Consider the following 281,732-nt stretch of genomic DNA (forward strand, 5'->3'; position numbering starts at 1 on the left):
TAGTACTTACTAGAAAATAATAATAATAATAATAATAATGTATCTGATAAATGAATAAATAATATATTATTATTACATTTTTGGTTGTTATCTCAAATACTAAAGTCAAGTCATTACCATATAGTTAGCCTATTTTTAAATTCTTGTTATGAAGTGCTTTTCAATACACTTTGCTGTCATCTACTGCTCAGGGTAGAAATTACATTCACATGCACTGCACATGCACAGCACACACGTGTTTTCATGTTTTATGTGGACTTTCCATAGACATAATGCTTTTTATACTGTAAAAACTGTATATTTGATCCCCCTAGAGTAGACTGACCCTACCCCTAAACCTAATCACAGAAAACTTTTTGCATTTTTTGATTCTCAAAAAACATCACTTAGTCTGATTTATAAGATGTTTTCCTCACGGGGACCATAAAATGTCCCCACAAGGACAAGGATTTTGGATATCTTTGTTGGGACATTTTGTCCCCATAATGTAGTGTTTAACAGGACACACACACAAGAAAAAAACACTCCAGGCCACAATCGATCTCAGATAGATACTTTAATGTTTATTATAACTCTTATATAATTTGTTACCTGCATTTGGATTACAATAGATTATAACAATATAATCATAATAGAAACATAATATTATATGTATACATATATATTTATAATTATAATAATATATTTATATCTATTTACAATCGGTACATACAGTATGGCCATAGACATTAGTATGGACATAAAGACAATGTGAGACTCTAAAATGGACCCTTCGGATTCAACATGTAATAAATATAGAGGTTAGTGAAAGCTTATGTGGCATTGGCTCATACTCTGAATATTATGATATGTTTAACGATGCATGGACCACCAACACCAGACTGACTTCAACTTGATCCCAGACCTGCTGGGGTGCACAGAATACACTGCTGTCCCAATGATCTAAAATGGCAACATCTTATGCATAGTTTAAAGGTTCTGCTAGAGAGTATGACACACAGAACGGACAATATTGGGTGATATTTGGGTTTGATGACATATTTGAAACTTAATGATCAGCAAAAAATGAATCAAGGAAAACAAACTGATAAGTAGTAGGCACAGTTCTTAGGTTAAATGCTATATCTACAGTTAACAAGCTACAGTTCACAAGAGCATAATACAGTCAACCTCTCTCTCACTTTTACTAGAAAGCTTTCACCAATAATGAGAAAGAGAAAGACCCTGGTGCATTAAACTAAAGAGGTTTTGCAGGCTTGGCACAATGCCATTCAATATTGCATCCAACTTATATTTTCAGTACAAATGTTCAGCACAATAGTCCTTTTTGGTTGACGGGGTCAAAACTGCCAAGAGCAGTAAGAGGACCGTTTGATAAAGCATATCTTTGTCCTTTCTACCAATTACTGCTTATATTTAAAATAAATAGATACTTCATGTGATATTCATATATACCGTATATTCTCTTTAAAGAAGTTGGATTGAAAATTAAAGGGATAGTTCACCCCAAAATGAAAATTACCCCATGATTTACTCACCCTCAAGCCATCCTGGGTGTATATGACATTCTTCGTTCAGACAAATACAATCAGAGTTATATTTAAAAATGTTAAGTCCAAAAAGTGCATCCATCCATTATAAAAGTACTCCACACGGCCTCGGGGGGTTAATAAAGGCCTTCTGAAGCGAATGGGCATTCAGAAAAATCGTAAATGGCGCGATGTATGACATCAGACATAGTGTAAGTGTTTTGAACTGCGAGTGGCGTTATACTTTCTTTGTAAGTTGAATACAGAAGGCAGTCTGGCAGAAGCTGGATATTTTTACTTTATAACGTGTTAAATAAGGATATTTTTCTTACAAAAACCCATCAATTCACTTCAGAAGGCCTTTATTAACCCCCCCGGAGCCGTGTGGATTACTTTTATAACGGATGGATGCACTTTTTTGGGCTTCAAATTTTGGGCTGACATTCACTGCCATTATAATGCTTGGATTAGCCAGGTTGTTTATTGATATAACTCTGATTGTATTCGTCTGAAAGAAAAATGTCATATACACCTAGGATGGCTTGAGGGTGAGTAAATTATGGGATCATTAAAATTTTGGGGTGAACTATCCCTTTAATCTTTGTATTTGTGTTAATCATACTTTAATAGTTGCAAGAAATGGGGGCTATAAATATATTACTTTTTCTTGTAAATGGCATAAAAGAAAAACTTGAAAACCTTTAGGAAAATATGAATCATGACATTTCATTTGAACATAATTGAGATTTCCGAGGTCACAGAAACCAAGAGTCTTTTGTTACAAAGGCAATAAGGGCCATTTTGAGGGTGTGTATAGGGGGCTTAATAAAAAAAAGTTTACAGTTTATATATCTGCTTCCTGAGATGTCCGAGACCCAGAGGGCACAAGATGAATATAATAATCATAATCATTTATGGATAAATGCATGAAAAACAAAACATAAATGTCATTATTATAATGGCTTCAGGGGAAACTCATGGGAGTGTGACAAATATAGGGCCTCTTAATAGTTTAAGTTTACATGTATAAACACCATTCACAAGAACGCTAAATTACGCAATCATCCTTAAAATGCATTTTAGCAGAGATCTGAATAATGCTTATTTCAAGGGGGAAAGCATAACAGTGTTGCACAAATTGTTCAAAGTAAATGTTTCAAACATGAAATCTCAGTTCAAAAGTTTGGGGTCTGTAAGATTTTTTTTATGTTTTTGAAAGTCTCTTATGCTCAGCAAGGCTGCATTTATTTGACCGAAAATGCAGTAACAACAGACATATTGCGAAATATTATAACAATTTAAAAGAACTGTTTTCTATTTTAATATATAATTTATTCCTGTGATGGCAAAGCTGAATTTCAGCATCATTACTCCAGTCTTCAGTGTCACATGATCCTTCAGAAATCATTCTAATATGCTGATTTGCTGCTAAAGGAACATTACTTATATTAGTATCAATGTTGAAAACAGTTGTGCTGCTTAATACATTTGTGGAAATATTGAATTTTTTTTTCAGATTATTTGAGTAATAGAAAGTTACAAAGGTCGCCATTTATTTCAAAAAAACATATTTGACCTCTTGACCTCAAACTTTTGAAATGTAGTGTATAATCCTCATTCAATATTTTCTCTGTAGCTAATGAAATGTAATCATACACCATAAAGTATTTCTCTGGTTTATATGGAGATTTGGTACAGATTAAAGAGAGTTCACACAGTGGTACAGAAGAGAAAAACAGCTGTGCTAAAGGTAAGAACTGGACTCAAGCTACCATAAGAGATAACAAGAATATTTGGCCCTAAGCATTATCATTTTGTGGCATACAAAGTCAACGCACTGTAACAGTCTGGCAGAAAAGGAAAAGATGTTGTGTTGATCACGGCAGACCTTCTTTATGGAGGACAAAGTGGAAGAGAAGAAGAGAGAAAGGCTTGAGAGAGCAAACTGGAGTGGGAGTGTTCAAAATATAATATAATACTAATATTAATAATTTCCTGTAAGTGGTATTTGGCTGCACTGTAAACCCTAACGCTCAAACGGTTTGAGTAGAGCCAACTTAAATTAAACAAATTAGCTCAATCAAATTAACTTTTATAGAACTTTAGAGTATTTAGAACTTTCTTTTTATTTTGAGTTCTTAAATCTGACACATTTTAAGTAATCTGAATTGTTTCATTGTTTTGAGTTTTATGAACTTGTTTCTTTTCATTTAGACTAACTTAAATTTAACCGAAACTGGGCTGGGATTTCTATTTCCCAGCATGCTTTGCCATGACACTCAAAAGGGACAGTAAATGCCAAAATTAAGTGTTATATTATGATTTTTATGCAAGATTAACGCTAAGTGGGAGATTTAGTAGTTTTTAATGTTTTGTAATGCTAGTTTAGATGAGTTTCTGTTATGTTGTAGGGTTACCATCATAATGAGTGGAGCATGAGCTAACCTCATTCAGCAAGTGCTATGCTATGCTAATGCTACCAAAGCATTGTGTAACCAATTACAAAGGTAGCATTTATTGAATTAGCTAGTTAAAGCTAGCCAAGTTTCCACTAGTAAAATTTGAGATCACATTATATTTTTAAGTTAAATGTATGAATTAGCTTACTCAAATATTTCAAGTTCAGAGCGATTAAAATGTCTGAGTACAAAATAAACTACCTTATACTTTAAACTTGGCAACTTGCCATTGTGTACTATGAATAATACTGGCACAAATTACTTGTTATTTTCCATATTTTTAAATCACCTATAGGATAAAAGCGCCTGCTAAATTAATAAATGTAAATGTATGTAAACTGCTTAATGGCCAAATCAAAATAGGAACAGAACAGCTCTATTAAATGTATTACAAACAATTCATCCATGCATGTTTAATTTTTTAAACATGTCTAGACCTTGTAATTTTTAGTTAAAATGCATAGGTCGCTCTTCCGGTGAAACGATAGACTTCTCTCTGGTGACGTATGGATTTCCCCAATCATTTAGTTTACTTAAACCTTACTGCTTTCTTATTATCGACTGCAAGCTTGCATTCAGATCTGCCTCCATCCAATGAAAAATAGGAGAACCTAGTCTCCTGCCTTCATTTATTTCTTTTCAATAATACGTTTTACTCAGATGTACGTAACAATACGGGAAAAAAACGTAAGTTTCACTTCCGTTTCTTTGCGACTTTAAACCTAAGTATGAGCAACATTAAAATAGATCATAAATCATGTTTCAGTTCCTCTACCTTTCCCTACCATTCGTATCCTCTCACCCTCTCTAATGATTCTCTGTGAGCTGGGTTTTAGCCAGAGGCCTGGAAGTGGGGGCCCCGGGGCCCTTTGTGTGGTTGAGTTATTCAGATACACAGAGAGACCAGATATACTGGCTGCAGAAACGCTACACTCAGAAACACTGGCTCCTGACTCTGACTCTGACTCTGCGTAGTCGGACGGCGCAGACGTGAGGAAAGCAAACGGGGGCTGATTGAACTCAGTGTCCCCTGTCGGCCCTTCCAATGAGAGGCCAGTTAACGGTCGAAGTGCACGCGGCTGAATGTCTGAAGGTAGCACACGGACGCCCAAATAACGCAGACGCTTATGGAAACTTGTTTCTTGCTCTCCGTTCAATTCCTCTGGAATCGCTTGCTCAGTTTTTTTGTTCGGCTCCCACTCGAGCGTTTCCTCATTCGTCAAACTCTCATTTTCTCTCTCCCATTCATTGTCGCTCTCTGATTTCCTCTCCTCCTTCTCCCATTCTTTGTCTTTCAGCCTTTCTCTCTCTCTTGTCCACTCTCGTTCTGTCTCTCTCTCCCACTCGTCCTCCTCCTCATCTTCCTCCCACTGCAGTTTAGGCTCAGGAAGTCTCTGGTGATTGATAGTTTGTGTGTTCTTGCTCTCATCTCCTTCACTCTTTCTCTCCACCCGTCTAACCCTCTCCTCGCTCTTGCTACATCTTGACCGGTCTCCCCTTCTCTCGTTCCTTTTTTCCTTCTTTCTCCCATTTCTTTCAACACTTCCCTCCAAGTTTTCTTCACTATGTCCTCTTACTGTGTTTCTAGGCAAGCTCTGTGACCTTTTGTCTCTCGACCTTCGCCTCCTGTCCTGACTGCCACCCTCGAGACTGTCAGGGCTCTCGCGGTCTCCTCCGTCACTTCCCCTCACCCTTTGTACTCTCCGCCCTCGGTTGGTCTTCTCTGGTTTTTGAACACTGGATGTGGCATCCTGTTGAGCACGGCGATGGCCTACTGCAGCCAGACCCGACTGCAGGGCCTGGGGTGAGGAGGAGACGGCTGTGACGTGATCAGGGTCTGAGAGTGAAAGCGCACGAGACAGATAATGGTGGAGAGAAAGGAGAAAAATTAACATTGTCATCATTTACTCACCAATTACATTCAGTTCTACTGTTGCAGATTTTGGAAGGCAAGACAGGATTTGTGTAGGAAAATATTTCAGTAACTCTTGTTCAAGTAAAATGGAAAGTCATTTACAGTTTGGAGAGTTATGAAAACCAATCACAACCAATGTTCCATGAATGTTTCACTCGGGTCTTTTGTCACCCTCTTCAGTGAGGACTTTGAGGTCATTCTGAATGCCTTGTGCTTCACATTGAAAGCTGCGGCTGACTCATTAAAACTAAAAGCTAAGAAGCTTTGAAATGCAAAAGAGTCTGTTTGATATGCTAATAACGAACCATTTAATTATATGCAGTAAAATAAGACATAACTCTACAATAAAAAAAAAATACAACAAAACCCAAATCATGTTTATGATTACAATAACATCAAATAACAAAATAATTAGGGCTGCCAAAGTTATTCTTAAAAATTGTTTCCAAAAGGGGGTTCACCAAACCTTTAGTCTGAAGAAACTTTTCTACGATAAAGAACCTTTTGTGCAATGGAAAGATTCCATGGACGTTAAAAGGATAGTTCACCCAAAAATGAAAATCACCCCATTATTTACTCCCCATCAATCGGAGTTATTTTAAAAAATGTCCTGGCTCTTCCAAGCATTATAATGGCAGTGAATGGCAGCCCAAAATTTGAAGTCCAAAAACGTGCATCCATCCATTAAAAAAGTAATCCACACAACTTAATAAAGGCCTTCTAGAGCAAATCGAAGGGTTTGTTTAAGAAAAACATCCATATTTGAAGCGTTATAAAGTAAAATATCTAGCTTCCAGACTGCCTTACGAAGAAAGTGTAACGCCTCTCGCAGTTTAAAGCACTTACGCTACGTCCGATGTTATACGTCATATCAGTAATGCTTTTTCGTAAAATGAATACGGAAGGCAGTGTGGCGGAAGCTAGATATTTTAATACATAACATGTTAAATATGGATATTTTTCTTACACAAACCCATCGCTTCGCTTCAGAAGGCCTTTATTAACCCCCAGGAGCCGTGTGGATTACTTTTTTAATGGATGGATGCACTTTTTTGGGCTTCAAATTTTTGGCTGTCATTTACTGCCATTATAATGCTTGGATTAGCCAGGACATTTTTTTATATTACTTTGATTGTATTCGTCTAAAAAGAAGAATGCCATATACACCAAGGATAGCTTGAGGGTGAGTAATTTTCATTTTTGTTTTCATTTTGGGTGAACTATCCCTTTCAAGGTTCATGGAATTATCAATGCAAATAAAGAACCTTTATTTTTTAAGAGTGATGTTAATGTTTTTAAATATGTTTAGAATAGTTGATATTCATATGGTTTCCTGCAGTTTAGTTCACTTTCTCAACACTTGTCGGAATAGTCTAGCAGGATATTTTCATAACCAAAATGTCTAATATAATTGGCTAATATAATTAAGAGCGGGACTTGACATTAACACTCGCCAACCCACCAAATGCGGGTGGATTTCAGCAGTGTCATGTAACGCAGTCACTCCTTCAAGTCATTTAATTATTTTCCAATTCTAGTCTTTTAAAAAGGCATCTGAAATAATAAACTAAATGCAATGTAGTGTCAAAATATAAATGTTGTGTCTCATTTAGTCAAAATATCTAGACTTTTCAATACATATCGACACTGAAAACGCTTCCAAAAGGCCAACTCATTTTCCACAGAATAGATACACGATACTGTGACACAAAAAAAAACCTACGTTCCTTTACTCACTCGTTTCAGTTTCTAATGTTCATGTTACAGGGCTTGAATTTCGACATGGGATTGCATATCATTTTATTAATTCCCGCAGATTATATGCTCACACCCAAAGTGTGCACACATAAAGCCGCCTCTCAGTACTAAATTTAGTGCTTTTTAACTGATTATTGCTCTTAAACAGTCAAATACACACAAATTAATGTAAAAAAATGCCGGTCTTGGCGAGTATTCAAGTGAACGTAAACAGTTGAAAAAGAAAACGCATGTGTAACAGTATAATGGAACTGTGTGTAAAGTCTTAAAGGGGTCATGAACTGAGAGTTCAAATATAGTTCATCATACTATAAAAATATCCTATAAGTTTCAGAACTGAAAACTTCCTTGTTAGTCCAAAAACTATTTTATTGTAACCAAGCCCAGCCAAGCATTGCACCTATAATAGATAGGTGAAAGACCACCTCTGCAGAAGAAGATCAATGCTTACTTCATCATTGCAACTTTGGCCCCGCCCACTGGCATGTTAGTGAGATGACGAGAAGAGAAGAGCGATACAGGATCACTAGACTAAAAATAACATTACATTCCAAAAGATCCTAATGCTAGGAATGTGGTTATTTATTTTTAACAATGTGAATGTCTCAGCTAAAGAGAATTTATTTGTATTCGGTACATTTCACTGTTGATTCTTTGGTAAATCAGTAGCAATTTCAGCGCAGGCTTTGCAAAAAGACTTTTACAATATGGGCTCGACGGTAATGCCACAACATGCAAGTAACCGTGTTAATTCTAATGCCTGATCTGTGACCAGTGATTTCTGATATGAAATGATTCATGTACAGTCAGATGTTCTTTGTCTTTGTGTCAAATCAAACCAGCGACTAAACGGTCAACTTCACATTGTTTCTCTTAGTAGAATGAAAATAATCTGTTATTCAAACTGTGATTAAACTATATATATAGAAAGCAATTTAATATGCAAGGATGTCAGCCAATCACAGCAGTGGGCATTTACGCTGAAGTCTCACAGCAGACACGCCCCTTTCAAACAGAGCGTTCAAATCAGAGGGCTAATATCCCGGTAGGAAAAATGCCTTTTATTCCTAAATTATGATAATTTTTTTATGTAAAAAATTATAACAACATTACAAGTGCACCCCAGGAAACATTATAAAACAATAAAACAACGCAGGTCATGACCTCTTTAAAGTGACATCAGCCTAATATACCCGCTGGCAAATTATGAGATAATGTTAAAAATATCTATATGGTAGTTTTCCCCTATGGTATGAATGTCAAAATTGTGGCCAGTGAAAATGCTGAGTAACTTTGGAAAACTACTAGCCACAGTGGCTGGTGAGCAAAAAAGTTAATGTCAAGCCCTTATTAAGAGCTAACAAATTTTTTAATGATCCAAATTAGAATATTTAATCATAGTGAAGCCATTTGCAGTCTTTGTGTGGCAGGACTTAATTACCATTCCGAATGAAAAGGTATGAAATAAAAGCACAACACGCCGTTGATGGTTGAAATGGTAATTAGAGGGCCAACTAAGGGCTTCTGCAGAGTCAAAAGACATCTCGGTAACATATTTTGTTTTCTCTCATTAAACAAGGAGCTGAATGCACTGGGAATGAAAGGACAACATTTCGAAAAGAACAAACAATGTAATAATAAAATGAACACATTTAATCATGCCCCCTGACCCATACATTCTGTAATGAGGAATGGAGCAACTGAAGCTTGAAATGCCCTCTAAATGTAATGCATGCTTTAATTATCTGTCATAATAACCTAATGTCTCTTAATTATGTTCATTTGGTTGGTTTATAAGCATATTATCACGTTGATTATTGAAATTTAAACGATTAAACGACAGCCATATGATATTAAAAAATTATTTAATCAATTGCATTTTTTTTTTCAAATCTACTGACAGCCTGAATATAATATAAATAAATAAACTGCAAGTTAATTAGATTAATCTGTAATTACCAACACACATTACAGCTGTTTTTAAACCATTACCTCTTCTGTCATACAGTATCACAAACAGGTTGACATCACAGAGACTTGTGGTGTATTATCAACATATGACAGGGAGACCGGGAAACATGGTCAAAGACGTTTAGACGACAGAGAAACATGAGAGAGATGTAGAGAAACAGTAAAATGGAGGACTAACAGGAACAGCTACCAACCGCGTATTTTCTGTCCTTCCAATCACATAGAAACACGGTTCGCCCAGCTTGGAGTTGGTCATACAGAGAGAGAGACTGGAGAGCTCCACTAAAGGAGGAGGAAAAGAAAAGAAAAGGAAAAGAAAGCCGAAAGAATGAAGACCAGGGGTTAAGAGAGGTGGGGAGGTAGAAACGTTTCCCTCATGGAAGTTAGGAGGAGAGTGAAAATTAAAAAAAAAAGGAATAGGAAATAAAGACAATGAAAGATCAAAGATGAAAATCAAAAGAATGCAATGAGATAAAAAATAAGGATGAAGGGCAAATGAAACGAGATGACCCAAAATTAAAAGCAAATTAGTAGTGAGTGTAAATAATTTGTTAAAAAGACACAAATGATGAAAGAGGATAATAATGAATTATAAAAATATGAAACAAGAGAAAAGGGAAAGGGGAAAGTACAAATAAGAAAGCAGAGAACAGCTGTTAGTAAGCTTATAGATACAAAGAAATATATTTTCATAAGAAGTCAAAGACTGTTGTATAAAGACTATTGACAGAAACAATCTCTGAATAACAGTGACAGTGACATGTATACTTTTGACCACACCATTCATTAGAGCGTTTTAATTTTAAAATGGTAAATGTTATCCTGGGTTTTCTTGAATGACATTTCACACTGCTCATAATTTACCCAGGGTTAACAATTAATCCTGGGTATTCATAACTTGATGTTTCACACTGTACATTCCCAGGGTTAACTGCCCCAAAATTGGCTCTAACATTCTAACACCCCATTGTTTCACACTGTACAAGACGGGCACCGCAATGCCGCTAATATAACATTAGCACCACTAAAAAAGCGGTGCTAACCCTGCTTCTAAATTACAAATGTGAAATGTTACTTTACCCAGGGTTAAAAGCAAGGTTTAAAATGACAACCCAGAGTTAAGTGCAATGTGAAAAGCCCTATTGAATTCTACACATTGCAAGTCTACATCTATTTCTATTTTATAATTTTGCTTCAGCTGTTATAGATAAATAAAGATGCCACTGATGGCTTTGCAATAGTAATTGTACCATGGTTAAGGGGATTTTACGCTAATAAAGGCCATTTACCACAATTAAACCACTGTTACATACAGACTCTCATGGCTTATTTCTTTGTGCATAATATAATCATATTATGTTATTTGATATCTGGTGACTCCATGATCCTAATAGCAATGTGAATATGACCATCATGTTTTAGATGATGTATGATCACAGAGTGATGTTTAGCTGACTTCTGACCTGTTGTCTTACCGTAGTCAGGGACGTATCCGTTTCCTCTTTTGAAGACGAGGTGTATCCTGCTTCCTCCAGTCCTGATCTGCTCCACAGCCTGACTGTGAGTCATTCCTGTTGTACTGTATCCATTGATCTCCACCAACTGATCGCTCACCTACAGCATACACAATTACAACAGAAATTATCAACAATTGTGTTTTAGACATTTTTTTTTACTGTGAATGAACATCAACATTTATAAAAGCACTATATGCCTTAGATTATAGGACATAAGTGCAATAAAAAGGTGTTTGGTAAGGTGCTTTTCAAAGTGATCAGGCTGACAGTAAACTGTTTTCAACATTGACGATAAGAAATGTTTCTTGAGCAGCAAATCAGCATATTAGAATAATTTATGAAGGATCCTGTGACACTGAAGACTGGAGTAATGATGTTGAATAATTCAGCTTTGCTTTGCTATATATTTCAATAGAAAACAGTTATTTTAAATTGAAAATAATATCTCACAATACTACTGTTTTTACTGTATTTTTGATCAAATAAATGCAGCCTGGGTGAGCATAAGTGACTTCTTTACATTAAAACAAGAAATCATCTTACAGACTCCAAACGTTTAAATGGTACGGTATTATAAAATGGCTGAAAATGTATCCTGTTCCCAAAAATAAACATTTTGCAGCCTTTAACACACACACATACACGTCTGGTTTACTACCTTTGTGGGGACTCTCCATAGACGTAATTTTTTTTATACTTTAGGAAATGTTATATTCTATCCCCCTACACTAAACTAACCCTACCCCTAACCCTACCCATCACATAAAACAAAAAAAACTCATTCTGTTGTGATTTATAAGAATGTTTCTTCCACTGTGACACGAGTTCCCATGAGTCTGTGTGCATTCAGGTTTTCTATCCCCACCGGGATAGAAAAACATGCACACACGCACACACACACGCACACACACACACACACACACACACACACACACACACACACACACACACACACACACACACACACACACACACACACACACACACACACACGGACAAACACCTGCTTAGATACATCTAAATAAGGACGTCCTCTTGACTTCTATTGTTCTTAAGGGTTAGCTAACTATAATTACCACAGACTAACTCTAACCCAAAAATAAAACATTATTTCGTCTTTTTACGTTTTTCTAAAAGTGTTTTTTTTCCAGGCATTTTTGTATAATTTTATCCTCAAAAGTAATTATTTTATCTAGATCAATGCCACAATTCGCACCTGAATTTTGTGGCTGCGTGAGGCCGGTCCTCCTTCCATCAGTCCCAGCACATAGAGGCCCATGTTATATTCACTTCCTCCTCTCAGACTGAAGCCGAATCCAGTTGGCCCCCTTTCCAGTTCCACACTGTAGTACCGTGTGGCGTCCTGCTTTGTGTTTCAAAGTGGGGGAAAAAAGAAGGGAGTTATTCTTTGTCATTTATTTTGCCACACAGCTTATGTAAATGCATTGTAAGGTGAAGGTATCACTCACCTTTGATTTTGACCTGTGAGATTTCCTGTTCTTATAATCAGAGTCATTCTCTGCTCTCTCTGAGGAATCTGACGGGAGAAAGGTATTATTAGGATTATTATTAAGATACATTAGTAACATTATGCAATCTTGACTTTATATTGTATGATGCTAAACAGCATGTTGTCTGTTATTATAAATCTAAACTCTTTTCAAAGCTCTAAATCTTTTGAATGCTTCAAGTGAAACATTATGAGCCCTATCAACACAGGCGCAACGCAAGTGTTTTTGCTAGTTTCAGCCTGACGCAGTTATAATTTTCACGTCCAGCACTGTTTAAATACCATGTTGTTTAAATACCAAATGCACTCGCGCCCATCTGTTCGCCCATGGGTGTGCTGGTCTGTGTTCAGGCGCATTGTTGGCGCGTTGCTATTTTGAGGCAACTGAAAACGACTGCGCCATTGACCAACAAAAACCTGGTCGCAGTATTTTTTGTGTTATTTAAAGGGCGTGTTAGTAATATGCGCCTATAGGCATGTGCACAACGCCTGTACACTCTGCTTATTACACACACAGGGAAGCGCAGCAGCACACAAACATGCCAAATATTAAAAATAAAAGTATTACAATGTAAAATATTATTATTGTGTACATAAAGATAAAAATGCCTGCATGTCATAATGAATAGTCATTGCATGTATCAGAATTACCTATTTGTAGTAATGAGGAATTAAATTGGCGAATTATTTGACCAATTGTGGCAATACGCACATGTATTTAAACAGACGCGTCAGGTTGAAGGTGCATATATTCCTCCATGTAAATAGCGAATCCGCCATGGTGCAAGCGCAACTGGCTTTTAAAGGGAAAGGAAGATAAGACTCTGATTGGTTTATTGCACGTTAAGCCCAAAACACACCCATGACTCTTTAAGAGACTAGGTACAACACTTTTGGACCATGCGCCTGGAGCACCAACCATTTTTTCAAAAAGCAAATTTTCTAGCCAAAGTGGATTCGAACACGCCCGTGCACCTGCGCCATGCACTCAGATCATTAAAATAGGGCCCTTTGAGTATACGTATTTATGAGTATATGAGTATACAAAATATTGAGTACACAATTGAGTATACAAAATATTGATAACTTTAGTTCTTTTAAAACTATCTAAACAAAACGGAAATACCAACTTATTTGGTCTATTACTACTTTTTAATAACAGTAATAGTCATTATGTAATTTAAACAATGAAACAACACAAATACAAGAATGGGGATTAAGTAGAGAACAATAAATAAATAAATATTTATCTGTAAGCTCTGGACATTCAACCAGCAGCCAACTTAATGAGCTGCATCCTGGGATACATTTTATAAAGTATTGAAGTTGATATGACATTTTTGTTATAATGTTATCTACTGTTAATTAAAAAAAATAAATAAATGAGACTATTTATTTAATAAAGTAAAAGCGATCAACGCAAGTGTATGAAATAATCCTCTTACGAGCGCTGGCGCGGGGTACGATGGTCAAGCGGAGTGTGTTTCCAGCTCTCCTCAGGATCTGAGCCAGCTCTCTGTGAGGTAAATTCACCACTGATCTCCCATCCACCGCCTCCAAACGATCCCCGGGCCTGATCTGACCGCTGCGAGCCGCCGGGCTGCCTCTGCGTACCGTCACAAACCTGTGAGGCAGCAGAGACGCTGCTGCAGAACAAAGAGAGATAAATGGCATTCATTTAACATTGTTAACATTGCTGCCTCTGCAAACCCCGTCAGCACAATATCACAATATGTTTAGGGTCTAGAGCATTGTTATGTTGCTAAGGTGTTTTAAGCAGTTCCTAGGGAGTTCTACATGGTTGCTAGGGCACTGCTTAGTAGTTTCTTCCTGGCACTGGAATCAATAATTATACCTCTGATAGACTGTCATTTCATTGGGCAAAGCAGAGAATGCATGAAAGATAATACTGAGACAGACTGAAAGAGAAAAGAACGAGAAGAACCTGAAGATCTTCAGAAAAATGTGTTTTTGTGCTTATGTGATGTTAAAAATCCTTGGTCCAATATCCTTCATTTTTGTCGTAATTTTTGACCCCACACTCAAATAAACTCAGCATTTTTTCAGTTTAAGATGATTGACAAAATTAAATCTTTCCTCCCACACAAGGACTTAGAAACTGTTCTTTAAGTATTTATTTAATCGAGATTTCAACTCAAAGGTCTGTCATGAAACTCTAGATGACGCAGGCTGATAGATCCTTAACTCATCCTGCTTGCATTCACATATTTCTCTATAGGGCACAGCTGATTGGTTCCTGCTGTATCAGTAGCCAATGAGCTTTCTGCTCAACCTTCAGATACTTGGTTAGCATTTACCTTAGCAGTGCAGCACTCTTTGGGGAACCTCCACCTTCCCCAGCTCCACCTGTATTAATCTGCTATGGGTAATTAATGTATACTAAATTGTCTGGCAGCTTACTTGTTCACAGCAGTATGTCTGTTGGCCCGTATTTGCTCTGCAGCAGCAATAATCAACAGCAGCGTAGAATATCTATTCCGCCAAGACCAAATATATCAACATTGTCATACCCATTACTATGCCAAACACTCTGAGAGTTGTCATAACAGAATTGTATTTAGGGGTCTCTCAATCTTGTCTATCCCATCTCCAGTTGGTCCAAAATGCTGCGGCCAGACTTTTAATGGGAACTAGATAGAGGGAAAGTACCTGTTTTGGTTAGTTTGCACTGGCTCCCCATTGAGTACAGAATCCAGTTTAAGGTTTTATTGTTTCCTTGAATTGTTTGGCACAGACATGTTTAAAACTTAAGAGGGGTCATGCATTTTCGGCAGCACCTCGGTTATGGAATATCTTGCCTTCAGACCTAAAATCTTCCTCTTCTGTGTGGTTTTTAAGGGTATGTTCACACTTGGCATGTTTGGTTCAATTAAAACAAACCCTGGTGCGATTGCTCTGCGGTTCATTTGAATAAGTGTGAACGCTGCCATCCGAACCTTAGTGCACAAGCAGGTCTCGGTCCACTTACTTGCCTGTTGCTTCCACTTTGTTATAATACCACTAACAGTTGACCGTGGAATATTTAGTGGTGAGGAAACTTAATGAATGGACTTATTGCACAGGTGACAACCAATCACGGTACCATGCTTCACTTCACTGAACTCCTGAGGGCGACCCATTCTTTCACAAATGTTTGTAGAAGCGTCTGCATGCCTAGTGCTTGATTTTGAACACCTGAATTCAATGATTTTGAGGGGTGTCCTAATACTTTTGGCAATATATAGTGTGTGTTATATAACTAAACTAAACTGAACTAAAATCATATTGTATTATTTAAATAAATATCTCCTATGTCTACAATGAACATGCACAGTTACCAAAGACTTGCAGAAAAACACACACAGTTAAGAATAACGATGGATTATCTAGGGGAAAGCAGATAAAGAAACCTCTGTGGACATTTCTATCTCTGGAGAGGAATGGGAGAGATGATGGATGGAGGGTTTAAAGAGTAAAGTGGGAGGGATTCAAATGGGACAGAGAGAAAGATTGCGAGAGAAAGATAGAGGGAAATTATTCATCAGTGCGGCAGGAAAAAGTTATTCTCTCTCGCTCAATGTCAAACTCTATCCAGGGTGGCTTTTAAAGGCATCTATCATTAATACCCAGCTGAATCAGAGATTCTGTAGCTGCTTCAGATCCTCTCAGAAAATCACACTGAATGTCACCTACAGAAACCTGTGACGCAGCTCGCAGTCAGATTATCAATGCAGATATAATGCAAATCCTTACAGTCATTAAAATCAGTCATCGGTCCATTAAAGGTGCTGATATGATGTTAGGGATTACAGACAGATAAAGAGATTACAGACATTTTATCTGGAGCTTTTTTATGTCATTTTAGTGGTTTACTTGAAGTGTTTTCATTAAGGTATTCATCGAATTCACATTAGATAAATGCTATCAAATTTTTTATAAATTAGTATAAATATTTGTCAAATACTGAACTGTTTTTATGATTTGTGCTGCTTAACATTAGACACCATGTCAGAGGTTATTATAAATATATACTGTTTTCAAATCTCTAAATCTTTTACATGCTGCAAGTAAAATCTTGAAAGCGTCTTTTTACATGCTTTAAATAAAACGTTATGTTGTACATTAGAAAATATGGATAGGTTCTTTAGTTCTTATGAAATTTGGCAAAAAAAGAAGAACAATTCTGGAAATATTTACCTCTACTTTCAATATTCAATGTTGATCATTTGAAAACAAAAGAGCAAATCAAAGCAAAACAAAAGAGAAACTAAGCAAAGCAAATCAAAAGAGAAACTAAGCGAAGCAAATCAAAAGAGAAGCAAAGAAAAGCAAATCAAAAGAGAAACTAAAGGCGGGCATATACTGTGCGAATTCGGGAGGTTGTGAGGTATTGCACATGCTACGAGTCAGTTAACTTGATAATCGCACTAAAGCTAGACTTGATTTCGCCCTGCAACTCAGTCTGGAAACCTGTACATTCATTTCTACTGCTTCTGTTACACTTTTGCGGGAACCAATCACAGACTGGCGTGTTATTCGTGGGTTTAACACGATGACGGATAGAGAAGCGATGGATTGATGTTCATTGATCACGCCTCTTGTGGTCTGATTGGTTGAAGGACTATCAAATTGCGTACAGAGTCATTTAATTTAAGCTTGTTTATCACGCCTCTTGTGCAGTAGAAAATACATAGCAGACTCCCCAGACCAATGTTCCATGTTCAAATTGAGCTTGGTCTGGTGGCAGCTGGTAGCGGCACGACTGTATTGCACGGTGAGCCGGGGGCAATCACACAAGCTATCAAGCTAAGCACAGAGACTGGAGCTTTCAATGTTTCTGCTATAGCTTTGGATAGAAAAAAGAAATAAAAAGTATTTGCGTGCAAATGATTTGTTGAAAAGCAGAGAACAGCAGTCATTCCTTTCAACAGAAACAACCAGAGAGAGAGAGAGAGAGAGAGAGAGAGAGAGAGAGAGAGAGAGAGAGAGAGAGAGTGTGCACGTGCGTGTGTGTGTGTATGCATGCTTTATGGTTGCAGCCACTGAGCTATAGCCTAATAATACTCATCGATCTAGCCTATGTGACGTGGTTGTGCATGATTTGGCAATAGGGGACCTATACGCTGTTGAAAATCGGTTTAAAAATTATTGTGAGGTCGGGAGGTGCTCGTAACATGCTCGGCTCATCTCATAATTCCTCTCACACGCTGCGAGCCTCGACCATACGAGCATCCCCAATGTCCACATGATTTCTCCCGAGAGAAAAAAAATCGTCTGCGTGCTCGTACGACAGCAAAAATTGCACCGTGTACGTCCGGCTTAAGCAAAGCAAAGCTAATTAAAAGAGAAACTAAGCAAAGCAAATCAAAAGAGAAACTAAGCAAAGCAAAGCAAATCAAAAGAGAAACTAAGCAAAGCAAAGCAACAAAACAAAAAGCAAAACCAAAGAGAAACTAAGCAAAGCAAAGCTAAAAAAAACAAAAGAGAAATTAAGCAAATCAAAGCAAAACTAAACAAAACAAAACTTTTTTCTATTTTTTATACTTTTTAAAACAATTTTCTCATTGAAATGAAGTGTATTTTCTTTTAAAACATACTCCAATAAGCTTTATTTTATTTGCAACTACGAATTTAAAAAAAAGTGTAATATACAGAGCTCCGCATATGACATGCAGACAAAAATATATAAACTAAAACATTTATTAATTTGTTCACTTATTTAGTTAAATCGTGGCCACTAATTAAGAATTAATTTGTTCCCTTGTTTGATTAAATTGTGGCCATGTTGAACTCATTTCTTCCATTTTTGATTGAACTAAAACTAGGCAATGAATTATATTGTGCGCATGATTTACATAAAACGAGGGAACAAATGAGTCAAACATGCTGAAATATTAGTACGTCGTGGAAATTAATTGTTAATTCAAGCTCTTTATGAGGTGCATCCTGGGATATACTTTTTAACAGTATTGAAGTAGTTTACATTTATATGTTATATACTTGGATGCTTTTCCTCAACCATCTGGTCCAACTCATCCAATAAATAAATAGTCAAGCATTTCCATTATAGTATCTGAACACATGCTCCTACATTTGTTACAGTTGTTAGTTTGCTAAATATGTTCTCTATTAAAACTGAACCAGCTGTTGAGTCTAAACTGGAAGTTTCTTGAATCAGGGGTAATGTGTACATATAGAGCAATAATAATCCAAAAGTCACGTGCACACTAAAGAGAAATGACCTTGTGAGTCTACATCTTTGTCCCTAAAGTCAATGTGCCTGTCTCCATTAGCGTGCGCCATTAACGAGAACAGAAACTTGTCCTGTGCCGACCTACTTAGAAACACACACACACACACACACACACACACACACACACACACACACACACACACACACACACACACACACACACACACACACACACACACACACACACACACACACACACACACACACACACACACACACACACACACACACACACACACACACACACACACACACACAACCAACAATCTGTTGGAGGCACAAATATTCACATGCCCACACACATCTCTCTGTCCTGTCTCTATTTTCTTTGGGATTGACCTCTGTAAACAGTGTGCGGAGAAACAGAAATTTTCATTGATGTTTAATGCTGACTCACTTTAGCTCAAAGGGAAAAATTCATGCTAAGCCTTTTGATTTCCCCTCCATTCTCCCCAGCCTGAGGGGATATTTGTAAGAACTAGCATTAGCGTCTTGGATTAACATGACTTTCTATTACTTTGCTGGGCCGATGCCCGTGTAAGATCTGCCTAGGAGGTGTTATGCATTACAGATTCTGCTTCAACTCAAAACACTAATTGACTGAAACCATAATGTTAATGACAATCCAAGTAACATTTGACTTCTAATGTTGCCCGATTGACTGTTAAGTGCTATATTCAACACATTATAATGTTACTCAAGATTTCTTGAATCAAAAGTGGTTGTAATTGAATCTTATCTGACCATTTTTTACCCTCTTTGTACACTGTACATTTAAGACTTATACGTTAATGACATGGGCGGTCATATGTGGATTAATTATGGATAAATGTGCTCAATGATGTTTATGTGCTCATGGTTGCTCAAGTTTAATAATTTATCATTTTGATCTGGCTTTTTGGTGATTGGGAGGCATTTTTGTGGTTAAATGTCTGGCTGGTAAACCCAAAGGCTCAAATCCCATAATGGGAAATATAAGAAGAGGAAAGTGCTCGGAGTTCCCATCACTAATCTGCCTGTGAGTAAAGCACTTACTCCTGATTCCTCTGGAGGGACTGTTCCTGTAATAAAAATAAGTCACTCTGGATAAGATGGCAGCAGTAGCACGTTACGTAGAGCTATATGTAATGCATTCACAATGCCTTATAATACAACTTACAATCAAATGTTTGAATAATAACCACATTTATAATAAATTCAATTATAATACTTATAAAATATACACAACCATCCAAAAGTTCGGGATCAGTAAGAAAATAAATAAATAATAATAATACTTTTATTCAGCAAGGACACATTAAATGGATCACAAGTGACAGTAAAGACACTTAAAAGGTTACAAAAGATTTCTATTTCAAATAAATGCTGTTGTATTTAACGTTCTATTCATTACAGAATCCAGGAAAAAAATCTATAATGGTTAAACTATTAAGCAGCACAACTGTTAATAATAAGAAATGTTTCTTCAGAAGCAAATCAGCATGTTAGAATGATTTCTGAAGAATCATGTGACACTGAAGACTGGAGTAATGATCCTGAAAATTCAGCTCTACCATCACAGGAATAAATTAACTTAAAAATAGAAAACACTTATTTTAAATAGTAATAATATTTCACAATGTAACTGTTTTTACTGTATTTTTTATCAAATAAATGCAGCCTTGGCTAGTAGTCTTTTTTCAAAAACAATAACATTTAAAATATTTCCCATTGTAATATTGTATCTCATATTTAAATTGTTTGGCATTATGATAGGAATATTCCACACAGCATTTTTTTATTAACACTCCTTAAAGTTTATTTAAGTCCACACTCAAGAGTGTTAAAAGTAACACTAAAGCACTGTTAAAGTTAATGAGATAATTACGTGATTAATTGAGTGATGATTGGCCATTAGTGATGAACACCTGATATTAACAAGCAGAATCAGTGAATACTCACACCTTTTAGGTCACCATATGGTGATCATTGTTTGCTTTAGTTGGGCTCTTAAGTGAATCATGCAAGGGTTGTGCTCGTCAATTTACTGGTGTATGCACCATTGTCCCGCCCCCAACAAAGCACGTATTAAACCTATCTGGTAGATTGCATTGGTCATTATGGAAATTATCAGAAGCGCTTTTTTGGAATTGCTCTCATGCTAATTTGCCGTTTAGTAAATCTGTCCCTAGTTGTTGTATAATTATTTGTATTTTGATGACTCATAAAAATATGTTTCTAACATAAAATGTATGCAGTTTTTGTGGCAGAGAAAGTAAAAATCTGAACTACTGGTCTGACCAGCCAGCAGAACTCAGTTCTCCATTATATAGACTACACAGGATTCAAGTGTTATTAAAGCATCTGTTGTGACAAATCACTAAATTAATAAATAACAAAGAATAAAATCCTTTCAATATGAGAAAGTGCAAGCTGAGAAAAACAGACAAGTAAAGTGACAAAATGAGTGGCGGACAGTCGTAATCACGGCTGTCACTGAAAATCATTAGTTTTCACACAATGCCGCATCCAGTGTGAGTCATACAGATTCAGCCTCCGGAAACACTTGAGTGCTGAATGAGAGAGTGCTGACGTATGTGTGTGAGTGTGTATAAAGAGCAGACCACATTTACATTTGTTTGGAATAGTTTGTTGCTAAGACAACGTACATGAAATATAAACCACCTTTAACCTCTCAAAACTTTTTTATCTTTCATCTGTTCGACCTCCCTAGCCTCTTTATTTCTTGCCCTTCATCTTCTTTCATCTCATGTGTCCTGTCACTTCTTTTTCCACCCATTTCTTTACATTACCTCTCCATCCAAGATAATTTGCTACTCTTTTAGTCAAAGCAGCTGTTCTGTTGAGTCAGAATCATTATATAGGGCATCAGACCCAGAAAACAAAACCTGCATGTAGAGCACAAACTCATTCAGCTATACAAAAATCACAGTCAGGGTTCAAAAATTTACTTTTTGATGGCAATGCCAATGGTGAGTGAATTGGGAATATTTAACAACTATAAATAGTTCTTACCAGCCATTAAACTGTTTTGAAGTATCTTAACATATATAGGCTGCATTTTGTGACCTCATCCATTTGTTTAGCTGTTTTTCAGTATATACTCTATATTGCCAAAAGTATTGGGAGTTGGGACACCCCTCCAAATCATTGAATTCAGGTGTTCCAATCACTGCCATGGCCACAGGTGTATAAAATCAAGCACCTAGGCATGCAGACTGCTTCTATAAACATTTGTGAAAGAATGGGTCGCCCTCAGGAGTTCAGTGAATTCAAGCATGGTACCGTGATAGTTTTCCATCTGTGCAATAAGAAGATTCTTGAACTTTCCTCACTACTAAATATTCTACGGTCAACTGTTAGTGGTATTATAACAAAGTTGAAGCAATTGGGAACAACAGCAACTCAGCCATGAATTGGTAGGCCACATAAAATCACAGAGCGGGATTAGCGAATGCTGAAGTGTACAGTGCGCAGAAGTCGCCAACTTTCTGCAGAGTTATAAGCTACAGACCTCCAAACTTTGTGTGGCCTTCAGATTAGCTCAAGAACAGTTCCATAGAGAGCTTCGTGGAATGGGTTTCCATAGCTGAGCAGCTGCATCCAAGCCTTACATCACCAAGTGCAATGCAAAGTGTCAGATGACTGGCCTGCACAGAGTCCTGACCTCAACCCGATAGAACCTTTGGGATGAATTAGAGCGGAGACTGCGAGCCAGGCCTTCTCATCCAACATCAGTGCCTGACCTCACAAATGTGCTTCTAGAAGAATGGTCAAAAATTCCCATGAACACACTCCTAAACCTTGTGGAAAGCCTTCCCAGAAGAGTTGAAGCTGTTATAGCTGCAAAGGGTGGGCCGACTCCATATTAAACCCTACAGATTAGGAATGGGATGTCATTAAAGTTCATGTGCATGGAAAGGCAGGTGTCCCAAAACGTTTGGCAATATAGTGTACATAGGCTGCATTTTGTGTCCACATGACAATCGGTTTATTTAGCTAGCTGTTTTTCAATAAATATGTTACGGTAAATATAGCCTTTGTCTCTCAGAAAAATGACACCCGTCACGAAGAATGTGTTGCTCATATTTTTGTTTTGGTGGCTTAATGTGAGGAATATTTTTATGCATCACCATATGGAGTTCTGGAGGATATATACAAATAATAATAATTAAAACAATTATATATATAAATTATATATATATTAGGGCTGTACGATTAATCGGAAAATAACCGAAACCGACATTCAGAACCTCTAACCGACGTATTTTTCCCATGTCGGTTATTTTGGTTTTCACGTGACTCCGCCCCGTCAGTCACATCAAGTGCAGTTTGAAGGCACACAGAGAGATGCAGGAGCGGTTATCTGTGTTTATAGATACCCAGAATCACTATAGTAACTGTATGTTTTACACAGTTTATACAGGTCAGTTAATTGCTGTTCTTATAGCCTACGCGCTGACACACACACACAGACGGCGCACGCAAGCCCCGAAGCCGCTTTCACTTTCGTGCTCATAAAGTTTGTCAAGTAAATGTGTTTAAAGGCTTGCCAGTTTTAACATTTAAAGCGATTGTGAACTATTCAACAACAACAATACGGAAAACTTCTCCGTTCAGTGCTTAGCTTTTTTCAGTGACACAGAGCCGAGCCGTGTCTCTGAAAACGCGCGCGCCCTGAAGGCAGACCTCTCTCACTCTTTCTGAATTGCAAACATAACTGCTTTCAAATAGGCTTCACAAACACTCCTGCCATTGCTCATACAAACAGATTGTCTTATCCCAAACCAAAATGAAATCATCCTACAAACTGCTTACTTAAACTGGAATAGGAGAAAGTATTTTATAATGGAAGACATTATACAGCTCAGCTTAAAGAGATAGTTCACCCAAAAATAAATTATTGAAAAATAAAAATCACTTACTCATGCCAAACCTATATGACTTTCTTTCTTCTGTGGAACAAAAATATTTTTTTTCTTATTATTTTCAATGCAATGGGAGTCAGTAGTACCAAAACGGTTTAATCACCAACATTCTTCAAAATATATTATTTTATGTTCCACAGAAGAAAGAAAGTCATATAGGTTTGAAACAACTGCTCAGGTGATTAAATGATGACAGAATTTTATTTTGGGTGAAATAAGAATGAGGCTCTGTTAAGATCTGCTTTGACAGCTGAAAACTCTGTGACAATATTGGGCTTGAAGTATTGTTCAAGTCATATGCTTTCCCACACTAATGCCGACAAATGTGCCACAATGTAAGACACACGTCTGTGCACTTAAACACTGGACCACCTTCAAACAGGCAGTAAGTTATGGAGTTAAGCTGAACCATGTGAACAGCACAAGACGCTTATTCACACGTACACATACATCATTTTTTAACAGACCTGACTGCTTTGAAGACACCTACGTATATGCTACGTATATGCTAATGATAAAATTCCCTTTTACCATATGTGAAATTTGTAGTGTTCCAGGAAAATAGAGCAAAAATGTTGATGACTCTTTCTGCACTACATAGATTCTGTCAAATCAAATGCTCGATTTGGCTGTAGGCACAAGGCCGTAGGTAAGCAAAGTCATGCTGAAATTCAAATCAACAGCATGATTGTGAGTCTGTCACTGCTTTTATACACAGTTAAATAATAAAAAAGTTTTATTTTTGGCAAATGTAAAGACCCTTTCACACCAAAAGTGCAAATGCAAAAGGAAATGCAAATTCACACCTGTATAGTAGAGGGCGCAGCTCAAACAAACCTTTCAGCTGTGCTGCTGTTTGGGATTGCAGAAGAATAGGACACGGGAAAAGAAAGTTCAACACTTCAGCAATAAATAAAAGTAATTTTAGCTTATTAGTATGGTTGAATTGGATCATCGAAGGTTAGTAGCAAATACTTCAGTTAATAAAGTGAGAATAAATACATAAAGTATTTTTGTGTAATTTAACAATTAGTTATTGCAGGTTTGTGTAATATTCAGAGTTTGTGTTTCACTGTTTTTATGCATTTTTAAGGAATACTAAATCTGTTTTTGTGAAAGTGAGATGAGAAAATGTATGCTCACATTTAGTCTACAACTACAATAACCAGCATGCTAACAGAGCATACACCGCCTCTGCACTTACACCTGATTTCTCTCAACATGAGGACAGGAGAGCTGTAAGTCAATACATGGGGAAACAAAGTAACTTGCATTACTAATTTGAAAAAAGGAACTCATACATTGTAAATTTAAAAGCAATCTGTTACTTTACTAGTTACTTGAAAAAAAGTAATCTGATTACATAACTTGCATTACTTGTAATGTGTTACCCCCAACACTGGATACTGTTATGGGAGTCTTATGTTTTAAGAGCAAAAACGTGTTCTGTGTGATCATCCCCTTATGTCTGTCACTCAGAAGAAGATAAAAAATTCAAATTAAACAGTAGTGAAACTTAAGCGCTTTTCCTCATGCGGGTAAATGAAGACAATGGCGCAACGTTTAAAGATTATTTACGATGACAGAATTACTGAATTTACCGGTATTTTGGGGGTGAAAGTTCTCTTACCTGTAAAAAGCCAAATCGCTGTTGCTTGTGTGAACAGTATATTTGTGTATTTACCAGTAAAATCATTCTGGTCATTTTCTCCATTCTGTCACCTGATGGAGTTTGGGTTCCTTGCCACTGTTGCCTCTGGCTTGCTTAGTTGGCAAGGGTTGTACCTATTTTCTTAATGAGTAATGAGTGTGTTTTGGGCGTAACATGCAATAAGAGTCTCATCCCCCATTCCCTTTAAATGCCATTTGGGCTTGCACTATGGCTGACTCGCTATTTACATGGCGGAATTTGCGAGTGGAACGCGACTGAACACTTCTCCAGTGAGAAATCCTTTTATTTTTAATATTTAAAAATGTTTGTGTGTTGCTGTGTGTAATAAGTACTAAAATACTGTGCCATTGACTTTAGACTGGGTTTTTGTTGGTCAATGGCACAGTCGTTTCCAGTTGCCTCAAAATAGCAACGCGCCAACAATGTGCCTGAACACACCTCGTTTTCAGACCAGCACACCCATGGGTGAACAGATGGGCACGAGTGCATGTGCTATTTAAACAACATGGGCGCTGGACGTGAAAATTATAACTGCATCGAGCTGAAACTAGCGAAAAACACTTGCATCGCGCCTGACATCGCATTGCGCCGGGTGTATGATAGGGCCCTTAATAATCAACAATATTATTGAACAGACTGTACTGACGCTGTTGTATGAGAACTGAACTGAGCTGGACGATGACATCGTTTTTTGCAGAACTGCTTTATAGATGAAATTAACTAATTAAAAAATGCATGATCGTTACAACGGATTACTGGGTGAACGAGGCTAATAACTCACTCATAAAACAGTTACTTATTTAGTTTCTGAATGAACCAGTGTTTTTTAATGAATCACTTGAATTAATGATTCAGTGACTCACTCACTCGCTCACTCACTCATAAAGACAGTCACTTGTTGCCACCTACTGTCATAACAATGTAACCTGCAGAAAGAGTTGCTGTAAAATCTACAGACTGACAGTCTGTCTAGAACAAACACAGATGAGCACAGTGATACAAACAGTGCGGCCTTTAAGTAACACTGATGAAAGTTTGTTATATAGTAGCAGTCTTTGTACATCTTCATCTCAATAATAAAAGTGCTCCACAGCTGCTAAAATGCACTGGCTGGCACTGTAACACCATTCACTTCAGAAGACCAGCGCTGCATACTAAAATACAAGAGAGAGACTGAGCGGGACAAGAGAAAGACAGAGAGAGAGTGTGTGATGCTCATTATAAACCTGTGTTGCACTGCAGCAGCAGCTTTTCCCAGTACAGTATCATGCACTAGTTATGACTGTATAAATAATGACAATGGTTTATAAATATAACTAGCAATGCTGTAAATAGCTATGAGTGTTTATGATGGCATACAACGCTATTCGCAATTCATTTTACTTCCATAATCTCTCACATTTCAGTGAAACAACAATTTAACAACCACTAAAGCACTAAACATCTAATTGAATATGTGCACAACTTGTGAGGAACATACACTCTGACAGAGTTGGCAAACAGCAACTTCAACTGACTGGAAAAAAGAAAATATATTACTCATCAAATTCATATGAGGAATGAGGCAATGATTACGAAACGTAATTAAAGATTACAAGCCTCAGCGTTCAGTTACTGAAATGATTGTCTAAAATATATCACAACTGAAGCAGATGTATGAATGAGATGAAGATAATATCTGGCTTGTCTTGCAAGTTAATGAATAGAAGATGTTCTGCAGATGTGCAATTGATTCAGGAACAATGCAGTACTGCTGTATCTGAAGCCCAGAGCAGATAACGCAATAATAGGTGTGTGTGTGGTCCAGGTATACCCTATGTTATAACGACAAAATGTCCCCACAAAGATGGCAATATCCAAAATCCTTTCCCTTTTTTTTGGTCCCCGTGAAGAAGACCCTTATACATCATACTAAGTGACATTTATTGAAAATCTAAAGATGCATAACCTTTTTTTGTGATGTGTAGGTTTAGGGGATAGGATATACAGTTTGTATAGTTTAAAAATCATTATGTCTATGGAATATCCCCATAAAACATCAATGCATTCTCATGAAATGCGTATATATAGCACACATTGTATTTATTGTGCGATTTATACGGCAAAATTTAGTTACATACGTGCATATGATACGCAATGTCACCCCATTGGGTAGGTTTAGTGGTGTGGGTTACGTGTATTTAACACGTTATAAAGTGCGTATTATATGCACGCGAAAACTGCATAACATATGCACGTAAAAACTCATTTTGGCGTATAAATAGTATGATAAATACAATTTGTGCTATAGATATGCATTTTCATTAGATAAGGCTGAAAACATAAAAACCCAACGTGTGTGTGTATGTGTGTATTTTGTGGTCTATGGGAATGTTTCAGTCACACACAGATCTTTGACAGCAAAAGCACCCCAAACTAATTTTGACAGGTCAAAATCACACAGAGATGTTACAAAACAATCATAAAATATTGCTTTTTATATGCATAAAGATCCGATTTTTACATACACAAAATACACACAACTTTTTGCGTTTTTCTATTATGGTGGTTTCCAAGTATTTTAATTTTGTTTATTCTGAGCGAAAGCTATGTGTATCCCCTAACATACTGTATAAATTATTCTTCAACATCCGCATATCTATACAAAAACATGTATAAACGCACTGCAGATATATGTAATAACAGATCAAATTAACAGGCCATTGAGCCTATTAAACCCCATAATAGTAAAGCGCTACATATGTCTCCCACACACTGCATCAGCACTGACATTCTCCCAACAGTCATATGACAGCTAGCTGATGGTCTTTTTAAGAAATAAGGGATGAAATCAAGTAAGAGAAAAAAAATATTTACGTTTGGAGTCCTTCACACTTTTCAAGGCAGACTGCAGTCTCTCCAGCATGGCTTGGTGTGTGTGTGTTAGTGTGTGTATGTGGAGTCACGGTCCCGATCCCGGATCACACTCCGTTTAAATCCCCACACATGTGAGAGCGATCACGCGGAAGGGTCATAATGAGAAAACGAATGGAGGGCATAAACAAACAAGTGAAGAAAACAAAACAAAACAGAATGAGCCCCTGCCTCGCCGTGCGAGCGAACTGCTTACTGTAGCGGGTTCATTTTCCTTTGGCATCTGGAGTCGGTGAATAAGAGAGAGAGAGAGCGAGATAGAGAGAGAGAGGAGGGAGGTGGACAGGCAGAGAAAAGGAGGGAATAAAGACAGAGAGATGGAGATAAGAGGAGGGGCGATAAGAGAGCGAACGAGATGAGCGATTTAATCCTTGGACCACTGCAGAGCGGTTGGGGGGGGGGGGGGGTGCCGATCAGGGGAAGGGAGCGGGCGAGAGAGACCTACATGCACATACAGTAATGTGTGTAATCTGACTTTGGCTTTGCTGATGCATGCTGGTCATGCCAATAAAAAAGCATTTGAGGGATTGAAATGAATGCTGTATCAGTGCAGTGAACATAATGGCAACACTGGTGCAACGTAAAATAAAAAATAGTTCATGTAATTAGAGGGATAATACAATTCAATAAAATTAATTTATCATCCATGTGCCATTTCAAACATGCATGACTTGTTTCTTATGAGGAACACAAAAGGTGAATTTATGATAAATCTACACGGCACATTGGTTTCCAAGTGAATGTGGCTGTCAAGCTCCAAAATAATGTAAAAGCACTAAAATGTATCATTTTTTTTCTAGATGTAATTTTGGAAAAAAATTACTTTTTCAAGATGTACTTTTATTTGAAAATAATTTTCATGTTGCATATTTTTCACATTTAAATGTTTGTATTAAAAGTATGATAAATACTAATATCAAGTGTAAATAGCAACGAGATTCTATTTACACTAAGTGAAAATACCATATTTTCTTAGCGATAGATGATATTTACACTAATGCTGTGTCTCAATCCACCTACTTATACTACGTCCTAAAAGTGTACTCGTTTTGTGAAGAAAGGTAGATACTTTTTTGAGTGTGTATAGCAGAAGAGTATGCAAACTTTGAGACATACTAATTTGTCATCTTTAACAGACAGTTCTGTCGCTTAGTTATATGCATCCTGTCACCGTTAAACTGCCTGTCAAACATCATCAAACACAGTTAAAATCCACCACATTCAATTCAATTTAATTTCCTACTATATAGTAGAGAAATTTAGTAGCACGTTGATCTGCCATTCGTGGGTCTTTCACGCAGAGACTCTCCTCATGTGTTCGCAATTTGACTATGATGATGCATTTAACAGTTAATGGCCAAACGTATCATTACAAAAGTTCAAAAAAAGTTCAAGATTATATATAATGTGTAGTTTTAAATAAATATATTTTCATCAAATTAGATGCTGACAATTATTCAGTCAAACCCCTTTATCTAAACCTTTCTACTTAACCGTAGGACTCGCACATCCACCATGTTTGTAGTTTTTTTAAGCACTGTAGTTCTAATTGAATCCTCGTCCAATGTGCAATAGATTGTGGGCAATATCAGCCGTTAGAGTGCGCGTTGATCTGCACTTTGAATTCTAACCGGAAATAGTACATTATCCGGGTATCTTTGGAATACTCATTTCAACATACTACGATTTGGGATGTACTAATTCTATTTTCGAATACAAATTAAGACGAATAGTATGCGAATTGCGACGCACCGTAAGTGAAAATATCAGCATTTCCTAGCGATCTGTTATTTACACTATTTAAATCAGTGTTGTTGTACATTAAAGAGTATGCAATAATAACAGAGTGTAAATGATTATATTTGTTAAAATGATTAAATGAATGCTGCCTTGTTGGGACAATAAAGCCTTCTCTACACCTACCCCATAACCGATAAATACAATAAACACACGTTAGACACTTTATTTCCACTTTTCAAATATTCTCTTCATTTTATTAAATGCCTTTCTGGTCTGATATGTAATGGGAAAAGGAATTAGAGCAAGTTTTGCAAAAGGCGAATTGGAACCTCGTTTTTGCGTCAAAACTTTCTGCCGCAAGCTTTACCCCTACACTATTGCTGCTGTACACAGACCAATGTGTTCTGTCCTTTGGTCTGGCCCAACCAGACGTCAGTAGGCAGAGTTTATGCAAATAGCATTTGTCAACAAGGCGGGCTATTTGCACTAATTGTAAATAGACACTCCATTAAAAATAAACACTTTTTGGTATACCATAAAAATAACCTGTAGCCCAGCTGAATTATATAACAATTGGGTTATCCATCTCATAGTGAAAACCATGTAGCCTACCAAAAATTTTACAATAGTAGTCTTATGTTTTAAAATCAAGCAAGTTAGAAAGTTGGTCCCATCAGCGAGGCATGCAAAGTCATGCGGCTCTTAAAGGCCCACTGAAGTGCCTTGAAACATGCAGCATTATTCAATGTGTTGACGTAATTTCCCCTGAAACGGCTCCAGCTGTTAGTAGCTCCTCCCCTTTTTTGAAACAGCCAATAGTGTTTAGTTAATATCACAGTTTGACTAGAGCCTTTCTGTTTGGTAAAGCCAGTTTCATCCTAATCTCTAACCGTTTATCATCATAATCTCCTCCATATCGCTTTGAAATACAGCATTCTGTGCAGAATTTAAATGGGTGTGATATGTTTTGTTGTCTGCGCCGACTCGCGCATATGATCCGCGCTGCGCTCTCATGTCTCTAGTCAACGGCTCTGGTCTAGACTATGTGTATGCGCTGCTGCGGTGCGCGTCAAAGTAACGTGAAACCAGACTTCATTCGCCTCAACTGAAAGCATATTTACACTGTCTGAATCGTTTCCTATGGCATGTAAAGTGCGCTATGTGCCTTTCACCATGTAGAAATTAGTAAATGTGTGAACAGCTGACAGCTTCAGGGTCTATTTATAGTGTAGGGGGCGGGCGCTTCAGATTCTAGAGACCATTTGATTGGACAGAAGATTTGATGAGAAGGTGAAGTCTGCGATGATGTCATCAAAATCTATGATTCATTTTAGCTGAAGTGAGAGACTGTAAGTTTTGAATGCTTATATCTCCTAAATGCAAATTTTGTCATTGTTTTGGAACACACCAGCTTATTCATAACCTTAAGGCTAACATAATCATACTAAAAGATAATAAACTTCCATTTTAATTTCAGTGGGCCTTTAAGCCTTGTTTAAAGTGCGTGCTCCTCCCCAAACGGACGAGGCGTTTATACTTGACGCGCTCACCGCTGTACTATTCTTTGAAACGACAGAGCGCGACTTTGAGTAATTCTTCTATAAACCATTAGGAAACAGCGGTGAGAAAAGTAAGGTACACACGTGACAATGTTTATTTTAGTACACTTGATGAAAAACACTGCAAAAGAATAATGTAAACCTTGAGATTAGGCTATTACTTGTGACATTAGAACAAGATATGGATAGGAGAACATGGCTATACAACTAAATTAACGATTTCTTAAATATTTTTGAATTTCACTAGGTTTTCATTAGTTTCGTGAACATGTCTATTAAACATGGATCTTTATTTTCATTGAAAGGGCTTATTTCTGCTTTGGTAGGCTAATTTTGTAAATATAAGCAATTAATTTAGACGCGCAAACTTAGTGCCAGTGTGATGAGAACCGCTCGACCGCCCACTCCGCGATGACATAATTTTTGCCGCGCACACCTTCGCGCTCGTGCGGACGCGTCGAGTATAAACCAAGCTTTAGACGGTAAGCGTTTCTTTCACTGTTAGCGTTTTTAGCGTTCTTTTGGCTCTTGCAATCTTCTAACATTACACTCTGACACACCGTATTCTTGGCACACTCGTTTTATGCACATTTGGCGCCACCTATCTAAAAAAACATTCGGAATTTGTACATTCTTATATTCAGAACAATATGGTAATTCGATTATATTACATTTTCGTAATCTGATTACAGTTACTTTATTATTGACCAAGTAAACTTCAAGTAAACAATTTACTCCTAAGGAGTATTTACTCCTAAAAATGTACTCCTAAAAAGTTTTGGGAACCCCTGAATATGTAATATAACATATAATTTACGGTAAAAGGACATTCTCAGAAGCCCCTATGTGAAATGATACATATGATTACAAATATTTTTGTTTCTTCTCATTTTTATTATCATCAATGCACTGGCAAAATCCGCAGTGTTTTGTGTTATTTAGTTAATGTTTATTGCATTATTTTAGTGTTGTGTGTTACCCCTGATGGTGTGCTGCCTTTGTGTGCATAATATTATGGTGGTTATCAGTACATTTTAAGATATAAAGCAGATTTTGGTAGTTCAAGTAGATTAAATCGTCATTATATAATTTTATGAAATACTGTTACAAGTATATTTGTAGTATACAGGCACCAATATATCCCATATACCTGAAACATTGTCGCTGTGGTTTTTTACATGGAGTTTCTGGCAACCATAGGTGCTGGTTTTTAGCATAAAATTAACATGATATTTACAGTGTAGTCCAAATCGTAATTCACTCGCTAATAAAGAATCAGCTAAGGGGAAAATTTTATGAATGACTAAACTTTAAAATCTGTATGACCGTGAGAGTTCTTGTATGGCCACAACAAATTTTAGTGTTTCACCTCAGAAACAAAGTAATTTGGGTTTGGAAAAAGTGAATAATAGTTTTGGGTGAACTGTCCCTTTAAGAGATCCACTGTCAGTGGCACAACTAGGATAATCGCTCGTATTGATTCATTGATCTTGTAACTCTTATGTTTTGCTTGCTGACATAATTCTTTCTCTCTTTATAATTCTCAGTGTCTCCCCTGACATTTCGTGTATCGACATCATCTCTGAATTTTATATAGCTCTACAGACATCAGCCTTACACACAAACAGACACATCCAGGGTTTCATCAGGCATCACAGTCTCAAGGCGGTCTTTTATCTCCATACTGAGCCTTTAATTGCCAGCCATTTATGTACGGTACATGTGGAACACAAATAAGCTACTAAATGTATTATTTTAGGCTATTTTCAAAATGCCTCGGAGAAGGAACAGGATCTATTATATGAGCCAGACTTCATCTAGCATTGCCCATTTGAGAACTATAGCTTAACGTAACTGCGAACACAAACTAACCAATAGGACATGGCTCAGGTCAAATCAATTTTAAAATTAAAAAATTTAAAATCCTTATATAATCTAATAGTACTGTTATAATCTCAAATATTAACTTTGATCCTAACTTAGACACTGAGGTTGTGTAAAACAAGACAGCACATTCAGCACAAAAAAAAAAAAGAATATGAAATCAAGTCATACAGAAAAGAAGCATCCGAGATATTGATATAGATGGAAACAGCTGTGACTTTGAGGACAGGCACTTTTTTAGATGCTCATGCTTTAGTGATGCCATGGCCTCAATAAAAACCAAAGGAACACTGAGCAAAATGAGGTCATTGTGGGCTTAGGTAGGGGAGAGTGGGAGGGTGAAGGAGGGGTGCGTGTATCCGGGCCTGACTGTTGGCAGGCCTCTGTCTCACTGTCAGTCAGTCAATTTAATACAGCTGCCACTAAATAAGCCCAATTATGCACATAACACAGTATGTGGCCGCTTTAAATGTAAATAGAAAGTTTGTGAATTCCTAATTACACTACTCTGTTCAATAGATTGGCATTAGTAAGATTTTTTTATTTTATCAACCACAGTAAAAATATTATTACAATTTAAAAGGTGTTTTCTGTTAAAATTTTTTAAATGTAATTTAGTATGATGAAAAGCAGATTTTTCAGCATCATTACTCTAGTCTTCAGTGTCACATGATCCTTCAGAAATCATTCTAATATGATGATTTTCCCGCTGAAGAAACATTTCTTATTATTATCAATGTTGAAAACAGTTGTGCTGCTTAATATTTTTGTGGAAGCTGATATACCATTTTTTTATAACACCGTAAACATCTTTACATTATGATTTGTTGCCTGAATAACAGTATTAATTGCTTTCAGAAAAAAAAATATTACTGACCCCAAACTTTTGAACATAGTGAAAAGTTTGAATTTTTACCACAACAGTTTAAATAAGGAATGAGTTGAAATCACCAAAATACAATGCAATGCAAAAGTACACCAACTCAATCTCAGTTAAAGCTAGGGTAGACAATGTTCCCTTTCGAGGGAACTCGCACTGCATCGGAACGACGCTTTGGGGATGCTCCCTTAGCATCAGCGAATCTGAAACCAGAATGCCAACTAGGCCAATCCGATTGGCGTGCGTGATGACGTAATCGTGACGGCATACCCGGAAGTATAAAAGGGGAGCTGGAACGTAATGGCGTCAGTTATCGCTCTTCAGCATAGCGCTCTGTGTAACAAAACTGTCTGTCTATTTATTGTTGTACGTCAGTAAAAAAGTGTGTGAATGATGGAGTGTGAGAACACTAGAGAGTTTAAGCAGTGTGTGCATCCTTGCCCTCGCTACATGTCGGGCTCGGATACACACCTGCTGTGTGTGCACTGCCTGGGCGTTCAGCATGCTCGAGCGGCTCTCGAGGGAGCCGCTTGTGAGCATTACAAGAAGCTGACGCTCAGGGTGCTCCGCTCTCGGCTGGCCGTGCTCGATGAGGCCGGCCAGCCTCGTGAGCCCCGTGGATCGGTCCCGCATCTGCCGATGCGGTGCGGCGAGGCTGGTCATGGGGCTCACGGATGGACTGTCAGCGGGACTGGGACTGCTGAGGCATCTTCCCAGTCTTTATCTGACAGTTCAGATGTTCTCCTTCCCCGTGTGGAAGCCCTTGCTGCGGCTTCTTCCCCCGGGGCGGAGGACCCGATGTGTGAGCGGTCTGATTCTGAGGAATTAGACGTGCTCAGCATCGAGGCAGTCGAAGTTATAAGCACTTCTTAAATATGCAAGATTCCATCTCGCGATTGCTGAAAAAAAGGCAGCGCGCAGGTTATGGGTCTGCAATTAAAGTGAACACACGCGATCGGTGTGCATGAGATACTGGTTGGCTTAACGGCGAGTCCGTATAGTACGTTAAATCAGTATTGTCTGATATGGCTGCATTTAAGTCTGAGGATTTAAATGAGATATGATCTGACTCTGAGGAGTTATATATTCAGCCTGTCATTCAGACCATGTTTCACCGTATTGTGTGACACTGTTTGGCTTTTTTCTCGAGGGATGAAAACCAATTGTATTATGACGGCTTGAACCACGTTGCTGAGGCAACGCAGGGTCTATGAGTCCTTATAATACAAATTAAACAGTGTTGTCTGATTAATTACGGCTACATTTAATTCTAAGGAATTAAATAAAATATAATCTGACTTTGAGGAGTTAGATATTTAGCCTATCATTCAGACTATGTTTCACCTTATTGTGGCTGCATTTAATTCTGAGGAATTAAATTAAAATATTATCTGACTTTGAGGAGTTTTTATATATTTTTCATTCAGCCTATTATTCAGATCAGGTTGCATGGGTTTGGTGATTATGATGGCATTTAATTCCGAGGAATTGAGTGTCATGTCATCCGACTTTGATAAGTTGGATACTTTAATTCTATCACCCAAGCGTGTTTAACTTGTGAACTGGATATTCATCTAAGATGGAGCCCTCCTGAAGTTGATGTCGTTCTCGCCGCCTTGTGGCCTGCGGGACACATCAGTTTCAGGCAATTGCTAATCGCAGTGTCCGCTCTAGTGTTGTGGCCCTGTTGAGCTGCTCCCTTAGATGAGGCCCCTGCTGGCCAGCCCCCTCTCCCGGGTAGGAGCGATCGAGGTCGTCTCCCCTGTGGAGTTTTCGGGAATCGATGCTGTGTTCCCGCCGTCTAGTACGCTTCGGGCCACATCATTTCCCCGTGCACGCGTGCTGCACCAGCCGCCTCTAGCAAGACTTGCGGTGGTCCAGCAAACGCGTACGCACACCGAAAATCTTCCTCGATTTCGCCCTGCCGGTTAGCCGCTTCAGGGGGTCGGGGAGGAGGCTCGGTTGACACCCGAGACCGGCCTCAAGAGGCTGGTTCCCTTAGCAGATTATCTCGGCGCATGGTTATGCCTCCGAATATATCAGCTTGGGGCCTGCGACTGTAGAAAGGGGCATACAGACTGCAGTCCGGTTACCTTCCCCTGAAGTTCAGTGGGGTGGTCTGGACGGCAGTGGTCCCTGGGCAGGTTCGGGTAATGGAACAGGAAGTTCACTCCCTGTTGGTAAGGAGGCCACAGAATGTGCTCCTCCGCCAGACAGGGAGTCCGGGTTCTACAGCCAGTACTTCATAGTTCCTAAGAGGGATGGTGAGTTGCATCCAACTTTAGACCTGAGGTACTTGAATCGTTCTCTGAGGAGATTCAGATTCAAGATGCTTAGCAATTCCTCCATTGTGATTCAGATCCAGTCTGAGGACTGGTCTGTCACGATGGGTCTGAAGAGGACGCATACTTCCCTGTATCCATCCTTCTGTGTCACAGGAAGTTCCTGAGGTTCACTTTTTGGGGCAAAGCGTACCAATATCGGGTTCTTCCAGGCGGCCTAGCCCTTTGAGACTCTACACGCAGTAGCGTGTTGACGCCTTCTCAGAGAACTGTGTTCCTGGGAGTCGTATGGGATTCTCTACGTTGTGGGCACAATTGTCTCCCGAACGTATCGAGTCCATACGGGCGGTGGTCTCTAAAATGAAGCTAGGCCACAGCATCACTGTGAAGCAGTTTAAGGTCTGCTGGGGCTCATTGCGGCTGCATCCAACAGAATATCTCTTGGCCTGCTGCATGAGACCCTTACAGTGGTAGCTGGGAATCAAGGGGTTTTCCTCGGGGGGAAAACCATTCTGTATGATCAGGGTAACGCGCAGATGCCTTCGTTCCCTAGTCATGTGGAAGAAACCTTGGTTTCTGTCCCAGGGGCCAGTGTTGGGAGCGTTCTGTTGCCGGTAATCCGTTTCAACAGGCGCCTCCCTCACTGGCTGGGACGTGGTTATGGGAAGTAAACCAGGTGGCTTTCCTTGAGGGGAAATCCATTCTGTATGATCAGGGTAAAGCGCAGTGGCCTTCGTTCCCTAGTCATATGGAAGAAACCTTGGTTTCTGTCCCAAGGGCCAGTGTTGGGAGCGTTCTGTTGCCGGGAATCCGTTTCAACAGACGCCTCCCTCACTGGCTGGGACGTGGTCATGGCGGCCGCTTTGCGAGAGGTCTGTGGGAGACCAGGCATTTCTCCTGGCACATCTACTGCCTGGAAATGCTGGCGGTCTACAAAGCTCTGAGGAGCTTTTTCCCGGACCTCCGCGGCCACCATGTCCTGATATGGAAGTAAACCAGGTGGCTTTCCTTGAGGGGAAATCCATTCTGTATGATCAGGGTAACGCGCAGTGGCCTTCGTTCCCTAGTCATATGGAAGAAACCTTGGTTTCTGTCCCAAGGGCCAGTGTTGGGAGCGTCCTGTTGCCGGAAATCCGTTTCAGCAGACGCCTCCCTCACTGGTTGGGGCACGGCAGGGGGGTTTGAGGTTGCGCCCTCTTTGCAGACTGGCGCATCACATCCTCCTGTGGTCCCAAGGGAAACTGTTGTCCATCAGGGCAATGTATGTCCCGGGGGTCCAAAATCAGGGAGCAGACATCCTGCCGAGGCAGGGGCTGAGGCCCGGGGAGTGGCGACTCCACCCAGAGGTGGTGGAGGCCATATGCAAGAGGTTCGGCCCAGTGGAAGTGGATTATTTGCGTCTCGAGAGACGTCCCACTGCCCACTGTGGTTTTTCCTCACGCATCCAGCCTCGCTGGGGTTGGATGCCATGGTTCAGACGTAGCCGAGGCTGTGTCTGTGCGCATTTCCCCCGATTGCTCTGCTTCCGGGAGTCCTGGAGAGGGTCAGGCGACAGGGGGTCAGTCTACTTCTGGTAGCACCCCGTTGGCCGACTCGAGTTTGGTTCTCGGATATCATAGCTCTGCTAACAGGTCAGCCGTGGGAGATTCCTCTGAGGAGGGATCTCCTATCTCAGGCGGCGGGTAAGATATTTTACCCCCGCCCGGAGATTTGGAACCTGTAGGTCTGGCCCCTGAGGGGACCAGGTACCTAGAGGCTGGCCTATCGGCGGAGGTGATAGAGACCTTACTCAGTTCCAGAGCTCCGTCTACGAGGAGACTGTACAGCCTCAAGTGGAATGTATTTTCCACTTGGTGCAGGGAGCGTGAGGTGGACCCAGTTAACTGCCCGGTGGCTTCAGTGCTGGAGTTCCTCCAAGATCGCTTCTCTGCAGGGCTTACCCCGTCCACACTCAAGGTGTACGTGGCTGCCATTGCGGCTTTCCACACTCCTATGGGTGATGGGCCTCTGGGTAGACACCAACTGGTTGTACAATTCCTCCATGGGGCTCGGAGGATGAGGCCTGCGGCTCGGTCCAGAGTTCCAACCTGGGACCTGGCAGTGGTTCTCGAAGGATTGGCTGAGGCCCCCTTCGAACCATTGGAGTCGGCTGGACCAAAGGACCTGACCCTTAAGGTGGCTTTTCTCCTTGCCATTACCTCTCTCAGGAGAGTGGGAGATCTCCAGGCCTTGGCGGTAATGCCAACCTGCCTGGAGTTTGCCCCGGGAGGAGTAAAAGCCATCTTACACCCTAGGCCGGGCTACGTGCCTAAGGTGCCTTCAAGGGTGGTCAGGTCATTGGTCCTGCAGGCATTCCATCCTCCGCCTCACGTGACGGCGGAAGAGGGGAGGCTTCACCTACTCTGCCCGGTTAGGGCTCTTAAAGTTTATCTGGCGAAGTCTGCACAGTGGAGGAGATCGCAACAACTGTTGGTGTGTTTTGGCTCACCTAAGAAGGGACTGCCTGCGTCTACTCAGACAATCAGTAATTGGATTGTCCAGGCGATTACCATGGCCTACCAGGTGCGCAGTTTGCCTTCACCTGTGGCCGTGAGGGCTCATTCCACCAGAGGCATGGCCTCTTCGGTGGCCCTTCTTTCTGGGGTCCCCTTGCAGGATATCTGCGAGGCGGCTGGGTGGGCTACCCCACACACATTTATCAGGTTTTATAGCCTGGATCTCCCTACAACGCCTGGTGCTAGGGTGCTCCAGTCCTAGTTGTGCCCGGTCTCCGGCTTCACACTAGGGCAGGTGCTACCCTTCGGTGTGGCCTAGTTGGGATTCGTTCCCCAAAGCGTCGTTCCGATGCAGTGCGAGTTCCCTCGAAAGGGAACTGCTCGGGTTATGTATATAACCCTTGTTCCCTGAGAAGGGGAACGAGCACTGCATCCCGACGCCACACCTCGGCGCACCTGGAGCGCATGCTTCAGAGCAATTACTGACGCCATTACGTTCCAGCTCCCCTTTTATACTTCCGGGTATGCCGTCACGATTACGTCATCACGCACACCAATCGGATTGGCCTAGTTGGCATTCTGGTTTCAGATTCGCTGATGCTAAGGGAGCATCCCCAAAGCGTCGTTCCGATGCAGTGCTCGTTCCCCTTCTCAGGGAACAAGGGTTATATACATAACCCGAGCAGTTTTTCATAAACACTTTTTAGTATAAATGGTTGAAATTCTTCACATCCTTACAGCAATCAATAATAGAAGTGGTCTAAATATAAAAAAAGAACATATATAGATATAGACCCATATATAGACCCAAAAAAATCTTCGACCAATCATTGCATTCGGTCCGATCAAGTCCGATAAATTACGAGATGGCAACCCGTCCTGTGACTTTCTACTTGGAGCTGTTCATATACTTAGACTCGGATTTATGTGTTTCTATGACAACACTATCAACGGCAAAATAAATCTGCAGCAGTCAGGTGGTACAAGTCAGAGATCTTTAAGTTGTTTACGTTCATTATTAATTTTATGTGCTTTGAGACATGAGGTTACTTAACACTGTCTCTCGTGACGCTTTACAGACTCTGCTGTGTTTTGGAAGAAGCGTGGTCTGGAGAGTGCACTAAAGGGAGGGTGAGATATTATACTTTCAAAGCTAGTTTGCTATTGCTAGCCTTTATGAAACTACACACCCTAGCTTTAAAGTTATTATTTTTTATTATTATTGAACATGTTAACACCTTTTTTTTCCTCTCTTTTTTCTCTGTATATCCTGAGGGTGCACATCACAGAGGATCTCAGCTGGACCAGCAACACCACATTACTCTCCTGCGCCGGCTGAAAAGAGCAAGTCTCCACCCACCTAGTCTCAGCCTCAGACGTCACGCCCACGGACCGCTGGCTAAACGTCTGATGCATATGGCACCTTATCTGGAAACACTTCAGGATAACTTCACTTCACTTCTTGTCATCTGATTGGTTGAATTCTACAGGATGTCCGCAATACGTGTGTGTTGTGTTCTTTAAAGGTCTGCCTGGAAACAAATGCCGTGACGCCAAACCCTTTTGTGGAAGAAGAATGCTGTCGTGTTTACAATTGTGACAATGAGTGCTTACCATGAACACTGGATTTTCAAAAGTATGTGAAGTCTGTGGCTCCATTGTTGGAGTAAACTTCCACAACGTTCTTGAATTAATAATTTATAGATGCATGCTGGTCTGTTATTGCAGTGAAATCGACATTACGTTTTCACGCCCCTAAACATGATGCGGAAGAAAAACAAACTGCGATTGGTAGGGGTGTGACGATACACTCTTGTCACGATTCGATATGTATCCCGATAATTTAAGCTAAAATAAAGACTTTTTATTATTATTAAAATAATAATATTATTATTAGGGTATTATTATCAGGACCCACAAATATTCCCTGATTCCATTCATATACATTATACACTCACCTAAAGGATTATTAGGAACACCATACTAATACTGTGTTTGACCCCCTTTCGCCTTCAGAACTGCCTTAATTCTACATGGCATTGATTCAACAAGGTGCTGAAAGCATTCTTTAGAAATGTTGGCCCATATTGATAGGATAGCATCTTGCAGTTGATGGAGATTTGTGGGATGCACATCCAGGGCACGAAGCTCCCATTCCACCACATCCCAAAGATGCTCTATTGGGTTGAGATCTGGTGACTGTGGGGGCCATCAGACCAGGCAACATTTTGCCAGTCTTCAACTGTCCAATTTTAGCTTGTGCAAATTGTAGCCTCTTTTTCCTATTTGTAGTGGAGATGAGTGGTACCCGGTGGAGTCTTCTGCTGTTGTAGCCCATCCGCCTCAAGGTTGTGCATGTTGTGGCTTCACAAATGCTTTGCTGCATACCTCGGTTGTAACGAGTGGTTATTTCAGTCAAAGTTGCTCTTCTATCAGTGTGAATCAGTCGGCCCATTCTCTTCTGACCTCTAGCATCAACAAGGCATTTTCGCCCACAGGACTGCCGCATACTGGATGTTTTTCCCTTTTCACACCATTCTTTGTAAACCCTAGAAATGGTTGTGCGTGAAAATCCCAGTAACTGAGCAGATTGTGAAATACTCAGACAGGCCCATCTGGCACCAACAACCATGCCACGCTCAAAATTGCTTAAAATCACCTTTCTTTCCCATTCTGACATTCAGTTTGGAGTTCAGGAGATTGTCTTGACCAGGACCACACCCCTAAATGCATTGAAGCAACTGGCATGTGATTGGTTGATTAGATAATTGCATTAATGAGAAATTGAACAGGTGTTCCTAATAATCCTTTAGGTTAGTGTATATAGTCGTTTAATGTAATGATGTCACAGAAACTCCGTAAACGTACTTAAAATGTTTCCCCTGAGGCATTATTCACGCTTTCAATGCAGGCAGGATTCTCTCCCCATGCTTGCAACTCTCCCGGTGCTCGCTATGTCCCGCCTCTCCCGCTATTAATGCACTACACATATAGAATAAACCATCTAAAATGCTTTGAATAATCATGCTACTAAAACTAAATGTGATCTGGTGATTTAAATTATGTTTGCGCTTTCTCTAAGGAGTGCCGCTTTAAATAGCCTAATGCTCTCACTTTGAAAATTCCTACCGTTACGGCAGTGCATGCACTTCAGATGATCAATGCAATTAATCACAGTTCTAATCGCAAGAAAGCTGTAAATGTTCAGGTCATCCAAGAATTTTAATTCTGCATTTAGTCACTCTCACGTTGTTTTCGCACTTCACGCATTAATTTGAACATCCGTGTTCACTACAGTATGCACGTCATGTTAAATAGTCTATATTCATCATATAAAGCCATAATGTCTCTTCAGAAGACTTGGATTTGGATTAGACCACTCCACTCGATTAGTCATTTTTGCGATGCCTTAATGACATTTTTTGGATCTTTTGAAGTTTGAGAGGAATGGACTTTAAATAGAGGAACAGAAATTCCTCAGGTTTCATAAAGAATATCTTTATTTGTCGAAAAACGACATGATGGTGAGTACATGATGACAGAATTTACATTTGTGGTACATTTGTAAATTTGTGTTTAGGTGAAATATACCTTATAAATAGGCCTAATACAGAGAGTTGAGCCTTGGATAAAACAATTCTATATCGCAAATCATATAGTTTCCATCAACGATACGTATCGTCAAATTTTTATATCACGATATATCGTTTAACACCCCTAGTGATTGGTTGCGTTACATGTCAGTCAAACATCCTCGTGGGCGGTTCTTGATCAATGAAAGCTGGAAAGAGTCCAGACCTTCTGCCGTCAGTCTGAGGGTCTGGCTACGTGAGACTACACCCCCCCCCCCCCCCTCCCATCCTCACCACATTCTACAGGGGCACCATTGAGAGTGTGCTGACCAGCTGCATCACTGTCTGGTATGGAAACTGCAGCGCTGCGCAAGACCCTACATCTGATAGTGAACACAGCTGCAAAGATCATTTGTATCCCTCTCCCCTCCATCCTGGACATTTTCTTTGCACAGTGCTCCAGCCACCAGTATTGTGAAGGAACCCACCCATCCCTCCCACAGTCTCTTTTAGCTCCTGCCATAAGGAAGACAGTACCGGAGCATCAGAGCCTGCTCTGCCAGACTGCTCAACAGCTTCTTCCATGAGGCTGTGAGAGCCCTCAATAGTCACAATGCTCACCTCTGAAACCCCCACCCAAACCCCTACCTCCTGAACAGAAACATCTCAATACCCCACCCACCCTACACTTTTACCACTCACATATTTCTTGCAGCTATTGTTCTCCAAGGACTGTTTTCTTGAAAAACTGTTTACAACTCTTATGTGAAATACTGAGTGTGCTACGCATACGTAGATGAGTGGGCTGACAAATGATCAGTCTGATCTTGAACCTGCATGAACACAACACTCTTTTGAACTTTTTAAAGTTAATCCTAACTTTGTTCAATATAAAACTCTTGCATCCGATGTTGGTCATAGTGTACTTGCAAGATATTGCATAGTGTTGGTGCATTACAAAGACTCACCTTTGACATTTTCCACATCCTGAGAGGCGATAACAAATCCAAAGCCTTCACCTGGCTTTCTCTTCAGCTCCACCTCATACCCCCGCAGCACAGGCTGTTCTTTCTGCTCTGTTTTTACTCTGGGACTGAGCACCGTTCCTCCTTCCTCCAAACTCATCCAATCACGAGGCTCAAGCGTGAGAGTGACAGGTACAGAATCCAGGAAGCTGGTGCTTTGGACCAATGAGGAGCGCACCAGCGCTGGAGAGGGCGGGGTGAGAGAGTTACGCGATAATGGCACAGAGTCCATAAGAGGGACTTCAGAGTCGGAGGCGGACCGAGGAGGCGGGGGAGTTAGTCGCCGCACAGAATTAGGGGAATTGGAGAAATGTGAGGTGCCTACAACGAAAGGACAAAATTATTCATATTTGATGAACACTGATGAAGACTACACAATTGTTATTGATTTCCTGAAATCTAAAAATTTCACTTTTTAAAAAAGATAGTAGGCTACATACAGTAGGGTCTAAATTCGGAGAAAGTTGAATTGAAAAATGATCATGAATATCTGAATGTCTGTTTATTTGGTTTGAATTTCTTCATTCTAAAATAAAATAATAAAATAAATTAAATGAAGATCCTGTAAGTTTTTTATTCAGCCAATATATATAAATAAATGTGGTAGCAGCCAAAATTAAAATATCACACCATACTGATGATAATGTTATGGAGAATAATTTGAAAATATTCCACAATTATTACATGATCAATGTCACAAATTTGATTATTTGATTAGTGGCCTATAAAAAGTGCAGAAAATAAATACTACTTATACATTTCACATCAATTAAAATCCTAAAGCATTGTTTATTAATGGGCGGAAATTTATATTTTCAATGTGAACACTGTATGTGATGGAATGGGTGAACATATAACTTACCTCCTCTGTAAACCAGAAGAATAACCTCCCCTTTTTTAGTGTGTTCTTGCAAAATCCTTTGGACCTTGAATAATAAACAAAAATAATATACAGTATATACTAATAATAATAATTGTACACCATAGCAAAAAGCTGAATACTATCAAGTCTTTTTCTACCTGTGCAAAGCTGAGACTTTGTACATCTGCTCCATTGATCTTCACAATGGCATCTCCAGACTGCAGCCCATTACACTGTCTGTGGTCCCAGACTTTCTTCACAAGGGTCTGTCTGCCTCCATGACCTCCTGCTGTCACACTGAACCCCATATTGCTGCCTCTCTCACATTTAGCCAAGGCAACAGGGACTAATTCTCCACTTCCCGCCATTCCTCCAACTCCACAGCCAATCACAGCGCTCATGGCTCCAGGTGAAGGAATGCTGTTCGGGCTGCCGCTGCTGGCACTGGCTGTGCCGTTGAAGGTGAAGTAAGGCCCGTCTGAATGGGTGCTGCTAGGTGGGGTTAGCAGTGAATTCTGGGGTTTACGCAGATGGGAGTAGCGCCTTCCTCCACCAGGAGAGAAAGGGAAGGGACCCGGACTTAGTTCTGTGTGGGGTAGGGGCAATCGAGATATGGGCGGTGGAGTACTTGAGGATAGGTCACTCTCAGAAGATTTGAAGGAGTGCAGGCGGAGAGGTGGCGGAGTGGAGAGAGAGTTGTTGTTGTGGTTACGGATAAACGAGGCCCTATGAAGATTAAAAGAGAAAGACCATGTGGTCAGGCAAAGCAAACCACAGTAGACATAATGTATCATAATCATGGTTGGCAGGAACAGAATTACATGTAACAGTGAAAATATGAGTAACTGTATTGTTGCAGTTACAACATTCAAAAAGTATTTAGATTTAACAGCATTGAAACACTAATATGATGTTCGTATTAACTTTAATTTGGGGAATTATAATATCATTCTGTTCATAACAAAAAGTAAGCCTACCATATTTACTTAATTGTGCGCACAATTTACTATTTCGTTCCCTTGATTTGCTAAATCATGTGGACGATTTACTATTTTGTTGCCTTGACTCGCTAAATCATGCAGACGATATACTTTTTGTTCCCTCGATTCGCTAAATCATGCGGACGTTTTACTATTTTGTTCACTTGATTTGCTAAACCGTGCAGATGATATACTGTTTGTTCCATCGATTGGCTAAATCATACAGACGATTTACTATTTCGTTCCCTTGATTTGCTGAATCGTGCAGATGATATACTGTTTGTTCCCTCGATCCGCTATCATGCAGACGATTTACTATTTCGTTCCCCTGATTTGCTAAATCATGCAGACGATATACTGTTTGTTCCCTCGATTCCCTAAATCATACAGACGATTTACTATTTTGTTCCCTTGATTTGCTAAATCGTGCAGAGGATAAACTGTTTGTACCCTCGATTTGCTAAATCGTGCGGACAATTTACTATTCCGTTCCCTCGATTCGCTAAATCATACAGACAATTTACTATTTCGTTCCCTTGATTAGCTAAATCTTGCAGACAATTTACTGTTGCATTTGCTCAATTTGCAAAATCGTGCGGACAATTTACTATTCAGTTCCCTCGATTTGCTAAATCATGCAGACGATGTACTGTTTGTTCCATCGATTCGCTAAATCATACAAATGATTTACTATTTCGTTCCTTTGATTTGCTAAATCGTGCAGACGATATACTGCTCGTTCCCTCGATTTGCTAAATCATGTGGACGATTTACTATTTCGTTCCATCGTTTTGCTAAATTATGCAGATTTACTGTTCGTTCGCCAGATTCGCTAAATCATGCGGACGATTTACTATTTTGTTCCCTTGATTTGCTAAATCGTGCAGACGATATACTGCTCGTTCCCTCGATTTGCTAAATAATGTGGACGATTTACTATTTCGTTCCCTCGTTTTGCTAAATTATGCAGATGATTTACTGTTCGTTCGCCAGATTCGCTAAATCATGCGGACGATTTACTATTTTGTTCCCTCAATTTGCTAAATTGTGCAGACGATTTACTAATTCATTCCCTCGTTTTGCTAAATTATGCAGATGATTTACTGTTCGTTCCCTTGATTCACAAACTCATGCGGACGATTTACTGTTCCCTCTCTCAATTCACTAAATCGTAGAAATATGCAAAATGATTTAGCCTTTAGCATTGCAAAGACAGCTACAAATAATGCATTTTCTATCTCATTCCATGAAAAGAATCCACCCATGATCAGTAAAAGAAATTGCTTTATACACTCATTGGGGTTTTGAAGTACATTTTGAGAAGCAGAAATAAGTTAAACTAGTGTAAAAAGTATCATGTTATCATTAAGCTTTATGCTAAGCTAAAATGCTATTTCTAATCCTTACATGCACCTGATACCAGGCGCTATTACAATTGATGATAAAGTCTGTTAAGAAAAATCTATTTCAGATCATAGATAGATAATATATAATGATAATAATAAAATAGATGATACATAGATGATAATAAAAAAAAAATTCTTGAGCTCAAGGATCATGTGAAGCTGAAAACTGGAGTAATGGCTGCTGAAAATTCAGCTTTGCCATCACAGTATTAAATTACATTTTTAGATATATCAACACAGAAAACATAGAATTAAAAAAGTTATTTTAAATTCTAATAATATTTCACAATATCAATGTTTTACAGTATTTTTGATCAAATGCGTGCAACCTTGGAGAGCATGAAATACTTTTTTTTAAATCTTACCGACCTCAACCTTTTGAATAGTAATGTATAATGATTTGATATTGGGAAATATTCCTAAAATTATTGATCAGTAAAAATAAATGTAGTTTTAAGAAAGCATATTTTTTCACTTGTTTATACTTAAAACAAAAAATAAGTAATACAAAATATGTTACAAATTACATTTTACAGCATGTTTTCTATAATCTAACCCATAGCAGTGACAATTTAATATATAAAATCCATTCACCTCTGTGATCCAATCGCAGACACCACCTCACTGTCACTCTGGCTGGCTAGTTCTGCACTCTGTAACCTCCTTATGCTTCTTGCAGTGCGTGGCGGTCTCAGGAATCCACTCCCATACCCGTTACAGTACTGGTACGATGACGGAGGTCTTTGAGGTGAAGCAAAAGGAGGTGAATTACCATTAGCATCCAGACTGAACCGTGATGCCCGTACTCTGAGATTCCTTGACGATCCCCTCTCAAATTCAGACCACATGGGACCGTTGTGGTTGAGGTGTGGGTGTGCGTATGGGAGAGGAGCCTGGGCCTGGGGTTGGGTGGTGGTTGGTGGAGGTAGATGAAGTGACTGGTTTTGGGAATTGGGCATCTTAGGACAGCCGTCAGAGTTATAGAGCATGGGGTAGCCCCTTCGGACTACAACATCCACAGTATGACCCACCGGGATAAGTTTCAGCATTTCCACTACCTCTTTGTGAGAGAACCCAAGCACACAGGTATCATTGATGTACACCAGAATGTCCGCTGGAAAAAAAACAAGAGATGGAACGTGTTAAATTGCATAATATGAAAGCTCAACCTAAATTCAAAACTATTTAACTAAATAAAAAACATAAAATGTATCCGAATTAAAAGAATTTGCACTACCATTACAACATTTAGGGTCAGTAAGAATTCTTTTAATGTTTTTGAGTCTCTTATGCTCACCAAGGCTGGAATTATTTGATCAAACATAAAGAAAAAACAGGAATATTGTGAAATATTATTTAAAATGTAATGTATTCATGTGATGGCAAAGCTGCATTTTCAGTATCATTACTCCAGTCTTCGGTGTCACAAGATCCTTCAGAAATCATTCTAATATGCTGATTTGATCCTCAAGAAATATTTCTTATTATTATCAATGTTGAAAACAGTTGTGTTGCTTAATATTTCTGTGGATATTTTTTTCTGAATCCTTTGATGAATAGAAAGTTCAAAAGAACAGCATTTATTTGAATATCATTTTGTAACATTATTAATGTATTTAATCTCACTTCTGATCAATTTATGCATCTATTTCTGGAAAAAAAACAACAACAAAAAAAAACCTACTGACCCCACACTTCGAACTTTCGAACTTACCTTTTTGTGTATGTACTTGCATGTTTGCATGTTTATACTGTGTGTGTGTGTGTGTGCGTGTGTGTGTGTGTGTAATAAGTGTGTTGGATGCAGAAGAAATGGGCAAGTCTAGGTGAGTTTATTTACATAGCACATTTCATACACAGTCGGGACCCACTTTATATTAGGTGGCCTTAAAGGTATAGTTCGCCCAAAAATGAAAATCCTGTCATCATTTAGTCACGCTCAAGTTGTTCCAAAATTGTATACATTTCTTTGTTCTGCTGAACACAAAGGAAGATATTAGGAAGAATGTTTGTAACAAAGCAGATCTCGGCAGCCATTGACTACCATAGTGGGAAAAAATACTATGGTAGTCAATCTGCCGAAATCTGCTTGTTTACAAACATTTGGGGCTGCATAGCCGAAGACCAATCAGAGTGCAATCATGACTCCTGTCCACCACCGAAAGTATCTACAATGGGCACATGATCGTTATAACTGGAAGAAGGTTGCCTGGTCCGATGAGTTCCGTTTTCTTTTACAACACATGGACGGCTGTGTACGCTGTTTACCTGGGGATGTGACGGCACCAAGGATGAAGTGTGGGACGACGTAAATTTGTGCATTGTTGTAGACCAGTTGACCCATTGTAGGTACACCCCTTCATGACAATGGTGTTCCCTGGGGGAAGTGACCTCTTTCAGCAGGATAATGCATCCTGACATTTTTCAGGAATGTTTTGAGGAACATGATGAAGAGTTCAATGTGTTGCCCTGGCCTCCAAATTCCCCAGATATCAATCCAATTAAGCATCTGTGGGATGTGCTGGACCAACGTAAGATTGCACATACATATATTTCTATGTCTGCGTGTAATGGGAAGTGAGAGAAAGCGTGTTCATAATGTCACATTTTACTTGTAATGTGTGTGTCAGCAGGCAGTGATAGCTGGATTACTCCATGCTGGCCATTAGGATTAGAGGGCGATTGAGACTCTCATTCAACAGAATCACACAATCACAACACTAATCCACAGTGGGACGGAAAGAGTAATATAGAGGACGAGAGAAAGAGAGCAGCAACCTTTAGATAAAACATAGCCCTCTACCGCAGTGGGCAGCTGAAGAAAGATGAGGGCGGTTACCTGTGTTAAGTGCTGAAGGTCCTCCAGGAGTAATGCTGTAAATCTGCAGGAACTCCCTCCGCCTGCTGCCTCCCACTATATTGAAGCCAAAGCCCCGTGGACCCTTCACCAAACGAGTGTGAACGGAGAAGCCTCTCAATTCACCCGGCTGGTCTGTAAACTCTGCCACTACAAAGCACAAAATCAGACAAAGAAGATGGTGACCAGTTCAAATATGATGACAGAGAGATTATTTAGGAAACTACCCCATTAAGAGTAAAGAAAAGAAGAAATGATTAACATTACAAAAGATGGATGGTGAAAGGTGACGAAAAATAGGACAGTTTTCCAGACAAGTCAATCTAAATTCTGTCCCGGTAGCTCAACATGATGCTAGCACTGCTAAGATCATGGGATCAAATCCAAGGGAACACACAAACTGACAAAAATGTATACCTTGAATGCACTGTAAGTAGCTTTGTAAGTCTGTAAGTGTCTGCCAAATGCATGAATTTGAAATGTCTGAAGGAAAAGAGAGGTAGAAGGACAGACAGAGGTAAGCATTTGCATGTTTGACCACATACTGTTCAAGCGTATGTTAAACAGCATATTCACATGCAGCACTTTACAGCACAAAATGTAAAAACAACCACCTGAAGCAAGCATGGAATTTTGAAACTGTAAAGACATCTTGTTCCTATAACCTAAAGTATGTACATTTATACCACCCCCTACAGTTAGCAATGATGTACTGCATCTTATCAACAGACTTCAAAGCTAACTTTGTACACTTTTGCAAACATTTGTACTCTTTTCTTATTAAAGATTACTAAAGCACTGAAGAGAATATTACTGGAATGTAAGCATTTTATTTGATTTATTATTCTTTATAAGTATAAATGTAAAGTATATATATATATATATATATATATATATATATTAGGCATAACATTATGACCATATGTAATAACCTCCTAATATTGTGTAGTCCCCCTTTTGCTGCCAAAAAAGCACTGACCCGTCGAGGCATGAACTCCACTAGACTTGGAGATTTGAGTGACCTCGGAAATACTGGTGCTATTAAAAATCTGTTAGTGATGAAATCAATTGAACAGTGGTGAACTGGCGACAGGGTCATGGGCGGCTAAGGGTCATTGATGCATGTGGGGAGCGAAGGCAGGCCCATGTGGTCCGATCGAATAGACGAGCTACTGTAGATCAAATTTCTCAATAAGTTAAAGCTGCCTCTGATAGAAAGGTGTCAGAATACACAGTGCATCACAGTTTGTTGTGTATGGGGCTGCATAGCCGGAGACCAGTCAGGGTGCCCATGCTGACCCCTGTCCATCACCGAAAGCGCCAACAGTGGGCACGTGAGCATCAGAACTGCACCTATGGAGCAATGGATGTAGGGGGCCTGGTCTGATGAATCACATTTTCTTTAATGTCACGTGGATGGCCTGAGGATGCACTATGGGAAGAAGGCAAGCCGGCGGAAGCAGTGTGATGCTTTGGGCAATGTTCTGCTGCGAAACTTTGGGTCCTGCCATCTATGTGGATGTTACTTTGACACACCTTCCTAAGCATTGTTGCAGACCATGTACACCCTTTCAGGAAAAGGTATTTCCTGGTTGCTGTGGCCTCTTTCACCAGGATAATGCACCCTGCCACAAAGCAAAAATGCTCCAGGAATGGTTTGAGGGGCACAACAACGAGTTTGAGGTGTTGACTTGGCCTCCAAATTCCCCAGATCTCAGTCCAATGGAGCATCTGTGGGATGTGCTCAAGTCCGATCCATGGAGGCCCCACCTCGCAACTTACAGGACTTAAAGGATCTGCGGCTCACATCTCGGTGCCAGATACCACAGCAGACCTTCAGGGGTCTAGTGGAGTCCACGCCTCGACGGGTCAGGGCTGTTTTGGCAGCAAAAGGGGGACCAACACAATATTAGGTAGGTGGTCGTAATGTTATGCCTGAACGGTGCTTGCCATGACATAAGAATTCAATTAGAGAATTTTTTTATTTCCAATCCAATCTAAAATGTCTTCAGTTATTACTTTGTCATTTCATGGAAATAAATGACCAGTGCATTCTTCAAAATCTCATTTGCAATCACACATTAAAGGGGCTATATGCGTTTTTCTGAAATTTAAACTCGCGACTGACACCTGTGGCCAAAAAACAGAACTGCTCTTATTTTCTGCTCGCTCTCGCAGCGGTGGTGACGTCACATCCGCAGACAGCGCGGGAAAAAGCGACCCGCCAGAAAATAGGAAAAATAGGATACAGGCTTATAGGTGCACCCACTGTGAGCGAACAAGGTGTCAGTATGCTCATCAGGAGATGTTTGAGTCATAAATGGTAAAATAAAAAGGCTATTGTTACGTTTATTTTGGGGAAAAAGTTGCATATAGCCCCTTTAAGTTACACAAGCATAGATAAACAGATCCTTCACCTTGAATACTTTTGAGATATTTCAAAAAAAGATATTATATTATATAAAGATATTTATATAAAGAATATTATATAAAGATATTTCAAAAAGTTTGCATATGTGTTTTTTGTTGAGTATCACATTTGATACATCAGGCCTTTACTCATATAGTATAATATAGGAAAATACGGAGCTCATACTCGAGGAGAAAAACACCTCACTTTTATTCAGGGGCCCCAACTGAGCAAAAATATGCAATTTGGTTAATTTTTTATATTTATTTTGGCCAAAAGGATTACCTACAGATAAGTTGTCATTCTATAACTCCTAATAATATGTCTTGGTAAGATAATTTTTAAATGCTTAGTTTTATGATCAAAGCTCTGTAGTTTTTATTATGAGGGTGGGCGCATGAATGCAATGCAATACATTTAGGATTGAGAGATGATCAAATTAACCTTCCTCAAAATCCTGATGTATCATATTACTCACATTTTAATATGATTTTTCAAAAATGTTCATCTTTTACTAACAATATAAAATATTACTAACAATATAAAAGTTTACTTTTTTAAAAATCTGTATATATTTTGTTTGATGATGGGCGTTTATAGAAATATACTAAAAGACATTTTAATTGCTAAAAATGATAAACTATAAATCAAATGACAGAGGGTAGGGCACATTGTAGGTTTTTAGCTAAATCTGTGTATCAAATATGATACAGTAGGCTTTATACTTTAGGGTTAGGAACATGTAAAACATTCCATACATGGTAGTTTTAAAATATACACACATTTTATTACCTGAATTGATAAACTGAAGAATGAACCAGAATGAGCCTACCTTACAAACAATTTTGCATGGCTTTTTTTTAGAAGGGAAAGATGTTTTGCTCATGGGTGATATTTCATGCATGTTAAGCTTCGATGATGATTAAAAGTGTGAATTGTTTTTTTACATTTGGCATTAAAAATCACACCGTGACAGCCCTATATAGACTTTATATACCTCCAAAAAAGAGTCAGGGGAGCAACCTCACTTTTTTATCAAGCTGTCAAGCAAATATCCAAAGGTAGCTGCATGAACATCTGTCTTTAAATCAGGCAGTTGCTCACAGCACATGAAGTTGTGTATTTACAAGCTAATAAAAACAAGCTGATAAAAAAGTGTAACTTTTATACAGTGCATATACTAAATATTTATTGTTATCTAAAACTGTTACATGACTTAAGCCTGAATTGAAACAAGGCAATAGAATAGAATAGAATAGAATAGAACAGAATAGAATAGAATAGAATAGAATAGAATAGAATAGAATAGAATAGAATAGAATAGAATAGAATAGAATAGAATAGAATAGAATAGAATAGAATAGAATAGAATAGAATAGAATAGAATAGAATAGAATAGAATAGAATAGAATCTTACATTCTGACATGCAGACATTCTCTCTGCTGTGAGTTCGGCGATTAAGCCAAGAGGATGGCTTTAGATGATGGCTGCAGGACAAACACATAACACAAGATGTCAGTGTTGTCAAATAGACTTTTAAAACACCACTGTACATGAGTGTAAACAGCTCGCCTCTCGCAATTAAAAAACACACCTAAAATATTTGTTTTGCTAATAAATTTATGACAGGTTGAGGTTTCTAATTATATACATATATGTTGCAGGTCTGTTCTGATGGACAACCAAGCTACATAATAAAAAACAGCTAATCATATAATTGTTCATGGTTAAGATAGCAAATAAAAGTTCTAAATTTTAAATGGCAGGTGCAAATATTTCCATATCTCTTGATGTCAATGACTGTGTGTCCAATCAGACTCTACCATACATTGTGTTGCAAAGTCAACTGTCTCTTGACAGAAATGATATACTGTAGATGTCAACCAGCACAGGCTGTGACTTTCCATCATCCTCAAAAAACAAGATCAAAACTATGCAAAGTCAATAAAATGTGACCTAAACTGATATTTAAATTGATCAAACCTTTAGCAATAGTAATATACAATTCTAGTATATGTTGGGTGCCATTTGAAAACAAAAACTGACCCCACTGACTTTCATTGTATAGACAAAAACAGAATAAACATTCTTCAAAAATTCTTATTTAAAGCAAAAGCTCTAGGCAAATACACCCATTAGTCAAAAGTCTTGCGGATACATATATATTGTGTATACATTATATTGTTTTGAGGCCTTAATTAAAAATAATAATAATTTAAACCATGCATAAACATTTTTCTCTCAAAAACACAAGCATGTACATACATGTTGCTCACATTATGGTAGCCCAGTTTGTGCTGAATAAAGTGTAATTACACTTTTGCCATTAATGTGTTTATAAGCAACTGAAAAAAAACACACAAATGTCAGAGCATGTCAAAACTTCTAAAGGGCCCCAAAACAGCTCAGACTCCTAGGGGTTAATGTTTTTCATGAACTATCCCTCGATGTCCAACATAAAAATCTGAGTTTTGAAGCAAAACCAGCTTTGTTTTTAGTGCTCTAAAATGTATGGTCTTAACAGTATATGCTACACTTTAAACTAACAGTATAAATAATTCATATAGTGATCATTAATCTTCTTACTCTTTGTAATAGGCATTCCCTGAGTCGCTGTACATCATCTCCCAGTTTTCCGACCCTGTCACCCGTGCACCTCTGCGGGGTCCGAGCCCATTCTCCAAGGCACTGCCGTCTCCTCCACTTGAATGTCGTGATTGGCTGGGGGATGAAGTGGGGGCGGGGGCACTGCTTGCCCCAGCCGAACCACCTAAAACACCAATGAAGAGAAAACAAGTCTTTTGAAATGACACGGTCTACTGAAACACAAAGACTATTCTGGCCGAAAGCTTCGATTATTTGAACATTCATTGAATTATTATTCAAAGTCATTCTCTTTTCTATTCAGTACTAAACAGGTTTATTTTTCCTATTGGACACATTAAAGCAAGAAAAACAGCAAAATGAAACTACCATTGTGCATTACCATTATATAGGTTTCTATTTATAGTTTGCCATTTATATTGTCATTGTATCCCCTGAGTTGTGTGTGTGTGTGTGTGTGGTTCAGGTATACCCTAAGTTATGGAGACAAAATGTCCCCACAAGGATGGCAATATTTAAAATCCTTGTTCTTTTTTGGTCCCAATGTGGAAAACAGCTTATAAATCATACTAAGTGATGTTTTTTGAAAATGTAAAAATGCTGAATGTTTTCTGTGTTGGTAGTGTTAGGGGAATATACAGTTTGTACAGCATAAAAATCATTATGTCTATGGAATGTCCCCATAAAGCATTAACACAAAGTGTGTGTGAGAGATTGAATGGCCACATACTCAATGCAGCTACATACTATAACTGCACAGATAAACTAGTTTTAAATTCAACAATTAAAATTTAATAATTAGACAGAGGGCATAGACTATATGGACAAAAGTATTGGGACACACCTTATAATTATTGAATTCCGGTGTTTCAATCAGACCCATTGCCACAGGTGTATTAAATTAAGCACCCATCCACACCGTCTGCATTAAACATTTGTGAAAAAAAGTGTTGTACTGTAATAGGTCGCCACTAGGCTTGCTGCGATAGTTGGTGTTCCACCGTCGTTTATTTTTTTGTTTTGTTTTATCATTTAGTTCAGTTAATGAACAGATAATTAAAAACTGAACGTTTCTGCCCAATGCAGCGTGAGCCGAACTAGAGTCACAGCACAGACCAGCAGCAGGAGTCAGATTTCATTTATCATGAGAGCGAGGAGCTGGCTGACAAGATGATGGCGGACAATTTGGTTTCAAAGCTAAATGTAAAAGTGCCTATTTAAGCTAGTTTGTCATTGTACTGTTTTTTTGTTGTGTTTTTCATGAAGAATAACAATGATCCCACCATTCAAGCAACTTCCGCCCCCGAATTGCCGCTAATTCTAAAGCGAAAGTAAAATGCGCACGGACATTCCTAAAAGCTTTAGAATTTTCGCTTTAGAATTAGCATTTTAAAACCGAGGTGCAAAAGAGGCAAAACTCCAACCCCTCTCCAGGTGATACCAGTATTACTTATATTGGCACACAGCGATTAACCGGTGGGAAAATTTCCTCACCGTCACATCCCTAGTTGCCACCTTTGCAATAAAACAGTTCATGAAGTTTCATCCCTGCTAGATATTCCACGATCAACTGTAAGTGGTATTATTGGAAAGTGGAAGCTGCATTGCAAGCATCACATCACATGTACAATTCCAGGCTTCAGATGGAGTGGTGCAAAGCACGCCGCCACTGGACTCACTGGAGAAGTGGAAACGTGTTCTGTGGAGTGACGAATCACGCTTCCCTGTTTGGCAGTCTGATGGGCGAGTTTGGGTTTGGAAGACGCCAGGAGAATACTACCTGCCTGACTGCATTGTTCCAACTGTAAAGTTTGGTGGAGGAGGGATAAAGATATGGGGCTGTTTTCAGGGGTTAACTAGGCCCCTTACTTCCAGTGAAGGGAAATCTTAATACATTGACATATCAAGACATTTTAGACAATAGACTATGCTTCCAACTTTGTGGTAACAGTTTGGGGAAGGCCCTTTTCTATTCCAGCATGACTGTGCACCAGTGCACAAAGCAAAGGTCCATAAAGACATGGATGGATGGGTTTGGTGTAGAATAACTTGACTAGCCCACACAGATCCCTGACCTAAACCCCATCAAACACCCTTGGGATGAACCGGAACGGAGATTGCAAACCAGACCTTCTCATCCAACTTCAGTGCCTGACATCACAACTGCTGTACTAGATATAAGGGAAACACTCCAAAATCTTGTGGAAAGCCTTACCAGAAGAGTGGACGTTGTTATAGCTGAAAGGAGGGACCAAATCCATATTAATGTCTATGTACTTAGAATTCAGAGTCATTAAAGTCCCTGTTGGTTTAATGGTCAGGTGTCCCAAAACTTTTGTCCATATATTGTACTTAACGGCACTGCTAAAATTTGTTTTACGGTATCTCTTTTTATTAATTTAAAGTTGAATACGGAAGTTGGTCTTGCGGACGCTAGATATTTTACTTTAGAAAGTTTTAAATATGGATATTTTTGTTACACAAACCCATTGATTCACTTCAGAAAGCCTTTATTAAGTGTGGAATATGTTTATGATTGATGGATGCACTTGTTTAAGCTTCAAACTCATAGGCCCTGTTCACTGCCATTATAAAGCTTGGAAGCGGCAGGATATTTATTAATATAACTCTTTCTTCATCAGAAAGAAGAAAGTCATTTACACCTAGGATGGCTTGAGGGTGAGTAAATCATTGGGGTAATATTAATTTTAAAGTGAACTAATCCTTTAAACTCTCGCCATTTATGTTTCAAGATGCCAAAACAGTGTTTATCACTATATCAGTAATCACGTGTTTGGAAGTGACTTTTGTATTCCATACACACAAAATAGGAGGTTCACTATGGTGAGTAAATGTGTTTGTCATTCCCAAAACAAAACTTTGCAGTGTGCATGTGGTGTTTGTTTGTGTATGTTTCTTCACAAATTTGATTCAGCTAAAAAGCAATACTGAGTTTTCCTCATCTTAAAGTCTAAAGGAAATCGCTTCAGTGTCAATTGTGAAATGTACTGTAAGCAGGGTCAGCATCTAAGAGACAGAGCGGTACATTTAATCCATAGGGACAGATCGGTACGTAAACCTCCGCTGTTGATTGGCTTCAATGTCATGTTTTGATCGATGCTTCTGTCATCTGTGCCACTACCCATGGGGTGAAGACACTAGGGCCTGACAAAAGTGCACAGACAACCAAAACCCAAGTGAAGTTATGAAAGAGTTGACTGGACAGTTTTGTCGGCTTGTAGTCTAAACTCTGAAATGTCTTCTGACAAACTAGATCACTAACATTTATTGTTGCTTCATAGCATAAGTAGTGATGCACTGAAATACATTTTTTACTGAAACGCCAAAACTGAAATTACAATTTTCATATAGCTGAAAACTGAAAATCATTTTTGGGTGATTACATTTAGGTAATTGGATAATTGTATGCTGTTCAGGGTGTTGTGTTGTCTGGTCATAAATTAAACTTGTTGTAAAAGTTCTTCGGGAACCAGCAACATCTTGCTACATATTGCTACTTCAGCAAACTTTTTTGGTCACGGTGAAAAACCTTGTCACTGCTGACATGTTTATTTTACCCATGTTGTGAGCACAAAATAAATGCTGACACAAAGATGGGTTTCGGTCCTCCAATAGTTTTTTCTTTACTTGCAGGTATACAGGTATATTAGAGAGTACACTTTCATGACAATATTTCTTTTAAGCAAGTTTTGAAAGTTTTTCTTTAAGGTACATTTTGAATAATTATGGTTAAATAATCTTTTGTTGTACGTTAAAGAAGTACATTTATTTTGATGTGTTGACTAACATACTAACATACTGTCTCAGTATCACCATGTTTGGACTGGTATGTTTACACGAGATCATTTTCAACTGAAAACTGAAAACTTTTTATGCGTTTTGGCCGTTCATTTACATGACAAGTGTTTTGGGTGCCTGAAAACACAAGCTTTTGAAAACTATGCCTTTACCGTCTCCATGTAAACAACAAAAACATGAATTTGTGAAAATGGTGACGTCATGCGCATGCGTGTTACATGTTCACTCATGCATATTACGTATTCGCGGGGTGTTTCTTGACAAAGTGACATTGCCATCTACTGGTCTGGCATGCATAATGCATAATACAGTCATTCAGATCCATGTGAACGGGGATTGTTTTGACAATGTTGTCGTCTGTTTTTGATACATTGCTGTCGTGTAAACATATCCTCAGTGGCACCATTTCCAGCCAATAGTTTGTCATTTTGGTTTCTAATTTGATTTGTCATCACTGTCAGCTGTTAACTTTAATCACTTTGTTTGTCTGTGTATTCTCTTAGGCCCCATGCACACAGAGACTCGTTTAGCTGTATACGTTAAAATTTTGTATCGTATCAGCGTTTCGTCCAGGCGGATCTGGCGTTTTAGGAGACTGAAACAGGTATTTTTTGAAACCAAGTCCCAGAGTGGATAAATATGAAAACGACACCTTTGCGTTTTCGTGTGTACAGCCAATCTGTATATATTTTGTGAAATGGTGACGTTACACCACGTCCCACAGTAAAGACTAGAAGGGATATAGCTACGGCCACTGGGCATGCGCACATCAATATTGCGTAATTTAATTACTGTATTTGCATTATTGTAAGGGTAGGTTTAGGGTTGTGCTAGGTGTTAATAAAACACAATCTGGTAAGTAGCAAATCTATTTATTGTTATTTTTATTGTGAGATTTTGCCTCACTTTCGACCATTGCTGTACCCCTTCTAGCCACAACTATTCTACTCCGTTTTTAGTGTATTTCTGTGGCAGAATTACAGCGCCACATACTGGTCTGGCATGTATACTACATCATTTTGAGTCAGTTTCGGTGGTTTCGTATATACGCAGATATTTCTTGAGACGAGGGTAAAAAAAGATCGTAAAGGGAAAGCTCTGGCTTCACGAGTGGATGTGGCCTTAGGTGTTGAGCACTAGTGCATCTTTGAGCCTACATTCAGTATGAGTAAAATACTTAAGTTCTGTTAAAATCAGACACTTTTTACTCAAGTCGTATTGTAATTGGTGACTTGTAACTTGTAATGGAGGCATTTTCTCCGTAATGAATCTGTACTTTTACTCAAGTGTGGTTTACAGGTACTACAGTAGTTTACAGCTACTCCTCTGGTTTTTAATTCCTGTTTTTTCAGTTCACCTTTGTCCGGTCTCCTTTACGTATGGTTGTGTTTGCTTGCTGTTCTTCGTGTGGATTTACCCTGATGATATTATTAAATACTGTTTATACCGTTCATCTTCATCCTTGCATCTTTATATGCAGTTCATCTGTGACACATGCTAAAGTGCAAGTGCTTGAATTTAACTGTGAGTGTTCAGATAGTTAATATTACATTTAAAATTATTAAATGTACTAAATTGCAGCTTCATTATTACAAATGTGTAATCACAAATATATTTAAATACATGAATGCTTGTCAGTACATTCTTCAGTTCAAAGACAATCGAAGTAATTATGAAATTACATATGAAGATGTACTTAAGCCCTACTTAAGTAGTTCAGAAAAGCTCTTTTAAAACTGTATTTCATATAAATTTAAACTATAATACATTTTTATATCAATTTTAAAAACATAGTGTCCAAATTCCAAAACATTACATTTAGTTCACACTTAAGTTTATTATTTTAAAGAATATTACAGTATTTCTGTAACAACTGCTCTTTTTAAAAGTGAGCTAAAGGGTAAGCTGATTTGTTAATGTGTAACTCATACCAACTTAAAAACCTAATGTCTGTATATAGGAACGGCTTCACTATTATCTGCAGAGAAAGCTGTTAAACTGAACCATCTCTCATTCAACAACTATTCATTAATATGAAGACATCCTCTTATATCACTCGAAAAACCATATGTGCTTGTATACAAATGAAGGATCCCCAGCTGGGACCTAAACATCTGCAACCTGCACTCTGTATTAAGGTAATTAGCATATTCCCACTAGAATCATAAGCCCAGCTTTAAACAAACACATACACCCTTGGCTGTGGTGTCATATACAGACACACTCTATCTGCTTTAACAACACTGATGCTTACCAGGAGGGGGATGATACCATGAACTCTGACATACAGATGCTATTTTAGTAATCACGATGGATATGGCCATGCATTTTTTTCATTGTTATGCCATATGTTGTGGAATATTCAATATAGTTTATGTACAGAAAAAAAAACTTTTTATGGTTGATGTTTTGCAATATGTTTTACATTTACATTTAGTAAAATGTAAATGTTAGTGTAAATTTAAATTATGCATTTGGTAGATTCTTTTAACCAAAGTGACTTACATTGAATTTTAAGTATACATTTACAGTATCTGTACAATACAGTACAGTTCCTGGGAATTGAACCCATGACCTTGGCATTTGAAATTGAAATGTTACCTCTAAATGTTAACTATAAATCAAATTGTTAAATCTACATCTAAAAGTTCACTCATCACCTACATAAAATTGCAGCAATGCACAAGTCTCTTTGCATAAGCAGCATTTCATTGAGCATTAAACATTGCAGTATGTTTCATGCCTTGTGAAAAAAAAGTACATTTTAGTATAACTTTACCACTTATTACATAAATAATATACTTATGTGCGTACTAAATGTAATGTTTTCAGAAATGTAATTGCATGTTATTTGCAAATAAAAATGTATTAAATATACTCTATTTAATTACACTTAAGTAGCCTTTTATTTCATTTAGATAATATTTGTAAGTATAGTTTTTGAAAATATATACTTTTAAGATTTGAAGTAGCTTACACTACAAGTTTTTCAGAGTTATTTTCTGTCTTTGTTTTCATTGTGTTTAGTTTTTGTTTGCTCCGACAAAACGTTACAAAATGTTATATTTTTTATAAACATACAGGATATTTTTTCTTACACAAATGCATCACTTTACTTCAGAAGGCATAACTTGCCTAACTTGAGGGTGAGTAAATCATGGGGTAATTTTAATTTTTGGGTTCACTTCATTTTTACAAGGGATAAAAACTAGCCTATTTTTTGTCGAAACATCAAGGAAAACTTGATTACTTGACCCAAAGGTGGTTGAGGCATGCATTCTTAGAAGTGGAACATCGTGTAACGACTGAGACAAATCAGACACAATTATTTGTTATATTTAACAAATAATCTTTGAAACTCAACACACATTTGCTCTCACACATCAGCTCGCAGCCCTGTGCCGGAATCCTGATCTGACCACACGGTCGCGAAGCTATGTGCAACTTCTGCACCCATGATGGAGTCGAACTAACCATGCAAGTTCATAATATCTTCTTCAGTCAACGCAGAAGAAATCGATTGCAACTTCAACACCATCGACTCACAGAACCAATTAATCAGGAACTTTATGAAACTGCTTTAAATGCAATGGCATTTTAACTAAACAGAGAGTTAGGTTAGGATAAGCAGTAAAATCCTCCTGACAAAGGAGCTTTGAAGATAGCAAACTGATGGTTCTTCTCATGGTTAATGACTCTTTTTCATAGCTTCTTTCCTCTGTCCTGATCCGGTTTTTCCATTCGGTCACTTTCCATCTTATCCATGTATGTGTAATTTGTATGTAATGCGTTTCTGTTAGTTTAGTTGTGTTCGTGATTTAGTTAATAAAACTTGTGCACAATACATGTTCTGACTCCCTGCCTGCAAACAAATTGTCACTTAAATGATCGATTTTGTTACACGCCCTAAGCGCTGTAAATGCTAAGGAAGAATTATTCCAGAATACCCTTCTCTTAGAATTAATTAATAATCAATACTGAATGTTCACAGGATGAACTGATTGATTGGTTGTAATGATAATGTAGCTACATCAAGTTAATCTTCAAATCATCTTCATCTATCTCATCTTAAAATATTCATAATTGATCATAATGCATAATCATAATGAGTTATGCATAATTATTAATATCCCCCTTTGAGCTAACCCGCTACATATCTGGTGGAGATGCTGGGGATTTTTTTTAAACAATTGTTTGCAGATGGACCCAGTAATCAATTATGTGTTGTTCCATAAACTTTATTAACATCATACATGCACGTACAAGTTTCTGATAAAATCAATTAAACTATAGCTTGAATGCGCTTTCCTACGAACGGCAGAATGTTTCTCAAAGCTATAATTCATGGTTAAATTGTAAGATAAGAAACTAACCTGAAATTATCAAAGAAATCAGTTATACGGCCCGGACGCTGCTTTCTTGTAAGGCGTGATATTTCAGTAAAATGTAGGGCTCGTTTTGTGAAAGCTGGGCTAATCAGACATATAATGCCTCTTCTCTTTATCAATCAAAGGCTTCATTAAATGTGTTTATATTTATAATTGATACGAGTGCATATACAAATCATATTTAGACATTGGTTCACAAGTGACCTAGTGACCAACCATTGAAATCTGAAATAATTTTGAAACAGCTATGATGCTTAACGATCTCGTTTACTGAAATCACGTGACTTTAGCAGTTTGATGCACACTTTGAATCACTGATTCAAGACAAATAATTTGTGCAGGTTCTGAAACTTCACATGGCGTGCCTCAAAGGCACCCATCACTGGTTTAAGCCCTTTGTGTTTTGTTTTTTTTGTGGGTGTGTGTTTGTTTCATTCCAACTTTATTCCTCCTCTATTTTTATTTTATTTAATTTACTTACTCAAAGGAAAACAGAGGCATTTACTCACTTCCCTCAAAAGAGAGGTGAATGAACTGACACTGTAAGCCAAAGAGTTCCACAGAGAACCAACCCACGCTCAGCATGGGAAGGCACAGCTCAGATGCAAGGATGCTGACAGAAGGGACCTGGTCTTCAGGAGGCTCTGACAGCTGCTGGGCACCGAGAGCAGCTGGATAATGTCACCGAACAAGACCTTGAAAAAGAAGTCTTTCACACAAAGACTCTTAAAAACAGCCAATGTGGAATTTAAAGAGAGTGACGCTAAAGCTAAGGCCCTTGAAGGCCATCTGCGTGCAGCCAGAGCTGAAGTCCAAACACAATTCTGTAGTATTAGAGGCAAGCTCGAGGTGGCCCAAAGAGAATTGAAACAGTCCGACCAACTGCAAGTGGACCACACAAAGAAATATGTACCCTGCTGAACTTCACATCAGCAGCGCAAGCTCCTCCAGCCCTGCAGACCTGACACAAAGGGGGGAGGAACCAAGGCCCTCCGCTTAACACTTCACCAGCCAGCTTCCTGAAAGCCTGGGCAGGCGCAGAAGGAAAATCCTGAAATGGCCAACGAAATAGGGCTGCAACAAACGATTATTTTAATCATCGATTAATCTAGCGATTATTAGAGCGATTAATCGACTAATCATGGATTATTGTCATTGCCATCGACGACTGATCAGTAAATTTTGAACGATTATTCAGCTTTTCAATTAGTTAAAACATTGAGTTATACATTTTCTAACTATAATATATAAAAAAGAAAGTCACTTCAGCTTTTGAAATGGTTGTTTTAATTAACTTTGAGCCAAGTTCTCAGAACTCAAATCACACACGAATGCTCTCTAAGCATTGTTTAAATATTCTGTGCGCTTTCAATTGAAAAAATAAATAATAATAAAAAAAAATTAGCTGCATTACAGACAAAAAAAAATAGATGTTTGAATGTAAACATCTCTTGGCATTCATTCATTTGTAAAACAATAATATGCCCACTGCTTTTCTTAGAACTGAAACAGAAAGGGAGGACATTTACTTCAGGACACAAAGAATGGTAAAAATATTAATCTGCAAATGACATTGCAGACAAAATGACATAATATTAATCTCTTACATGAAAATTGAGCCGACAGATTCTCATTCACCTTTTAATTAACAATATGAAAAAGTAACTAACATGATATTCTTCCTAACATCGCCTTTTTTAAGTCTTCATGCATATGGAACAAAATACAGGCAAGTGATGAGACTATAATACCTAATAGTGTTATAATAATAAAAACAGTCCTGACTCCAAGCTCGATCAAACTTTATTCTATGCTAAATAAATCATCACATTACTGTAATTATATTATTATTGTTAATATTATTACAATTATTAGTAGTATTGCATTCTCTAATAAAGAGATTTACCGGTAGTTAGTCAGCAGCGGTTTGGATCGCCAAAGTCACGTGATTTCAGCAGTTTGGCGATTTGACACGCAATCCGAATCATGATTCGACTCACTGATTCATAACGCTTCGAAGCTACAGAATGCATTGTTTTGAAATCGGTCATCACTATATAAGTCGTTATTTAGGTTTTTTTGCGCACAAAAACTATTATCGTCGCTTAATAAAGTTATTGTAGAACCACTGTAGTGAGATGGACTTTGTAACGACGTCTTTAGTACCTTTTATGGGTCTTGAGAGTGTAAAGTGCATTGCGCCAATGGAGGCCTTTCTGAGTCATCGGAGCCATTTGTGTTCCGAAGATGAATGGAGGTCTTACGGGTGTCGAACGACATGAGGGTAAGTAATTAATGACAGAATTTTCATTTTTGGGTAAGCTAACCCTTTAACACATCTTAACATATGTCAAATGGTATCAGCATAAGGTTACTCTGACTTTAGAAAAGAGACTTCAGTTTCAGTAGATTTAGATTTCAGTATTAAAACGTAAGTCTGTTTTGACAAAAGAATCTCAGCTCAGCAGCATATAAAGTTTACCAGAATTGATTAGTCTGCGTTTGTTGAAGAAATTGCAATTGCAGTATTGCTTAACCTTTTTCTGATGAAGAAATCACAGTGTTATATAGATATAGATTTGGGTGATGCTCCTCTTTCGACAGTGTAAAGGCCTTAGAAATTGTTGTCAGATTGATGTCATTCATCTAAACTTTAGCTGCATCCACAAGCATAGCCACCTGGGGATCAATACTATGTTTCATTCACTGAAAGAAACATCAGTATTCATTCACGAAACGGATGTAATTCTGTGCTTAAACGAGTTTTAACTTGTAGCAAAACTGTTTATTTACTCTTTAGACAAGTGCAAGAAGCCTTTTGTTCAAAGTAGAGGGAAGCACTTACAGAAAGAGTCTACATGAGTAAAATTTGCAAATGCCAAACTATATTTGCGTTAACTGATTAAAATATTCATAATTGATCATAATGCATAATCATAATGAGTTATGAATAATTATTAATATTTCTCCCTTGAGATAACTCGCTAACATCACTATAAACTTGATCCCAAGTTTAGGAGGCGGAATGGTGTTTAAAATTGCAATATTTAACCTCTTGTAGTGTATTTGTATATTAAACCTGTACATTAATTTATCTTGCTTCTGTTACACATTTGCGGGAACCAATCACAGACAGGCTTATCCACCTGGCATGCTAATGGCTGGGGAATAACACAATGATGGATAGAGAAGCGATGGATCGATGCCCGTTGATCACGCCTCTTGTGGTCTGATTGGTTGAAGGACTATCCAATTGCATACAGAGTCATTTGAATTATGCTTTTTGATCATGTCTCTGGTGGTCTGGTTGGTTGAAGGAAATTATTTTGTCTTGTTGTGCCTATGTTCAGTTCCTGTGTTTCCATTGCTGTTATCCTTGTTTGTAACCATGGCTGCATTCCAGTTCGCTCTTATTATGCCCTTCACTCGCTAACTTCCCTCCGTCTTGTTCACTCAGATGTGAGTCATTGCTTACATTCCATGAGTAAATGTGATTTCATTGTTCATCTGCGTCAAGACTCTTGAATCTGGATTAAAAAGTCAAGCCAGTACATGACAACATTTAAGATACTGTAAAAGTCATAAAATAAAACATAACCTGACAAACAATATCCTGGTAGTGGTGCCATCATTCAAGGTGTAGGTCAGAACAGCATCCTGACAAATATGTGGCTGGTGGGCAGATTGCAGTAAGCCCAGATGGTCTATGACTAGGATCTGAGCTATTCAAGTCTCTCAAAGGTTTTCGCAACTAGTTAGCAGTCTTAGGAATGTTGGTAATCTCATTTTGTTGCAAAAGAACCAGTGCCAAGGATATTTCTTCAGGGATTTTAGGGAGATCAGAGGCTGAGATTGATGCCATACTGACCTTTTGTTTGCTCTAAAAGAAACATTGATTACACTTTGTCTATCTACAAAACCCAACATATATATGCAAATCATGTGTACTTCAATCATGCATTTGAACCAGTAAAAAAAGAAATTCAAATATCAAATTGGTGGGTTTAATAACATAATAATCCTGTGTAATGATGTGACAAGCCTCTGATATATTATATTGTGTTTTGTTCCCACACAGTCCCCTCAGATCCAAATGTCAGGAAAAGGTGGAATAATAATAAAGGACACGAAAACCTGAAATATAACAAAAGGCACGCAGGTTTGTAGGCTTCTCAAGAAGAAAGAGAATATGTTAGAGCTGACATCAGAGAGGGATAACAGAGACCGAAAAAGCGGGCTGGTGTTATTTGCCTGGTAACTACTTTGCTGTCACTTTGAGTATGGAAGACGAGATAATTTTTTTTTATGTGACATCAATTACCGCCACACCCAGGCTCTTTTGGGCTTCTATGTATTAGCTTGATCTGAATAATTTTTTAGAATGGTATCGCTCTTTTGTTTTTTAAAAGCAAATTGACAAAGAAATTGGCTATTTTGTGTTTGTATAGCCTGTATTGTCAGGTTATAGCAGTGGTTTTCAGTGGTACCTGTCCTGGAGGCACCCCCTGCACATTTTGTTTGTCTCCCTAATTTATCACACCTGATTCAACTCATCAGCTCATTAGTAGAGACTGCAAGAACTAAATTGGGTGTGTCTGATAAGGGAGACATACAAAATGTGCAGGGCTGAGGTGCCTCCAGGACAGGTTTTAAAACCACTGAGTTAGGCCCTGTCCACACGAACACGGGTATTTTCAAAACCGCAGCTTTTTCTATGCGGTTTGGCTGTTCGTCCACACGCAAACGCAGTCTCCGGTTACTGAAACCAGACTTTTTTGAAAACTCCGGCCAGGGTGAAGATTTTCAGAAACTCCGGTTACGTCGTTGTCGTGTAGATGGTGAAACCGGAGATTTCGGCTTGTTAAGTCGAAGTGTGCGTCGTTCTCTCCTTTGTTTGACGTCAGATTGTGCGCTGTTTTCCCTTTTATTTACATGAGTGGAGTCTATGCAATGGCAGACGTAGCTTTTAATAACTCTGCTAACAGTGCTTATCACATGTATACAGATACATGCGCAGTTATCTCATTGTATTGCAGAACAGAGACGACAGAATTCAATTTAATAGTAAGGCAAGTGTGTAAAGCTATTACAGTCCACTTGGGCCCTGCCCCTGTGTGTATACAGTTACCTGTCACTGAGTCCAGTAAAGGAACTTGTAGAAGGGTTTCACTGAGCCCATGGCATCCCTCAGTGCATCAGTGCCGTGGATGGGACCCATGTGGAAATCAGGCAGCCAATCATAGCGTGATTTTGCGTTTTCATGTGGACAGAGATTTTGTTAAAACCGTGCTTGTGTGGACGCGATTGTTTTTTAAAACGGAGGAGGAAAAACTCTGGTTATAAAAATACCTGTGTACGTGTGGACTAGGCCTTAGAGGATTTGAGTCCATTCTGAAGTATATTAATAGTACATAGACCACAAGTGATAGCATTTTCAACTCAATCCAGTATCACCTATCAATCTAAATTCAATTTACAGTACAGAATTAACTTTTTTCAATCGGGGTTTGATTGAAAAAAGTAAATTCTGTACTTTAAATTGAATTTAGATTGATAGGTGATACTGGATTGAGTTGAAAATGCTACCACTTGTGGTCTATGTACTATTAATATATACATAATATGTACATACTAAATTGTATTGTTATGTTGTCACGCAAGTTGTAAGCTTGCAGTCTGAACTTAATTAGATGAGATGTTTTGTACCATATGCCGATGGCAAGAAAATGCACCTTTTTACATTTCCAATAAGTTGTCCTTGCAGGCTTCACAAAAAAAACAACATAAAACGCAATCAGGTATAGTACAGTTTATGGTCTTGTCCAATTGCAAATGACTCTTATGAGTCTATGAATAGTTCAAAATTATTCAGGAACTTACAAATTACCAGAGTGAATCAGCCTTATGAATCATTCACTCATTCAATGAACTCACTTACTGAACTGCAAGTTATCGTTACTTTAAGTAATGCTTAGAAATTAAGTTTTTTGTATATTGGTAAAACATCTATGTATATATAAAATCATATGATTCAACGACTGAGTGACATTAAAAAGACAGAAACTTGTCATATCTATTGGCATATAACGGTTATTATTACTACTGCAGTGCTTCTATGACCAGAAATCAATCTGCATAATTTTTTTTGTATTCTTCACTCTGATTTTGAGAGAAAATATAGAATCCTGTGTATTGGACTTAAATATAATAAAATCAGAGTTGGACAGTAGTGAAGTATTTTTACTTTACTCAAGTCAATTTTTAAAGTGTCTATACAATAACAACTGAGACAACTGAGAAAAAGGGGTGTGCCTAATACTAAGAATTTTGGTATATTGGTACGCTAATCAGACTATGACTATAAAATGGGGTAATAGTGTCTCAGCTCCTTTTGGAGTTGGTAATGGAGTGCGGCAGGGAGGTCTACTCTCACCAGCCCTTTTTAATGTTTATATGAATGAATTGTCAGAACAATTAAGTGACAGTAAGACTGGATGTGTGCTTGGCATTATTGTAAATTAATCATCTCATGTATGCTGACGATCTTGCTGACAGATGTATGTTCTGTCTATGGGATTAAATATGATGTGCAATATAATGCAAAGAAGAGTGTTTCCATGATATGTAGAACAAAAGGAGATAAGGATCTTAGATTTTTGTCCGGGCAAGTACTGAATGTATGCACTAAAACAAAATATTTGGGGCATATCATTAATGATGAAATGAGTGATGATGACGATATGTATAGGCAGCGCTGAATGTTATAAGGCCAAGCAAATATGATGGTGAGAAAATTTCATATGTGTTCAGATCAGGTTAAGATTAACTTTTTTAGAGCATCCTGTACTTCCTTTTATACTGCTCCATTGCGGGTTAAATTTAAAAAAGTGAGTTAATTTAAACTTCAGGTTGCCTATAATGATTGTACGAGGATTATATTTAAAAAAAAAAAAAGTAGTGCAAGTAATTTATTTTGTATGTCAAGAGTAAAAACTTTTATGGCTTCAATAAGGAATTTGATGTATACATTTATGTGTCAGCTAGATAATTCACAGGATGTTATTATTATGTTGTTGTCTAATCCGAAGCAAAGTGTGGTGCGATACCAATCACCTATGAGAAAGTACTGGTATAATTGTCTCTTTTAAATGTTTGTAATTTTGTGTTAGTTGTTGTATGTCTCCTCTCTAATGGACCTTGAGTCTGGAAATAAAGTTGAATTGAATTGAATTGAATTGAAATATACTTTATCAGTGTTTTTCTTTGTAAAACTTTTACTTCACTACATTCCAAAACATAATGTTGTACTTTTTACTGCACTACATTTCATAAATAAAAGTTGTTGTTTTTTTTACTTTTAATAATACATAAGTACATTAAAAATGTTGTACTTTCTTACTTACTCAAGTAAAACTTTGAATTACTTTTACTTGGGTAAAAGTAAGAATATACTAGGGCCCTACCATACACATGACGCAATGCAGCGCAAGTGTTCTTTTCTAGTTTCAGCCTGACGCAGTTATCATTTTCACGTTCAGCGCCACGTTGTTCAAATAGCAAATGCATTAGTGCACCCATGGGCGTCCTGGTCTGAAAACGAGGTGTGTTCAGCCACATTGTTGGCGCGTTGCTATTTTAAGGCAACTAAATGACTGTGCCATTGGCCATCAAAAACCTGGTCTAAAATCAATGCCGCAGTGGGTTTTTTTTTGTTATTTAAAGAGCGCGTTAGTAATATGCGCCTATAGGTACACTCGCGTGTACACTCTGCTTATTACACACACAGGGATGCACAGCAGCACACACATATTTTTTTATATGAAAAATTAAAGGATTAAAATGTAAAAGATTATTATATTGTGTAAATATAAAAATGCCTATATGTCATATTCTCAGATAGCTTTGGTGAAATCCGGCTTGTCCCGTAGAGGGTCTGCTCGTGCGATTTAACCTCGCCATGTAAATAGCGAATCCGAATCCACCATGGTATGTGTGCAACTGGCTTTTAAAGTGAATGGGAGATGAGACTCTGATTGGTTTATTGCACGTTACGCCCAAAACACACCCATGACTCATTAAGAGAATAGGGACAACCCTTTCGGACCATGCGCGGGCACGCTGACCATTTTTTCCGTAGTTTCTGTAGCCAAAGTGGATTCGGACACGCCCTAAGTGCGCTTGCACTTTAGACCATGTGCTTAGGTTATAATAGGGATTTTTTATGTAATTAAGTATTAAATTCAATTCAATATGAAACGTAGTGCAGTAAAAAACTACGGCATTATGCTTTGGAATGTCATGATTGTCATGAAGTAAAAGTTTTCCAAAGAAAAACACTGATAAAGTATAGGTTCTTGAAAAATATACTTAAGCAGAGTAAAAATACTTCACTACTGTCTGCCTCTGAGTAAAATGAATAAATTATTAATAAAAGTATTTTACTCTCTCATAATCACATTTGCCAATATAACCTATAATAAACAAACCCACAAGGGGCAGTGGATGTGTACATAGTTAATTATATACATAGATTGGAAAGGTCAAACCTGGTCCGTGGCCACTTGAGAGCAAATTGACTGTGCATCTGCAACTTAGTTTTTCACATGAATATGTATATCAGCAATAGACCTTAAAGGGATAGTTCACCCAAAAATGGAAATTCTGTCATCATTTACTCACCCTCAAATTGTTCCAAACCTGTATGAATTTATTTCTTGCTAAACACAAAATATATTTTTAAGAATGTCAGTAACAAAACAGTTGTGGGGCCCATTGTATTTTTCCCATGCTATGGGAGTCAATGGGGCTCGTCAACTGTTTGGTTCCCCATATTCTTCAAATTATCTTCTTTTGTGTTCAGCAGAAGAAAGAATTCATACAGGTTTGGAACAACTTGAGGGTGATTTTTTGGGGGTAAAAAAATCACTTCAACAGATGATTTTAACAGCATTTAGTTTATCATTAATGTGATAATTCTGCATATGGATATTACACATTGTGTTATACACAGAAACACAAACCAGCTCATCTCTGAAAGGTCATTTATAGCTTGGAGGTTTTTACAGCCATAGGCTGCACAATGATGTGACATTTTTATGAAAATGTATTGATTTGTTTAGTGTGAGTGATAAATAGCAACATGTTAACCGTTCCAAGATGCCTGGCGAGTCGACTTGTCTAGAGTGGTTGAATGTGGAATCTATGTATACATATCTATGGATTTGAAGGCATTCCTCCAACCTGATAGACCTGAGTCCTCCTCGCTGTTGTCGCCTTCCTCGCCTGCCTTCTCCAGGTTGCTGAGGGACTTGCTACGGGTACGGAAGTTTCTCAGCAGGTTTCGGTGCTCCTGGTAGGTGATGGGAGGGCTTTCTGGACCAATGTGAACCGGACGAGGGGTTCCGTAGTAGTTCCCTAATCCAGGAAATATAATTTTATAAGTTTATTTTGCTCATGAAAAGTTTATTTAGTTTCTTATTATAGGGTCTTTTAGTGCTGGTAGTTATATCCTCTGCAAAACACTGAACCACCCTGACCTCATGGTCCAGGAAATTTGTTTAAATGTCACATTTTAATCTCTCTCTCTCTCTCTCTCTCTCTCTCTTTTTTTTTTTTTTTTTTTTACAATGTGTATTTAAGTATGTTTTATTAAAGGGTTAGTTCACCCAAAATTGAAAATTCTGTCATCATTTTCTCACCCTCATGTCGTTCCATGAGGACTTTCGTTCATCTTCGGAACACAAATGAAGATATTTTTACTATATCTCATATCTCATCGACCTCTCCATAGACAGTAACATAATTAACACTTTCAAAGCCCAGAAAGGTAGTTAAAATAGTCCATGTGACTACAGTGGTTCCACCTTAATTTTATGAAGCAACAAGAAAACTTCTGGCAGCCGATGCTGTTCACGTGAGCACCACGACGCATGCGTGTGATGATGACGCAGGAGCTGCACTGTATTTACAACGTAAACAGCATAGGAGATTGACACAGATGTGGAGAAATTGTTGAATAAAGTCGTTTTTTTGTTTTTGCACACAAAACGTATTCTCAACACTTCATAAAATTAAGGTTGAACCACTGGAGACACATGGACTATTTTAATCAATGTTTTTACTACCTTTCTGGGCCTTGAAAGTGTTAATTACATTGCTGTCTATGGAGGGATCAGAGAGCTCTCAGATTTCATCAAAAATATCTTCATTTGTGTTCCGAAGATGAACGATGGTCTTACGGGTTTAGAACGACATATGGGTGAGTAATTAATGACAGAATTTAAATTTTTTGGGTGAACTAATCATAACATGTGAACTAACATGTCATCTTCCTAATCAGCACGAGAGGTGGCCTACATAGATGACTCACCTAAAAACCTTCTTTATCCCTCCACCACCCCCACTTTTCACTATTGGCTGGTTCCTATCCCACCCAGGGATATGGAGGGAGGGAGTACTCTGGGCTCAGGCCAAATTCCAAGCTTGGATCCCCCCTTCTGACAGCACACCATATATGCATACTCTTTTACTCTATCTGATTATTTTTAAGTCTGAACTCCTGAAACATAATTAAAGGATTTACATACTAGGGATTTAGGGCTAGTGGTTAAAGCCATTGATATGTGGTATTTTTATAGTGAATCAATAGCTTTATTTCAATACAAATAGCTAACAGGAGCAACAAAATCTTGCAATCAAGGTCAACCTAATAACACATTACAATACATTACATTGTCATAGTATATTCTCTAAAAGCATAAAAAACACCTCAAGGATGGAATACTATACAACAGGAGTGACATTATATCTTCAGACGGTTCAACATATTTTGAACCCGTCCTGATCTCCATCTGTTATTGATTGAGTAACTTGCCTTTGCAGTGATAAGTAAATCATACCTTGCCGTGTCGGCAAGGTGAGAGTGGCGTTTATGGCATTTTGTAAATGCGGCTGCATTTTTTATGCTAATTCATTTCATTCGTTTAATCAGGCAAGGTAGCCGATCCTGCCCCTGAGAGCCATAACTCACATGCTAAAGGCACATGTGTCACAGAGCCCACAGTAAGGCTTCTGAAAGAGGAATGAGCTTGGAATTCCACACTGAACATTGAATTGCGATATGTTTGCCATGAAATGCCCATTTTGGAGGGTATATTGTCTGTGATATGGACAATGAGCTTTTTATCTATAGTATAAACTGACATTATGTGGCTCAAAGTAGAATCATGTAAGCATTTCTGCAATATACAATTAAAAAATTATAATACTGTGTTCACGTATAAAGACATGAGGGAAATGAAACTTACTGTGAGTTTTACTCCCTCATGTGAGATGTCACTGTATTTTAGATATCAGTGCCATTTTATAAGACATTTCATTATCAAGTTTTGCTTCTCCAGACATGTTAGAAAATATTAAATATTAAAATAAGGAAGTTGCCCAAAATAACACATTAACCAATTTAGAACATTCTGAAATTCATGTCAAATTTAATTTGCCTTTTTTTTGTGTGTAAGTTTAAGGCAATTTTTGATCAACAGTTGAACCAAGACATTCAAAGAGAAGTTTCTTGACAATTAAAAGTGTTATATAGCCCACTGAATCATTCTCAGACTTAATGCTCACAACAATGGAACCACTTGGGAGAGAACAGTCAGGAGACTTATTTCTTAGCACAAAAGACGACAGTGGTACAAGAGGATTACCAAATCATTGTTTTAAGTGTGAAAATATAGCAAAAGTAACACAAAAATGTAAAACAATGGAATTGTGACAAAATCCCTGAAATAATCCGGCCTTCATTTTAAGTTTTCATTTAGTGATGAGTGATTTTATTTCTAGACAAAGAGCAGGAGAAATACAAGCGGGTGTCTCAGAGCCAGCAAAAGCTATGAAAAGAGTGGCTGTTTATCTAACAGAGTAAGATGCAGCCTGCAGAAGTGACATGTGTGGTTGTTGTCTACACTGGAACTGCAGCAAAAGCACAATGCAGTCAATTACCCTTTTCCAAGGCCCATATTTACAAAATATAGACTTCTGTGAATCCATACTCTGGTGTCATGAGACCAGGTCAATCATTTTAGATCTAACAGCATCCAAAATGTCATGGTGTTGTTATAGGAGGCATAAAGTGAGAAATGCCTGGTTCCCACAGTGACGTTCAGTGGTAGAGAAGCTCTTATATAGGGATGTTTGAGTGCTGAAGATGTGAGGTAGTTGTGCTTTATCAATGCTGTCATGAATTCACACACCACTGTGTGATTTAATACAAACTTGAAACAGAAGATGCTACCCTCTCATCATTTGCTGCGTTGCTGAGCATGTTTTTTAACATGACAATGACGATATGCATTCTGCCAAGGTGGAAAACGTTCTGTGGACATTTCATCCAATCTTAGCACTTTTGAGCACCTGTGGAGGATTCTGTAGAGACGAGTTGAGCAACACTCCCCATTAAAGATCCGGGCATTTAAGGAGGTCATCATCCAGGAGATAAACAGGAGAAATGTTGACACAATTTGTCATGAACTTGTACACTCCGTGCCAAGAGGGGTCAGAGCAGTATACTTAAAATTATGGAGGACAAACTAAGGGCCCTATCATAGTCCCGGCGCAATACGATGCCAAGTGCGACGCACATGTTTTTTGCTAGTTTCAGCCCGACGCAATTATCATTTTCACGTACAGCTCTATGTTGTTTAAATAGCAAATGCACTCGCGCCCATCTGTTCGCCCATGGGTGTGCTGGTCTGAAAACGAGGTGTGTTCAGGCGCGTTGCTATTTTGATTAACTGAAAACGACTGCGCCATTAACCAACAAAAACCTGGTCTAACATCAATAGCGCAGTCATTTTTGTGTTATTTAAAGGACGTGTTAGTAAGCGTACACTCTGCTTATTACACACACAGGTACTCGCAGTAGCACACAAACATTTTTAAATATTAAAAATAAAATGATTCCTCTGGAGAAGCGTTCAGTCTTTCCGCTTGCAAATTCCACCATGGTGCAAGCGCAACTGGCTCTTAAAGGGAATGGGAAATGATTGTTTTTTTGCACATTACGCCCAAAACACACCCATGACTCATTAAGAGACTAGGGATAACCCTTTTGGACTAGCAAAAGTGGATTCGGACATGCCTAAGTGCACCATGCGCTCAGATTGTTAAAATAGGGCCCTAAGTACTAGAATATTACACATTTGTTGAATTAAATCTGGGGTGTTCTCATTTCTGCAATCCTTCATTTAAACAAATTTGGCTAATTAACTTATTTTACGGATATTAATGACACATATGGGGCTGTTGAATGTTTCAATCTGATTGGTTGACGGCTGTTCTAAGGTGTGCAATTATTTTCAGGGAAACGCATGGCTAAAGTAGTTCCAGGCAGGTCTTGAATGCATTACAGTTCCATATCACTTCCATAACACCAAATGATTTCAGTTATTTCAAAAGTCCTTACAGCCTACAACAGCAAAAGAACCCACAGCGGCATTCACCACCAAACAAAATGATGTTTTATTAGGCTTTGTACGGTTTCTCCCGCTCTGTCTCCCACTCAAACGGACACACAAACGTGTTGTCAGAACTGCTCCGACGATTTTATCAGTACAATAGTTTAACTACTTAAAAGCAACATGACATTTCTCCCTAGTGAGGTAATAACAGCGCTGCTCTTGTGTAGATAAACTTGTGTTTCGCAATTAGTAGAGACACTGGTGCCGAACACTGTTGAGAGAGTTTAATACACACGCTTAATCTCTCTCTCTCTAATAACTGCATTAGTCTGCTATCAGTGGCTGAAGCCTCCGTTACTAGCTCTAAAATGACGTTTTGTAATTAGCAAAGGAGGCTTGGGTTTAGATGCGTAAGAAATTAGGGCTGCACACTAGGACTTTTAAGGGCAAAAACTTGACAAATGTCTTGAAGTACATCATCTGAACAATGTTTTGAGGTGTGGTAACCATATTATAAGCCGAATAATTGACTCGGGCCATTGAATTATTGAAAAATAATGCACTCCACTTAACGTCGTGGCCTGAACAACAATTTTCCATTAACAGAACAAATCCATGATGATTTTTTGGGTGACCTATCGGTTTAAACTTTTAAGCTGTTTGATAAATGAGTATTGCCAACACAACAGTTGTGTTGATGCATGTTGATATCAGTAAATGGAGCTCCAGCTGTGAATCAATAGAGCAACACCGGATAAAAAGCTCCATAGATATAATGCATGACCTTAAAAAAAGAGTCCAAAGAACATTTGATATAATGAAATGATGCATTTGCACTGTAACACTTTATATTCTTCATAAATGATTCAGGTATGGTGTCATGAATGTGGGCTGACCTTTGAACTTTCCGCTCTCCAACAGCGCCCCCGACTCCTCCAACGAGAAGAACTCCTCAACGGACACAAAGTTATAGTCGACTCCCGTGATCTCGCCGTCTCGTGGCTGTCTAGTCGTACCTGCGGGTGACATCGGACAGGAAGGGACACGTTAAATACAGCGAGTCCAAATAAGTTACAGAATTATTGACAGATCTCTGACCCGCACTACAGCCTTCAGCTCAATGTGTGTGTGTGTGTGCTCCCAGATTAAGATGGCATCTTATCCTCTCTCCATCCAGCCTTGACTGACAAGTTAACAGGGCTATGAACAGCCCAGACCAATTACAGCGATCCAGCCTCGAAAATCTGACACAGCCCTCCCTCTCCCCGCAGGCTTTGAACGGCTCCACACTGACACAACATCAATCACAAATTCTTTATCACGCTCCTACCACACACACAGATCCTACCTCCTTTCTGCTTCGATATCTCTAATTAAGAGTCTGATAAGCGAAATCCCCCAGTACATCACAACATGAACATTAGTCCCAGCGCTTCACTCTGAGGTCCAGCACTCTGCAGTGTGTGTGTGTGTGTTTGTTTGTGTGCATATTGATATATTCACCCGCAGCTCACACAGCCAGAGGCCTCCTGGAATGATTAGACCGAATTACAAACCGCCACACCCACCACACGTCAATCACAGCTAGACAAGAGGACACTCGGAGCGAGGAGAGGGGAAACGCAGCGTCTGTATAATTTAAGGCTGGCCTCAAGGGTGTGTGTGGGAGCATATGTGTCCGTACAAAATTAAGCAATTCCTGATGCACAGGCAATGAGTGGATTCTGGGCCAGAATACTGCCGTGAATGCTGCATAATAGGAAAGGTCTGTGCATAATCACATTTGCATTTGTAATATGCATTTGTAAACTGCATGTCATGATGCTTGCGTAACTGCATGTTCGTTTAATAATCAGTAATATACAGAATGACTTTATTGACGTTAGCATAGATCATTCTGAAGACAAGCACACTGTTGTGTGTTACAGATGTACAATCAAAGTTGCCGGCCGCTCGCGGTTTGGATGGTATTGAGCGGGTTTCTTCCGTGCCAATGGACACGAAACGACATGGATAGATGGTTAATAGATGTGAGAATTGTTTTGGTTTTTTATATTTCATATATCTTATATTTTTATAAGTTGTGACAGTTTTTCTTCTATCTTTATACCTTATAATTGTGGCTATTTTTTTAATATCTCAAAAATGCATCTATATATCTAATAATTGCAATTATTTTTCACAATTAGACCTTTATATTTCACCATTGCATCTTTACAGCTCAGAATAGTTTTATTTTCTTTTTTTACAATTGCACCTTTATATCTCACAACTGTATCTTTTTATATCAAAGCTATGACAGTTCTTTCACATTTGTGCATTTATATCTCAAAATTGTATCTTTATATCTCAAAACTGTGGCAATTTTTCACAATTGAGCCTTTATATCTCAACTGCAACTTCATATCTCACATTTGTAATTACACAGATACGTGTGGTACGTCCACAGGAATGATTCGTGAAGCAGAATGACGAAGGGATCCTTATTAAACAGAAAATCAAGAGCACGCTACACTTCCAACTAAGCGTTATTACAAGACAAAGAACTAAGGCAAACTAAGGGTTTAAATGCAGGATGGTAATTAACAAAACAAGAACCAGGTGTGTAACTCAATTTGAAACCATGGAAACAAACAAGGAACTAAAACTCAGGTAACAGGAACAGAAAAACAAACTAAGGATATGTTTATGCGACAACGTACTAAAATGTACTAAAAACTAATTATTGTTGTCAAAACGATCCCCATACACATGGTGTTTGATGTCAAACTCAAACTCACTTTTCATTATAAAAAAATGCCATTATTTTTTTTGAAAAAAAGTGAATAATTGTATTTTATTGACAAAATATTTTAGTTTTGATTATATCAGGTAACATGTTAAGCTGTCATTTGGTCGTTACAATGCACCCCTCACATGTTACAATGTACCCCACCTATGGGGCATGTTGTCACATTTTACTTCCATTCTTTCGGGGTAAATCAAGAAAAAAGTACGCCTACACTGTAAAAATTAAAGGTGCCTCAAATATCCTATCGGATACTCAAGGAACTTCAAAATGTATTTTAAGTGCCTCAAAGCTCTTTCTCCTATAGTAGGGTTACTGGTGGAACCACTGACAGTCTTTACGGTTCTTGCAGGAACTTATGGGATCCCTTAAGAACTCTGTATTCAGTTCTGAGGTCCTGTAGTCACCTTTTCATTACCATGAGACCTTGAAGTGCTTTGGGGGAACTTAGAGGAACTCAAATTCTATAAAAGGGTTCTTGTAAGATCTGTAAACAGTTCAGTGGTTCCTAGAAGATCTCTTTTGTAAAAGCCAGCATCTGGTGAAACCCAGAAGTTCTGTGAGGCCATATTACGATGTACAGCCTGTTCATTATTATTATTATTATAATGTTGTTGTTGTTAACAATTATTAATAAATCAAACTCACACACACACACACACACACACACACACACTGTGTGCGTGCACACAGTGTGTGTGTGTGTGTGTGTGTGTGTGTGTGTGTGTGTATGTGTGTGCGTGTGTGTGTGTGTGTGTGTGTGTGTGTGTGTGTGTGTGAGAGAGAGAGAGAGAGAGAGAGAGAGAGAGAGAGAGAGAGAGAGAGAGAGAGAGAGAGAGAGACTTATGTTGAAATTAACTCTATTGGTGTTGATTTCCGGATTTCAAATTTACTGTGAGTCACACACACACACACACACAGTTTTTTATACTAACTTGTATATTCTAACCCCCTATAGGGATATATATAGTAGGCCTACCCCTACCCATAAACCTATCCATCACAGAAAACATTCTGCATTTTTAATAAAACATTGTTTAGTATGTGTTTAAAGCTATTTTAAATATGTGGACAAAAAAAAGTCTGAAAATGCTGTTCTTAGGCATTTTACCACACAGTATACACAATTTGAATATATTTAATGTTTCATAGGCCTATTGAAATAAGTGAATATTGTTTACCATGAAATGAAATATTTTAGGCTACATTCTTAATAATAATAATAATAACAACCCGAAGAAGAAGAAGACGGCGAAGGGCTCTCTGGCGTCCTGCTCGCGCGCAACGCAAGCAGCGGCGATTTGAAAAAAACAAACAAACGGACATTTCCTTAACATAACCGCTTCATATGACTTTCCCATTCAAGGTGAGTAAAGTCGCCAAAATAATTATACAAATTAGATACAATGTGTAACACACACGGCCACACTTACATGCTAAAATAGTATGGCTATTTAAAAAAGTATTTTTAGGTTGAAAGTATTTTATTTTTAGGTTTTTTAGGTTTTAGTAAAAGTGTAACGTTAGATTGCTTAGCATTTGTTTAACCCCAGTTTTACTACAAATACCATGGTAAAACGGTTAGTGTATCAAAACCATGATTAATTTTATGTTACCATGATGTTATTTAACAATAATACACATTTTTAATCGTTTTTTCTTCGTTTTTTTTGTAGTATACAAACTGCTATGTTTTTACCCTAACTCTAACCCTTTCCTTTTATCTTTTTCTCTCATCAGAACATCCAGTATATTTAGTATTTCTCTGAAAAACAGGCTTCATTGAGCAGCAACAAATGTACGTATATTTCTGGACTTGCAAATAAAATGGTGTTTGTCAGTCAGGCCTTATTCATGAAACACAAGCAGAAACTTATTTAAACAGTCAATCATGAAATACATTTTAATTTTAATTAATTAGGGGTTCAATGTTTTAATTTTTATTATTTATTCATCAATTTAGCTATTTTTAGCAGATACGTAAAAACAAAGCCTGTTATATTGTTGTCCACTAGAGGGAGCCACAGGACAAGGAAACTTTTGAGCCTAATCCCTTTCTATCAGTTTCCATCCCTTTTGAATGGAAAGAAATGCATAGATTTAGTTCATTTGTATAACTTTGGTGTACTGACAGTATATTTTTATATAATTGGTGTATACAAAAATCTGTGAAATGCTGATAGATCATAAAATGTTTATTTGCCAGACACGATAAAATATATTGCTGTCCATTAAGAATGAATTTGATTTGTTTTATTTTATTTGTTTATCCATTTCCTTCTTTTTTAATTCAACAGTAAGAGGGAGTGATTTAAAAAAAAAAAATTTTTTTTGTTTGTTTGTTTTGTTGCTGTAACCGGTTTTATCAAATCTAAACTTTTATTAATCATGAGACATAATGATATTGTTTACAGTACAATCTGTATATTTTTTACCCTAACCCTTTCCTTTTATTTTTTTCTTTCCTCAGAACATTCGTTATTATTTCTCTGAAAAATAAGGTTCACTGAGCAGCAGCAAATGTGAGTATATATATATAGTATAAATGAAATGATGTTTGTCAGTCAGGCCTTATTCATGAAACAAATTCAGAAAATTATTTATAAATCAATCGATTCATGTACTTAAAGAAACATTTCAATTGAAATAATTGAATGAATGAACTAATCATTCACACTGGTGCTTGGACCCAGATGATTACCCATTTGTGACTATATTGTTTTATTCATTTATTCTAATCATCATATTAGAATGATTTCTGACGGATCATGTGCCATGATCCTTCAGTGGTGATGCTAAAAAATCAGCTTTGATCACAGGAATAAATATATATATATATATATATATATATATATATATATATATATATATATATATATATATATATATATATATATATATATATATATATATATATATATTGATGAGCATAAGAATTGATTCATGAATTGACTTTTATAGGGACATCTCTAATGTGAGGCTGTGGACAGTTTCTAATGTCTGTTGCTGGCTGACAAGAAATGACCTCTCTGCACTTGCCCCATCTTTTGAAGGTGTGTAAATAGTTAAACAATGACTGTTGAAATGGGCCATCATCTAATATAGATCATGAGACAAATGCAGGACAAACTTGGCCAACAATTTTCAAATTACCAGATTTCCCTGTTTTGCTAAAGCAAAAAATGGAAAACAACATGGCTGAATTGCACCAGCCAACATCCCGTTCTAAATGGAGGTCACAGATTGTCCAGGTGCTGTTTGACTATATATATAATTTATGCAAATTAATACACAGAAATTCAATTTGGCCAACTAAAAAATGTTGATGTGATCAGTCACTAGAAAATGTTCAATTTTTTACAGTGTAGCTTTGTGATCAGTTGCATTTGATGTTCCTAATTTTTTAGTCACTTTAGATAAATGTATGTGGAAAATGAATAAATGTAAAGGTTTTGTCAATTAAATTGTATCTTAACTACCTCTTTTTTCAACCAACAGCCTCCACAGAACCTCACACCAACTTTGGTGATTACAGGAAACCCATTTGGTGAAAGCAACATTGCAGTCTTTCTTGATGGTGAAGAACTGTTTGCTGATGAACCTGCTGATGTAACCATGGGTGTAGGCCTCACTATGAGTGCCTACTTCCTATTCAACATACAGTACAAGAAACCAATTAAAACATTGACTTTTCTGCAGTCTCTGTTGGGCATTCAGAAGGAGAGCATCAAGCTACCTACAGTTGTGTTGAGGCTTATCAATTACTTAAAATGCCCAGTGTGAATATTCCCAGAGTGAAAATGTTACAATTGACTGCATTGTACATTTTACTGTAGTAGATTTGAATTGTATTATTGTTTATTTATATTTTAAAGTTGTAAGAAGTCATATTTATCTTTTGCAGTTTTGCCAAGATGTAAACTCTTTATGTATAGCAATATTAACATTATATATGTGCTTCAAAGAATTAGATGTTGATGTAGCTACAGTATTCAAGGTAAATATTTATTGAACTTTTCTATGAATATTGTTGTTGTTTATTAATAAAAAATGTTTGCTTTGCATTTGGTTTTAGTTTTTCATTTGTCAAAAAAATAAAATGTAAATAGATCAATTTTATTTAATAGTAAATAAAGAGGGGGGGGGGGGGGGGGGGGGGGGGAGGTTACATTGGGAAATGGTGCCTTGAAGCACCCAAGGTGGTTCCTAAAGGAAGGGTTCCTCAGGAATCCTGGGTGGTTCCTCAGAGAACCGCCTCTTTTGAAAGGGTGCCTACAGGATCTACAGACGGTTCCGCCGGTGTGGCAAAGTGAAGAACCCCAAAAGGTTCCTCCAGGCACCTTTTATTTTTACAGTGATACACTGTAAATGAAAAAAAAACACATAATTGTACTAGACAAAAAGCGTTAGGTTGTTTAGGTTGTTCCCCGCTCTCCCCAACGCTATATCATTTAGATTTTAATAAGATTTTTCCAATAAATAGGCAAGAATAAACCTGGCTTTTGGACTTATCGTCTTTTGCTGTGAAAGCTACGACTCACTGGAATGCTTTGCCAGAGGATATAAAAGGGTGTAAATCTATTGGTCTTTTTAAAATGAAGTTAAAATCTTTTTTAAAACTCTGTAGACATTGACATGGTTGCTGTTTAATTATTTTTTTGTTTTGTCCTGATAGTATGTGAATGTTTTATTGTATGTATTGTGTATGTTACTTTATCGTTTATGTCGACCTGCCAGGGGACTGTGGGTGAAAATTAGCTTTTAGCTAAATCCGGTACAATGCATGGAATGGAAACATTTATGTTAAAAATTGTACATGGTCCCTTAATAAAGTAAAATAAATAAAGTAAAGTAAAGTAAAGTGTTCTCCATGACTGTTTTTTCTGACAACAAATCACTTGAATGCAAGAGGCTCATAATAGGAAATAGTACATTTTCGATAGCATGTAAAGGCAGAATAAAACAACGAAACTAAACATAGGCCTAACCCTGACACTCACAACTACACTCTAAAAAATGCTGGGTTAAAAACAACCCAAGTTGGGTTGAAAATGGACTAACCCAGCAATTAGGTTGTTTTAACCCAGTAATTGGGTTGTTTTAAGCAAACATTTAACCCAACCACTGGGTTAAAACGACCCATTCACTGGGTTAAAACAACCCAATTGCTGGGTTAGTCCATTTTCAACCCAACTTGGGTTGTTTTTAACCCAGCATTTTTTAGAGTGTTATATAGTATTTTATTTAGATGAAGAAATTGTAATGAGTACACAAAATCTCCAATTATTTACAAAGGAGTGCACATTTATAGAAAAATAGCAGCAAGGCTACTACTGGTGAAAATACAGTTAATGCTAATAATCTCTTTGTAGTTAGTATGTAGCTTACTATTACTGTATTTTTACTTAACCCTCTGGTGCTCTTCGTTTAGGGGTTGCATTAGTTGTCTTCCCGGTCATAAGTGACCGGACACCTAAAAATTAATCTTCCACCACCCCAGTAAAACCAATGCAATTATTTTTTTCTTTTTAATTTTGTATTTTGAGATGATTTGATGCTATTTTTTAGTATTTATGCAATAATTATGGTCTATTTTTGCGATTGAAAATAATACAATTTTTTTTGTTTGTTATTTTATTTTTTAATTATTGCAGTATTTGACTAAGCCTTCAAAATAAATTTTTTTGAAGGCAGATTAGCGCCCTCTTTTGGAATTATTTAAGAAATCACGCAACCATGGGTGTAATCACTAGAGGTCTCTATGGAGAATTCCCTAGTTCTGTTTTGAACACATTTAATGATTTTTTTTTAATGGATTTGCATATATATTAAAAAAATCTCAAACTATTTATTATAAAGTTTTATATATATATTTTTTGTTAGAAATATAGATTTTTTTCTGTGAATTTGTGTTTTTTGCAGATTTCACATTCATTTCCTATGGTGGTCATTTTTGACCGAAGAGCACAAGTGGGATTATTTTTTTTACGACCACTTAGCATGCTCAAATCATGCCCTCAATTCTTTTTGTGTGTTCACATACCTAATGCTAGAAAAGTCACCAAGTTTCATATCATTCTGATGAAGCTGTGATTTTTAACATTTCAGAAAATTTTCCGGTCAGAAATGACCAAAGAGCACCAAAGGGTTAAACGGATAGGTCACCAAAAATGAAAATTCTGTCACCATTTAGTCACCCTCAGGTTGTTCCAAACCTGTATGAATTTCTTTCTTCTACTGAACACAAAGGAAGATATTTGGAAGAATGTTTGTAAGCTAATCTCGGCAGCCATTGACTACCATATGGGGAAAAAAATACTAATGGCTGCCGAGATCTGCTTGGTTACGAACATTCTTCCAAATAGAACTAGGCCTATCCTTTTAATATAGCGGCAGTTTTGTATATCTTAATATAAATAAACAGTAGTTACAAATATAGTCAGTGGCAAAACATTTCTGGTCACCGAAATAGACTTGGAAGGGTAAACAACAGCTTGCTTGCTACCGTTACAAATATGCTAAAATTGCAAACCAAAAATATTCTTCTACAAATCCTCTGTTATTTTGAAAGTCTACAAATATCAGCAAATTCCCAGAGGCTCACAGGGTTGGCCGTGATACCTCCTCACAGACACTACAGACAAGCTCAGTGTGAATAATTCTCTCAGAGCTCCAGCTAAGTGATTGAAGCACACATCAGAGACATCGAGAACACATTAGGACTCTCACCCTCCATGAATTAATGATGAGCTCATTAATTGACTGTCAGGTGTTTCTGACCCTTCGTGTCATAACGGTGACCTTCTATAAATAACCTCACGCCGACCTCAGCAAACCCAAGGTCCTTCTTATGACAGATTGAGAGCCACAGCAAGAGTGACACTTCAGTTCACACTCACTCAAACAAACACACACTCAGCAGAAGTCTTCCTTCAACATTAGTACAGGGGTATTCAGCCGTGCGTACTGATACATCTTATTTCCACTTTGGTGAAGGACCACAACTTATGCTCAAGGCACACACAAAGCAAATTAATGACAAACACATGAGGCCAAAGGGAAAATTATATAACTTGAATCAATCGTCCATGCATCGGTATAGCAGCGCGGATGTATAAAAGAGTTTAAAAGTCATTTTTTACTTTTCAAAATGCAATCAAACCAGCTGATTTTGAAAGTTCACTGTACGTCACATAAAAGCAGAGAAATCTGTGCAGTGTTCAGTCTATTCTCTAAAGAGACCCCCTCTTTACTTACCCATTATAAAAGCCATTTAATTTGATTCTATTGCATGAATAATTGATAAACGGCCGACCGTTTCTTAATTCCTTTAAGCGGTTTAATCCTTTATGTCCTGCGCTCCTCTTTAGCAGTGGACCATGTGAACTCTCTCTCAGTCCGCTGCCCCGGTCGATCTCTTTTGTTCAATGGCTTTGGTTTAATTGAACACCAGCTATATTTGTTTTATTCTAATGTGCCCTCATTTGAAATCAATACAAATTACTTTCTGAAAATACTCCTAAAACAATGTAGTCTGTGGTGGATGGAATCTGATAGACATAGTGAGAGTGAATTTACTATGCTAAAAAAGAATATATGCATACTGTTGACCTCTTTATAAACTTGAAATGAGGCATGATTGGATGAACAGCATTAAACAATCCAATCAAGCCAGAAAATACAATCATAAAGTGAATTAAATTCAAAATGAAATATAAATATAAAACTAAAATGTTTGCTGGGGATTTAAGTATTTTGAATGTATTATCGCAACATATTCTTTGCACACTGTCCTCCTCCTGCCTACAGCTATATGAGACAGACATTATGTAATAATGGTCTGATACAGTCATACACTCTCTAATACAGTCATTATACTGCAGTCATTTGACTTCGTGAGCAGCTTTGCTGTCTACAGCCTTATAAAGGTGCAGTCATGTTTACTGTTGTTCAGCGAATTTTCACAGGTAAAAGCCAATCATTTCAATAGGAATCCATACAATAAGGAATTTCTGATAAGCAGTGTTGCGGGTAACACATGTTATATAATCAGATTCCTTTTTTCAAGTAACTAGTAAACAGTGTTTGGTGTTACTAGTAAGGGTGTAACTAGTTACTAAGTTAGAAACTGCAATTTAATTACTTTTCCCTTGAGAAAGTATAGTAAAGGATTACTCTTATTTTTTATGTAATTTAATTCATTCAATTCAATTCATATTTATTGCATAGCACTTTTCACAATACATATTGTCTCAAAGCAACTTCATTTGCTGATTTGCTGTTATCAGTGAAGACTGTGTCCAAAGTTATGGATTTCAGAAAATATACAATCACACAGTTAGCTAACAATGTATTAATAAACAATGTAATAATGTAAGGCAGAAACAATGGGCTCATTGATGTTGTTAACAATGGTTAGGGTATATAGAAAAGGTTTACAGTTACTTCTGATGTAATTGAACTAAATATTGTGTATAGACTGTAGAACAATTATATTATATAATACAATATTGGTATTAACGTCAAAATTAATACTTTGGTTATATTATTTATTTGAATGAATTAAAAGAGCCGTTTCATGTCTTTCCTTGAATCACTTAACTAGTCGAGGTTGATATAGGATTTAGAAAGTAATAAGTAATTACTACTAGTAACTTTGGAGAGAGTAATTTGTACAGTAATCTAATTACAGTATTGAAAATGTAATTAGTAACTAGTAATTTTTTTTTTTTTAAAGTACTTTTTTTAGAGTAACTTACCCAACACTGCTAGTAAAGTAACGTATTACTTTTAAATTTACAGTTTTTTTTAAAAAAAGTAACGCAAAGTTACTTTGTTTTCCCATGTATTGTCTGAGACCTCTCCTGCCCCCGTGTTGTCAGGTGTTATCAGAAATCAGGAGTAAGTGCAGAGCTGTTGTAAGCGCTGTGTAAACATGATACTAATACGCATGATGGTCGCTTATTACCATGATGGTTATTGTAGTTCTAGACTAAGGGGCCGTTTACACGATGCAGTTTTCAATTAAAACTGAAAACTTTTTTTGCGTTTAGGCCGCTCATTTACACGTCATTGCTGTTTCGGCGCAAACGCAAACTTATGAAAACGGGTTTCAAAGTGGATGGTTTTGAAAATGGTCTCAGTGTAAACAACAAAAACGTGAATCTGTGAAAACGATGACATCATGAACATCCGTATTACATGTTCAGTCTATAGAGTTTCATCACCACCTAATGGCCTGGGAGTAGAATACATTTTTTTAATTCATTTTATTCATTATTCATATATCATCCGTGTGAATGGGGATAGTTTTGACAATGGTGTCGTCTGTCCACAGAAAACTCAAAGGAAAAACGTCTCCGTTCTAAGCATATCGTCGTGTAAACGTACCCTAAATCTGAGCATGCATTTACTCATCTCACTTGCACAAAAACAGATTCAGTATTCCTCAAAATGACTAAAAACAGTGAAATTCAAACTCAGAATATTAGGCAAACCTGCAATAATTAAATGTTAAATAACACAAATATACTTTAAGAATTTAATCTCACTTTATGAATTAATGTCTTTTCTGCTGACCTTTGATGATCCAATTCAATCATACTAATACACAAAAATTACTTAAGATAAAAATCACATTTGTGCTTTCTTTTCTTTTTGATTGCTAAAGTAAGAGTGCTGAACTTTTTTTCTGCAATCCAGAAGAGCAACACAACTGAAAGGTTTGTTTGAGCTGCACCCTTTGCATTTCCTTCAGCTTGAGTATTATTCATTTCACATAAAGGGTTAGTTCACCGAAAAATGACATTTCTGTCATTCATTACTCACCCTTATGTCGTTCGAAATCTGTAAGACCTTCGTTCATCTTTGGAACACAAATTAAGATATTTTTGATGAAATCCTCTGACCCCTCTATAGACTGCAACATTATTACCACGTTCAAGGTCCAGAAAGGTAGTAAAGACATTGTTAAAATAGTCCATGTGATTACAGTGGTTCGACCTTAATTTTAAAAAGCACCGAGAATAATTTTGTATGCAAAATTGCTACACAGAACAATGGACCTTTTGAGTGAAATTTTGCAGAAATGTTGCTAATGGGAATGTACCTTTAGGCAACAACATGATAAAAATAGAACCTAAAAAGTGACCAATTTAGAGCGCACTACATAGGTTGGTTGCAACTCACAGCATTACAAATTATTTTAAAACAGTTTGATATTAGCATGTTGATAAGTTAACAGTGTGATTATATTAATCATAAAAATACATCACACACAAATATTAGGAAACGATACACATTCAACTGATGAAAGTATTTTCTCAAAATACAAATTTTGGTACTGAATTAATAATATTTAGGCAGAGGCTATTTCAAAGAAGCTATATGCTATTTACAATGAGTGTAAATAGTGGTGGATACCATGTGTGCAAACAGTTAGAAATAGCATCATATTTACACTAAGTGCAAATAGTGATAGATGATATTCATACAAAGTGTAAATAGAAATGATATGCTTTATTTGCATTATTTTGCCTTTTAATTTTGTCAAAAAGACAATAAGTCAACTCACACAATTCAGTGTTTAAAAGATGACATAAACCAAATATGCTCACCTTAATACAACATATGTACATTACTTAATAAAAAACAGCATAAGGATGTTTTTTCTCCAGCAGATTCAAGGTCAGGGAAATTTTTTACTTTAGATCAAGGTATTATGGTTTATGCATTCACGTCGCCCCAAATACTGTCAACATTACTGCTGCATTTATTGGGCAGGTAAAGTATGACTACCAAGCTGGAGGCATCCAGACTGTTTACTCCGCTATTTTCTATCTCTGTCAGATGAAACTAGAGCTCCCAGCCGGAGGCTTCGGCAGGCCATCCTGTCTACTTTACTTAGCCAAACTAAAGCCCCTTCAGGGTCAGGCAGAGTGATCTACACAGCTATTCTACATTGTGTGAAAAAAAGAAGCAAATTCTGTCATTGTTTACTTGCCCTTATGCCATTCCAAAGTCAAACCTGCATGAATTTCTGTTTTAAATGAAGAAGCATTTTTACATAACAAATTGGGACAAGGAACAACCATGGAAAAGAGGAGCTTGGACATTCTGCTAGATAGCAGATATAATATGAAAGCATTTGGCCCGTGTCTGAACGACACATTTGAGATCAGTAGAGTTGACAGAGCTGGTCTCAGAGTACAAGAAACATATAAAAGCCAAAATGGTAACAAACAAGAGAGTGATATGAAAAGAAACTGCTGACAAAATGAAAATGTGCTTATAAATTTATACTACACCTGGCAGAACTGGATTACAATAGCTCTGCTATTATTACTAACAGTACACCTATATTATTGTCATTATACCACAATATTCACTATATCACCGTGAATGAAGGTCTATTATCAAATGACCTGAATTTTGCATTTAAGTGAGAATAATCTTTATTTGGTCATTTGTAGGCTGTTTCACAAGTTAAATATGTATTATTGAATGGGGTATGTTGCATTACGATTGCTATGTTATTGATTTATTTTTGCAGCACTACCCTTACAAAAAAAAGAAGCTTATTCAAGTTTGCTATTAGTATACTTCTTTTAAACTAAAAAAGAGAAAGTTTTACTTTCAGTCTACTTTTTATGTACTTCTCAGAAATATTTCTGAGTTAGGGTAAAATTACACTTAACTATACTTGACTTATACTGACTAATTATACACTATATTGCCAAAAGTATTTGGACACCCCTCCAAATTCAGGTGTTCCAGTCACTTCAATTGTCACAGGTGTATAAAATCAAGCACCTAGGCATGCTGACTGCTTCTGCAATCATTTGTGAAAGAATGGGTCGCTCTCAGGAGCTCAGTGAATTCAAGTGTGGTACCATTATAGGTTACCATCTGTGCAATAAGGCCATTCGTGAAATTCCCTCACTACTAAATATTCCACGGTCAACAAAGTGGAAGCAATTGGGAACAACAGCAACTCAGCCACAAAGTGGTAGGCCAGGTAAAATCACAGAGTGGGGTCAGCGCATGCTGAGGTAAACAGTGAGCAGAAGTCGGCAACCTTCTGGAGAGTCAATAGCTACAGACCTCCAAACTTTGTGTGGCCTTCAGATTATCTCAAGAACAGTGCGTAGAGAGCTTTGTGGAATGGGTTTCCATGGCCGAGCAGTGCAAAGTGTCGTATGCAGTGGTGTAAAGCACGCCGCCACTGGACTCTAGAGCAGTGGAGTTCCTTTCACTGGAGTGACGAATCACGCTTCTCTGTCTGGCAATCCGATGGACGAGTCTGGGTTTGGCAGTTGCCAGGAGAATGGTACTTGTAAAGGCCATCAATGCGTTTGTGTAAGAAAAATGTCCATATTTAAAACTTTATAAAGTAAATTATCTAGCTTCCGGTCGATCGCCTTCCATATTTAACTTACAGAAAAAGTGTAACGCCTCTCACAGTTCTAAATGCTAACGCTTCATCTGGCGAGCGTAACTGGTGTGCAATGTCATCGGACGTAGCATAAGCATTTTGAACTGTGGGAGGCGTTACACTTTTTCCATAAGTTGAATATGGAAGGCGATGTGTTATGTGTTACTTACATAATTTTTAGGAGTAACACAATAATACAAAACTGTTCACTGCAAAACTTGCCCACACCAGCAAATCACTGTTGTGGGCAGGTTAATTGTATAAGTGCCCCACCAATTTCAGTACCACTTTAGACAGTATAAGAACGAGAAAAATCATAAAAAAATAAGTGACAAATAAAAAAACAGCTACCAGGAAGTGTTAGCAAGATTGCCAATGAGTGAACTGACTTGATTTAGGGACTTTGATGACTGCATGCAGTGGACAGACGTCATGATCAGTTTCCTCTGATCAAATTGTGTCCTTTAAAGCTTTGACTGCCTTGTGATGATTAATCATAATCTGAAATCTGTTTATCATCGTAATAGAATCAGCATTTTAAAATGCAATCTGTCAATCTGGCAAATTACGCAGTGAAATCAGTTTTATTGTGATAATCAGAAACAGTATCTTGAATATATCATCAAAGAGGGCTAAAATGCAACTTCTCCAATGATCATTATGCCCAAATATTGCATGATTTTAACTGATGCCTTGTTCAGACTGTCAGGCCAAACCTGATATTTGTGCAAGATTCCAATCAGACACACAAATAATTGGATTTAGACTGAGAGTGTTGTCTGCAAGTTCAGAAACAATAGATGATCAGAATGATGGAAATGATCACACATCAGCGACTGAAACATCTGTAAACATCTCTGTTTGTACAAACTGCTTGTTCTCTCCAAGGATTAACAATAGAATTTTTAGGTGAAGAGAACATTGGGAATTGAAAGTACCTAGCTGTAGGGGCTCTTCCTCATTCAGCAGACTGGGACAAAGAAGAAAACTAACCAAAACAGTGTGTTTTGCGTGTTCACTGTCCTGTGTAATTATTTGAATAATGAATGTTTGAGGGTGTCCATGTGAGAGCAGCACGTGTGAAGTGTGTTGCTGTATCCCAAATGAAGCCTATGCGTATTTTGGAAGAGCCAAAGCCAAGCTCAAAGGCATGCCTGCAGTTATTGTTTGTGTGTGTGTGTGTGTGTCTCAGCAAGCAGAATGGCACACGGCGGGCAGCGTCAAGCTCGGCATGACCTACTTCACTATAAATCAGAGATTACCCCACTCAAGTCTACGCAATGTTTCAAATAAACTCCCACACATGCTCAAACACACGTGCAGCGCCAGACCATGCGGCATCATGTCCGAACTACGAGAACTGACTAAAAACTTGTCATACAATGTGTGAGGAACAATGAAAAGACAGAGAGCCAGCATCACCAGGAAGTTCCCAAAATGGCCACGAATGTTTTGCAATATGATCAAAGTCCCTTTGAGGTAAGTCAGTTCACTCTGCGGCCATATTGGTAACACCCCACACTCTCAGAAGAGTGACAGCGGTTACGCCCACTGAGTGGCAAAAAGACTGAGCGGCAGCATTGGTTTTTAGTGTAAATGCCTCAAAAACACACGGGAAAGAGCTTTAAGATTGACTGTACAAATAGATTTGACAACAAATCTGAGGTATATTTTTACAGACTACTGAAAGCTACAGAAAAGAGAAGCAAATGGACTGCTGCATTTCACAGAAACAGTTGGACTCTAGGCAGCAAAACGTGGATTTGCACATATCATTTTGTGTCAATATGTTTAGTTTTGAGGTAAAATCATACCTTATATATTGTATTGTTATATATTGTAATGACAACTCATCAATTAAATATTTAGCAGATTATATTCTGCATAAATTGGATGTTTTTAAACAAAAACTATACAAGTTTTAGGGCTGGATGATATGACGATATAACAATGATATAAGTCAGCACCCAGATTTAGACCTACCTATTTATATAAAGCGTTCACAGGGAAATTTGCTTGATGTATTTCACCAGCGATCGAAATGCAGGCACATATAAATGTCAGGAAACATGATTCCTGGCTGCATGTCAATATCCATGGATCTTTGAACGCTGGCTCACTACACATTGGGACACTGATGAATCTATTTCCGGCGATGTGACAAAGTCCTCATTGTACAACATCACTACTGGTATATATGAACAACAGCAGAGCTGAAATCCTTCGAGATTACTTGTAATGTTATTTAAAGTACATTATGATGAATACTTTGCTTGTTACATATATAAAGTACGTGCAGCATTTCAGCCGTAAATAAATTATAAATGTTAGCAAGATTACGTTCATTACCTGTCTTGCGATGTATGTTTATGCTGAAATATAATAAAATAATGGTTTGTATTTTCAAAAACATCTACTGCGTGTCGTTATGTGGAGTGAGTTGACTCACGTGATTTAAGTTTTGCTCTTCAGAAAGGAACATAGTGAGCATCGATGATCCCTGGTTTTCACGGTGCATTGTGGGACTTTTTAGGGAGCGAACATTTCAGTGCCCTAGAAGAATTCTGTGATTCAGACAGCCCTTAAAGGGATAGTTCACCCAAAAATGGGTGAACAAAAGTTGTTCCAAACCTGTATGAATTTCTTTCTTCTGCTGAACATAAAAGAAGATAGTTTGTAACCAAGCATTTTTTGGAAGCCATTGACTACCATAGTATTTTTTTTTCCTACTATGGTAGTCATTGGCTGCCGAGATCTGCTTGGTTACAAACATTCTTCCAAATATCTTCTTTTGTGTTCAGCAGAAGAAAGAAATTCATACATTTCAAACTCAGTGCCCAGAATACTGAACTAGGGAGCTGATTGAGATGCACCCGAAGTCAACATACACATAAAGGGAACAGATCAGAACCAAACAGTACAGATCCAATCAAATTGAATGAGGAAAGACATCTCTGAAACTGTTTATCAAGATTCTTTTTCAATAATATATGTCAAATCAGCAATAAAATTTGACAGGATTTATATAAAAAACATTGCTTCTTTAGCTCAAATCACAAACCTTTTAAGGGTTATCTGGTACATTATAGAATAAGCAAACTCAATCAAAAAAGGGATTGGCTCTTTTAACTGAAAAGCGGGACTTATATCTATAATTTCTACTATTTATTTGCAACACAATCACATAACTGTTTTGCCTTTTCCAAATTGGTGGCTAATTCGTATGAATTTGTACAATTTCATTCATATGTTTCCATACAATTTATACAGCCAAGTGACAGTTAGCTATATGGGCGAGGTTAGGGGAGAACCTCAATGCTTTTTTCTAAAAAAAAAAAAAAAAACTAGTACGTTTTCATGTGATTCATGTCATACAAATGTATGCGTAATCGCCATCTCATAATATCTTGTGAGATTGCATTGCTATTTCCTATGAGTGGTCTATTTCCCCATCCTTTTACCGTCTCTGGTAATAATTCCACCGTAAAAACTAGCAGAACTTCATCTACTTAACAAAAGCTTATGATTTTGATGGAGGTTAATCCAAATCTATGTCTTATCACTGCACAAAGATTAAAATGGGAAAGAAATTACTCAAAATATAATTAGGATTTTAAAGCTTGGGATAAAGGGCACAGCAACATTAAAGCAACAGGGAGTTGAGCGGAAAAGAGCGTGTGAAAGAGAGACGACTGATAGAAAAGAGCATGAAAAGCTAAGTGAAAAGCATAGACATGTTATAAGGCCATATTCAACTCTCTCACAGAGAACTTCACTTTTATTCAAAACATCACTGCTCATATTAAGGGATTATATAAATTATAAAAACTGTATAAGATTTTTCAAACATTGCTTGGCATTCCACGGGAAAAATAACAGCATGTTGGGTTCGAAATGATATGAGGGTCTCATTTAAATAATGATGGAAAATAAATTTTTGCTGCAACTATTGCTTTGATAACGATCTTTCACCTCCCCCCTTCTCTGTCTCTCTATCATTCTCTCGCATCCTTCCTTTCTTGTCGCAGGGAAACCAGTTGGAGCTGTCAACACCTGCTTTCTATTAAATGGATCACACGCCAATTAACACTTCATCAGGAAAACTGCAGTACCTTGAGCTTGATCAGCAAGCGTGCAAGATGTTAAGTGCTGTTGCATGAAATAACAAGCTCATTTTCTAGCAATTTATGTTGTTTAAACTTATGTGCATGTATGTTTAACTATGAAAAATGACAAAGAACATCTGACAGCAATGAAATTAAAGCGAGAAAATTTGAGACTTTTGCTTTAGTCTTCTTCAGATTTGTCTTTCGAGAAGAGATCATAACATCATAAAAAAAATAAAAAATATTTCAATATGCACTCAAACAGTTCTAAATCCTTCTAAAACCAAATAATTTGAGTTAGGCCGTCCACATGAATTTTATCTTATATTTTTACTGTATATAAATAGTTTCTAAATAGTGATATATATACATAGTGAATATAAATAGTTTATTTTTATTTGTCCTAAAGGCTTTTAAGACTGAGACAAGGTTGAAACCAACAGGCACTGTTAAAACATTGCTCTGTTTGTTTGAAGCATTTAGACACAGCAACAGCTCAACCAATAATGTGAGTTTGGGGTAGAGCTATCTGTTTGTTTGACCAATGACAGGAGTGTTTGGGAAACCTGTTTGGAAAACAGTAACTTCTTTATTCTGTTTCTGACACTAGTGACAAATGGATATTAACCGACATTAATTAGACTTTCATATAGCTAACAAAAACAACTTATGAAAATGGTATTTATGAAACATCTAGTTTTTCATGTATAAAACATTGTTAGGGCTCATTCACATAGAACAAATTTTTGGTTTGAAAAATGCTATACGAGGGCAGTGCAATGGGGAAAAACACAAGGTCTGGAGACGCATTTTTTAAAAGTTGAACTGATTTTAACTTGAGCTCTGCCTTTTGAGAACGCTGTGTCATGCGCAAGATGCTGCAAAAGATGCACGATGCTAATGCAACGGTTGTACACATCCATCTAGCGTGTGTTTACATAGAAAGACAATGAAAAAGTAGGGCATTGAAATGGAAAAATGTGTTCTGTGTGAAGGGCCCCTTAGATGAACATCCAACAAAAAGAAAATGTTCCATGAATTATATAAAAAAGAATCTTTTGAGAACATAATTTCTGGAAGAACAATTTTCATAACTTTGAGAGAACCTCACCAGAACGTTAGCCAAAGTTCTGTGGACGTTCAAAGTTAGATGGGATATAGGTATTTTAAGCTCTAAAAGCAATATTGTTGGGGGTACTCACAGGGCACGGCTCTCAAGTAGAGGTTTTCTCTGATCACCTGCTGGAGTTGACTGTCCATGGAACCCGGTGTGAAACATTTGCTCAGATATAACCTTAGATCCTTGCATAGAGTTGAGCCTATAAAAGAACGACAGATGAGGAATTAGACAGGGAAAGATGGACAAGCAAACAAACAAACAAACAGAGACATTATCATTCTTTTTACACATAAAGTAAGAATACCCCATAAATTAACATTTACAAACGAGGCAATGTGCTTACCCACCTCAAAATCTGCAATTCAAAAAAACTGAAGAGCTTGCGAAAATAAACACACACAGATACATTCTGCCTAGTCCCTGGAGGCAGTATTGATTAACCTTTGTAGATATTAGAGGTGTTTCTAATCAATCAAATGAAGCCAGGGTTGTTCTACCATCCAGCCAGAAAAGAAATGCTACTAAGGACTACCATGAATTCACACTTTTATGGTCAGTATAATGCCGTATCACAGAATGTAGAAACCCATTCGGGTTATAATGAAAAGTGTGTGCCATGCAGAGACGTTCTCCCACAAACACACATAGCCTTGGATTAAAGTGAAAAATGTCACACACACAGTCTTGGCACGGCTGCCCAGTGCTCCACTCAACATGGCTGATCTCTTTATTTCATCTGCTGTGGTTTATGGTCTCTGATGACAGGCCACTTGGCTGTTATAGATGAACAGAGTGCCTCTCGAACCCATCAAAATGACAGACCCACCCCACCTCTCTTAGTAATAAAACACAGCTCACAGTTCTCATAAAGGAACATAAGCCCAGCAACCACATGAGCACACACACGCACACAGCATGTAGGTACAAAATGACCGCTATGACATTCTGGAAGGACACTAATGCTGGCCGGCTGCTCTCTCTGAACTCTGTCTACCTAATTCAGCCAGGGCTGCGTTTCCCAAAAAAACATTGTGAGCCCAGGTTGATCATTAAGACCATTGCCACAAATGTTCTCTAAGATCAACTTACTGTAGCTCCCGATGCTTTTGGGAAACACAGCCCAGATTAGTGTTGACTGCATTAGTTATTATGAATTATGAATCTGCACAAAGCATTAACTTCAGAATGTAACTAGTACAACATTGTTTGTGCTAAGAACATGCATAATGCCTCAAATCATACGCTTTTTACTTTTCTGAGCATTAAGAACGAGAGAATAAATCCCATGTATTTACAGTTGAAGGACCTCTTTTGACTTTGGCCAGTAAGCTACACAGAGCACCACAGCAACCACCTTGTAATGCCCAAGCAACCACATAGCAACACTTTAAACTGCATTCAGAACACTTTAGTATCATCCTAGTACCATTCCAGAATAGCTAGCAACTGCACAGCAATCATATCTGGTAACTATCCAGAACACTCTAGCAACGCCCTAGCAAACACATGACAATGAATTAAACACCACTGAGAACACTTCGGCAACTACATAGCAAAGATCTGGCAGCCTGGTGTTTTAATCTGTCTCTTTTGTCCTTATTTCCTCGAGGGGACGGTCTATGGATGGTAAATCTATAGGCTTTTTCAAATCTTTCAATCTAATGGATGAAATAAGCTCACACAATTATATTTGAACATGAAAGGAGACGACAGAAAAACATACAGAGAGCAGCAGCTTTCTGTTTTCGACTTCCTCTAGAAGTGCTCGAAATAGGACAAGCTCAAAACGTTTTAGACCCTGTTTTAGGGCTGTAACGATTTGACCAAAAATAAAAACCTTGATTAATTGAAAATTTTACCTCGATTATGATTAATGAACGATTATTTTCGTTTTTTTGTTTTTTGCTTTCCATTTTTTGCCCTCATAAGGTTTTTGAGTAAGTTCCTGATATGTTTTTTACTGTAAATATTTTCTACTATTAATTTTTTTTTTTTTTCTAATGAAAAAGTGCATTTCTTTGTGATTTTAAAATACTTGAAGGAAACGGTTCACTTTCAGCAGTTATTGTCTATGGGGCAGATTTCTGTTTGTTGTACATCAGATACAGATAAATTAACACATAGGCCTACATTACATTTATGTGAATGCATTAATGAGAGAGTGATTGTGTGTGTGAATTACTCATACTGTCTCTATTCATTATGAAGCTGTGCTTTGTACTTACTTCAAAGGTATTCAAATATATGCCTATACAGTTGAGTTTCTAAGCTACTTTAGTGACTTTACTTTAGTCACAGGACAGTGTTGACACTTTGTTTCTGCGCTGTTCTCTGCGCGCGATCTTCACGTGATGTGCGAGCTTCTGTCTGAGTGTTCGTTTGTCACAATATATCAGGCATTAGTTCAACATAATACACATCTGATGGTCTAAAATCGCTTTAATGTTCAAACTGGCAGGCCTCAAAACACATACAAATGACAAGCTTTGTGAGGACGCAGGTGAAAGAGGTCTGCCTTCAGGGCGTGCGCGCACACGTTGTCAGAGACGCGACACGGCTCGGCTCTCTGTGTCACAGAAAAAAGATGAGCCCTGAACGGATAAGTTTTCCGTATTGTTGTTTTTTTTAAATAGCATTTACTTGACAAACTTTATGAGGACGAAAGTGAAAGCAATCTGGCTTCGGGGCTTGCGTGCACTGTCTGTGTGTGTGTGTGTGTGTGTGTGTGTGTGTGTGTGGCAGCGCGTAGGCTATAAGAACGGCAAATAACTTATAAACTGTGTAAAACATGCAGGTACTATAGTGATTCTGGGCATCTATAAACAAAGATAACTGCTCCTGCATCTCTCTGTGTGCCTGCTAACTGCACTTGATGTGACTGATGGAGCGGAGTCACGTGACTAAAACCGAAATAACCGACATGGGAAAAATACGTCGGTTTGAGGTTCTGAATTTCGGTTTCGATTAGTTTTTGATTAATCGTCCAGCCCTACCCTGTTTACACCTGTGTTTAGTGTCCTCCACTTGTGATCCGATCGACCATAACGCATCTTAAAGGGTTAGTTCACCCAAAAAATTACCACTTTCAAGGTCCAGAAGCGTAGTAAAGACATCGTTAAAATAGTCCATAGACTCCAGTGGTTCAAACTTAAAGTTATGATTGAAGCAATGAGAATACTTTTTGTGTGCAAAAAAATGAACAAAAATAATTTATTCAACAATATCTTCTTCTCCATGTCAGTCTGCTATGCTGTTCACATAGTAAACACAGTGCAGCGCTTCCAAGTTCTACATCAGAATGGTGTCTCAATAATTTCAAGTGTAAATAGGGACAAAGAATACTGTATGAAGCACACATAATTCTTTCAAAAACCACTCAGAACACCTTAGCAAACATATAGCAATGATCTGATAGTAACCATTCATAAAACCCGAGAAACACCATAGCAACTTCCAAAAACAGCAAACACATTTCAGTGTGCCAAACACTCTTAATACCACAGCAACCACATAACAATTATTTAATAACCACCCAGAACACCCAGCAACTACATAGCAACAGTAAACAGTTAACCCAGTGGCGTCACTTCACCAAAAGCCAAAGTATGGCAGGCTATGATGACATCTTCCAATCTTACGCCCTCGACTTGACAGTCCCACTTTCAAGTATTTTAGACAACTTTTTCCAGCACTTCAAAGCTCAAAAGTCTGGAGTTTCGCGAACACTTGAAAAAAACTTTTATTTTAATAGACACTGAATTACCACTATAACCAACAGAATAGAGATCAATCACTATTATAACATTTATAGAAAAAAAATGTTTGCTTTCCTGTAGTTAAAACAGTAGAGCGTGGTGCTAGCAACACCAAGGTCATGGGTTCGATTCCCAGGGAAAGCAAGAACTGACCAAATGTAAAATGTGTATCTTGAATGCAATGCAAGTCGCTTTGGATAAAAGCGTCTGCCAAATGCGTAAATGTAAAAATCTAATTTTTTTCTATTTTTGTATGTAGGAAAAGTCATGTCTCACGAAAAGCGACAGATTGCGAATTAAATTAGACAGGGAGTAAAGAGCGTTTCGTAATAACTGAAGTTGTCAGTCAGTTCGGCGCAAACTTGTGATATCATCCATTTTAATGAATCTGTCAAAACTGCAAAATAAATATTTTATTTACATTGTGTTTCCGCTATGTTTATAATAATGAGAGGATTTGTGTGCATGCAGGAACTTAGTAAACTTGCGCTAAATATAAATTAATTCAGCGTTTTGAGAGATACTGAGCGGATTCTCACTACCGGTAACTTAAACACTTTTAATTTGTCATAATTTTCAACTGAAATCCCTGTGATTGGCTACAATACTCAACATTGCAAAATCATTTTGAAAATATTGGCAGCGCTGTTGAACTCACTTTATAATAATATAACTACCAGATCCTTGTTACTTTTCTCTTTTTTTTTACACAATACAATTTTATATGTTACATGTAGCAATATAACTGTTAATCCTGCAATAAAAATATATTACTTGCATTGATCTGACGGGGAGCCAAGGTATGGCAGCCGCCATACCCTGCCATACCCAATTGACACCCCTGAGTTAACCACTCAGAACATCTCAGAAACTGCACAGCAATCATCTAGCAACCATCCAGAACACCATAGCAACGCCCTAGCAACTAACAAAAATAATGTAGCAACCACATAGCAAAGCCACCACTCAGAACACCTCAACGACCATATAACAATGATCTGGAAACCAGCCAGAAGTTCAGAACACATCACACATCATGGTGGCCAATTTTGCACAAGCAAGCGTCACTCAAATGTTCTTCTTTAAATATAACATTTTGTATAATAATTGATCATCCAGTAGCAATTCAGTAAATTGCAGAAGTGCAAAATCAACATTAAACAATGGAAATGAAACAGGTCTAAATGAAAAAATGAATCCTCAGGCGTTCACTATGATCAATGCCACTGTTTGGAAGACAGAGCTGCTTTTATAAAGACTTGGATGTATTTCAGCAGGGACATATTGATCTTTTTTTAAAATAGATGTGCCAGAATTAGCACAAAGCTCCTCTTCTCTGTGGCCACTGTGTTATATAGGATACAAAGTCAGATCAAAAGATGATATTAATAGCATAACAGGATGCATAATCCTGCATTTCTAGGTATATGAGAGATATTCTAATCAGCTAATGCAACAGTGAATTATAACCTCACTGACAAAGCTCAGTTGAATTCTCTGCAGTTAGTAGTTGGAGGTGTTTGAGGTGTGAGAACAGCAGAAGAGAGTGTGGGGGGGGGGGGTGCAGCAGATTCCGTTTGATCATCTAATAGAGGACAGAGGACGAGGAAGTCATGGTCAGGTGTGACATACAGTTTGAAAAAAAAAATCATCCATGCCATGACACCATGTGATCAATTTCAGCGCCCCCAAAGGGTGACATACAACCCATGTGACATAAATACCACCATCCTGCAACTAGGGACCAAACTCTATATAGAGTTGACAAAGATGGATTTACTCTGCTTCAGAAAACAGGTTTTTTTTCCTGCTGTGGGAGTATGTCATACTGTTATGACATTAAGAACAGTTGATATAATGGTCAAAATGTCATAAATACTTGATTAATATTTTACTTGAAATACATCAATTTACACTATCGTTGATAACTTTGTGGTCAGTAAGATTTTTTTTATGTTTTTGAAAGTAACCTTATGCTGTTGACATTGCTGTTGAAAACTAAAAAATATTGAAAAGAATGTCTGTTAATTGAAATAAAACAATTAAAACTACTAAAATAGCTAAAGCTAAAACTGAAATATTTTTTATTAAGCTATATTTAAAAACAACTAATAAAAATGACTAAAGCACAGAACAAGATTACTAAAACCTAAACTACAATTAAACTGAAAATATAAAAGTTAATTCAAAGTATTCATAAATATTATTATATTATGTGAATTATACTAAAATAACAGTCAAAAAAATACAGTAAAAGTACAGCTACAATTACAACTGTTTTTTTTTTTTAATGTATTTTAAAACGTCATTTAAAATGTGTATTCCAGTGATGGCAAAGCTTAATATTCGGGAGCAATTATACCAGTCTTTCGGTGTCACATGACTCTTCAGAAATCATTTGAATATGCTGATTTGCTGCTCAAAAAACTATTTTATTACTATGTTGAATTATTATTAATGTTGAAAAAAGTTGTGCTGCTTAATATGAATAGAAAGAATAGAACAGCATTTATTTGAAATAGAAATGTTTTGTAACATTATAAACATCTTTACCATCACTTTGGATCAACCGAATGTGGAGAATAAAAGTATTAATTTCATAATTTCCTTCTGTTGAATGGTAGTGCATTTGTAAATGAGAAACAGTGAACAAATGCACACTACTAGGGTGTTGTGGGTGGTTGCCAGGGTGTTGCTATGCTGTTGCTGAGTGGTTGCTAGGGTGCTTGCTATGTTATTCTGAGTGGTTTGTAAGTGTTATTATCCCAAATTGTGAGCTGTAGCAGTAGTGATGCTTGCAATAACAAGAACCACAAACAATTAAATGATATAGCCATGTTCAAACTAGTTATGTGAGAATGTAAAGTTCTAACATTACCTGGAGACACTGATTTGATGCGGATTGGATGGGGGCAGGAGTTTAGGAGCCCACGCACATCTCCTAAAGTCAGGCCCAAAGCAGGAGTCCCCCCGATTTCTATGATGATATCGCCAACTGTGATCCCTCCCCCTGGTGCAGCCGTGACGAATGGGAACTCTCCATAATCGGCCCCGCCTCCGATGGCAATTCCCAACTCTCCAGAGCCGCCCACCAGCGGTATGAAAGTCTCCTGCACTTTGGAGCGCCAGTGCAGCTTCTTTCCTGCAACCTTAGACATGGCCAACGAACTGACAGAGAAAAACAGAAAGAGAGAGAGGATATAGACAGAGATTAAATTCATGTCAGTAGGGACTAAACATAGAAAATCTAATGCTAAACATTCAGCGTTTGGACACATCTATGTAAGTCTGTCATACGGTTATCAAAAGACTACAGGATCACAGAATATTCATTTTTGCATGAACCATTTCTTTAAATCTAGGGCTAAGATGGAGTAGAAAGATCAGGGAGGGCGGGAGGTCAATATGTGCCCTAAACAACAAGGAGTATGCCCTCATTTCTATGTGTTCTGTAAGGAGCCTCCAGACAAATCAACAGATGCCGTCTCAGTGGGAGGCACAATGAACACTACATAAACCTGCTTCATCAAAACAGGTGGAGGAGCTCTTCAAGGCAAACATGATATTTGAAGCAACCCCTCAACAAAACACCAATAGTTGCCCCAAATAACATTTCAGCACTTACATGCTTAAAAATGTAATTGTATTAAGCCGGGTACACTGTGCGATTTTGGCCACGATATGGCCGTCTGAGAAAAATTTTGCAAATCCTAAAAGATTCCTCTGATCCTAGGCTAAAATCTGACATCTTTGATCGTTAGTTTGACATGTTCACCAACAGCCGATTAATGACCGTTGCGATTAACTTTTGCCTCAGACGAAATTCTGGCAGTGTCAGAAGATTTGGTGCACAATCCTGCAGTGTGAATTATCTTTGTTTTTCAAGACAAACTATGACCAAAATGAGCGCTTGAGATTTCTTTGTAACAATCCCGTGTGAAATGCAGCTCTCGTCACAGAATGCGTCATTGATTGATGATATAAAACTCCGGACAAGTTTTCTTGCGTGCGTCCGTTTTTTTGTGCGGCTTGACTATCGTACAGTCTGACATTAATGACAACTTAGATCTTACAGTGTGACATGGCTTACAGCGGGGATATTCCTACAGTCTGACAAGGAACAAGGACTATTATAAATCGCACAGTGTGCACCCGGCTTTAGACAAAGAATCATCAAAGCAAGTGATATATTTGAAAGAAAGATAGCACAATCACATTTACCAAGCAAAACATTTGTTTGGTTTAAAATTTTAAAACCAGAGATTTGCAAATAGCTAAATAGCAATAGATGCAAATAGACCCACTTGTTGGCAGAGGCTATTTACACTAACTCCACCCACTAACGTATGGTTGGGCTTGACAAAATTACGGAAGATTGTCAATAATAGCAATAGCAGAAGGTTTTGAAAGCAAATCGACCAGAGTTCAAATACATCTTTTGCCGAACTCGCTCTACTCCCTTTTTTCATCAAATACCAGATCAGAAAGGCATTTATTTTCAATAAAAAATGAAAAAAGTATATAAGTGTCTAACGTGTGTTAGTAATAAAGTGTTTTTCGGTTAGGGGTAGGTGTAGAGAGGGCTTTATTGTCCCAATAAGGTGACATCCATCCACTTAATAATTGTAGTAAATATAATAATTTACACTCTGTTATTATTGCATACTGTTTAATGTACAGCAACATTAAGGTGTAAATAGTAATAAATATAAATAGCATCTAACTACTATTTATTTACACTTATTGCAACTGACTGACTCACTGATTCATAACGCTTCGAAGCTTCATGAGGCCGTGTTTTGAAATCGTCATCACTATATAAGTCGTTATTTAGGGGTTTTTTTGCGCACAAAAGCTATTCTCGCCGATTTATAAAGTTATTGTAGAACCACTGTAGTGAGATGGACTTTGTAACGACGTCTTTAGTACCTTTTAAGGGTCTTGAGAGTGAACCGTGCATTGTGCCAATGGAGGCCTTTCAGAGCCATCAGATTTCAACTAAAATATCTTCATTTGTGTTCCGAAGATGAACGGAGGTCTGACGGGTGTCGAACGACATGAGGGTAAGTAATTAATGACAGAATTTTCATTTTTGGGTGAACTAACTCTTTAATGTAAATAGCCAATTTATTCTTTAAAACTGATGACAATTTAACACATTTTATGACAATTATATGATAAGAATGTATGAGAAATTGCTTGTTAATTTGCTAATTTGTAAGTCCCATTAGATAAAAGCATTCGTTAAATGAATAAACATAAATGTAAAGAGGACCGATTCAACTTTAAAGTGTCTCTGAACCGGAGGCGCAGACTGTTTGTGTGCGTTTCTGCGGTGCGCGTGAAACTCACGTGAAACGATTCTTCATTCGCCTCTTCTGAAAGCATATTTACACTGTCTGAATCATTCCCTATCCCCTATATAGTGCACTATGTGCCATTCACCATGTAGAAAAGAGTAAACGTGTGAACAACTGACCGATTTCAGCCGCAGCTTCAGCGTCTATTTAGGGGGCGGGACACTTCACATTCCAGAGAGCATTTGATTGGACAGAAGATGTGATGAGAGGCTGAAGTCCGTGGTGATGTCATAAAAATCTGTGATCCATTTTAGCTGAAGTGAGAGACTGTAAGTTTTGAATGCTTAAATCTCCTAAATGCGAATTTTGTCACACAGTTTTGGAACACACCAGCTTATTCATAACCTTAAGGCTAACATATTCATACTAAAAGCTAAAAAAATTAAATTTTGATTTCAGGGGGCTATTAAGATAAGGGGCGTGATGTTCAGAAACACAATTGAAGTGGTTGACTAATCACAACACACTGCAACATCGACTGGCCGCTAGGGAGAGGCTCCAAAAGGGAGCAGAATCTCATTGAGCCTCATCATGCCCCACTTTACAGCAGAAAAAAACATGTTTACAGCCTGGTATAAATTGTGATTTTGGTCTATGTATCTAATTTTGCCCTTCATGACAACTGTGAGGGGGGTGAATTTTTTTTATAACTCATTCGTTTACATTATATAAAGCCTTAAAGTTCTGCATAATTAAGGGCGTGGCCACATGAGTGACAGGTGGATTGCCGTTTGTCTGCTGTCTGTTAGTCATCACGTCACCTCAGCTCCAGCCACGTCCCGCCTCTTTGCCCAGACGTGCTGCCAAGATGGCAACAGCCAGCTCGACCCTACTTTACGCTTCAAACCTGTTCTTCAGAATCCTATGGGTGACATCACGGACACTACGTCCATATTTTTTTACAGTCTATGAACTAAACAGAGCATTACTAACAGATATGTGAAAATGTGTTTTTGAACATTCAAGCATGAAAAACCTGTAGACCCCAAAGAAAAAGAAATCAAAGATGTGTAAAGGGGCATAATATGGCCTCTTTACGACCAAAAAAATTATTAAACACATTGTGGATTTAAAATATTTCCATAGTTAAACCACACGTGTAAGCTTGAAGAGGACAGACTTCATACATTTACAAAATATCACCTTGACAACAGTTGACTAAAAGTCCTTGCAAATGTTACGTTACTTCTAAGAAAAGCTCTATCAGCATTTGTTTGCAGATGCCACTTGATTTGATTTTGTATTATCTAATGCAATAAAATGAATACATTTTAAGCGTGGCTTAAGTGCCCAAATACTATTTCGGGCCCCTCTATAGTGTTTTTATCCAACAAAATCCTCTAGAACTGTCCAACTGGGACCAGGTGCTCTGTAATATTAGGCTGCATATACAAAATTGATATTGCATAACGTAGACACAAAGCTTACTGAAATGATGATTTACTGCTGTGTTATATATAATGATGCAACTGTGTATATTCTTTATGTAGACATTTAATTCTAGTGTAGCATATATTACATTTTTCATGCAATGATTAAAATTAAAAAAAGTAAATTAAAATTAGTTATATTTGTATTATACATTACTCAATTATACATTACTATAGCTTTTTGGACATGGAAAATACATGCTTTTAAGACATAGCAAGGTAATACCATGCACCTTCGAAGCACCTTGCATAAGCCTACCATGTAAATATATTATATATTTCATATATATAGTCCAATTATAGGCCCCAAAACAAATAAATGTCAAATGTGTTCTACAATAAATAAATCAATACCAAATCAAACGGGGGGAATTTTTTTTCCACTCAATTCTCACTTGGCAACATTTATCAAATTCAAAGGAGTTTCAGCTTTCTTTAGTAAAATTAGAATGAACATATCATCTGATGTAAAGGTGACAGACCATAATTTAAAAAGACTACAATTTTTAAATCTCAGAGCTTTAACATGCAGAGATGCCCCACTAAGTGACAGTTGGCCAGGCTCGCGCGAGGGGCAGGTGCAGTCTGAGCGAGAGCGCCTTGAGACATGACAGTATTGGAGCAGCGCTGTCATTCCCTCGCCGGCCCCATCCAATCTCTTACTCTGAAGCGACTTTAAAGCGGCAGAGATGTGTAGATGTCCGGCGAGAAACAGATAGGGGAAAGAGAGAGATAATCAGAGAGGGAGATCAAGACAGGACAGATGGCGAGGGAGCATGAGGGGCTGACAGAATGAAGGAATGAACGTGAGAGGAGGGCAAGGAGCCGGATCACGGAGGAAAACGCAGAGGTAGGTTAGTTAGAGGACTGATGCCAGATACAGCAGGAGATAGCGGGAGACAAGAGGGGATAAGGATTAGATAAGATGGGGGAAAATATGTTTGTGACAGCCAAAGGGGATAAAGCAGATCAAGCGGTCAGAGTGGAAAAAAAGAGCAAGAATACTGCCTTAAATATTTGCAATGGAAACCATCATTTTTGCCAAAATACCAAAGCTACTACAGTAATTGCCACTCTACTAATTTCATCAAGATTGTTTGTATATTTGTATATTATAGCTCATAGGGTATTTTGAACAAACCCTTAAAATGTTTAGTATTACACATCAGTATCATTGGTGCTATTTGTGAAAGTATTAGAGAGATGGTTAATAAAAAATTCCCAAAAACCAAGCAACCATCTAAAAACCATCCAAAAGACACTACCAACCAACTAGCAATGCTGTAGCAACCAAGTAACCATCAAGCAACCTCCCAGCAACCATCTAGCTACCATCCATAAGACCCTAGCAACCACCTAGCATTGCTTTAACAATCAAATACCCACACAGAACACTAGCAACTAATAAACCACACAGAAATGTCCTAGAAACCAAGCAACCATCTAGAAGCCCCTTATAACACCCTAGCAACACTGTATTAACCAAGCAACCATTTTGATACCATCCAGAGGACCCTATAGCAACAACCTAGCAATGCTTTAGCAACCAAATACCCACACAGAACACTCTAGCAATCACCTAGCAAAACCCTAGCAACTAATAAACCAAACAGAAATGTCCTAGAAACCTCTCTTATAACAACCTAACAACACAGTAGCAACCAAGTAACTAGGGCTGAACCCGACTGAAGATAGTTCTAGTCGACTAATCGCACATTTATATTAATGTAATTACTTAAAAGTCAGTCACCGACTGTATGAATTCGGCACTTTCAGTAGAAATGTTTTCTTTGTCCAGACAACTAATAATATTTTGGCCAATTAAACCTCTTCTTGTTGACTAACATTTAGTTAGGGGGCAGCCTTTCAAGTAAACATCTAGCAACCACCCCGAAATGCCATAGAAATCAAGCAACCATCTACCCACCATCTAGAAGATCCTAGCAACCACCAGGAATGCAACCATTTACAAAACAACCCAAAAACCATAGCAACCATTTAACAGCACCCCAGCAACCACCCAAAACACCCTAGCAACCAACTATACTAGCATCACATGTTTTAAATAGGCCAACATCACTTGCATTGTTTTCAAAACATGTAAAAATCTTATGATATTACAGTAGTAAAAATGACTGCAGTATTCTATCTTTTTTACCCCTGGTAAAAAAAAAAAACTCTAGGCTAGTTTATGATGATCTTAGCTGGTTTAAACTGTTCTCACGGCCTGGCCTTGCTGTATTCAGCTGGTTTAGCTTGTCTCCCATTCTTGTTTCTATGGCTAAAAATATATATTTTCCCTCATGGTCTTTTAAGACTATTCAGAATTTAGTATATAAAATGCATAAAACCCTAAAAAATGCACCCTGTGAACAAAAAGAGCATCTTTGCACCGTTTCTACAATCATACAGCATGATTCAAAGCAAGACAGCACATGAGTTAGCTTCCAGCACTATCTTACACTTTCCTCTTAATTGTCTCTCTTATGTTATTACCACCGTGGGGTCTGAGAAAGATCAATACACCCTAATTGGTGATCGATACAATCCTAACCAGGGGTCAGATGGAGGAGCAGTCAACCTGACTGCGGCACAGTAGTATCCACAGTTACGGCGTCCACACGTCCCCTCAGGCTGTCCTGCCCACCAGGCTTAATGAGGCTAATTAAACAGCACGAGGAGCATCTGAGGAGACATGACTAATTGTTTCCAGTTGAGCAATTGGCCGATTGGTCATTTATCCAGCCCCACCCCCTGGAGATCCAGCAGCTGATAGGAGGAGTCTTTTTTTTAACAGCTACGGAGACAGAGATAAACTGAGCCAGGCTCCATGCAGGCTGCCATTGGCACAGGAAGAGGAGTCGTGGATATGACCTTGGAGCAGGAGAGCTCAGGTGTCCATGGATAGAGGGGCCAAGTATCTATGTTGTACACAAAAATACATTCCCTTACAGTGAATAAATACCTTTAGAAAACATGTTGTAAAAATTAGAAGTGAAAACTGAAATTAAGACAGTAGAACCTTTTGAAAGGACTGTTTTTCAGTCACTCAGCCTCATTTTCATGTGTGGAAATGGATGTAGAATTAAATATATCATCAATGAGTAGAGATGAGTGATTTGTTATGTGAGCTGAAAGGCGTATATATTGCAGTGTCATGCATGGATATAGATCTTTAAAAAAATAATTATTACAGAAATAATATACTTTACAAAATATATTTAAGTGCAAACTTAATGCATGTTATTTAATATTAAATGAAAATGAATTATAGTAAATTTATGCAAATTACTTCTATTGTCTAAATATGGTTAAAATGTGTCAACATTTGATTATTAAAATATAATGGTTTAAAATACACTTTAAAGTAAACCCTAAACTTGGCATTACTACAAAGTTCACCTTTTAAAAGTATACTTACCGGTAAGTATGTTAAGAAAAAGCCATTAAAGGCACAATATGTAAGATTTTTGGATTAAAATATCCACAAACCACTAGAACAATGTTATATATTTTGTTGACTTATATAACATTTGCATTATCCCAAATGTTTCCAAGAATGTTTAAATCCAGAGAAACAAGCAATTTTAACCAGGACACGGACCGTGTCCGTGCGTCACCTATCAATGACATCATACCTGCGTTACCCTCGATTTTTGGATAAATTCATCAACAGAAAACTAATGATTGTTATATAGATTAACACAGTTAGTCATATTGTTTAAATCTTGTTTTCTTGATTTACTTTGAGTACCATGTTTTACCATGCCTAATATCGATCTAGCTCACTGCAGTGTGCAACTTACAAAGTGTCTCATAGTAGCTGCTGAGTGAACACACAGAGTAGCATTATAGCATAACTTTCAACACACTGAAATGTATCTATTATGATTTAAAAAACGCTGCGTTACCACACATGCACATGACTGGATAAAGCGGAGGGGCTCGTCTGCGGCATAATAAAATCTCTGCGAAATTAAGGCGTCCACAAGCTACGGCTTTATTATGAATAAGCGACCTCTAGCGGCGAAAAAATTACATATTGTGGATTTAAGATATACTTTCTTTAAGTACACTTAAGTTTACTTTTATTTCATTAATATTATATGATCTGCAAGTACAGTTTTTTTATATGTTTAAGAGTTGACGTACACTACAAGCGCAAATTTTTGGACAGACAGACAGACAGACAGACAGACAGACAGACAGACAGACAGACAGACAGACAGACAGACAGACAGACAGACAGACAGACAGACAGACAGACAGACAGACAGACAGACAGACAGACAGACAGACAGACAGACAGACAGACAGACAGACAGACAGACAGACAGACAGACAGACAGATAGATAGATAGATAGATAGATAGATAGATAGATAGATAGATAGATAGATAGATAGATAGATAGATAGATAGATAGATAGATAGATAGATAGATAGATAGATAGATAGATAGATAGATAGATAGATAGATAGATAGATAGATAGATAGATCACAACCAAATGCTGTCCATTTACTTGTAGCAAGATCAAGCAAATATATTCCTAGTTACACACTCAAATGTCTAGAGGTGTCTTTGTGTTAGACAAACTGTCAAGTCTGGTTGGTTTGAGACGGCTCATGCTGTCAGGCACACACACACACACACACAGTGCTGGTTCTGGTTATACAGCTACACATCTTCACGCTCTAGACTGTCAACCTTGCTCAGCGGCATAAGTTGCATCTATATTCAAAGGTTGAAACTGCGTAAGATGAAAACCCTCCTTGTCATACAAATAAAAAGCTCTAAGGGGCACAAAATACATTTGATGCATACATGTGTACATTTATTTTCAATTAATTCTGATTATTGGTCATTAGTGAAACAGGCAAATTTACTTGCTGTCCCCAAATGTTACAATTACAAACAACACCATTCTAATGTTTTTAGCTTTGCTCCATATTTTCTATGTAGCAGATATTCTGGTTTAGAAAAGCTGTTTTATTACATTAATTTCAACCGGCTGTAGTCTGAACTAGAAACGTGGGTGGCTCTATGAAGATACTGCATATTTTACATGTAGTGTTGAAAATGCTGACCCTTAAGGTCAGTAAAGAGCTGAGCGCCCCATATCCGTTTTCGCATCCACCCCTCTGTTCTGCTAGGATGGCTCACCGGTGAAATTCTATATAGTCCCGGAGCAAAACAATCTGTCACATCTACCGCCATTGTTGTTTTCTCTCTAAATATATCTGTTTCCTCATAAGACCTATTTTTGGATTAGTCTTTATTCCAGGAACACCCATGGCATCTCATTCATGAGAACATGAATAACTAATGCTATAGGCTATACATTGTGTGTGCCAATGAAACTAGTATAGAGTCATGTGGTCGGCCGCTGTGTGTCTGCTCGTGGTCAGAATGTGGAATAATGGATGTTCATCTCTGTATTCATTATCTTAGTCGACCTTACCCTGGGCCGCTGACTTTTCAGAGACTGCTGAATTCATTATCACTGTCACATTGTAGGTGTTCAAAGAAAAGCATTCTCAGAATGCAGACGTTTCTGGAACAATAGGAAAGCATTAAACTTTTAAAGTCCACATGAAACATAAGTTGTGATACTCTCCCCCCCCCCCCCCCCCCCTATAGTGATGTATGTATCTGTGTGAGACTTTATGTGAGAATTTCAGAAATAGATTGTGTTTTACTATTGCTGTGATCTCATGTGAGCGACAAAATGTCCCGCCCTCGCGTCACTAAACAGAGAATCAGAGAAGAGATGTCTCACAAGAGGAAGAGGAAGCTTGAGGAAGCTTGTTTGTCCCAAGAAATGTTCTAACAATTTCGAGTTTACTTCAAAAATGTCAGAATTGCAAGAAAAATATATTAAAACATATTTCTCGCAATTTTAATATGTAATTTCTCAATTATGACTTTCTCACAATTTTAAGGTATACACTCGCAATTGCAGGTTATAAAGTCCAAATTGCGAAAGAAATATAAACTCACAATTCTGAATTGCGAGAGAATTTTTTTTACTAAAATGAACTAACAAAGCACAAAACATTTGTTACAGTATTTATTAATCTTTGTTAATGTTAGTTAACTAATAGGGGTGTGACGGTACATGTATTTGTCCTGAACCATCACAGTATGGATGTCACGGTTTGGTGCATACAGTCAGGCGACGAATACAGTCAGTCACAGTCGATCCACACTCCAATCCAGAAGGGGGCGCAATGCTGTTAACAGCATGTAACAGCGCGCACGAGACATCTAGCCTTTATTATGGATATCTATGTATGCACCAACCCAAAAACAAGAGTTCAAATGGCACGTAAGAGCTTGCTAGTAGCCTAAGTTTCGAATAATTTTTGAGACGCTCTCCACAAGCTTCACAGAACGGAAACCGGGACGACAGAAAGCAGCACCCTGTTAGCTTTCTTCATTTTACAAAAGTCAAATGTTTTGTTTTTATAGTGAGTGTACACCATAGACTGTAAACAAGATTCACTATCTTTCATTCAAGTGACGCCACCAAAGTCTGAATATGGTGCTGACATCTTGCACTGATTTGGGACCTGTGTCTGCGCAGTAGTGACCTCAGGACCTGAGTCTGCGCAGTAGAGAGCAGGAATTAGAGCCGCGATATCAAAACCTGCGCACACTCCCGCAGTATCTGTTTGTACAGTTTATTGCAGAACAACTCATTATGTTAGTGTGAAATAAACAGTTACGGACAACTTGAATCTCCTCCCGAAAATCCCGAAAAAAGTCAGTTGGTACCTTAATGACTACTTTGCTCAGAGAAGCTGTCAATCATGACGTCACACCCCCGTTTTTATAGCATCAAATACCTAACTAAAACCAAACTTATTTTAAAAAACGAACACTTGAACTACCTCAAGTGTTCTTAGGTAGTTAAAAACTACCTAAAATGACAGAAATCATCTTTGGGATGAAATTATTTGAAGTGTAATTGAATTGCTTAGTTTGTCTCATGGAACATTAGAATACATGGAGGGGGTCGGGGTTTATGAGCTATACTGGGACCAACCACCTGGGGGCGATCGAGGCGCTGGCTTCAGTTTTCAGGACGTGTGCGGCACACTTGGTCAAATAAAAATAGCCTCACTTTATATTAGGTGGCCTTAAGTACTATGTACTTACATAAAAAAATAAGTACAATGTACTTACTGTGTTCAAATTGTATTGCAAAACACCTTATGCTGATATTGAGGTGGGATACGGGTAGAGTTAGGGACAGGTGTGGGTGGGGGTATGGGTAAGTTTAAGGGTAGGGTTAGGTGTAAGGGAAGTGTCAACTGTGTAATTACAAATGTAACTACAGAAATTAATTACAGACGTAATTACATGCAGGTATTTTTAAAAATGTAAGTAAAATGTAAAAGCATGTATGTACACAATAAGTGCATTGTATCAAATTATTAATTAAAATGTTAGTACATAGTAGTTAAGGCCACCTAATATAAAGTAGACCCTTTACAGTTTCTGTCTTACTCTTTTCTGTATGACCATAAATGAGTATTTTAAGTTGTTTCCATTGTTATAATGAGAAAATCATTTGCATTGTGCCCAAATTGTGTCATGGAAGTCCCACTACTACAGTCTAGTGATGAAATATGCATGTCCTGAAAATGGAAAGCCTTAATTAATCAAACCAATAAGTTAGAAAACAGAAGTTGCATTTCTCTGTGCATCATTGGTCAATCTATCAATTAAAGTAACAAATCAATAATTCCTTAAGCAATCAGGAATCTGGGGGGCCATGTAAACGTACTGAACTCGTATCAAACCGTGACCCCAAAACTAAGGTACGTACCAGACCGTGACTTTTGTGTACCGTTACACCCTTATTAACTAATGTTAACTAATGAAACCTTATTGTTACCTCTTTTTTATTCTGTTGTGGAAACAAGCTTCCATAGATTTGATTTTGTGGTGACTATAGAACTGTAGAAAGGTAAGACTGGGTTAGATGGAAACAGCAAGCCATTTCAAAGCACTTTCATTATTATGAACACCCAAAGGACAGAGGGAGATAAAAAATAAAGATGAGTAACTTCTTTTGGCCAGTGAAGATAAACAGGGGCTCCAGGCTTGTGACACTAATTAGAAGGTGACTACAGCAATAAAGGGATTTATCTGTTCAGACGCCGCTCAGAGAAAAAAACCTGAGATAAAATAGCAAAGATTCATAACATTTAATGATAATGTAATTAGAAAAATTGAGGCTTTTTTGTGCATAATTCAAAGTATATTTACAAGATCAAAGTAACACTGCAATGAAACTGCATTGAAATCTGTCAAAAATGGAAATGATTGATGAACATGAATTGTATAATAATAATAATACATTTTATTTGTAATGCACCATTCTCATACTCAAAGCATGATTACCATATCCAGTAAAAATTATATTTTAGTAGGACAATACTGTCACGGGTTGTGTGTATCTTAATCCACATGAAGAGAAGCGTGACGCAGAATAAATGAATAACAAAGACTTGATCAACGCAAAGCGTGATGGCATACACAACTTAACTTCAGCAAGAGACCATGAACAGAAGAGAAGTCAGGGCTTAAAGTCCCCATGAAATCAAAATGTAAGTTTTTTTACTTTTAGTATGAATATACTAGTCTTACTGTTATCTACAGGCTAGTGTGCTCCAAAACAATGACACAATCGCATTTAGAAGATATAAGCATCTCACTTCCACCAATATTTTGGATCAATGATTTTGATGACATCTCTCTGCACTTCAGCTTCTCATCAGATAATCTGTCCAATCAATGCTCTCTAGAATCTGAAGCGTCCTGCCCTGAAATAGACGCTGAAACTGCGGCTGAAATCGGTCAGTTGTTCACACGTTTACTATTTTCTCCTTTCAAGTCCAGTCAGTGAACCAAAGACTCAAAAACGCAGTTTGAAATCGACGGTGTTCCATCACAAACTACCTTGTAACCAAACACGTCAACATGCGGCTGGGCTTTAGCATATCAGTAACTAAGACCTCTCTGAAGCAGGGGAGTCTCAAGAGAAGCCAGGTTATCCCAGTCTATTTTTCTGTTGATATGAAAAATCAGGTACATTTAGAGATTTATAGCGGGTGAATTATGCATATGATGTATATTACAATGTTATGATGAACTATATGCTTTCTCCATTGAAGTTCTGAGTTGTTCAAAGCGTTTCTAAGGATGCTGCTTTTTAGAAGGCAGCTGTATGACTCTGAGATTGCGAACGGGAACATGGTTTGTGTGACATTAACAACACATTATTAGCTGTATGATAACAGTCAAGCAAATGGCTAAACATATTATTTACCATTATGTGTCCGACATTAGAAAAAGTGATACCATTGTGCAGCGTTTACTACCTTGATTAAAGTTGGGTGAGTGGATCTCTGAGCTGGTGTGACTGAGTGGAGGCGGGGCTATCCTGATGCTTCCTAGCTTTATAATGGCAGTGAACGGGCGCCATGAGTTTGAAGCTTAAAAAAGTGCATCCATTCATCATAAACATACTCCACGCGGCTCCGGGGGGTTAATAAAGGCCTTCTGAAGCTAAGAAGAAGAAAATAGAAAAATATCCATATTTAAAACCTTATAAAGTAAAATATCTAGCTTACGCCAGAACACCATCTGTATTTAACTTACGAAGAAAGTGTAACACCTCTAGCAGTTCAAAACACTTACGCTACATCCTACGTCATACATCACGTCAGTTGCGCTTTTTTCGTATGTTGAATACGGAAGGCGTTCATGTTAGAATGAAATAATATTAAAGGAACACACCACTATTTTTGAAAATAGTCCCCTGGAGTTAAAAATTCTGAGTTTTACCGTTTTTGAATCCATTCAGTCAATCTCCGAGTCTGGCGGTAGCACTTTTAGCATAGCTTAGCATAGATCATTGAATCTGATTAGACCGTTAGCATCTCGCTCCAAAAAATGAAGTTCCGATATTTTTCCTATTTAAAACTTGACTCTTCTGTAGTTACATCGTATACTAAGACGGACAGAAAATGAAAAGTTGCGATTTTCTAGGCCGAAATGGCTAGGAACTAGGGCTGGGTAAAAAATATCGACTTCTCAATTTTAATCGATTCTCACTTTTACAAAACAATATCGATTCTTAAATCCCAAGAATCCCTGTTTTCAGTTAATGAATGAAATAAACATTGTCGCACACCTCCCATCCAATAAATCGCTATAATCTTTGTGCTTTATTACTATTGATATCTTTGAAGTCTCAGATTTCAAATTACGTCTATTTTTTACGAAATTCAAAAGCATAAATACCGCTTTGGCGCGAGATTGCTCTGCCGCAGCTCAGCTCAAGAGAACCGGCAGCGCAGAGCAAACATGAACTGCTTCTCTTCCGCCTTAATACCAGTTACAACGCGAAGTAAACATTAATAAGCATCTGAAAGTGTGTTAAAAGATACAGGATAACTTACTGAAATCTGTATCATGTCACATGGAATAGCTCAAGTTTCAACCGCGGAAAGACGTAAGTAAAATGGCTAATAAGTAGCCTAAACAATGTCATGTAACGTCACATTTACCCCAGAAAAACCATATCCAGTGTCCATAAACTCGTTAGTAAGCTTTAATCAGCTAGAAAAAATAACTCTAGAGAGGAGCATTTTGATAATTATATGTTCATTACATATCAACACATTACATATTCATTGTCATTTTTAATGTTCTTCAATTTAATGCATGTATGTAGCCTATGAATAAATCTGGCAAGTTTTTATGATAGCCAAATGTTTATATTTCAAAAAACGAATTGGAGTATACATATGATTATGTAATTGTAAAGTTTATATTATAACTTTATTATTATTTTATAAAAAAAAACATAATTTAGTGTAATTTAAGTGCTTGTATACAAATCAGTAAATTTTTTACCTTCAATATTAGTAGGCTAATGTAACCGACTCCCATAGTTTACAACATAGTTCAGAGATTTGTTTTTTGTTTTTTTGATTTGCTCCCTGTGCAAGCAGGTTGTCACATTGGTTATGTTGACGGAAGTTAGCCTATTTTCAGAGTGAGATGCAAATGGTCTAATCAGATTCAATGATCTATGCTAAGCTATCCTAAAAGTGCTACCGCCAGACCCGGACATCGGCTGATTTGAAAACGGTAAAACCTAAAAACGGTAAAAACAGTTGACTGTTTAACTTTAGGGGTGTTGGAAAATGAGCCTATTTTCAAAAAAAGTGGTGTGTTCCTTTAATATAAAGCTTTTGATTTTAATAATGAATTAGTAAATGTTGAATATAACGAAGATTAATACATTTTGGAAGTATTTTTTTTTGCTAATTCCTGTTAACTCATGTTAACTAAAATATATTGCTCATTGTTATTTTAGGTTAGATATTGTATTAATATTAACAACTGAGACATTATTGTAAAGTGTAACTATTATTTGATGTCATGAGTTGTTATGTGGTGTTTTGTTTTTGCATGGTTAACACTGTGCCCTGTCTAACCATGTTTAACCTTTTGTTTTAAATTTAAAGGTCATTAATGAAAAACAAAGTAATTTCTCTGACCTTCTATTTACCACCTGTATTATTATGGTTATATATTTTGGTATAAACATTATAGGTAAGGTCAATGTTGATCCGCAAATCGTGGAGCCCCCACCTACAAACTGCAGTCTCAACAGAGATGTGCCTAAATTATGAAAGTGCAGAGAAGAGTGTAAACAAAATGACTCAATTACAAGAGTGTCTAATTGAATTCCACAGTCAATCAATCAAAAAATGGGCAATGAACATTTGAAAGTGAGAGACAAAGAGAAACAAGACAGTGACTGAGACAGAATACAGATGCATTATATGAAAGCACCAAAGGATTGAATTATAAAGAACATAATATAATGTAGACACAACAGTAATAAAAATGTCCACCAAGAATGAAGACTATAGCTGTCATTAACAGCAGCAACAAACCACAGGTAAAACAGTGTGTTATCTGCCGCATGACATCTATCCTAACAGAAATAAACAAGAGCTGTAAGGTGAATATTGCACCTGTAAGATCTGATTAATCTTATAAACATGCATTGACAGCATCTGCTCAACAATCTAGAACATTTATTCCAGTCAAAGCAGGAACAGCACCTTATTCGTATGAGAAACACCTTGCTCTAATAGGAATATCACTCACCAGGAAATACGCATCTGTGTTTGGGCGGACTGATTGTTATGCGGGGTTGGCGACAAAAGTGGGGAAAGACAAAGGAAACAAATCTTTGAATTATCACTGAGCATTTCACCTTGCAGGTTTTCTCCTTTACAAAGCTTATGAGGAATCAGTTTACTCAGCCATTCCACCTTGTTTGTTTTATCCTTGCTGTATTAGTGTTGTTAAGCATGAGAACACTCTGACTGCACAATGAAATGAATTACTTTCCTTCACAGAATCCTGAGGGACCAGCAGTCCAATAATGCTTTTATTGGTTTCTTGATATTACAGGGGTTCACCATTAATTATATATTTGAAAATCAGAAAATTTGATAGATGACTGCCCAAATACACATCAACTACGTTTACCCTTGTGAAAAAGAAATATGCTTTACCATACTTTTAAAAAGAGTACTTATTACGGATATAATGTACTTATGGAAAGAATATACTTAAGTGAGAACTGAAAATGTATAGTTAAAATGTATCTTAAATTAGCTGAACTTTAGAGTGCATGTTTGTACATATTTATGTGTAATTTCATATTACTTCTATTGTCTTAAAATACAATACCTTTAAATGTAATATCAAATAATGCAATACAGTTATTATAAATTATAATTAAGTACTTTACACCTTGAGTGCTTGAGTGTGTTACTCAACACAACAAAATAACTAAGTGTGCTTCTTTAAAGCTTGTTAAGAAACCGTTAAAGTGGTCTTAACACTAGCAGCTAACATCTTTTCTAGACTTTTGAGTACAAGAAATTTTAACTTATACAACCATGAGGCAAAACATTATGACCACTGACAGGTGAAGTGAATAACACTGATTATCTCATCACAGCACCTGTTAGTGGGCGGAATATATTAGGCAGCAAGTGAACATTTTGGATGAATCCGAAATCGCCCCCTATACCCTCACTGTAAAAAAAAAATCAGGTCTCCAATTGAACATTTTCTAGTGACCGATCACATCTAAATTTTTCAGTTGGCCAAATAGAATTTCTGTGAATTGATGCAATGCACCGCAATAACGAGTGTACAGCCGATGTACACACAGCAGCGGCTGTCCGAATTCACTCACTCGTTTTCATTAACTCCTTCAAGTGAACTGTATTAGGGGACTAAAGTAGGGAATAGTGATTGAGGGTTTAGGGGGCGATTTCGGATTCAGCCTTTGTCCTCAAAGTTGATGTGTTAGAGGCAGGAAAAATGGGCAAGCGTAAGGATTTGGGCGAGTTTGACAAGGGCCAAATTGTGATGGCTAGACGACCGGGTCAGAGCATTTCCAAAACTGCAGCTCTTGTGGGGTGTTCCCGGTCTGCAGTGGTCAGTATCTATCAAAAGTGGTCCATGGAAGGAACAGTGGTGAACCAGCGACAGGGTCATGGGCGGCCAAGGCTCATTGATGCATGTGGGGAGCGAAGGCTAGTCTGTGTGGTCCGTTCAAACTGTAGCTGGACCACAGAGCAATGGAAGAAGGTGGCTTGGTCTGATGAATCACGTTTTCTTTTCCATCACGTGGATGGTCGGGGGCGTGTGCGTCGTTTACCTGGGGAACACATGGTACCAGGATACACTATAGGAAGAAGGCAAGCCGGCGGAGGCAGTGTGATGCTTTGGGCAATGTTCTGCTGGGAAACCTTGGGTCCGCCATCCATGTGGATGTTACTTTGACACGTACCACCTTCCTAAGCATTGTTGCGAAACCATGTACACCCTTTCCTGGAAATAGTATTCCCTGGTGGCTGTGGCCGCTTTCAGGAGGTTAATGCGCCCTGTCACAAAGCAAAAATGGTTCAGGAAAGGTGTTGACTTGGCCTACAAATTCCTCAGATCTCAATCCAATCGAGCATCTGTGGGATGTGCTGAACAAACAAGCCTGATCCATGGAGAACTTACAGGACTTAAAGGATCTGCTGCTAACATCTCGGTGTCAGATACCACAGCACACCTTCAGGGGTCTAGTGGAGTCCATGCCTCGACGGGTCAGTGCTGTTTTGGCAGCAAAAGTGGGACCAACACAATATTAGGAAGGTGGTCAAAATGTTATGCCTGATCGGTGTATGTCGCCCTTAGGGGAAAGCGTACATTTAAGGGTTCATTCAGTTACCTTTTGACAGTGGCCTTAGATTTATACTGACACCTAATGGTATGTACTTGTAGCATCATCAGAAAAAAGTGTTTTCAGTTGACGATGCCTTTGTTGAAATGTAACAGTCTTATGCGTTTATAATAGTCCCTGTATTCAGTTACAATTACAGTTAAAATGATTTGTAATCAGCTTACAATCAGTTTGTAATCAGTTACATTCAAAAAGTATTTTGAAGCGACAATATAGATCCAGTTTTTATGCAGAGCCTGCCATTTAAAATAGCTTTGGACAAGATAAAATACCTCGGTGTGGTGGTCCCTAAGAATCGAAAGGATTTAGTTAAATAAAAAATTGTTTGCTTTACTATAACCTAAAGCAGGACATAGAAAGGTGGAGATCACTCCCCATATCAATGATCGGCCGCATTAATGCAATTAAAATTGTGATCCTTCCTAAATTTTTATATAAATCTGCCCTTTTTTTACCCAAATCATTCTTCAGAACTCTTGATTCAATTATTATGCCTTTCATCTGGGGTTTCAAAATCGCTTGTATATCCAAAACTCATGTGTATAAACCCAAACACATGGGGGGTTTGACTTTCGTCAATATTACTGGGCAGCAAACTGCAGAACAATAATGTATTGGCGGGATTCTTTTCTGGGGACTGTTCAAATAGATACCCTCTCTTGGCTAGCGACAGGACAAAGTGCCATCAACTCAGAGAGAATTGATCTTCCCTCTTCTCATTTCTTCAAATATCTTCAAGTCAGGAACTATGTTCGTATAAATATTACACATTTTGAAATGTTGCCTTCAGAATGTAAAATATTTGATTTATTTTCCAACTCTCCTAATGCTAAGGGCCTAATATCCTTATTTGTAAATGCTTTTAAAGATAATACAGATTTTTCTTCCCTTCATTTGAAAAATGCTTGGGACAGATGCCTTTTCTCTGTTTACTCTTGTTCTATAAATTCAAGACATTGACTTATTCAGTACAAGGTATTACATAGACTTCACTATTCTAAAATAAAGCTTAGCAAATTCTATCCCTCGGTCTCCCCTATATGTGATAAGTGTAATGCTGCCGAGGGTACCCTGGCACATCTTTTTTGGGGCTGTGCGCAAATTCAGAGTTTTTGGCTAGAAATTTTCAATTTTTTTGCCGAGGTCTATAACTGTGTTTTGCTTCCTGACCCAATGATAGCAATTCTTGGTTGGTCAGACTCATTGGAGTCTCTCAGTCCAAAGGTACGATTGCCTGTTCAATATGGTATGATTATAGCTAAGAAAGTTATTTTGCTTTCATGGAAGAAAAACACTAGGCCCCTCTTTTCCAACTGGCTAACTTCTACATTACATCTGGAAAGAATTAGATACTCCATTTCCGGGAATTCTGCAAAATTTGACAAAATGTGGGAACCAGTTTTTACTTTTTTGTCGAGCCAGAAGGACTAATTATTTATTTATTTATTTATTTAAGATCTGTAACAATCACTTTCTGCAATTGTGATTTATACTTTGTAGCAGAGGTTTGCTTTGTATATTGTCTCCTTTTTTAATTTTTTAATTTTCCATATTGCACAGATTTCTGTTGAAAGAAGGGTCTCGTTGTCTGTTGTTGTCTGTTTTTGATGTTTGAAAACCATAATAAAAATAATAGACTAAAAAGCATTTCGATTTCTGAATGGATTACTTAGATTTTTTTATCTTATCAAAACAATTTCACTTCACATCCAAATACATTGTATACAAAAGGCTAATGCACAGCTTTTCAAACCCTGGGTCACGACCCAGACTTAAAAAGGTTCTATATATGGGTTGTGTCAATTTTAAAAGAAAAAAAAGGGATGCTCTTAAAAAAAGTTTTAAAACCACTGGACTAATGCATTACTAGGAATAATAATTTAGGCTTTAGCGTAGTCTAATACTTTTAATAACCTGCATTTGAGCAGTTATGTCACCCCTTCACTGTCCTAACCTGTATTTGGCCACTCTGACCCTAATCTTACATCATTCTCCATGGAGAGACTTGCTGGAGGCCAGCCAGCCCATGCATCTTAAATTACAAAAGACCTCCAAACGTACCTGAGCATCCACACAGCCTATAGACTGCTGGCGTATGTCTGGATAGTAACACATCTCGCATCTAATCACTCTCAGACACGGGGTGCATTAAACTCTGTGATGCTCAATCCTGCCCAAATCTGGGCCACTGGTGTAGCCGACACACACAGACAGCCGTGACAGATTTAAAAATAAAAGATTAAATGTGAGTGGGCTGAAAAAACACACAGCAAACATTCCCAAACACAGCCTACGGACACACACACCCATGTTACACTTAAAACCCATGAAGCTCAATATACAATCAGGGTAGGAAATAAATGTGCTGCTATAAATTTAATAAGGGTACATAAAATCATGTACACTACCGTTTAAAAGTTTGTATCTGGAAAAAGTTAGGAAAAATGCTCACCAAGGCTGCATTTATTCAATAAAAAATACAGATAAAAACATGTATATTATGAAATATTACTGCAGTTCAAAATAACTGATTTGTATGCAATTTTGGTATTATTTATTCTTGTAATGACAAAGTCTTCAGTGTAACATGATCCTTCAGAAATCATTCTAATATGCTCATTTACTGCTCAAGAAACATTTATTATTATTATCAATGTTGAAAAAAGTTATGCTGTGTAATATTTTTTTTTCTTCTGGATTGTTGGATGAATATAAAGTTCAAAAGAACATCTTTTATTTTAAATGACCCAAAACATTCTTCTAACTATTGTCAGAACTACCTGCGATGGAAGGAATCTGCTGGAACATTGAAAATGATGGACTGGCCCCCTCAAAGTCCAAGGCCCCCTCAAAGTGTTGAAGTTCTCAGAGGAAATATATTGGCACTATGCCAGAGAGATGTGCTGCTGTAATTGCTGCAAAAGGTGGACATACCTAGCCTGGATGCCAGCCGAACTTAGCCCCGCCGAGCGAACTTAGCCCCGCCCACCACATTTGAGGTCGGGAAGTTCGGTCTGGACTTGTGTGTTGTTGCAACTACGCTCGAACCAGAGCTGTTTGGACCAATCAAATTGTCAGGCCGGGCTTATACGATGATGGACAGATGATCAACAGTAACGTAACCATCCACGTCACCAAAGAGCGCTTGGGTTGAATTCGTTCTAATCCTAAACGGAGAACTTGTTCATATATGCATTAACCTATTTCTCACAAAAATGATGATCGTGTTGGTAAGTACTCTGTGTATCCTTAAATTCTTTTTTCACAACACCGGCAAAGATCGTTTACACTCAACTTCTTCTTCTACTTCGTCCAGCGTGTGTGCAGTTGAGTTCTGTTGACAACTATGCATTGCTCTGATTGGTTGTAGGTCTATCCAATTGAGTGCATAGGCATTTTCTTTCCTGGTTCGGTTGAAACACGTCTCATAATCACAGCCCAATGGAGCAGTATCAGACTCATATTCAGACTAGAATTGAGTATGACGACGTCAGGCTAGGACATACCAAATATTAAAGTTAAAAGTGGATAAAAACAGTACGACTCACTTCATCTGATATTTGATAGTCAGAGCAACCATCTGCATGTTTCATGAACATTATAAAATGAAAACATGTTTTGGAGGCAAACAAGGTCAATATTTTCAGATCTGTCAGGTGTTCTAATAATTTTGGCCACCACTGTACATACTTTACACATCTTAGATCTTAATATTTTATATAAATATGTATAAACAGTGTAAAAACAGAGAATGTGCTGACTTAAAAAAAAAAAAAAAATCCATCCCAAAAAATGGATGGAAATATACAGCAAAGTACTTCAGAGATTTAGTCATAAATCAAAAGTGACAATCCAAAACAACATGCCTGAAAGCTTTTAATTGTGTTTTTTTACTTTGTCAAAAGTCTTTGTGAGAGATAGGACATAATTGCCTCTGCGTGATGTGCAAAGACCCAAAACAAAAGTATGACGGAGCGAAACGCATGCGCAGGTGTGGTGATTGTCTGTAAAGATAGAGCGAGGGAAAGACCAAAGATGTTGACATGATATAAGGGAGATGAAAAATGACCTAACCACGAAAAATCTTGGTATATCGTGATATGACAAAAGACTCTAGAGCTCTATTATGACAATGACATGATACTGGAGAAAGCAAAACCATCACAAATCATAAATCCTTAGTTGTGGTAGTAGTACTAGAAGGGCAAAAATAAGAAGTATGAGAGAAGGTTGAGTTTGTATAGAGAAAAGGTCAAAAGAGAGGGACAGAAAGAGACAGAAAATGAAACGGGAAGAAAGGCTTGGCCTCAGAGAGTCCCAGCATGCTCGGCTAGGTCACAGTGCAGTAACCCGAGTGGGAAGGATTGTGCTGAATCAGATGCCATCGCTGAAGGTGACCCTCCATCGCTCCCTTCTGCGCTCTCTCTCCCCACCAGCCTCCCTTTTTTCCTCTTTGGCCCCGCCTCCTCATCCTTTCTTCAATCCCTTTGCCCCTCTCGTTCTCCCTCCTCAACCATGTCTTCCATCCCTCGTTCTTCTCCTGCTCACTTGATATTGATCCCTGCAGCCCTCCCTCTCACCGCCTCTGTGCAGCCTACAGCTCAAGGCTGTGTGTGGTTTAATTGTAACAGTTTTACAGCGACACGCTTATTCCACCTGCTATCAATATCCATATAACGGGGACCGATCCATCACCATTCAGATTTATATTTGTGTTGTTCCAAGCATCAGACATGTCAAGGTCCATTTGGTCTGGATAACGAAGCAAGAGGAACTATGGTCCAGGTATTGACTCTTGGGTTAAATAGTGGGAAGATAAAGAACAATACAATCTCAACTGCGCCACACTTCACTGACCCATGTTAGGATTTAAGTGTTCAAACAGTTTGGTTCATTGATTGGTGTACTGTGATAGTTCTACTACACTTTTTTGCCCTTAGGGTACGTTTACACAACAATGATGTGCTAAATACGGAAAAGCTTTTCCTTTGCTTTTTTCATGTACAGATGACATTGTCAAAACAATCCCAGTTCACACGGATCCACGGAAACAACTACAAACTGCATGCTAGGCCAGTAGTTGGCGATGTCACTTTGTACTTTTGTCACTACGCCCATTTAGGCTGAACACGTAATACGCATGCGCACAATGTCACCGTTTTCATAAATTCGTATTTTTGTAGTTTACACAGAGACAATAAATGTAATCGTTTTCAAAAAACAGTTTTCAAAAGTTTAAATTTTTAAGCTTTTAGTTGAAACCAGTAGGTTTCTGAGGAGCATTTTTGAAGCCCAAAGTGGGCGGAGCTAGCCGTCACCAGCTTGGCGCCACTCCCAGATAACCAAAAATGGGCAAAGAGGCAGGATGTGGGTGGAGCTGAGGTGACGTGATGACTAACAGACAGCAGACAAACGGCAATCCACCTGTCACTCAAGTGGCCACGCCCTTAATTATGCAGAACTTTAAGGCTTAATATAATTTAAACGGATGAGTTATAAAAAAATTCACCCCCCTCACAGTTGTCATAAAGGGCAAAATTAGCCGTATAGACCAAAACCACTTTTTGTAACAGGCTGTAAACATATTTTTTTCTGCTGTAAAGTTGGGCATTTTATAATGGGGGAGATACAGATACAGACTCCCTTTTGGAGCCTGTCTCTAGCGGCCAGTCGATGAATTCCAGTTTAAGTCACTTCCATGTTGGCTTCAAGAGAGACCGGAGGTTGTCACTTGGTCTTGTGAATTACTTAATATGCTTAAAAGGACAGTGTGCTCGAAAATGTATAATTTGTTATCATTAGCCTACAACAAGCTTCTTCCCGGGTTGGTGACATCATAAACCCTTGCTATTAACATAAACACTGCCCCCGCGAACACGCAACAAAGTGGGCGAGGCCACGTCGCAGTCATTACGAAAGAGAGAGAGAGCTGTTGCAGAACTACAAACTACATTTGGCCATCTAACCAATCTAAGACCATTGCGTTTTTCTGAGGGATGGGCTTCATAGAAGCAGGAAGCAAACGAGCCGCTCAAAGGACAGTGGAGACAGCGGTGTGGAATAAAGGTAATATATAAGAAAAATACGGAGTTTTTAAAAAAAAAGAAGTATTAAGACATGTTATACTGCGCCCCATAAACACAACCAAGCCTAGAAAAAAAAACACGGAACCACCCCTTTAAATATATTTTTAATTTTAAAATGTATTTCTCTGGGTAAAAGACTGAAGACTTTAGATGCAAAAGCCTCTAAGTCTGTCTGACATTTTTCTTTAAAATAAGCATTTTTGTCAGGCTTCTATGTATAGGTTTCTACCTAAGTACCGGTACTTCGGAATGGGCTGAGACTGGGATTTAGTGGGTTTGAAGTGAAAGTATTTTATGAAATTTTTGACTGAAGTGGCTTTTAGAGGCTTTTGCATCTGAACTCTTCAGTATTTTTTATACAAATGTCATGACTTCATAAGACTTCATAAATATCATTAAGTTTTTTGAGAGTTGCACCTCATGACATTGCTAATCTTGTCATAAAAAGTTCAAATGATTTAATATTTTAAGAGACTGACCTTGACATACATTTATGATGTTCTGCCGAAGTCCTCTCTATAATATAACATAATTACATTTTTTTCTTTAGTTTTATTTATTTATTTTGTTCAGACCACATGACTTTGATTTAACTGAGTTGTATTACATTTTTTTCTTCTAATAACTAATAAAAGATAATGCCAATTTTAACAGCCCTTTGGTCACTGCATGCTTTTGTTGTATGGAAAAGAGCACCATGAAAAAATATCCCAAAAATATGGCAGAATTGTCATTGGATTAACTAAGTTTCCAGTGTGACATTTGCGAACGACCTTCATAATGTCTCAAATAATATGACTGATATTCCATTAGACATCTGAGACTGAACGAGATGACACAGATTAGCAGATTGCTTCTACACTGCAAACAGTGAGTCAATTGTCTTGCAGTGCTGTCCTACACAGCAAGGGTAAACTGCAGCATCCACACATATATTTCTCCTTCATCCACGCCTTCAACACATCACCTTGAATATGCATGAAGTGAGGTGTGGACTGTGCATACAATCACACAATTAACAACCGCGCACAATACATGCACTGCGCAGAGGATCAGAATCATCTCATTAGCAGACACTCAGCTATCAGATGAACTCAAACCAAGCAACATTCAGACAGCTTCAGTAAGATGATTATAAGTAATTGGCCGAAGTTGGATTGATAATTTAGCTGAAATAGAGAAGGTGAGGGGGAGGCTAGAGTTAGTACACACACAACCATATGTTCACACACACACACACACACACACACATACACACTGCCTGGAGTGTGAACCGAGTGTTTCTCAGGGGTTCGGGATGTTCGGGGAATATTGCAATTGTTGCTTTCTTCAGACTTCTCTCTCTTCCCGCCTGTCTCTTTCTCATATTAATGAATGATTCATAACTGTAGGATAACCTTGACTACTCCCTGAGCCTACAGCAATGCACTGTTGTGAAGTCTGGGTCACAACATTCATTATTTCAGAACCAGATGAGGACAGACACACCCAAACAGACACTGCAAGAACTCCAGCATCTCTCTGCCCCGTTTCTTTAGACGCATACACCAGTTACATATAAATTACTGTGATTTAAAGTTCTATAAACATATTCACACATACATGAGTTCAAGAGTCGTTCAAACCTGAGGAAATGCAAAAACGAGCATCGAGGTGATGGCATGATGAAACAAATAAACAAGCTAAATTAATTCTGCCATCTGGCAATCTGTGCATATCTGGATTCATCTTAATGATTAATCTTAAATATACAAAAAAAAAAAAAAAAACATTATATATATATATATATATATATATATATATATATATATATATATATATATATATATATATATATATATATATATATATATATATATATACTATATATTGATTATTTAATTAAATTTACATATAAATTAAATATACTAATAATAAATAATAAAATGAATTATATATATGTATATATATATACATACATATAAATTAAATATACTATATATATATATAATAGTAAACAAATGGTTTATTATACAAAGATGTTTATATATATATATATATATATATATATATATATATATATATATATATATATATATATATATATATATATATATATATATAGGCCTATATATATATCACTTTCAGTTTAAATCAAATTAATATGTTAATTATTAATTAATGTGTATGCTAAATTTTCATTCATTTGGAACAATAAATAATAATTTATTTATAATACTTTTTTATTATTTACAAACAAATAAATATTTTTGTATTTAAATTTAAATAAATTTAAATTATATATTAAGTCGGATCATAAGTCAACATTTCTCAAAGGACAAATTTGTACAAACAAAATGTGTTCATAAAGAAGTAATTAGATAAAACAAACTAAAAAAGGAACATTTGTCAAGGTGAAACTAAATTGACTTGGCATCCTAAATATTTAAAAATAAGCATAGATAGATAGATAGATAGATAGATAGATAGATAGATAGATAGATAGATAGATAGATAGATAGATAGATAGATAGATAGATAGATAGATAGATAGATAGATAGATAGATAGATAGATAGATAGATAGATAGATAGATAGATAGATAGATAGATAGAATGAAAATGAATCAGAACTACTAGCATAAGCTGTTGACAATCACAAACTCAACGTAGGCTATCTTTCTGTCTAGTGCCCTCCCACACCCACATTTACAGTCCAAACATTTAGACAGCACGGATATTTAGCAGAAAACACTCACCTGCACTGCCGCTGACACACACACATTCTTTTCAAACAAGTTAGCCGTTCAAAGATCATCCGTTTAAACGCGTCTATATACATTGATAAACTAGATTTGACCCCAACGGTCAAATTTCTCAAAATAATTCCTAAATGTTAAATATTCGGAAGGATGCTGCGAGATTTCTAACTTTATGCGACTTTCAAGCGGCTGTTTTCTACAGAGAACACACTGTCTGCACGCAGATGAGATGCGCGCGCCAGACGCGTATGTGGACAGTGTGTGTTCAGCTGGGAACGGGACCAGTGATGATCTGCGAGGAAAAAAAACCACAGGGTGAAAAAAAAAAAACCGCACATCGGATCGGACAGCACGTTTGCACTTGGTTGTAGACACTCCAAAACAACACACACTGTCATTGGATTGTGGCTTTTGGGCCAATGATAACTTGTGTCCCAAACAAACTGAATAGCTTTTTGGAAATTTCTTGGCATTAGCAGCACCATGAGGGATTTTCACACAGCAACACGTCCACTTAGAATCAATGGCATAGCCCAAATCTTACCTTCATAGTTGTCTTTCTCCTCATCATGTGTCCCGAGGCGGTTTAATCCGCGTAATTGTTTTGACTTTCTGAATAAATGCGCTGATCGCTTACATTGCAGCGGTTATGCTGAGTCTGGCTTCTCGCATCGCTTAATAAGCAGAACACGGCGACAGTATCGATTATGAGCTGGAGGACAGTGTCACGGATGTCCGTGAAGGCATGCTGCGGGCAGCGATGCGTGTCACCGGTCCAGATCGCATCCAGCGCACGCTTCGATAATATTCCCAGGCGCGGGCAAAAAGGAAAGAACACTGTAATAAGAGTAAGAAGCGATATTGGAGGCGCTGAGGGGAGGGAAAGATATAAGGGGAAGAACCGCCCCTTGTGTAAACGAACCAGGTAGTTTGCCGGTTTGGTTAAAAGCATGCCAGGTCGAGGGAGAGAATGCGGACAGGTGAAATGTGAGGATCGAGATGATAAGTGGGGTGGGGAACTAGCGTGGAAGTTCATTTAAATGTTACCTCCTTGCTAAAAAAAAAGAAAGAAGAAGAAGAAGCTAAAACTAGTCTAAGATGGTTTGCTGGTCTCTGAGATTGGTCTGTTTAGTGGTGATGGACTTTGGGCACTGTCATTTGCTGGGAGAAGATCTTAAACCGACATAAACCAGCTAAAACCAACAAACTCTCTTAGGCTGGTTTAAACTGTTTGTTTTTCCAGTAGGACTAATCTGCATAGTTTATGATTTAGCAGGTTGATATGTCGCAGATGAACGTTTCTGTGTGAACTTGATTATTAATACACTTTTATTAATCACTGATACACTTTTTGAAACGTTTTACAAACCTACGCCCAGACTTCGCGGGCAAAATATAAACAACTAGGCTACATTAATTTTAAACATTTTATGTGCTTTTATGCTTTTTCTTTTATAACTCCTGTATATTAATTTTTATTACAACATTTATCAATATTTATGACATTTCTTTAGTAACATAACACATTTTACTAAAATATGTGCTTGGCGTTACATTTTCACCGTTAATTCAACCCCTAAATCCCTTAAATTAGGGGTCATTGCAAGGAGAGTTGAACCAGGTAGAACTATATTTATTACTAATATAATAACACATAGTTTCAAAATAATAGAACAACATTTTTTATGCGCTACCAATGGTAGACTCTAGATTTTCTCTCAACTATACTTAAAACATTAAAAAGAAGATATTAGGGCCGTGTTGCATTATAGGAATTGTAGTCTTTTGAACATTTTCATGTATAGAGATGATGACACAATAAAACTACATTTACCAGAGATTACAACACACAACAAACATGGCGTCGCCGGAGTGGCACCAGGAGGGTTCATCACTGAAGATTAATATTGGCCAAGATGATGGGGGCAAAAAAACTGCCCCAATATCGTTCGGTTTTAGTAAAACATTGAGCAGGGCCAAACCCGGGAAAGCGGAAGAGCGAGATTATTTAGTTGAAGTCGAAGGAAAAGAACTAAAAGGGTGAGTTGAAGGCTAACGCTAGCTAGGTTAGCAAATAGTCTCATTAAAAGCAGTATAATGTTGATTTTGTTTATATCTCATCGTGTGCTTCAACTCGTGTATGTCTGTTCGACAGAACCAAACCGGTGGAGAAACCGAAGGAGCTGGTTATTCCGTTGATCCACAAGAACCGCTGGTACCGACAGGATGCTGAGCGAGGGGACAAGAGCAGCGAGGACAAGACCAAAGACCCGTCCCCAGAGGAGCAGGACACGGTGGAGTCTCAAGCCGTCAAAGAACTCATCGAAGGTGTGTTGCTTTATTATTCGTTCAGTTGGTTTTGGACGCGTTTTGAAACCTAGTGAGATGCCTAACAAGGAAGCGTTTTTGGGCAACCACAAATATATCATTAACATAAACTTACATGATTCATGTCATTTATACTGGAGTACCACGTCAGTACCATTGTACATTAATATTGTAATTTAGTGTAAAATGTGGTCACTGTACTGCAAAAAGTTGCCTATGATGCCCTAAAAGGCTGTCCAAGTCGCTAACTAGAAACTAAACTAAAACGCAACCTTCTGACTTTGTTTACTTGTGAGATGCCAAATTTTCCATATAGTTTCAGATTATGGCAATAAATCTTAACGATTTATCTTGTGAAAAAGAATTGTGCTTAATTGTTTTGAACGTTCACTTGTATTATTGTACCTGAAATCTAAAAGTTTAATAATAATAATAACTGTACTTGCAGATATATTAATTAAATAAAAGGCCACTTAAGTGTACTGAAAGAGCAAGTTTAACTTAATACACTTAAGTATGTTTTCATAATATTAATATGTTGACATTAAAAGTACACTTATGTGTTGGTGACTAACATACTAAAGCACATAAAAAGTACCTTATTATAATTTTAAATGTAATGTGTCAATTGATATTACATTTAAAAGGTTGCCTAATATATTTTAATTCGTAATTACAAATACATTAAATACACAACATATAACTTTCAATAGAAATTATATTAAAGTATTGATATTAGTATATTTTAGTTTACAATAAATGCTTGTCTGTACATTCGGCAATACACTAACTATTTTAAAGACAATACAAGTAATCATGAAATTACATATAAAGATGTACAAAAGTCCTTCTTAAGTGTCAAAATGCTCTTACATTCAACCAATTGCGTTTGATATAAATTTAAACTTGAATACACTTTCATTTAATTGTAAATAATATGCATATTATTGTGCTCATATGTCCAAAACATATTTCTAAGAGTATATTCTTTAAAGTAGATTATTTCCTTGAAAAGTGTTTTTTTTTTTTATATATGCTTAAGTGTACTACTTTTTGACAAGGGCTAATAGAGTAATCCATGTACTTCCATGCATTAGTAGTTTGTATAGTATTTGAATCCATTGGTTCTTCATTGATGTAATGCTTGACGTTAAATGCATCAATAATTCTTAAATCTCAATTGGTGTGGCAATAATGTGGCTTAATGGTTATAGATCTGGGGCCGTATTCACAAAACATTTTATCTTGGCACTAAAGAGTTATCCTAAATAGCAGTAAAAGTACTTAGTTAAGAGTATTCTCTTAAAACATATTCACAAAACTTTTATTAGGGAAAAGAGAGAAGCCTTAAGCCTTAAGAGTAAGGGCGGGGCTGACCTCGTTGCTATGGATGATGTCATCACGCTTACTAACTATGACCACAGTGATTTGCTGATGGGGGAGGAGTTTCTGTCAGTTATAGAAATATTGTAGAATGTGGTATCATGTTGCCATATTCAAATAAAGATTTTAAAATGAAAATGTTGCCATATTCAAATAAATATTTAAATAATGATTTAAAAAAATAGGATAAGTATCACTAATTAAACAAGTATATGTGACCCCGTCTGTGAAACCCCGGCTAAAGTCGCATAATCTAATTATGAGATATAAAGCGTCAAGGTAGTCATAGCCATAAAAATGTCCAAAACAGGTCATTTGTGTTTATTGCTGTAAATGATAGATTATACCAAGGGCTTTGAGATGCAGTACTCAATTTTTCATTTATAATATTATAAATACTAAAATGAATGATTTTATTGACACTGTTTTATTATTTGCCTTTTTGCTATGATAGGACCGTAAGTAGACAAGAAGCAAAGTGGAAGAGAGAAACGGCAGAAAGGTCCGCAATAGCCATTAGGATTGTTTGTGATTTGGTCTTGGTGACTTAGGAGTCCTCTTGACTACTCCTAACTTATCACATATTTGGGAGCTAGCTTTAATGCTAAAATGATTTGTGAAATACTCATAGAGCAAAAATTTAGGAGTCCTAAAATTAGGACTGACTCGCCCATGTTTCTCCTAAATTGGTAAGTTAGGAGTAGAGATGCTGATGATGTGACGACAAATTATATTTTAGTTAATTTCGGGCAGGTGGTGGTTGAACCAATCGTCAGCAGCGCCTTGAATCGCCCAAAGACCTTAAAACAATCAGCGGATGGCGGGCAGGTGCGGCTTTATAAAACTGGTCAAAAAACGTTGGTGCGGATGGATGGCGGACAGATGATGAGTTTTGTGATGCGGATGAAATAATAGCCCATCCACGCATCTCTAGTTAGGAGCTACTTTTAGGGTGCTTTCACACTAGTGGTTTTGGTGCGCACCCGGGTTCATTTGATGTCAGAGTTCAGCTCGTTTGGATGATGTGAAGTTGAACTCTGTCTTCCGAACTCGGGTGCGCACCTCTGAACCGTACCCGAGTCCGCTTAAAAAGGTGGTCTGTGGTACTATTCATGTGAACTCCGGTACGGTTCGCTGCTGATGTGAACGCAATCGTACTAAATCGCAGAAGTGAACCGCTATTAATGACGTATGATTTGATAAAAAGGTGTGTTTGTATGTGTGTTTCACTCATTTTCTTGACAAGCGTGACTGATATACTGCTAGGAGAGAGCTGTAGATCTCCTTTCTTCAGCGTTCTTTGGAGCATTTGCAGTAAATTCACGGCAGAAAGACGCAAGTGCCATCACGTACTGAAGCTTTGGTAACAAAACCAACGGTTCAAAAACAAAAATATAAAAGTGAGGTGAGCAACGCTATGCATTTCGCCGCCTTCACGCTCGCTGTAGTTACTAAGCAACCGTGTAAACAGCTGCTGCTTTGATGACGCAAACGCACCCCAGTTCAGACCCAAATAATATAATATGAACACAGTCCAGTGGGGGCAGGGGCAATCGAACCAAATATGAAAGCACCCTTAGCCTTAAGATGTTTTGTGAACACGGCCCCGAGGCTGGTAAGTCAAAGGTCGTAGGCTCCTTCAGTTATTGTACTAAAAATATGGCAAGTCAGTTTTTTATATAAGAAGAAGAAAGCATTTGCTAAATGAAGAATAAGGTATTATTGTAGTTCTGTTTGAATGTCATCATCTACAGAGTCTCAAAAACACCAGGAGAGATGGAAGAACGGACCACAGTCGGATCCCAACTTTGCCATTCCACTTCTCATGCAGAACCAGGCTCCTGAGGGTTTTGAGGATGGTGACAAAGTCAACGTGGATTTGCGACCAGAGTCGGTAGGTCCATCAAGGATACAAAAAAAGGACAGAAGGACCAGCATCCCTGTTTGTTTTAACCAAAGCTGAACCTCTTTACTGTTTTTAGATGGTCTATCTAATGTTGGTTCTCAAAGTGGTGTGTTACACATTATTAAAAGGATAGTTCACCCAAAAATGAAAATTCTGTAATTTACTCACTCTCAATTTGCTTCAAACCTGTATGAATTTCTTTCTTCTGCTGAACACAAAAGAAGATATTTTGAAGAGTGTTGGTAACCAAACAGTTGATGGACCCCATTGACTTCCATAGTATTTTCAACTGTTTGGTTACCCATATTCTTCAAAATATCTTCTTTTATGTTCAGCAGAAGAAAGAAATTCCTAGTTTTGGAACAGCTTGAGGGTGAGTAAATGATGACAGAATTTTCATTTTCGAGTGAACCATCCCTTTAAATTATTAAACACTTAAAGGCTTTTGCAAATACTTTGTCTCCTCCTGAGAATCCTGCACATAGAATACATCTTTAGTGTCAAATTCATCATTGCAAATGCTATTGAATTAAATGGAAAAACCTTGTAAAGCAGGATGAATCTGTCCTTATAGATCCAGAATGAGTGTGAGGTTATACTACGGAATGAGACTGTCTAGTCTAGTGGACTCTATAGTGTGAGCCACAAGATTTACAGATTTAAGAGATGCAGATTTAACGTTCTGTGAATACTGTAGGGCTGGTCCAAATACAATTTTTTTGAGCTTTAAAGCTTCGGTAGTAATCAACATTGAATATTCGAAGCTTCGGAGGGAAGAGTCTGAACATATTTTTCTCTCTAATAAAAGCAGGAATCTCAAGATGCGCTCTCCAGGGCTTCTATGCTTCGAGAACGCTTCCTTGCATGCACTGTTTCCTTGTAAGCTTCTAGACAGAGAATACTCCATTGCAGGGAACACAAATATATTTATTAAGTATAACAAGGTTGGGTTCCTATTCAACTGTCCATCCTATTAAAAACTAGCCTGGCTCCACCCTCCTACGTACTTCCGCTCAATTTTCATTTTCCTTCAGTACGTCTGGGACTGCTGTATATGCTTAGGTTTTCTCCGAACAATTTTTTACCGGTCCAATCAGTGAACAGAGGGAGTGGCTGAGAACGATGACGTTGATGCTGTGCGCTGGTTTGAGTTGCAGTTCAGTAATGGTGGCTGAGAAAGATGCGAGTGAAGCCATTCATTCCTGGCACCGCTGCCGAATATCCAGAAGTTAAAGCCGGAGCAGGAGCAAGAACAATCTTTGCTGAGTTTTATTGGTGGCCATGATGTTGTGGCCCGGGAAAAGTTTGGTTTTTCCAGCTCGCTCCGTTAGTGGTGAAGGAGTTGGCTGAAGCCGTCCATCTCCCACCAATTGCTCTCCGAATCCACATCTCTGAGTTTTCAAGAATATATCTTATATATATCTTTGACCAGTATATAACCTTTTTGACCACTACAGAGCACCGTGCGGTTGCGTGCGCTGTAATTTGGATGCATTTCTAGACTTGTATTTCTTTAAATGCTGGCAAGTGTTTACAAGAGCAATATATTTCATCACTTAAAAATGTTTTAAATAAAAGCACGTAAGCATTTGAATTGGGCCGTTATTTACGGCAGCATTTATTCTTATCATACCAAGCATATGACAGCATATTTACAGCATATGCAATCATGTTACAGACCACGAGAGCAACGTGTTCCAGATCACAAAACTCTCCCCGCCACCTTGAATAAATCACAATCCGAATGCACGAGTTTTAGGTTTTATCACTGAGGTAATGTGCACATTTATTTGCGGACTTCCATGTGAGAATCAGGGTTGCCAGGTTTTCACAACAAAACCCGCCCTATTGCTACTCAAAACTAGCCAAAAACACGCCCAAACGCGTTTCAGGGGGGCAACATATGTGTTTTTTTGGCATGGTTGCTACTAAAATTTGCATTCTCTGGGATAAATATCACATAATTGGGGTCGCTTCAACCCGCGGACATGAAAAACAGCCCACGGAAACAGTGTTAATTCAAAACTGCTAGGCTATAAAATAATTGTAAAAAAAAAAATAAAACCGATTTTATAGGTTAAACATATGCAAGCGCGAATGAGAACTGTTTCCAGGTTTGCGCAAAAAAAGAAAAACAATTTAATCGAAATCGAATACCAACTCATCGAATGAATATTCAAATATTCTGGTCCAGCCCTAGTAAGAAGTTAAATCTTTTATGCTCACCAAGGATGTATTTATTTTATAATAAATACAGTAGAACTTTAAGGTAAAATACTATTACAATTTAAAATAGCTTTTCTATTGTAATATATTTCAAAATGTAATATATTCCTGTGATGGCAAAGCTGAATTTCCAGCATCATTACTCCAGTCTTCAGTTATTCTAATATGAGTCACTGCTCAAGAAACATTTTTATTATTATCAATCTTGAAAACAGTTGTGCTGCTTTATATTTTTGTGGAAACCATAATACTTTTTTTCAGGGTACTTTGATGAATGCAAAGAACAGCACATATTTCAAATAGATTTTTTGTATACATGCACTAATGAGTTTTCACAAAACAGCCATGGAAAGTAAATTTTATTAGGAAAGTAAACAAACTAAATTTTTATTTCATGCAGACTTAAATGGAAAAATAGAAAATTGTTTCAGAAATTCTGCCTCATTAATAAGGGGCTTTTAAAAAAGATTTGACCTCAGTGAAAATCCCATGTTAGTATGCTTACTGTTCTAAAGAGCAATGGCTATTATTGGTACTGCACCACTTTGTGCTCGCTGTATATGGCTGTTACCAATTCTGTATACAGATAAAGATCTCTTTTCGTTTCAATTGCAAATCTGGGCCACATCAGTGTGTTTAAACATGCAGAGGATTTCTAATGCAATTGGTTTGTGACGTATATTTTATTAAAACCCATTAGTGTTCTGTCAGTGTATGTTCTGCTGCTCGAGCTGTTGTCCGGTAATGGTGCCAAATGTGGTGTCAGCACAGGGCAGTTCAAGGTCATTGCACACGCAGTGTTCTTGTTACATTTACATTGTGTGTGTGTGTGTTTAGGATAAGGGCGTGTCCTAATGAAATGAGTGATGAAGAACTCTCCTGCTGCATCTAAACAGCTTACTCTGCATAAACCCTCTCTCCCTTTCTTACACACACCTCCAGTGTCATTTTCTCCTGCAGTGCAAGTCCATCACTTGTAGATTGTTGTGAGAGCGCCAGCTACAGCTTGATTAGGCTTTAACACTGCTCAGTCATTATGAGTGAATTCTACTCTGCCTGTCAAGGCGCTTGTTTATTCCTCTATGTAAAAAGAAGCTGTAAGATTTCATCTAATTATCAGCTTCTCTGTAGGTTGAGGTGTGTGTTTCTAATTAGTGTTTTGCGTCTGATTATGTTTTTGGTTGCTTTGTAAGTCTGTGCGTGTAGGCTTGTGCTTGATTTCTCTGTGGAGATGTTTGAGATGTGTATCGAATATTGATCTGAATCGTTCTGATTCAGTCCACAGAGGCCGACTATGAAGTTGTTCCTGTGGAGGCTTATGGGTTGGCCATGCTGAAGGGAATGGGCTGGAAGCAAGGAGAGGGAATTGGACGCACATTTAAACAGTAAGGACCTCTTTTTTTTTTTTTTTTTCAATGAATTGTAATTAAAGTGGGATGGAGATGAAAAATTGAACCTTTTTCTCCCACATGAGCACCACTGCTCAGTGTGTGCCACTATGTAGGCCACAGCTTCGACTTTAATATGTTTTGTAATTTTTGTTTTCAATTTAACCCCTTAACTGTCACCGCTAGCAGGACGCTTGGCGCTCTTTGTTTGTTTTTTTTTGTGGCTTTTTTCATCATATTTTAGCAATCGTCATACATTAGGTATAAATCAAAAGCTCAAAATTCATCCTGTGAAAATTTTGAAATTGGATGTTGCATTACCATGAAAACAGTACTCTAAGTTCTTCGATCTATCAATCAATCAATCAAACTTTATTTATAAAGCACTTTAAAACAACCGAAGTGGACCAAAGTGTTGTACAGCAAGAAATCCATTACTCACAATACATAAAATACAACTAAAACAGATTTAAGACAAAGGGCGATACCATAGAAACAATAAAATAAAACAAAATGTCAACATCAGGTGTCAAAGGCCAAGGAGTAAAAGGGGGTTTTAAGACGCAGTTTAAAAATAAGCAGCGAAGAGGCCTGTCTAATGGGCAGTGGAAGATCATTCTTAAGTTTCGGAGCTGCCACAGCAAAGGCACGGTCCCCTCTGACCTTACGCTTTGTTTTGGGTACATTCAGGAGCAGTTGATCAGCTGACCTGATCAACCGCTAGGGCTCCTCCCCTAGTGGGCGGTGTCAGGTTTCATATTACAAAAATTATTTTAACTACTTTATAATCTCAACCTTTTCTAATCTTGACAAAACGCATATCATTGGAAAGGTCTGAGTCTCAAGGTTCCATATTTTTTGTGATAGATATTTCTTTGGACAGAAATGTATTAAATTCCATTTTTACTTTCCCTTGAGCCATTGATATATAAAAATTCATCGTGATATAAGAATATCCTGTAAGTTTCAGAGCTGAAGACTTCCTTGTTAGTCAAAGAAAAGCTTTTATTGACACCAGGCCCAGAAAACGAGAGTTCTCAGAATATGTCGACCACTGACGTATTAGGATGCACAAACGCCGCCTCTACAGATAAATATGTACGTCTGCTTCTGTAGCCCCGCCCACCGACTCGTGGAGCTAAACAGATCGCGCTACCAAGCTATAAACATGCCGAAGAGAGCAATACATTGCGCTGTGCCTGGTTGTGGAAGAACACAGTCCCTGCATAAGCTTCCTTCGGATTATAATATTAGGAATGAGTGGTTAAACTTTATTTTTAATGAAGTTCCAGCTCACGTGGGGAAGACATTGCACATATGTTAATTTCACCAGATTCGTTTGTAAATAAGAGACTGGATTTGCAGTCAGGATGATATTACATGAATGCATAAAGCTAATCACTAATGTGAGTACAAATGTTTTATATGTGATAGTATTGCATTGTTACAGATCAAATACTATGTTACATTGTGTACATTGTCTAACTAAACATAACTTACCACTGTCACAGGGCAGCCCAACGTCCCGGGGCTATGTGTTTTCCAGACCAATACTTATCATCATAAATAAATATTAAAAAATATTGATTTCTCGATTTTAATCGATTAACACTTTTACAAAACAATATCGATTCTTAAATCCCAAGAATAGATTAGAAGCAGCAGCGCGGAGCAAACATGAACGGATCTTCTCTTCCGCCTTAATACCAGTAACAGTGCGAAATAAACACGAATGAGCTTCTGAAAGTGTGTTAAAAGATACAGGACAACTTACCGAAATCCGTATCATGTCACATAGAATCGCTCAATCAGTGTTTCAACCGCAGAAAGATGTAAGTAAAACGAATCCGTGTATCATTCGTTCATTCGATTTTTTTATTTAATATTGAAAGTTGAAAAATGAGAAAACAGCTCGTTTTTCGTTTTTTCGTTTTTTTCAGAAGCGTTTCTTCCGCTTATCCGGGGCCGGGTCACGGGGGCAGCAGTCTAAGCAGAGATGCCCAGACTTCCCTCTCCCTAGACACTTCCTCTAGCTCTTCCGGGGGGACACCGAGGCGTTCCAAGGCCAGCCGGGAGACATAGTCCCTCCAGCGTGTCCTCGGTCTTCCCCGGGGCCTCCTCCCGGTTGGACATGCCCGAAACACCTTCCCGGGAAGGCGTTCAGGAGGCATCCGGAACAGATGCCCGAGCCACCTCAGCTGTCCCCTCTCGATGTGGAGGAGCAGCGGCTCTACTCCGAGTTCCTCCCGAGTGACTGAGCTTCTCACCCTATCTCTAAGGGAGCGCCCAGCCACCCTGTGGAGAAAGCTCATTTCGGCCGCCTGTATCCGGGATCTTGTCCTTTCGGTCATGACCCAAAGCTCATGACCATAGGTGAGAGTAGGAACGTAGATTGACCGGTAAATCGAGAGCTTTGCCTTACGGCTTAGCTCTTTCTTCACCACGACAGACCGGTACATCGACCGCATTACTGCAGAAGCTGCACCGATCCGTCTGTCAATCTCCCGTTCCATCCTCCCCTCACTCGTGAACAAGACCCCTAGATACTTGAACTCCTCCACTTGGGGCAGGAACTCTCCACCAACCTGAAGTGGGCAAGCCACCCTTTTCCGACTGAGGACCATGGCCTCGGATTTGGAGGTGCTGATCCCCATCCCAGCCGCTTCACACTCTGCTGCAAACCGTCCCAGTGCATGCTGAAGGTCCTGGTTAGAAGGGGCCAACACGACAACGTCATCCGCAAAGAGCAGAGACGAAACCGTGTGGTCCCCAAACCTGACACCCTCCGGCCCTTGGCTGCGCCTAGAAATTCTGTCCATAAAAATTATGAACAGAACCGGCGACAAAGGGCAGCCCTGCCGGAGTCCAACATGCACCGGGAACAAGTCTGACTTACTGCCGGCAATGCGGACCAAACTCTTGCTTCGGTCATACAGGGACCGGACAGCCCTCAGCAAAGGACCCCGGACCCCATATTCCCTCAGCACCCTCCACAGGACGCCGCGAGGGACAGAGTCGAATGCCTTCTCCAAATCCACAAAACAAATGTGGACTGGTTGGGCAAACTCCCATGAACCCTCCAGCACCCTGCAGAGGGTATAGAGCTGGTCCAGTGTTCCACGACCAGGACGAAAACCACACTGTTCCTCCTGAATCCGAGGTTCCACTATCGGCCGAATTCTCCTCTCCAGTACCCTGGCATAGACTTTCCCGGGGAGGCTGAGAAGTGTGATCCCCCTGTTGTTGGAACACACCCTCCGGTCCCCCTTCTTAAAAAGAGGGACCACCACCCCGGTCTGCCATCCCAGAGGCACTGTCCCCGACCGCCACGCGATGCTGCAGAGGCGTGTCAGCCAAGACAGCCCCACAACATCCAGAGACTTGAGGTACTCAGGGCGGATCTCATCCACCCCCGGTGCCTTGCCACCGAGGAGTTTCTTGACCACCTCGGTGACTTCAGCTTGGGTGATGGATGAGTCCTCCTCTGAGCCCCCAGCCTCTGCTTCCCCAATGGAAGACGTGACGGCGGGATTGAGGAGATCCTCGAAGTATTCCTTCCACCGTCCGACGATATCCCCAGTTGAGGTCAACAGCCGCCCATCGCCACTGTAAACAGCGTTGGTAGGGCACTGCTTCCTCCTCCTGAGGCGCCGGACGGTTTGCCAGAATCTCTTCGAGGCCAGCCGATAGTCCTTTTCCATGGCCTCACCGAACTCCTCCCAGGCCCGAGTTTTTGCCTCCACAACCACCCGGGCTGCAGTCCGTTTAGCCTGCCGGTACCTGTCAGCTGCCTCAGGAGTCCCACAAGCCAGCCAGGCCCGATAGGACTCCTTCTTCAGCTTGACGGCATCCCTTACTTCCGGTGTCCACCACCGGGTTCGGGGATTGCCGCCTCGACAGGCACCGGAGACCTTGCGTCCACAGCTCCGAGCAGCCGCTTTGACAATGGAGGTGGAGAACATGGTCCACTCGGACTCAATATCTCCAGCCTCCCTCGGGATCTGGTCGAAGCTCTGCCGGAGGCAGGAGTTGAAGATCTCTCTGACAGGAGACTCGGCCAAACGTTCCCAGCAGACCCTCACAGTACGTTTGGGTCTACCGAGTCTATCCAGCTTCCTCCCCCGCCATCGGATCCAACTCACCACCAGGTGGTGATCAGTTGACAGCTCCGCCCCTCTCTTCACCCGAGTGTCCAAGACATACGGCCGCAGGTCAGATGAAACGACCACAAAGTCGATCATTGACCTACGACCTAGGGTGTCCTGGTGCCATGTGCACTGATGGACACCCTTATGCTTGAACATGGTGTTCGTTATGGACAAACTGTAACTAGCACAGAAGTCCAATAACTGAACACCACTCGGGTTCAGATCAGGGGGGCCGTTCCTCCCAATATCGCCCCTCCAGGTTTCACTGTCATTGCCCACGTGGGCGTTGAAGTCCCCCAGTAGAACGACGGAGTCCCCAGTCGGAGCACTCTCCAGCACCCCTCCCAGGGACACCAAGAAGGTCGGGTACTCTGCACTGCTGTTCGGCCCGTAGGCACACACAACAGTGAGAGACCTATCCCCGAGCCGAAGCCGCAGGGAAACGACCCTCTCGTTCACCGGGGTAAACTCCAACACATGGCGGCAGAGCTGGGGGGCTATAAGCAAACCCACACCAGCCCGCCGCCTCTCACCATGGGCAACTCCAGAGTGGTGAAGAGTCCATCCCCTCTCGAGTAGTGTGGTTCCAGAGCACAAGCCGTGCGTGGAGGTGATTCCGACTATCTCTAGTCGGAACCTCTCAACCTATATATCTAATATATATATATTAGGCGATTATATAGGCTATATATTAGGCGATATATATATATATATATATATATATATATATATATATATATATATATATAATATATTAGGCGATATATAGGCTATATATATATATATATATTAGGCGATATATAGGCTATATATAGGCAATATATATATATAGTGCCAAACTATATAGGCACACTTATAAATAATCGGATAAAGTAAAACAGTAAAATAAGCCTATTTGGCGTGCTGTCCAAGGGGATCGAGGGCTCTGAGCGTGGAATTTAGCTCAAACCTAGAGTACTCCCAAAAAATTCTCATATCTGTAGTCTCAAAATCACATTTTAAACATTGATCTTTATTTAGGCCTGTTCATCTCCACTTGTGGTTATTTATTTATTTATTTTAAAAAGATGACAGTTTATCTTCTTTAAAATAATGAAATATTATCTACAGCCATGCGTCCGGCATTATAAATCATCTGCCATTGACCATGTGTTTGAAATGCCTCAAATAGGTTTTCTGCTTTAGCATGTTTCATCTTTGACCTCGGCAGTATCTCTATAGTTTCATCACTGGTTTGTGCTATAACCATGTGATGTTTGGCTCTCTGTAAGTCTTTTCCACTCATGTTTCCTTGTGTTGGGATTATTGTCCCAGTTGGAGACATTAATGACGTGAGATTATTATTTTATGTCAAATGCAATGAAGAATTATTTCAGACCGGCTGAGGGAATCTTTGGCGCAGACTAGCCGCACACTTTTTAATCTTTTGTGCTTACGGGCCCATCTGTCCGCTTGTATGGACATGGAAACACACGGGCTGCTCTTTATGAGGGGCGGGATGCTTGCGTGCACGTGATGGAGATTGTGTTAGCTTGTGGTATATGTTTAAAATGTCATAATGGCTCCTTGTCAGTCAAAACATTTGTTTTTTTATTACCTGTTAGAGATGTGAAGCCTATAGAGCATCAGTTGAGGCCTAAAGGGCTGGGTTTGGGTGCGGATCGCTCAGCCATTAGAGACTTGGAGCCTGGCATCCCCAAGAGACCCCCTAAACCTGGTGATGAGAGGGGGAAAGAAGAGGAGGCGCTGGTTCTGGGGCCTGGAGGATGTGTGCAGGTCCTGACAGGAGCCCATAAAGAGCTGTACGGGAAGGTGAGTGGACTTTACTTCATCCATATTCACTTCTGTGACAGTAATGGTGAACCAGTGTACTGACACACTAAAGAGCTGTTGGAATTACATAAGGTGGAGCACTTCAAGGCATCTTGTGAGCCAGCAAAGCACATTTTCTGCATTAAATATTAGTGATCTGACATTTTACTTACAGGGCCTTTACAGTGAGGAAAATAAGTATTTGAACACCCTGCTATTTTGCAGGTTCTCCCACTTAGAAATCATGGAGGGGTCTGAAATTGTCATCGTACGTGCATGTCCACTGTGAGAGACATAATCTAAAAAAAAAAATCCAGAAATCACAATGTATGATTTTTTAACTATTTATTTGTATGATACAGCTGCAAATAAGTATTTGAACACCTGTCTATCAGCTAGAATTCTGACCCTCAAAGACCTGTTAGTCTGCCTTTAAAATGTCCACCTCCACTCCATTTATTATCCTAAATTAGATGCACCTGTTTGACGTCGTTAGCGGCATAAAGACACCTGTCCAACCCCAAACAATCAGTAAGAATCCTACTACTGACATGGCCAAGACCAAAGAGCTGTCCTAAGACACTAGAGACAAAATTGTACACTACGGGGAAATTGCCAAGCAGCTTGGTGAAAAAAGGTCCACTGTTGGAGCAATCATTAGAAAATGGAAGAAGCTAAACATGACTGTCAATCTCCCTCGGACTGGGGCTCCATGCCAGATCTCACCTCGTGAGGTCTCAATGATCCTAAGAAAGGTGAGAAATCAGACCAGAACTACACGGGAGGAGCTGGTCAATGACCTGAAAAGAGCTGGGACCACCGTTTCCAAGGTTACTGTTGGTAATACACTAAGACGTCATGGTTTGAAATCATGCATGGCACGGAAGGTTCCCCTGCTTAAACCAGCACATGTCCAGGCCCGTCTTAAGTTTGCCAATGACCATTTGGATGATCCAGAGGAGTCATGGGAGAAAGTCATGTGGTCAGTTGAGACCAAAATAGAACTTTTTGGTCATAATTCCACTAAATGTGTTTGGAGGAAGAAGAATGATGAGTACCATCCCAAGAACACCATCCCTACTGTGAAGCATGGGCGTGGTAGCATCATGCTTTGGGGTTGTTTTTCTGAACATGGGACAGGGCGACTGCACTGTATTAAGGAGAGGATGACCGGGGCCATGTATTGCGATATTTTGGGGAACAACCTCCTTCCCTCAGTTAGAGCATTGAATATGGGTCGAGGCTGGGTCTTCCAACATGACAATGACCCGAAGCACACAGCCAGGATAACCAAGGAGTGGCTCTGTAAGAAGCATATCAAGGTTCTGGCGTGGCCTAGCCAGTCTCCAGACCTAAATCCAATAGAGAATCTTTGGAGGGAGCTCAAACTCAGCGACAGGCCAGAAACCTGACTGATCTAGAGAAGATCTGTGTGGAGGAGTGGGCCAAAATCCCTCCTGCAGTGTGTGCAAACCTGTTGAAAAACTACAGGAAACGTTTGACCTCTGTAATTGCAAACAAAGGCTACTGTACCAAATATTAACATTGATTTTCTCAGGTGTTCAAATACTTATTTGCAGCTGTATCATACAAATAAATAGTTAAAAAAATCATACATTTTGATTTCTGGATTTTTTTTTAGATTATGTCTCTCACAGTGGACATGCACCTACGATGACAATTTCAGACCCCTCCATGATTTCTAAGTGGGAGAACTTGCAAAATAGCAGGGTGTTCAAATACTTATTTTCCTCACTGTATATCCTAGCTGAAACCAGATTGACTAGCTCTGACCACGTAAACTGAAGTGTCGAGGTAAACTGCCCACAGCGGTAATTACAAACTTGCTCCAGACTAACATTTGAGAGCAGTGGCACCTGATCTTTGGTAATGCTGGAGGAAGATTTATCATAATTAATTTAATCATAAAATTACTATTGTTTTGTGGTTTTGTTAGTAAGTGTTTTTTTTTTTTGTTGGAACTTTAACAGTGAAGCACTGAGCTTGAATTGATATGCAGATAACTTTTATTAACAACAGTAATGTGCAAAAACCTTCAGTGTGTAGTATTTATGAGGATCTATTGACAGAAATGCAATATAATATACATAACTATGTTTTCAGTGGAGTATAAAGACCTTACATAATGAACCGTTAAGTTTTTATTACCTTAGAATGAGCCATTTCTATCTACATACACCAGGGGTCCCCTTACAGTGAAATATCCATTTTGTGCCGTCATGTTTCTACAGTAGCCCTAAATGGACAAACTTCTCCACAGAGCGCTACTCACTCTCTGCTCTCTCCAACAATTACGTTTTTGTCCTGTGTTGGCCCCGTAGCTTCTCTATGTACTCCGGGTGGGTATGCAATTCACAACTTCGCCGCTAGATACCACTAAAAATCACACACTGCACCTTTAAGGAGTGGAAATTGCTAATAAGCACTCCTCTGCCACCATCTGCTGTTTATAGTGGTAATTTCATGTCTTTTTTTAAATACAAGTGCTTGTTTGCCACAAAGTGGCCTACACCTCTAAACTTTTAGTTTTACAAATATCACTTTAGAAATTACATTAAAATTGGATAATATTTAGAGCTTTTCAGTGCTGGAAAAAGTGTGAAGCCCTTTAAAAGTACTTGAATATCTCTCAACTCTCAATAGTTTGTACCAACCCTGAGATGAATATTGAAAACATTAAAAAAAAACATTCAACTCTTTCTTCCACAATACCATGGGGTATTACTCATTGGATCTCGCAGTAGTGATGTTATTAATTCTGTGGCGAATTCAAACGCTTTCTCACTGGATCTCCCAGTGCTGTGTAGTAACAGTGTTGCGTAATCGAGATCGGCCCGTGTATGAGCTCGCACTACGCTACACTAGCGCGGTTCCGTTCCGCTTTCGTTTCATTTGCTGTTTGATGTTTCTCATATGTAAAATAAATGGCAGCTCTTATCAGTTGGGCAACATGGTGGTCGCACCAGTGCGACCTCTAACAAAATGTTGGCGCACCAGCAGGAAAAAAACATTTGTTCGCAGTCAGGAGCCCTGATTTATGCTTTTAATGTGTTGTAGCCTGGAATACGTTTATATATTTTATATAGAGATACAATGCATTGTATCTCTGTGTGTTGGATATATGATTAAAACTAATTATTCCTGTTGTAAAAATTGTGTGGCACCAAGATAGGCTACTATGAAGGAGGGCCTTGGGTTTGCTATGGCCCCGGGGCCCTATGTGTTCTTAATCTGGGCCTGTTTATATCTACCAAGAAACATTATAGCTCTAATAATGTACTGCATATGAAGTTTTTTTTTTTCAATATTGTAAAATTATTTTTAAGGTTATCATCTGACTAATAAATGTTTTTAGCTCCCTCTAATGTCAATTAATATATTTTTAGGAAATCATTTCCATATAATTTTTTGTGTGTGGTGTGATTTGTAAAAAAAAAAAAAAAAAGCATAGATTTTTTTTTTTTTAAACTCTGTGTGACATTTATTCTTGATCTCTGGTCTGTTTTTCTTTTTTTCTTCTCATTTTGCCTCCTTTTCTTGTTCTCAAACTGTATCTCTTTGACAGATAGAGGGAGTGGATCCAGATAACGCCAGAGTTGTAGTCAAACTTGCCATCGGCAGCAAGACAGTAACCATCAGTCAGCACTCTTTAAAACTAGTCACCCGCAAGGAATACGACAAATACAGCAAAGACCTCAGTAAGTTTGCTCTTGCATCTATGTCTGTTGTTTATGTACAACTTGAACACTGTCAAATTGCTTTGAATTAATGGGTATAGTATTTCTGGCCTGAGTTTTCCAGCAATCAAAAATGTTGGTCCTTGGCTAAATCTGGTGCTTCTCCATCTGTTCTTTTCCCCCATTGAATATTCTTTTAAAGACAAATTAAGAATAATATTAATTTGCAACACATTTAACTTCCAGAATGTGACATGGTTTCTACTGAATGTCCAGTGGGAAATAATGTAGTGCAGGGCTTTTTTAATTCATTATGAGATCGTTGGATTATGAAAGTAAACTCTGATATTATTAGTTAATATTGTTTTAATGTGCACTGATGAATTGTGCTTAAGTTTTGATTTCATGTTATCTTTTAAATAGTTTGAGAACGGTTGAGAATACAGACTGAAGAACCAGCTTGACTGTCTTAAGTGCAATTTGAGCTTGTGGGAAAACAAGCTGTTTGGGTTTAAGCGTTTAAACCCAAAACATCATCAGCAAGTCTTTATTTTTCTGTAATCAGAAGCTGTGTGGTCTGGGATTCTCACAGGCAGGTTTGCACACGTGAAACTGGTTTCATGTATGCAAACTAATTTTTAAAGGTCCCATGGCATGGCATTTTTCTATTATTTTATAATGTTTCCTGAGGTGTACTTATATTGTTAGTATGACTTTTACATCATAAAATGTCATAATTTAGAAATAAAAGGCATTTTTTCTATACTGCTGTTTGCCCTGTGGCTGAATGCCCTGCTTCAAGAGGCGTGTCTGCTGTGAGACTTCAGTAAAAACGCCCACTGTTGTGATTGGCTGACATCTTTGCATTTTAAATGAGCGGAGGGGGCGTGGTTTAACGAGGTCTACGAGGCACGAGCAGGCACGAGCTGCTGCCAGAGAGACGGATGGACCTGAGTTCACTTCACATCAGTTCTCAGCATGTCTGAACTGTTGTAGTTTCAGCATATACTTCAGGTTATTAGTCTATTTCTAGTCGGAGGGACTGTCACTCATGTCAGAAAGTTAGTAACTTTAGTAAATTATGGATCAGCGCTGACTGGAGACGCAAACCCTTTGGAACGATTCAGTCCGATTTGGTGAACTGGTTCGGTTCACTAAAAAGAACCGATTCAGAAGAATGATTCGTTCGCGAACCGGACATCACGGAGACGGAGCGATTGCTAACAAAGTTATTGTTACTGTCTGTCAGCGCGAGTTTATTGTGTTTGTATCTGAGAGTTCTGAATAAACACGAGTCCCAGTCACACCGAGTCCGTCTTCATCATTATTACCAACTTTGTAACACATGCAAAGTACCATTACAGCTGTCGAGATGAACGAGTTAAAAGTAAGTGTTGATAATAGCATTATTTTTAAAATAAAATAAAAGCGTCAGTGACGCGCGTTGAGTACACAGCGCAAACAAAGACACAACAGCAGTAATCGAATGTAATACAGTTTATTGTGGGGCTAGGCTGGCTAGCCCGGATATGCTCACGCTTACCCCCTTCTGCTTAATCTCAGTCCGCGTTTGGTGCCTCCGCTGTGGGCCAGATGCAGTACTGGGGGTCGGGGATGTTGAAGGCCGAGTCAGTGCAGCCCGAGCTTCGGCGTGTGTGAAGTTTATCTCTAAAGATCTGACTCTGCCGATGTTGAGCAGAAACTCCCGACTGTATGCACATTTTAGAACCGATAGACGCGACGAGGACGTACAAAAACACTGACTCACAAGATAAAAAACACCGTTCTGTCTGGAGAGAGAGAGCTGCGTGTGCAGGAATAATAAATAATTAGCTACACATCAGAAATCACTGATCACAGATCAGAAGGAACTGAAAAAAGACTTCTGTTTTCATTTGTACATCCAAACACTGAGAAACTGCCAGCGTTCACTTGTTCACAAGTAATGATCTCTCGTTTGCATGGGCGTGCCAGATTCTCTGGGTGGAGGAAAGGGAGGTAACCGTTCCTGCTTGGACGTCAAACCAGGAGACTTCAGGATTGGCTCGTCTGGCCTGTCATTTTCTCAAAGACAGAGAAAGACAGCCAGAACTCGGCTTTACACCGATCAACATTTCTATCCACTTGGGGACAATATTCAGGCTAGGGGAACTCATATTAATGTTGAAAAACCTCATAAAATGATAATTTAATGCCATGGGACCTTTAAAACTGTAAATACTGCTTTTTATGCTTTTAAAAAGACAATTAGTCATTTTATTTGCCAGATATCTAGCAAATTTATTTTAGTGTCCCTTTAAAAAAATGGGAAGTTAATCAAAACATTCATAAACATTAAAATAATCACTGTTTTAAAATACATTGTAAGTGCCTCAAAATAACCTTTAATTAATAGGTTTTTTTCTGTCTTCCAGGTCGTCTTAGTAAAGCACACAAGGACAAAGAGAGGGAAAAAGAGCGGGAGAGGGAACGAGAGCAGAAGTTAAACGGCAAAGATGAGAGAGGAAATCGAGATAGAGATCGAGAGAGGGAGAAGGACCGAGAGAAAGACCAGAAGAAAAGGAAACACAGAGAATCAAGTGCAGACAGGTAAGACAGACACTCAGGAACTCTGTATTTTGCATGCATGTTATTGAATCTATGTTTATTTGTTTGAACTTGCTTTTCCTCCCAGAGAGAAGCCTCCCCCGGCAAAAGAGTCGCGTCCCTCTCCACCAGCCCCCTCATGGCTCCAACGGGACCTCCGCGTGCGTTTCATAGATAAAGCATTCAAAGGAGGCAAATACTACAACTCAAAGGTACTTCACTAGAGTTCTGAGACTGGTTTGTTTTGAACAGTGTCTGCTTTTATGTTGAGAGATATTGAAGTGTCTACTGGTGTTTTAGGGGGGAAACAAACAAGATGTGTTCTTGTTTTCATAAATACACTGAACAGATTGCAGCTTTTTTTTTCCAGATGATCCATAATTAAGATATTATAAAGCCATAAGATATTTGTTTAAATTGAAGTTATTTTTTTTTTTCATTTGTTTTGTGTTTAGATGAGAATCGAGGATGTCCTGACGCCCCACACTTGTGTGTGTCGTACAGAGGAGGGAAGGCTGCTGGACGGTACGACACACTTTCACCTTGACCATTATATAGAGGCATTTTAACAGAGACTTTGGTCTAATAACTGGTTGTAAGTTTTATTCAATCGTCTGTTTCAGATATTAGACAGAAAATGCTGGAGACCATTGTACCCAAGAACGACTCAGACTACATTATGGTGGTTCTGGGAGAGCACAGAGGACAGGTATATGGATTCACTTGTTTGTATAGAAGAGTATGGCTCTGTTCCGAATCCTAGTGGGTTGGGGTTAGTTCACCCAAAAATGAAAATTATGGCATTAATATTACCCACCCTCATGTCGTTCCCAACCTGTAAGTCCTTCGTTCATCTTCGGTTGGTTAGTAGGGGTGGGGTAAAATTTTGATTCTTAGATGCATCGCGATGCGGACGATTCTGAATCGATTCACAAATTTCAAAAAATCGATTTTCTAAATGTTGATAGCGTAATGTTGACGTTATGTCAGCGTGCACATAACAGAGACGCATGATAACTGAGCGACATCAGACCGACACCCTCTGCATTAAAAGCTAGAGTATATATGGAAGCACATTGGCTTCTATAACTCGAAGGGGAAAATAACCTGGACAAGAGCCACACTATATGCAAGTTGTGTCAAACTAAACTAAAATATTTTCGAAACACGCAAAACCATATCACACGTTTCCAACATTTGGCTGAACCGGTAACGTTAGACGCTGCCAACCAGAGGACCACAAACTCGATCGCTAATTTGATGGTCAAGGATTTGCGTCCGTATTCTCTGCAGATATTAATTTAGTGTTCAGATGTTCGAATATTTTTTTTATTGTGGTATAGAGCAAAAAATTGTCTGTGCTAGACTTTATTAGTGTATAAGAGCAGCTGTATGTTACTAGTTATTCAGAATATGCTGAAGTCCACTAGCATTACTTTTGTATGAGAGCTGCTGGTACAGAATTCTATATATTTTGTATTAAAGCTGTGATTTTGGTACAACAACATTTTTATTTTATTTTTACGTCTGAAGGATTATATTATTCATTGCACATAACAGGAGGGTATTGCTCATTACTTTGTTAGTAATTTAGAATATGCTGAAGTCAGTATTAATTTACAAGTATGCTGCTACACGTTTCCTGTTGGTTCTTCGAATGTTGGGACATATTCTGGCAAATGTAACCTTTCTGTAACACTTCCATTTGTTTTATTAATACAAAATATTGGAAGTAAATTCATTATGGGTCATTACAAATACTTTGCTTTAAAATTACCAATAGAGAAAAAAGAAAATCTGTATAGAGAAAAAGATGCATCGATAATAGTTTTATAATCGCATCGCAGCCCTCTGAATCGTGAGGTGCCTAGAGATTCCCACCCCTATTGGTTAGCTGATTATTCTGAAAGATTGGTGAGATTACTAACTTGTAGAGCCTCTTCTGTATTTTCAGAAGACTCAATTGTAATACAACAGATTGTTTATCTTTTGTTAATAAAACAAATGGTCTCTCATCCTTGGTGGACAGACTCAGAACTTGCTGAACTGTTTGTCTCTCTCACGGGGAGACTCAGAAGCAGGAGTGTCTGTTGAAATGGTACCTTTATCCCTTTCCGACAAGGAGATTGCAATTTGGTGCTTCTCCATTCCAGTGCTGATTGGCTGCTGGCATCAGAGGGGGCACATTTGCACAATGTACACAGTTAGAAGTCTTTAAAGTTTAACAATGTATTTCTCACTTTCCAAACCACCACCAGAATAGCTATGGCAGTATTCTAAACAAATAGACACCAAACATGATGGGAAAAGATTATACTGTCATGCGTTCATTAGTTTGTACATTAACAGCTGAATCTGTGTAAGATGTTGCATTAAAAATAGCTGTCACTGAGAACACTTATTTCTCTAAATAAGTATGAAATGGATGTGTGTAGTTTATCAGTTTACTTTTAAGGATTCCAAACATAGTAATGAATGGTTCATTGTGGTATTTCTTTGTTTCACCCACTACTGCTGAGGTCCTGAGGAATTTGTATGGCAGTCACAGAGCAGGACATTAGGGATTAGTCTCTAGATGGGTGAAGGGCAGAAACTGCATGTGGACTGATGAGAAGTCCTGTCCTTCCTGGGCTCGGTACCAGAGGTCTTCTTCTTACCCTCTAACTCCGGTCCTGGAGGGCCACTGTCCTGCAGAGTTCAGCTCCAACCCTGATAAAACTCACCTGCCTGTAGCTTTCTAGTAACCCTTCAGACCATGATTAGCTTGTTTAGGTGTGTTTGATTAGGGTTGAAGCAAAACTATGCAGTACAGTGGTCCTCCAGGACCGGAGTTCGCCACCCCTGCTCTAAGAGGTGTCAGGCTGTTGTCCCAGCATCTTTATCTGATGGCGTTGGACAGTTTGTTTGTGTTAGTCCACCAAGATCCACTCAAAATGTAGCGAACCTTTGTTCACGGTTACGGGCAGAGAGGGCTCCGGCCGTAAACTGGGCCCTGGAATGTGCTGTCCACTACATAGACTTCTACGCAGTTTACGTTGGCCAGCTCCTGCTTTAGCATCACACGCATGCGTCGTGGTGCTCACGTGAACAGCATCGGCCAATGGTAAGCCGGCGTAAACTCTGACGTAACTCTGAAGCGCTGGACTGTATTTACTACGTCAACAGTGTAGGAGACTGACACAGACGTGAAGAAATTATTATTTTTTGTTTGTTTTTTGCGCACAAAGTATTCTCGACGCTTCATAAAATTACGTTTGGACCACTGGAGTCACATGGACTATTTTAACGACGTATTACTTACCTTTCTGGGCCTTGAAAGTGTTAATTAAATTGCTGTCTATGGAGGGGTCTGAGAGCTCTAGGATTTCATCCAAAATATCTTCATCTGTGTTCTGCCTTGTGGGTTTTGAACAACATGAGGGTGAGTAAGTAATGACAGAATTTAAATTTTTGGCTGAACTAGCCCTTTAAGCCCTGTTCACACTGCCAGCGACTTGACGCTGTATGACGGTAGTATCTGTACTGTGAAGACGTTTATCGGTTCCTAGTGATGTTGCTCTAATGTTATTGGTAGACTGCACGTCTCGCCATATTTTTAGAAAACGCAACCGCACTTTATTTTACAGTCCTGTTCCCCATGTACATACTATGAACTTGTATAATAATTGCAGTAACTTATTTACTTCTATCCATATGTGAAGATGTGTATTTCTGCAGTAGAATCATAATACATGGCTTATCTTGCAGGTGGGCCGCATCCTGAAGCGAGACCGAGAGAAGTGTCGAGCCATGGTTCAGCTGGACCGCTACGAGGAGAAGCTGTTCACTCTTGACTATGACTCCATCTGTCATTATGTGGGCGGAACAGAACACTGAGAAACCAATTGGACAAGACACGCCTTTCATCATCCCAACCCTGTTCCGATTGGCTTCCCTTAATTCCTAGTGACCAACATATCAGATACATTGTTTTTAATACAACCAAGACTTAATTTATTTTGCTAGTTGTGGTGTTGTATTTTTAAATGCATCTGAATAAGACACGTGATCTTAAAGAAACATAAAATCCTGTTAGTAAGAATCTGTTATTACAAAAAAAATATTTTGCATATTTGGTGTTGTGCTTAGAAATGTGAGCGGAATCAATGACAAATGTTAACATTTTCCTCTCTGTATAGTGATAATGAACATTTACACAGGTCAGCCTTGTAGCATCAGTGTTTGAATATCTGCTGATCTGGGAAGAAAAATTTATTTCATTTTGGCCCAATTAAGTAAATGTAAAAAAATATATAAAAACCTCACTGCCAGTTAATTGGAATCCAAACACTTTTGAAACTGTGCATGGTTTCTTAGTCCAATAAAGATCTCCATTTATTAAAAGGTTAACAGTTTGTACAAAGTTATACACAAGCCACCTAGAATTTTCACTCATGTTATCTTTTTATAATAAAATATTAAAATTCCTTCAAAATGTCTGAATTGATCTTTTGATTTATTGAAACATCACTCACCCTTAAAAGCACACTGCATCATACTGTATTTGATGCATGAATTTCTAAGGCCTCTGAATTATGAACATCAACAAACCTGCTGTACACAATCATACTTTTTAAAATGCCTTTTAGTATTATGTAGCATAGTTTTTTATAAAGTTAACATAAGAATAACTTAAATATTATTTTAAGATGAATATTACTAGACTGAAGGCAGCAACTTCAGTTTACTTATCCATACATCATAATGTTTTTTTAAAAATCATGTTGAAATGCTATTAAATATTACACATCAGGCTTTTGAGGAACGTTTATTTGTACATCTCTCGATCATCATTGTATCATCAGCTGCAGCATCGTCGTCTCTGAGTTTTATGTAAATTACTCTAAGTCTAGTGAGTTTTAGTCTCCACAATAATTCACTTACCTGCCCGTAAACTTGGTTATAACTACTTCGGCTTTTCTCTATTATCAATTATTTCAACTTTGTGTATGCCGATGTTTTCTGGCTCCAGACCTTTTCTGATTTTTCAGCCATTCAGGTTTTGTTTCGTTTTCCAGTACAAATTTACAGTATGTAAATAACCTTATATCAAGATACATTTACTTGATAAGAAAAAAAAGTTTGTTAAAAGTCTTATCTGAAAATATCAAATTTAAGATAATGTATTCTTAAAAAAGACAATACTAAAACTTAATACAAAGGGAAAATATTTTTTTCTTGCTTTAAGCTTATTTTCACCCCAACATTCATGACTTTATAACTTTGCTTCTCAAGTAAACATTTATTGATTCAATTTTATTTATAAGTTTATTTGAATAGGATCAGTAAAGTCAAAAACTGGAAAATATGTATTGCACAGAGTATAGCATAAGCTAATTTGCATCTGAGAATGTTTAGATATTTGTACTGGAAAACAAGACAAAAATGCAGAGTAAGAAAAACAGTCTTCATTTCATGCGTGTACACCATTCAGATGAAAAAAAAATTTCTACCAAACCACTGAACGCACCTTTAAACAAAATGTTTATTTTGCAGGGAATGGCCGCATCACTACATTATGTAAAATGACAATTGTTTATAAAATGTATAACATACAACACATGGTATATTTACAAATGAATCTGTCCTAAATGTAAGAAAAGAAATTACTTCAGCCTTTCAAAGGTCATAAAGGCTTTAAAGACACACTGTTCAGCTCAGTCATCATCACTATCATCATCTTCCTCCAAGCGTCTCGTGTTCTCAGCGTTTGCCCTCAGGACGGCTCCAGGACTGGGGTACGGCCTCTGCTGGAACAGGGGTCCTGCCGCTGTGGTGTCCGCTCCTGTCTTTGCCTCATTGCGTTTGGGGAGACCAGTGGACCATAAGCCCCTAAAAGCAACAGCACCATATATTGATCAAGAACATGTCCTTTATTACACAAACAACCTATTTTTAGATCTCATGTAAACGCTATTGAGAGTGCACTGTATTGGGGTCTGTTGTATACTAAACATTTAAGCAAATTTAATAGGTATCCAATGTAGGGTTCTATGATTTATGTGATGTAGAAAACAATGACAGGATACATTCAATAAAATAAAATGGAATTTACTGTGTAACGTGAATTTGGCTAAATCAAAAGTAGAGCTGTAAACAGTCAAATTGCTATATGGACTCGTGTCTATGATAAAAAAACAAAAGACTAAGTCTGCTTGACCCTTAATGGGTTCACTCAGAGCCCCTTAATGATCTTTTCACCACTTCGTTTGATTAAAAGCTCAAATACACAACAAAATCAAATAAAACTTGAAGAAATCATGATAATACTATTGGTAGAATGTACTTAAAACAATAATAATAAGCAGGCCCACACAGAATCTGCATGCGCAGAATTCCACAGAAAACTGCAGATTTCTGCAGATTTTAGTGCCCGTCATTTGAGAAACATACACAATCGCATACACAGTAGGCTGCGCTTATTGATGTGACTTTTTTTTTAGTGAGAGAGTGATATTTTAAAATGTCGAAAATAAAATTGACCACGGAGGAGTAAAGGAAACGTCACTTGTCTGCAGAAATGACTAATTTAGCTATTAAAAATAGTCCATTTATTTACTTCGGTAGGCCTAGGAATTTATTTATTTTGCTCTATTGTTGAATATGAAATTGTTTATTTAATGATTTGTGTACAATACAATTGATAAAGTTATATTTTCTTCATCTTTTAGTGGATGTATTATAAGAGAGATCTAGCTTTGTTTAAAAAAGCTTTGTTGTTCTATTTGGATTTGGATTGTAAACCTTAAATAAAAGTTAAGAAGTGAACATTTTATTTTTAATATTTTCAGTTCCAATATTCTTAGATATTTTTAACACATTTAAAACCATTCCGCAATTTTTCAAAAATATCAGCATAGAAATCACACAAAAAAATCCACAGATTCTGTGTGGCCCTGAAAATAAGTGTTATTAAAACATTATTTATATTTTATTTTTTTCTTATTTTATTATTTAATATCATTTAAACAGTAAACCTTAAAAGAGTAGTTCACTTTAAAATGAAAATTACCCCATGATTTACTCACCCTTAAGCCATCCTAGGTGTATACGGCATTCTTTATTATTAATAGATATTACTAAATATTACTATCCTGATGCTCCCATGCTTTATAATGGCGTGACGGGGTCCATTGAGTTTGAAGCAGGGCTCCGAACCGGTTCAAGGAACGAAAACGAAAACCGGAAACGAACGAAATTTTAAGAGGAACAAAAACGAAAACGAAATCGAAATCAATTTGAATCGTTCTGAACAGAAACGTTAATTTGAAATGACCATTAACCGGTTAATAACGTTATTTTATCGTTCTCTTTAATATTTTAATTTGGCAGTGACCAATCATGAAATGAGTAGTCCAGCGTGTGACGTTGACGGATCAAGCGTGAGTGAAATGCCCGTGCACCAGTCATCTATGAATCTACCGGTAACGCAAGTCAGTGTAGAGCGCGCGCATTTTCATGCCTCAAGTACATTTCTTTCCCCGCTGAGGTCTACAATGAATGTGCAGGTATTGGAGGACATTCTTTTCGAACGTTTAAATAAGCAGTTCGGACTTTAAGCTCAAATAGTCTGATTTAGGCTAGTTTATGGATTCCGTTTAAGCCTATCCAAGTAGGCTATAGCATCTATCAAACATTTTTCCTATAGTCTTTCAGATTGCCAATACAGGACAGCTCAATGTTTTCTATATAGACGGTTGATGCTTCGTATTAAATGGTATGTTATATTGCATTAAATGATCAAGCTTTATTAGCTGACTGAATTTGATTATGGGATGCAAGGACGTGTTGCGCAGTGTTTGCTTTGAAATTAGCAGTTGACGGTGCATTAAAAGAGCAATGGTTATCCAGTTTATTTATTCTTTATTCATGCAATTTTTTAAACAAGTCGTGTTGAAAAAAAGTTATGTACAAAGAATGTTATCACTCTTCTGAAAATAATTAGGCATATAGAGCCACTTTCGATTGTCTAACGCTCCATTAAAACAATATTTGTCCCGCTGTTTATGCTTTGTAATTAATGCATGTATTTCTGTTGTGGTTAAATGTTATGAAATAAATATTCAAGTTTAATTACCATGCGTTATATTATTATTGAGTGAAAATAAGTCTATTTATACATATTTGTTTAAAGTATAGGCTAAATTAAAATAACGTTATTAACCGGTATTTTTTTTAATCAAACCGTTTTCGGAACAGTAATGTTTATTGAGGAACGCAAAAACGGAAACGCTATAATATCGATTCTGCTCGGAGTGAACCGATTGATATTTTTTTCCGTTTTTAAGCCCTGGTTTGAAGCTCAATAAAGTGCATCCATCCATCATAAACATATCCTACACGACTCCGGGGGTTAATCCATAGGTTTCAGTCACGAGACTGTCGCGGAGCCTTGGAGGGCAAAACCGCCATAGAACTACAGCACAAGCCTGTCAAATTTCCATCTTAAAACAAAAATATGTGAACAAGATGCACGTTTTGGGCACTTGAGATCCATATACAGCACCTGCTGCAGTTTTTCAATCACTGAAAACAGCGGGACGTTTTTAAAACGCTTAACGTGAAAAACACTATAGGGTGAGCTGCACCAATAAGGATTAAATTAAGCAAAGTTTAAAAGATTCGTTGATATGGGTTTTATTTTAAATCGAGTTGTTGCACCACTTCATTTTAAACACAGATAAATTACGCAGTAAAACCGCTATCAAGCAGCAGACGGAGGGTGAACTGAAGACAGGCTAAAAAATCCTTAGTGCAACCCATCCTTAAAGTGCTGTAATGTACTAAAACAGTGATATTAAAAGATCAAATTCAGTTTACACCTTTTTGATAATGCATACTATATACAGGCGAGTAGATGAGGCAAGAATATGAACGCAACGCGTTTTCTTTATAATGGTTCGATGGGGAAAACGTCTAACGAGAAACCTCGTGTTGCACTAATATTCTGTGTTCGTCTGCTTTCCTGTACAAAGTATGCAACATCATTAAGGTGTATATTGAATTTGGTATTTTAATATCACTGTCTTAGCGCATTAATACTGACTACAAACCTGGTAAAAATGACTAGCGGGCAATGGAGGAGAGCCTTGTTTTGCCCTCCAGGTGGGTGTTCTTATAAGCGCGTGACGACACGTGAAAACTATGGATAAAGGCCTTCTGAATCGAATCAATGGGGTTTTGTAAGAAAAATATTCATATTTAAAATTGTATAAAGTAAAATATCTAGCTTCCGCCTGAACGCCTTCCGTATTCCGTATACTTAAGAAAATATAGTAACATTGGACGTAGTGTAAGTGTTTTGAACTGCGAGTTGCGTTACACTTTCTTTGAACGTGGAAGGCGGTCTGCCGGAAGCTAGATATTTTACTTTATAATGTGTAAAATATAGATATTTTTCTTACAAAACCCCATCGCTTCACTTCAGAAGGCCTTTATTAACCGTCTAGAGCCGTGTGGATTACTTTTATAATGAATGGATGAGCTTTTTTGAGCTTCAAACTCTATGGACCCCATCACTGCAATTATAAAGCAGTGGATGTTTATTAATATAACTATAATTGTGTTCATCATAATGAAGAAAGTCATATACACCTGGGATGGCTTGAAGGTGAGTAAATCATTGGGTAATTGTCATTTTAAAGTGAACTAATCCTTTGATATTGCAGCAAAAATAAAAGGAATTGTAAAAATGTCATTTAAATTTTAAATGATTAATTAGGGTGTTAAAGTTAAGCATCCATTTGATTACAACTGTATGGGATAATACATTTGTATTAAATCATAAAGCAGGAAATCTAAAAAAATAAATAAAAATATTATAGGGCACTTTTACTGTTACATTTTTTAATTAACTTTAAATTGTTCAACTTTTATGAATTCAATTAGACATCCTTGTTGATTATTATAATTTAATCAAACAATTAAAATGAAATTTATAAAAATAAAACTGATTAAATTAAACGAAAAATTATCATATGTTGCATAGAGACTGTAAGAGTAGAATGAAATTATACAATTTCAACCGGAACCATAGTGTGTAACCATTTTAAACTAGCTGGTCATTACCTTGGAGCATCCGAATAGGCGCTGGGATCCATGGGATCCATTTCCTCCTGCTGCTGTTTTCGACCTCCTCCTAGTCCTCCTAAAAAGTTGTATATTCAGGCTTACTGAGGCAATATTTTAAATTATGAATTCAATACTTGAGGATGATTATGCACAAATTACCTCTCTTTGATTTGTTATACGGAGCACTGTCATCTCTCCGCATCCTTCTATCACGGTCCCTGTCTCTGTCCCGGTCTCGATCTCTATCCCTATCTCGGTCTCTATCTCTGTCCCGTCCGTCCTCCCTGTCTCTGTCCCGCTCCCGATCGCGCTCTCGTTCCCTTTCTCGCTCTCGTTCCCTGTCTCTCTCTGCCTTCTCATAATGGCTGTCTCCTTTGTCGTGTCCAGTATCACCTGAGAAAACACAAACCTTTTCAGCATATGTCTCAATAACATCACAAAATCCACAACACAAAATTTAGCATGTCCATGTTTTACCTTTCTGTTTCTTAGCCGCCTTAGTGATGACAGAAGAAGGGTCATTAGGGGACAGCCAGCACACTAAATCGGTTTCCACGTTCCAGTAGTATGGAAGACCGCTAAGGACAAGACAAGTGGGAGATAATTATTTATATGCAATGACTAAAAAAGTTTAAATCTGGAATTTCGGGCAAGCTATTCTTGGGTAACTTCAAGAATCATGGAAAAGGTCATTCAAAGTGAATTTCAAAGTAACATGATATTTCCATCTCAGGCAATTTTTGTGCCTGTGCATCATTCTTGTACTTTTACATTAAAATCTGATGTCTTTATATCATACAGCTGACCAGACAAAAATAAAAGCTTATGGACTGCTTACCAAGAGGGGTCAAAAACTTTATACCAATTCGTTGGCAAATTTTCAATCCTTGTAGCCTCATAATCAACGTTGTTATCATCATAGTCTTCAGCAATGATCTCCTCTTCAGCCTCTGATGATGAAGAGACAATAAATGAGAGCATGAACTCATTATTCAGTATGTTTTATGGATTACCAAGTAAGATAAATGTGCACGATGCATCTTACCTTGGTCAGACTGTTTCACGATCCCTCTTTTAGCGAGGCGTGCAAGTAAAGCTGGAGGCAGAGGCATCTAAAGACAAATCATTTCAGTGATCAGTGTTGACGAGCCACGAGTAAACTGCCATTATCTGAAACTGGGCTGACACAGGTGCTGATTTTGTAGGCAAATAAAGGACAGAATATTACACATGCAAGAAATACACAATGGCGAGTGGATAATTTACCTTTATGATGTCCAAAAATGTAGTTATGTGTTTAACGTTTCATTGAATAGAGCCAAAAACAAGCGACGCGGACGCGGACGCAGACCAATGACGTAGCAAGACGTACCGTGACGTCTTGCAAAGGAATTACCTTAAACGCTTATCTGGAAAAAAAGAACCGCATATCTGAACATCTGTATACTTTTTCAAGAAATACTTCAAGAATATGGGTTTTAAGCCAATTTTTAAAAAGTTAATGTAAATGTAATACTTAATATGTTTCTTTTTTATTTAAAACGCTAGAGGGCAACAAAAACGCTCTGGATTAAATTTGAATGCAATTCTTGTGATTTTGAGGATTATGCTTTTTGTTAGTATGTTAAAAAACCTGACATTTTAAAGGTCACATTAGTGTTGTTTATCTCATAAAAAAAAAAATTGTAGGTACTAATATGCACTAACAATGTTGTGCGTTTCTCTACCATATTGTCTAAAATTGCTATTGCATGTCTCATTATATATACACAAAGTATTAGATTAGCCCAATGTTATAGATTTCTAGCAGACAGTCCCCTCACTAAATAATAAACCAGCCATTTTCCGTGAAGCAAAATTATGTTCCTGGAATCTACTATCATACACAAATGAATAGTTTCCAAATTATAAAATGAAGGACTAGTTAAGGTGATGTTATACTTACTACATATGTAAATAAAACAAATGTATGTGTAAACTTTCACTTGAGGACTATGGAGCAATGCAAAATAATCATAACAGTTTCATGCATGGTGTATAAAATTAATAAAATGATAGAATAATAGTGATTTTAAGTACATGAGGCAAATAACCTCAGAGACATGAGGTCCATACAACAGCATATATATTACACTCAAAGAGGAAAAAGAGAATGTTTTCATACAAAAGAGGGAGCTTTATTAACAAACAACACAACAGGAACAAGTGAACAAATGTCATATGTTGATAAGCGAGTGTTTAATGGCTGATATTCATCTCATTGTCCTCATCGTCCTCAGTGGAGAACGAGGAGAAGCAGACCGGCTCGCACTCTAAGGTGCGCAGGTTCACGAGACAGGCCGTCTGTGTGCTGCTGAACTCTGGGATTGCTAGCAGGAGAACATCTTGTCCTTCAGGACCTGAGAGTAACAAAAAGATATTGATAAAGCATGGACACTGTTACATTGTGTTTTTAATATTATTAAAAAGTTTTCTATTCACCTGTGACTCGTTTACATTGGTAGCTTGGTGCATTTCCGCAGAAGTACACATGGGGGCATTCTTCCAGAATAAAGGGATCTTTCTTATAGAATGGGTAACAACCTAAAGAGTCAACAGAACATGAGTCGTGTAGCATTAATCATGGTGCAATATATGAAATGTATATAACAGAATATAATGAAAATCAAGGAAGGTATTAAACAACTTCAAAATTAATATTTGAACAAATGAAGAAAAAAAAGATTAGTGCTGTCAAATCGAATAAAATCGCATCTAACATAAAAGTTTGTTCACATAATATACATGTAATATGTGTGTGTGTATATACATATATATATATATATATATCTCATTAGTGGCTCCATATCAGAAAGATGAAAATAATAATAAAAAATATATCATGCATTCAAACTAATATTCCAGGTTATTTTAAACTTCTTTGTATTTGTATTGCATTTGTGCAATTACCACCAACAATAATTTCAACTCAGTCCACTGTATGTATACATAATTGTGAAGCTTGTATAACCCAGACAATCCCTTTAACAATTTAACAATCAGACCAAAACATTTTACAAATAGAAAATAGTGTGTCCAGACCCAGTGTGTCCGGAGCGGTGGGAGCCAGGTGACGCAGTCTCAGTGTGCTTTCTAATATTTCCAGATGATCATCCATACTACTGTACTTCAAAATATCACTGACATTCTGTCCTGCTGTGCCCAAGAACCTGAGACCACAAAACATTCACTGTCAAGTGCCGTTCATCGGATCATACCACTAATCCAGAATAAAAAGAAAGGCAGTTACTCACCGGACACCATCTACGACGGCTTGGTATGGGTTGCTGACCAGCTGCAGGGTGGGGAAGGGCACAGACAGAGGGAACATGCAGCGGTGCAGAGGCTGCTGGGGGAGAGTGTAGTTTGTTGGGTCATACTGTCCAGGCATGACATCCACAGGTACAGAGGCCTGTAGAGGACAAATCACACATTACAGGCACTTGGAAATTAAAGTTAAAGCCCCTGCATTACTTACAGTATGACAGACTTTTAAAAAAAAAATTGAATAAATGGATAACAACTAGTCTAACTCCACCATGAGATCAGAAAACAACTAAGAGCTACGGGACCTGGTTCTTAAAACTTGAAATACAGATTAAAGGGGTAGTTCCCCTAAAAATGAATATTAGCCCATGATTTACTCACCCCTAAGTCATCCTAGGTGTATATGATCCTAGTTACATTAAAAATGTCCTGGCTCTTCCAAGCTTTATAATGGCAGTGAATTGTTGGGTCATTTTTGAAGTCCATAAAAGTGCATCTATCCATCATATAACTGCTCCACACGGCTCCGGGGGGTTAATAAAGGCCTTCTGAAGCAAAGTGGCTTATTTGTGTAAGAAAAATATCCATTATTTAAAACTTTATAGACTAAAATAACTAGCTTCCGGTGGTCAGCGGTACGCAAGCGAAGAGTAAAAAGTTACGGTGAAAGAGTAACCCTTGACACATGCTTATTGACGAACGCAGAGGATAGAGCAAAACAAAACACTGGTCATGAATTAGAGTCTAAAACGAGAATTTTTTAAAGAGAAGTGGCGGAGGATTTTGATATAAGAGAAGAGGGGCTTGAGTTTGTTGCCCAGTCCTATCCGCAAGAGCGTGATGCTCCTGTACATCGCATAAGGGGATACTCTTTTAGCGCAAGTCGACTTGCGTACCGCTGACCGCCGGAAGTTAGTTATTTTAGTCTATACATTTTTAAATATGGATATTTCTCTTACACAAACGTGCCACTTCGCTTCAGAAGGCCTTTATTAACCCCCGGAACCGTGTGGAGCAGTTATATGATGGATAGATGCACTTTTGTGGACTTCAAAAACGACCCAACAATTCACTGCCATTATAAAGCTTGGAAGAGCCAGGACTTTTTTAATATAACTCGTTTTAATATTATTAATCTGAAAGAAGAATGTCATATACACCTATGATGGCTTGAGGGTGAGTAAATCATGGTCTACTTAGCATTTTTGGGTGAACTAACCCTTTAAATAGAGGAGAATACATTTCGGCAAGTCCCATATTTGACCCTCAGTCTTTTTTGTCCATCACCAAAATCCACATTTTGGGCTGAACACTCACCACTAGCTGAACTAGAAGCTCGTCCAGCAGTCTGATAGCCTCCACACTCCCAGCCTGAGTCTTCTTAGTCAGATACTTTGCCTTCAAATGGAAAACAGTTTAATTGACAAGATTAATTCACTAAATGTAATTCAATTCTGTTTAAATGGGATGTCTAATGCTATTTCATGCATTCTGAATTATTTACACTGTTAAAGAGTTGGATTCTCATGCTAAACATGGCCAAAGTTTAGTTTCGGCCACATGACGCATTTCTGTGTCAAATACACTCCTTCAGGGTTTGTTTAAGTTTCAGGAAAAAAAATTCAAAGTATGGTCCTGTATGACGTCAAAGAGGGCGGAATTCCTTGTGTGGGCGCTTCAATACTACTCTATAGGTACTCAAGACCTGCATGAAACTGTGTGTGTGTTGTGTCCCCTTTGAAACTTTAATTCACACAGCTTGGACCACAAGTCCAATTTGCACACCTTGGTTGTAGAGTCTTTGTCCTGAGTGCTTTGACTCAACAGGTTTCCTGCTAATATGACTCTAGAGATGGACGCTGCTCCACTCTGCTCCCCCTGGTCTCCAAGCTGACCGGTTACCATATCGACCAAAAGTTGCAATCCCATCATGCTGTCTGCTCTACTGCCGTTCAATCCCAGACCAGAGGCAAGAAGCACAAACCTACAATGAAACAGCAAAGTTTGTGTGTACTACTTTAAACAGTAGGGATGCACAATATATATGATCAGTTGTCAGCCGATATACATGATTTAAAAAAAAAAAAATGTTTTTGAGTTTGTATGATATATTGATATATTAATTCATTGATGTATCCGATCCGGAGTAACATTTGGAATAAAACAGCAGACAGACTGAACTGCATCAATAAGCTCTTGTTTGACAGACATCAATTCTTGACACGTATAAGATAATGCTGACATTTACACTCGCTTACATTTTAAGAGAGAAAACAGATTACTTTATTAGCGGCTCTTCACGAACCCGTCCAATACAGCACACCGCTGTGTGCATGTCAAATAAAATCAACTAATGTCATTTCTTATGTTTTTTTGTTTTGTTTCAGTATTTATTTATTGATCCTTATTCATTTAGTTTAAAATACTGAATGTTTCTGAATGTTAGTTATACACTACCAGTCAAAAGTTTGGAAACGGTACTATTTTGATTGTTCTTGAAGGAGTCTCTTTTGCTCACCAAGGCTGAATTTATTTGATCTAAAATACAGCAAAAACAGTATTATTGTGAAATATTTTTACAATTTAAAATACCTTTTTTCTATTTCAATATATTTTAAAATGCAATTTATTTCTGTGATTCAAAGCTGATTTTTCAGCATCATTACTCCAGTCTTTAGGGTCACATGATCCTTCAGAAATCATTCTAATATGCTGATTTGCTGCTCAAGAAACATTTATGATTATTATCAATGTTGAAAACAGTTGTGCACAAAAAAATCCTGTTTTATCAGGTTTATTTAATGAATTGAAAGTTCAAAAGAACAACATTTATCTGAAATATAAAGCTTTTGCAACATTAGTGTCTGTCTATACTGTCACTTGATCAATTTAATGCATCCTTGCTGAATAAATGTATTAATTTCTTTAAGTCCCCCCCCCAAAAAAAAACATCTTAGGCTTAGGTTCACACTTGACTGCTTTTTGAAGCTGCAAGTAACAAGTAAACCGTGTTTTCAAAAAAGTAATGAGCGCTTTTTTAAACGCTGATGTCTTTTTCTGCAGCTCACCCCGTCTTTTAAAGTTGAAAAAAGCTCAACTTTTCTGATAAAAACGCCCTACGTCAAGCGCCTTTTTGACAGCTGACCAATGACAAGCGAGCAAGACCTGAAAGTGGAGAAGGTGACGGTTATCTCTGTATGTACATTTTAGTCTACAGTAAAACGAAATGTCATAAAACACAACCCTGCCTCTTTTCGTTTACATTTAAAACAATATTAAACATATTAATATGTGGTTCAGACAAGTGTGCATATGATTATCACTGTAATAAAATTAAATATGACATAAAACACAACCCAGTCTCTTTTTGTTAAATGTAAGTTTATGTATGATCAATAATAGCCATTATAAAAGTATAAGTAAAAGGTATAAGAAGCTATACAGGAAATAAAAGCAAATAATTCAGTCAAACATACAAAGTCAGTGCTAGTCGGCTACAACAGTAATGTAAAGTTAAATGGCCTAAAACATATAAAGTAATGAAACTTCACTTTGCCCTCAGCCTAAACGATTTGCCAGGGAACAAATTATAGATCCACGAGACCAAAGATACACAAGACGATTTATATCTCATGTTTAACCACTATAGAGACATCAGAGTCAGCGGCAAACGTTAGAAGGACGAGCCGAACAGGGGCATAAATTTTATCTGACAGTAGGGGGGGGACGATAAACATGAAATTTCTCAAGAGCAATTTTTGAAGGGGACACAAATAATACAGCCAAAATCGTACTTGTAAGGATATGTGTACCACAACATTTTTTTAAAAATAAAATATAAAAAAAACAATTTGTGCTTATTTGGCGTTTTGGTGCACTCAAAAATTATCTAAAGTCCGTTTTTCTTTTCTCTGTCATTTTATCTGACCAACAACACAAAGCAATAGTTGTTTAAATATGAGTAAGGTTCTGATCTGCCACTTATCATATTGAGCAAAACCCAACACAGATCTGACAGAGCGCCGAGCGCATATACTTTAGATTTAGAATTAGCGCCAATTCGAGGGCGGGTTGCTTGAATTATGGGTTCATTAGCCTATTATTCTTAATGAAAAACACAGCAAGAAAACAGTACAATGACACACTCACTTAAATAGGCACTTTTACATTTCGCTTTGAAACCAAAACTTCTGCGATCGTCTGTCAGCTGTTTTCTCTAGTGATTAATGAAATCTGACTCTCGTTCGGCTCATGCTGTATTGAGCAGACACGTTCAGTTTTTAATTGTTGTGTCTGTTCTCTAACTAAACAAAATTATTTGATTACTATAAAAATGAAAACAACGGTGGCCCGGGGCGGTGCCGCGGTGGGCAAGTGATGCTAACAGTGTTTTGCCTAATCTGTATTAAAGAGAAAAGAGTCACTTCATCTGATGTTTAAAGTGAATAAAATAGCATTGACAGCTAACTGGAGTTTCACAACTGCTGTCTGAAGAGCTTTGTTCTCTCCCCAAACTTGTGGTGGTAGTTTTTTTACTGTCTATGGGTAACGTTAGTTGAGGTGCGCGGTGGATCAAACCACTGTGGGGCAAGGGGGGAGGGGGGGACTCAAAATGTTTCTAAACTTAAACGCTTTTTTTGTCCCGTTTACTTTTGTATTGTTTTACTACTTACACATTTATTATAAGTATATATCATTACATTATTTACAATACTCAGCATGGTTTTTAGGGGGGGACAGCCCTCAGATTGGGGGGGTCCTGTCCCCCCCGTCCCCCCCGTGATTTACTCCCCTGGAGCAGAGGAAAGGGTGCTCACGCCGGGGTTAACGAGCGCTGAGCGCCGCTGATCGACTGGATCTCGCAACTCTGAAAACGCCAAATAGGTATATTCAAATAGGTGCTCTCTTTATAAATAAACCACAGATTTGAGCTTTACAAAAGTACATTATCGCCGGAAAAAGTCTTAAAACTAAATTTCGTCACACATTAATAACAGTAGTATTTTTAAATTTCGTGGGGTTTCTCATCAAGACATTTTGTATCTCTGCACCGCGCAGCACTCTTGTTGCAGCTGTTGTTATAGCAACAAAAGATGCCCTCGGCTGCTATTTTGAACCAAACGCTGCCAGCTTTTTTTTACTAAAAGAGCGCTCTTGTCAACTTTTTCTTGTCAAAAAAGACGTCAAGTGTGAACGCAGCCTTACCGACCCAAAACTTTTGAACGGTAGTACAATGTTACAAATGCTTTCCATTTCAGATAAATACTGTTCTTTTGAACTTTCTATTCGTCAAAGAATCCCAAAAATTTTTTTTTACACAACTGCTTTCAACATTGATAATCATCATTAATGTTTCGTGAACAGCAAATCCTCATATTAGAATGATTTATGACTGATTATTGACAATGATTAGACCTTCCAACCCTTCCAGATGCAGAGAAACTTGTTCACACCTTTATCTCCACCAGGTTGGACTACTGCAACAGACTCTTTATTGCGATTTCTGGCAGAAATATCCAGAAGCTACAATACATCCAGAACAGCACTGCCAGAGTCCTAATGAGAGTCCGTAAATATGATCACATTACTCAGATTCTACACCTCGATTCTCTGGCTCCGTTTCATCCCGGATCGACTACAAAATTGTCCTGCTCACACATAACTGCATCACCGGACATGCACCACCATATCTACAAGAACTCGTCAGTTTGAAATCCTCCACCCGCACCCTCAGATTATCAGGCCACCTGCTTCTTCAGGTCCCCACCACCAGGCTTCGTGCCATGGGGGACCGAGCTTTCTGCTTTGGAACCACCTCCCGAGTGAGCTGAGAGCAGTACAGAGCCTAGACACTTTTAAAGCAGAACTGAAGACTTTTCTATTCAGAAAGGCTTTTATGTGTTGATTGTTGTTATTATTCTGTAGTTTACTTGTTTTTAGTCATTTTTGTGATTTTCCCGTGTAGCACTTTGAGATTCTTTGAAATCTATTATTATTATTATTATTTCTGAAGGATCATGTGACACTAAATACTGGAGTAATGATGCTCAAAACTCAGCTTTGCATCACATGAATAAATTACATTTTAAAATATATTCAACGTTATTTAATATTTTAATCATATTTCACAATATTACAGCTTTTTTGTATTTTTAATAACATATATGCAGCCTTGGTGAGCAGAAGAGACTTTCTCACGAAGCACCACGACGCATGCGTGAGAATATTGCGCAGATCCGGCGTTCGGACACATGACCCACAAGCGATTTGTTTACAAGCAGAGGAAGATGTGCGTATCGAAGCTGTTGAATTCTACATTGATCGTGCTTTAGGTCTCGGCGTAGTGCTCAAAATGGGGCTAAAGTGTGCATTTCATGGATTCCCGAACGCCGGCGCTACGTCATATTCTCGCGCATGCGTCGTGGTGCTTCGTGAGTTCACGGCAGAGACATACACGGAAGACGAGAACAAGTTGGATAAAGGCGTTATTTAGATTTTTTTTTGCGCACAAAAACTATTGTCGTCGCTTCGTAAAATTATTGTAGAGCCACTGTGGTGAGATGGACTTTGTAACGACGTTTTTAGTGCCTTTTATGCATCTTGGGAGTGTGAATGTACTGAATGCCAATGGAGGCCTGTCTGAAGCCTTTCTCAGCCATCAGCTTTCAACTAAAATATCTTCATTTGTGTTCCGAAGATGAACGGAGGTCTTACGGGTGTCGGACGACATGAGGGTGAGTAATTAATGACAGAATTTTCATTTTTGGGTGAACTAACCCTTTAAGAAAGAACTTACGAACATGGTGCAACCCTACCCTGCTGTTCAGTCAGTCAGTCAGGTTAGGTGTGTTTCTGTACCTGTCTGAGCTGGGAGTCTTTCTGGGTGTCTGTGGAGGAAGATCAGCCATGCAGAAGTCTTCAACTGTGAATTTCCCATCATTCTTCTCTGCACCCATGATGGCAATTACACTACCTGGAAATACCATTCCATTACAAAGCGGGTAAATTGAGAAGCCTGAGAAGATTGAGACAGATACCTTTATCTTTCTATGCATCCCACCTGTTACAAACTTGGGGGTGTCAATGTTGCCCTCCAGTTTAATCCTCTGAAGTTCATCCTCCAAAATAAGCTCATCTGATTGGCTGATGTATTTGGAACGAGGCGGCTGGGGCAAAAGATTGTGCTGAAGAGAGAAAAGACATGTTAAAAAGGGAAGACTGAGTAAGGTCAAACCCAAAAAAAAAAACAGTTTGGAAAATCTATGTTCAACCTCCTCGCTGATCTCCTTCAGGATGGAGGGCTGCAGCTCCATGTGTTTGAATACGGTGCCCACTATGATACACTGTTCACTCATCTGCAGGTCACACAGCTTCCTGATGGGCACGACGCAACCTGCCACACACATTCACTCATGTTCAGAAGCGCTTCGGGGAAAATACGAGCCTGCCTCTCAGTGAGTTCATGGCTGTTTTCTCACCCCACTTCTGCGTGGCTCTGTCGGTGAGGATGTTTCTCATCTCCATGAGTCTGGTGGCGTAGATGTGCGCGTACTGGCGGCTGAAGCTGCGCTCGCCGAGGCGGAATCGCTCCGAGCAGCCGCTGTATGAAGGCTGATGACGGTCAAACACGGGCTCCTCTGAGCCTGGAGGAGCCAACAACGTCTCCTTTGGCACGATCACGTCTGAGAACATGACTAAAGAACGCTAAATTAGCAACTGAGCGATTGTATGTGAATAAAATATAAATGCATGATAAGATGATTTATTGAAAATCTATGGAGTCATCTTACTGTATGCTAACAGCATCGTAGCTTCACTTTCTTACCTTATTTCTTATTTGATGTGTTGGTTTTCTACCGTGTATTGTAAATCTAGTTTGATTCGACGATACAGTAAGTAAAAAAAACAACAAAATCTGATCGATCTCCTGTGTTGTTTTTGGTATCTCCCGCTAAATATTTCACCTCCGACCGCTATGAAAATGTGTGAAGACACGCTTTCAAAATAAAAGCCGCCGGAAATAAACATAACCTGCTACGTTTATGTATGGGGCTTTAGCTAATATAATAGATTTAATATAATAAATAAGTGCAGTACAATTGATTCATCGCGATTATTCGCATCCAAAATATGCGTGTACTGTGTATAATTAGGTATAAATACACACTCATGCATGTATATCGTTAGCATAATTGCCATAGTCATATTTCAATGTTTTTGGTAAACAAGAAAAAACACATTTTTTAGAAATCACATTGTTATTTTTTATTGATATTATAACAGTACATTCAACCAGATGTGTGAACAAGTATGCAAAAAGAAAAAGATCCATCATCAATTGCCTAACCAATAAAAGTGACTTAGGCAGAATATGCCATGACTTAGGCATTTTTTCTCTTACATAAAAAATGCAAACATAACATAACAAAAGTTGTTTTACTCTCCTAAATATAACCAAGATGTGTAACTTGTGAACCCTAACCAAGTTGTTTCTTATTAATGTCTAACCTTAACCACTGTTTTCCTTTTCCACCCTTAATCGAAGTTCCACTTAGGTGCTGTGCAAACATAACATAACCAAAGTTTTTTTATTCTCCTAATTATAACCAAGATGTGTAACTTGTCAACCCTAACCAAGTTGTTTCTTAATGTTTAACCTTAACCACTGTTTTTCTTTCCCACCAAGTTCCACTCAGGTGTTGTGCACACTCATTTTCACACTGTCTATTGATGAGGGAGGTTGTCATAGTACTGGTGGGCTACTCTTGGTAGTACTGGTTTCATTGCCTGCAAGTCATTGAATTTCCTGAGAGTAATTGGCAGTTGGGCAGGAAAGAGTGGGACCCAGTGGAATGGTTCTTTGGGGATGTTGATTCGCTGAGGCAGGTCCTCCCATTCAGACTCAAAATCCAACTTGTACCGGATTCGACCATCAGCCAAGTACTGGAGAGCCCGGAGGCCATGGACTGTGGGGTCACCAACTTTTTTACCTGGTCGAATATTGGTGACGTAGGCCCCAGATAACTTCATGAAGTCATTGTGGTATAGCTGGGTCACCTTGTATGGGGATGGATGTATTCGTGCAGTCTCAAAGATGACAATGTAATCACGTGGAGTGTGAATATCTTTGACGATGCGCCGCTCAATGAGGCTATGCATGGAGTCACACTCCATTTGTGTGTGGCCAGCAACCAGAAACTTTTGCTCTATGGTGACACCATGCTTCATGGCCAGATAACTTTTGATGATTTCGGGTAGAAATCTAAAGGCGCACAGTGACAAAATATAATGAAATAACCACCTTCATGTGTAATGTTGACATTTTTTTTATTTTGACATGAAAGCTTACATGTTAAGGGAGCAAACTGGCCCAAAATCTCAAAATTGACCACTGCATGAAAAAACGATGTTTTCACCTGCCGTGTCTCGCCTTAAAATAAAAAGTAAATGCTTGAAAAATTACTTCACTTGCCTAAATGTCTTTTTATGGTGATGTTTCTTAACTGTAAAGATTTGTTCTGACCAGAAATGAGGTTATATTTTGCTAGTGTTGGCTAACTACTTCATCATATCTTGTAGCAAAAAAAGTCAAGTTTAAATACACAGTTTATAATCCCTTTGATTGACTGAAATTACATTTAGTGTCTAGAAAATTTAAGAAATATGAACTCTTACCAGATGAAAACGAATCAAACAGAAGAGCTAATACATCACTTCTGGACATCTTTCTTCCCATGTTTTCTGCCATTTTGTTTGTATCAAAACTGCCTAAGTCAAAGAGATGACTTAGGCAGATAATGTTTTTGGATTCTAATAAGTGTTGTGATTGGCTAAGGACATAGGCAGAAAGGCAGGATGATGCAGCAGTGGTAGGACAGTAAAGTTAGGCAGATATCTCAATTGGGCCAAAAAATGACTTAGGCAATTATGCTATGAGGCTAACGATATATATATCTAAGAAATATTTGCATGTATATACTGCATATATATTTATATATATAGTTTTTATATAATTATAAAAATAATCTTATATACATGGGTGTATATTTATATATACATAATTATACACACACACATTATGTAAACACACACTTTTATTTTAGATGCGATTAATCAATTTGTCAGCACTTAAATATATTTAATATTTCATGATTACTTCATACCATTTTTTATTAATGCCGACCAGAAATACTATAATATGATAGATAAGTCAGTCATTGCCAGAATTTATGAGGGGAAAAAAGACAGTATGACTAATAGCATTACTTATTGAAATTTATTGGGTACATTTTCCTAAGACACATTTTATGCATGTAAAGTGATGTTTCAAAGCTGAATTTAAATTTTGCAGATATTTAATACTATCACTTCAATGAAAAGTGCAACTAAAAACAGTCTGCAAGCAGTTTGCTAGGAGACTACTGCCGATATTAAATGTTCTGTTATTTTCATACAATGAATGTTATACATGTTGGTACAACATCACAAGACACTGATTGCTTTATATTACAGTTTTTCTACAGAGCACAGCACAAGTTCTGTGAAGTGTACAAATGTAGCAGGATTATGAGCACAAAAATAAATGTGGAAGATTCGAGCAGAGAAGAAAACATGAGCGATCTACTTCTTCCTTCCTCCTCTCTCCTTAAGGGCCAGATGGATGACGGAGCCATTGTTCATGTTGTAATAGGCCAGAGAGTTGGAATCTTTGATGAAAATACCCTGGAGAATCAAACACAATATGAGATCTCTGTTTTCAAAGTAAATACTTTTATATTTAATAATGTCAAAGCATTGAGCATTTAAAAAAAAATGAAAAGCAAAACAAAAGAAAATTAAATAATATACCTCATACTGCAGCTTCTGCTTTCCTGCCGGCATACCAGTGGCTTCATGGATCTTAACCTTGATGACAGACACCTGAGGCACATAATGGCAATAAATTAGCTCAGATTTTCATGACTTACACAAAATACAGGTCAGGGGTTGAAAATGTGTTTAAATGGAGTTGGTACATACAGATACCAGATAGGCAAAGTCTTTACCTGGTCTGTGAGAGGCAGGTTGAAGCTCAACACTTGGCCACTCAGCTTCCATTCTGTCTTGTCCTGCATGTTGGGCACCTGCACCTTGACTGCAACAGGTCCCTAAAAGAGAGCAGAGATCAAATTAAAAAGATTGAAAAAGGACCCTGATGTAATAGTAATATTCATTGCTTCTACTAAGTGCACTCAAAAGAGTATGTTGCAGCAGCGTTGTACCTTGTTCCTGCGCAGGAACTCCTCTTCTGGAATCAGGTTGTCCTCTGTCTTCATTTTCTTGTTGGAAGGCTCGTCCTCGTGAGGAGGTGGAGGATGTGCAGGAGGCATGGGGGCGGAAACGCTGCTGGGAGGTTGAGGCACAGGGGGAGCGGGTACAAATGCTGAAAAACAAAAACAGTTTATTAAATTACAACAAAATTATTATTAATATACACTAGACTGGCAAAAGCTTTGCAACATTTGCCTTTACATGCACATGAACTAACAACATCTGATTCTTAATCCTAGGGGTTTAACATGGAGTTGGCCCACCCTTTGCAGCTATGCTTCAACTCATCTGGGAAGGCTTTTCACAACCCAAACTTTTCATCGGGTTGAGGTCAGGACTCTGTCCAGGCTAGTCAAGTTCCTCCACACCAAACCTGCTCATCCATGTCTTTATGGACCTTGCTTTGTACACTGGGGGCGCAGTCATTTTGGAACAGGAAAGGGCCATCCCCAAACTGTTCCCACAAATTTGGGAGCATGAAATTGTCCAAAATGTCTTGGTATGCTAAAGGATTATGAGTTCCTTTCACTGGAACTGAGGGGCCAAGCCCAACCCCTGAAAAACAACCTCACACCATAACCCCCCATCACCAAACTTTACACTTGGCACAATTCAGTCAGGCAAGTACCGTTCTCCTGGCAACCGCCAAACCCAGACTTGGCCATTTGATTGCCAGACAGAGATGCGGGATTCGTCATTCCAGAGTGGACTCTAGAGTCCAGTGGCGGCATGACGTTTTCCATTGTACTTGTGGTGATGTAAGGCTTGGATGCAGCTGCTCAGCCATGGAAACCCATTCCATGAAGCTCTCTACACACTGTTCTTGAACTAATCTGAAGGTCACTCAAAGTTTGGAGATCTGTAGCTATTGACTCTTTTACATGGCCTAACACTTCATGGCTGAGTTGCTGCTGTTCCCAATTGCTTCCACTTTGTTACAACACCACTAACAGTTGACTGTGGAATATTTAGTAGTGAGGGAATTTCACAAATGGACTTATTGCACAGATGACAACCTATCACGGTACCACACTTGAATTCACTGAGCTCCTGAGAGTGATCCATTCTTTCACAAATGTTTGAAGAAGCAGTCTGCATGCCTAGGGTGCTTTATTTTATACATCTGTGGCCAATGAAGTGATTGGAACACATGAATTCAATGATTTGGAGGGGTGTCCCAATACTTTTGGAAATATAGTGTACATGAATGAAAATACACAATGTAACTTTTTTTGGTTCAAAAGTAATTTGTGTTAAATAATGAGTCAGAGGAGAACAAATATATACACATTATATATATATCTTAATTATTAAAATGACCTCTATATCATTAAATAATAATAAATAACACTTAATAATAAAAGTCTTAAGTGAATCTCTTGTCTATACATTATATTTTAGAACAATGTACCAAGAACCTACATAATAGATTTGTTATTTCAGAGACTCACCAGCAGGGACCACCATAGGTGGAGGTCTGGGTGCCATAATATGGGGTCCAGAGGGTGGCATGGGCACCACATTAATGCGTGGGGCATGCAGCATGGGTGGCATGGGGGCCAAAACTTGTCCAGGGCCCAGACGCACCACAGGGGACACTGGAGGTCTGGGTATCACAGGTACAGCAGGGAGCAGGGTGGTCCGCACTTGGGGCGGCATCTGGAATATAAACAAGAGCCTTAAGTTAGGATTTATGCTTGTGTTTGACAATCAAACTGATTTTTTGAAACTCTTGAATGCAGAAACGGATTGAGACTCACATTAGTGGGTCTGGGCATGGTGTTGATTGGTGGGGTGGGTTTGGGAAGACTGGGGGCTACTGATGGCAAGGGCGGCTGAGGCATCTCGTTGGGCTTGCTAGGGCCGATCTTCTCCTTGGTGTCGTCCTCCTGCACCAGACCTTTAGCTTTGTGGATGGCTTCAATCTGCTCCTGCAGGGTGATGTTAGCCTGAGCCGCCTGCTGGGTACGAGCCATACTGCCTGAGTGACCGTCCCATGTGACCTGCGGAGAAAGAGGAACATGTGTGTGAATATTTTTTAAGACTATTTAGTCCTTTCTAAAGCCCAAAGAATACTTAGACCTCCCCCGTTCCGCGACTGTCCACGTGACATAATTTTTATGGCACATACAACAGCACATACGCAAAGTGAATGTTGAGAAAGAGTCCACTAGGAGGCAATACACATTGTGCTTTAATCGAAGAGTGTGGAAAGAGCGAAACAAAACAACATGCTGTTCTGAGATCAGTAAACAAAGCAGCATTTCATTTTCTATCGTTTTGATTCTCTAAATTTTGTATGCAATGGCGGATCCATTACTTTTCTTCTATACTTCCAAGCGGATGTCCTGTAAATGTGACACGACTCAGCGCTGCCCTCTGATGTCTTGGAGAGTATAGAAGAGCAATTGTTCTGAGCACATGTAGAACTCGTCCATCCATTAGGGGTGTGACGAGACACTTAGCTTACAAGATGAGACACGAGATTGGGTTCACGAGAACGAGACAAGATTTTTACGCAGTATTTTTAAGAAATCCTCAACGACAAAATTCATGACTGGAAAAATAGTTCATTTTGAAATGTTTTAACTACCGTAAAACTTCAAATAATAGCCGAGTCCCAAATAGACGCCTGTCTCTTTTAAACGCCTGGTGTGACGACAGGTTTGGGTAAATAAAGGCCGGTCTCAAATAGACACCGGGTCTGTTTTTTAGTATCGGGCTGTATTTGATCTTCTCAAACCCGTCAGATCGTCTGTTCTATGTTTTGATTAAATTTCACGTGACAGACGGAACCGTTCATGAACGACTCATCACTATGGCAGCATAAAGAGGTTAACGAACTTTCAGTCTTCAGTTTTTCTTAATTCTCTCAATACCACCATGGAGAAAAGTATAATTTGACATTTAAGCTGACAGTTGTCAAATTTCAAGCGTGGGTAAAGCTGGATACGGAGCGGCTGAAAAATTCCTTTAATGCTTGCGCGCAGACGTGCGCGTGTGTTTGTGTGTGCGAGGGAGAAGGAGGAGATATATTTCATTAACTTCGGGATGTTATCCTTAGGTATGTGGCCTGACAGTAGCTTCTGATGGAAGCGAGGATCACCTTATCCATTGTTTCAAAGAGGGAGAGCCGTGCGCATCTGGGCGGAGCTGTTAGTGCGAGCAAGGCAGGCAGTTAGCGGAGACTGGAGAAGTGGAGGAAAGCAACGAGGAGGAGGAATTCGCCAATGAACTTGTAATTGAGAATCGCGGGGATGATAGTGATGAATATAGTAATTTTCTATCACATGATTGCAGTTGTTTTACAGGGTAGCCTTCATTCTTTCTTTTTGATGCGTTTCGGGCAACAAGTTCATACGCTCAATGGATTTTAGCGGTAACTTATATTGTTCTGCCCATTGCTGTCACATCGTTTCGTTTTTTGTGCTGCCAATAATCTAAGACATTTCTTACATTAAAAAATTTGTTAAACACTTTCGAATTAATTATAAATAAAACGTAATATAATGTGGTAACCTCCTACCGTCATGCTTGAACATCTCAACACTAAATTAAAGGCCTGTCTCTTATAGACGCCTGTTTCAAATACAAGCCGGTGCAGTTCGGCAATTTGGATAAATAGAAGCCCGGGCTATTATTTGAAGTTTTACGGTAATCATCTTGTAATGAATGTCATTTCAGTTTAACTTTGAGTATTAATTCAAATGAATTATGAGCTTCCAGAATTTCTGATTGAGGCTGTGTGTGATCTCCTAATTCAACTCTTTCCACAAATTGAACAGATAAATCAAAACAGTATAAATAACACAGATAAAGAGACAATAAGTGCAACCATAATCAAAATACTCTTCCAGTTTTCAAAGTGCAAACAGAGACCTGAGTTAAGAGGTGATGACAGCTACACAGCCCAGCCTAAGATAGCTTTGATATTTGGAGACTGATTATTGTATTTCGCCTAATCAGGGAGCTCACGTTTACTTTCGCTTTCGATTTGTGATCGCACATACTCTGTGTATAGGGAGCGCCAGTGCTGAGTGTGCATTCTACAATATAATTAGACATTTATCAGACGCTTAGGCTCTGTTGCACAACGAATCCTCCGACATGGTCTTTCTTGTCAGTCATCTCACCTTACTCTCGTGATCAGTGAACTCATATTCCTGCAGCACTATGCGCAACTCTGCTGCAGTTCGTGCTGGATACGCAGAGCAGATGTTTACAATGGTTTACAATTGAAGTGATGGTTATCCAACTGAATTAAATGGTTTTTATTTCTATTAAAAAAAAAAAGCAAAACGACAATGTAATGTAAAAGTAGTGGTGCATATTCCATGCTAATTTCACCCTTATGCGCTGCCATGGCGATATAGAGACAGCTTTTCACTTTGGCAAGAGATCTCGTCACACCCCTACCATCCTTAGTTGAGTATACTTTGAAAGCTGCGCAGACATTACTGTGCACCAGTGTTAATCTCATTAACGAAGACGATGACGAAAAATATTCGTCAACGGCCACTTTTTCTGTGACTAAAACGAGATGGATATGCCGTTTCTTTGTTAACAAGACGAGGCGGGACTAGAATGTTATTTGAGGAATATCAGACATTAAAAATACATGATCTCTTCTTCCTATGCGGTCTAAAACAGCAAAAAGACTATTTAAATACGATTCCTGCATGTCTGTGTGAATGAATGGTGCTGACCCGCATTTATTTACCTCACACTCACACAGAGAATTGTGTGACGGTCTCGTGTTTCCATCTCATACGAGGACATGAATGCATGTCCGTCATCTCCAGAGGCGCTCTGAGAGTCACTTTATGAGCATTTTACCGTTTCAATTGAGAAAAACTACCGTCACAGAAACTCAAGTTTGGTTTAACTTGACAAATATATTACTGTTGTACAGTAGAATTTAGATGCGTCTCAGTGTAAAATAATAATTTTATCTATCCTTCATGTATGATCCTATTTTGAAATTAGTGGACAGCACAGCATATCTAACTAAGGAAAGGGGATATGTAGCATTGCGCAAGTGCTACTAATAAGAGTGCAATGTTAATACAGTCTGTTACCTAGATTTAAATTTCTCATAAGCTTAATTGAATTGGTCTAAATAGAGAAAAATTATCATGACCATTTTTGTCTAAAGACTATGTATAAAAAAGCTACCAAAATTAATGTTGGCAACAGCACTTTGACTAAAACTTGACAAAAATATAATTACTTTTCGTCGACTAAAACTATGAAAGACAAAATAACTCAAATGTGACTAAGACTAATAAGCATTTTAGTCTGAAGACGAAGACTAAATCAAAAATGGCTGCCAAAATTAACACTGCTGTGCACGAGACGATGGGCTTAATCATGTCCATGATTTTTTTTGTGTTCATTTAGCAAAGAAGTGTCACAATTTTTTCTTACCTTTTCCTCAGGCTTCTGTATCTCCTCCTCTCCGATCTTCTTACCGATGGCCGTTTCTTCCACACCAAAGATATCGGTACGTCTCTCGGCCAGCTGCTTCAGGCTGCTCTCGATGTCCAGGCCGGGAGCGTACACCTCCTCTTCGATCCGGCGCTCTCGGATGTTGCGGTCGCGCTCCTCCAGCCAGCGGGGATCCAGCAGGCCAATGCGCATGTGCTCCTGCATCTTACTGGCTTGGATCTTCTCACCCGTGATGGGGGAGATGAGGTACTCATCATTGGAGGCCATGGGAGGCAGAGGTTTAGAGGCTGAAGAGAAGATGACAGAAAGTGAGTGGATGCAAAGAAACGTTAAACTTTAGAATGATAATGTGTGTTTTATAAATGCGCTTACCCTTGGGGTCGTAGTCTTTGCGGATGATAACCTGGTCTGGGGTTGGGGGCAGAGGTGGTGGCATGGGGTTATCAGGGGGTAGAGGAGCTTTCATGCCATCATCATCTTCATCAGAGCCCTATTGAGAGAGGAAGAGCAGATGTTAGTTACTCAAGCGTATAGTTAACCAACTTCTACAAATTCATCTACGCCATTATGTGAACATGCTTCTTAAAGCAAGTTTGATAAAACTCTCGTCATCCCATTGGTAAGATCACCCTGGTTGTCTCACCTCATCCATGTCTTGCAACTGTGTGTCCTGGTCTAGCTGAGCTGCGCGTCCGTCCTCCCTGCCTCTTCTATCATCCTCTTCATCATCACTCTCCACCTCCATCTCCACCTCCTCACTCTCTCCAAACTTCTCATAGCGCTCCTGGATCAGGATACGAGCGCCGAGCTCCTCAGGAGTAGTGGGAGGAGGGAAATTACCTGTAATATGTATTATAGTATTAATAATAATGAAGAAGATAAAAAAAAAAACAATAACATGAATATATTAGAGGCGAGATTGTGTCTGTAATTGGCTAACTGAACCACAGCTCTGAGATTGAAAAAAAAAAAATCCTGCTATTACCAAAATCAAGAACATTCTTCTGATGCAATAGTATGTTTGCGCAAATAAAAATCATGCAAATTGTTGTAAACTAAACATGCTCACCTTGCTCATTTGGTTGGAAGTCCACTGTCTCCACAACCACAAAGTCATGCCAGTCAATCTGAGCATAAGCCACCCTCTCCTTCTCTCGCTCCTCCTCTTCCTTCTTCCTCTCTCGTTCCTGGAATTTGGCCCACTCCACACGATACCTGACCTAAAATATTGGGGAAAGATGTGATATTACAAGTTTGATCTGTCCTTTTTTGTGATCTTATGAGTTTCAAAACTCTGAACTTTTTAAATACATTTTTGGGACTCACTAAATTTAACAAACAACTACTTATAATACATGTTATATATTCAGCAATTTTAGTTCTACTTTCTTATGTAGATGTCTTAACATCCACCCCTTTTCCACCAGAATGGTTCACGTTCTGGAGCCAGACCCTGTTCTCGGCCAGGCGAACAGGCCGAGTGTTTCCAAAGACTTGAGGGATGAACGGTGACGTAATGCCGCACCGGCAGATATATTGAAACGGAAACCATTGATTCATTCACTCTCTCACACACTGTGTCTCTCGCATGTGCAGTTTTATATATTTAGATATAAAGAGCAATATAGCGTGACGTTATTACATTGCTCAATGAGACCGCCATAGACAGCAACAGCATTTCTTCATCCCTTGCTCAAACAGCTCAGTTCGAGACTAGCAAGATTTTAGGGCCGGAGTTGAACAGATCTTTCCGGCCCAGAACCACCTTTTCTGCAGTGGAAATGCGCAGAACGGTTCGAGAACGGGCACAGGCCAGGAACCCGCATCAGAACCATATCGGTGGAAAAGGGGTATGTGTGATCTGGAATGACTGTCATCCTTAATTACCTGGTCCAAGACCTCACGAGAATTCTCTGCTTCCTTCTTCAGTTTCAGCAAAAGACCTTTTGGAGGGATTAAAACCTGCAAGAAGCCAATCAATTAGTGAATTTAATGTCACAGTGGAATAACTTTTTTACAAGCCACCTCAATCTGATTCGTCCTAAGTATTGCTGCCATACCTTTGTGTATTGTTCCACAAGTTTTGTAAAGTAGTTGAACAAGCTGTGCTGTGGTCGCAGGAAGTCAAACTGGTAGTTCCTCTGCTCCTTCTGCATCAGCTGCGTGAGAAACTGACGACCATTTCGGGCGACAAACTGTGCGGTCAGCTTCACCACATCCAGGTCAAAGGCTGCAATGGAAGGAGGGTCGGCAAGGAACTCAAACTCAGGTGGAGGCTCCTTGGGCACCACCGTCTCATGGATCACCTGTGCTTGAACCTAAATGAACACAAACAAATATGTTTTTCATAACATATCCAGCTACGAAAGGCTTTCAAATCAGACTGCCTAGATTATGACTTGACTGATTGTTTCAATAAATGGAATAAATGACTAGTATGTGTTGTGTAAAGTCAATGACAGTATCCTGACCTTCTGAGGAAGCTGCTGTGATGCTTGCTGTTGCATGACTTTAGGCACCGCTGCAGACGGTTCCTGCGCTTTGCCCTCCTTGAACTCATTGACCTTGTGGCGGTAGTAAGCATGGTAAGGGTCGTTGGGGTTGAGGAAGTTGAATTTCGGGTTGTTGATCTCATTTTGTCGAATCCTGGCCTCGAACTCAGGTCCATTTCTTCAAAAATTAAAAAGTGGTTAATTACTGATTTAACAAACGTACAATAATGAAACTTGCAATGTGATGTCAAACCTGGCCACGAAGCTGGCAGTCTTGTCAACAATGTTTCGGACTTCAGGAGGAGGATAGATGATTCCCACAATGGGCTTTGTGGCTGGAGTCTCTTCTTTCTGCTCCTCGGGCTGTTATTAAAACATTACACAATTTCACTGATCTGAGCCTTCATAACAGTTTGGTTGCAAAGACCAAATATTTGTCTATTTGCATTCTGTGTCTTAATCTGCCCAAAAAGAGTCAATTTAGTTATCAAATATTATTGCATTAAACTTATGATGAATTACGTATGCTATAATTAATTTACTTAATGCAATATTAGCCGAAAAACTATACAAAAGGAGAATATATTACTATGAAAGTTCTGACTTGACTCAAGCAGCGATAACATAGTAAAGGAAGTCGGTTCATTATACTGAATATGATGTTTATATGGATATGTATTTAAAATATGGTGTCCCATACTAGGGATTTTTGCTCTGCATTTCACCCATCCAAGTGAACACACACACAGTAGTGAGCACAGACACACAGTAGTCACAGTAGTGAGCGCACACACCCGGAGTATAGGCAAAAACAATATGTAATGTGACAAAATAAGTATGTCCGAATTCTCAGTGTTCATAAAAGACTAAGAGCAAGCAAAAAGTACCCGGATGACCTACTACTTCGGTCGAGATTTTGAAGTGTGTATAATATGAATATTGTATATAAGACGAACACTTTACTGTCCCATGAGGCCACAGGAGAGGATTAGTGAATGACAGTGGACTAGCTACGTAATAATGAAAACATGGCGAATGTACTAAGTCCGAATTACGTTCATACTACACACATTCATACTACATAAATAGAACATACTTTTTTATATAACGTTAACTAAATTCAGTACAAAACAGAGATAATACAGAACAAGAAAATGTGGGGATACAGGGAACAAAATAAAAAAATATTACAATTTACATAGAAATTGTTCTATAATAAGGGATGTTTTCAAAGCTTTTTATTAGAGGAGAGGTCGAGAGGTAATTACTTCTTCAAATTAAGCACCTAAGTTACTCAAGAGAGTATGCGATTTCAGAAGCAGCCATAATGTATAAACATTCAATACTATATGGTCCATTAACACGTTTGTATGTTTATGAAAGACAAATATGTTAGTAAGTGAATATAAAGCAGATGAATCTACCCTGTACTGTCTCTAAAATAAATAAATCATAGATTCATACCTTGTTATTTAGCTCCGGCTGCATGATTTGCACAGGCCCAGGCGGCATGACTGCGAAACAACAGGGTCTTCTCTAGCCGAATCAAATAAGCTGAGAAAAATAAACAGTTGTTGTCAATCTAAGGGTAATTTCTTTGAAAAAGTCAACGTAGAGCACTTAAAATTACTAAAGTAATATAATTTATATGTACATTTTCATACAACTAACCTCTCGTTGCGCCAATTGCCACACAACAGAAGACGACAAATGAACGACGACTTCCGGTAGCAAGGCCAAAGGGGGTTTATGGGAAATGTAGTTCAAGTGAAATAAATCCGCCTACACGCGACCATGGAAACCTGGTGTGTACAGAGCTAGTGCACATGTTACATGCTACATAAACTCAAACCATTAATGAACAAAAGAAGATTTTGGTCTGTTGAACAATGACCCATCTGTTAGGCCGTCAGGACTGTATCGACAGCCTTCGGAGAGATCTTATTGATTTACAGGGAGCGGTGCTGGATGTTTTTTCTAAGACGGGGCCCGTCCGTTTCCCATCATGGAAGTTTCCCGATAAACTGTCATGTAATCTGGATTTGGTCAGTCTTTTAGAAGAATATGATTATGTGGATGGCGAGGAGGAATTCAGTCAGCACTCCCACATAGTCCTGCTAGAGTTGCTGATTGACAGGTAGTCAACTTGTTGTGAATTGTGTGTGACATTTTTTTTATTACACATTAATATTTGCATTATAACTTTCATTAATAAATAATTACGAAACACTATATAATACTCTAGGGTCGGTAAGTCTCATGCTGACCTAACACTGCAAAAAAAAAAAAAATGGTTTTCTTACTTAGTATTTTTTATCGTTTCCAGTCCAAATATCAAAAAATTCTTAAATCAAGATACTTTTACTAGAAAATTACTAGAGTAAAATGACATAAGACATTTTTTCTTGTTTTCTGGAAAGTCACTTTATTTTCCAGAAAACAAGAAAAAATACCTTAATTTTACTCATCTAGTAAATGCATCTCTTGACTTAAGATATTTAGACTGGAAACAAGACAAAATACAAAATAAGAAAAGCAAGGTAAGATAGATACATTTATTTGATCAAAATACAGTAAAAACTGTAACACTGCAAAACATTATAACATTTTAAAATAACAGTTTCCTGTTAATATATTTAACATATATTTTCCTGTAATGGCAAAGCTAAATTATCTGCAGCCATTACTCCTTCAGTGTCTTATGTTCCTTCTGAAATCATACTGATATGCTGATTTGGTGCTGCTGCTTCATATTTTTGAGTGAACCATCTTTTTTTCCAAATCAGAGTCATTATGTGCATTTGTGTCCCAGATTAATGCTTCTTCTGCAGAGTTTTAACGTTCATGCAGAGCTGTTGCTTGAAAAGCAGAGAGCTTTATCATCTGGTCAAAATGAATCCTCTGTTTCCATCGGTCCTGTTGTCAAATGCTTCTGGAAAAACCTACTTCAGCTCAACAATAAACAAGTACAAGAGGTAAGAAGGATGATAAATACAAAACACACAAGACTTGGTCAACACCTATCAAAAATTATCCCTGCTTATAAGCTAAATCATTAAACAGTGTAATCAATCACATTTCACTGAAAACAGTCAGTTAATTTGCAACCTAAAAGATTTCTCTTTATTAAAATGTCTCTTTTTTTCAGAGCACCAGTGGACAGCAACCTCCATCTCAACAGAGTTCATTCATTACCAGAACAGCTGCAAACACTCCTACTAGTAATATGCACAAAACACAGAGCACCTCCATGACAAGCACCCATAAAACCACCTCAAGTACCCCAGATTCTTCTTCCCACCACAGAAGAGCTGTGAGCTGTCAGACAGTAGAGTCGGCCCTGGTGCCCTGTGAGGCCTGTGCTTGTGTTCAGGCGGTGATGAAGGAGAGCAGTGATGCTCTAGTGTCTCTGTGCCAGTCTCTGGGTTTGCCTTGCTCCATGCAAGGCTTCCTGGAAGCTGTGGAGGAAACACAGCAGCTGGGCCGCTTGTCGGCATGCGACATTTCCCAATGGGCAAGTGAGCAGCGTAAGGATATGAGCCGTGTTGGGAAACATGTTCTGGAGGTGAGAACTTTGTTGTGGCTACTCACACTTTTGTCATTTAATCCTGATTACACTACTAATCAAAGGTTTTGAATATTACACTTTTTTATGTTGTTGAAAAGAGCTGTTTTCTATTCCAATAGCATCATTACTCCAGTCTTCAGTGTCACATTATCCTTCAGAAATCCTTCTAATATGCTGATTTGCTGCTCAATTATTATTTCAATTGAAAAATCCTAATTATTCCAAACTTTTGACTGGTAGAGTATTTCCTCATTTAATTGTATAACTTCTTTTCAATTGGAGGTCAGAGAAACTGTTGAGCCACTGAAAAAGAAGCTGAAAGAGACAGAGATGGAGCGAGAGAAGCTGAAAAAACAGCTATCAGAGACGGTCAGAAGAGAGAAGGAGGAGAGGAGGAAGATGGAGGAGGAGTGTGAGCGCAGAATGCAGGAGGTGAAGGTCAAGGGAGAGGAAGCGGTAAGGAGGCTAAAGGACGAGAAGGAGGAGTTAAAGACAGGTGAGAGTTTCTTTAAAACCCTTAACTCATCTGAAACGTATTATCTAAAAGTGAATGCAGTTAATATTAATAATCATTGTTATTCACAGGTGTGACGTTATTAGAGGACAAAAATTCTGAACTCAGAGCAGAACTGAATTTGCAGACAGAAGCAAAACAGAGTCTTGGTAAGCAGGACATCATTATAAAACTACTGGCCAGCTGTATCTACTCATTAAAAAAAATTATAATTAAAAATAGCTGTATCATAGTACAAAAAGATCAGTGCAAATATTTATGTTTCTCATAACTATTAGTAAATATATGGAATAATACAGGGCTGGAGTTTTCAAAGTTTTTGATGTCAAGGACCCCCTTCTTAATAGGCAGTGACAACTATTTGTATACTGTATACCTGTATGTGTATATATATATATATATATATATATATATATATATATATATATATATATATATATATATATATATATATATATATATATATATATATATATATATATATTACACACACACACACACACACACACACACCAGTCACTTTATTAGGTACACCTGTTTATCTGCTCATTAACTCAAATATCTAATCAGCCAATCACATGTCAGCAACAACTGACAACATGGTGAAGACGATTTGCTGAATCAAACTGAGCATCAGAATGGGGAAGAAAAGTGATTCAAGTGACTTTGTTGGTGCCAGATGGACTGGTCTGAGTATTTCAGAATCTACTCGATCTACTGGGATTTTCATGGCCAATCATCTCTAGGGTTTACAGAGAATGGTCCAAAAAAGAAAAAAATATCCAGTGAGCGGCAGTTCTGAGGGGGAAAATGCCTTGTTGATGCCGGAGGTCAGAGGAGAATGGCCAGACTGGTTGGATTTGATAGAAAGGCAACAGTAACTCAAATTACCACTCTTTACACCTGAGGTCTGCAGAAGAGCATCTCTAAATTCACAACACGTTGAGCCTTGAAACAGATGGGCTACAGCAGCAGAAGACACACCGGTGCCACTCCTGCAACCGAGGCTACAATTTGCACAGGCTCACCAAAAGTGGACAATAGAAGATTGAAAAAATATTGTCTGGTCTGATTTCTTCTGCAACATTCAGATGGTAGGGTCAGAATTTGGCATAAACATGAAAGAATGGATCCATTCTGCCTTGTGTCAAGGGTCCAGGCTGGTGGTGGTGGTGGTGGTGTGGGGGATATTTTATCAGCAAACTTTTGGCCTCTTAGTACTAATTAAGCATAATTTATACACCACAGCCTACCTGAGTATTATTTCCGACCATGTCCATCTCTTTATTACCACAGTGTACCCATCTTTTTATGGTAACCTCCAGCAGGTTAACACACCATGTCACAAAGCTCAAATCATCTCAAACTGGTTTCTTGAACATGACAATGAGTTCACTAAACTCAAATGGCCTTCACAGTCGGACAGATCTCAATCTAATAGAGCAGTTTTGGGATGTGGTGGAACAGAAGATTGGATGTGCAAATCTGCAGCAACTGTGTGATGCTGTCATGTCAATATGGACCAAAATCTTTGAGGAATGTTTCCAGCACCCTGTTGAATCAATGCCATGAAGAATTAAGGCAGTTGTTGAATCTGTGCCATGAAAAGCCGGTAAAACCCGATACTAGCAAGGTGTACCTAATAAAGTTGCTGGTGAGTGTGTGTATATACAGGTGCTGGTCATATAATTAGAATATCTTCAAAAAGTTGATTTATTTCACTAATTCCATTCAAAAAGTGAAACTTGTATATTATATTCATTCATTACACACAGACTGATATATTTCAAATGTTTATTTCTTTTAATTTTGATGATTATAACTGACAACTAAGGAAAATCCCACATTCAGTATCAGTATAGAACATTTTAATATTACTTAAGACCAATACAAAGAAAGGATTTTTAGAAATCTTGGCCAACTGAAAAGTATTGACATGAAAAGTATGAGCATGTAGAGCACTCAATACTTAGTTGGGGCTCCTTTTGCCTGAATTACTGCAGCAATGCGGCGTGGCATGGAGTCGATCAGTCTGTGGCACTGCTCAGGTGTTATGAGAGCCCAGGTTGCTCTGATAGTGGCCTTCAGCTCTTCTGCATTGTTGGGTCTGGCATATCGCAGCTTCCTCTTCACAATACCCCATAGATAGGTTAAGGTCAGGCGAGTTTGCTGGCCAATTAAGAACAGGGATACCATGGTCCTGAAACCAGGTACTGGTTGCTTTGGCACTTTGTGCAGATGCCAAGTCCTGTTGGAAAATGAAATCTGCATCTCCATGAAGTTGGTCAGCAGCAGGAAGCAGGAAGTGCCCTAAAACTTCCTGGTATACGGCTGCATTGACAGTGGACCAACACCAGCAGATGACATGGCTCCCCAAACCATCACTGACTGTGGAAACTTTACACTGGACCTCAAGCAACATGGATTGTGTGCCTCTCCTCTCTTCCTCCAGACTCTGGGACCCTGATTTCCAAATGGAAATGCAAAATTTACTTTCATCAGAGAACAAAACTTTGGACAACTCAGCAGCAGGCCAGTCCTTTTTGTCTTTAGCCCAGGCGAGACGCTTCTGACGCTGTCTGTTGTTCAAGAGTGGCTTGACACAAGGAATGCGACAGCTGAAACCCATGTCTTGCAAACGTCTGTGCGTAGTGGTTCTTGAAGCACTGACTCCAGCTGCAGTCTACTCTTTGTGAATCTCCCCCACATTTTTGATTGTGTTTTGTTTCACAATCCTCTCCAGGGTGCGGTTATCCCTATTGCTAGTACACTTTTTTCTACCACATATTTTCCTTCCCTTCGCCTCTCTATTAATGTGCTTGGACACAGAGCTCTGTGAACAGCCAGCCTCTTTTGCAATGACCTCTTGTGTCTTTCCCTCCTTGTGCAAAGTGTCAATGGTCATCTTTCGGACAACTGTCAAGTCAGCAGTCTTCCCCATGATTGTGTAGCCTACAGAACTAGACTGAGAGACCATTTAAAGGCCTTTGCAGGTGTTTTGAGTTAATTAGCTGATTAGAGTGTGGCACCAGGTGTCTTCAATATTGAACCTTTTCACAATATTCTAATTTTCTGAGATACTGAATTTGGGATTTTCCTTAGTTGTCAGTTATAATCATCAAAATTAAAAGAAATAAACATTTGAAATATATCAGTCTGTGTGTAATGAATGAATATAATATACAAGTTTCACTTTTTGAATGGAATTAGTGAAATCAACTTTTTGATGATATTCTTATTATATGACGAGCACCTGTATAAGACTATTTTTTTTATTATCTGACAAAGACGACAGCTTTTCAACATTAAAGAATTGGCTTTTATATCATTAATAATTAAATTACTGAGAAAAAAAAATCATTTTCCTCCTACCAACTATTAATGTTAGATATTATAGTTATTATAGCTATAAAGTAATGTTAGATGTGTAAACCTGAAGAAGAACATTTTTAATTTAATTAGTTAATTTAAAAATATATATTGCATTAAACTATTTTAATATATTGTTCTTGACAGCCTTAATAAATACATTTGTAGAATATTTTAGTATTTTAAAATTCTCTCTCAAAGTTTATGAGGGCCCCCCCTAGGACTATTTTGTGGTCCCTGGGGGTCCCTCGACCCCAGTTTAAAAACTCCTAAATCAGGGAATGTGGCAAAGGCCTACAAGATTGATTCTGGGATGATATGAATGGGTTACATTTTTTCTGTAGAATGTGAGAGGGCTGCACTACAGGAGCAAGTTCATCATCTACATAGCTCACTAGAGACCATGTTAAAAGAGGTGGAGGAGAACAGGAAAGACCTGGAGAAGGAACTCAGAAGTACACAGACACTTTTAGACAAAGAAAGCGCCAAAAACCACAGTGTGCAACGCCAACATGAGGTGTGTTATAGTATGATTATTAGGATCAATTTCCATAACATGATATTCAATGAAGAAAACAGTATTGGGCTGGACTTGATTAAATCTAATTAGATCATTAAACATGGGGTTTTGTGCACAGGCTCTTCAGGCGAAGCAGACTGCTCTGCGGAAACATCTGGATGTGCTGGTTCAGCAGACTGAGGATCTACATGGCAGTCTGGAAGAATGTGAGGATGAAAAAGCTGATCTTGCCAACAAACTCACACAGATCATACAAGAAAAAGACAGACTTCAGGAGCAACTCACACAGCAACAGGTCAAGATCCAAAATGACAAATTAAAAATATTTAGTATAACTGTATCAGCCTGACTACATTAGGTTAAACCAATTAAAGTAAACTTGAATTTTTCTTTCTTTGCAGTCCCGATGTAGTTCACTGTGTATTGAGAAACAAAGGCAGCAGACACAGATCACAGAACTGGAGGAGAGGATGTCTCGTCTGAAAGAGATGCTGGAAGAAGCTGCCCAGAGAGAGCGGATTCTGGTGGCCTTTCCTGAGCTTAATCCACAAGCAGCACCACAGAGTGAGTGAACTCTGCCAACTCATGCCACCTATAGTTTGCATGAAACGGAAGTTGCAAAAGTCTTTTCTTCCCTAGTGAGACATACAGTATATCCGAGTGAAACGGATTCTTGAACTAGAACAAATGTAAGATGGGACTTGATTTTGCCCATTAGGAATTGATTGGACCGTTGTAGTTTGCTATTGCTGTGAGTGATAGGTTGTGCCTGTAAACTTTTCATCAGAGAAGAGATGTCACTGCAAGTGGAAGGGGAAGTTATTTTGATTAAAAATGTAGGTAACACTTTATTTTAAGGGTCCAGAAAAATGCATTAGTTAAGCATTAATTAAGGATTAACTTGTTCACAACTAAGCATTAGTTAAGCACGAACACACTAGTAATTAATGATTAACTTAACATTACAGTACGGGCATATTAGCCATTATTTACAACTTAATAAGCCATATATTATTTTTGTGTAGCGATGTAATTATATTTCTGTGCCATTCTGTTAAGTTAATTGAACAATAAGCTAGTAACCTATGTTTAATTACTGCTGATTTTGCAGTTATAAATTGCTAAAATAGTGTAATAAAGACAATTTGACCCCCTATTCTAAAGTGAAAGTTTTATCCTCATTAATTATGGCACTTATTGAGTGATATTTAAGTTTATTGACTAGAATAAGCCAATAATTAAGCCTAAATACCATTAATACAGTACTAATAAAGACAATTTGACACCCTATTCTGAAGTTAAAGTTTTATCCTCATTTATTATGGCACTTATTGAGTGATATTTAAGTTTATTGACTAGAATAAGCCAATAATTAAGCCTAAATACCATTAATACAGTACTAATAAAGACAATTTGACACCTTATTCTGAAGTTAAAGTTTTATCCTCATTTATTATGGCACTTATTGAGTGATATTTAAGTTTATTGACTAGAAAAAGCCAATAATTAAGCCTAACTACCATTAATACAGTACTAATAAAGGCGATTTGACCCCCTATTCTAAAGTGAAAGTTTTATCCTCATTAATTATGGCACTTATTGAGTGATATTTAAGTTTATTAACCAGAGTAATCCAATAATTAAGCCTATAAGTTAATAAGCAGCGTTTACAGACACAAAACATACTTTTTTTGTATATTTGGATAAATGGTGAAAGGTAACGTTAACATTTAAACAAACGTATTATGCTTTTACAGAAAAAAAAAAATATATATATATATATATATTTTATATCATAAAAAAAATGTACAATTTCCCTTTTACCATTTTATAGATACATGTTATCTATCCCTAAACCCAAACATAACAAACAGAGAATAAAAAATGACAATACAACTTAATGAGCAGAAATGTTTGGGAAAATTTTAATTTTAGTAACAATATAGCATTCAAATTATATGTTGAGCCACTAATCTCACTCAAACCTCTAAACCCATAACCATTTCTTAAAAGTATGTAACGTTAGGGTTAACTTATAAAGAAAAAACATAACAAAAGTGTAATCACAATAATTTCTATATTGTGGAAATGTCAAAAGCGGTACCAATAGTAGTCCAAATGACGATGTGTTGCAGTCGGAGTCCTCTCTGGCGATATAGAGAATTTAAAAGGTTAGTTCACCCAAAAATGAAAATTCTGTCATTTAATTACTTACCCTCATGTCGTTCGACACCCGTAAGACCATCGTTCATCTTCGGAACACAAATGAATATATTTTAGTTGAAATCCGATGGCTCAGAAAGGCCTCCATTGGCACAATGCACGGTTCACTCTCAAGACCCATAAACGGTACTAAAGACGTCGTTACAAAGTCCATCTCACTACAGTGGTTCTAAAATAACTTTATGAAGCGAATAGTTTTTGTGCGCAAAAAAAAATACAATAACGACTTATATAGTGATTACCGATTTCAAAACACAGCATCATGAAGCTTCGAAGCGTTATGAATCAGCGAGTCGATTCAGCGGTTTGGATCGCCAAAGTCACATGATTTCAGCAGTTTGGCGGTTTGACACGCGATCCAAATCATGATTCGACTCACTGATTGAAAAAAATTAATGGGACAAATACTTCCAGAACCAAGGCTGCTAAAAAAGGAGGTGGGCACTAATGCACTCTCTATCCTATTCAGTGGCACCACTACTGAATCTGTTGTACAAAACATACAGTGAGGTCTGATTCAGAAACTTATTTGCTTAGTGAATCATGAACCAAGCGAATGGTCGAAGCGTGACTATTGTGCCCCAGTTTCCCAAAGAAAGACTCCAATCAATGAGCCGGCTCTTTTTAGTGAATCAAAACAGTAGTAACAAATGTATTCTGATTCATGAATGTACCTTGCAACACTTATGTAGTTTTTTTTCCTTTTCCAGTGAATTAAACACTTATAGCTTACAACTTGTGTTATGTTTAGGTCTGTGAAGGTGCATGTTTGTCAAAAGTATTTTATGAAAATTAAATATTACCACATTTTGGTATTGTTATTTGATACATAGTTAAGGCCAATTATTTGATCACATTTATATTGCCTTAAAAGACTGTAAAACCTCATTTGAAATTCTGTATAAACTCTGGAGTTGTTAAATGTCTTGTGAACCTGCCACTTACAACCGGTTCTCTCTGTGTGTCACAGCTACAGGTGATGTGATGTGTGACATGGAGCAGCAGCTGAAGGCAAACTCATTGAGGATCAGGGTTCTGCAGCAGGAGAACGCGTCCCTGAGTAACAGTCTAGCCAGACTGAAGGACAGAGAGGAAAAACAAAGATCTTCAGACTCTGGGATAGTAGAGATGGACAGGAGCACAGAAGATGCAGCGATGGGACCCCTGGACATCTCTAGCACCTCCTCTCCCACCTCCCCCTCATCCGTTCTTCATCATCAGACTCTCTGCCTCTCTCTCCATCAAGATGTGGAAGAAAGATACATGAACATTCGTCAGGCTGCTCGCATCCGGTCGGCAGGCACACGTCGCAGGAGGAAGTGATGGCACTTAATGGACTGATAGGTCTGAAGACATTAATATGTCTTCATATGCATTTTACGAATGCTGCACAATGAACCAGTAGCTAACAGTGAATGTATGAACTGGATCTTCAAATTCATGTTGTTCAGCAACTGGGTTGGAAATATTGTTGCTGGTTAATATTTCAATTTCGAAAAGGATGCTAAAATTCAGCTAACTTTATCTGAATTAATTTATTTACGTTTATTTTATTTTTGTATCATCACACACACACACACACACACACACACACACACACACACACACACACACACACACACACACACACACACACACACACACAGGTTAGCCTAAATTATATGGACATATTCTTCAAACCAGAACAAAAAATCTGGTTTAGGGGTACTATGACTTCCTTTTATCCTATAGCTTTTAAAAATCATGGCGCACACACACATGGGTTCCCAGCTGCATTGATCATTTGAACTGATTCCTTTTGTCTCTCCATGATGCACTCCTGCTCCCAGTTTTCTTTGTTCTTAAAAAACATTATGGTCACTACTAAAAGGTGAATATTGATAAAAACGAAAGTTAAAATCCTCCTGCTCGACTTACGTCATATTTTCTGTGCTGTTTGTGTTTGAATGGCTAGTACCAAGGTAGATAAGAGGAGGGGAGTGGCTGGATAGCCCCATTAAGTGTAAATATAAATTGTCATTCGTGAATAACCCATGTTTCGATTCTGAGGCACTTAGTAGTGTTTGTGGATGGAGGAATCGGTTTTGTGTGCATAAGTGTTGGTTTCTCTAGTATTTTAAAGCTCTTTTGTTTTGTATTGATTTATTAGACCTTTTTTACAGTCTATAGACGAAGTGTATTCTGCACTACACGTGAGTATACATTTTCTACCACAAAACCAACAGAGCATTTTCAGACATGGCTGCAGTGCTTTACTATCTTAAATGTATGTATGTGATCTACAAATGTTGCAAAACTGACTTTTTTTCTTATTATTTCCTGCAAGTCTTTTTTATGTTAGCGTATGCATTGCACGGTTTGTGCTACACGTGACCTTGCTTTTCTAAAAAGATGATAACAGTAGGCCTACTTCAAGAAAAAAAATAAATAAAGAGCACTATAAAGGCTACTAACTGGCTAATTACTTTTTTGTTTCAGTAACTGTTATATCTGCACAAGGCATCATTTAAATAGCACAGTTCTGTCAGTTGAGAATTACTCATTATTTTAGTAGGCTATGTGAATGTATAATCTAATGTACAATTTTAAAAGGCCGCTTTATTAATTATGGGTTGTGTATTTTATTGGTATTTTATTAGACTCGCAGCTCATCTCTTTAAAGATCTGAAGTCAAAGTCCATCAGGATAAAATGAAGAGAAAGTCTGTCAAAAGATCTAAAACCAAACGATCGTCTGCAAACAGATGTCTGTATAAAAGGTCCAAAGGTAAGTTCAAAAAGGTAATAAAGTAGCCTAATATGGTCACATAACAGTACAAAGACTGAGACTGTACAATCCAGAAAAGAAAGAAACGGATACGGCTCTTTAAAACATAAATTATGTCAGAGGCGCAATAAAGTGCAAAGGTGCAAAACGTTTTCTAGACAAAGCTCTTCCTCATTGATGTTTCGCTATATTCCAATATTCCTCACGATAAAGGTTTGATAGCAATTTCTCGTGCGCACGCAAAATTCATATTTTCGTGGACATGATTTCATTGCCTTTAGAGAATTACTTTTTGTTAGAAGATGCTTATTTACAAAAACAGGGTGCCGCCATGGTCTCAGAATTGTCTCCTATGTTTGTTTATGGGCTGTTAGGAGGAAAATATTTTTAATAATTATTATTTTGGGTACGTCTCAATCAGCTCCCATAGTTCAGTAGTCAGGGCACTGATCAGGACATAAGTCAATGGGCTGACTCCCTGATCAGTGCCCTGACTACTGATCTAGGGAGCTGATTGAGACAAACCAGATTATGTATGATGAAGTCTATTTTAAGTTGTGAAGTGTGCAGGATATATTAAAATGAAAGGCATGAAATCGACATGCATCTATTCGTGATACTGATTATTTATTTATTACAGGGACAATGCATATTAATAAACATTTCTGTCAATATGCCAGACTCCAGAGCCGGTCTCCGAGCGCTCCCTAGCTCTACAGCGCCCCACAAATTTCCAATGTAAATCTGTGGTGATAAATGGTACTGCAGCGCGCTCTCATAGAGAGCCTTTGGGGCAGATTTTCCCGTGACCCAACGTAAACCTCGCTCCAGACCAAGATGATATCAATCCGTTTCAGCTATGTGTCCAGAGGGTCCAGAGGTGTAGAGTACTTGAGTAATTTAACTTGAATACTGTACTTAAGTATTATTTTTGGGGATTTTTACTTTACTTGAGTAGGCTACAATTAAAAATCAATACTTTTATTTTTACTTGATTAGCCTACATTTTTTAAGAAAAAAAGTACTTTTTACTCCTTACAATTTTCTTTACTATCAAGTACTTATTTTTTGGAGATCACTTCATTCTATTTTCCCCTGCTATTACCAAACCAATTGAATTGCGCTGATGCCCAGTTTAATTTAAATGTTATTTATTCTGCCAATGAGATTCGTTTTCACAGTCCATGAAATTGGACATGTTCATTGGTCCTTTGGAAGTGACATGTCGCATTAATCACCACAATGCACAGCCCCTTGACCTGGAAATTAGAGTGAGAGGCTTTTCATCCACAAAAGAGCTATAGGCTTGACACTCACAATTTTGAAAATCAGCTTCTGCTTAAAGCCGGGTGCACACTGTGCGATTTTGGCCCCGATTTTGCAAATCCTAAAAGATTCCTCTGATCCTAGGCTACAATCTGACGTCTTAGATCGTTAGTTTGACATGTTCACCGACAGCCGATTAATGACCGCTGCGATCAAATTTTACCACAGATGAAATTCTGGCATTTTCAGAAGTTTTTTTGCGTGCGTCCGTTTTGAACACGCCTTGACTATCGTATAGTCTGACATTAATGATAGCTGAGATCTTACAGTGTGACATGACTTACAGCGGGGATCAAGTTCGTACAGTCTGACAAGAAACTAACGTAAAGGACTAATATAAATCGCGCAGTGTGCACCCGGCTTTAATTAAATCTGAAGTTTTAGAGTAGCATGTTGCATTACCTACTGACATTAGGTAGTAGCCTTATAGTTTGATTAAATACAATTAAATATAAACAGTTTTAAAGCAGGATAAAACCTTGTATGTGTTCTTTCACTTATGTTTTTAGAGATTAAAGCTTAAACAAGATTCATCTCTATAGTTTTCATTCTTGCTGATACTTTTACTTTTTTAATACTCAAGTACAATTTTAATGCGGTACTTTTTTACTTTTACTCAATGCTTCTGGTTAGATACCAGATTTTAATTGAGTAAAATTTTCACTCAGTACTTGTACTTTCAATTGAGTAACATTTTTGAGTACTTTTTACACCTCTGTATTGTGTCTGCGTCAGGTCAGTAACTAGTTGGCATGTGGAGGAGGGTATCAAATTAATGGAAGTATAAATCCTTTATTTTAAACATTCTCATGTGAATAGCCTTTATATACAGTAGTTATGTTGTGTTTTTTTATGCATGTTCTGGGAATAGACATGACTGTTTTCCTCACTGGAATTCCTACACAACTTGCAATATTCTAAAACGACATCTGAGGCAATAAATACTAGGCCTACATTAAGGCAATTCTAAGATGGTATTATATGCGTTAGTCGTGTGTACTAAGTCTTGTCAATCATCATTAGAGCACTGCATGCCACCCTCAGGCTGAATAATGCAATGGCATTAGAATTCTGCCCAAAGTCAGTCTATGTTCAGCGATTAGAATATAACGCATACAAAATGTTAATCATAAACTAGCGCTAAGACCCAGAATCTGCCCTACCTAAATTTACGTCCAGGAGCCGCTACTGATACTGACCACTGCTGACCAGGAAGACCCCACAAGAGCTGCAGTTTTGGAGATGCTCTGTCATCTAGCCATTACAATTTGGCCCCTGTCAAACTTGCTCAAATCCTTACACTTCCTTACTGCTTCTTCTAACACATTAACTTTGAGGACAAACTGTTCACTGCCTAAAATATCCCACCCACTAAAATTGGCCTATTCTTGTCTTTTAATTGTCTTAATAAATGGGTCCTGGTTGTGAATTTAGTTTTTCTTTTTTATTCAAAAAAGTTTTTATTCATTTAGTTTCTTATGCACCAAAAAAAAAAAAAAAAAATGGTCACATTTAGCAACTTTTTTATTTCCTCTGACGAAGCTTAAAAGGGCCATGGACTGCATTATTGTATTGTTTTAAAATGTTTCCTGGGGTGCACTCATAATGTTAGTATGATTTTTACATCAAACTTGTCATAATTTTGAAACAAAAGGCATTTTTCCTACCCTGATTTTAGCCCTCTGCTCTAAGCTCTGTTTTGTGTCTGCTGTGAGACTAAAGTGTTGATTAAAGCATTATATTTAGATCGTGGCATGAACAGTTACAGTGATGAGCATTGTAACATGAATCATTACATATCAGAAATCACTGGTCACAGATCAGGCATTAGAATTAACACGGTTAATAAAATGTTGTGACATTACTGTCGAGTCCATATTGTAAAAGTCTTGGCTGCGAAATTGCGACTGATTTACCAGAGAATCCACAGTAAAATGTACCAAACAAACAAATAATGCTCAACTGAGATATTCACATTGTTGAAAATAGATAACCACATTCCTAGCATTAGGATCCTTTGGAAGGTAATGTTATTTTTAGTCTAGTGATCCTGTATCGCTCTTCTCTCCTATTCATCTCACTAACACGCCAGTGGGTGGAGCCAAAGTTGCAATGATGAAGTAGGCATGCTTGCATCTTAAATTTCTCACTGAAATCATTTTTTTCTTCTTTTTATTATTATTATTATTTGTGTCAAGCTGTTTATAATGTCTCCATCCTCTCTTTTTCTCCACATTTCTCCAGTTGAAGCAGACCCAGAATCAGAAAATATACCCCCTTGCCAAAGTCCATTACAAAATAAATCTGGTAAGAAACACTAAGTTAAATAGGTGTCATGTGGGAGGGTTGGGTTTACAGTAAATTGACATTTTAGTTTGTTTTAGGTATTTCAAGTAATAGAGAATTAATTTAACGTAAAACTCAATCAGGGGTCAAGTCTACAGCATTATTGTTTTTGTTTCTAATTTCTCTCAGCAAGGGAGCATGTAAGGACAATTTTAGCTCATACTCCTTCACATCTGAATGTCACTGCTTCAGCGGATCATGGAAGTCCAGTCAGTGCTCCAACAATTAGCCAGACAAGTGTGAAAGGAAACATAACTATAAATCAAAACTGTAAGTTTTTTTTTCTGCTTATATGCCTATAGCATATATCTCCTTTCATCTAGTGAAAATAATACTTTGCCTCTTTAGTTACAACAATGGTATTGCAGAATCCCTCTGATGATCATCCTTTGGCTGAGGTAAGTGAGATGTCTAAAAGATTTGTATTGTTAATACATATTTGAAACATTGTAACAATAACACATTAACAATTGTTACAGTTTAAACCAAGTTCTTCATAAAATTGTATTTGAAAATATTAGTGGCTTAAATATAACTCCCTTTATCGCTTTCTTTCTGCATTAGGATTACACAGATGGGGGGAAATATGATGAATATAGAATTCTTCCGTTACACAACACTGAACAGTGGGTAACTTAATTAATGGTATTGTCAGATGTTAGTGTCAGATCCTGTAACCTGCATGTCTTGTTAAAAAAAAAAAAACTGGTATTAATGCAGATCTAGGGGCGTATGTATAAAGCCACTCGAGTAAAATTTTAGTCAACATTTTTATTCTTCATTAATTTTACTTTTTTTCTTTGATTCATAAATGGTCTCAGCTCTACTGCAGATGCTGTTTTTATGTGAAAACATAAATGTTTAATTGTTTATATTTAAATATTTTAAATATTTTTATATTTAATAAATTTGACATTACAATGTTTTGTTTTATTCTATATACACCTGACAGTAAAATAAGCCAATATAAACCTAAGGAAAGGTCCAGTCATGAAAAGAAAAAATACTTTGAAACTTTCAGAATCTTAAAAAACACTGAATCAGATATTTATGGTCATACCACTAATTATCACATTAATCGATTATCAAAGTAATTGTTACAAATCTGTTTTATATCTTGATCGAAATGCTGCTAGACATGTGCCAGTATCAAATTTTCATGTTGCGATTAATTGCTGAAGCTTTTATCGCGGTATACGGTATTATCACGGTATTGAAATTTGTTGCAAAAAAAGTGTTGTCATACTATAACAGGTTTAATAACTTTCTTATAACAAAAAGAACCAAATATTTAAATACAATAAAGCAATACACAAAAATGTATAAAGTAAACAAATATTTAAAACAATAAATATTTAGAACAATAGGTAACAATAAAAAGGTTTCTATATGCCACCAAAAATGGTTCTTGGCTCGTAATCATAGGGGAACCTTTTTTAGTGCTATATAGCACAAATTTTGGTGCTTCAGCGGTTCTTCAGAGGTTTTTCACCAGTTCTTTGACTAAGGTGCTATATAGCACCTCTGAAGAACCGCTGAAGAACCACTTTGTGCATTAACATTAACAAAGAGCAAATAGCTAAATTTACAGAAATGATTCTTCTCTGATGACGTTAGTTAAAAAAAAGCAACTGTTAGTGTTAGCTCAGGTCCATTAAATAATACAGTTAAAGCTTTTGATTTTAATAATATGTTATTAAATGCTGAAATTTACATGTAACTAAGATTAATACATGCTTTAGAAGTATTTTTCATTGTCAGTTTGTTAATGAATGAACTAATGTTAAATAATAGAGCCTTATTGTAAAGAGTGTGACTGAACAACAATCAGAACATATTCAAACAATATCTAGGGCATGTAATTTAGTCCAGATTAAATATAAAATGTTTAATTTCGAAAATGAACAGCCTTAAGTCTTTAAGTATTAAGTATATGGTTATGTGATGAGCACCTTATGGTTTTGTTTACGAGGGTTACCGGGGAAACGGCTGCATTTCTGCTGTTCCGTCAGCGCCCTCTGCTGTCAGAGAGTGAATGCGCGTCTCCTGCACTCCTTCCGCCATGTGCTGCTCATGCACGTTGGGTTTGTTTACATCTGTTTACGAGTTTGCGTTCCTCTTTGACATATTGTTCATTTTAAACGTTGATGGGTAAAGTATTCTTAAAATGCATTCTAAAAATCTGAATAATTCGGAAGAAATAATTATCCACGGTATTTTGAAGTGCCCACGATAACAATATTGTGCATGTTCATTATTGCGGTATAACGTTATTACCGTATACCGGCACATGTCTAAATGCTGCCATAGTGATTTTACCATAGACTGTAAAAAAATATTTTACCCTTGCAAGCCACTATTGGCAGATTCAGTGAATGCCTTTTTGGCAGGCAGCCTTTTTGGGTTTGACATCATTGTAGCCCTTACTTCACAATAGGCCTACTTAAGCACTTAAAGGGACAGTTAATCAAAAATGAAAATTCTGTCATCAGTTACTCACTCTCATGTCGTTCCAAATAAGTCTTTCATTTATCTATAAAACACAAATTAAAATATTTTCTAATGAAATCTGGGAGATTTCGGTCCCTCCAATGAAAGTCTGTTCACCCAAAACTCTGACATAAATATTATGTCAAATAAATCCATATGAATAGAGTTGTTTAATTAAATAAAGACTGCTTAATATGATTTAACATTTAATTTAGGCTTTGATTCACAATAACATTGATCAACACAGAGAATAAATAAATGTAAATGGAAGCACAACCATACTTGCTTATAGCACGTGAGAAAAAAACCTTTTATACACGTTTATATGTGAATAAAAACCCAATAAAACTGTTTGTATTGTCAATACATTTGAATTACAATAATAATGAGCAAATCACAATAATACTGTAATAATAAGAATAAGAAGAATATATTGAATGTGGATGCCAATCTTTTAACTTTTTCTTGTAGGGTCCTTCAAAAATCCTTACATCATCGGAGACGCTTGTCCTTCAAAAATTGCCAGGAGCAACCTACATTAACTCTTGCAGAAGTGAAAAAGAACACAAATTACTTAAGAGAGGTCAGAAAATTTAAAAAAAGTACCATATTTTGATTTCTTATCATTTGGTTTGTTATCCACTACAAAAGTTTGGAATATTAAGATTTTTATTTTTTCAAAAATACAGTAAAACAGTAATATTGTGAAATAATATTACAATTTAAAATAACTAATATAATATATTTTAAAATGGAATTTATTCCTATGATGGCAATGCTAAATATTCAGCATCATTACACCAGTCTTCAGTGTCACGTGATCCTGTCAAATGATAATGTCATTTTATTTTAAGGTTACTGTTACTGGAAAGATCTTAGAGAGTCAGCCTGCAATCAACATCATACCTAATGATGATGAGATACCTTACTCACATTATACACTGTATGATAACACTGCAAAAGTTCACTTGTGTTTAGCAGATGGATTTACTGTAAACCTCAATCAGTGGTATATATTTAAAAGTATTTCCATCTGTGACTTTGGCAAAGGAAATGTACTCTGTTCAACTGAATTCTCAACGCTGGAGCCATTTACTCCATCAGAAGACAATTTACAGGAGCCTGAAGAGACAATCATCTCAGGGCTGGTCATTGAGGCATTATTGACCTTCGAATATATCTGTTCATGCGGTGCCACACTCTCTCTCTCAAGTATCAAAGTGTTCCATATTAAATGCAAGGAGTGCAGAAAAAGCTGCAGGTGTGAAAGCGTTCAAAACCGAGCCATGGCCAATGTAACCATCAAACAGCCCACTGGAACAGAGCAGAGAGTGGTGTTAAATGATACACTGCTGCACTCCATTGTCAGCTTTAAGAGAGAGGGATACTGTGACAGTCAGCAGCTAGAGGAGCGTCTGCTGAGAGCTGAGAGAATGACTGTAGTCTGTGTGGATGATGAGCCTCGGCGTGTGCAAATAGAAGCAGTGGAAGAAACAAAGACTGCGGTAAAATCCTTTTTTTCTAGGTGGAGATGTTGTGTGACATGAAACCTTGTCCATTAATAGCTGCAAAAAAATATTTTCACATCAATGAAAGATCAGTTTGTGTCTGTAACAACATGTTCATCATAGAAGAGATGCATTCAAGTCATTGTGAATTGCATTTATGAATTATGCATTTACTACATTCATTATTTAATCAATCATCTCTCCATTGACTTGGCAACATGCTACAGAATATTACCGTACTTGAAGAAAGAACTTCATTCATTTCTACAGCTTTGTCTTACTCATTAAAGGCATAGTTCGCTCTAAAATGAAAAGTCTGTCATTATTTACTAACCCTCTGGTTCTAAACCTGCATGAAATTATCTCTTCTGTTGAACATAAACAGTGATATATTGCTGGTCCCCATTGACTTCCATAGTATAGAAAAAAATACTACAGAAGTCAAAGAGGACCAGAAACTGTTTGGTTACCCATATTCCTCAAAATATTTTATTTTGTGTTCAGCAGAAGAAGAAAAAAATCATACAGGTTCGGAATAATTTGAGGGTGAGTAAATGATGACATAATTTTCATTTTTGCGTGAGCTATCCTTTAAAGCAACACTATGTAACTTTCTTGTGCTCAAAATGTAATACATTTATATAATGAGCGAGTACATCATAAATCAATTTCCCAAACTTTGTTTTTGGCTTACCCTGAATCACTATGATACACATAATAAGCGTTTATATTTGGACTATTTTAGCCCAGTTCCTGTCGCACTGCTGCAGAGTAGCACATTACCTGCGTGACTCGTCATAGACGTAAACAGAGAGAAGTAGCTCCGGCTACAATGTTCTTCCGCAAGATGCATGCAGTTTTGTCTATTAACCGCTAGAGCGCTAAAAGTTGCATAGTGTTGCTTTAATGTCCACGTATTTCCTTTAGATTTGTTCTTTTTGTTTGTGTATGTTGTATGTTTATTGCATATGCCTGTAGAATGTAAATTTTACTTTATCGTGGACTGTTTTGACACAGGAGAACATTAAAACAGCGAAATAACATGAACTGACAACAAAGAGACTAGGCTGTCAACAGCCAGATTATAGTAATCTATCGTGGTTATTGTGTAATTGTGGTTATTTTGATCCTTTACATATTCATAAAGTAGTAACACTTTCATTAGTTCACATGAACTAACAACGAACTATACTTCTACAGCATTTATATCTACAACCTTTACTGATACATTAAGATCTGTTAACATTAGGCTAGTTAATGCACTGTGAACTAACATGAACATTAACCATTTTTAACTAACATTACCAACGGTTAGTAAAAAATAGGTTGCTCATTGTTAGTTCATGTTAGTTAAAGGTGCACTGTGTCATGTTCCGTCCACTAAAAGTCGCCTGTTCAAAACAAAGGCGTGGTTTGATGACGCCAAGTTTGAGCGCTGAATCTTGGGACATGTGGTCTTCACCTCACAGCCGGTGGAAAAGGATCGGTATAGGACTCGGGCAGAAATCATGTTCATGGAAGTGATTATAAATGTCACTGTATTATGAAGCAGAGCAGGGCCGAGTGTTGTGGGAGCTGGGCAAGGCAGCTGGAGCGATTGTTAATAAGATGAAGCCAACACGCCTTGCGAGCAGCGGGACTTTTATTATGACACAGTCACCGGCGGGACTTTTATTATGACACAGTCGCTGGCGCCACTTCCGCTTTTCCGGTCATAAGTATGAGGTAACGCAGCTCTGTTTATCATATTAGACACATCTGAGTGTGTTGAAAATGAAGTTATGACGTTACTCTGCGCGTTCGCTCGGCGGCTGCTATGACACTTGTTGCACACTGCAGTGAGAGTAAAGCGTTTGTGCAAAATAAAACCGGAAACCGAGGGTAATGCAGATATAACGCCATTGACAGGCGACTCCCGCACAAGTCCCGGTTCCTTGGGTAAAATAGCCATTTTTTCACGATTTACAAATAGTTGGAAACATTTGGGACATTGTAAGTACTCAACTGAACAAAATACATAACACTGGCCCAGTGGTTTTTGAATATTTTACTGAAAAAATATTACATTGTGCACCTTTAATGTATAAACTAATGTTGATAAATGATACTTTATTGTTAAGTGTTATTTTAACCTGGAAAACTGAATAGATGTGAATGTATTATTATCAAAGACTTCAGTATGTTGTCATGGTAGCTCTCAGGCTCGAGTGAAGCCTCATTATCATTTCACTACAGAGATCTCAGTGCTGTAATATTAAATCCACAGCACACAATGTGTCCTGTTTTGGTGCCTGTGGTAAACTCAAGGTACACACTGTATTGCAAATGACTACGGAACAATATTGTGGTTAGGAGTGAAAAAAAACTCTTCATGAAAAAGAGAAATTTAATCCCAGTGTTTTGTTCTGTGGCACTGATGGGATTCTCTTGTGCAGCTAGGCATGATGGGTGTCATATTATGGAGTCCGGGTAGATCCTGGTTGTCAAGCTGTATCATTCATGTAGCATTTGACAAACACATAACAAAAGTTAAAGCCCCAATTATCTGTCTACACCTAGTTAAGCCGAGGTCATCTAGGTCAAACGGCTAATTCCCATGTGACTTCTCACAAATTCTGCTTAATCTAATAATCCATTCCTGTCAGATATATTTATCTGTCATTCCTAATGTTAATGTTTTTACCGTTGATTATAAAAAAAAACTATACCATGATTTTTGTCATATTAACTATAATACAAATTCCACAAAAATATAAAAGAACACCTTAAATAACAGAACCATATGATGCTTCAAAACATTTATTCATCACTACATAATACAATCTCTCATAACAGAAAGTTACAAAGACAGAGGTATATGCTCATGACACAACAAAGAGGAAATGTCTTAATAACAAGTGGTGCTTTTTGTAAGAGATGAGGGTGCAAGTGAGAAGGGCATGAACAAACCAAACCGGTATACAGGAAAAGGTGTAGAAAGAGGTTAAGACAAAAAGAGGTGCTCCAAAATTTCTTTAAAACATGATCCCAGCTTTAGAATTATTTTCATCTTTGATTCAATAATCTTAAATTCCACAAAATGACAGTCTATACAAGTCTAAAAGTCTACAGTAGCTGTATGTAAAACTTTGGGAATGCTTCAGTATCTGAATCATTAAGGCCATTGGTTACATGTGCTATACAAACATAGATATAATGTTTACTTGTGAACTGGGTCTTGTGCCTTTATCTAGTCTTCAGATCCTCATTAAGCAACTACATCTGGCTGCCAGAAAGACATGAAGTGGATTATACAGCAGAGTGGACTGGCAGCTTTAGATACAAATGCTGTTGAGCAAAAGTAGGAAACGGACTGAGAATATAAACCTCCATTAAAAGCGTCTGAACAAACTCCAGAGCCAGTGCACTCAGTAAAGGGAGTGTTTTATATGGATATTCTTTCTGAAGCAGTGGATGGGCAGCCACAATGTGAAGTGTTAGACCTTTTACCCTAATCATGCGATTTATAAAAATGGTATAAAGGACATCGACAGGAATATATAATGACATTTTGGGATACCAAGATGGAGCGGTCACATTCTTTATATCAGTGAGGATATATTATATCAGCATGATTAAACAGAAACAGTAGGAAGTAGAATGACACATCATGTTTCTGAATGCGTGTAGTGCTATAGCTGTCCGAGTGGCAATAATAATCTCCGATGCACTGACTCTCTCTACAGGGATAATCTGGGTCAATCTGTGAGGGAGGGAACACTGTAAATCTAGGGGGTGAGGGAGATTACAGGGGCTTGTGAAGCGAAATATATCCCATACTTGCTTTTGTATGGAATATTTTCTAAAATCGTCTGTCCAGCCAGTACCCACTATGTATAAAATGCACTCTTTTATTATGCGTGTACCGAGGAAAGGGTTTGTTCTGTGCTTGTTTGTCAATATTGTAGTGTAAAGGGATAGTTCACCCAAAAATGAAAATTATCCCATTAATTATCTCACCCTCAAGCCATCCTAGTGGTGTATATGACATTCTTCTTTCAGACGAATACAATCGGAGTTGTATATATAAAAATGGCCTTGCTCTTCCAAGCTTTATAATGGCAGTGAATGGCTGTTTCTGATTTTGAAGTCCATAAAAGTGCATCTATCCATCATATAACTGCTCCACACGGCTCCGGGGGGTTAATAAAGGCCTTCTGAATTGAATTGATACGTTTGTGTAAGAAAATTATCCATATTTAAAACTTTACAACTTTAATCTCTAACTTCCGCGCGTGTTCACGAGAGACTGGCGTTCCAGCATATATCATACGATAGAATGCCAGTCTCTCGTGAATGCGCATACCCCAGTTTACGGTTTGTAAATTTTAAAATATATATATTTTTCTTACACAAACGTATCGCTTCACTTCAGAAAGCCATTATTAACCACTCTGAGCTGTATGGAGCACTTCTGCAATGGACGGATACACTTTTATGGACTTCAAAACAGAAACTGCCATTATAAAGATTAGAAGAGCCAGGACTTTTTTTTTTTATATAACTCCGACTGTATTCGTCTGAAAGAAGAATGTCATATACACCTAGGATGACTTGAGGGTGAGTAACTCATGGGCTAATTTTCATTTTTGGGTGAACTATCCCTTTAAGGAGAAGTATAAATTATTATTAGTCATTTAAGTTGTTATTTCCTATCCAAAGCTATTTTAATTTTACTACTAACAGGGACAGTCCACTTTGAGAAACTCAAGGTGAAGTGCCCTGAAGGGCACATTGGTGATCGGGGGGGCCAGTAATTCTCAAAACTGTGTGTAAGTTTGCCAATATATTTTTGAGTATTCTATTCTAACATGGTCAATATAAAATGTAAAGCTCAATTTCTAATGCACACACAAAGCTTGTCAATGACAAATAGAAGTGTTCAAGATAAAGGAAAATGTTTAAGGGTGTGTTCACACTTGGCAGGTTTAGTTAGATCAAAATGAAGCGATTGCTCTGTTAGTGCGGTTCATTTGAATAAGTGTGAACCCTGACATCTGAACAAACAATGATGCGGTTCAAATGAAATATGAATATAACTCAGACCAAAGAAAAACAAACCAAAAACAGGATGACGTCACAAGATGGAACCCTAAAAAAACCCAGAATGCTCAAGCATACTTGGTTCTATTCATCATAAGAGCTACGTTTCACATTAGTGTTCCGTACAGACATCCGAACTGTGTCTCTTTGCACCAGATCTTCATTTGAATGTGAAATGAAGGAATCCCTGCATGTTTTAATTCCTTTACACATTTTATAAGCTGTTTGTGAGTTCTACGCAGGTAAAAAATACCCCCATATGTGCACGCATACAACAAGCGCATTTAGCACACAGCATTGTTTTGCATGTTCGACAAGTTCTGTCGCAAAATATACAGCATAAAAGCTGTCCAATCCGGTTGTGACCTTATCCTTATGCCTTTTCTTTTGTATCTTTAGGTTTGGTATTAAGAAAGACTAAATGTAAATTGTCTTTTTTGGTTCAAAAGAACTGAACTAAAAATAATGTATGTAATGTGAACACCCTTAAATGTATTTGTCATGTTCTTAGAAATTAACTCTTCTCAAATATATTTTCAAATATGTATAGTATTTTAACAAAATCACTATGAAATAATAGAATAAAAGATTAATTCTTGTCAAGAACGTCATTCTTTTAATCAGTTTTTTCTTCATTCTAAAATAAGGAGTTGTATCACCCTGTCATTTTTGTATTTATATTAGAAACATGTTTATCATAAAATAGGTGTATTCACGTAAGTGTGTGTATGAAATGTATTTTTAATGTATTAACAAATCTGGACAACAAAAAATGTGTGTGTCACTGACCCAGATGCTAATAAAAACAACCAGTCAGTTTCAAAGTACCAATAACAAGTAATTGTCCCAGCTCTGTCACACCACACTGTGTGAGTGTGTGTGAGAATAAGGGCAGTTTAGCGTGTGTGTGGAAGTCACATGAGATGTGCAGAGCTGAGTGTGGGAATAAGGATTAGTGAACGCTGGGGTAAGTGTGTTTGCAAAGGTAAGGCAAGTAAGGAGTGTCAGTGGACACAAATGAAACCCGATCACTCAGGAGCAGCTCATACTAAGGTTATCATAAGAACATGCATATTAAAAAACTCAACGTCATGAATTGTGAACATTATTAAGACATGATTTTGGTTGGAGTATACACTGAAAAATAAATAAATATACAGTTATAGGTGTGTTATAAAAATAAATATTCATGAGGTGCAGAAAAACAAAACAGAGAAAAGGGTTGGAATCAGGGCCACCGAGGTTAGTGTGTGTTTAAGGAGTGTGTTTGTGACCCAGACACCCAAAAATAAAGTATGTGTAAATATAGTAATGTTTGAGTATATTAATGTGATCCATTGATGGTTCCTGCCTTCTGGTTCATTCAAATTACGGCCGTCAGAGTGAGTGTGCATGTGGGATATGATGGGGGAAGGGAGATAGATTTGAGTAGATCCACATGATCCCTTAACAGCATTTGCTAAGACATTCATAGACCTTTAAACAGACCTTATATTTTCTGTCTACCAACCAGTGATTGTCACTATTTCCCACAGCTCTGCAGAAACCATACAAATATCTGGTATCTGCCAGTGAATACACTCAAAACTACTTTTCAAAAGCCATATACGCTTGCATTATAGATTAACGTACCACCATACTTGTGTGTTTCAGTGTTTGGACTACACAAATAAATAAAGTTTCCTCAGAATATGCTAAAGCTTCAACTTAAATCAGTGTTTGAATGATAAACAGTAGTCTGTCTTAAAGGTTTCAGCTTTCAAAGAGCAGCAAAAAAGCGGATTCACTCGGCTCTATGTAAACACCATAAAAGACAATGGAGATACTGAATCCGGTTGGGCCAAAAAATTATGGTGCACTTCGCTAACTCACATACTGTATATAATTTACATACAAGCCAGCATAATTGCTAAAAGTAGCTTAACACAGTGGATATGTAATGTAAGAGAGAAAGTAAATGGCCCACAGTTATGATTAGGATGCTGACAAAGGACGTTGATTGCATACAAAACAATCCCTTACTGACTTTAGAAGAAATATTTAATGTTCAGAACAAGTTAAGCTCAATCTACAGCCTTTGTGGCATAATGATAATTACTACAAAATTTAATTTACACTTATCCCTCATTTTTCTTAAAAAAAAGCGAATATCTTAGTTACAGTGAGACACTTACAAAGGAAGTGAATGGGGCCAATCCGCAAACATAACAATTTTGCTTTTAAAAAAACGAGGTATGAGTTGAAATCATTTATTTGTTGTAATACACATCATGCCATCAATGCTGGGCTTTACTTGTATCGCACCCAAAACATTCCTTTAATCCATTTTGTCGTTGAACAGTTTGGTTTATCTTGACATGATGACAGCAGAAGTGAAACATAAGAGAAATAAAGCAAGAGTAATACAACAGGCAGGCATGCAGGTGTACTGTAAACACACCTCAGCATGATCAGATCACCTGCTGGCAGGTGGATTGTCGAGGGTTGGTGTGTGTGCGTTGTGAGTGTGTCCTTCAGGCTGTACGTTCTGGACTGTCTCCACCAGGCTGCCGCTGGGAAGGACCACGTAACGCGCTGCCACTTCCTGCCCCTGCTGTTCCCGTAAACCCTCCTTACTGTGCCAGACGCCATACCCAAAATACACCAGAAGACCTGTGACAGAGCAAGAGGACAAATTTGATTATGTGACCAGGCTGGTTTAATGGCTTAAATGGTTTGTAGCAGTGCTGAAAGGAGCTGAAGATAATCATGTTTGGACTGATCTTCATTTCCCACAGATGAGTCTATAGCCAATGAATGCTGAGAGACTAAAGACAACAGCTGCTTTGTCTCTTTAAGAGCTTGCACATGGTAAAGCAGCCAACATTTAGCTATTCGCTTTAAAAAACTAACAAAACATGTCTAAATATATAGACATGCCATTTTCAATGTATGACTTGTTTCCTCATTAACCTGTCAGGGTAACAGTGTTGTACATTTTATAGTTTGAGCTCGAGGCTATTAGCTACAAGCAATTTCCAAACAAAATGTCAGTGTGAGAAAATATTTAAAGGGACAGTTCACTCTGCCAACATTTACTCTCCAAATCTGTGACTAACAATTTACAAATTAGTATGTTCCTTACACAAAGCTATGGAGGCATTGGATGGGTTTAAAAAAACTTTAAAGGGACAGTTCACCCAAAAATGTAAATTACCTCATGATTTAGCCATTGCCAGACTGCCTTCCATATTCTTCAACGAAGAAAGTGTAATGCCTCTCGCAGTTCAAAACGTTTACACCATGTCCGACGCCATCGACGCAGGTTACGCTTTTTCCGTAAATTGAAGAATACAGAAGGCGGTCTAGCAGAAGTTAGATATTTTACTTTATAAAGTTTTAAATATGGATATTTTTCTTACACAAACCCAGTGGTTCGCTTCAAAGGCCTTTATTAACCCCCTGGAGCCACGTGGATTACTTATATAATGGATGGATGCACTTTTTTGGCCTTTACATTTTGGGCTGCCATTCACTGCCGTTATAAAGCTTGGAAGAGCCAGGATATTTTTAATATAACTCTGTCATATACACCTAGGACGGCTTGAGGGCGAGTAAATAATGGGGTAGTTTTCATTTTTGGATTAACTATTCCTTTAAGTGTGTTTTTTTTTTTGTCTTTTTGGAGCTTGACAGCAGCCGCGTTTCCATTTCCCATCAAATTGCGAAATGAAAATATGCCTGTGGCGAGGTGGATGAGTGAGCGAGATCGGTGTCCGTGATTGAGAATGAGCGTCACCTGCGAGGCACACCGGTCTCGAGTCCTCTCATGAGGGAGCACGGAGGCATATAAGGACGAGCGACACCGGTGTGCCTTGCAGGTGACGCTCATTCTCAATCACGCACACCGATCTCGTTCGTCCACCTCGCCACAACGCCCAATGGATGTTAATGTTGCAAAAACTACCATATATTTCAACGTTTTTATGGTCGCATGAGGTGGATTTTCAGGCAATCCGAAAAAAATAAAATTTCGCAAAAGTTTGTGTACGTAAAAAAAAACCTGGAGTACGTTAAAATCAATCATTCTTTAAAGATGGCATGGTATGTTTTGACAGAAGATGAGACAGTGTTCTTTTTTAAACTCATAAAAGACAACAGAGAAATGCCACAATTTATCAAGACCTTGAAGCAGATAGGAAGGAGAAACACCCACAAACACCTCATACGTGGCCTATAAGTATAAGTAGATTTCCTTGCATTAATGCTTGGATAACACCCCTAACACGTCTCCTTCGATTAAAAACAATGGCTAGTGCCGAGGCTGGGATATATGTAAACCTACCAACATCCGTTGCCTTGATATTTAGAAAATATCGCAAATGTTTTGCTCAAATCTGTAATGTAACCATGGCTTGTAATGGCTGCCATTCTCTTTAATGATAAGAAAAAAGTAGGTTAAACATTCAGCTTAACATCCCTTTTGTGATTCACACAAAAAATAAAAGACTTACAGAACGGAACAATATGAGGGTAGATATTAATATTTGGGTGAACTATCACCTTAAGACAATGATATATTTAATGTTTTCAGTAATTTTCTTTAATGAGATAATGCTGTTCTATATTGAGTCGATCAGTTCATAAAGTGTATACTTCTCCTTTACTGCTTTACTTTAGTACAGTAATTACTAAACAGATTTTTATATAGTTCACAATACTGTGGTGAAGGAAAAGTGAAAAGTGATGAACTGGTACCTGCTGCGAGCCATATGGTGAAACGGATCCAGGTGAGTGGACTTAACTTCATCATGAGAAATACATTCAGGAGGATGCTGAAGCCAGGAATAAATGGCACCAGAGGAACCTGAATGATGAGAGTCATATAAATAAGTCAGACTTTCCATCTCAGTTCATTTGTTTAAATCAACTAGTTCACTATTCAGTTATTTTTTAAATACATTTTATATTTATCCGTCATCATGTGTGTCCTGGCATACCGGTATGTTTTTTTTTTTTTTTTTTTTTACATGTATATATATGGTTTTAATAATAAGGGATTTGAGAGTAATTTCAGGTGTTCTAGTTCAGTTTGTTGCAGTCAATTCAGCCCCTAATATTTTATATTAGTGTAATATTTATATTAATGTAATATCTAATTTACATTAAAAAATACTAAAATCTATTTACATCTCTAGGCTGAAACAATTTCTGCATGATTTTATACCAGATATTGGTATCTTCAGTTCACTCTCAAATGCTCTTAGTACCAGCTAACTTGTTTTCACTCATTACACATTCAAGTTCAAAAGAGACTGTTCTTAGCTCAGTCAGTAAATTAATGGCTGGAAAACCATCCATATTTTTTGATTTATGAGTGAATTGTTTAGATTGGTTTTGTGAGGCAGTTCAACTGATTTATTGACATGATCCGACTCAAACTCACAAACATACACATCATCCAGGCTGGGCAATGACACACAGTATTAAGAATCAAGTGCATGCAAAATTTTAAACTGGGTCATTTGTGTAAATTCAGTTATTATTTTGTCTTGTGAACTATATGTAAACATATGTCATGCGAAATAGCTTATTCAAGACACTACATTTAAAAAATGCAATTTTTATGATCCCTCTTATTTTGTTAAAATTATTAGCATTTTGCAGATTCTGCAAGATGTATATGTGCAAGATGTAGCTTCTGACCACAACTGTACAGTATAAGCAATTGTACCATTTCATGATGTAGGCTTGCACAGGACAAATATTAGACAAATATCTGTCTGCAATGTGCATATAAACATATGTGCTTCAGTAATCAACTAAATTCAACTAATTGTTTAAAAACATACAATGAATGTGCAATACATTCATTCCCACTGTTTCTTAAAGCGATAGTTCAACCAAAAATCTTTTCAAACCCATAAGGTTGGGTTTGAAAAAGCCTGGATGCCAGCCGAATTTACCCCCGCCCACAACATTTGAGTTTGGGATATTCGGTCTGGAATTGATCCGTCGTGGAGCAACTATGCCCGAACAGATGCTGTTCGGACCAATCAAATTGTCAGGGCGGGCTTTATACGATGATGGACGGATGATAAACATTAACGTAAGCATTCACGTCACCAAAGAGCGTTTGGGTTGAATTCGGTCTAATCCCAACGGAGAACTTGTTCGTATGCTTTCACCTTAACTATTTCTCTCAAAAATGATGAACGTGTCGGTAAGTTCTCCCTTCTCCGTGTGTGAATGCCAGTTATTTACATTGCTTCTTTTGATCTCTTATATTGGGCACTTTTTTGCACTTAAATTAGCTTATTCTTACTGTTGACACTGAAAATGATGCATGTGTTTTTCTGAGGGATTGCCGTTTTGACAGTTTCCGCCTGGACATATTGTCATATTTGCTAATTATCTTGAATGTATTTGCCCTGTTTTGATCCGATTCTTTTTTTACAACACCGGCAAAGATTGTTTACACTCATCTTCTTCTTCTACTTCTTCCAGCATGTGTGCAGTTGAGTTCTGTTGACAACTAACGTTATGCGTTGCTCTATTGCTCAGATTGGTTGTAGGTCTATCCAATTGAAGTCTTTCCTGGTTCGGTTGAAACACGCCCCATATTCACAGCCCAATGGAGCAGTATCAGACTCATATTCTGACAAGAATTGAGTATGAAGACATCAGGCTACATAAGACTATCATTCATCTTTTAAACACAAATGAAGATATTTGAATGAAATCTGAGAGATTTATATTCCATAAAAAAATCTAATCACCCAAAACTTGATTTAAAACGTTCATAAAGAGAATATATGTATTTTCACTGATAAATATGTGAACATGTTCCCTGAATATGTTCGCTGATCAATATGTGAATAAAATCCTACATTCAATTCATATATATTTATTTTATAATCTGTTTATTTTTAACATTTTGAAGTTTTGGGAGAATAGACTTTCAATGGGAGGGACAGAAATCAAATTTAATTAAAAATATCTTCATTTGTGTTCTGAAGATTAACTAAAATCTTATGGTTTTGGAATGACATGACAGTGAATAACTGACGACAGAATTTACATTTTATGTAAACTAAAACATTAACTGTATGATATCTGTGTTTTTGTCTAACCAGATGTCTATTCACCTCAATACTGCAGTATTAGTAACTCACCTGAAAAGTCTTGTGATTGGGCTGCTGTTCATGGACCCAGATGAGAGCCAGACTGAGCAGGAAGACCAGACCGAAGATGACCAGCAGCAGGGTGAAGCTCCACACAGGCAGATGCAGCTGGTTAGTCCCAAACACCAACACAGAACAGAAAGAGACTGCACTGACCATCAGAGCCAGCACAGAGAATGCCACCACCTCCCCTGGCTCACAGTCCCCCAGTATACGGCCCAGATACGGCTCCCAACGAGCCTTCAGTGTCCCAGCAGCACGTCTCTCCTTCACCGCCTTCTGCCTCTCCACCAGCTGAAGTTTATCAGAGAATGATTCATACTCCTTCGGCTCTCCGCTGTCCTGTGCAAAGGTCTGGGTCTCATTCACTGCCGCAGATTGATCCAGCTGCTGCCCTGACAGGTTCAGTGAAGGTGGGGATGAAGCATCCGTCTTGATTCCACCTCCTCCTGAGCTCCCAGTACTTTTATCCGATTGGAAGCGGAGCACAATGATGCTGGCCGCTACAAAAGTGTAAGCAAGCAGAGTGCCAATAGAGAGGAATTGGACTAGTGCTTCTAGATCAAAGATGAGGGCAAGAAATGCCATAAGGCTGCCAAAAACAAGAATGGCGATCACTGGGACTTTGGTTACAGGGTTGACACGAGAAAAGACAGAGAAGAAGAGGCCATCCTCCGCCATGGCATACACAATCCGCGGGAGAGAGAAGAGGTTGCTGAGCAACACAGTGTTCATGGCTAGATGAAAGAGATTTGACAGTTTTAATTAGACAAGAAACAGTATAAACTCTAGTCTTCCTTTTTAAAATCTAACAATAACATTTCTTCATCTATATCAACATAACAATTATATAGACTGCAATAAAGTTCAGTCATGTCTTCCAAGAAATAAACAATATCTTGCATAAAAAGAATAAAAATATATTTTACATGTCAAAGTGACCATATGAACATCAGTATGGATCTGTATAATATATATATATATATATATATATATATATATATATATATATATATATATATACACACACACTAATGTTCAACAGTTTGAGGTAATTAAGATTCTTTTTTATGTTCTTAAGTTTTATGCTCACTATGGCTGCATTTATTTGATCAAAAATACAGTAAAAACATTAATATTGTGAAATATGATTACAATTTAAAATAACTTTTCTATGTCAATATATTTTAAGGGGGGGGGGGGGCATCAAAGTGAAAAGCATTTACTTAAATCAGAAATCTTTGGAAACATTATCAAGTAATTACCCAAAATAATGACAAATAATTAACCAATAATACGTCATTTTGAAATAACGCCTCTTTATTGCACTTGTGAATGCAAATAATTTTTTAAAAGGGGTGGTAAACCACGATTTCACTTTTCTAACTTTAGCTAGTGTGTAATGTTGCTGTTTGAGCATAAACAGCATAAACATCTACAAAGTTACAATGTTCAAAGTTTAAAGCAAAGGGAGATATTTGCTTTTAAAGAAATTAATTTCTAAGGACTACAGCAAACGGCCGGTAGGGACTACTAGACATTCCTCCAGGGTCTCTGACATCACCAGCCCCAATATTTACATAAACCCCTCCTCCGAGAATATTAAATAAGGGGGGGCGAGGCCATTTTGTATCGCCGCGGGGAAGCTGTTGAGGTATAGTTAGTAGGCAGGAGGTTTGTTGCCGCAATGCCGACGAAACACTGTTATTTTCATCCGGATTGCAGGTCCACTTTGTTCAGCCTTCCAAGGGACGGGGGTGCGTTGCAGTGCGTTTAACATACAACATGTTATATGCATATGTGTATGAGACAGAGGGGAACAGGTCGCATTTGTAGCAGATATATGAATGTGTGAATGCACAACAGGCGCGCTGCCGGGGCTCCCGCTGCACATTTCACGGTGGAAAGCTTCCACAATCTTCGCGGGTTCAATGAAGGATTCGCATAACGGCTTGTCCTGAAAGATGGATTTAAAAACAGAAGCTGTTTACGGGCCACAACCTGTAAGTATGATTTATTTTTTGTCGATGTGTTTTCCTGTAATAGTTCGTATTGTTAATAGTACGTTGTAGCAAGGAAGTAAACAAATGACAATGCTGTTTGGCTCTGCAAACCAGTTTGTTAAATGCTCATTCATACTTAACGTTATCCGACAAACACCTAACGTTAAAAACTTTTTTTTAAATCTCAACAGCGAACTTGGCATTAGTGTAAATTATTCTTTTATTAGAGCTTTTATGTATTGTTTATCTACATGCATGCTAAACATGGTTCTGTATTTGATTTGGCTACTAATAAAGCCAATGTTTAGTGTTTGTTTTGGGTCTTTACTCTTGAGGACTGAACAGGTTCTGCTCGATCATCTTCACTAAAATTGTCTGGGTCCGATTCGGGCTCAAATTGGTATGGTTTTATTGATGCCATTGTTTCTAATACTACCCAAAGCATAATCTACCTGTAAAGGTAAGGGGTGTGACGTTTCCGACAAACGTGCACTAGGCGGTTAGCGAATCACAACAGACTGGGCCAGCTAACCAATCAGAGCCCACTGCGTATTTTCGAGGGACTGGCTTCATACAACCCGGAAACCATCAGACCGTTTTTACAAGGAGGGACAGAGCAGTGTAGAATAAAGGTCAAATATATGAAAAATTATGCAATTTTTTAAAAACGAAGCATGAACACATGTTACAGTGTACCCCACAAACACAAGCAAGCCTTCAAAAGAATGTGTTTTACCACCCCTTTAAAATATTTTATTTACATTTTATTTTTTTACATTTTTAAAAAACATTCACTTGAGGTAATCATTTTTTTTTAATCTGTAAGGTGACATGCAAACAAACTTAAATTCTTAAAAGCGCATCAAAATGTGATGTTGCCTCAACAAGACATGATTGGCCACAATTACCTAAATTTAGTGAATTAATAAATATTGCTTAAACAAGTGGTTATTAAATTATTATTTTTTGTACATGTTTTGTTGTCATTTAATTGTGTATATTTGTATTGAATAAATCATTGACCACCCTGTTCTCTAATTATAACACTGGACATCGAAAACCACTAACTCATACTCACCACAGATGGAACCCACAGCCACGATGAACCCGGCCCAGCTATATCCCCGTCTGAAGAACGCATCTGACAGAGCTGAGTTTGGGTCGAGTGTATGCCATGGAACCATCAATGTAAGGACTGTGGACACCAGGACGTACGCTGTGGCCGCCAGGCCCAATGAGATGGCAGTGGCTGCAGGAACAGCCTTTTGAGGATCACTGGCCTCTTCGCTGGAAGCTGCTATCACGTCAAAGCCAACAAAGGCATAGAAGCATGTTGCAGTTCCTGCCATGATACCCGAAAATCCAAATGGGGCAAAGCCTCCCTCTCGAGCGCTCCAGTTGGCTGGGTCGGCCAGTACGAAGCCAAACACCAAGATAAAGGCAATGACTACCATACTGATGGCCGAAAAGATGTGGTTGAGCCAAGATGAGACACGAACACCAAATGAGATGAAAAAGGAAGCAACTAGGAGGATGGAGGCCGCTAAGAGGTCTGGGTAATGAGTAATGAAGGGCACGTCCCAACGCATCACATGACTTTCAGTGAAGTTCTGGATGCGGTGATTGAAAATAGAGTCTAGATAGCCACTCCATGCACGAGCTACTGCCGCCCCGCCAATCATATACTCCAAAATTACATTCCAGCCAATCAGGAAGGCCCAGATCTCCCCAACAGAGACGTATGTAAACATGTAGGCGGAGCCTGTCTTTGGTACACGGGCACCAAACTCAGCATAGCACAGCGCTGCCATGAGAGACGCTACTCCTGCTATGATGAACGACACCACTACAGCTGGTCCTGCGGTGTCTTTTGCAACAGTTCCTGTGAGAACATACAGGCCCGAACCCACCATTCCACCTACACCAAGCAGAGCGAGGTCCACTGTGGACAGACAACGTTTCAATGATGTTGCCATCACGTCATCCTCCAACGTCTTTAGCCGGTTCAGCTTCTGACAGAACCTCATCACTGAAGAACAGCCGGAAATGCATGATGCCATCTTGATAGAGAACGAAGAGTTGGTAAAAGAGATGATATGAAATACACCAAGGTCACACCAGGTCCATAGTTTTCAGAGTCAAACAGGCCCTACAAACCTGAAATGAAAATAAACAGAATAAAATCTATAATATACTGAAAACCAACGTCAAAAAACGTCCAGCAACTCCAAAATGTTATTACATACAAAACCTACTATGACAGTACACCACAGAGAACTGTGTAATACAACATTATTCAACTATTGTCAATTTTTCAACATGCATTTATTGTGTTATTGTGAAATTTTTATTGTTTACATATTATTTATTAATTATTTACAGACAGAGTCATCACTACAAATCATGGTACATAATTGTAATGGGTGGGCTTCCTTTCCCCTGATCTCAATAAGAGGACCTTAAGTTTTTGGACATATTAAACCATAATTGATCCGTAAAATTTGCCCTGATGTATTAAGTTAGTGACAGTACCTTATACAAGTAGCCAAAACCCACAGCCATAAATATGGTATAGAAATCATTCCTAAAACACATATTCCCCAACTGCATTATTATATTTCTACTCAAGTACATTTTTCAAGTATGTACTTTATCAGTGTTTTTCTTTGGAAAACTTTTACTTCACAACATTCCAGAGCATAATATTGTACTTTTTACCGTAAATACTTTTCATATTGAATATCATTTAATACTTAAATACATTAAAAATGTAGTACTTTCTTATTTTTACTCAAGTCAAATTAAAAGTTTTACTTGAGTACAAGTAAGAAAGTACTACATTTTTAATGTAATTAAGTATTAAAGCCACAATATGTAATTTTTCGCCACTAGAGGTCGCTTATTCAAAACAAAGGCGTAGCTTGATGTCGCCTGGATTTCGCTGAGCTTTTAATATGCAGACGACCGATTCCACTTTTTCCAGGCATGCAGTGCTGTTTTATCATATTAGATACATTTGAGTGTGTGGAAAGTTGTTGCTTTAATGCTTCTCTGTGCGTTCACTCGGCGGCTACTATGAGACACTTGTTGCACACTGCAGTGAGCTAGATCGATATTAGGCATGGTAAAACATGGTACTCGCTAGACTGGGTAAACCCAGCCTGATCTGCCGGCGATTTGATTTCGCCCTGCAGCTCAGTCTGGAAACCAGGGGTGTCCACGAATATTCGATCTGTAATTAATATTCATTAATTACAAAGACAGAATGGGACCACTGACCTAATCTATGAACAGTCAAATCCTTATACTGAATGACACTAAAAATAGATCAGATACATGATGTATTTTCATTCATTCAACAGGCAGCGCAGGACCAATAAGTTAAAACCTAATAGCCTATTATAAACAGATTTCCTCAAATAAAAGTTAGACTGTATTATACACCAGCACTTTGCGGTATTGTTGTTCGTTACCACTGCAACCACTTGCGTGTCAGGGTTTGAAAGCGCGTCTCATGTATTTAAAGTATCCGTACACATGACGGGAGGCAAAATATCGCAAGAAAAGACGTGTTCTGACAACTGCATTATTGAACCGTATTTTCTTCATTACAATGTTGATAGCAAGTGTCAAGTAGGTTTCATTCATAATGTTTCTACTTCATGTAACATGACAGTTCATACTGGAGTGAAACCGTGCTCATCATGCGATTGGGGAAAACATTTCTTAGGCCGTGGTGAGCTCGTGCCAGGGGCGTGGGTAGTGAGCCGTTGGAAGAACCATCATACATCACAATGACCTACAAAGCCCAATAGGAAAATTCAGCTGTAGTAGCCACTGTTCAACCTCAAGAGGTCAGCACTCAGAGGTTTTTACACCAAATATTGTAGAATTAAAACACTTTATACCCAAATGTCAAAACATTTACTCGAATCAATGAACAGCACTAATAAAGCCCCAGACTTGCAGATCAGTAACTAAAAAAAGTTGGTTTAGGGTTTAGTTACCCTTTAAGAACAGAAAACACAAAGTGCTGTTAAAAAACTTCACTTAACACCGTTATCTTTGTGTCTCTGCGACGTCTGTCAGCGGAGTGCGTTTTCTCACCCGTGAATATCATCATCCATATGATATTATTGATTTTCTCAACAACATTATAATGTGAAAAAATATAAACATGATAACCATATTCTGACTCGAGTGTGTATGTACATTCTGCACGATAACTGGCGCTCTGCTTCATTAGTTTTTTTTTTTTTGTTTAAACATATTATTTAATGTTTTGAACTGAATGAAAACCTTAAAATAAATGTAACTTTGTTGGTTATTACCTAATCATAAGTTTGTTCAGAAATGGTGATGACAACTTGATGAATAAAAAAATAACGTCCTTCTCATTTTCTCAAAATAACGTCATTTAAATAAACGAATATTACATTTTTATGAGACCAAATATTCCAATACAATATTTTGGAAAAATGGCCATCCCTTCTGGAAACCTGTACATTCATTTATCCTGCTTCTGTCACACTTTTGCGAGAACCAATCACAGACTGGCTTATCCACCTATTGGCGGGTTTAAAGGGGTCTTTTTTTCTTTTTTTATACTGTTGTCTGAGGTCAACTTATGACGTTCATGTGGTTTTTACATTCAAAAACATCATAATTAATAAGTTATAGGCTATTTTCTGCCTTGGTTTTGAGGCTCTCTGAAGAAATGCTCGGATTTGATGGGCGTGCCACACTGAAGACTTAGAAGTAAATGCCCAAGGCTAGGATTGGATAAGATCTGCATATTTAATGAGCTTCAGCTCCCCTCATGGGGGAATCATCTGGGTAAACGCTCACAGGACTGCAAAATATCTTTATCAAACAAACACAATGATTAATCGCTCATCCATCCGCTATAGATTGCAATGTTATTTTTTTATTAATTGGCCCGTCCGATCGATGAATATAACCACGAACACACATGCACGCAAGAAAGGAATGTTATTTCACTATTTAAGATTAGGGCTGCCACCCGTCCCGTGAAACACGGAATCAAAAGCAAAATGACAGGTACAATGTAAAATACGGGACAAATTTTGTTGAGCTATATAACAAGGATTAGTTTTCTGTCGATGAATGTCTCCAAACAGTTGCTCACCCATCTAATATATTAAAGTGTCTTTGGTGTTTCCATGGTTTCTACAAAATAAAATCGAGGGTAAGGTACTGCCTTACCTTGTAAGGTAGGTGATGTCATTGATGGGTGACGCACAGGTCCGTGTCCTGGTTAAAATTACTTATTTCTCTGGATTTAAACATTCTTGGAAAAATTTGGGAAAATGCAAGTACACAAGTCAGCAAAAATATATAACACTGTTCTAGTTGTTTTTGGGTATATTTAATCCAAAAATCTTACATATTGTGCCTTTAAAGGTAAAAAAAACCCAAAACAATTTATTTTTGAAACAAGGTAGCCTACAGTAGCCAACAAATTTAAACTTTGGAATGTAGTGAAGCAAAACAAATTCCAAAGAAAAACACTGATAAAGTAGCTATATATGCTCTAAAACTCACACAGTAATTTTTATTTTGAGTGAAGATACACAATATATATTTGGGGATTTTTTTCTATTGAGATATATTGTGACACTATTTATTATCACATCCCTATTTAATAGCATTTGATGCTTAATAAAAACCTATTCATTTTGATCAAATTAATCATAAAATGCATTTATGTGGAGATTTCAACTGAACCAATGTAACCAGGCCACAGTTTACACAGATGATGCTGCAGATAGCAGATGGTGATTCCCGTTCACATCACATCACATCCGCTGCCAACAAGGACCCACTGCTGGAGCTAGCCCTGGATCATGACGTCATCTCTGTCATCCTGATCTGGAAATCTCCATTGTACAGTGCATTTGCAACTCACTTTACTTCAAAACTGATATGAAATACAAGCTACATGTTGATGTATCCCCTTTCCTCATAAAACGCAGCATGGATATTTTAACCCAACATGTATTTGAATCTATAGTGTTATTTTAGAGAGCTCAAATAAGCTCAAATTGCGATATTTTGTCGGCGCTGTTATCGTTTGTTTGAACCTATGCGTGACAGCTGTCTGTTTTCATCCTCCCTTATCGCTAAAAGCACAAGGTGTTGAAGCATCGTCACGAAGACAGGTGAGAAACTGCCCCGCTCTCTGATTCGCATTGACGGCAAATCTAAGCATTAAAAGCATATACACGTACATTACTAGATAAAGGATAGTAGGCTATGGCTTTTTACCTGTAATTGATTCTTGCGTTCATTCGTGTCGTGTTTTATGATAGCGATGTTGTAAAGCGTCATTGAACAGAGCAGAGGGTGGAGGAGTGAACAGGAGCTGTTTCCGCTCTTAAAGGTACAGCACCTCATTAATGTATAATGTTTTGTAGGCCTATATAAAACATCCTTTTATCTAATGACCCTTTGTCTGCATACAGACACGATGCTATTACAGATAATGAAATATTGAGCCACTTTCAATATTTCCAATGTACTGTTGGAAAGTCAGATTCACTCTATTGAATCGGTGAGTCCAATAGTTTTTCTCATAAAAAGCATAGACAGTAAAAGAAATGGACACAGCGACCCCATAGACTTCGACGGAGAGAATTGAAGTCACACTAGGAGCACTCACTTCCTGATGGCTGATGTACTGCGCAGCCGCAGACTGAGCTTGACGATGTGACGTGATCAGCCTCTCCGACAGTGGCAAGTCTTCTAGTAGTTGTGCAACGTAAAATCTGAATCACCGAATCTTGCAGAGACAGAGAGGGTGAGCAGGAGCAACTTTGGATGAATGAAGCAGGATCTGCAACATCTCTATCTGCGTTTATGGCTCCATGTCCCCCCGATTGCCTCATAGACAGTAAAAGATTGCCTACGAGCTTCTCCTCGGGTCTATACGGTAATTTGCTCAACAGCGCGACACAGTCGCGTGGTTATGATGCAATCGTTAGCCTATATTTGACAAAAACAGCTTCAACGGGGCGATAGTGTAAGATACAAGGTAATCTAGCCTTTTATACATTGCGTGTTTGTTTAGAAATAAACAATGGATGAATGGAGTCTTTAAACGCCTCAGATGTAAAGATTTTCACTGTCAAAGTGAGGCCAAAATGAATGGGAGTCAATGGGATGCTAACAACAGGTGATGGCTTGGTTAGCAATGGCGGGGCCTATGGGTGGTACGCTTTCCGGGGGTTGGATTACCCCTTGATAAAAAAGGCTTGTTTGAGATGAGCAAAATCTGCGCAGAACCGATCACCGGTGATCAACACGAGATGCATGCCGGTTAGAAAAGTGTCCGAGGGCGGTCCGCCTTGCTCTGATTTCATGCTGACGTATGCCAACAAACTCTCGCGAGCGAAAGGCGGATGTGTCGGATTCTGCAGTCGAGCGCAGTCGCTCTACACCGACTGCGCTGATCAAAAGCATGATGGGAAACGACTTGCTGACGACACAGCTTAATGCTTATTGGTTTAAACAACCGTGATGTATATGGTTCTTTTTTAAAATGTTTGATTTTAAAACTCTGATATCATGTTTTTATGTGTGAATATTCCCAAACTCTCTAACAAAGGCGATCTCTCTGTGGGTTATGTGATTGTTGTCATATTTATAAAAATATATATATAAAAACATGTATGTAGGCCTAACTAAAGTCAAAATTATTGATAAACACGTCTTTCGAATGGAAATAAATAACAAAAACTTTGGGTGTCTTGTTCATAATATTTATTTTCATATAAAAGTAACAGAACTTAAATTACATCCAGTTTATCAGTAACAAAGTGCACGAGTGTGAATCCCGCGATATCCGTCTTTGATCTCGCAGGTGTCTGATCCACTACGAGAAGAGAGAACTGTCCGGCTTGCCTGCACTTTTTTCACTCCTCCCCTCACTGCAGCCGCCTAGTCTCGGCTGAATTTCATGCGAGGCGAGGCGCATCTCAAACAAGCCTAATGTTTGAGTCGTTTTTTAAGTTAAACAATGTTTATTAAAATAATATATTTGCAAGTTTGATGTTGTCATTCTTATTAGCATTCATTCAAACCTCTTTTTGCGCAAAATTATATTCTACTAAATTGCAAGTTTAACAAGTCCCTAAAAGGTAAAAAATAAAAAAATAAAAAAATAAAAAAAGGGGATATAATTTAGGCCAACCCATTGTGTATTTTTTTAAAGCAATTAAACAGATTTAATCACAAACATTTCATAATATATTTCATGAAAAATATACACAAGGAATGCGACAGCTGAAACCCATGTCTTGCATACATCTGTGCGTAGTGGTTCTTGAAGCACTGACTCCAGCTGCAGTCTACTCTTTGTGAATCTCCCCCACATTTTTGAATGTGTTTTGTTTCACAATCCTCTCCAGGGTGCGGATATCCCTATTGCTTGTACACTTTTTTCTACCACATCTTTTCCTTCCCTGCGCCTTTCTATTAATGTGCTTGGACACAGAGCTCTGTGAACAGCCAGCCTCTTTTGCAATGACCTTTTGTGTCTTGCCCTCCTTGTGCAAGGTGTCAATGGTCGTCTTTCGGACAACTGTCAAGTCAGCAGTCTTCCCCATGATTGTGTAGCCTACAGAACTAGACTGAGAGACCATTTAAAGGCCTTTGCAGGTGTTTTGAGTGATTAGAGTGTGGCACCAGGTGTCTTCAATATTGAACCTTTTCACAATATTCAAATTTTCTGAGATACTGAATTTGGGAATATATATATATATATATATATATATATATATATATATATATATATATATATATATATATATATATATATATATATATATATATATATATATATATATATATATATATATATATATATATATATATATATATATGTATATATATATTTAAACAACTTACGACAGTGTTAGGCTATCTTTTCATTAAACTGAAAGAGTCTCAGCATTACTCGATAAATGTTGAATAATGTAAAGCTGAGGACTTACTGTAGAATTTAACAACCAAAATAATGGTCATTCTAAGTGCGTATGTAGATGAAATTAAGAGAAAGAAATCTAAAGATACAGAACTGTATGTTACATTTTCTTTCCTTTAAGTATATAATTGTTTTAAAAATATATAAAATAACGAAAAGGAACAAAATAATGCATTGCAATATAATGCAACACAGTTATTGCATATTCATGTATGTAACACACTTTGTTTAAATGTCTTCATGCTATAATTTTAGTTAATAAATGTACTACTCAATTAAACTATAAATTAAAGTCAAATATGAAGAGTGCTGTTGTTACTGGATTAAATGTCTAGGTTTATTATTGTTGACAGTGTCAACAGCAGCAATAAAATGCAATAATAGCAGCAGGGTCAGTGTATCTCAAGAGGTGATTACCTCTTGTGTCGGTATTGTAAAATCAACAGCTTTAATTTTTATTTGACGTAGTTTAACCAGAAAGGCTGTCTTTGTGCCGTGGCTCCCAACAAATTTAGGTTATGGGTGTACAGAAACCTCAATATCACGCCTCAGGATGGTTATAGCTCCTTGGAACAAAAAGCAGTTCCTTCTTCCTCCTTTGAATTTGAATTAGATCACTCAAGAATTCACTTTTAGTTTCAATTTATTATGGGAAGGTTTAAATTCTGTCCTAAATGTATTTTTCGGAGTAGAACATTTCAGGATTTAGACTTCTCTTAATTATTTCACGGGGGTGAAAAAGTGCAATTTAATATACTTCTGTGCATGGGGGCATTCTTATTTTAAAGAAATTGAGTTTGAGATATTGGTTACAGAGCTAGAGCTAGTAGAAATTATGTAGAGATTTACATTAAATGGCTTATGGTTCTCAAGCAGGGGGCCTTAATTGAGTTAATTTTCCCACAACAATGAGTTTGAGGTGTTGACTTGGGCAACAAATTCCCGAGATCTCAATCCAATCGAGCATCTGTGGGATGTGCTGAACAAACAAGACCGATCAATGGAGGCCCCACCTCGCAACTTATAGGACTTAAAGGATCTGCTGCTAACATCTTGGTGCCAGGAACCACATCACACCTTCAGGGTTCTAGTCGAGTCGACGCCTCGACGGCTTCAGGGCTATTTTGTCAGTGTAAGGATCGGTTTTGGTGCTAAGACAAAAGCTGAGATACACACCCCAGCAATAGAACAATAAAAGTCACTAATCTTGAGAGAAGATCTCACAGAAACTGTGTGACACCACCCTGACAAACATTTCACCCCCTCCCCATTTTGCCCTCTCCTTGCCCTGTTTTCAAGTCACCAAATGCAGATATACCAGTGATGATGTATCTTGTAAATCTATTGTTTTATCCCTTTCATGTTTGATGTCTTTTTAAAGGTCTCGGTGCGAATGGTAAAATGGTCTCAGTTTCACTGCAGTCACTAATAGAATTAGAAAGATTGAAAACTAATGAGAATTCAGTTCTCCTTTTGAGGAGTCTCTTCAAAGATATCTGATCCACTCCCCCCAAACCAGGTGGTTGTGTTGCAAATATTTACAACCCTTTTGTTCTAGTTGGAGTATTTAAGGCTGGGTAACCAAGCTTTTCAAAATTCTGTAGCCAGAACCCCCATGTGGTGCTGTGTCTGTGTCTTTGGGGCACACACATACATGACATGTAAACTCTGAGCCAGACAAAATGACTCTTTTAAATTATTTTCATATTTGCAATTGTGTTTTATGTTTTTACGCTGATCAGTTGTGTACCATGGATTCTTGTTTACTTATTTACTTTTCCTGTCTGGCCAAAATAAATGTTAATCTTGACTTATCTTGTATTATTCTGAAATCATTTTTCTAGTATGGATCGATGTAGACTCCTTAATTACCGCAAAATCTAGTGTTATGATAGATCACACCGATGACGGCACAACTGAAGCATGGGGCGCAGCGTGCGCGATATTCCGATTTCTGACTATCGCTGGATTAGCAAGTTGTAGTCCGTGGATATGACTAAAAATTACGCTTTTTGTTGACTGAGCATGTGCAACCACTTAAAGGTTACATATCCACTCTGCATCCTCTGACTAATCTCAGAAGTAACCATTTTGTGTCCGTGAACGCGCATCCGGAAGCGTCTGTTTCTCTGCGATTTTGGGTCTCTCGATGAACGAATATGAAAACTAGGAAGATACAAAGAAAATCAACGATCTAAATTAAATCGCAACTAATCTTAAAATCAGCTGATAAACTCTAAACGTATAACACACTTTATGGAGTCACATTAAAAATTGGAGTCAGATAAAATTATTAATGGAGTCAGATTTAAATGAGATATCATTAAATTAAGAGAACTTCACCAAAATGCTGAAAAGGCTTACATGCAGAATTCCTTTTGACCAAGCCATTAGCATCCGGTTTTTGGGCTAAATGGATGGAAGTTTGCATCAGCAAAAGGGGGACCAACACAATATTAGGTCATAATGTTAAGACAGATTGGTGTATAAAATGACAATGGGCCTCATTCATGAAACACGAGCAGAACGAATTTGTGTGTAAATCGTTAGTAAAGCCGCTCTGACGTAAGTTTTCGGATTCACTAAAATGTTCATATTTTCAAAATGTTAGTTGGTAGGCTACCGGTTGGTACTGGTTGGAAAGAAATTTAAACCAGGCCTTTTAGCCAGGGGCTCCCTACCACGTGTAAATGGTGCGTAAAACATTTGAACGGTGTTCTAATTTAGGCAAACTGACATTCCATTTTGTTGCACTATTAACCATAATAATATTTAAAGAGTTGATTTGCCCCGTCATTGTTTTTTTTTTTACTGTTCAACACTGGGTCACAGCCGTCCAATCACAGTGGAGGAGTGGTGGGACAAAAACTACACCGACCAATCATCCCACTTGTACACCGACTGAACAACAATAATGAAGTTCTGCTTTTTATTGCATTTTTTACATTCAGTAATATTCTTCAAAATTAGATACTAACACATTACTGCCATGGATATTCTGTATCACAGCAATCAAAGTATCTCAGATGGAAAAACGCTGCCCTTGCAAAGCGCTCTCAAGCGCCACCAGCTGGCCGTTTTCAGAGAAGCACCAGGCGTTTTTTGGCTGTCTAAAAATGCTTTGATGGACACATGATAATTTAATATGTATTGCAAGGCAACCTGAGAAAGAAGTCCACGAGATTCCACAGCATTTCTGCACACGTCATTTGCAGTCCTCATGGGCGGGGATTATGCTAATTATGAATGAGTGTGCACGCGCGTCCTATTTACGAATGTTTGGAATTCATTAACATACACCACACGTTTAACTACCGAATCCGTTGTGAATCTGGAGGAGAGTTTTTTGTAAAGGTCAATTTTACGCGCAAATTACTCAGAATTTGCTCATATATTTACGAACGTTTCATGAATGAGACCCATTGATGGCATTGGACCTGTAAAGGTGAGGAAAATTACTGACAACCAAAAGCAACATAGAGAAACAAAACATATGATATCAGAATAAAAATCATGAAAAGAAAATGCAGGAAGACTGAGGGTGAGTTGCACCAACAAATTTAGAGCTAATCTAGGGTTTGTTGATCTAGGCTTTATTTTAAATCGAGTTGTGTTGCACCCCTTAATTTTAAACCCAGATTATAAAATCGAGGATTAGAATTTAACCTGCGATTAAAACCTCCATTTACGATTAATTTTCGCCGCCTTGATGGATTCGCCATTGACGGCAACAATACTAATATTCAATTTCCTTCTTTATTGACCACCATAAACTCTCTCTGACATAAGTAGCTCTTGCCAATAAAGGAAATAAACTTGTAAAATGTCAGCTGTCTTTATAAAGCCCTATGTAGAGAGACCGTTACTGATTAAGAAATGAAAACTGCTTGCGTACATATATATTTATAGTATCAATTAATGGAGTATATTGTGGCAGCGTAATTTATGACAAAACAACTGTCATGATTGGTGAAGTGACCATCTCTGCTCTTGACAGCGCCACCCATCCCGTTCGATTGCCGCGTAGCAGCCACGTGTGGAGCGGGCATGAGAAACGCGAGGCGCGGCCGCGATCACTGGCGCTCACCTCAACTTCACCGCTGCCATCAATGCTAAATATACTCCTCTTCTTTTGTTTGTCCGACACCGAGGTGCACCTACAATTCACCTACCGTGAGTTTACGCCTGCTAATAGAGTCCGGGATGCGGTCACTCATCTCGAGATCGCCACGACCCTCACACTGTAATGGCTCAATTTGCTTTATTTTTAATTTTTATTAGTAATAAACACCTCTCTGAGACCTGACGACACACCCACTGTTTCTATCTCTGTTCAATCATATGCATAGTTTAATTGTAGGTGCACTTTATTTCATTTAAACCTCCTCACATGTAAGTTTAAAATTAATCCATAATTGAGATTTAAATCTGAGTTTAAAGTTATGGAGCAACAGGATTAAAGTTAATCTATCTTAAATATAAATTAAATCCAGGATCAAAATGATGGTTTAAATGTAAACCTGCTTATTTTTAAACAAGGTTTAAAGTTTGGTGCAACAGAATTATTAGAGAAACCTTGATTTAATCTAGATTTAAGATTAATCCTTGTTGGTGCAACCCACTGTAAATGGTGGAACAAAAGAAACCCCAAAGTTCAACATCATCATCATCATCATCAAAAAAAAAAAAACCTTGCAATATTAGGAAGGTGGTCATAATGTTATGCCTGATCTGTGTATGATGTCATTTTAATGTTGTACATATTTTTTGTGTGTTTTCTTTTAGAATATTAAGATTATTTTAATAAAACTACATTTAAATAAATTTAAGGCTTATTTGGGCTCCCTTGGAGGTCTGCCGAGGCCCCCTAGTGGTTACCTGTCCTCCAGTGTAAGATGACTGTTTTAGACCTCATTTGCAAGTGTAACTGGTGTGAAAATATTCATTGGTTTGTTTTGACTTGTGTATTTTCTTTTCTTCTATATTGTATTTTCTTTATTTATGGTTTATACTAATGTTTAATTTTTTCCTATGTTTTGTAAACAGAATGGTTTAAATTTTGTTCCTATATTATATCGTTCACAAGTTGTGTGAAAATAATGTTAGAATAGTGGAACTTTGCATTGGGAATTTGTTGGGGAACATGCGATTACCTCGAGATAGGAGGAGGAGGAGGAGGAGGAGGAGAAGAAGAAGAAGAAGAAGAAGATTGCCTCGAGTCTACGGCTGTGTCCGAAAACCTAGGCAGGTGACTCGTTGCCTTGCTGTCTTATCAGACAATGGCTTGTAAGGCAGAGTTCGTGCATGAAGGCACTTCACGAAACTGAACTCGGACAGACTTTTTAGGCAGTGTAACAGTTTAATGATGTACAGCAAAATAGAGCGAGCTTTGATGAGAACTAAACACATATTTAATTACTACATTAGTAATTTCTCGCTAGAAATTACATCAAAAGTAGAAAATGTTGGTAAAAAACTTTACATGATGTACACACAAACTGACTTTTTTCCCCAGCTCAACTGTCACAGAATGGAACTTACAGGATAGTGGGATATCAAAGGCAGCGAAGGATACCATATTCTGGTATGGTGATGTTTCTTGTTTCAAAACGCATATTTGTTGCTGGAAGAATGTGATTGACTTATAGTAACATATGATTATATTAGCTATGATGAAAATGTATAATTTAATCTGTTATTTGATTTAAATTATGTATATCATGACGCTAACTAATTTGCATTGTGTGCTTAGTGTGTACCAGAGAGGGAGAATATGTCCCGTTGCTTCACTGATTATTTCCCCTGATTACAGGTATGTTGATCAATCAGTTCTGTTTCAAAAAGAAAAGAGATTTAGTTGACTGATAATGAATGTATATGGTACAGAGGGTGTGTTATGGGAAAGAATCAGATTTAATTGTTTATGCTGTCTGTGACGCACGTGTAGGGAGGCCATACGTCTGGATTTGGGCCGGGCAGTCCGGAATTTAATCGATTGGCACAGCCTCAAGCCGGACACTCATTTGTCCTCCTTTTTGGATTTGTGTGGAATCGGCCTAAAAAACCCCGCTCTAGAGTCTTTATCAAGGGGGTAATCCAGCACCCGGAAAGCGTACCTTCCATAGGGGCAGCCATTGCTAACCAAGCCATCACCTGCTGTTAGCATTCCATTGACTCCCATTCATTTTGGCGTCACTTTGACAGCAAATAACTTTACATCTGAGGCGTTTAAAGACTCCATTTGACCATTGTTTATTTCTAAAGAAACACGACAATGTATAAAAGGCTCCATTACCTTGTATCTTACACTATCGCCCCGTATAAACCGTTTTCGTAAAAAAAAATAGGCTAATGATTGCGTCATAACCACGTGACTCTCGACGCGCAGTAGAGAAATTACCGTATAGACAGGAGGAGAAGCTCACAGACAGTCTTTTGCTGTCTATGAGGCAATCGGGAGGACTTGGAGGCATAAAGTCTGATAAAGTCAATGGAGAAGCATGTGCTTTGTAAAAGCTGCAGAGCTTTGTAAAGTTTATTATGCAGTCAAGCATCACCAGGCATACAGGAGTGTAGACTGTGGAGTGAAAGAGATCTTTAGTGACTCCTCTACAGCTAAGGGGATGACCTGTGGGAAAACAAAAGCTAAGGCTTTGTGTGAGAATGTCCTAGCGCCCTACTCTGTACATATTAGGGGTGTTATGGTACGCATATTCGCATCTTGTTTTAAAAGGATGGTTCACCCAAAAATGAAAATTTTGTCATTTACTCACTCTCAAGTTGTTCCAAACCTGTATGAGTTTCTTTGTTCTGCTGAACACAAAATAAGATATTTAGAAGAATGTTGGGAACAAAGCAGATAGAGCAACCATTGACTACCATAGTATTTTTCTCCTACTATGGTAGTCAATGGTTGCTCTATCTGCTTGGTTACAAACATTCTTCAAAATATCTTATTCTGTGTTCAGCAGAACAAAGAAACTCATACAGGTTTGGAACAACTTGAGGGTGAGTAAATGATGACAGAATTTTCATTTTTGGGTGAAATATCCCTTTAAGGGCGGAACACACTTCCATCCGAGTTCCCACACAGACATATTAAGTATTCAGTCCATTTTATCATGAAATTCAAATGATAAATGCCGTTTTGATGCTCTTTAATGTGACTTGACTGTATATAGGCGCTGTATAGACGCGTGTCAGTTCAACGTCAAGCGGCAGCGCGGCACGCGAGTGAATGTGATAATCTCTTCCTAAAGAATAAACATAAATTAAAGGTCCCATGGCGTGGATTTTTTTATTATTTTATAATGTTTCCTGAGGTGTACTTATAGTGTTAGTATGATTTTACATCATAAAATGCCATAATTTAGAAATAAAAGGCATTTTTTTATTCTGATATTAGCCCTCTGGCTTGAATGCTCTGTTTTAAGGGGCGTGTCTGCTTTGAGACTTCATTGAACACGCCCACTGTTGTGATTGGCTGACATCTTTGCATTTGAAATGAGTATTAGATCTTTTGGTGGAGGGGGCGTGGTTTAGTGAGATCTGCACGCACTGTCAGTGCCAGAGAGAGAGAGACTGACTCGTAGACCAGAGTTTATTTTGTTAGTATCTGAGAGTTCTGAATGAGTCCCAGTCACGCCGACCCTGTCGTCATCCTCCTTATTCTACGAACTACGAACTTTGTAACATGTGGAACCCCTCTGGAATACTTTTACTAAGTTTTTTTTACCATTACAGCTGTCGAGTAGTATTTTTATATATTTTCCCATCACATGAAAAGCTGCAGTGATGAGCATTGAGTACAGACAGTCTGTTGATCGCGTGAATGCAGTGATCTCGTCATTGCAACGTGTTTTCTCTCACGAAATGCTTTGACCACAACTAACAGCAAACACGACATCGACATGAATACAGTAAGAGCTTCGTTGTGCAGCATAACAGCGCCATTCATTATAACGGCAGTTTGGGCAAGTGTATACACTCGCAACGTGTGATTGACAGATCCGAACATTATAAAGAGAGTGTTTTTGATCTAGCTAATCTAGCATCTAATCGCAATTTAAATAACGAATTTGTTTCAGGCTACTAACAGAAACAATGTGAAGTTGATCGTTTAGTCACTTGCTTGATTCACGGATGCATAAACGATTTAGAATGAAAGTCTGTGTGAACTTGAATATTTAGCTACACATCAGAAATCACTGATCACAGATCAGGCATTAATAAATACTGTTACTCACTGTTTGTGGCGTTGCTGTCGAATCCATATCGTAAAAGCCTGTGCTGACATTGCGAAATGGAATCCATTTTCTCCTAATTCTCTGGGCGGGCAAAGCAGAGGAGGGGGGGGGGGGGGGGGGGGGGGGCATTTCCCCGTATGTCGGCATATAGGGAAGATTCCAGATCTGCTCGTCTGAGCTTTCATTTTGTCAAAGGCAGAGCAGGACACCCAGAACTCGGTTTACACCTATCAAAATTTCTAGCCACTTGGGGACCATATACAGGCTAGGGGAACTCATTTTACTGTTAGAAAACCTCATAAAATGAAAATTTCATGCCATGGGACCTTTACTATCATGTATCATATGTCGTGTAATCGCTCAATCTGTGTTTCAACAGCGGAAAGACAATAAAACAGCTTGTAAACAATGTCAATTAGCATCACATTTAGAACTGTTACCTCAGAAGTAAACGAACAAACAAACTCTGTTAAAGGAACACGCCGACTTTTTTCAGGACTTTAGCTTATTCACTGTATCCCCCAGAGTTAGATAAATCCATACATACCATTCTCATCTCCGTACATCCCATAACTCTGTCTGACGCACCCACCGCTAGCCTAGCTTAGCACAAAGACTGGAGGTAAATGGCTCCAGCTAGCCTACTGCTCAATAAGAGACAAAATAACGGCAACATTTTCCTATTTAAATGTTGTGATGTGTATAGTTGCATACAGTTACATTGTGTCCAAAAACATCTTGGGATAAGGTTTTCACACTGACAACTGTACATTGTAAGATATAGCTAACAACTCTGTTTGTTTGTCCGAGTTAGCAACAGTAACTAAGGGGGGCGGGGCTTACCGTTAGGTCAATTATTCATCAAACCACTGTTGAATAAAAATAAATAAAAAGCAGAAGGATGTGCTATCTGCAAACTGTTTAGCCCATATCCTACACAATGCAACAATATGCAGCAGGCAGCCTGGATTTTGATGTTGAAAATGCTGTGCTCAAGGTTTACAGCCATTTTAGCATTTCAGCAAGCAGAACAGCACAGTTGAAGGAATTCTGTGAGTTTGTGGAAGTGGAAGAATGCAACCTGCTATGGCTTGTCGTCACAAGGTGGTTGTCCCTGCTTCCATCTAGAATACTGAATTATTGGAAGCCCCTGACCAGCTACTTTCAGAGTGAAGGCGAGGAGCAATGCTCCCAGTTTTTGTGGAAATGTTTTGGAGAGGAAAGGATTGAAGTGTCTGAGACATATTTTCTTTTCCTCAGTCACGTTCTAAAAGTGTTCTCAGACACCATTGAAACACTTGAGGCCAAATCGTTCAGCATAATGTGTGTTTAAGGTAATGACTGAACTGAAACAGAAACTTGAGAGAAGGATCACGGACAGGTTCTTTGGCTTTACTGTGCACAGCAAACTCAAGCAGCTACCCCCTTACCTGGCAAATAAATGTGTGGTGGAGTTTCTTGGTTTCTATGAAAGAGCCAATAAATACATAAGTGAAAGGCATGACTTCTCTGAGAACAGCTTTCATATTTTAAGTGGCAAAGCTTTTAAGTGGCAAAGCTTGACCTCACAACTGTTGTGTCATATGAAGAACACAGTGATGCTGTCCAGGCCTGCAATCTGAAAGACATCGATATGGATGGACTGAATGAGGAATATGCCATGGTGGAAGCTTCCTTCATCTCTCCGGAAATGGAAGGTTGCCACAGTGTGGAGCGATATCTGAAACGGTTTTCCAAAGCAGATGTACCACTTGTGAAACTCAGGAAGATCAGCGCTTAAATTTTCTCCATCCCATGCAGCAATGCACACACAGAATTAGTCTTTTCAGTGATGCATGTAGAAACGAGAGGAATCGTTTGGATGTGGACAGCCTCAAGGCTGAGCTCAAAGTTTGTGTCAGTTTCAACTTTCTTTGCACAGACGTATAAAAAAAGTTCCTTGGAAACAAAAAGCTCTTGGATGCAGCCAGGAAAGGGCAGAAGTGTTGCAGACAGACAATCAACTATTTGGTGAGTACACTAGTCTTATGTGTTCACAAATCTGATGCAGTTAGTTTGCTGTGTATTGTATTTAAAGGGGTGGTAAACCACGATTTCACTATTCTAACTTTAGCTAACGTGTAATGTTGCTGCTTGAGCATAAACAACATCTGCAAAGTTACAACGTTCAAAGTTTAAAGCAAAGGGAGATATTTGCTTTTAAAGAAATCAGTTTCTAAGAACTACAGCAAACGGCCAGTAGGCGACTACAGACATTCCTCCAGGGTTGGTGACCTCACTAGGCTCAATATTTACATAAACCCCTCCTCCGAGAATATTAAATAAGGGGGGGTGAGGCCATTTTGTATCGCGGCGTTGCTGTGGTATAGTTAGGCTGGAGTGTTGTTGCCGCGATGCCGAGGAAACGCTGTTATTTCCATCCGGATTGCAGGTCTGGGGTACTTGCTCTGTTCAGCCTTCCTTGGGACGGGGGTGCGTTGCAGAGCGTTTAACATACAGCATGTTGCACGTGTGTATGAGACAGCGGGGAATCAGGCGCGCGCAGGGCTTCCTGCAGCACATCAGAGGAAAACATCCACCGTCTTCGCGATTTCAATGCCAGATTTGCACAACGTCAGCTGCGTGAAAAAAACACTGCCGGTGCGTGGATGCACGACGCGCGCGCTGCACATTTCACGGAGGACAACACAAACTTCCACAAACGTCGCGAGTTCAATACAGGATATGCACAACGGCTTGTCCTGAAAGCTGGATTTACAAACAGAAGCTGTTCACAGGCCACAACCTGTAAGTCTGATTTATTTTTCATCGATGTGTTTTCCTGTAATAGGTTGTAGCAAGGAAGTAAACAGATGACAACACTTCTGCAAACCAGTCTGTTAAATGCTCATTCATACTTAACGTTATCCGACGAACACCTAACGCAGTGGTTCTCAACCTTTTTTGGGCCAGCGCCCCCTATCCATTATCCAGGTCCCTTAACGACCCCCCCCCCCACACACACACCACCACCACCCCTCCACACACACACACAAACACACACACACACATACCAACCAAAAAAGATCTATGTATGCTAATTATTATTCTGTTGTAATAATAATAATATGTATATTATTCACAATATTATTGTACTTATTATTAATATTATTATTAAATCCGTAACTTTTTTGTAGGGTGATATCAGCTAAATTGGGCCACTTTTTGGTAAATCGCTTGGGACAATAATACAATACCATATATGCCTTTTCCATGTGTTTTTATGATTATTAATCACTGTTTTTGATAATGTTGTGTTGAAATTATGTAAAAATATATATAATTAAAGCTGCAAGCAGCATTTAGCGGGGTTCAAGCCTTTAAGGCCTTTAAGCACACAAGCATCAAAAGACATTACGTTTCATTTAGCAAGATTTTAAACACTGAAATAACAGATGGAAAAGTCCATTTACAGGCAATATTGGCAATTTACCATAGAAAACATATGGTTTTAAAAGGTTTTTAATAGTTATAGCGCCACCTATGGTCCGATCTCTATAAAACTTTCTATGCTTGTTAATGATGTTATGACACACATGCCCACCAATTTTCGTGAAGTTTTGAGTTTTCCCTTAGAATATATCAAATGATATGCATATTTCGTGGATGTGTGCAACACCACGTGATTACAGAGCCATAAAACTCATTAGCGCCAACTAGTGGCCGATTTCTTTCAAAATTCTTACCGACCTCTAGGGCCATGAGACTTGTCTAATAGGTGCTCAAATTTAATTGGCTGTGGCAGCCATGTTTTTTGAGATATGCCAATGTCCTCACAGACATACTTGGTACCTTGGACCTAGACACTGCATACCAATTTTCAAGTCAATCGGACTAGCGGTCGGGTGGTTAAAGCCATTTTCATGTTTTTTTACGTTATTGCGCCACCAAGAGTTAAATCGTCGCGATTTTTTTTATTGTGACCAAAGACTCAGCCTATACACATGTCTACCAAGTTTGGTAAAGATATCTCATTTTGTTCTTGAGTTATAGCTTTTTTAGTAAATAGGCTCCGCCCTGAACAACTATTTTTACGCTCCTTAACAACCGTGAATATAAATTTCGACTTTTTTTTGATAATTATTGATAAACTGACTCAAGAAAATTTTTTGACACTGGTTTGGTTCCGATCGGGCAAAAAACCTAGGACTTGTTTGCAAAAGTAGTTTTTTGACAAAATTAAAAATGGCGGAAAATCTATAATGGCGGAAATGAAATCGGAGATATACGTTTTGTTTGTCATGGACTCACCTTTCCAATGATATAAGACACTTGAGTCTACGTCATACGGTTTAGGAGTTATAAGCCATTTTGCGCTTTTGATTGCTGTAGCGCCACCTATTGTCCAATCGGGTTCATACTCTGACAACATTAGCCTCGATTTTCGTACTATCATCTGATGAAGTTTCAAGTCTCTAGCATTTACGCTTTGGTCTGCACGATCACAGTTTAAATATGATTGAACAATATTAGTTTAGAGGATAAGCCAATGAGTGGTCTTCTGCTGCCATCTGGTGGCAATTTTAGGTAATACGCCATAATATATTTGAGATAAATTAATTTGACAAAATGTGATTGTAAATATTGTAATAATGACTTTATAATGTGTAAATAGGAATTATAGAACATGATAAGTAAATAGTATGAAAAAAATGACTATTTATGCCCAGCAGGTGGCAGCAGAGAACCACTCATTGGCTCATTTTCATTTTAAATGTCTGTTTTTTAATGTCTTCAAACGTGCTTAACTCACATGCACATTTTGTTGGTGATATAAATATTTGAAATAAATGATGGGTAACAAATAGCTTATTCCAGGTCTTCCCCTTTAAAACATATTTTCAGGCATTATTTTAATTGTAATTTAATAATTATTGTAAAAACATTAATCAAATGAACAAATTAATTGATAAGCATTGACAAAATGTCATTTTCAATGCTATTATAATGTTTTTTTAGAGTTTATATATATGCTTAGTGGACAGAATGAACCAATTAGTGGTCTTCTGCTGCCCTCTGCTGGACATTCTACTTATTAATAAAGTCTTTTCACAGTTGCTTTGCAATAAACACTATAAAATCAGTTATATATCAAATTGGTCTTCCATGTTAATTCCATTATGCATGCTTATACACACACACACACACACACACACACACACACACACACACACACAGACACACACAGACACACTTTTTCACACACTATGGTCTATAATCATTTCACATAGCTCTTTGTAACTATTAATCAGATTATTAAAAATGTATTCAGAAACATAGGACTACACACACACACAATTTGTTGTAGATACAGACATTTGAACTATATGATGTTGCAGTAAACAAAATGTTTCCTGCAAGTCTCCTTCAAGATTCACATTTCTCAATGTGACAATTATTGTCAATGGTAATAGCTAATAGATTAATTTTGACTAAATGTGATTGTAAATGTTAAAATTGTGATTTTTTTTAAAGTCTGAATATGACTTATAGATCAATATTAGAGTGTAGTACAATAAAAAGAACAGCGGGGGGCAGCAAACGACCACTTATTGGCTTAATATACCATCATTTTCATAATTTTCAGCTTTTTAACTGTTATAGAGGCAAATATTGTCCTATCTGTCTGAAATTTTTCATGCTTGTTTAGAGGCATAGTACACATCTTCTGACTTGTTTTTAAGAATATCTGAGCATTCATTGAATAGATATAGGCATTTGGGGACACTTGGTCAAGGCCAGACACACACACACACACACACACACACACACTTTTTTAATGCTATGGTCTATAATCATTTAACATAGCTCTTTGTAACTATTTATCAGATTTTTAAAAATGTATTCAGAAACATAGGACTACACACACACATTTTGTTGTAGATACAGACATTTGAACTTTATGATGTTGCAGTAAACAAAATGTTTCCTGCCAGTCTCCTTCAAGATTCACATTTCTCAATGTGAAAATTGTCAATAGTAATACTTAATAGATTCATTTTAACTAAATGTGATTGCAAATGTTAAAATAGTGATTTATTTTAAGCTGAATATGACTTGTAGATCAATATTAGAGTGTAGTACAATAAAATGAACAGCGGGGGGCAGCAAACGACCACTTATTGGCTTAATATACCATTATTTTCATAATTTTCAGCTTTTTAACTGTTATAGAGGCAAATATTGTCCTATCTGTCTGAAATTTTTCATGCTTGTTTAGAGGCATAGTACACATGTTCTGACTTGTTTTTAAGAATATCTGAGCATTCATTGAATAGATATAGGCATTTGGGGACACTTGGTCAAGGCCACATCATGAAATAACCCTGTTATAGCCATTCAGATGCAAAAGTTTAACTTTTTTTTAAAATAACTATTGCTCTAAAGAGTCCAGAGAATTGTACTGCACTGGTTTGGTTCTGATCAGGTTGAAAAATCTATGACTAGTTTGCAAAAGTAGGTTATTAACATAATTGTGAATGTTTAAATAACGATTTGATAGACAGTATTGGTTCTTGAGGCAAAGTTGTTCAGTATGAGGAGATCTATCATAATTTATGCATATTATGTGGATGTTTTTAACCCCACCTGATTACAGAGATGGAAAATACCATTTACAGCCAATACAGGCATTTCACCATAGGATTACATGGTTTTCAAAGCTTTTTAACAGTTATAGCGCCACCTATAGTCCGATCTCCATGAAACTTTGCATGATTTTTCAGCATGTTATGTTACATATACATAACAATTTTCGTGAAGTTTTGAGTTTTCCTTTAGGATTTATAGGCTTTTGAGTGTATTTTGCTACGCCCCTCTTCTAAATGACCCTGTTATAGCCATCCAAAGGCAAAAATTGGACTTTTTTTCGATAATTATTGATCTAGAGAGTCCAGAGAATTGTCCTATACTGGTTTGGTTCCGATCAGGCAAAAAACCAGGGACTAGTTTGCAAAAGTAGGTTTTAAACATAATCGCAAATATTTAATGAACAATTGGATTAACAGCAATGGTTCCAGAGGCAAAGTTGTTCAATATGAGGAGGTCTATCAAACGATATGCATATTTTGTGGATGTGTTCAACACCACGTGATTACAGTGCCATAAAACTTGTTAGCGCCAACTAGTGGCTGATTTCTTTCAAAATTCTTATAGACCTCTAAGGCCATAAGTCAAACATACCCATCGAGTTTCGTTCTGATCGGCCTCCGTTAACCTTGTCTAATAGGTGCTCAAATTTAGTTGGCCTTGGCGGCCATGTTTTTTGAGATACGCCAATGTCCTCATAGACATACTTGGTACCTTGGACCAAGACACTGCATACCAATTTTCAAGTCAATCGGACTAGCGGTCGGGTGGTTATAGCCATTTTCATGTTTTTTTCGTGTTATAGCGCCACCAAGTGTTCAATCATCGCGGTTTTTTTATCGTGACCAAAAACGGAGCCCATACACATGTGTACCAAGTTTGGTGAAGATATCTCATTTTTTTCTTGAGTTATAGCCATTTTAGTAAAATAGGCTCCTCCCACAACATTCGTTTTCCGCCCCTTAGCAACCGTGAATAGAAATTTCAACTTTTTTTCGATAATTATTGATATTCAGACTCCAGAGAACATTTCTGCACTGGTTTGGTTCCGATCGGGCAAAAAACCTAGGACTAGTTCGCAAAAGTAGTTTTTTGACAAAATTCAAAATGGCGGAAAATCTATCATGGCGCAAATGAAATCGGAGATATACGTTTTGTTCGTCATAAACTCACCTTTCCAATGATATAAGACACTTGAGTCTACGACATACGGTTTAGGAGTTATGAGCAGTTTCGCGCAATTGATTGCTATAGCGCCACCTATAGGCCAATCTGGCTCATAATTTGATAACCTCTCCTCGATTTGTTTACTACCATCTGACAAAGTTTCAAAGTTCCAGCCCTTACGGTTTGGGCTGCACGATGCGTTTTAGCGGAGAATAATAATAATAATAATAATAATTAAAGCTGCGAGCAGCATTTAGCGGGGTTCAAGCCTTTAAGGCCTTTAAGCACACAAGCATCAAAAGACATTAAGTTTTATTTAGCAAGATTTTAAACACTGAAATAATAGATGGAAAACTCAAATTACAGGCAATATAGGCAATTTACCATAGGAAACATATGGTTTTTAACAATTATAGCGCCACCTATGGTCCGATCTCTATAAAGCTTTGTATGCTTGTTAAGGATCTAATGTCACACATGCCCACCAATTTTCGGGAAGTTTTGAGTTTTCCCTTAGAATTTATAGGCTATTGAGTGTGTTTTGCTACGTCCCTCTTCTAAATCACCCTGTTATAGTCATCTAAATGTAAAAGTTGAACTTTTTTTTGATAATTATTGATCTAGAGAGTCCAGAGAATTGTCCTAGACTGGTTTGGTTCCGATCGGGCAAAAAACCAGGGACTAGTTTGCAAAAGTAGGTTTTTAACATTATTGCAAATATTTAATGAACAATTTGATTGACAGCAATGGTTATAGAGGCAAAGTTGTTCAATATGAGGAGATCTATCAATTGATATGCATATTTTGTGGATGTGTGCAACACCACGTGATTACAGAGCCATAAAACTCGTTAGCGCCAACTAGTGGCCGATTTCTTTCAAAATTCTTACATACCTCTAGGGCCATGAGTCAAACATACCCATTGAGTTTCGTTCTGATCGGCCTCCGTTAACCTTGTCTAATAGGTGCTCATATTTAATTGGCTGTGGCGGCCATGTTTTTTGAGATACGCCAATGTCCTCATAGACATACATGGTACCTTGGACCAAGACACTGCATACCCATTTTCAAGTCAATCGGACTAGCGGTCGGGTGGTTATAGCCATTTTCATGTTTTTTTCGTGTTATAGCGCCACCAAGTGTTCAATCGTCGCGATTTTTTTATCATGACCACAAATTGAGGTCTTACACATTTGTACCAAGTTTGATGATGATATCTCATTTTGTTCTTGAGTTATAGCCATTTTAGTAAAATAGGCTCCTCCCACAACAATCGTTTTGCGCCCCTTAGCGACCGTGAATAGAAATTTCAACTTTTTTTCAATAATTATTGATAATCAGACTCCAGAGAACATTTCTGCACTGGTTTGGTTCCGATCAATCAAAAAACCTAGGACTAGTTTGAAAAAGTAGTTTTTTGACAAAATTCAAAATGGCGGAAAATCTATCATGGCGGAAATGAAATCGGAGATATACGTTGTGTTCGTCATAGACTCACCTTTCCAATGATATAAGACACTTGAGTCTACGACATAGGGTTTAGGAGTTATGAGCCATTTCACGCTTTTGATTGCTGTAGCGCCACCTATTGGCCAATCGGGTTCATTCTCTGACAACATTAGCCTCGATTTTTGTACCACCATCTGATAAAGTTTCAAGTCTCTAGCATTTACGCTTTGGTCTGCACGATCACAGTTTAAATATGATTGAACAATATTAGTTTAGAGGATAAGCCAATGAGTGGTCTTCTGCTGCCATCTGGTGGCAATTTTAGGTAATACGCCATAATATATTTGAAATAAATTAATTTGACAAAATATAATTGTAAATATTGTAATAGTGACTTTATAATGTCTAAATAGGAATTATAGAACATGATAAGTAAATAGTATGACAAAATGACCATTTAAGCCCAGCAGGTGGCAGCAGAGAACCACTCATTGGCTCATTTTCATTTTAAATGTCTGTTTTTCATTTAATGGGCACATTTCCAAGTTAATGTCTTCAAACATGCTTAACTCACATGCACATTTTGTTGGAGATATAGATATTTGAAATAAATGATGGGTAACAAATAGCTTATTCCAGGTTTTCCCCTTTAAAATATATTTTCAGGCATTATTTTAATTGTAATTTAATAATTATTGTAAAAACATTAATCAAATGAACAAATTAATTGATAAACATTGACAAAATGTCATTTGCAACATTTATTATAATGATTTTATAAAGTTTAAATATGCTTAGTAAGCAGAATGAACCAATGAGTGGTCTTCTGCTGCCATCTGGTGGCAATTTTAGGTAATAAGTTTTTAACATAATTGTGAATAAATAAATAACAATTTGATTGACAGTATTGGTTCTTGAGGCAAAGTTGTTCAGTATGAGGAGATCTATCATAATTTCTGCATATTATGTGGATGTTTTTACCCCACCTGATTACAGAGATGGAAAATACCATTTACAGCCAATACAGGCAATTCACCATAGGGAATACATGGTTTTCCAAGCTTTTTAACAGTTATAGCGCCACATATGGTCCGATCTCCATGAAACTCTGCATGCTTCTTCAGCATTTTATGTCACATATACATAACAAGTTTCGTGAAGTTTTGAGTTTTCCTTTAGGATTTATAGGCTTTTGAGTGTATTTAGCTACGCCCCTCTTCTAAATGACCCTGTTATAGCCATCTAAATGCAAAAGTTCAACTTTTTTTCGATAATTATTGATCTAGAGAGTCCAGAGAATTGTTCTAGACTAGTTTGGTTCCAATCGGGCAAAAATCCAGGGACTAGTTTGAAAAAGTAGTTTTTAAACATAATTGCAAATATTTAATGAACGGTTTGATTGACAGATATGCTTCTAGAGGCAAAGTTGTTCAGCATGAGGAGACCTATCATATGATATGTATATTTGGTTGATGTGTGCAACACCACGTGATTACAGAGCCATAAAACTCGTTAGCGCCAACTAGTGGCCGATTTCTTTCAAAATTCTTACAGACCTCTAGGGCCGTGAGTCAAAGATGCCCACCAAGTTTCATTCCGATCGGCCTCCGTTAACCTTGTCTTAGAGGTGCTCAAATTTCATTAGCCGATAGCAGCCATGTTTTTTGAGATACGCCAATGTCCTCATAGACATATATGGTACCTTGGACCAAGACACTGCATACCAATTTTCAAGTCAATCGGACTAGCGGTCGGGTGGTTATAGCCATTTTCATGTTTTTTTCGTGTTATAGCGCCACCAAGTGTTCAATCGTCGCGATTTTTTTATCGTGACCAAAAACTCAGCCCATACACATGTGTACCAAGTTTGGTAAAGATATCTAATTTTTTTCTTGAGTTATAGCCATTTTAGTAAAATAGGCTCCTCCCACAACATTCGTTTTCCGCCCCTTTGCGACCGTGAATCAAAATTTCTACTTTTTTTCAATAATTATTGATATTCAGATTCCAGAGAACATTTCTGCACTGGTTTGGTTCCGATCGGGCAAAAATCCAGGGACTAGTTCGCAAAAGTAGTTTTTTGACATAATTCAAAATGGCGGAAAATCTATTATGACGGAAATGAAATCGGAGATATACGTTTTGTTCGTCAGGGACTCACCTTTCCAATGATATAAGACAATTGAGTCTACGACATACGGTTTAGGAGTTATGAGCAGTTTCGCGCAATTGATTGCTATAGCGCCACCTATAGGCCAATCTGGCTCATAATTTGATAACCTCTCCTCGATTTTTGTACTACCATCTGACAAAGTTTCAAAGCTCCAGCACTTACGGTTTGGGCTGCACGATGCGTTTTATGGCAGAATAATAATAATAATAATAATAATAATAAAAATCAGCACAAATACAATAGGTGTTCAGCACTTCGTGCTTGAACCCCTAATTAAAGCTGCAAGCAGCATTTAGCGGGGTTCAAGCCTTTAAGGCCTTTAAGCACACAAACATCAAAAGACATTAATTTTTATTTAGCAAGATTTTAAACACTGAAATAATAGATGGAAAATACCATTTACAGTCAATACAGGCAATTTACAATAGGAAATACGTGGTTTTAAAAGGCTTTTAACAGTTATAGCGTCACCTATGGTCCGATTTCCATAAAACTTTGCATGCTTGTTAAAGATGTTATCTTACATATGCAAAAACAATTTTCGTGAAGTTTTGAGTTTTCCCTTAGAATTTATAGGCTTTTGAGTGTATGTTGCCACACCTCTTTTCTAAATGACCCTGTAATAGCCATTCAAATGCAAAAGTTCAACTTTTTTTCAATAATTATTGATCTAGAGAGTCCAGAGAATTATCCTAGACTAGTTTGGTTCCAATCGGGCAAAAAACCAGGGACTAGTTCGCAAAAGTAGGTTTTGAACATACTCAGGAATATTTAATGAACATATTAATTGACAGCAACAGTTCTAGAGAAAAAGTTGTTTGGTATGAGGAGATCTATCAAATGATATGCATATTTCGTGGATGTGTGCAACACCACGTGATTACAGAGCCGTAAAACTCGTTAGCGCCAACTAGTGGCCGATTTCTTTCAAAATTCTTACAGACCTCTAGGGCCATGAGACTTGTCTAATAGGTGCTCAAATTTAATTGGCTGTGGCAGCCATGTTTTTTAAGATACGCCAATGTCCTCATAGACATACTTGGTACCTTGGACCAAGACACTGCATACCAATTTTCAAGTCAATCGGACCAGCGGTCAGGTGGTTAAAGCCATTTTGATGTTTTTTCACGTTATTGTGCCACCAAGTGTTAAATCGTCGCGATTTTTTTATCGTGACCAAAGACTCAGCCTATACACATGTGTACCAAGTTTGGTGAAGATATCTCATTTTGTTCCTGAGTTATAGCCCTTTTAGTAAATAGGCTCCCCCCTGAACGATTATTTTTACGCTCCTTAACAACCGTGAATATAAATTTAGACTTTTTTTGATAATTATTGATAATCTGACTCCAGAGAACATTTTGACACTGGTTTGGTTCCGATCCGGCAAAAAACCTAGGACTAGTTTGCAAAAGTAGTTGTTTGACAAAATGCAAAATGGCGGAAAATCTATCATGGCGGAAATGAAATCGGAGATATACGTTTTATTCGTCATGGACTCACCTTTCCAATGATATAAGACACTTGAGTCTACGACATACGGTTTAGGAGTTATGAGCCATTTCGCCCTTTTGATTGCTGTAGCGCCACCTATTGGCCAATCAAGTTCATACTCTGACAACATTAGCCTCGATTTTTGTACTACCATCTGATAAAGTTTCAAGTCTCTAGCATTTACGCTTTGGTCTGCACGATCACAGTTTAAATATGATTGAACAATATTAGTTTAGAGGATAAGCCAATGAGTGGTCTTCTGCTGCCATCTGGTGGCAATTTTAGGTAATACGCCATAATATATTTGAAATAAATTAATTTGACAAAATGTAATTGTAAATATTGTAATAGTGACTTTATAATGTCTAAATAGGAATTATAGAACATGATAAGTAAATAGAATGACAAAATGACCATTTAAGCCCAGCAGGTGGCAGCAGAGAACCACTCATTGGCTCATTTTCATTTTAAATGTCTGTTTTTCATTTAATTGGCACATTTTCCAAGTTAATGTCTTCAGACGTGCTTAACTCACATGCACATTTTGTTGGAGATATAGATATTTGAAATAAATGATGGGTAACAAATAGCTTATTCCAGGTTTTCCCCTTTAAAACATATTTTCAGGCATTATTTTAATTGTAATTTAATAATTATTGTAAAAACATTAATCAAATGAACAAATTAATTGATAAACATTGACAAAATGTCATTTGCAACATTTATTATAATGATTTTATAAAGTTTAAATATGCTTAGTAAGCAGAATGAACCAATGAGTGGTCTTCTGCTGCCATCTGGTGGCAATTTTAGGTAATACGTTTTTAACATAATTGTGAATAAATAAATAACAATTTGATTGACAGTATTGGTTCTTGAGGCAAAGTTGTTCAGTATGAAGAGATCTATCATAATTTCTGCACATTATGTGGATGTTTTTTACCCCACCTGATTACAGAGATAGAAAATACCATTTACAGCCAATACAGGCAATTCACCATAGGGAATACATGGTTTTCAAAGCTTTTTAACAGTTATAGCGCAACCTATGGTCCGATCTCCATAAAACTTTGCATGCTTCTTCAGCATGTTATGTCACATATACATAACAATTTTCGTGAAGTTTTGAGTTTTCCTTTAGGATTTATAAGCTGTATAGTGTATTTTGCTACGCCCCTCTTCTAAATGACCCTGTTATAGCCATCCAAATGCAAAAGTTCAATTTTTTTTCAATAATTATTAATCTAGAGAGTCCAGAGAATTGTCCTAGACTGGTTTGGTTCCGATCAGGCAAAAATCCAGGGACTAGTTCGCAAAAGTAGGTTTTAAACATAATTGCAAATATTTAATGAACGCTTTGATTGACAGCAATGCTTCTAGAGGCAAAGTTATTCAGCATGAGGAGACCTATCATATGATATGTATATTTGGTTTATGTGTGCAACACCACGTGATTACAGGGCCATAAAACTCGTTAGCGCCAACTAGAGGCCGATTTCTTTCAAAATTCTTACAGACCTCTAGGGCCATGAGTCAAACATGCCCACCGAGTTTCATTCCGATCGGCCTCCGTTAACCTTGTCTTAGAGGTGCTCAAACTTCATTAGCCGATAGCGGCCATGTTTTTTGAGATACGCCAATGTCCTCATAGACATATATGGTACCTTGGACCAAGACACTGCATACCAATTTTCAAGTCAATTGGACTAGCGGTCGGGTGGTTATAGCCATTTTCATGTTTTTTTTGTGTTATAGCGCCACCAAGTGTTCAATCGTCGCGATTGTTTTATCGTGACCAAAGACTCAGCCCATACACATGTGTACCAAGTTTGGTAAAGATATCTCATTTTGTTCTTGAGTTATAGCCATTTTAGTAAAATAGGCTCCTCCCACAACATTCGTTTTCCGCACCTTAGCAACCGTGAATCGAAATTTCAACTTTTTTTCGATAATTATTGATATTCAGACTCCAGAGAACATTTCTGCACTGGTTTGGTTCCGATCGGGTTAAAATCCAGGGACTAGTTCGCAAAAGTAGTTTTTCAACAAAATTCAAAATGACGGAAAAATTTGCCTACCGGAAATGAAATCGGAGATATACATTATTTACGTCAGGTATTCAGCTTTCCAATGATATAAGACACTTGAGTCTATGACTTACGGTTTAGGAGTTATGAGCAGTTTCGCGCAATTGATTGCTATAGCGCCACCTATAGGCCAATTTGGCTCATAATTTGATAACCTCTCCTCGATTTTTGGGCTACCATCTGACAAAGTTTCAATGCTCCAGCCTTTACGGTTTGGGCTGCACGATGCGTTTTAGCGGAGAATAATAATAATAAAAACCCTTACAATTACAATAGGGTTTCAGCACTTCGTGCTTGAACCCCTAATAATAAAAATCAATACAATTACAATAGGGTTTCAGCACTTCGTGCTTGAACCCCTAATAATAAAAATCAATACAATTACAATAGGGTTTCAGCACTTCGTGCTTGAACCCCTAATTATTTAAGCCCTACAGTTCTTAAAAGATCAGCTGTGCCAACTTTTTTTTGCATGAGCTGTTTCAGGCAAAAATGGGCCGCTGTTTCAGGTAAAATGGGCCACTGTTTCAGGTAAAATGGGCTGCTGTTTCAGGTAAAATGGGCCACTGTTTCAGGTAAAATGGGCTGCTGTGTCAGGTAAAATGGGCTGCTGTGTCAGGTAAAATGGGCCACTGTTTCAGGTAAAATGGGCCACTGTTTCAGGTAAAATGGGCCACTGTGTCAGGTAAAATGGGCTGCTGTGTCAGGTAAAATCGGCCACTGTTTCAGGTAAAATGGGCTGCTGTTTCAGGTAAAATGGGCCACTGTTTCAGGTAAAATGGGCTGCTGTGTCAGGTAAAATGGGCTGCTGTGTCAGGTAAAATGGGCCACTGTTTCAGGTAAAATGGGCCACTGTTTCAGGTAAAATGGGCCACTGTGTCAGGTAAAATGGGCTGCTGTGTCAGGTAAAATGGGCCACTGTTTCAGGTAAAATGGGCTGCTGTTTCAGGTAAAATGGGCCACTGTTTCAGGTAAAATGGGCTGCTGTGTCAGGTAAAATGGGCTGCTGTTTCAGGTAAAATGGGCCACTGTGTCAGGTAAAATGGGCCACTGTTTCAGGTAAAATGGGCCACTGTTTCAGGTAAAATGGGCCACTGTGTCAGGTAAAATGGGCCACTGTTTCAGGTAAAATGGGCCACTGTTTCAGGTAAAATGGGCCGCTGTTTCAGGTAAAATGGGCTGCTGTTTCAGGTAAAATGGGCCACTGTTTCAGGTAAAATGGGCTGCTGTTTCAGGTAAAATGGGCCACTGTTTCAGGTAAAATGGGCCACTGTTTCAGGTAAAATGGGCCGCTGTTTCAGGTAACCAATGGGCCAGTCAAACTGCAAAGGGAAATAGTGATTTATCATCAATTTTAATTTTATGTAGCCACATAAATTTAAACTGCATTAAACAAACTTCTGCCTTCTGCATTGAATGCTGCCAGACAAGTCATTGTCTCTCCCTTCTCTCCTGCACACACCTCCATACATGGTTGGCCAACCTGTCCAATGACCTTTGTCGAACTGAACTGGGCTGCGTTTCCCAAAACCACCGTTTTCCTTCTCCCTCTCTCCTCTATTCTTGTTCACGTTTTACCGTTAATTTGAGAAAACGGCCACCCGTCAAAATAAAAGTTCGGTTTAATTTGACAGAAATATATTACTGTTGTACAGTAAAATTTAGACAAGTCTCAATGCAATAATACTAATAATAAAATATTATCAAAACTTATATTTTTAAGGAATTATCACGTTCTCTTCCATGTTTTAATTTTATTTAATTGTATCAATAAAGCTCAGTGCAGCACATTGACAAAAAACTTTAATTTCATATGAATAAAATTTAAATTAAATTAATATTTAATGTCTTCATTTGATTTGAAAACAGAATTTGAAAAATTAAATGGAATTGGATGGGGGAAAACAGGCTATTTCATAAGGCCGTAAAGATGTAATTTTTGTTAAATTGAAAGGTTTCATTATTTAAATTAATTAGACATGCTTTTTTTATTACAAAAAAAATATTTAACCATTAAAATGGAGTCCAAAAAACAGAATTCAGAAAAATTAAGACGGAATTAGGGGGAAAATTAGCGGAATTTGAAAAAATAAAAACAAAATTATATATATATATATATATATATATATATATATATATATATATATATATATATATATATAGATATAGATATATATATATATATATAGATATAGATATATATAGATATATATAGATATATAATTTTGTTTTTATTTTTTCAAATTCCGCTAATTTTTCCCCCTAATTCCGTCTTAATTTTTCTGGATTCTGTTTTTTGTATTTATATATATATTTGTATTTATTTATTTATTTATTAATGGATTTCACAGGGCTCTAAACATTAACCTTATAGGCCTACTTTCAATATATAATAATTATATAAATTATATAATCATGATTTTTCATGAATAAAATAAATATTATAATTATAGGCCTAAATTCATTGGTATCAGTTTTCATCAATGGTATGGCTATAGCCTAATTAATAGCCTACAAATTAAAACTAATTTGGTTTGTCATGATTAATTCGTGTTCATGATCAGTAAAATAAAAACAAAAGCTTCTAGCAAGAATAAACACACAGGAACCGTTAAATTATTGTAGTATTAATTATTTTTTAACTATCTTGATAAGCTATCCACGCAGCGTTTTGCGCTCAGATGTGACGGTGGAATTAATACATTACCTAAATGTTATTACAGTGTCAAACTGTCATTTTCTCCTTACAGTCTTGCGAGTTAACAATAATGCCTGACCAGTATGGAAGGCCGTTTCAGCATAAAAACGTTCCAGCGTTACTCGTCGTAATTATATTTTTACTAGTAACAATTCAATTAAAGAGCTCTACAATTCAATTATTACTAGTAACAATTACAATTAGAGAGCTCTATAATTCAATTATTACTAGTAACAATTATGATTAGAGAGCTCTCTAATTCAGTTCTTACTAGTAACAATTCCAATACAGAGCTCTCTAATTCAATTCTTACTAGTAACAATTCCAATTACAGAGCTCTGTAATTCAATTCTTACTAGTAACAATTCTAATTAGAGAGCTCTACAAATGAATTGTTACTAGTCGTATGTCTCCATTGACTTCCATTCATTTTTAATTAGAGAGCTCTACAATTGAATTGTTACTAGTAAGAATTCTAATTAGAGAGCTCTCTAATTCAATTGTTACTAGTTAGAATTCCAATTAGAGAGCTCTCTAATCGAATTATTACTAGTAACAATTACAATTAGAGAGCTCTCTAATTCAATTGTTACTAGTAACAATTGAATTACAGAGCTCTTCAATTGATTTATTACTAGTAAAAATATGGAAGGCCGTTTCAGCATAAAAACGTTCCAGCGTTACTCGTCGTAATTATATTCTTACTAGTAACAATTCAATTAAAGAGCTCTACAATTCAATTATTACTAGTAACAATTACAATTAGAGAGCTCTATAATTCAATTATTACTAGTAACAATTATGATTGTAGAGCTCTCTAATTGAATTATAGAGCTCTGCAATTGTATTCTTACTAGTAACAACTGAATTGTAGAGCTCTATAATTCAGTTTTTACTAGTAACAATTCCAAATAGAGAGCTCTACAATTCATTTATTACTAGTAAGAATTCAATTGCAGAGCTCTCTAATTCAATTACAGAGCTCTGCAATTGAATTAGAGAGCTCTCTAAATCAGTTCTTACTAGTACAAATTACAATTAGAGAGCTCTTTAATGCAATTCTTACTAGTAATAACTGAATTAGAGAGCTCTCTAATTCAATTCTTACTAGTAAGAATTCCAGTTATAGAGCTCTACAATTGTATTATTACTAGTAAGAACTTGTATTCATTAGATGCAAAACAGATTTGCGATTACACCCATTTCCCTCAGCAAATCCCGCCTGCGGTGCTACACTTCAAAATAAAAGTCCCATTAGACAACTTAGATTTTGCAATTGAAACTTAAACTACATTAATTCATAGCTTTATACTCTAAAAATTATTAAAGCTCAAAGAAAACACATGTGTCTCTTTGCTGCTGGTCCTGGTAACGATATAGTTTACCAGACAAAATATAATCTAATTTTTGTGTTTATTATGCACTGTATTGAGCTACATATAGGCTAAGTATTAGGCTAGCCGTCACTCCGACATGAGATTTAAAATGTATTTCTCTCTTTTTTTAGTCATCATGTTTGTTTTAATTACACAATAACTACTATATATGGAATATAAGTATGAGAGAAAAATAATGATTACAATTTTTTTAATATTATATATAATAAGACTTTTTTTTTTAAATATTATATACACCCAAAAAGTGTTGACTGTGGAATAGCCTACTGTAGGTTGGAAGGAGATATATTTAAATAGACTAAACCTATTCTGGCTTTAAATCGTTCCAAATTTCTTGTAGCCTAAAATGTTTTTTTATTTTTTATTTTCATGACCAAACAAACAAATAGAAGGCCAAATTAGGGGTATGCAATATTGACAAAAAAATATAGGCTACATATATTTTTAGGGATTTTTCTTGACAAGGATAAGAAGATATCTTGCTAATTTTGGGGCTTTTTTTGGTTTTAGGCTCGTCTAAAACCACCACTAGGTGGCAGCCCAAGTCTGTCTTAATGACTGATTCATTGAATCATTAATTCAAATGAAAAATTTGCTTTTCATTATTCCCATATTACACTGTATGATTTCAGAAAATAATGTTTTTAATAATGTCTAAATTTGTTCAAAACAATCACTTTAATAAAGTTTGTAAAATTTTTGATACATAAAATAATTCATTTTTGTTCAATAAATATGTTCATTTTAAAAATACAGAAACTATATGATGACTTATATTATTTTACCCAAAATACCTTACTTTTACACATCACTTTTTCTCAAATCAACTTTGTGTTGCAGACCTCTGCATTTCTATTCATCATTAAAAATGCCTTGACTGAACAACCTGCAGTGCAGTCGGCCATTTTGTGAATATGCGTGAGGCGTACCCTAATTATCATAATGAGGTAGTACTGAATAGAGAGCTCTACAATTCAATTCTTACTAGTAAGAAATGCCATTGTAGAGCTCTACAATTACATATTTACTAGTAAGAATAGAATTAGAGAGCTCTGTTATTGAATTGTTACTAGTAAGAATTCCAATTAAAGAGCTCTCTAATTCAGTTCTTACTAGTAACAATTAAATTAGAGAGCTCTACAATTACATTCTTACTAGTAACAATTAAATTACAGAGCTCTCTAATTCTATTCTTACTAGTAAGAATTACAATTAGAGAGCTCTGCAATTGAATTCTTACTAGTAAGAATTGAATTGCAGAGCTCTCTAAATCAATTACAGAGCTCTCTAATCAAATTATTACTAGTAACAATTACAATTAGAGAGCTCTCTAATTCAATTGTTACTAGTAACAATTCAATTACAGAGCTCTGTAATTCATTTATAGAGCTCTGCAATTACACATATCCTTAATGTGTATTTTTACTAGTAATAAATCAATTGAAGAGCTCTGTAATTCAATTGTTACTAGTAACAATTGAATTAGAGAGCTCTCTAATTGTAATTGTTACTAGTAATAATTCGATTAGAGAGCTCTCTAATTGGAATTCTTACTAGTAACAATTGAATTAGAGAGCTCTCTAATTCAATTGTTACTAGTAAAAATGCAATTGCAGAGCTCTCTAATTGTAATTGTTACTAGTAAGAATTGAATTGTAGAGCTCTCTAATTAGAATTCTTACTAGTAACAATTCAATTGTAGAGCTCTCTAATTAAAAATGAATGGAAGTCAATGGAGACATACGACTAGTAACAATTCATTTGTAGAGCTCTCTAATTAGAATTGTTACTAGTAAGAATTGAATTACAGAGCTCTGTAATTGGAATTGTTACTAGTAAGAATTGAATTAGAGAGCTCTGTATTGGAATTGTTACTAGTAAGAACTGAATTAGAGAGCTCTACAATCATAATTGTTACTAGTAATAATTGAATTATAGAGCTCTCTAATTGTAATTGTTACTAGTAATAATTGAATTGTAGAGCTCTTTAATTGAATTGTTACTAGTAAAAATATAATTACGACGAGTAACGCTGGAACGTTTTTATGCTGAAACGGCCTTCCATACATATCCTTAATGTGTATTTTTACTAGTAATAAATCAATTGAAGAGCTCTGTAATTCAATTGTTACTAGTAACAATTGAATTAGAGAGCTCTCTAATTGTAATTGTTACTAGTAACAATTCGATTAGAGAGCTCTCTAATTGGAATTCTTACTAGTAACAATTGAATTAGAGAGCTCTCTAATTCAATTGTTACTAGTAAGAATGCAATTGCAGAGCTCTCTAATTGTAATTGTTACTAGTAAGAATTGAATTGTAGAGCTCTCTAATTAGAATTCTTACTAGTAACAATTCAATTGTAGAGCTCTCTAATTAAAAATGAATGGAAGTCAATGGAGACATACGACTAGTAACAATTCATTTGTAGAGCTCTCTAATTAGAATTGTTACTAGTAAGAATTGAATTACAGAGCTCTGTAATTGGAATTGTTACTAGTAAGAATGTAATTGTAGAGCTCTCTAATTTAATTGTTACTAGTAAGAACTGAATTAGAGAGCTCTTTAATTGGAATTCTTACTAGTAACAATTCAATAACAGAGCTCTCTAATTCTATTCTTACTAGTAAATATGTAATTGTAGAGCTCTACAATGGCATTTCTTACTAGTAAGAATTGAATTGTAGAGCTCTCTATTCAGTACTACCTCATTATGATAATTAGGGTACGCCTCACGCATATTCACAAAATGGCCGACTGCACTGCAGGTTGTTCAGTCAAGGCATTTTTAATGATGAATAGAAATGCAGAGGTCTGCAACACAAAGTTGATTTGGCGCTAATTTAATGTAATATTTAACGTTATATTAAATAGGTGTTTATTAATGTTGTAGTTTATGTGGCAAATGAGAATTTATAAAAGTATTGAATACATTTAGATACAAAGGTCTTGTTAATGTTTTTCAGTTTTGTTCAAGGTAATGAAAAAGTTTTTCCAATAATGGAAGAATGTGTAAAAGTAAGGTATTTTGGGTAAAATAATATAAGTCATCATATAGTTTCTGTATTTTTAAAATGAACATATTTATTGAACAAAAATGAATTATTTTATGTATCAAAAATTTTACAAACTTTATTAAAGTGATTGTTTTGAACAAATTTAGACATTATTAAAAACATTATTTTCTGAAATCATACAGTGTAATATGGGAATAATGAAAAGCAAATTTTTCATTTGAATTAATGATTCAATGAATCAGTCATTAAGACAGACTTGGGCTGCCACCTAGTGGTGGTTTTAGACGAGCCTAAAACCAAAAAAAGCCCCCAAATTAGCAAGATATCATCTTATCCTTGTCAAGAAAAATCCCTAAAAATATATGTAGCCTATATTTTTTTGTCAATATTGCATACCCCTAATTTGGCCTTCTATTTGTTTGTCTGGTCATGAAAATAAAAAAATAAAAAAAACATTTTAGGCTACAAGAAATTTGGATTTAAAGCCAGAATAGGTTTAGTCTATTTAAATATATCTCCTTCCAACCTACAGTAGGCTATTCCACAGTCAACACTTTTTGGGTGTATATAATATTTTTTTTTAAAAAGTCTTATTATACATAATATTAAAAAAATTGTAATCATTATTTTTCTCTCATACTTATATTCCATATATAGTAGTTATTGGGTAATTAAAACAAACATGATGACTAAAAAAAGAGAGAAATACATTTTAAATCTCATGTCGGAGTGACGGCTAGCCTAATACTTAGCCTATATGTAGCTCAATACAGTGCATAATAAACACAAAAATTAGATTATATTTTGTCTGGTAAACAATATCGTTACCAGGACCAGCAGCAAAGAGACACATGTGTTTTCTTTGAGCTTTACTAATTTTTAGAGTATAAAGCTATGAATTAATGTAGTTTAAGTTTCAATTGCAAAATCTAAGTTGTCTAATGGGACTTTTATTTTGAAGTGTAGCACCGCAGGCGGGATTTGCTGAGGGAAATGGGTGTAATCGCAAATATGTTTTGCATCTAATGAATACAAGTTCTTACTAGTAATAATACAATTGTAGAGCTCTATAACTGGAATTCTTACTAGTAAGAATGGAATTAGAGAGCTCTCTAATTCAGTTATTACTAGTAAGAATTGCATTAAAGAGCTCTCTAATTGTAATTTGTACTAGTAAGAACTGATTTAGAGAGCTCTCTAATTCAATTGCAGAGCTCTGTAATTGAATTAGAGAGCTCTGCAATTGAATTCTTACTAGTAATAATTGAATTGTAGAGCTCTCTAATTGGAATTGTTACTAGTAAAAACTGAATTATAGAGCTCTACAATTCAGTTGTTACTAGTAAGAATACAATTGCAGAGCTCTATAATTCAATTAGAGAGCTCTCTAATCATAATTGTTACTAGTAATAATTGAATTATAGAGCTCTCTAATTGTAATTGTTACTAGTAATAATTGAATTGTAGAGCTCTTTAATTGAATTGTTACTAGTAAAAATATAATTACGACGAGTAACGCTGGAACGTTTTTATGCTGAAACGGCCTTCCATAGACCAGTGAATTAGGCTACTTGGTGAACTAGCCCTATTCGCACGGGATTAGTATTTCTGGGGACCTCGTGTGATTTAGAAATTATGCACGGGATGCAGGGATAAGCAAAGTGTGTGATTTTATTTGTATTTACTGACTTATCTCCCGGATATGATGTCAATAGCCTATTTATAAATGTTTTTTCGTTATAGATTTAGCTGTATCATATGATGTATCATAAAACAACAGTTCCTTACCGCGTGCTGCTATGTTATCTAGGCCTGTTGCGATCAGAGGCGTCGCAATAGGGCAGGCAAGGCAGGCACTTGCCTGGGGCCCCGCCTTTTGAGGCAATACTTTCGCCACCTCCTCTCAACCACCTTATTCAAACTGTATAAAATGCATGATTTGATTTGTTAAGCAGAGAACTTATCCGTTTGGCTTGGCCGCTCGCTCTAACAAATAGTTAAAAATAGATAAAATAAAGAAAGCAAACAGGACGCTGCAGCGCATCTCATAAATGAACCGAAACTACGCGTAGCCTATAAGGCTTCTTGCCTCACATATATATGAGAACTATATCTAGCCTGAAAGCTTGAAATGTGTACTTTTAAACGAATCAAATCGAAATCTTTCAAATCGAAAACAAATATTCTCTGGTTGTAATCCGTATGAAAAGTGCATTTCTCTCTAAAGGCACGTAAACAAACCGCAGCGGAGAGGCGGCATCGTCAACTTCATCTCTCCAGCCGACACTGACTCAGAAAATACTAGTTTAATAATAAACATATAAAATGGCTCCTTGTTATTTTTTTTTTCTGACACATTTATAATCATTTCTTTTGCCGGTGTTTTTTTTCTCAAGCTTTAAGCGTGCGCGTCGCTTCCAAGCACCCAGCTTATATATTTAAGCAGCCTAATTAAATTAGCCTAATATAAATTATTATATATAAAACTAATAAAATAAAGGGATTAAAATGATAACCATATTTCTATATGTCGGATAATTTCTTGTTCCTGTCACCACCACACAAAGCACCGTTTTTAAGGTGACAATTGGTTATAAATATGAAGGTTGTACTGTATTTTGAAGATTTTGTATTGTATCTTCTCTTATGAAGATGAAGATTGACATTTTGTTAATTAAACAAAAGCACTTTATTTAGTTTTTTTTATTTTTGTTATAAAAACTCTACTTTTTGTATGTTGTAAAATTAGATAACGAAGATAGGCTGTATTAAATTTTTTTTTAAATAGGGCCTCATTGATTAATTTTGCCTGGGGCCCCCAATCAATGTTGGTTCGCCTCTGGTTGCGATAGTCGGTGTTACACCGGTTACATCACTTTTCCACCGTCATTTTGATTTTGTATAACCTAGTAATAAAAATAGTTCAGTTAGAGAACAGAAGTTACAATTAAAAACTGAACTGAGCACAGACCAGCAGCAGGAGATTTCATTTATCACAAGAGTGAGGAATTGACAATATGAATGCAGAAGATTAAAGCTAAATGTAAAAGCACCCATTTAAGCGAGCTTGACATTGTATTGTTCTGTTTTTGTGTTTTTCATTAATAATAATATTGAACACACCTTTCAAGCAATTCGCTCCCAAATTGGCTCTAATTCTAAAGTGAAAGTATAATGTGCACAGCTGCACAGGGATTTATAACGGTGTGCGTTATGAATGCAGCCTTCATTCTTCGCGAAATGTGGATACAAATGCGCACAGGAAACAAAAACCTTGTAAAACTTATATACGACCCTCCAAATTCTGGCCAAATCACAGAGATGGCGATTCGCATAGGATTAATATTATCACAGGGTGTGTTCGGCGGAATATGGTAGGTCATTCGCGGGGTAATTTTATAAATTACAGACATGGCCGATTCGCACTGGATTAAGATCACAAACAACCTCCGCAATTATTACAAATGGCTAGAGGTCACCAGGCAATAAATCCCGTGCGAATAAGGCTTTTAAGAAAACATTTTGGCATTAGGCATTGCATTGATTAATGCCTAAAAATGTAAACGTTTTACCTTTATACAAATATAATTTTAAAATTCATCCCCGGAGTGAATATGAACATGATTTATTGTGGTTCTTAAGTCAATACTTTTTTAATGGCTTGTCAACTTCCCATTCCTCCGCTGCGTGATTCCAGTCAGCGCTGGATTCTAGCCACCACCGGATTGTGCGTAGCCTGGCTCCGCCCTCCTACGTACTTCCGCTCAATTTTCATTTTCCTTCAGTACTACGTCTGGGACTGCGGTGTATGCTTAGGTTTTCCCCCGAACAATTTTTTACCGGTCCAATCAGCGAACAGAGGGAGTGGCTGAGAGCGATGACGTTAATGTCGTGCGCTAGTTTGAGTTGTAGTTCAGTAATGGCGGCGGTGAAAGATGCGAGTGTGTGGCAGCGCTGACGAATGTCCAGAAGTTAAAACCGGAGTGCAGCGAGGTGGACGAGCGAGCGAGATCGGTGTGCGTGATTGAGACACACCGGTCTCGAGTCCTCTCATGAGGGAGCACGGAGGCATATAAGGACGAGCGACACCGGTGAAGGACGAGAGAGGACCAGGCCTGGATTTTAAGATGCGTTTTGTTATGTTTGTGCGCGGCAGTCGTCCGTGAGGGGCTGCCGCTTTTACTTTCATTTTGTGTTTATTATTTGATTAAAAGTTGTTAAACGTTCGCCGGTTCCCGCCTCCTTCTTCCCTGAACAAACGAACTCCCGTTACACGGAGCAAGAACAATCACTGCTGTACTGCTGATGTTGTGGTCCGGGAAATGTAATAAGTTCGCTCAGTTAGTGGTGAAGGAGTTGCTGAAGCCGTCCGTCTCCCACCACCCGCGAGAAAAACCCAGGCTGAATTACCGACTGTTTTTGACAAACACCAAGGTCGTGTGGTAATGTAATTGCTGTCCGAATCCACATCTCTGAGTTTTCAAGAATATATCACTTCAAAACTCACTGTTTATATCCTTTATAGACCCTTTCAGAGCACTGTACGGTTGCGTGAGCTGTAATTTGCATTTCTAGACTTGTATTTCTTTAAATACTGGCAAGTGTTTACAAGAGCAAAATATTTCATCACCGCTCAAAAAATAAAAGAAGAAAAGCACGTAAACATTTGAATTGGGCTGTTATTCACGGCAGTATTTATTCTTATCATACCAAGCATATTACATTTTATTGACAGCATACAATCATGTTATGATTGCACGAGATATGCACCACGAGAGCAGCGCGTTCCGATCACAAAACTCTCCTCTCCACCGTGAATAAATCACAATCCGAATTTTATTACTGACACTGAGGTGGTGTGCACAGTTAATGTGAGAATCAAAGGCGAACGGCGCGTGACATACGTCACGACCAAACGTTAGTGATTGGTTAGGCAGATCCAGAGTGACTCTTGGCAGATCCAATAGTTTTAAACTTCAACAGAGTGCCCGCCTTCAAGGAAGTAAACGCTTGTCAATGGAGAGTGGCCAGACTCTATGTACAAATGAAATGTATGAGAGTCTGGTAAAACCAGGCTAGATTGAGCGCTTTAGTCATTGCAAAATAAGCGATATAGTTTACGTCGCATTAAACAGGCAGATTTTATAATGTGGTAGGCATTATTTTGCAAGTAATTAGCATACATGTTTAATTTGGTCTTGCCTGGATCTTTGGTATAAACTTCTGAACGCCCCCCAGGAACACCTGAACGCCCCCCTTTCAAGAATCTTGCTTCCAACGCCCCCCGTTGTGCTCTGAACGCCCCCGTTGAGTAAACACTAACCTTACGTTACAAACACTGTGTGATTTGGCTACTATAGTTAAAGCCAGTGCTTAGTGTTTGTTTTGGGTTAGTTCTTGCGACAGATATTTGGCTATAATCGTTCTAAAAATACATAAGTTAAAGTGCCATTCAGTAGCGATCATTATAGATCCGCAGTCTTTACTCTTAGGACTGAACAGGTTCTGCTCGATCATCTTCACTCAAATGTTCTGGGTCTGATTCGGGCTCATATAGTTTTATTGACGCCGTTAAGCACAGCCTCCGGTAAGGGGCGTGACGTTTCCGACATACGTGCACTAGGCGGTTAGCGAATCACAACACACTGGGCCAGCTAACCAATCAGAGCCCACTGCGTATTTTTGAGGACTGCTTCATACAACCCGGAAAGCATCAGACCGTTTTACAAGGAGGGACAGAGCAGCGTAGAATAAAGGTCAAATATATGAAAAATAAGGCAATTTTTTTTAAAACGAAGCATGAACACATGATACAGTGCACCCCACAAACACAGTCAAGCCTTCAAAAGAATGTGTTTTACCACCCCTTTAAATGAAGCAAATATATGTAGGCTATTCATTTCCTGTATCTCTAATGCAGCATTTAGATTTTATGAATGGGCTATATGAAATATGAATATGTGTTGGTTTTATAACAATACAGATTTTTGAAGGCTATGTTTTTATGTGTACCACTCCCTGCAGGAGATGAACAAGCCCAGGGGCAATGGGGCTTGCCTTGGTGACCATAGCCGCGTTTCCACCGCAGGAACTTTACCCCGGAACCAGGAACTTTGGGGGGGAACTCGGTGTGTTTCGACCGCAGGAACCAGGGTCTAAATGAAGTTCCGGGTAAATATTTCCCCCTCCAAACGGCCCTGCTTGCGAGGTGGGACTTTCAAAAGTTCCCGAACTTTCGGGGGTGGGACTTGGGCGCTGAACATGCTGATTGGTTGAGCTCTCGCAGCTATTTTTTTTTTCCACCGCCATATTTACAAGTCTTTTGCGAGGTGGGTTCCGTGGGTTTTGCGTTCAGTAAATATTTTTTTTGCAACAATGGAGTTCAACAAAAAATTCGACCGATGGACCGACGACGAGGTTCAGGCTTTATTGAGCATATATGCGGAGGAGGACATCCAGCGGGAACTGGAAACGGCGACCCGTAATGAAAAGGTATACCTGAAGATATCGACTCGGTTCCAGTCACACTGGAAAACAGTGCAGAGAGAAGTTGAAGAAATTAAGACAAGATTACAAGAAATTAAAGGATCATAACAACCGGAGCGGTTCCGACCGGCGTATCAACAAGTGGTATGACCGCCTGGACGCGTTGTTGGAACACAGACCGTCCTTTTCTGGTACAGCGGTAACGAAAGACTCGGCTAGTGCGTTGTTGGAAACCATCCAGGAATCCGAGTGGGTTGAAGGTAAATATATCATCTTGGTATCATCTATTAAACTCTTTGCAGTGTTTAAACACGTTGCAGTAACTTTTTTCAACGTGCTTTTCCAGACGTAACGAGTGGCCCTGATGAATCGCAGGCAACGGAGACCAGCGTGTTTTCCCCCGCGGTCACCAGTACGTTATAAAGCTGACAAAAATGTGTATATATTTAAAAACTGATGTGTAATCCTTAATGGTTTTGTTGTTTTTAATTGTAAACTTAAATTGCCCATGATAAAATTTGCACACTGGGCATTGTTCAAGCTGGGCAAACAATTGTTCATTATTTGTAGTGAAAACACTTTAAATAATTATTGATGGTTTCTATTGTTTCATGGTTGCCTTGTGTATTAATTTCCATGTGTTTCTGTGCAATTTTTCTACTTAGAGAAAAGGAAAAGGGACTGTGACTTTTTTGATGCTGAGGCCGTCCTGCAGCATGGACAAGAACTGACCAATATATTCAGCTGTTACTGGATAGCCAGGCCGAGGAGAGATGAGGAGGCAAGAGCTGGCATTCCACCAGTCAGAAGTGGAAGAAAGCAGAGGGACTTTCAGACCGGGTTTCTGTCTGTTCTTGGACAGTTTGTCCAGTCGTTCAAGAAGTAGCCACAATGACCAGCTGCTTGAATGAAGCATTTGCTCTACCACACTTGTACTTTATATATTGTACGTGTTGGCACAGCTCTTGGACAGGTTACTGAAAAATACACTTTTTTTTATATTGTTGTTTTCACATTTTATATTTTCATTTTATTGTTCTAGTAATTTATTTGTCTTTGCACACTTTTATTTTAATTTTGTAAGAACTAATCTGTCTAAAATAAAGTAAAATGTGTAAAATGTCACTGTGTCTTTAATTTCCACATTCTAACTATATAACCACATTCTAATTGTATTCATATAGTGTAGGAAGCAAATAAAAGGGCTGCTGCTCGCAAGTCTTTCTGAATATGCACATTAACATATCTAGAAAACCCAAATATTATATTTTTAAATGTATAACTATGTGAATGTAGTATAATAACTTATAACCACAACTTAAGTGAAGCCATAAGTGTGGTCCTGCTTCATTTCAAATTTGAGGAAGAAGTCTCTAAAATTATGCATTTAATGAAGCATATTGTAATACTAGTCATGTGAATTTTTTTTTGTTTGTGAATGTTAAGAGATGTTATTGTGATAAAAAATAAAATACTTGCAGTCTAGTACCTAATCTTTCAACTGCTTAATTCAGTCTATTGTTTTCATTCAATTAACTTTTCACACATCTGTCATGACTGAAACCTCATTATCCTTTTATAAAAAATCTTTTGTTTTGGAATTGAGCACATTCAGATTTTGGATTGCCCATCATCTCATTTTGCATTAAAATGGTCAAACCAGGTGAAAGTGCACGTTTAAATAAGCAGTGTTGGTAATGTGTGTACATAATCAGCAAAAGCAGCGCTGCTTGCATCACCTACACTTGTTTTTGTTGCAGACAGTATCGCGCAAAAGTGATTACTGTCCGTCGGTAACTGGGAGAAGCAGTCGCGCGCATTCCCACGTCACCGGACTAATTTGCCTAATCTCCCCGGTACTTTAGACCGCGGTGGAAACGCAGATTGTAGCAGGTCTGGGGGAGAAAAAGTTCCTGGGAAAAAAGTTCCTGGTACAAATAGTTCCGGGTAATTTCGGTGGAAACGCGGCTCATGATGACCCTAGAGGTGCTGTTGTTGCCTGAGCTGCTGCAGAGGGTGAACTTCTTTGTTAACTGAAATGTGTATTTATTTATTTTTTGCATTCATTATTTGTTTCTGTATTTCTGTTATTTCCAGAAGTCCAGAAATGTTATGTTTTCTGGCACTGTGCCAGTCTGCCAGATTATTTTTTTAATTTTTATTTTCAGAAATGTTATGTTTTCAGGCATATGTGCACTTTGCAAGACAGGTTCATCTCAATGGTCAGTTTTTGAAACAGATATCACAATGTCTTGAATAAATACAAATACTTTAATAACAAACTTTTTTGCCTCTTCTGTTACACAGAACACGTTAGTGCCGGCCCGTGGCATAGGCGGAATAGGCAAATGCTAGGGGCACCACTCATCAATAGGGGCGCCAAAATGTATTACTGATACTATTTTATTCATATTAATTTGAAATATTACCAAGTAAAGCGCAAAAAAACTTATCTAAGTCCCCCGCCTCTTCCCGGTGCGCCTCATCAATCTCCCCGCGCCGATCTACTTGAAGTGCGTCAGAAATACAACGCGCGATTAGTTTATCGTTAGGGGAATTTGTTGTGTTGCGTCGCCTCTCGCCGCATCCAACGCAGACAGGATTGCTTTCATTTTTTAGGGTGCTTGGCCGTTCGCGCCAGGTGTTGACACGGTGTAAGTTGCCTGATTATTTATGACGGATGGCCGAATTGTAGTGTCAAAAAAGACAGAAGCCCTCTGATGCAGGGAAGATAAGGGATACACTGCTCTTCTTACTTAGTATTTGTGTTTTGTTTATCTAAAAATTCTTAAATCAAGGTGCATTTACTAGATAAGTAAAATGACAGAAGATATTTTTCTTGTTTAGGCCTATTTGAAAATAAAATCAAAATGAAGTGAGTTTTTGCTTAAAACAAGCTAAATTATCTGCCAATGGAGTGAGAAAAATAATCTTTTTCTTTATTGAAATCTTGTTTCTGTCCCAAACAGAAATAAGAGTATTTTTCTCACCCCATTGGCAGATAATTTAGCTTGTTTTAAGCAAAAACTCACTTCATTTTGATTTTATTTTTTGAAGTAAACAAGAAAAATGTCTTATGTCATTTTACTTATCTAGTAAATGCACTTTGATTTAAGAATTTTTAGATATTTGGACTGGAAACATGAAAAATATTCTTGTTTAAATAAGAAGAGCATTGTTAGCTAATTAATTCCAGTTATTTTTACCTTAAACTTTATGCAAGCAGCTGTTCTGGGTTCTCCAGAGGCCACAGCCAGTGTGATTTTGTACAAAATAAGTAATATAAAAATATTAAACGCATGTAATATCACTTTTTTAATAGCCTAATGTTTTAACTCTGCAGTTGTGCAGTTTTAATGGGGTGTATATCAATTTTAAAATGTATTTGCCCAAATTAGTAATGATATTTATATACAGGTTTATTTAAAAAAGCAACATTTTATGTAAAATTCACATTAAATATCTAAATTTCTGTTTAATTCCTGGTGAAAACATGAATGCTCATAGTTTAGTGGAATATTGCTGCCATCTATTGGAAAACAAATACTTTTGCTAGTTCTCAATAAATAGTTTGTGCATGAATGCTAGATGCACTCTTGCTCTTTGTGTTTAGGCTGTAATGTGGCATAGCCTAGGTGCAATTTTTGTATAGTTTGACTATCATCAGCCTTTAAAAAAAAATATATATATAATAATAATATCATGAACATAATGATGGGGTAGAATGGACTGGACATAATATAAAACAACAACAATAAATATAAAAATAAAACATCAATGCATTACAAAAATAAAACAGTACGAGTGTTTCCAAAGACTGATAACGTGTAGTGCTAAACTTTGACACAAGGGGCACCAAGTAAAATCTTGCCTAGGGCACCAAATTGGTCAGGGCCGGCCCTCTCTCTATGGCTATGGTCCAAACCAGCCGTTCGCTGTAGGCTTTGAAAGGGAACTTCTGTTAAATAAAATATCTCGCTTGGCATTGAACTTTGAGCTTTATAATTTTACAGGTATTATTTATGCTCTAACAGCAACATTACACACTAACTAAAGTTTGAAAAATGGGATCAGGAAGAACAGGACCTTTAATTTAGCAAGCAGTTTTTGTCTTTGAGAAGACAAACTCATTATTCTAATAGGTCAGTTTCTAGATAGTTACACATTTTAATTAGGGATGTGCAGTGTGTCAAAACAGGAGGTAGGATCAGAAATCAGTAGATCAGTAATTTTCCTCACTTTTACAGGTGACACATTACAAATGCAATCAATGTCATTTTATATACATCGATCAGGCATAATATTATGACCTTATATTGTGTCAGTCCCCCTTTTGCTGTCAAAACAGCCCTGACCCATCAATGCATAGACTCCACTAGACCCCTGAAGGTGTGCTGTGGAATCTGGCACCAAGATGTTAGCAGCAGATCCTTTAAGTCCTGTAAGTTGTGTGGTGGGGCCTCCATGGATCGGACTGCTTTGTTCTGCACATCCCACAGATGCTCGATTGGATTGAGATCTGGGGTCCGTTCTTCATACGTCGCTAACTCAGTTAGCCGGATTTGATTGTTGACGATTTGGCATGATCTTGGATTGTTTGGATCTTCGACACTCATCCTGGACTTGTTGTCAGTAACATGTCCGTGAGATCAAACCTGCTCGGGAGCAGGCTTATATCATGTAAACAGGATTAGATTGCATCTTGAGGTGATACTTAAAATATGTCCCAGCCACTGCTACTTTATTACAAGAGTTCATTACTGAACCAGGGGCAATACTAATTTAAAAAAATTATATTTGAAAATATTAAAAAATATTTGAAAACATTATAATGTTGTGTAAAAGGTGTATAATACTATAGACACAGCCACTTGATTGAGAGATTTATTTGTGATGGAATAATTACTTTATAATTTTATTGGAGTCTACAACACACATTGTACAGTTACTCTGAGCCGTGCATTAATTTGAGCGATGAAGGATATTATGGGAGTCGCTTGATGCAGCGCAGGAGATGCAGAGAACTATCACGTAACAAATCTGTTTCAAATTGAATCAAAGATTAAATTAATTGATAATTACAATATTGAAATAAAAATGTAAAGGGTGTACAAATACCTTAAAATCGTGATTATAAATAATTGTGACTATATAATTATAACGTTTATGTTGGTTTGGTAGTTTTGCTGGTATCCTTTATATCCCTTTATATCCTTTATAAGGATATACAGTAAAGGTCCAGAAATTTGTGTAATTTGTCAAGTTTTTTGCCAGGTGGCTTTTTTTAATTATATGATGTCATTACGCCGTCTTGACGCCAGCCAATTGCTGCTTTACTGATCGTGGTTTCGAGTCTCGATGCATCTGCCCTCTTCAGGGAACACAAGAACGTGCAGTAATCTTAGATCATTTAATCCAGATATTTTAATCCAATCCGCACATTCGTTTGAAGAACCAAATTAGCCAGAAATCAGTTATCACGATTAGAAGATCTGGGATCTGTCAAATCATCTCAGATGTATTAAGCGAGGTACGAAGAACGGACCCCTGGCGTTGTTGTGCTCCTCAAACCATTCCTGAACCATTTTTGCTTTGTGGCAGGGCGCATTATCCTGCTGAAAGAGACCACAGCCACTAGGGAATACCGTTTACATGAAAGGGTGTACATTGTCTACAACAATGTTTAGGTAGGTGTAACGTGTCAAAGTAACATCCACATGGATGGCAGGACCCAAAGTTTCGCAACAAAACATTGCCCAAAGCATCACACTGCCTCTGCCAGCTTGCATTTTTTCCATAGTGCATCGTGGTGTCATGTGTTCCCCAGGTAAGCAACACACATACACCCGGCCATCCACGTGATGTAAATGACAACATGATTCATCAGACCAGGCCACCTTCATCCATTGCTCCGTAGTCCAGTTCTGATGCTCACGTGCACAATGTTGCATTTTTGTCGGTGGACGGGTCAGTATGGGCACCCTGACTGGTCTGCGGCTATGCAGCCCCATACACAACAAACTGCGATGCACTGTGTATTCTGACACCTTTCTATCAGTACCAGCCAGTGGCGTGCACAAGGGGGGGGCCGGGGGGGCTCAAGCCCCTGCCCCTTTTGTCTCAAAATGTAATGTGCCCCTCCCTGGTAATAGTAAATAATATTTATTACTATTATTATAAATATTTACAATACGCTTATATACCATTTTACCACTAACAATATTACAAAAAGTATTTAGGGGTTCAAGCACGAAGTGCTGAAACCCTATTGTATTTGTGCTGATTTTTAGGGGTTCAAGCACGAAGTGCTGAAACCCTATTGTAATTGTAAGGGTTTTTAGGGGTTCAAGCACGAAGTGCTGAAACCCTATTGTAATTGTAAGGGTTTTTAGGGGTTCAAGCACGAAGTGCTGAAACCCTATTGTAATTGTAAGGGTTTTTATTATTATTATTCTCCGCTAAAACGCATCGTGCAGCCCAAACCGTAAAGGCTGGAGCATTGAAACTTTGTCAGATGGTAGCCCAAAAATCGAGGAGAGGTTATCAAATTATGAGCCAAATTGGCCTATAGGTGGCGCTATAGCAATCAATTGCGCGAAACTGCTCATAACTCCTAAACCGTAAGTCATAGACTCAAGTGTCTTATATCATTGGAAAGCTGAATACCTGACGTAAATAATGTATATCTCCGATTTCATTTCCGGTAGGCAAATTTTTCCGTCATTTTGAATTTTGTTGAAAAACTACTTTTGCAAACTAGTCCCTGGATTTTAACCCGATCGGAACCAAACCAGTGCAGAAATGTTCTCTGGAGTCTGAATATCAATAATTATCGAAAAAAAGTTGAAATTTCGATTCACGGTTGCTAAGGTGCGGAAAACGAATGTTGTGGGAGGAGCCTATTTTACTAAAATGGCTATAACTCAAGAACAAAATGAGATATCTTTACCAAACTTGGTACACATGTGTATGGGCTGAGTCTTTGGTCACGATAAAACAATCGCGACGATTGAACACTTGGTGGCGCTATAACACAAAAAAAACATGAAAATGGCTATAACCACCCGACCGCTAGTCCAATTGACTTGAAAATTGGTATGCAGTGTCTTGGTCCAAGGTACCATATATGTCTATGAGGACATTGGCGTATCTCAAAAAACATGGCCGCTATCGGCTAATGAAGTTTGAGCACCTCTAAGACAAGGTTAACGGAGGCCGATCGGAATGAAACTCGGTGGGCATGTTTGACTCATGGCCCTAGAGGTCTGTAAGAATTTTGAAAGAAATCGGCCTCTAGTTGGCGCTAACAAGTTTTATGGCCCTGTAATCACGTGGTGTTGCACACATAAACCAAATATACATATCATATGATAGGTCTCCTCATGCTGAATAACTTTGCCTCTAGAAGCATTGCTGTCAATCAAAGCGTTCATTAAATATTTGCAATTATGTTTAAAACCTACTTTTGCGAACTAGTCCCTGGATTTTTGCCTGATCGGAACCAAACCAGTCTAGGACAATTCTCTGGACTCTCTAGATTAATAATTATTGAAAAAAAATTGAACTTTTGCATTTGGATGGCTATAACAGGGTCATTTAGAAGAGGGGCGTAGCAAAATACACTATACAGCTTATAAATCCTAAAGGAAAACTCAAAACTCCACGAAAATTGTTATGTATATGTGACATAACATGCTGAAGAAGCATGCAAAGTTTTATGGAGATCGGACCATAGGTTGCGCTATAACTGTTAAAAAGCTTTGAAAACCATGTATTCCCTATGGTGAATTGCCTGTATTGGCTGTAAATGGTATTTTCTATCTCTGTAATCAGGTGGGGTAAAAAACATCCACATAATGTGCAGAAATTATGATAGATCTCTTCATACTGAACAACTTTGCCTCAAGAACCAATACTGTCAATCAAATTGTTATTTATTTATTCACAATTATGTTAAAAACGTATTACCTAAAATTGCCACCAGATGGCAGCAGAAGACCACTCATTGGTTCATTCTGCTTACTAAGCATATTTAAACTTTATAAAATCATTATAATAAATGTTGCAAATGACATTTTGTCAATGTTTATCAATTAATTTGTTCATTTGATTAATGTTTTTACAATAATTATTAAATTACAATTAAAATAATGCCTGAAAATATGTTTTAAAGGGGAAAACCTGGAATAAGCTATTTGTTACCCATCATTTATTTCAAATATCTATATCTCCAACAAAATGTGCATGTGAGTTAAGCACGTCTGAAGACATTAACTTGGAAAATGTGCCAATTAAATGAAAAACAGACATTTAAAATGAAAATGAGCCAATGAGTGGTTCTCTGCTGCCACCTGCTGGGCTTAAATGGTCATTTTGTCATTCTATTTACTTATCATGTTCTATAATTCCTATTTAGACATTATAAAGTCACTATTACAATATTTACAATTACATTTTGTCAAATTAATTTATTTCAAATATATTATGGCGTATTACCTAAAATTGCCACCAGATGGCAGCAGAAGACCACTCATTGGCTTATCCTCTAAACTAATATTGTTCAATCATATTTAAACTGTGATCGTGCAGACCAAAGCGTAAATGCTAGAGACTTGAAACTTTATCAGATGGTAGTACAAAAATCGAGGCTAATGTTGTCAGAGTATGAACTTGATTGGCCAATAGGTGGCGCTACAGCAATCAAAAGGGCGAAATGGCTCATAACTCCTAAACCGTATGTCGTAGACTCAAGTGTCTTATATCATTGGAAAGGTGAGTCCATGACGAATAAAACGTATATCTCCGATTTCATTTCCGCCATGATAGATTTTCCGCCATTTTGCATTTTGTCAAACAACTACTTTTGCAAACTAGTCCTAGGTTTTTTGCCGGATCGGAACCAAACCAGTGTCAAAATGTTCTCTGGAGTCAGATTATCAATAATTATCAAAAAAAGTCGAAATTTATATTCACGGTTGTTAAGGAGCGTAAAAATAATCGTTCAGGGGGGAGCCTATTTACTAAAAGGGCTATAACTCAGGAACAAAATGAGATATCTTCACCAAACTTGGTACACATGTGTATAGGCTGAGTCTTTGGTCACGATAAAAAAATCGCGACGATTTAACACTTGGTGGCACAATAACGTGAAAAAACATCAAAATGGCTTTAACCACCTGACCGCTGGTCCGATTGACTTGAAAATTGGTATGCAGTGTCTTGGTCCAAGGTACCAAGTATGTCTATGAGGACATTGGCGTATCTTAAAAAACATGGCTGCCACAGCCAATTAAATTTGAGCACCTATTAGACAAGTCTCATGGCCCTAGAGGTCTGTAAGAATTTTGAAAGAAATCGGCCACTAGTTGGCGCTAACGAGTTTTACGGCTCTGTAATCACGTGGTGTTGCACACATCCACGAAATATGCATATCATTTGATAGATCTCCTCATACCAAACAACTTTTTCTCTAGAACTGTTGCTGTCAATTAATATGTTCATTAAATATTCCTGAGTATGTTCAAAACCTACTTTTGCGAACTAGTCCCTGGTTTTTTGCCCGATTGGAACCAAACTAGTCTAGGATAATTCTCTGGACTCTCTAGATCAATAATTATTGAAAAAAAGTTGAACTTTTGCATTTGAATGGCTATTACAGGGTCATTTAGAAAAGAGGTGTGGCAACATACACTCAAAAGCCTATAAATTCTAAGGGAAAACTCAAAACTTCACGAAAATTGTTTTTGCATATGTAAGATAACATCTTTAACAAGCATGCAAAGTTTTATGGAAATCGGACCATAGGTGACGCTATAACTGTTAAAAGCCTTTTAAAACCACGTATTTCCTATTGTAAATTGCCTGTATTGACTGTAAATGGTATTTTCCATCTATTATTTCAGTGTTTAAAATCTTGCTAAATAAAAATTAATGTCTTTTGATGTTTGTGTGCTTAAAGGCCTTAAAGGCTTGAACCCCGCTAAATGCTGCTTGCAGCTTTAATTAGGGGTTCAAGCACGAAGTGCTGAAACCCTATTGTAATTGTACTGATTTTTATTAGGGGTTCAAGCACGAAGTGCTGAAACCCTATTGTAATTGTATTGATTTTTATTAGGGGTTCAAGCACGAAGTGCTGAAACCCTATTGTATTTGTGCTGATTTTTATTATTAGGGGTTCAAGCACGAAGTGCTGAAACCCTATTGTAATTGTATTGATTTTTATTATTAGGGGTTCAAGCACGAAGTGCTGAAACCCTATTGTAATTGTATTGATTTTTATTATTATTATTATTATTATTATTATTCTCCGCTAAAACGCATCGTGCAGCCCAAACCGTAAGGGCTGGAGCGTTGAAACTTTGTCAGATGGTAGTACAAAAATCGAGGAGAGGTTATCAAATTATGAGCCAGATTGGCCTATAGGTGGCGCTATAGCAATCAATTGCGCAAAACTGCTCATAACTCCTAAACCGTATGTCGTAGACTCAAGTGTCTTATATCATTGGAAAGCTGAATACCTGACGTAAAAAATGTATATCTCCGATTTCATTTCCGCCATTATAGATTTTCCGCCATTTTGAATTTTGTCAAAAAACTACTTTTGCGAACTAGTCCCTGGATTTTTGCCCGATCGGAACCAAACCAGTGCAGAAATGTTCTCTGGAGTATGAATATCAATAATTATCGAAAAAAAATTGAAATTTCTATTCACGATCGCTAAGGGGCGGAAAACGAACGTTGTGGGAGGAGCCTATTTTACTAAAATGGCTATAACTCAAGAACAAAATGAGATATCTTTACCAAACTTTGTACACATGTGTATGGACTGAGTCTTGGGTCACGATAAAATAATCGCGACGATTGAACACTTGGTGGCGCTATAACACGAAAAAAACATGAAAATGGCTATAACGACCCGACCGCTAGTCCGATTGACTTGAAAATTGGTATGCAGTGTCTTGGTCCAAGGTACCATATATGTCTATGAGGACATTGGCGTATCTCAAAAAACATGGCTGCTATTGGCCAATGAAGTTTGAGCACCTCTAAGACAAGGTTATCGGAGGCTGATCGGAATGAAACTCGGTGGGCATGTTTGACTCATGGACTTAGAGGTCTGTAAGAATTTTGAAAGAAATCGGCCACTAGTTGGCGCTAACGAGTTTTTTGGCTCTGTAATCACGTGGTGTTGCACACATCAACCAAATATACACATCATATGATAGGGCTCCTCATACTGAACAACTTTTCCTCTAAAAGCATTGCTGTCAATCAAATCGTTCATTAAATATTTGCGATTATGTTTAAAACCTACTTTTGCGAACTAGTCTCTGGATTTTTGCCTGATCGGAAACAAACCAGTCTAGGACAATTCTCTGGACTCTCTAGATCAATAATTATAAAAAAAAAGTTGAACTTTTGCATTTGAATGCCTATAACAGGGTCATTTAGAAGAGGGGCGTAGCAAAATACACTCAAAAGCATATAAATCCTAAAGGAAAACTCAAAACTTCACGAAAATTATTATGTATATGTAACATAACATGCTGAAAAAGCATGCAAAGTTTCATGGAGATCGGACCATAGGTGGCGCTATAACTGTTAAAAAGCTTTGAAAACCATGTATTCCTATGGTGAAATGCCTGTATTGGCTGTAAATGGTATTCTCCATCTCTGTAATCAGGTGGGGTTAAAAACATCCACATAATATGCATAAATTATGATAGATCTCCTCATACTGAACAACTTTGCCTCAAGAACCAATACTGTCAATCAAATCGTTATTTAAACATTCACAATTATGTTAATAACCTACTTTTGCAAACTAGTCATAGATTTTTCAACCTGATCAGAACCAACCCAGGGCAGTACAATTCTCTGGACTCTTTAGAGCAATAATTATTTTTAAAAAAAGTTAAACTTTTGCATCTGAATGGCTATAACTGGGTTATTTCAAGATGTGGCCTTGACCAAGTGTCCCCAAATGCCTATATCTATTCAATGAATGCTCAGATATTCTTAACATGAACATGTGAACATGTGTACTATGCCTCTAAACAAGCATGAAAATTTTCAGACAGATAGGACCATATTTGCCTCTATAACAGTTAAAAAGCTGAAAATTATGAAAATAATGGTATATTAAGCCAATAAGTGGTCGTTTGCTGCCCCCCGCTGTTCATTTTATTGTACTACACTCTAATATTGATATACAAGTCATTTTCAGCTTTAAATAAATCACTATTTTAACATTTGCTATCACATTTAGTTAAAATTAATCTATTAAGTATTACTATTGACAGTTGTCACATTGAGAAATGTGAATCTTGAAGGAGACTTGCAGGAAACATTTTGTTTACTGCAACATCATAAAGTTCAAATGTCTGTAACTACAACAAAATGTGTGTGTGTAGTCCTATGTTTCTGAATACATTTTTAAAAATCTGATTAATAGTTACAAAGAGCTATGTGAAATGATTATAGACCATAGCATTAAAAAAGTGTGTGTGTGTCTGGCCTTGACCAAGTGTCCCCAAATGCCTATATCTATTCAATGAATGCTCAGATATTCTTAAAAACAAGTCAGAACATGTGTAATATGCCTCCAAACAAGCATGACAATTTTCAGACAGATAGGACAATATTTGCCTCTATAACAGTTAAAAAGGTGAAAATGACAGAGTTCATATGAAAATAATGACCAATATGTGGTCTTTTGCTGCCCCCCGCTGTTCATTTTATTGTACTACACTCTAATATTGATCTATGGTTATAGATACATGGTTAATCATAGTAAATAATACTAGAACGTGGTGCATTTCACAAAAAAATGTGACATGCTCATAGACCATTAAAAGATATTTTCACAATAACATATCTCAAAAATATTGTGTGTGTGTGTGTGTGTGTGTGTGTGTGTGTGTGTGTGTGTGTGTGTGTGTGTGTGTAACCATGCATAATGGAACAACTGGTTTGAAGCCTGTTTCAGAGCCTATTTTACTAAAAGGGCTATAACTCAGGAACGAAATGAGATATCTTCACCAAACTTGGTACACTTGTGTATGGGATGAGTCTTTGGTCAAGGTAAAAAGAATTGTGAGGATTGAACACTTGGTGGCGCTATAACATAAAAAAACATGAAAAGGGCTATAACCACCCGACTGTCAGTCCGATTGACTTGAAAGTTGGTATGCAGTGTCTTGGTCCAAGGTACCACGCATGTCTATAAAGGAAATTGGCGTAGCTCAAAAAACATGGCCGCCATTGGCCAATGAAATGTGAGCACTTATTAGACAAGGTTAACAGAGGCCGATCGGAACAAAAGTTGGCGAGCATGTTTGACTCAGGGTCCTAGAGGTCTGTAATAATTTTTTAAGAATTTGGCCACTAGTAGGCGCCAATTAGTTTTATGGCTCTGTAATCACGTGATGTTTCACATATTCTCACAATATTGATATAATTTGATAGATCTCCTCATACTGAACAACTTTGTCTCTAGAAACATTGCTGTCAATCAAATCGTTCATTAAATATTTGTGATTATGTTAAAAACCTACTTTTGCAAATAAGTCCCTGTTTTTTTGCCCGATCGGAACCAAACCAGTCTAGGACAATTCTCTGGACTCTCTAGATCAATAATTATCAAAAAAAGTTTAACTTTTGCATTTGGATGGCTATAACAGGGTCATTTCGAAAAGAGGCGTGGCAAAAAACCCTCAAAAGCCTATAAATTCTAAGGGAAAGCTCAAAACTTCACGAAAATTGGTGGCCATGTGTGAGATTAGATCCTTAACAAGCATTAAACGTTTTATAGAGATCGGACCATAGGTGGCGCTATAACTGTTAAAAACCTTTTAAAACCATGTTTCCTATGGTGAATTGCCTGTAAATTGAATTTTCCATCTATTATTTCAGTGTTTAAAATCTTGCTAAATAAAACTTAACATCTTTTGATGCTTGTGTGCTTAAAGGCCTTAAAGGCTTGAACCCCGCTAAATGCTGCTTGCAGCTTTAATTATTATTATTATTATTATTATTCTCCGCTAAAACGCATCGTGCAGCCCAAACCGTAAGGGCTGGAGCGTTGAAACTTTGTCAGATGGTAGTACAAAAATCGAGGAGAGGTTATCAAATTATGAGCCAGATTGGCCAATAGGTGGCGCTATAGCAATCAATTGCGCGAAACTGCTCATAACTCCTAAACCGTATGTCGTAGACTCAAGTGTCTTATATCATTGGAAAGGTGAGTCCATGACAAACAAAACGTATATCTCCGATTTCATTTCCGCCATGATGGATTTTCCGCCATTTTGAATTTTGTCAAAAAACTACTTTTGCAAACTAGTCCCTGGATTTTAGACCGATCGGAACCAAACCAGTGCAGAAATGTTCTCTGGAGTCTGAATATCAATAATTATCGAAAAAAAGTTGAAATTTCGATTCACGGTTGCTAAGGGGCGGAAAACGAATGTTGTGGGAGGAGCCTATTTTACTAAAATGGTTATAACTCAAGAACAAAATGAGATATATTTACCAAACTTGGTACACATGTGTATGGGCTGAGTTTTTGGTCACGATAAAAAAATCCCGACGATTGAACACTTGGTGGCGCTATAACATGAAAAAAACATGAAATTGGCTATAACCACCCGACCCCTAGTCCGATTGACTTGAAAATTGGTATGCAGTGTCTTGGTCCAAGGTACCATGTATGTCTATGAGGACATTGGCGTATGTCAAAAAACATGGCCGCCACAGCCAATTAAATTTGAGCACCTATTAGACAAGGTTAACGGAGGCCGATCGGAACGAAACTCTGTGGGCATGTTTAACTCATGGCCCTAGAGGTCTGTAAGAAGTTTGAAAGAAATCGGCCACTAGTTGGCGCCAACGAGTTTTACGGCTCTGTAATCACGTGGTGTTGCACACATCCATGAAATATGCATATCATTTGATAGAACTCCTCATACCAAACAACTTTGCCTCTAGAACTATTGCTGTCAATTAATATGTTCATTAAATATTTGCGTTTATGTTCAAAACCTACTTTTGCGAACTAGTCCCTGGATTTTTGCCCGATTGGAACCAAACTAGTCTAGGATAATTCTCTGGACTCTCTAGATCAATAATTATCAAAAAAAGTTTAACTTTTGCATTTAAATGGCTATAACAGGGTAATTTAGAAAAGCGGCATGGCAAAATACACTCAAAAGCCTATAAATTCTAAGGGAAAACTCAAAACTTCACGAAAATTGTTATGCATATGTGAGATCACATCTTTAACAAGCATGCAAAGTTTTATGGAAATCAGACCATGAGTGGCGCTATAACTGTTTAAAACCTTTTAAAACCACGTATTTCCTATTGGAAATTGCCTGTATTGACTGTAAATGGTATTTTCCATCTATTATTTCAGTGTTTAAAATCTTGCTAAATAAAACTTAATGTCTTTTGATGCTTGTGTGCTTAAAGGCCTTAAAGGCTTGAACCCCGCTAAATGCTGCTTGCAGCTTTAATTATTATTATTATTCTCCGCTAAAACGCATCGTGCAGCCCAAACCGTAAGGGCTGGAGCGTTGAAACTTTGTCAGATGGTAGCCCAAAAATCGAGGAGAGGGTATCAAAGTATTGCCCCGATTGGCCAATAGGTGGCGCTATAGCAATCAATTGCGCGTAACTGCTCATAACTCCTAAACCGTGAGTTGTACACTCAAGTGTCTTATATCATTGGAAAGCTGAATACCTGACTTAAATAATATATATCTCCGATTTCATTTCCGGTATGCAAATTTTTCCGCCATTTTGAATTTTGTTGAAAAACTACTTTTGCGAACTAGTCCCTGGATTTTAGCCCGATCGGAACCAAACAAGTGCAGAAATGTTCTCTGGAGTCTGAATATTAATAATTATCGAAAAAAAGTATAAATTTCGCTTCAAGGTCGCAAAGGGGCGGAAAACGAATGTTGTAGGAGGAGCCTATTTTACTAAAATGGCTATAACTCAAGAAAAAAATTAGATATATTTACCAAACTTGGTACACATGTGTATGGGCTGATT

General features: G+C 37.8%; 7 protein-coding genes across 9 annotated transcripts; 2 read left to right on the forward strand and 5 right to left on the reverse strand.

Moving 5' to 3' along the window:
• Positions 1-2,646: 2,646 nt before the first annotated feature.
• Positions 2,647-130,892, reverse strand: magixb (MAGI family member, X-linked b; the record flags this gene model as incomplete). The annotated part of the gene is made up of 18 exons (XM_079826257.1): positions 2,647-5,825; positions 11,108-11,246; positions 12,366-12,512; positions 12,619-12,686; positions 14,105-14,305; positions 43,806-44,183; positions 44,725-44,788; positions 44,883-45,450; positions 47,705-48,224; positions 49,950-50,117; positions 50,385-50,450; positions 53,795-53,865; positions 54,965-55,148; positions 72,430-72,603; positions 77,543-77,662; positions 97,176-97,292; positions 103,727-104,016; positions 130,810-130,892. 18 exons carry the CDS (start codon positions 130,890-130,892, stop codon positions 4,744-4,746), a joined length of 4,440 nt encoding a protein of 1,479 aa, XP_079682383.1. The 3' UTR covers positions 2,647-4,743.
• Positions 130,893-132,617: 1,725 nt separating this feature from the next.
• gpkow (G patch domain and KOW motifs) lies at positions 132,618-156,767 on the forward strand. Its single transcript, XM_079826258.1, has 11 exons — positions 132,618-132,852; positions 132,968-133,140; positions 136,278-136,417; positions 139,934-140,040; positions 145,796-146,003; positions 149,590-149,722; positions 152,116-152,290; positions 152,376-152,499; positions 152,743-152,812; positions 152,911-152,996; positions 156,035-156,767. Exons 1-11 carry the CDS (start codon positions 132,671-132,673, stop codon positions 156,161-156,163), a joined length of 1,527 nt encoding a protein of 508 aa, XP_079682384.1. The 5' UTR covers positions 132,618-132,670; the 3' UTR covers positions 156,164-156,767.
• A 1,026-nt stretch (positions 156,768-157,793) lies between these two features.
• Positions 157,794-163,757, reverse strand: pqbp1 (polyglutamine binding protein 1). Its single transcript, XM_079826932.1, has 7 exons — positions 163,664-163,757; positions 163,443-163,509; positions 163,236-163,347; positions 162,875-162,975; positions 162,557-162,790; positions 162,395-162,473; positions 157,794-158,158 (listed from the first exon to the last, which is right to left on the reverse strand). Exons 2-7 carry the CDS (start codon positions 163,507-163,509, stop codon positions 157,984-157,986), a joined length of 768 nt encoding a protein of 255 aa, XP_079683058.1. The 5' UTR covers positions 163,664-163,757; the 3' UTR covers positions 157,794-157,983.
• Positions 163,758-164,556: 799 nt separating this feature from the next.
• Positions 164,557-173,698, reverse strand: pold2 (polymerase (DNA directed), delta 2, regulatory subunit). 2 transcript variants are annotated; one of them, XM_079826561.1, is made up of 11 exons: positions 173,529-173,698; positions 173,182-173,397; positions 172,975-173,096; positions 172,764-172,887; positions 172,562-172,676; positions 167,489-167,687; positions 167,021-167,101; positions 165,691-165,848; positions 165,479-165,606; positions 164,879-164,980; positions 164,557-164,796 (listed from the first exon to the last, which is right to left on the reverse strand). In XM_079826561.1, exons 2-11 carry the CDS (start codon positions 173,393-173,395, stop codon positions 164,636-164,638), a joined length of 1,404 nt encoding a protein of 467 aa, XP_079682687.1. In that variant the 5' UTR covers positions 173,396-173,397; positions 173,529-173,698; the 3' UTR covers positions 164,557-164,635. The 2 variants fall into 2 exon arrangements, with proteins under 2 accessions (XP_079682687.1, XP_079682688.1); XM_079826562.1 differs by having other exon boundaries at positions 173,182-173,407.
• Positions 173,699-175,783: 2,085 nt separating this feature from the next.
• On the reverse strand, positions 175,784-186,691 carry sf3a1 (splicing factor 3a, subunit 1). 2 transcript variants are annotated; one of them, XM_079827666.1, is made up of 16 exons: positions 186,625-186,691; positions 186,418-186,507; positions 185,207-185,316; positions 184,933-185,131; positions 184,522-184,779; positions 184,349-184,423; positions 183,531-183,681; positions 183,105-183,301; positions 182,834-182,951; positions 182,441-182,748; positions 178,774-179,016; positions 178,465-178,672; positions 176,965-177,125; positions 176,749-176,850; positions 176,552-176,623; positions 175,784-176,425 (listed from the first exon to the last, which is right to left on the reverse strand). In XM_079827666.1, exons 2-16 carry the CDS (start codon positions 186,463-186,465, stop codon positions 176,324-176,326), a joined length of 2,352 nt encoding a protein of 783 aa, XP_079683792.1. In that variant the 5' UTR covers positions 186,466-186,507; positions 186,625-186,691; the 3' UTR covers positions 175,784-176,323. The 2 variants fall into 2 exon arrangements, with proteins under 2 accessions (XP_079683792.1, XP_079683793.1); XM_079827667.1 differs by having other exon boundaries at positions 186,608-186,685.
• A 42-nt stretch (positions 186,692-186,733) lies between these two features.
• On the forward strand, positions 186,734-196,470 carry ccdc157 (coiled-coil domain containing 157; the record flags this gene model as incomplete). The annotated part of the gene is made up of 9 exons (XM_079827115.1): positions 186,734-187,090; positions 187,766-187,928; positions 188,102-188,518; positions 188,804-189,017; positions 189,107-189,184; positions 192,749-192,921; positions 193,043-193,219; positions 193,326-193,488; positions 196,118-196,470. The coding sequence occupies exons 1-9, from the start codon at positions 186,843-186,845 to the stop codon at positions 196,468-196,470; spliced, it is 1,986 nt and encodes a 661-aa protein (XP_079683241.1). The 5' UTR covers positions 186,734-186,842.
• Positions 196,471-211,054: 14,584 nt separating this feature from the next.
• Positions 211,055-226,207, reverse strand: slc7a4 (solute carrier family 7 member 4). The gene is made up of 5 exons (XM_079826788.1): positions 226,120-226,207; positions 220,910-221,988; positions 217,820-218,565; positions 215,403-215,511; positions 211,055-213,317 (listed from the first exon to the last, which is right to left on the reverse strand). Exons 2-5 carry the CDS (start codon positions 221,889-221,891, stop codon positions 213,121-213,123), a joined length of 2,034 nt encoding a protein of 677 aa, XP_079682914.1. The 5' UTR covers positions 221,892-221,988; positions 226,120-226,207; the 3' UTR covers positions 211,055-213,120.
• Between the last annotated feature and the right edge of the window lie 55,525 nt (positions 226,208-281,732).

The sequence above is a fragment of the Gobio gobio genome (genome assembly GCF_949357685.1).
Source record: "Gobio gobio genome assembly, chromosome: 10".
Lineage (NCBI taxonomy): Eukaryota > Metazoa > Chordata > Actinopteri > Cypriniformes > Gobionidae > Gobio > Gobio gobio.

Bases quoted from the DNA above. Each gene is read 5' to 3' on its own strand.
- gpkow (XM_079826258.1), top strand. From the start codon at position 132,671: ATGGCGTCGCCGGAGTGGCACCAGGAGGGTTCATCACTGAAGATTAAT. The intron at 133,141-136,277 runs GTGTGTTGCTTT...CATCATCTACAG, and splicing joins CGTCAAAGAACTCATCGAAG to AGTCTCAAAAACACCAGGAG. The intron at 146,004-149,589 runs GTGAGTGGACTT...TCTCTTTGACAG, and splicing joins ATAAAGAGCTGTACGGGAAG to ATAGAGGGAGTGGATCCAGA.
- pqbp1 (XM_079826932.1), bottom strand. From the start codon at position 163,509: ATGCCTCTGCCTCCAGCTTTACTTGCACGCCTCGCTAAAAGAGGGATC. The intron at 162,976-163,235 runs GTAAGCAGTCCA...TCTTGTCCTTAG, and splicing joins AAAGTTTTTGACCCCTCTTG to CGGTCTTCCATACTACTGGA. The intron at 162,791-162,874 runs GTAAAACATGGA...GTGTTTTCTCAG, and splicing joins GGCGGCTAAGAAACAGAAAG to GTGATACTGGACACGACAAA.
- pold2 (XM_079826561.1), bottom strand. From the start codon at position 173,395: ATGTTCTCAGACGTGATCGTGCCAAAGGAGACGTTGTTGGCTCCTCCA. The intron at 172,888-172,974 runs GTTGAACATAGA...TTCTCTCTTCAG, and splicing joins TGAAGGAGATCAGCGAGGAG to CACAATCTTTTGCCCCAGCC. The intron at 164,981-165,478 runs GTCTGGACACAC...TTGACTCTTTAG, and splicing joins CACCGCTCCGGACACACTGG to GTTGTTACCCATTCTATAAG.
- slc7a4 (XM_079826788.1), bottom strand. From the start codon at position 221,891: ATGGCATCATGCATTTCCGGCTGTTCTTCAGTGATGAGGTTCTGTCAG. The intron at 218,566-220,909 runs GTGAGTATGAGT...TCTTTCATCTAG, and splicing joins GGCTGTGGGTTCCATCTGTG to CCATGAACACTGTGTTGCTC. The intron at 215,512-217,819 runs GTGAGTTACTAA...CTCATCATTCAG, and splicing joins CCAATCACAAGACTTTTCAG to GTTCCTCTGGTGCCATTTAT.
- sf3a1 (XM_079827666.1), bottom strand. From the start codon at position 186,465: ATGCCGCCTGGGCCTGTGCAAATCATGCAGCCGGAGCTAAATAACAAG. The intron at 185,132-185,206 runs GTTTGACATCAC...TAATTTTTGAAG, and splicing joins ACTGCCAGCTTCGTGGCCAG to AAATGGACCTGAGTTCGAGG. The intron at 184,424-184,521 runs GTATGGCAGCAA...GGCTTCTTGCAG, and splicing joins TTGTGGAACAATACACAAAG to GTTTTAATCCCTCCAAAAGG.